General features: G+C 40.2%; 2 protein-coding genes, 1 long non-coding RNA gene and 2 pseudogenes across 21 annotated transcripts; 3 read left to right on the top strand and 2 right to left on the bottom strand.

The window, feature by feature from the left end:
- Positions 1–63746: 63746 nt before the first annotated feature.
- On the top strand, positions 63747–63847 carry LOC127487616 (U2 spliceosomal RNA; annotated as a pseudogene).
- Positions 63848–109238: 45391 nt separating this feature from the next.
- On the top strand, positions 109239–121602 carry LOC138843765 (uncharacterized). The gene is made up of 2 exons (XR_011378743.2): positions 109239–109538; positions 121206–121602. It is a non-coding gene; the product is annotated as an uncharacterized LOC138843765 (long non-coding RNA).
- An 18295-nt stretch (positions 121603–139897) lies between these two features.
- On the top strand, positions 139898–146046 carry LOC138843764 (steryl-sulfatase). Its single transcript, XM_070048695.2, is given in 11 exon segments — positions 139898–139977; positions 140961–141065; positions 141314–141391; positions 141393–141430; positions 141578–141700; positions 142076–142499; positions 142957–143093; positions 143251–143388; positions 144157–144316; positions 144524–144645; positions 144910–146046. Coding segments are annotated over 11 exon segments (1944 nt in total). The 3' UTR covers positions 145449–146046.
- Positions 146047–146196: 150 nt separating this feature from the next.
- ANOS1 (anosmin 1) lies at positions 146197–277860 on the bottom strand. Of its 19 annotated transcripts, none has more exons than XR_011378732.2 (9): positions 151450–151629; positions 150051–150098; positions 149016–149078; positions 148677–148899; positions 148152–148336; positions 147905–148034; positions 147372–147559; positions 146933–147165; positions 146197–146748 (listed from the first exon to the last, which is right to left on the bottom strand). XR_011378732.2 is itself a non-coding variant. In XM_089314990.1 (9 exons), exons 1-8 carry the CDS (start codon positions 151591–151593, stop codon positions 147025–147027), a joined length of 1122 nt encoding a protein of 373 aa, XP_089171116.1. In that variant the 5' UTR covers positions 151594–151629; the 3' UTR covers positions 146197–146748; positions 146985–147024. The 19 variants fall into 19 exon arrangements, 9 of the variants coding, with proteins under 9 accessions (XP_089171116.1, XP_089171117.1, XP_051689654.2 ...); XR_016222255.1 differs by having other exon boundaries at positions 146197–146731; positions 149977–150098; positions 151450–151614; XR_011378740.2 differs by having other exon boundaries at positions 149977–150098; positions 151450–151610.
- LOC149128632 (SRSF protein kinase 2 pseudogene) lies at positions 159393–161045 on the bottom strand (annotated as a pseudogene).
- Positions 277861–288115: the final 10255 nt, after the last annotated feature.

Here is a 288115-nt window from a genome sequence, read left to right as displayed (position 1 = left end):
TACAATTTTTATAATGTACCAAAAAAGTGAACTTTGAATCCTTTGGGAATTGCATAAGCTAAATATATTTGTATATGATGAGTCCAGGCTGAGAACTTGTAACCACAATACCAACCATAATACCTACTAAAAAATTAAATACCTTGGAATAAATGTAACTAAGAATTTGCAAGATTTTAACAATGAAAATTACAAAACATTAAAGGAAAAAATAGAAGAGCACACAAAAAAATGGAAAAATATTTCATGTTTGTGAACTGGAAAAATTAATATCATCAAAATTTTATACTACCCAAGGTGATTTATAGATTCAATGAGATCCCAATCAAAACTCCAAGAACATTCTTCTCAGATCTAGAAAAAAGAATGCTAAAATTTGTGTAGAAACACAAGAGACCCCCAAATAACTAAAGCAATGTTAAACAAGAAAAAATTGGAAGTATCAGAAGACCAGATTTCAAGACATACTACAGGGCAGTTACAAACAAAATAGCCTGGGACTGGAAGAAAAAAAGACATGTATACCAATGAAACAAAATATAAACCAAAAAAATTAATCCATGCAGCTACAACCAACTAATCTTTGACAAACCAGCTAAAATCAATCCCTGGAGAAAGGACAGTCTCTTCAACAAATAGTGTTGGGAAAATCGGATCTCAACATGCAGACATATGAAACAAAACCTGTACTTACACCCATACAAAAATCAACTCACAACTGCTCATGAATCTAAATCTATGACCTGATATCAACATATTACTAGAGGAAAACATTGGGAAAACTCTGCAAGATATTGGCATAGGAAAGACTTCTTGGAAAAGACCCCAGAAGCACAGGCAATGAAAGCAGAAAGAGACAAAAGGGATTACATCAGGCTTAGAAGATTTGTGCTGCAAAGGAAACACTAAGCAAAGTGAAGAGTGGTAGAAAATATTTGCCAACTATATAACTGATAAAAGGTTAATATCTTGAAGTAACACCTTAACAGTAGGGACTCCAGTTTGGAGCACTTGAGACTCCATTCTGGAAAGGTGCCCCTCCACACACCATGAGATTCTGCTCTGAAACTATGATCTAAAACAGTTGAATAATAGCAGTCCACTACATCACACTTGGCAGAGCACAGAAACCCCCTAGCATGATCGATCAAGCTTGGAAGCAGATAGACTACACATAGATTAATGATAAAAATGTAATTTGTCTATGTTCTATGTATGATTAAAATCAATACCTGGATTAATGTCAAGATTATAATTGAAATTGTTAAGATTGTAACTGGTATTGTCAATATTATAATTGATACTAGTTTACTGATACTAGATTATTGATACTAGCTTATAATTGATAGCAGTTTCACATAGATTTTAAGTCAGTAACCAGTAACCAGATCTTGGATTGAGATAGCCACAACACACCAGATATTTCTGCATTCCTCCAGGCATATCCGGACAAAGTGGTGTGGAATTTGGGTGAAATTTAACCAAAAAATCACCGTCACAGTTGTTTTGGAGAAAAGCACAATCTTTCTCTTAGGCAAGTGGAACCACTGATATGTTTACAAACACAAATATCATGTTTCCTCGGGTTTCTGAAGCTTTCTGCCAGGAGAACTTGAATGTGTGGAGGATTTGACTCCATGTGGAATCAATTAGTGTTTGCGGGCAGAAAACAAAAAGTTACATGGTAAAATTCACTCAAAACCTAATGTCCCTATATAATGTCCAGAACACACATACAAATGCAACAGTTGTAGCAAGACCTAGGATTGACATAGCCGCAACTCAACAGATATTTCTGCTTTCCTCCAGGCATATCCAGAAAAACTGTTGTGGAATTCAGGTGAAATTTAACCCAAAAATCATCATCAAAGTGGTTTTGGGAAAAGCACAATTTTTCTCTTCGGCATGTGGATCCAATGTCATGTGTACAAACAAAATATCATGCTTACTCAGGTTTCTGAAGCTTTCTGCTAGGAAAACTCAAATGTACGGAGGAATGAATCCAAGTAGAACCAATTAGCCTTTCCTAGCAGAAAACCAAAGGTTACATGCTAATATTCTCTCAAAACCATAAAGTCCGTAGATAATGTCCAGAAAACACAAACAAACACAGAGGCTGTGGCAAGATATGGGATGTATCCACAACAGACCAGATATTTCTGCATTCATCCATGCATATCCGGACAAGGTGTGGAATTTGGGTGAAATTTAAGCAAAAAATGACCATCAACATGGTTTTGGCGGAAATTACAAGTTTTTCTATTTTGTAAGTGGATGCAATGTAATGTTTAAAAAGACATATACCATGTTTTCTCGGATCTCTGAAGTTTTCTGCCTAGAAAACTCAAATGTGTGGAGCATTTGACTCCATGTGGAACCAATTAGAGTTTGCCAGCAGAAAACCAAAACTTACATGCTAAAATTCTGTCAAACCTGTAAAGTCGGAAGATAATGTCCAGAAAAAAAAAAAAAAGAATCACAGAGGCTGTAGCAAGATCTGGGATTGAGATAGCCACAACACACCAAATATTTCTGCTTTCATCCAGGCATAACCGGACAAGGTGGTGTAGAATTCAGGTGAAATTTAACGAAAAAATCACCGTCAAAGTGGTTTTGGAGAAAAGCACAATGTTTCTGTTCGGCAAATGGATCCAAGGTCATGTTTACAAACACAAATAGCATGTTTGCTCAGGTGTCTGGACCTTTCTGCCAGGAAAACTCGAATGTGGGGCGTATTTGACTCCATGTGGAACCAATTAGCATTTCCCAGCAGAAAACTAAAAGATTATAAAATTCACTCAAAACCGTAAAGTCCATAGATAATGTCCAGAAAACACAAACAAACACAGAGGCTGTAGCAAGATCTGGGATTGAGATAGACAAAACACAGCAGATATTTCTGCTTTCATCAAGGCATATCCAGACAAACTGGTGTCGAATTCGGGTGAAATTTATCCAAAAAATCACCATCAAAATTGTTTTGGAGAAAAGCACAATCTTTCTCTTCAGGAAGTAGATCCAATGTCATGTTTGCAAAAAGAAATATTATGTTTTCTCATATTGCTGAAGCTTTCTGCCTGGGAAACCAGAATGTGTGGACGATTTGACTCCATGTGGAAACAGTTAGCTTTTGCGGGAAGAAAACAAAAAGTTACATGGTAAAATTCAATCAAAACCTAATGTCACTAGATAATGCCCAGAATACACAACGCAGAGGCTACAGCAAGATCTGAGATTGACATAGCCACAACTCACCAGATATTTCTGCTTTCCTCCAGGCATATCCACACAAAATATGGAATTTGGGTGAAATTTAACCCAAAAATCATCATCAAAGTTGTTTTGGGAAAAGCACAAACTTTCTCTTTGGCTTGTGGATCCAATGTCATGTTTACAAACAAAATATCATGTTTGCTTTGATTTCTGAAACTTTCTGCCTAGAAAACTTGAATGTGTGGAGGATTTGAGTCCATGTGCAATGAATGTCATGTTTACACACAGAAATGTCATCATTGCTCAGGTTTCTGAAGCTTACGGACAGGAAAACTCGAATGTTTGGAGGATTTGACTCCATGTGGAACCAAATAGCATTTACGGTGGAAAAAAAATGTTACATTCTAAAGTGCATTTATAACCATAAAGTCCGTAGATAATCTCCAGAAAACACAAAAAAAACACAGAGGCTGTAGCAAGATCTGGGCTTGAGATAGCCACAAAACACCAGATATTTCTGCTTTCATCCAGGCATATCCTGACAAGGTGGAGTGGAATTCGAGTGAAATTTAACGAAAAAGTCGCCATCAAAGTGGTTTTGGAGTAAAGCAAAATCTTTCTCTTTGGCAAGTGGATACATTGTCATGTTTTACGAACACAAATATCATGTTTGCTTGGGTTTCTGAAGCTTTCTGCCTAGAAAACTCGAATGTGTGGAGGATTTGACTCCATGTGCAACCAATTAGCGTTTGGTAGCAGAAAACAAAATGTTAGATTATAAAATTCATTCAAAACCTAAAATTTGTAGATAAAGTCCAGAAAACACAAACACAAAGGCTGTAGGAAGATCAGGATTGAGATGGCCAAAACACACCAGATATTTCTGCTTTCATTCAGGCATATCTGTAGAATGTAGTGTGGAATTCGGGTGAAATTTTTCCAAAAAATCACTGTCAAAGTGGTTTTGGAGAAAAGCACAATCTTTCTCTTCAGCAAGTGGATCTAATGTCATGTTTACAAACAGAAATAGCATGTTTCCTCAGATTACTTAAGCTTTCTGAAAGGAAAACTCGAATGTGTGCAGGATTTGACTCCATGTGGTACCAATTAGCATTAGCCAGCAGAAAACTAAAAGTTACATGCTAAAATGCATTCAAATGCCTAAAGTCCATAGATAATTTCCAGCAAACACAGAGGCTGTAGCAAGATCTCAGATTGAGATACTCACAACACACAAGATATTTCATCTTTCCTTCAGGCATATCCGGACAAAGTGCTCTGGATTTCGGGTGTAATTTAACCAAAAATAACCATCAAAGAGGTTTTGGAGAAAAGCACAATCTTCCTCTTCGGCAAGTGGATCCAATGTCATGTTTATAAATGCAAATATCATGTTTGCTCGGGTTTCTGAAGCTTTCTGCCAGGAAAATCTAATGTGTGGAGGATTTGACTCCATGTGGAACCAATTAGCGTTTGCCGGTAGAAAACAAAAAGTTACATGCTAAAATGCATTCAAAACCGTCAAGTCCATAGAAAAAGCCCAGAAAACACAAACACACACAGAGGCTGTAGCAATATCTCGGATTGAGTTAGCCACAACACACCAGGTATTTCTGATTTCCTCCAGACATATCCGGAAAAGGTGGTTTTGGAATTTGGGTGAAATTTAACCAAAAAAATCAACGTCATCAAAGTGGTTTTGGAGAAAAGCACAATCTTTCTCTTCGGCAAGTGGATACAATGTCATGTTTACAAACACAAATATCATGTTTGCTCGGGTTTCTGAAGCTTTCTGCCAGGAAAACTCGAATGTGTGGAGGATTTGACTCCATGTGGAAATAATTAGCGTTTCCAGTAGAAAAAAATGTTGCCATCTAAAATTCATTCAAAACAGTCAAAGTGGTTTTTTAGAAAAGCACAATCTTTCTCTTTGGCAAATGGATCCAATGTCATGTTTACAAACACAAACATCATGTTTACTTGGGTTTCTGAAGCTTCTTGCCAGGAAAACTCGAATGTGCGGAGGATTTGACTCCATGTGGAACCAATTAGCGTTTGCCGGTAGAAAACAAAAAGTTACATGCTAAAATGCATTCAAGCCGTAAAGGCAATAGACATTGTCCAGAAAACATGAACAAACACAGAGGCTGTAGCAAGATCTCGGATTGAGATACTCACAAAACACAAGATATTTCTGCTTTCCTTCAGGCATATCCGGACAAAGTGGTGTGGAATTCGCGTAAAATTTAACCAAAAATCACCCTCAAAGTGATTTTGGAGAAAAGCACAATCTTTCTCCTCGGCAAGTGGATCCAATGTCATGTTTATAAATGCAAATATCATGTTTGCTCGGGTTTCTGAAGCTTTCTGCCAGGAAAACTTCAATGTGTGGAGGAGTTGACTCCATGTGGAACCAATCAGCGTATACTGGTAGAAAACAAAAAGTTACATGCCAAAATGCATTCAAATGCCTAAAGTCCATAGATAATGTCCAAAAACACAAGCAAACACAGAAGCTGTAGAAAGATCTCGGATTGAGATAGCCACAAAACACCAGATGTTTCTGCTTTCCTCCAGGAATATCCAGACAAAGTGGTGTGGAATTTGGAAAACTTTAACAAAAAAACACCATCAAAGTGGTTTTGGAGAAAAGCACAATCTTTCTCTTCAGCAAGTGGATCGAATGTCATGTTCATAAACACAAATATCATGTTTGCTTGAGTTTCTGAAGCTTTCTGCCAGGAAAACTCGAATCTGTGGAGGATTTGACTGCATGTGGAACCAATTATCATTTGCTGGAAGAAAACAAAAAGTTACATACTAAAATGCACTCAAATGCCTAAAGTCCATAGAAAATGTCCAGAAAACACAAACAAACAAAAAGGCTGTAGCAAGATCTGCGATTGAGATAGCCACAACACACCAGATATTTCTGCTTTCCTCCAGGCATATCTGGAAAATGTGTTGTGGCTTTTGGGTAAAATGTAAGCCAAAAATCACCTTCAAAGTGGTTTTGGAGAAAAGCACAATTTCTCTTCGGCAAGTGGATTGAATGTCATGTTTATAAACACAAATATCATGTTTGCTCGGGTTTCTGAAGCTTTCTGCCAGGAAAACTCGAATGTGGGGAGGGTTTGACTCCATGTGGAACCAATTAGTGTTACACCAGAAATCAATCCAAACAGCTACAGCCAACTCATATTTGATCAAGGATCCAAAACCAATCCCTCGAGTACGGACAGTCTAGTCAATAAATGGTGCTGGGAAAATTGGATTTCCATGTGCAGAAGCATGAAGCAAAACCCCTACCTTTCCCCTTACACAAAAATTCACTCAACATGGATTAAAGACTTAAATCTACTACCTGACACCATCAAATTATTAGAGAGCATTGGAAAAACCATGCAAGATATAGGTACCAGCAATGACTTCTTGGAAAACACCCTAGAAGCACAGGCAGTCAAAGCCAAAATCAACTATTGGGATTGCATCAAATTGAGAAGTTTCTGTACTGCAAAAGAAACAGTCAGGAAAGTGAAGAGGCAACCAACAGAATGGGAAAACATATTTGCAAACTATGCAACAGATAAAAGGTTAATAACCAGAATCTACAAAGAGATCAAGGAACTACACACACACAAAAAAAAGCAACCCACTTAAGAGATGGGCCAAGGACCTCAATAGACATTTTTCAAAAGAGGAAATCCAAATGGCCAACAGGCACATGAAAAAATGTTCAAGATCACTAGCAATCAGGGAAATGCAAATCAAGACCAGAATGAGGTTTCACCTCACCCCGGTTAGAATGGCTCACATTCAGAAATCTACCAACAACAGATGCTGGAGAGGATGTGGTGAAAAAGGGACACTAACCCACTGTTGGTGGGAATGCAAATTGATTAAGCCACTATGGAAGTCAGTCTGCAGATTCCTCAGAAACCTGAATATAACCCTACCATTCAACCCAGCCATCCCACTCCTTGGAATTTACCCAAAGGAAATTAAATTGGCAAACAAACAAGCTGTCTCCACATTAATGTTTATTGCAGCTCAATTCACAATAGCTAAGACCTGGAACCAACACAAATGCCCATCAATAGTAGACTGGATAAAGAAATTATGGGACATGTACTCTATAGAATACTATACAGCAGTCAAAAACAACGAAACCCGTTCATTTGCAACCAGATGGAGGAGTCTGGAAAACATCATGCTGAGTGAACTAAGCCAGGCCCAAAGGTACAAATATCATATGTTCTCCCTGATCGGCGACTACTAACTAAGCACCAAGGGGGAAATTTGTTGAAATGAAATGGACACTAGGAGAAACAGTGACTTGATCAGCTCTTGTCATGACGGTTGATGTACAATGTAATACTTTTCCATTTTAGTATTTTTTTGTTCTAGTACCATTGGTTGAACTCTGTAATTAACACGCAATTATTCTTAGGTGTTTAAATTTTAACTGAAAAGTGATCCCTGTTAGGAATTTGGAAAATATTTTGCTGAGAGTAATAAGCCAATCCCAAAGGGACAAATGCCACTTGTTCTCCTTGATAGGTGACAACTAACTGAGCACCAAAAAGGAAACCTGTTAAAGTGAAATGAACACTAGGAGAAATGGTGACTTGATCAGCCCTCACCCTGACTGTTGAGGAGCAACTTGATATGTTATCCCTCTTAGTATTTTTTTTTGTTTGTTCTACTTAATACTTTTTGTTGAATACTGTAAGCAATACAGAATTCTTCTTAAGTGCTGAAACTTAACTGAACAATGATCGCTGTTAAATGTAAGTTTGGGAATAAGAGAGGGAAGAGATGTGCAATTCGGGATATGTTCAAGCATCTCACTAGTCCCAGAGATCAATTTCTATTCACAATTGATTATAATGATAGGACTAAGAACCAAAGGGATCAGAGAAACAAGACTAGTGTCTGCAAATACTAGCTGATAGAATCAAAAAGGGAGAGAATGATCCAACATGGGAAGTGAGATACACAGCAGACCCATAGAATGGCAGATGTCCTAAACAGCACTCTGGCCTCACAATCAGCCCTTAAGGCATGCGGATCCGGCTGAAAAGCCCATGAGAGTATTTCAGGCATGGAAAGCCAAGACACTCTGGGGGAAAAAAAACCTAAATGAAAGATCTCCGCAAGTGAGATCCCAGTGGAAAGAATGGGTCATCAAAGAAGGAGGTACCTTTCTCTGAAGGGAGGAGAGAACTTCCACTTTGACCATGGCCTTGTCTAAATAGGATCAGAGTCAGTGAACTCAGGGGGCTTCCATAGCCTTGGCAGCTCATGACAAGAGCCTAGGGTGATTACTGAGGCCATAAACAAGAGTGCCAATTTGTTAAGTCAACAACAGGAGTCACTATGCACTTACTCCTCATGTAGGATCTTTGTCCTTAGTGTGCTGTACATTGAGATTTAATGCTATAACTAGTACTCAAACAGTATTTTTCACTTTATGTTTCTGTGTGGGAGCAAACTGTTGAAATCTTTACTTAATGTGTGCTAAACAGATCTTCTGTATATAAAGAGAAATGAAAGTGAATCTTGATGTGAATGGAAAGGGAGAGGGAGTGGGAAAGGGGAGGGTTGCAGGTGGGAGGGACGTTATGGGGAGGAAGCCATTGTAATCCATAAGCTGTACTTTGTAAATTTATATTCATTAAATAAAAGTTTTAAAGCAAAAAAAAAAAAAAAGAAAAGAAAAAGTTACATGCTAAAATGCATTCAAAACCGTAAAGTCTATAGATAATGTCCAGAAAACAGAAACAAACACAGTGACTGTAGCAAGATCTCGGACTGAGATAGCCACAACACACGAGATATTTCTGCATTCCTCCAGGCATACCCCGACAATGTGGTGTGGAATTCAGGTGAAATTTAACCAAAAAATCACTGTCAAAATGGTTTTGGTTAAAAGCACAATTTTTTATCTTCGGCAAGTGAAGCAAATGTCATGTTTATAAACACAAATATGTTTGCTCGGGTTTCTAAAGATTTATGCCAGGAAAACTCGAATGTGTGGAGGAATTGACTCCATGTGGAACCAATTAGCATTTTCCAGAAGAAAACAAAAAGGTACATGCTAAAATGCATTCAAAACCATAAAGTCTGTACATAATGTCCAGAAAACACACACAAACCCAGAGGCTGTAGCAAGATCTCAGATTGAGATAGCCACAACACACCAGATATTTCTGCTGTCCTCCAGGCATATCCGGACAAAGTGGTGTGGAATTTGGGTGAAATATAAAAGAAAAATCGACGTAAAAGTGGTTTTGGAGAAAAGCACAATCTTTCTCTTCGGCAAGTGGATCGAATGTCATGTTTATAAACACAAATATCATGTTTGCTCGGGTTTCTGAAGCTTTCTGCCAGGAAAACTTCAATGTGTGGAGAATAAGACTCCATGTGGAACCAATTAGCGTTTACCGGCAGAAAACAAAAAGTTACATGCTAAAATGCATTCAAAACAGTAAAGGCCATAGATAATGTCCAGAAAACACAAACAAACAAAAAAGCTGTGGCAAGATCTGGGACTGAGATAGCCACAACACACCATGTATTTCTGATTTCCTCCATGCATATCTGGGCAATGTGTTGTGGCATTCGGGTGAAATGTAAGCCAAAAATCACCTTCAAAGTGGTTTTGGAGAAAAGCACAATCTTTCTCTTCGGCAAGTGGATCGAATGTCATGTTTATAAACACAAATATCATGTTTGCTCGGGTTTCTGAAGCTTTCTGCCAGGAAAACTCTAATGTGTGGAGGATTTGACTCCATGTGGAACCAATTAGGGTTACACCAGAAACCAATCCAAACAGCTACAGCCCACTCATATTTGATCAAGGATCCAAAACCAATCCCTCGTGTAAGGACAGTCAAGTCAATAAATGGTGCTGGGAAAACTGGATTTCCATGTGCAGAAACATGAAGCAAGAACCCTACCTTTCCCCTTACACAAAAATTCACTCAACATGGATTAAAGACTTAAATCTACGACCTGACACCATCAAATTATTAGAGATTTTATGGTGAATTCAATTAGTTTCCAAAGCCAGTCAAGCCCAATATCAAAAAGGACTCTTACATTTCTTTGCCTTTTTTCCCATTTTTCTCATTTATCATGCTTTGTAATGAATTTTCGGATGTGAGCTTTGACTTTGTGGCTGGAATATGGAGTTCAAGACACGAAAGGAATGGGCTTTTTCAATGAGGGCACAGCTGTTGGCTTGCTCCAATTCTGGCTTTCTCTCATTGTTTTGGGTGCTTCAGCCGACTTTTGGGTTATTGAGGAGAATTTCCTAAATGGTTTCTGGGTCTGAGTTGGTTTTGCCTTCTTCCCTCCCACATTTTGTATTCTGACGCAATACAAACAAGAGTGTAGACAGAGGATCCATTAGGAAATAAAAACCACAACCAATTGGCGTGTCATGCTTAGAAATCTCCCGGCAGCACGACCAAGATGAGTTTTTGTGTTTTGGAAAAAGAAATGGAACCCTTTTGCAGAGGGGACCGATAATTAATTCCCCTCCAATCAAGTTTGATGGAGATTTTCAGGTGAATTCTATTAGTTGCCAAAGCCAGTCAGCTTTGGAGGGGTGGATGAATCTGGAAAGAGCCGGTTTCCTTGTGACTAAATCAAGCCCAATATCACAAAGGAATCTTGCATTTCTTTGGCTTTTTTCCCATTTTTCTCATTTATCATGGTTTGTAATGAATTTTCGGATGCGAGCTTTGACTTTGAGGCTGGAATATGGAGTTCAGGATATGGAAGGAATGGGCTTTTTCAGTCAAGACACAGCTGTTGGCTTGCTCCAATTCTGGATTTTGTCATTCTTTGGGTGCTTCAGCCGACTTTTGGGTTATTGAGGGGAATTTCCTAAAAGGTTTCTGGGTCCAAGTTGGTTTTGCCTTCTTCCCTCCCACATTTTGTATTCTGACATAATACACACAATAGTTTAGACAGAGGATCCATTAGGAAATACAAAACACAACCAATTGGCGTGTCATGTTTAGAAATCTCCCGGCAACACTACCAAGATGAGGTTTTGTGTTTTGGAAAAAGAAATGGAACCCTTTTGCAGAGGGGACCGATAATTAATTCCCCTCCAATCAAGTTTGATGGAGATTTTCAGGTGAATTCAATTAGTTTCCAAAGCCAGTCAGCTTTGGAGGGGTGGATGAATCTGGAAAGAGCCGGTTTCCTTGTGACTAAATCAAGCCCAATATCACAAAGGAATCTTGCATTTCTTTGGCTTTTTTCCCATTTTTCTCATTTATCATGGTTTGTAATGAATTTTCGGATGCGAGCTTTGACTTTGAGGCTGGAATATGGAGTTCAGGATATGGAAGGAATGGGCTTTTTCAGTCAAGGCACAGCTGTTGGCTTGCTCCAATTGGGATTTTGTCATTGTTTGGGTGCTTCAGCCGACTTTTGGGTTATTGAGGGGAATTTCCTAAAAGGTTTCTGGGTCCAAGTTGGTTTTGCCTTCTTCCCTCCCACATTTTGTATTCTGACGCAATACACACAATAGTTTAGACAGAGGATCCATTAGGAAATAAAAAACACAACCAATTGGCGTGTCATGCTTAGAAATCTCCAGGCAACACGACCAAGATGAGGTTTGTGTTTTGGAAAAAGAAATGGAACCCTTTTGCAGAGGGGACCGATAATTAATTCCCCTCCAATCAAGTTTGACGGAGATTTTCAGGTGAATTCAATTAGTTTCCAAAGCCAGTCAGCTTTGGAGGGGTGGATGAATCTGGAAAGAGCCGGTTTCTTTGTGACTAAATTGTCGCTCCCCCTCATCGTGGAGGAACGACACAGGACCCTGCGCTGTTCTTTCGTCTGCTCGGCCCTCCCCGGGTTTGCTGCTGGTTCTTCCCGGGTTGGCTACTATCCCTTCCACCTCCGTGGAAGGGCAGTTCCCCCTGGCCACATTCCCCACTTCCGCAGGGGAGCGGCACACCGCCGGCCAGCTCTCTCGGGGGCTACACAGATGTTCCCCTTAGATGTTCCCCTTAGATGTTCCTGGTGCATGCCGTCTCTCTCCTCCTATAGTCCTCCTCTGCCAATCCGTGCTCAGCTGCCCACACGCCGAGTACGCTGCTCTCCTCCAATCAGGAGCAGGTCCTACAGTTTATTGGCTGAACTGGAGGCAGCTGTGTAGAAACTGTTTTCTTCTCTCCCAGCGCCATATTGTGGGAGAGCAGATGCATAGAATAAGTCTTAATTCCAGTAACTTAGTCTAAGTCCGGGTTGCTCCCCACACTAAATCAAGCCCAATATCACAAAGGAATCTTGCATTTCTTTGGCTTTTTTCCCATTTTTCTCATTTATCATGGTTTGTAATGAATTTTCGGATGCGAGCTTTGACTTTGAGGCTGGAATATGGAGTTCAGGATACGGAAGGAATGGGCTTTTTCAGTCAAGGCACAGCTGTTGGCTTGCTCCAATTCTGGATTTTGTCATTCTTTGGGTGCTTCAGCCGACTTTTGGGTTATTGAGGGGAATTTCCTAAAAGGTTTCTGGGTCTGAGTTGGTTTTGCCTTCTTCCCTCCCACATTTTGTATTCTGACGCAATACAAACAAGAGTGTAGACAGAGGATCCATTAGGAAATAAAAACCACAACCAATTGGCGTGTCATGCTTAGAAATCTCCCGGCAGCACGACCAAGATGAGTTTTTGTGTTTTGGAAAAAGAAATGGAACCCTTTTGCAGAGGGGACCGATAATTAATTCCCCTCCAATCAAGTTTGATGGAGATTTTCAGGTGAATTCAATTAGTTTCCAAAGCCAGTCAGCTGGGAGGGGTGGATGAATTCAGAAAGAGCCGGTTTCCTTGTGACTAAATCAAGCCCAATATCACAAAGGAATCTTGTATTTCTTTGGCTTTTTCCCCATTTTTCTTATTTATCATGGTTTGTAATGAATTTTCGGATGTGAGCTTTGACTTTGAGGCTGGAATATGGAGTTCAAGACACGGAAGGAATGGGCTTTTTCAGTCAAGGCACAGCTGTTGGCTTGCTCCAATTCTGGCTTTCTGTCATTGTTTGGGTGCTTCAGCCGACTTTTGGGTTCTTGAGTGGCAATTTCCTAAATGGTTTCTGGGTCTGAGTTGTTTTGCCTTCTTCCCTCCCACATTTTGTATTCTGACGCAATACACACAATAGTTTAGACAGAGGATCCATTAGGAAATAAAAAACACAACCAATTGGCGTGTCATGCTTAGAAATCTCCAGGCAACACGACCAAGATGAGGTTTGTGTTTTAGAAAAAGAAATGGAACCCTTTTGCAGAGGGGACCGATAATTAATTCCCCTCCAATCAAGTTTGACGGAGATTTTGGAAGTCCCCTGAATTCACTGACTCTGATCATATTTAGACAAGGTCATGGTCAAAGTGGAAGTTCTCTCCTCCCTTCAGAGAAAGGTACCTCCTTCTTTGATGACCCGTTCTTTTCACTGGGATCTCACTCGTGGAGATCTTTCATTTAGTTTTTTTTCCCCCTGAATGTCTTGGCTTTCCATGCCTGAAATACTCTCATGGGCTTTTTAGCTGGATCTGCATGCCTTATGTGCTGATTCTGAGGCCAGAGTGCTGTTTAGGACATCTGCCATTCTATGGGTCTGCTGTGTATCTCACTTCCCATGTTGGATCATTCTCTCCTTTTTTTATTCTATCAGCTAGTATTTGCAGACACTAGTCTTGTTTATGTGATCCCTTTGGTTCTTAGTCCTATCATTATGATCAATTGTGAACAGAAATTGATCACTGGGACTAGTGAGATGGCATTGGTACATGCCACCTTGATGGGATTGAATTGGAATCCCCTGGTATGTTTAAATTCTACCGTTTGAGGTAAGTCAGCTTGAGCATGTCCCGAATTGCACATCTCTTCCCTCTCTTATTCCCGCTCTTATTAACAGCTACAACTTTTCAGTTAAGTTTCAACACTTGAGAATAACTGTGTATTGATTACAGTATTCAACCAAAAGTATTAAGTAGAACAAACAAAAAATACTAAGAGGGATAACATATTAATTTGCTCATCAACAGTCAGGGTGACGGCTGATCAAGTCACTGTTTCTCATAGCGTTTATTTCACTTTAACAGGTTTCCTTTTTGGTGCTCAGTTACTTGTCACCTATCAGGGATAACAAGTGGTATTTGTCCCTTTGGGATTGGCTTATTTCACTCAGCATAATGTTTTCCAAATTCCTAAGAGGGATCACTTTTCAGTTAAAGTTTAAACACTTAAGAAAATCGTGTGTTAATTACAGAGTTCAACCAATGGTACTAGAACAAAAAGAATACTAAAATGGATAAAGTATTACATTGTACATCAACCATCAGGACAAGAGCTGATCAAGTCACTGTTTCTCATAGTGTCCATTTCACTTCAACAAGTTTCTCCTTTGGTGCTCAGTTAGTAGTTGCCAATTAGGGGGAACATATATTTGTTCCTTTGGGACTGGCTTAATTCACTCAGCATGATGTTTTCCAAATTCCTCCATCTTGTTGCAAATGACCTGATTTCATTGTTTTTGACTGCTGTATAGTTTTCTATAGAGTACCTGTCCCATAATTTCTTTATCCAGTCTACCGTTGATGGGCATTTGGGTTGGTTCAAGGTCTTAGCTACTGTGAATTGAGCTGCAATAAACATTAATGTGGAGACAGCTTGTTTGTTTGCCAATTTAATTTCCTTTGGGTAAATTCCAAGGAGTGGGATGGCTGGGTTGTATGGTAGGGTTATATTCAGGGTCCTGAGGAATCTGCAGACTGACTTCCATAGTGGCTTAACCAATTTGCATTCCCACCAAGAGGGGGTTAGTGTCCCTTTTCCCCCACATCCTCTCCAGCATCTGTTGTTGGTAGATTTCTGAATGTGAGCCATTCTAACCGGGGTGAGGTCAAACCTCATTCTGGTCTTGATTTGCATTTCCCTGATTGCTAATGATCTTGAACACTTTTTCATGTGTCCGTTGGCCATTGGATTTCCTCTTTTGAAAAATGTCTATTGAGGTCCTTGGCCCATCTCTTAAGTGGGTTGTTTGTTTTGATGTTGTGGGTTTTCTTGATTTCTTTGTAGATTCTGGTTATCAACCCTTTATCAGTTGCATAGATAGCAAATATGTTTTCCCATTCTGTTGGTTGCCTCTTCACTTTCCTGACTGTTTCTTTGCAGTACAGAAAATTCTCAATTTGATGCAATCCCAAATGTTAATTTTGGCTTTGACTGCCTGTGCTTCTGGTGTATTTTCCAACAAGTCTTTGCCGATACCTATATCTGGCAAGGTTTTTCCAATGCTCTCTAATAATTTGATGGTGTCAAGTCATAGATTTAGGCCTTTAATCCATGTTGAGTGAATTTTTGTGTAAGGTGAAAGGTAGGGGTCTTGCTGCATGATTCTGCACGTGGAAATACAGTTTTCCCAGCACCATTTATTGAATAGACTGTCCTTACTCCAGGGATTGGTTTTGGATCCTTGATCAAATATGAGTGGGCTGTAGATGTTTGGGTTGATTTCTGGTGTTTCATTTCTGTTCCTTTGGTCTATCCATCTGTTTCTGTACCAGTACCATGCTGTTTTGATTACAACTGTCCTGTAGTATGTCCTGAAATCTGGTATTGTGATGCCTCTGGCTTTGTTTTTGTTGTACAAGATTGCTTTAGCTATTCGAGGTCTCTTGTGCCTCCATATGAATTTCAGCATCATTTTTTCCAGATCTGAGAAGAAGGTCTTCGGTATCTTGATTGGTATTGCATTGAATGTATAAATTGCTTTTGGGAGAATGGACATTTTGATGATATTGATACTTCCAATCCATGAGCATGGAAGATTTTTCCATTTCTTGGTATCCTCTTCTATTTCTTTCTTTCTTTTTTTTTTTTTTTTTTGACAGGCAGAGTGGACAGTGAGAGAGAGAGAGACAGAGAGAAAGGTCTTCCTTTTGCCGTTGGTTCACCCTCCAATGGCCGCCGCGGCTGGCGCGCTGCGGCCGGCGCACCGCGCTGATCCGATGGCAGGAGCCAGGAGCCAGGTGCTTTTCCTGGTCTCCCATGGGTGCAGGGCCCAAGCACCTGGGCCATCCTCCACTGCACTCCCGGGCCACAGCAGAGAGCTAGCCTGGAAGAGGGGCAACCGGGACAGAATCCGGTGCCCCCACCGGGACTAGAACCCGGTGTGCCGGCGCCGCTAGGCAGAGGATTAGCCTAGTGAGCCGCGGCGCCGGCCTTCTATTTCTTTCTTTAAGGTGTTGTAATTTTCATCATAGAGATCCTTAACGCCCTTGGTTAAGTTTATTCCAAAGTATTTGATCGTTTTTGTAGCTATTGTGAATTGGATTGATCTTAGAAGTTATTCATCAGCCGTGGCATTGCCTGTGTATACAAAGGCTGTTGATTTTTGTGCATTGATTTTATACCCTGCTACTTTGCCAAAATCTTCTATGAGTTCCAATAATCTCTCAGTAGAGTTCTTTGGGTCCCCTAAATAAAGAATCATATCATCTGCAAAGAAGGATATTTTGAGTTCTTCCTTCCCAATTTGTATCCCTTTAATTTCTTTTTCTTGCCTAATAGCTCTGGCTAGAACTTCCAGAACTATATTGAATAGCAGTGGTGAGAGTGGGCATCCCTGTCTGGAACCAGATCTAAGTGGAAATGCTTTGAACTTCTCCCCATTCTGTAGGATGTTGGCTGTGGGTTTTCCATAGATTGCTTTGCTTGTATTGAGGAATGTTCCTTCCATACCCAGTTTGCTTACAGTTTTCATCATGAAAGGGTGTTGTATTTTATCAAATGCTTTCTCGGCATCTATTGAGATAATCATATGGTTTTTCTTCTGCAGTCTGTTAATGTGGTGTATTACATTGATTGTTTTGTGCACATTAAACCATCCCTGCATACCAGGGATAAATCCCACTTGGTCTGGGTGGATGATCTTTCTGATGTGTTGTTGCATTCTATTGGCGAGAATTTTATTGAGGATTTTTGCATCTATGTTCATCGGGGATATTGGTCTGTAATTCTCTTTCAATGCTGCATCTTTTTCCGGCTTAGGGATTAAGGTGATGCTGGCTTCATAGAAAGAATTTGGGAGGACTCCCTGTTTTTCGATTGTTCTGAATAGTTTGAGAAGAACTGGACTCAGTTCTTCTTTAAATGTCTGGTAGAATTCAGCAGTGAATCCGTCTGGTCCTGGGCTTTTCTTTGTTGGGAGGGCCTTTATTACTGTTTCAATTTCTGTCTCAGTTACGGGTCGGTTTAGGTTTTCTATGTCTTCCTGGTTCAATTTAGGTAGGTTGCATGTGTCCAGGAATCTATCCATTTCTGATAGGTTTCCCTGTTTGCTGGCATACAAGTCCTTGTAGTAATTTCTGATGATTCTTTTTATTTCTGTGGTGTCTGTTGTTACATTTCCTTTTTCATCTCTCATTTTATTGATTTGGGCCTTTTCTTTTTTTAGTTATGTCGCTCCCCCTCTTCGTGGAGCAATGACCTAAACCCTGCCTAGGCTTCCTATCCGAGTCACGGCACCATTATGTCGCTCCCCCTCTTCATGGAGGAGTGACACTGAACCCTGCCTAGGCTTCATATCCGAGTCATGGCACCATTATGTTGCTCCCCCTCTTCGGGGAGGAACGACACAGGACCCTGCGTTGTTCTTTCATCTGCTCGGCCCTCCCCGGGTTTGCTGCTGGTTCTTCCCGGCTTGGCTACCGTCCCTTCCACCTCTGTGGAAGGGCGGTTCCCCCTGCCACTTTCCCCACTTCCGTGGGGGAGCGGCACACCGCTGGCCGGCTCTCTCGGGGGCTGCACAGGTGTTCCTTCAGATAGATGTTCCTGGTGCATGTTGTCTCTCTCCTCCTTTATAGTCCTCTTCCACCAATCCCAACTCTGCTACCCACACACTGAGTACACTGCTCTACTCCAATCAGGAGCAGGTCCTACAGTTTATTGGTTTAACTGGAGGCAGCTGTGTAGAAGCTGTTTCCTCCTCTCCCAGCACCATATTGTGGGAGAGCAGATGCATAGAATAAGTCTTAATTCCAGTAACTTAGTCTAGTCCGAGTTGCTCCCCACAAGTTAGTTGGGCCAAGGGGGGTGTCAATTTTGTTTATTTTTTTCAAAAAGCCAGCTCCTCGTTTGGCTGATTTTTTGTAATGTTTTTTTTTTATTCAATCCTGTTGATTTCTTCTCTGATTTTAATTATTTCTCTTCACCTACTAGATTTGGGTCTGGTTTGCTGTAGATTTTCTAGATCCTTGAGGTGAGCTGAAAGCTCATCTATTTGGTGCCTTTCCAATTTCTTGATGTAGGCACCTATTGATATAAACTTTCCTCTTAACACTGCTTTTGCTGAGTCCCATAAGTTTTGATATGTTGTGCTGTTATCCTCATTTACTTCCAGAAAATTTTTTATTTCTCTTTTAATTTCTTCTGAGACACATTGTTCATTCAGGAGCATGTTGTTCAATCTCCATGTGTTTGCATATGCTCTAGGGATTCCTGAGTCGCTAATTTCCAACTTCATTCCTTTATGGTCTGAGAAGCTGCATGGTATGATTCTAATTCTTTTGAATTTGCTGAGACTTGCTTTATGGCCTAGTACGTGTTCAATCCTAGAGAAGGTTCCATGTACTGCTGAGAAGAATGTAAAATCTTTAGCTGTAGGATTAAAAGTTCTATAGATATTTGTTAGATCCATTTGGGCTATAGTGTTGTTTAAATCTACTGTTTCCTTGTTGATCTGTCCTGTTCATCTGTCTATTTCTGAGAGTGGAGTATTGAAGTCCCCCAGTATTATTGTATTGGGGTCTAAGTCTCCCTTTAAGTCCCTTAACAAATCTTTTAAATAAACCGGTGCCCTGTAGTTAGGTGCATATACATTGATAATTGTTATATCTTCCTGTTGAATTGATCCCTTGATCATTATATAGTGCCCCTCTTTGTCTCTCTTAACAGTTTTTGTGGTAAATTTTATGTTGTCCGATATTAAGATGGCTACGCCCACTCTTTTTTCATTTCTGTTGGCATGGTATATCTTTTTCCAGCCTTTCACTTTCAGTCTGTATGCATCTTTGCTGGAAAGATGTGTTTCTTGTAAGCAGCAAATAGATGGGTTTTGTTCCTTAAGCCGATCAGCCAATCAGTGTCTTTTAACTGGACAGTTCAGGCCATTCACGTTCAATGTGACTAATGATAAGTGGTAACTTTGCCCTGCCATTTGCCAAAGATAAGTTCTAATATATGCTTTGAATTCCTTGTGATCTTTTGCTGTGAGGTTTCCTTCCTTTGCCTTCTTTCATATTGATGACCGTGTTTCTGTGTTTCTGTGTGCAACACATCTTTAAGCACTTTTTGCAGGGCTGGATGAGTTCAGACAAATTCTTTCAATTTCTGTTTGCTCTGAAAAGTCTTTATTTCACCTTCATTCACAAATGATAGCTTGGCAGGATATAATATTCTGGGCTGGCAGTTTTTCTCTCTTAGTACCTGGGCTATATCTCGCCATTCCCTCCTAGCTTGTAGGGTTTCTGATGAGAAGTCAGCTGTGAGTCTGATTGGAGATCCTCTGAAAGTAATCTGATGTTTCTCTCTTGCACATTTTAGGATCTTTTCTTTATGTTTCACTGTGGAAAATTTAATTACAACGTGTTGTGGTGAGACTCTTTTGGTCGTGTTTATTAGGGGTTCTATGAGCTTCCTGTACTAGGATGTCTCTGTCCTTCTCCAAACCTGGAACGTTCTCTGCTAGTATCTCACTAAAAAGGCCTTCTAATCCTTTCCCCCTCTCCATGCCTTCAGGAATTTCTAGAACCCAAATGTTGGGTTTTTTAATAGTATCCTGCAGATTCCCAACAATATGTTTTAGATTTCTAATTTCCTCTTTTTTTCTTTGGTCTGACTCTATCCTTTCCTGTTCTCTGTCTTCTAAGTCCGATATTCTCTCTTCTGCTTCACCCATTCTGTTTGTAAGGCTTTCTAGTGTGTTTTTCATTTGATCTATTGAATTCTTCACTTCATTATGATTTCTTGTCAGTATCAGTTTCATGTTCTACTAGTTGTTTCATTTCATTTTGATTCCTCCTTAATATTTCATTTTCACGAGAAAGATTTTCTATCTTGTCCATTAAGGATTTCTGTAGTTCAAGAATTTGTTTTTAAGAACTTCTTAATGTTCTTATCAATTTTTTGAGATCTGCTTCTTGCATTTCTTCTAACTCATCATCTTCATAATCTTGAATTGGGGTGTCTTTTTCATTTGGGAGCATCATAGTGACTTCCTTGTTTTTATTACCTCGGTTTTTGCGTTTGTTATTTGGCATATTGGAGATATTTGGTTTCTTCACTGTGGTGCTTTTTCTTGTTATACTATGACTCTAGATTAAGTGGACTGTCTGTTTTTGAGGGAGCCTTAGAGGCTTGAGATGGGTGTGGCCTGAGAGCTCTTTTTGGTGTGCCAAAGGTGACACTCCCAGGTTAGGTGTGGTAGATCTCTTTCTTTCTTTCTTTCTTTTTTTTTTTTGATTCAAAAGGGAAGTAATTCCACACAGCTGAACGAAGTTGGAGGTAGTTAGCAGGCAAATGACATACCCACAGGAGCCAGAGATTGGAAGCTCTTTCCCAAGGACCACACAGGGAATCTGTTCGGCCCTGAGAGTGGGCTCAAATTCTCCTTCAGTCTCCCACTGGGTTGCCAAAGTTACGGAATTGTAGTGTCTCTGGAGAGTACTCACGTGAATTCTGTGAGTTCTCTCCCCCATCGTCTCTTTTTTCACAGTCTCAGTTCAGTAGCACCACAAATTCACTAGGTCCTAATCTCCTGTCAATTCACCCCGCCCAGAGTCAGGTTTTTCTGCTAGGCTCAGGGCCGGTGCAGACCTGAGGTCGCTCTGCTTATGACGTATGTCCAAGATGGCACCTGCTCTTTGTCTTGCTCACCTTTGAGAGGTGAATGGAGAGAGAGAAACCCGTGTCCATATCGGTCACTTTTTTTTCTCTCTCTTCTAGTTAGCCTGGTGAACTTTTCCCCCCAGGGTCATTCCCTCTAGGCTCCTCTTTCTGCTTGTCTGCCAGTGTCTCAGGCTATTGAGGTTCGGCTCACCTCGCGTTCCAGTGGTGGTGTGTTGAGTCTGCCACTGGTGTCCCGAACTGTGGTCTCCCACGCTCTCCACGCAGGTCCACTGTGAATCACTCATTCTGTAAGAGTTTCTTCTGCTGTTTCTTCTCCTACTCTTCCTTGAACCTGCAGTATCTCCACTTTTATTAAACTGTTCTCCCAAGACTATCAGTGTGCTCCCTTCCTATTCCTCCATCTTGCCTGCAACCAAAATGTCCAGAATTTAACAACTGCAGATGTGCTGGGTTATTTATTTTTAGTCATAATGTACAACCTTAAAGGAAATAAGAAAAGATTCTGAATATTGGATGGTACAAAAATAACATGTGATTCATGGGAGATAGCTTAGCCTAAACAAGGGCACATTGAGAAGCTTTTGGAAATATGGCATTAAAAATAAATATTCTTTCAAAAATATTTAAATCCGCCTGCGCCTCGGCTCACTAGACTAATCCTCTGCCTTGCAGCGCTGGCACACCGGGTTCCAGTCCCACTTGGGGCGCCGGATTCTGTCCCGGTTGCCCCTCTTCCAGGCCAGCTCTCTGCTGTGGCCCGGGAGTGCAGTGGAGGATGGCCCAAGTGCTTGGGCCCTGTACCCACATGGGAGACCAGGAGAAGCACCTGGCTCCTGCCTTTGGATCAGTGCAGTGCGCTGGCCGCGGCGGCCATTGGAGGGTGAACCAGCGGCAAAAAGGAAGACCTTTCTCTCTGTATCTCTCTCTCTCTCTCACTGTCCACTCTGCCTGTCAAAAAAAAATTTAAATCCAGGTATATTTTTATATTCCATATTTTCTATTATTTTTTAAGACTCATCATATCATCCCAGAACTCATAATGAAAACACAGTATTATATTTTTTCTAATATAAGAATATTCTATGAGCATCAGTTACCTGATTTAATGAATATTTATTGTTGTTCAGCAATGCATTTCTGTCCACTTTAATGAGCAAAGATTAATTTTTCCACATCATACATATCCAAGAAACAAAGCAAGGAAAGTGACTGGGTCTTTTCTTTTCCCATTTCTTTCATTTAGTCTTGCACACTCCCTTTAATATTTCATTGACGTACTGGAAACAAAGACCAGTTGCCCCAAACTCACCTCATTGTCATATTTTTCTCTGGATTCTCTTAGGTTGTCCTTGGAGGTTTTACTCTAGAGCCTGAAAATCCTTCAGAAACATAGTTTTAAAGCTAAATCTCTAAAGGCTTAAGTTAAACATGTTTCACTGGAAGATAATATGTATATGCAGTATGTGAATCCTGCATTGGTAGAAGAATGGGTCTGCCAGATAAAATGCAGGACACCCTAATACTGTGTGGAACATCATCAAACCAAAAATTACATTGTTTAGCAAAAATTCAAATTTATCTACAGACTTCATCTTTCTAAAATTTACCACTTTGTTCAAACAACACATAAAAACTTTTCAAATTAACTAATGAATTGATGACAAACTGCTGCCTATATTGCATCATGATCATTCCCCTTTTAACTTAGGGTGTGAGGATACGTTGTTATTTGCACTTCCATCAATCAGTCCAATTATTTATACTGAATATTGTGAAGTCTATATATGTATAAGCTTCACAAAATACTTTTTTATTTTTTAAAAGATTTATTTCTTTGATCAAGTTACACAGAGAGAGGAGGGGGGGGTCTTCCATCTGATGGTTCACTTCCCAATCAGCTGCAATGGCTAGAGTTGTGCTGATCCAAAGCCAGGAGCCAGGAGTTTCTTCCAGGTCTCCCTCATGGGTGCAGGGGCCAAGGACTTGGACCATCTTCTACTGCTTTCCCAGGCCATAGCAGAGAGCTGGATTGGAAGTGGAGCAGCTGGGTTTTGAACCAGTGCTCATATGGGATGCTGGCGCTTCAGGCCAGGGCATTATTTGCTGCACCACAGCACTGACCCCCACAAAATATGTTTTAATGAACTTCTATCTTCAATTTTACATTACCACAGTAACATTTTATGGAAAAGAAAAACTTCCCTTGTCAGCTGTGGCTATTAGTAATATTCAAATTATAGTTTCTAGTTGAAAGACAGGCTCAATGCTTCCATAAAAATAATCAGTACTTTATCTTTTCTCAAGTGACCACAGCTCAAGCACCATGACTCCAAAGGGTAGGATGCCTTTTGTGATGAGAGACTAGATTGATCACACTATTTGACAAAGTAATTTCATTTCTAGGTGTTCATTCTAAGGAAACAAAAGGAATAGATCACAAAGACATCTGCACAGGATGTTCCTCACAGTGTTGCTTGTAATAGCAATAAACCAACAAATAAATTGGAGAAATTGAGGATAACATTTACAATGCCATCAGAAAATTATTAGCTAAGTCAGTGATGGAACATCCAACCAGACTAGTCTCCTAACTGGATCTTACCATTTGTTCTTATCCAGCAACTATCCAGTCTCAAGAAGATAAATGAACTTTTTAAAACAGCAGAGACTAAAAAGAGAACTTCAGGCTTAAAATATACCAATATTTTCTGATTTTTATTTTATTTATTCATTTGACAAGCATTTTAGTTAACAATTAAGATACAAAAACTATATATTCATTTATTATGTACAATGGGTACTTCAAAAAGTTTGAAGAAAATGGAATATAAAAGTACATTTATTTTGGTGCATGAAAACTTGAAATCTATGCAGATAAGAGGATGTTTAAAAAACTCAATGAAAATAAGTGTTATAAAATCTATATATGAACTTTAAGTTTTTCTGAATCAAAATAATTTGTTTCATTATAAAAGAATTTTTGAAGTATCACTGTATATATTGTTTTTGAAATAGGTATGCATCATAGAATGCCTAAAGAAAGTGACTTAACATACATATCATCTTGTACATATTTTGAGTTAGGACTACTTAAATCTATTTTCCCAACAATATTGGAGGATATTATTCATTGTTATTAACTATATTCATCATATTTCACTTTTATCTCCATCCTCCAAGTAAATCAATGTTTAAAATATTTGTTTTAATTCCATTAATATAAAAATAGATTTCATGTATTTTCATGTACAATTCTAAGATAACCATACTTCCTGACCACCCTTCCTCCCTCCCTCCCTCAATCCTCCTCCTTCTTTCTTTTTTTTTTTGGAGCTTTGCAAAGACACATTTTCAGTACACTATATAATCACAGGCTTAATATATAGTCACAGGCTTAACCATAAAAGTATCAACTTCTATCCTTTGATTATACACCCACATTTTGTTCACCTCATTAAATTATTTTTTTATATTTTTATTTATTTAGTAAATATAAATTTCCAAAGTACAGTTTATGGATTACAATGGCTTCCCCCCCCATAATTTCCCTCCCACTCACACCCCTCCCTTCTCCCATTCCCTCTCCCATTCCATTCACATCAAGATTCATTTTCAATTATCTTTATATACAGAAGATCGATTTAGTGTATATTAAATAAAGATTTCAACAGTTTTCACCCACACAGAAACACAAAGTGAAAAATACTGTTTCAGTACTAGTTGTATCATTACTTCACATTAGACAACACACTAAGGACAGATCCCACATGAGAAGTAAGTACACAGTGACTCCTGTTGTTGACTTAACAATTTGACACTCTTGTTTATAGCGTCAGTAATCTCCCTAAGCTCTAGTCATGAGTTGCCAAGGCTATGGAAGCCTTTTGAGTTTGCCGACTTCGATCTTATTCTGACAGGGTCATATCAAAGTGGAAGTACTCTCCTCCCTTCAGAGAAAGGTACCACCTTCTTTGATGGCCCCATTCTTTCCACTGGGATCTCACTTGCAGAGATCTTTCATTTAGGTCTTCTTTTTTTTTTTCCAGAGTGTCTTGGCTTTCCATGCCTAAAATACTCTCATGGGCTCTTCAGCCATATCCAAATGCCTTAAGGGCTGATTCTGAGGCCAGAGTGCTATTTAGGACATCTGCCATTCTATGAGTCTGCTATGTATCCTGCTTCCCATGATGGATCGTTCTCTCTCTTTTTGATTCTATCAGTTAGTATTAGCAGACAATAGTCTTGTTTGTGTGATCACTTTGACTCTTAGAACTATCAGTGAGATCAATTGTGAACTGAAATTGAACACTTGGACTAGTGAGATGGCATTGGTATATGCCACCTTGTTGGGATTGTATTGGAATCTCCTGGCATGTTTCTAACTACACCATTTGGTTAAAGTCCGATTGAGCATGTCCCAAATTGTACATCTCCCTCTTTTATTCCCACTCTTATATTTGACAGGGGTCACTTTTCAGTTAAAGTTTAAACACCTAAGAATAATTTTGTGTTAATTACAGAGTTCAACCAATGGTACTAGAACAAAAAGAATACTAAAATGGATAAAGTATTACATTGTACATCAACAGTCAGGACAAGAGCTAATCAAGTCACTGTTTCTCATAGTGTCCATTTCACTTCAACAAGTTTCCCCTTTGGTGCTCAGTTAGTAGTCGCCAATCAGGGAGAACATATATTTGTTCCTTTGGGACTGGCTTAATTCACTCAGCATAATGTTTTCCAGATTCCTCCATCTTGTTGCAAATGACCTGATTTCATTGTTTTTGACTGCTGTATAGTTTTCTATAGAGTACCTGTCCCATAATTTCTTTATCCAGTCTACTGTTGATGGGCATTTGGGTTGGTTCAAGGTCTTAGCTACTGTGAATTGAGCTGCAATAAACATTAATGTGCAGACAGCTTTTTTATTTTCAAATTTAATTTCCTTTGGGTAAATTCCAAGGAGCGGTATGGCTGGGTTGTATGGTAGGGTTATATTCAGGGTCCTGAGGAATCTGCAGACTGACTTCCATAGTGGCTTAACCAATTTGCATTCCCACCAACAGTGGGTTAGTGTCCCTTTTATCCCACATCCTCTCCAGCATCTGTTGTTGGTAGATTTCTGAATATGAGCCATTCTAACCGGGGTGAGGTCAAACCTCATTTTGGTCTTGATTTGCATTTCCCTGATTGCTAATGATCTTGAACACTTTTTCATGTGTCCGTTGGCCATTGGATTTCCTCTTTTGAAAAATGTCTATTGAGGTCCTTGGCCCATCTCTTAAGTGGGTTGTTTGTTTTGATGTTGTGGGTTTTCTTGATTTCTTTGTAGATTCTGGTTATCAACCCTTTATCAGTTGCATAGATAGCAAATATGTTTTCCCATTCTGTTGGTTGCCTCTTCACTTTCCTGACTGTTTCTTTGCAGTACAGAAAATTCTCAATTTGATGCAATCCCAAATGTTAATTTTGGCTTTGACTGCCTGTGCTTCTGGGGTATTTTCCAACAAGTCTTTGCCGATACCTATATCTTGCAAGGTTTTTCCAATGCTCTCTAATAATTTGATGGTGTCAAGTCATAGATTTAGGCCTTTAATCCATGTTGAGTGAATTTTTGTGTAAGGTGAAAGGTAGGGGTCTTGCTGCATGATTCTGCACGTGGAAATACAGTTTTCCCAGCACCATTTATTGAATAGACTGTCCTTACTCCAGGGATTGGTTTTGGATCCTTGATCAAATATGAGTGGGCTGTAGATGTTTGGGTTGATTTCTGGTGTTTCATTTCTGTTCCTTTGGTCTATTCATCTGTTTCTGTACCAGTACCATGCTGTTTTGATTACAACTGCCCTTGTAGTATGTCCTGAAATCTGGTATTGTGATGCCTCTGGCTTTGTTTTTGTTGTACAAGATTGCTTTAGCTATTCGAGGTCTCTTGTGTCTCCATATGAATTTCAGCATCATTTTTTCCAGATTTCAGAAGAAGGTCTTCGGTATCTTGATTGGTATTGCATTGAATGTATAAATTGCTTTTGGGAGAATGGACATTTTGATAATATTGATTCTTTCAATCCATGAGCATGGAAGATTTTTTCATTTCTTGGTATCCTCTTCTATTTCTTTCTTTAAGGTTTTGTAATTTTCATCATAGAGATCTTGAACATCCTTGGTTAGGTTCATTCCAAGGTATTTGATTGTTTTTGTAGCTATTGTGAATGAGACTTCCGCAGCCGTGGTATTTCCTGTGTATACAAAGGCTGTTGATTTTTGTGCATTGATTTTATATTCTGCTACTTTGCCAAACTCTTCTATGAGTTCCAATAATCTCTTAGTAGAGTTCTTTGTGTCCCCTAAGTAAAGAATCATATCATCTGCAAAGAAGGGTAGTTTGAGTTCTTCCTTCCCAATTTGTATCCCTTTAATTTCTTTTTCTTGCCTAATAGCTCTGGCTAGAACTTCCAGAACTATATTGAATAGCAGTGGTGAGAGTGGGCATCCCTGTCTGGTACCAGGTCTCAGTGGAAATGCTTCCAACTTTTCCCCATTCAATAGGGCGTTGGCCGTGGGTTTTTCATAAATTGCTTTGATTCTATTGAGGAATGTTCCTTCCATACCCAGTTTACTTAGAGTTTTCATCATGAAAGGGTGTTGTATTTTATCAAATGCTTTCTCGGCATCTATTGAGATAATCATATGGTTTTTCTTCTGCAGTCTGTTAATGTGGTGTATCTCATTGATTGATTTGCAAATGTTGAACCAACCCTGCATACCAGGGATAAATCCCACTTGGTCTGGGTGGATGATCTTTCTGATGTGTTGTTGCATTCTATTGGCCAGAATTTTATTGAGGATTTTTGCATCTATGTTCATCAGGGATATTGGTCTGTAATTCTCTTTCAATGCTGCATCTTTTTCCGGCTTAGGAATTAAGGTGATGCTGGCTTCATAGAAAGAATTTGGGAGGATTCCCTCTTCTTCGATTGTTCTGAATAGTTTGAGAAGAATTGGAGTTAGTTCTTCTTTAAATGTCTGGTAGAATTCAGCAGTGAATCCGTCTGGTCCTGGGCTTTTCTTTGTTGGGAGGGCCTTTATTACTGTTTCAATTTCTGTCTCAGTTATGGGTCTGTTTAGGTTTTCTATGTCTTCCTGGTTCAATTTAGGTAGGTTTCATGTGTCCAGGAATCTATCCATTTCTGATAGGTTTCCCTGTTTGCTGGCATACAAGTCCTTGTAGTAATTTCTGATGATTCTTTTTATTTCTGTGGTGTCTGTTGTTACGTTTCCTTTTTCATCTCTGATTTTATTGATTTGGGTCTTTTCTTTTTTTAGTTAGTTGGGCCAATGGGGGTGTCAATTTTGTTTATTTTTTCAAAAAGCCAGCTCCTCGTTTGGCTGATTTTTTGTAATTTTTTTTTTTTTGGATTCAATCCTGTTGATTTCTTCTCTGATTTTAATTATTTCTCTTCTCCTACTAGATTTGGGTCTGGTTTGCTGCAGATTGTCTAGGTCCTTGAGATGAATTGAAAGCTCATCTATTTGGTGTCTTTCCAATTTCTTGATGTAGGCACCTATTGATATAAACTTTCCTCTTAACACTGCTTTTGCTGCGTCCCACAAGTTTTGGTATGTTGTGCTGTTATCCTCACTTACTTCCAGAAAATTTTTTATTTCTCTTTTAATTTCTTCTATGACCCATTGTTCATTCAGGAGCATGTTGTTCAATCTCCATGCATTTGCATATGCTCTAGGGATTCCTGAGTTGCTAATTTCCAACTTCATTCCTTTATGGTCTGAGAAGCTGCATGGTATGATTCTAATTCTTTTGAATTTGCTGAGACTTGCTTTATGGCCTAGTACGTGGTCAATCCTAGAGAAGGTTCCATGTACTGCTGAGAAGAATGTAAATTTTTTATGTGTAGGATGAAAAGTTCTGTAGATATGTTTTAGATCCATTTGGGCTATAGTGTCATTTAAATCTATTGTCTCCTTCTTGATCTTAACAGAAGAATCAGTGTAGCAGAATAAAGAATATCTGAATTAGAAGACAAATCACAGGAAATTTTTGGTCACAAGAAGAAATTAGAAAACTAAAAAATGGTGATGGTAATCTAAAGATACAATCAAATGATGCAGCCTATGGATTCTAGGAATTCCTGAAGGCATGAAAAGAGAGAAATAATTAGAAGGCCCTTTTAGTAAAATAATAACAGAAAACTTCCCTAACTTGGAGTAAGGAATGGACAGTCAAGCACAGGAAGCACATAGAACTCCTAATAGACATGACCAGAGAAGATATCCCCATGACACATTGTATTCAAACTCTCTAGAGTAAAACATAAAGATTCTAAAATGTGTACAAGAGAAACACCAGATTATTTTCAGGAGATCTCCTATTAGATTCACATCAGACTTCTCACCAGAAACCCTTCAGGCTAGGAGAGAATGGCGAGATATATTCCAAGTCTTAAGAGAAAAAAAGTCAACCCAGATTCAATGTGATGCTAATCAGAATACCAAGGACATTCTTCTCAGCAATAGGAAAAATGGTGCTGGAATTCATATGGAAACACAGGAGACCCTGAATAGCTAAAACAATCTTATACAACAAAATCAAAGCCAAAGGCATCACAATACCAATTTTCAAGACACACTCCAGGGCAGTTACAACCAAAACATCATGGTACTAGTGAAAAAAAACAGAAAGACAGAGCAATGGAACAGAAAGAAATGCCAGAAATCAATCCAAGCATCTACAATGAACTTATATTTGACAAAGAAGCTAAAACCAATTCCTGAAACAAGGACAGTCTCTTAAACAAATGGTGCTGGGGAAAATGGATTTCCAGATGCAAAAGTATGAAACAAGATCACTACATTACACCTTACACAAAAATCCATTCAACATGGATTAAAGACCTAAATTTGCAACCTGATACCATCAAATCATTAGAGAACATTGGAGAAGCCCTGCAATACATTAGCACAGACAAAGGGTTCTTGGAAAAGATCCCAGAGTCAAAGGCAATCAAAGCCAAAATTCACAAATGGAATTACATCATACCAAAAGGTTCTGTACTGCAAAAGAAACACTCAGGAAAGTGAAAGTGAACTGAGAGAATGGCAGAAACTATTTGCAAACTATGCAACTGACAAAGGATTAATAACCAGAATATATAAAGAGATCAAGTAATTCAAGGAAAACAAAGCAAACAACCCTGTGAAGAAATGGGCAAAGGACTTAAACAGACATTTTTCAAAAGAGGAAATCCAAATGGCCAAAAGACACATGAACAAATTCTCAGGATCACTAGCCAATAGGGAAATGCAAGTCAAAACTACGATGAAGTTTCACTTCACCTCCATTTCATACAAAAATCAATGAACAGCAAATGCTGGAAAGGATGGGGGGGAAAAACACTAATCTACTGTTGGTAGGAATGTAAACTGCAAAAAGCCACTATGGAAGACAGTATGGAGATTTCTCAGAAATCTGAATATAGATCTATCATATGACCCAGCCATCCCTCTCCTGAGAATTTACCAAAAAGAAATGAAATCAGTATATGAAAGAGTTATCTGCACCCCCATGTTTATTGCAGCTCAATTCACAGTAGCTAAGACATGGAATACACACAAATGCTGTCCACAGAAGACTGGATAAAGACATTATGAGATTGGCTGGCACCGTGTCTCACTAGGTTAATCCTCCACCTGAAGTACCCCAGGTTCTAGTCCCCGTTGGGATGCCGGAATCTGTCCTGGTTGCTCTTCTTCCAGTCCAGCTCTCTACTGTGGCCCGGGAAGGCAGTGGAGGATGGCCCAAGTGCTTGAGCCCTGCACCCACAGGGGAGACCAGGAGGAAGCACCTGGCTCCTGGCTTCAGATCGGCACTGTGCACCAGCTGCAGCAGCCAACTGCGGGGTAAACCAATGGAAGGAAGACCTTTCTCTCTGTCTCTCTCTCACTGTCTAACACTGCCTGTTAAAAAAAGAAATTATGAGATATGTACATCATGGAATAATATTGAGCAGTAAAAAAAAATGAAATCCAGTCATCTGCAACAAAATGGATGCATATGGAAAATTCATACTTAGAAAAATAAGCCAATACCAAAGGAGCAAATACCAGATTTTCTCCCTGACCTGTGATACTAACACAGCATCTAAAAAGAAATCTGTAGAGGTGAAATTCACACTTGGAGAAGCAATATCTTGAGAAGCCCTATTCTTGACTGTTGAGGAACAGTTTTGCTTCATAGTATTTTTGAACTTTTTACTTAACATAGAGTTAAACATATGTGTGTTAAGTCAATTGAAAATAGATCTCAGTAAGAAATAAGAGTGCATCTGGCCTCAGAATCAACCCTTAAGACATTCAGGTCTGGCTAAAAAGCCCATGAGAGTATTTCAGGCATGAAAAACAAGACATTCTTGCCGGCGCCTCAGCTCACTAGGCTAATCCTCTGCCTTGTGGCGCCCGCACACCGGGTTCTAGTCATTGTTGGGGTGCTGGATTCTGTCCCGGTTGCCCCTCTTCCAGGCTAGCTCTCTGCTGTGGCCAGGGAGTGCAGTGGAGGATGACCCAAGTGCTTGGGCCCTGCACCCCATGGGAGACCAGGATAAGCACCTGGCTCCTGCCATTGGATCAGTGCGGTGTGCCAGCCGCAGTGCGCCGGCCGTGGTGGCCATTGGAGGGTGAACCAATGGCAAAAGGAAGACCTTTCTCTCTGTCTCTCTCACTGTCCACTCTGCCTATCAAAAAAAAAAAAAAGACACTCTGACAAAAAAAAAGACCTAAATGAAAGATCTCTGTGAGGGAGAACCCAGAGGAAAGAACGAGCCATCAAAGAAGGAGGTACCTTTCTCTGAAGGGAGGAGAGAACTTCCACTATGACCATGGCCTTGTCTAAATAAGATCGGAGTTGGTGAACTCAAAAGGCTTCCATAGCCTTGGCAACTCATGACAAGAGCCTAGGGTGATTACTGACGCCATAAACAAGAGCGTCAGTTGTTAAATCAACAACAGGAGTCACTGTGCACTTACTCCCCATGTAGGATCTCTGTCCTTAATATGTTGTACAATGTGAATTAATGCTATAACTAGTACTCAAACAGTACTTTACACTTTGTGTTTCTGTGTGGATGAAAACTGTTGAAATCTTTACTTAGTATATACTAAATTGATCTTCTGTATATAAAGATAATTGAAAATGAATCTTGATGTGAATGGGATGGGAGAGGGAGCAGGAGATGGGTTGGTTGCAGGTGGGAGGGAAGTTATGGGGGGGAAAGCCACTGTAATCCAAAAGCTGTACTTTGGAAATTTATATTTATTAAATAAAAGATTTTTAAAAAGAAAAAAAGAAATAAGAGTGGGAATAAGAGAGGGAAAATGATGAGGGTGCGAGTACAGGTGGGAAAGGGGGCATGGTTGGAAGAATCACCATATTCCTAAAGTTGTATTTATAAAATATATGAAGTTTGTAACTGTAAAGTTGTATGGCTCTTCACTCATTTCTATGGACTTATTCTAAGGGTGCAGTGTAAAAACTTGCTTTGGAACCCCAAATTCCCTTATGCTGGGTGGTAAAAATACCACCGTGTTACAGTGATCTTATGGATAGAATTAAGTATCTGGAAATAATAACAGATAGAATCATAAGGAGTGACTGTTTCAACTGGGAAGCAGTCCACACAGCAGATTCATAAAATGACAATCAATTTAAATATCACTCTGACCTCAGATTCAGCCAGTAAGGCATTCTGCTATGGCTGAAATCCCCACGAGAGCATTTCAGATGAGGAAAGCTTTAGATACTCTGGCAAAAAAGTCCTCACATGAAGGACCTCAGTGGGTGAGACCCCAGTGGAAAGAAGTGGTCATCAAAGGAGGTACTTTGCTTTGAAGGGAGGAGAGAACTTCCATTTTGCTTATGGCCTTGGCTAAATATTGATGGAGTTTGTGTATTCAAAAGGCTTACATAGACTAGGCAGCTCAGGTCAAGAGCCTCTGGTGATCACTGACATCATACATAAGAGTGTTAATTGTTAAATTAACAGCAGGGGTTACTCTGCACTAATTTCCCATGCAGGATTTCTGTCCTCAAATAGTTGTATTATAATTATGCTTAAGTGCTTACAAAAGTTGGATGCTTCTTTAAAATTAACTAAGTTTCTATAAAAAAAGAAGTGAAATTAACTACAAGATGCAATGACTTTAAACAGTCCTTGTCTCCACTGTTGAGGAACAGTTTTTTTGTGCACATTGTTGAACTGTTTACTTAGTACAGCGTTGGTCTTCTGTGTATAAAATTAATTGAAAATGGATCTTAGTGGAGAATGGGACAGGGAATGGAAGAAGGAGGAGGATGAAGGGTGGGAGTGTGGGAGGGTAGTTATGATGGGAAGTATCATCATATTCCTAAAGTTGTATTTATGAAATGCATGAAGTTTGTAGTCCTTAAATAAAAGTTTTCTTTGGGAGAAAAAAAAGGAATATGAGAATGAGATGTCATGAACAGTGTGTAACTCTTATTCTTGTCTGTTTTAAAGATTCCTTTGTTGTAAGGAGACCTCAAGGTTTACATGGGGATCAAATAAGATTTTATAATTAAATTTCATTATGTAGCAATAAGAAAACAAATAAGATCAATGTGAATAATCTGGGTTAAATAATTTTTACAGAAATGCATGCAATATTTTTCAAAGTTTCTTCAGTGCCTAAGGTGTTATCATTTGGTTCCTTTATGAGAATGCCTTCCAATACCATGAATTATGTGCCATTGCTTCTGAAATAACAGATTTTTTATTTCATGCCATGATGAAAACTCTCATAGTGGATTATATACCAACTTTGAAGTTAAGAAATGGTTTCATAGAAGGTCATCATCTCATGATATTATCAGAAATAAAAGGTTATACATCTATGAAATATTTTAAAAGAACATAATAGAATGAATTATCAAATTATTGAATAAGAATAACAAAGTTTTTGTTAATAAATTAACAAATTATTGAATACCAATAAAATAGTGACAGGACTGTTTTATTTTTGAAGTCATTTAATATGCATTAGAAAATAATTTTCAAAAAATAAAAAGCAATTAGGTTAACAAAAGTTACCACATTGTCATCATCATATTTGTTGAGTTTCCAAGAGATTAGTGAATAAAAGAGGCAGTTTTTGATGTCACTGATGAAGAGCAAGTTGATGGCGATGATTCTCATCTCCACTGAGATTGTCTCGGTGCCAGAACACTTTGGGGTTTTTCACATTCAGTAATTATCTACACAACCATAGTGGGCTAGTGAGGTAAGCACCATGATTATTTCAATTTTTTTTTCAGGTTAAGAAACTGTGCAGGGGCCGACACTGTGGTGTAACAGACTAATGCACTGGCCTGAAGTGCCAGCATCCCATATGCATGCCGGTTCAAGACCCGGCTGCTCCACTTCTGATCCAGCTCTCTGCTATGGCCTGGGGAAGCAGTACAAGATAGCCCAGGTCCTTGGGCCCCTGCACCCATGTGGGAGACTCAGAGGAAGCTCCTAGCTCCTCCTGGCTTCAGCTCAGTGCAGCTCCAGCCATTGCGGCCATCTGGGGAGTGAACTATCAGATGGAAGACCTCTCTCTCTCTCTCTGCCTCTCCTCTCTCTGTGTAACTCTGACTTTCAAGTAAATAAATAAATCTTTAAAAAAAAAAGAAACTGTACAAGAAAAAGGTTAAATTACTTTCCCAAACTCACAGACTTGGAAGGCATGAGCTAGTCATATGAAAACTAGATAATATATTGCAGAGAATTGAGGATTTAGTATTTTTATTTTCAGTGATTTTTGAATACAATTTCTTCCCAATTTTAGGGTGATATAAGACCTACAGGGCCTCCTTGTGAACCTGGTGTAACCAGTGTACCGATGAGCAACATCAAGGAAACATGGAGACCAATTTATATAAGGTTCAGTCATTATAACTTATTTTTCTTTTTATTTTTAAACTTTTATTTAATGAATATAAATTTCCAAAGTACAGCTTATGGATTACAATGGCTTCCCCCCCATAACATCGCTCCCACCCTCAACCCTCCCCTTTCCCACTCCCTCTCCCCTTCCATTCACATCAAGATTCATTTTTGTTTCTCTTTATATACAGAAGATCAGTTTAGCATACATTAAGTAAAGATTTCAACAGTTTGCTCCCACACAGAAACATAAAGTGAAAAATACTGTTTGAGTACTAGTTATAGCATTAAATCTCAATGTACAGCACACTAAGGACAAAGATCCTACATGAGGAGTAAGTGCATAGTGACTCCTGTTGTTGATTTAACAACTGACACTCTAGTTTATGGCGTCAGTAATCACCCTAGGCTCTTGTCATGAGCTGCCAAGGCTATGGAAGCCCCCTGAGTTCACTGACTCTGATCATATTTAGACAAGGTCATGGTCAAAGTGGAAGTTCTCTCCTCCCTTCAGAGAAAGGTACCTCCTTCTTTGATGACCCATTCTTTCCACTGGGATCTCACTCGCAGAGATCTTTCATTTAGGTCCCCCCCCCACCCAGAGTGCCTTGGCTTTCCATGCCTGAAATAGTCTCATGGGCTTTTCAACCAGATCCACATGCCTTAAGTGCTGATTCTGAGGCCAGAGTGCTGTTTAGGACATCTGCCATTCTATGGGTCTGTGTGTATCTCACTTCCCATGTTGGATCATTCTCTCCCTTTTTTATTCTATCAGCTAGTATTTGCAGACACTAGTCTTGTTTATGTGATCCCTTTGGTTCTTAGTCCTATCATTATGATCAATTGTGAACAGAAATTGATCACTGGGACTAGTGAGATGGCATTGGTACATGCCACCTTGATGGGATTGAATTGGAATCCCCTGGTATGTTTCTAATTCTACCGTTTGAGGTAAGTCAGCTTGAGCATGTCCCGAATTGCACATCCCTTCCCTCTCTTATTATCACTCTTACATTTAACAGCGATCACTTTTCAGTTAAGTTTCAGCACTTAAGAATTGTGTATTGATTACAGTATTCTCATAGTGTACAACTTATTTTTCTAGGCCCATCCTAATGTAGCAAGTAATGACAATCCAGTTGGGAGCTCTGTCCTGTGGACTGAGGCTTAAGGAATATCTTCTTTTTGTCAGAGTATTTATATTCAAATGCTTAGAATGTACCCAGTGTATACTTCTAAGATATCTGTATTTGTGCAGCTAAAATTTCCTGCTGAACATATGATCTGAGAGATACTACATAACATTCCAAAGATTACTGATTTAATTTTCTTTGATATTTTCATTTATGTCTATAACTGTATTATTGTGTTGGTAGGAGTAAAATTATTTTTTTACTACTTTTGTTTTTAGAGTGGTATTGTTACATGTGGTTCAGAGGGCCCTTCTGGAAATCCTGATGAAGATGTAAGATGCCATCCTTTATTTTACTTTGAAGTTTAATGTCAAGATAAAACAGTATGTCTTAATCCCCATTTCATTTTCTTAACTAAATTCAGTCAAAATTGTAAAAATCAGAGGCATTTTTTTATTTTTAAGAATTATTTAATTGAAAGGCTATAGAGATTACTGAGAGAGTGGAAAGGAGAAACAGAATAAGAGAGAGAGAGAGAGAGAGAGAGAGAGAGAGAGAGAACCTCTTACATTTATTGATTTATTTCCCACAGGGCTGCAATGGCTTGGGCTGGGCCAAGTGGTAGCCAAGTGCCTTGAAATCCATCTGGGTCTCCTATGTGAATTTCAGGGGCCCAGGCATTGGACCATCTTCTGCTGTTTTCTTAAGCATATTTGCAGGGAGCTGCATGAGATGTAGAGCATCTAGGAGTCAAAGCAGCACTGATATAGGATATTAGCATCATGGGTGGTGGCTTAACCTGCTGCACCATGGTGCTGGCCTTGTCACCTCCCTCCTGCTGATCAGCAGCCACTGTGCTTCTTCCAGGCACATTTAACCACAGTGGGAACTCAGTTCTCCTCACTTACAGTCAACATCTATTTTCTAAAGTATGTTTATAGGTGATTAACCCGGGGCACCATAAATCCTAATTGCACAGTAATTTTTTCATTTAAAAAAAGCTCTTTTTGATAATATGTTAACAAATAATGTCTCATCTATAATCCCATTTAGATTTCTCCTTGAGATTCTATTACTTTTGCTGATGGAACTGCTAAAATGATCTGAAAGAAAATACATTGTTATATTGTTATATTGTCATTGTTATATTGTCATTGTGACATCTTAATTAGATGTAATCTTGAAAAAAATTGGTAAAGTTAGTGTTATAGTGCCAGTATAGCCAATATAGCTTAACAATACTGAAAAAGTAATTTTTAATTTAATTTTTAATCAAAGACTAAACTGCAGATTTTAGTGTTGAGTACATGGGATAGGTTAGCAATGTGTAACAACAGATTTCCTTTCTTATATTCTTTGCAGTTATACCAAAATTTATGGTAAAATTAGGAATATGTCATTTATGTCTATTTTACACTAAACCATGTAAATACAGTATTTTTCCTTTGTGAGTCATGATATTTAGACAGATTACACTGAACTACAAATGAAAAATATTTCTTTTTCAATCACAAGGAAAAATTGGCATGTAGCATTTTAAGAAGCTGTTACGGGGGCTGGCACCAAGGCCTGCAGTGCCAGCATCCCATATGGGCACTGGGTTCTAGTCCCAGTTTCTCCTCTTCCAGTCCAGCTCTCTGCTGTGGCCCAGGAAGGCAGTGAAGGATGGCCCAAGTGCTTGGGCCCTGTACCCACATGGGAGACCAGGAGGAAGCGCCTGGCTCCTGGCTTCAGATCGGCACAGTGCCAGCTATAGCAGCCATTTAGAGGGTAAACCAATGGAAGAAAGACTTTTCTGTCTCTCTCTCTCACTGTCTAACTCTGCCTGTCTAAAAAAAAAAAAAAAACAGAAGCAGTTACTTAATTCAGTGTCATGTATTCATACAGGATTTCACAGTATATCTCTTTTCTGTGTGTAAATTTTAGTATTCATAATATGGTACCAAAGGTAATACTAAGATGAGCATATTTATAGTTTATTTCTGGATAAATTAGTTTATTTCTGGTTGAAGACCTGAATACCAACATGTAAAAGAAATTGGTATCACAGACAGGAACTAGGTTTTTTCAGGTTTATGTATTTATTTGAAAGAAATAAGCAGAGAAAGAAAGGCAGAAAGATAGAAAGAGGAAGAGGAAGAGAAAGAGGTCTTCCAACTGCTAGTTCACTCCCCAAATAGCTGCAATGGCCAGGACAGGGCCAGGACAGGGCCAGGACAGGGCCAGGCCTAAGCCAGGAGCTAGGAGCTTCATCCAGGTCTCCCACAATAGGGATCCAATGACTTGAGCCATCTTCTGCTGCTTTCCCAGCAATATTAGCAGGTACCTGGATTGAAAGTAGAGCAGCCAGGACTTGATGCTAGCATTATGGGTGGCACCTTTACCCACTGTACCACAACACTGGCTGGAACTAGCTTAAAGTAAAAAGTGTATCCACATGAAATGGATGAAGGAATCCCGTACCCATGGTCTGAAGTCTTTATTTGCTTAAAAGAATCCTTAACTCTATTATGTGAAGTTGAGGTCCAGCTAGGACAACATTCAGACTTCAGCAGCCACCACGTGCATATATGTCCTTGGGGTTGTGGCCACCATGAGAGGGACAATAGTTGCCTCTGCCATCTGGGATTGCATCTGGGATTGCTGAAGAATGGGGAGGCAAGTCAGATTCAGGTTTCCTTGCTCCTGGTGTCTGGTGTCAGCAGGTGGGTCACCAGTGGTCTGCAGTATGTCTAGCTGACAGCTGAGTGAATGGCCTGCATGGCCACCATGGGTTTATTTTCATCCTGGCTAGAACTCTCCAGCTCCTGCCCAGACTCGCATGAGGAGCCAAGGGGCAGTGTCTGGATTCCACCCCCAGCAGAGGCCATGCATCACTGGCAATGTCCACCTGGTTGGGGGCAAGCTTCCAGGCAGTTCTCTCAAGAGGCTGGGTTGACATCTGGAGCCAGACTTCATCAGGCTTGGACTCTGACCTTCTAAACAGTTCAGTTTTCCAGTTTACCCATGGCTGAAAGCAGCAGTTGTCAGTTCTGCCATCTTTGAAGTGTTTGCCCTCCTCTACCTACTGCTGAATGTGGGTCCTTGTCCAGGCAGATGTGGGACTGCCTCACCCCCTACCTGGGGCCCTGGCAACACACATGGCCACCAGCTATGCTCTGGGCAGCAAGCTCCTGACCATTTCCATGTTAGCTCCTCTGGCAAGCTGTGGCTTTTGGTGTTGTCAGTGGACTGTGCTCTCTTGTGCTCACTGCCACCAAGAAAGCACCATCTGTGGTGTCTTCAGCACTGTTTTCAAGGGTTAAAACAGAGTCCAGGTGGTAAAATCACCAGGCAGGACAGTTGTCTGTTCTAGTCAACAAAATCTACAAATACAATGCTAGAGTTGTGGCACCAGGGGTTGAGCCACCGCCTTTGACACCAGGATTTCTTGTGAGTGCTGGTTCGAGTCCAGATTGTTCTGATTTAAATCCAGCTCCCAGCTAATGAGCCAGAGCACAGCAGAAGATGGCTGGAGTGCTTGGCCCTTTGCACCATGTGAGAGATCTGAGATCTGAATGAAGGTCCTGCCTGCTGACTTCAGCCTGGCCCAGCCATTTGTAGATGGCAGATTCTCTCTCCCTCCCTCCCTCTCTCTTTCTCCAACTCTGCCTTTCAAATAAATAAATATGTGAGTAAATAAATATATGAGTAAATATATGAGTAAAATAATGAGTATATCATTCACAAGACAGGGTGTGATTGGGAGGGAGGTTATGACCATTTGGGAAAGAGAAGACACCCTGGACCAGAGTCTCAGTTGCAGACAAGTTCCCAATGATCACCAATGGAATTATTCCCCAAAGGAAGAATGCAAGATTTGAGGAAGGGATTTGATCAAGGGAATTCAAAAGTCAACCCCAAGGCCACAAAATATCTCAAGAGCATTTAAGTCAACAAGAAAAAGAAAACCCCCCTGGCTTTCTTACAAAATCTTTATTTCAAATGAGAACATGCTCTAGGCTATATCTTGAGAATCAGCTGAGACAATGGCTGTTAACAGGCAACTTTGTAACTAACAGCTGGCTGGATAAGAATTATTAACAGAAGCTCAAAAAGTCTTTATGAGAAGGAAGGAGTAGAAGTAGCAAAAGGCAAAACTTTGATATCCACAGTGGAAAATTGGACAAAAATTTTAAAAAAGGCTTCCCCATAGGGAAATGAGATCTCACTGGGACTAGAAAATCATAGAGGGAAGGAGTATCTCCAAAAGTTGGTGAATGTGGTGAATGTACTGCTAGAGCTACTGAGTGTCACCATTGCAGAAAGCCAGGATGTTTATTCAAAGTTGTCTTGAGTTATAAAACAAAGAATGATAATTCTCCTTATGACCTTCAATTAGGACTATGTTGGGCAGGGGGTCAAGGTGAAGTAGGCAGGAATACATGTTAAAATCGCACGCCCCTGTGTGACCTCATGCCCTACCTGATACCTTCACCATGCCCCTGTGTGACTTCATCCCCCAACCTGGCCACACCTGGGTGCCCACCAGACAATCAGGTTAATTGACCACTCCCCTTTGGAAGTGGGTTAAAAGCCTGGGACACAGTGTGTCTGCCCCTTCTCTTTTCCCTGGCCTCTTGCCAGGAGGGGGCTTGCTGTAGCCCTGCGTCTCCAGGGTGTATGGCCTTAGGGCCACATGCCCTAGGCTTCCTGGCCTGGATTCTCCTCCACAATGTTGGTTCCTGGTGCTCAGTATAAACCCAGATTTACCTCTCTCTCTTAAATAAAGCTTTCACTCTTCTATGCACCTTTCACACTGAATAAAGGCTTAAAATGTACAATGTTGTCTGATTTATCAGTGTCGGTATTTAGAATTCTTCTCTAAATATTAGGCAAGAAGCCTCTCAAGCTTATTAATATTGGGGATTTATTAATAAGCATATGGTGAAATCGTATGGCACCCCAAATTCTGATAGCATATGTGGCACCCCAGATAGCACTTCTGGGGAATATTAAGGGTCCACATTTTGGTGTAAATTTTGAGGGGTCATGTCCGATTTCAAAGGGATTGTTTTCAACAGGTCTTCCCTAGAACACTTGATGAATCTAGAGGTGGAGTCCTCCCACACTTGCCAACCATAGGGCATAAAATTATACAAACCAATGGCCAGAGCTACATTAATCAGAGCCAGGAGCCAGAACCTTCTTCCAGGTCTCCTACTTGGGTGGAGGAACCCAAGGACTTGGACCATCTTCTACTGCTTTCCCAGGCCACAGCAGAGAGCTGTATTGGAAGTAGAGCATCTGGGACTTGAACTGGTGCCCATATGGGATGCCAACACTGCAGGAGGTAGCTTTACCTACTACACCACAGGGCTGGCCCCTATTTTTTTTAATTTTACAGTGACATACTTTCAGTTTATAACCACAAGCTTAACCTTTCACTAAGTAAAGAATTCAACAAATTCTTTGCTGGTGCTGTGGCATAGCTGGTAAAGCTGCTGCCTGCAGTGCCAGCATCACAAATGAGCACCAGTTTAAGTCCTAGATGCTCCATTTCTGATCCAGCTCTCTGCTATGGCCTGGGAAAGCAGAAGATGGCCCAAGTCCCTGAGCTTCTGCATTGGCATGGGAGACCAAGAGGAAGCTCCTGGGTCTTAGCTTCAGATCAGTCCAGCTCTAACCATGGCAGCCATTTGGGGAGTGAACCAGCAGATGGAAGACCTCTCTCTCTGCCTCTGCCTCTCTGTAACTCTCTGACTTTAAAATAAATAAATAAATCTTTTTAAAAAAAAATTCAACAAATTGTAAGAAAAAGCCTATTTGGGAGGGAAAAAGTTAAATTAGGATTGGGACAAATTGAAGAATCCTTCCTATATTTTCTGGAGCAGGGAATCAAGCTCCTAGGCAGAGTACTAATTGTCAAATATAGGACTTGGACTCACAGTGGAAATGGACATATGTAAAAGTCCAAATTAGCTTACTTAGAGAAAAAGAAGAAAAACACATTGGCCCCTCAGTATGGGGTTAAAAAGAGTGTTGAAATTATGCCTGTAAAAACTAAACTGAAACAGCTAGGTCATATAGTTCATAAAAGATAATATCCTATTTCGAATGAAGGAAGAAAGGGACGTCAGCCTATAACAGGGGATCTTATTACAGATGAACTGTAAGAATCCTTTGTATCCCCATATAACACTCTAGTTCTTCCTATAGTAAATCTTACGGATCTTGTAGACCATCACAGGACTTAAGTGTTATCCACCACATTGTACAGACTTGTCACCTGTAGTGCAGAATCCTTACACCTTGCCCAGTAAGATTCCTCATGACCACAAATGGTTTAGTGTTGTTGACTTAAAATTTGCTTTCTAGGTCTGCCCACTAGAGACAAAGAGCAGAGACCACTTTGCTTATGAGTGGGAAAATCCCTATGGGGGAAGAATACAATACACATGAACTTCATTGCTCCAGCGATTTACTGAAGCAACCAAATTATTTGGTCAAATTTTAGACAAGATTTTAGAATTTCTTGCAAACTTATGTCTGCCTGTGCAAGAAGTCTAAATGTTACACTACAGAGATGACCTCCTGATTCTAGATTTTAAAAAGGCAGATGGAGGTATTTGTAGCCACTATGGATCCTCATAACTTTTTTGAAGGAAGAGGGCTGTGAATTTCTAGATATAAGCTTCAATTTGTAGAAAGATATGTAAGATATTTGGGGTATCTAATCAGTGAAAGAAAGCACCAAATCAACCCTAAGAGCATATCAGGTGTTGTATACCTGAGTTTACATAAAACCTAATGGGAGGTGAGAAAGCTGTTAGGGTTAACAGAATTGTTGATTATGGATTCATTTCTATTCCAAAAAAAATCTTTATCTCAAACTTTTATAAAAAAAAAAACAACCCTGAGCCTTCACAGTGATCCATAGAGGAGGTCCAAGAAATGAACATATTGAAAGCAGGTCCTCATAAAAGCCGCTGTCCTAGCACTTCCCTCTCTGGAAAACCTTTTTAATCTTTGGTCATGTTGTATTAGGGTGTAGATTTTGGAGTCCTCATCCAGAATCGGGGAGGAAAAAGCAGCTAGTAGTCATTGTATCTAAACTTCTCGATCACAGTTCTAAGAGATGGCCTGAATATGTACAAGTAGATCCTGTACTGCCTTATTAGTGTAAGAATGCTGAAAATAAGCTTGTGGAAGAGCACTTATAGTGAGCACCCCACTTCAGGTAAAAAAATATCTAAACCAAAAAGCTAAAAGAGGGTTGACAAATTCCAGAATCCTAAAATATGAGGCTATTCTTTAGGAAAGGGGAAGCTGGTTAAATAGTATCTGACCATAACTGTTTATGCATTATAGAGTACGAAATCAACATTAGACCAGATATGAGAGGCTCCCTTACATGAGCCAATGAGGCTATCTGTGAATAGTTAATCTTGAGTAATAGGAGGAAAAAGGCATAATCGTTACGCAATTCTGGATGGTGATAGCTACTCAATATGTGAAAGTGATGGATTACCCAAAAGTCTGCTCAAACCTGTGAGTTGTATACCCTTAATTAGGCTCCAAGGCTTCTTAAGGGCTAAGTAGGGAATATTTACACAGACTCTAGGAATACTTATCATGTGCTACAAACTTTTGAAAAAATCTGTACATAAAGGGTCATATAAATGGAAATGGTAAGGGAAAATAACTGGTTCAGAAAGAATTAATTACACAGATATTAGTTTCTTGATCTCCACTTAAATACCTGTGTACTATGTAAATGGGTGCCAAAAGCCCTTGAAGCTATTGGAAATGGACTAGGTGATGAAATTGCTAAACATATTTTTCTAAATAGATTAAAATATACCATTTGATTCAAGTCTTGCTCTGACAACTGCAAAGCCCTAGTTCACCAGAGTGGGAGAGAAAAGGAACTGGTTAATATTAGGCCACCCAAAATAATAAAGAAAACTGGCTACTCTTTGATGTGAAGGAAACAATCTGAAAACCATTGATGAGAGAATTTATGGTAATATTATACAGAAGGAGCCATTGGTGCCCTGAGGCCATGGGTGAGTAATACTTGGAAGCTACAGTTACATATCTACACTATCACTAAACAGGCATGTACATTATGTATAACCTGTCAAACAATAAGTAAAAAGACAATACAAATAGCTATAGGGGAATAGTCCCCAGGGTTGAGGCCATTTCAAAGTATCCAGATAGACTACAACTACAGTAGGGAAAGCAAAATACCTGTTTGTCATTATAGACCTTCTCACTGGCTGGGTAGACGATTTTCTTCTAGCAATGGCCATTGCTACAAATGTTATTAAAACTACCTTATCAGCCAGCGCTGTGGCTCAATAGGCTAATCCTCCACCTTGCGGCGCCGGCACACCGGGTTCTAGTCCCGGTGGGGGTGCCGGATTCTGTCCCGGTTGCCCCTCTTCCAGGCCAGCTCTCTGCTGTGGCCCGGGAATGCAGTGGAGGATGGCCCAAGTGCTTGGGCCCTGCACCCGCATGGGAGACTAGAGGAAGCACCTGGCTCCTGGCTTCGGATCAGCACAATGCGCCAGCCGTGGCAGCCATTGGAGGGTGAACTAACGGCTAAAAGGAAGACCTTTCTCTCAGTCTCTCTCTCTCACTCTCCACTCTGCCTGTTAAAAAAAAAAAAAACCTATCTTATCACAGATGTTACCTAGATTGGGCCAGCAGAAAGTGTTGATTCCAACAATGGGATTCATTTCAGCTCAATCATGTAAAAGGAGGTCATTATGGGCTTGGATATTAAATGGTACTATCATACCCCTGGTGCCACTCTTTTTAGGAAGGGTTGAAAGAATGAACCAGACTCTCAAAAACAGTAATATTTACTATTATTTTCACCTATTTTAAATTGCAAATGTGGCTACTAGAAGGTTTTAGATTACATATATAGCTCACAGTATAATTCTGCAAGGCATAGGCCCAGGAAATCTTGGATTTGTTTTTCTCTTTATTACAACCTTCCTCCATAGAATTGAAAAAGCTACTTCTTCTCTAAGTCTTTATTTCTACATATGTAAAATGCAGGCAAAAATAGTAATATAAAAGAAACTGTGTCCATATTAAATAAGATATTTATATATTTATTATTGTACATAATAATAAATATCCAGCATACTGGCTGGATATAGTAAGAACTCAACAAATGTTGCTAAATGAATAAATTAGGCCCTGGTCTGATTAGGTGAGCCTAATACTTTATTTTTTCTAATTGCATGAATTATTCATGCTCATCATTAAAAATATTGGAATAATATGTGAAAGAGTAAAAATTACCTGGAGTCTTACTATGCCAAATAGTGGTTATTTTGTTGGTGTCTCACTTTATACAGGCAGAAGAGCATAGCACCTATAAGCCCAGTCTACAGTGTTAAATTTCAAAACTACCACTTAATCAGATTGCCCAAGTGATTTCAGAATATTCTGGGCCTTATTTTCCTTATCTGTAGGGCAGGAAAATAACAAACCAATGCCAAATAGTTGTTAGGGGATTAAATGAGTGAATGTTTATAAAATAACTAAAATAATTCCTAGCATATAATAAGCATTGCCTAAATAATGCAATAAATCTTAAGAATATTTGTGTACTCTTCACCACTTCAATGCCCACTGTAATGGTAACCAATATTAGCTTCTGTTGTGAATCCTTCCATGCTTTCTCTTGGTCCATGTAATTATGTAATTATACACACTTATCAGGAACACAATTATTCCACTTATTTAGGAGCCTGTTCTGTCAAGTTAATCACTTTCAACAAGTGCCTATATAATAATTCCAAGGCAGATAAGTAAATCCTTCTATATAGTCTTACTTAGTTAATGGTCATGTTCTTGATTTGTTGGAAATTTCTGGGCATTAAAATTTTCTATCATGAAGGTAGAAGAGAGACAAAACTAATTGTACTTCCAAACCTAAGCACTGTGGGCTGACCTATGGATTTGTCACATGCAGCAAGTGCTTCATTTTGCGATAAGTAACTGTGAAATCACTCAACGGTAGATAATTGACCTAATCTAATTTTACAATAGAAGTATGACTGCTGGTTTGTCTGCCTGTTTCAGTTGTATCACTGCATGCACTACAAACCAGTGGGCTAATTATGAAGTTATTGTTACTACTTAAAATCACTTCCCTGCAGAGCCCTCACCTTTTCTACTTCACTAGCCCACCAGTCCACATTACCCAAGTTTCATTCCTTCATGAATGGTTAATGTGACCAGGAATCAGTAGGTCAATTAACAAACAGGACTGGGCTTCCAGGCAACAGAGATCAGGATCAATAACTTAAGTTTAGTGAAATTAAATGCAATTGTAAACTCAACTATTTAAAAGCTGCAGACATGGACTACTGGGATATCCATTAAAAGCCATTGGACTCTTTCTCTGGAGTGGCTGGGAAATGCATTTCTCTTTGGCTGATCTTGCCCATCTTGCACATGGATGGATACCTAATGAAGCAAATTCTGATTTTTCACTGAAGTAAATTCCCTGTCCCTAGGGGTGTGTGGGCACTGGTGCTTACTTGAGACAGAATCTTCTTTTACTAAGTACAGTACAACAAAACCATGGAGCCAGATTCATGAGAAAGTGAGTTATCTCTGCATCTTAGGCTGGTTTGTTTTTCCCAGTGTGATAGTATTCATTATTCAGAAAACACTTAATAAGCACCAGCTCTATTCCACCAGCTTGATTTTTTTTACAGGCAGAGTGGACAGTGAGAGAGAGAGACAGAGAAAAAGGTCTTCCTTTGCCGTTGGTTCACCCTCCGATGGCCACCACAGCCGGCGTATCATGCTGACCCAAAGCTGAAGCCAGGGGCCAGGTACTTCTCCTGGTCTCCCATGAGTGTGCAGGGCCCAAGCACTTGGGCCATCCTCCACTGCACTCCCGGGCCATAGCAGAGAGCTGGCCTGGAAGAGGGGCAACCAGGACAGAATCCAGCGCCCCGACCGGGACTAGAACCCGGTGTGCCGGCGCCGTAGGCAGAGGATTAGCCTATTGAGCCACAGCGGTGGCCACTAGCTTGATTTTTTAATCTTGGTTGAGTTGAGGCTTGTTTATAGTTCTAGCTTTTTCTATTATGACAGGCTAGAGAGAAATAACAAATGTCCCCAGATATGTAGCTGAACAGCACAATGAAAGACTGTTATGTAACAGTGCCAGCTAGGTACTCAAGTTAGGGCAGCAGATAATCCTAAGAATCTGAGGCCCCTTCCACCTGAGAGATTCCCATCTACTGGTTCATCCTCAAATGCCTATAGTGAAGTCAGCAGCCAAAGGTGCATTCCCTGTGGTGGCAGAAACTCAACTACATGAGCCATTGCGTGCTGCCTCCCAGGATGTACATTAGCAGAACACTGGAATCCAGAGACAAAGCTGGGACTTGAACCCAGGATCTCTGATATGGGATGAGGGTCTTCTAATTAGAATCTTAATCACTATGCCCATACCCAGACTACTTTAAAGAATAAAAATATTTCTTCAAATAAATGTGCCACAATTTAATTCAAACTCTTTTTTTCATATGCTTTACTGTAGTAAGTATCTTTGCAGGGCTGGAGCTGTGGCAAAGCCACCACATGCAGTGCTGGGATCCCATATGGATGCTAATTTGAGTCCCAGCTGTTCCACTTCCAATCCAGCTCTCTGCTGTGGCCTGGGAAAGCAGTAGAAAATGGCCAAGTCCTTAGGCCCCTGTACCCACATTGGGGATCTGGAAGAAGCCCCTGGCTTCTGGCTTCAGATTGGCGCAGCTCCAGTAGTTGCAGCCATCTGGGGAGTCAACCAGTGGGTGGAAGATGTCTCTCTCTCTCTCTGCCTCTACCTCTCTGTAACTCTGCCTTACAAATAAATTAATAAACCTTTTAAATAAAAAGCATCTTTGCAATACAGTTTAGTCACATTTATGCTGATTCCTTTAGAATAAGTTTCTAGCCATAGAATTACTTGTCACATATATAAATGTACATGAATTTATTTAAGACTTCACATGCAAGTATTTTTTGTTTTTGTTTTTTGTTTTACTATTTATTATTTCAAGGTATACAAAAACATATGAAGCAAATTTGAAATTGTACTTTGTTCTCAGCATCTATTTAAAGTGCTTTTCAGTAGCTTCAAAAGCTATCATTTTACCCCTTAGATTGATAAACACTGGAGGTAAAATTTGGTTTTTTAATTAAATCTTTAATGGATTTTACCTATTTTATCCTTGATCTTCTAGCATGTGTAGAAATATTATTGACTTCATTTTATCTTTAATGGAATCATTTCTTACTTCAGTAAAATTTACTGTAGTCTGAAAAAGTGTGGTTAGCTCAGTTAAAATCTTACCCAGACATACCCTTGGGAACACAAGTTTAGATTAAAAAATAATATAATGTAAGTCTAAAATTAAATGTTTCAAAGGTAAGAATACAAACAATGATATAATACAGAAAACATTTTGCAATTGCAGACGCTCCATTTCAAGTTTCTTTCTTGAGGTACCATTAGCAATGTTGGTGATAAAGCTATGAAATTAAACTCAGGAAAAAACATGCTATACAGTTCCAAAAGACAGATGGTTATGTTGCTGAGTGTATTTTTTTATTGTGTGGCAGTTATGAAGTTTTGTTGTGATCTAATAGTACATAGGTCTTCAAACACATTTGAATTCATCTGTCACTTAATTTCATTAATCCAGGAGTGCCAATAATAAAGTATATGTAGTTTTCTTTTTTTAAGATTTATTTATTTGAAAGGCAGAGTTACAGAGAGGCAGAGGCAGAGAGAAAGAGAAATGTTCCCTCCACTGGTTTAATTCCCAAATGGCAGCAATGATGGGCGCTGATCTGAAGCCAGGAGCCAGGAACTTCCTCCTGGTCTCCCATGTGGCACGTTATAGAGAGAAAAAGAGAAGGAGAGAGAGAAGGAGAGAGAGAGATCTTCATTCTCCAAATGGCCCCAACAACTGGGTCTGGGCCAGGCCGAAGCCAGGAACCAGGAGCCTCAACCAGATCTCCCAGGTGGGTGCAGGGGCCCAAGAACTTGGGCCATCCTCCGCTGCTCATCCTAAGCACATTACCAGGGAGCTGAATCAGATGCCCACATGGGATGCTGACGCAGCAGGCAGCAGTTTAACCTGCTGTGCCATAGCAATGACCCCAGAAACTTTTAGTTACCTCATTCCTAGTTTATGGCAATCTTTCCGAAGTTAATCATCTTTTAATGTGAGAGAAAACTCAGTTAATCAAATCAGTAAATATTTATGAAACACTATTATGAACAAGGCACTCTCTATGTGATCTGAAAGATTCTAAATCCTATTACTGTTGTTTTTGCTTGGTAGGCACATGCAAGTATTTTTACAGTTACCAAACACAGGGAATATCGTGCTGTATTTTGATTTGTTTGGGAGGGAGAGGAGGGAAGAGAGAGAGAGAGAGATACCTTCCATCTACTGGTTCACTTCCCAAATGCCTGCAACAAATGCAACTGTAACAGATGGAAGGCAGGAGCCAGGAAATCCATCTGTTTCTCCAATATGGGTGGCTGGGACTCGAGTATTTTTTTTTTTTTTACAGAGTTAGACAGTAAGAGAGAGAGACAAAGAGAAAGGTCTTCCTTCCATTGGTTCACCCCACAAATGGCTGCTATGACAAGCGCTGTGATGATCCGAAGCCAGGAGCCAGGTGTTTCCTCATGGTTTCCCACACGGGTGCAGGGCCCAAGCACCCGGGCCATCCTTTACTGCCTTCCCGGGCCACAGCAGAGAGCTGGGCTGGAAGAGGAACAGCCGGGACTAGAACCCAGATTAGCCAAGTGAGCCACGGCGCTGGTCCCAGGACTCAAGTATTTGCACCATAATTTGCTACCCCCCAGAATGTGCACTAGAAGGAAGCCAGATGAGAAGCAGGGACAAGACCCAAGCCTAGGCACTCTGACTTGGATGTAGGCATATCAAGTGGTGCCTTAACTCTGTGCCACAATGCCTGACCCAAACTTTACCTTTGAATTCCATTTTCAATAAAACTTTCAATGTACACTTATATATGATTTATTACAGTCTAATTTCAAGTGGCATTATAACACTTTATGTGGAGTACTCATATGTGTTCTTTCTGACATTCATGTTTTATGAGTAATTATCATAGAATTTGCTTATACATATGTTTAAAATTTTGGATAGTTTCTGGTTTGCCTAAAAGTTAATTATTCTTCAGAAATATTCTAATAATATGAGATAATAAAAATATATTTACTTTTAGTTCTTACCAGTCTTTTAAATAGTCAGACATTTCTATCTGATGTAATTTCCTCTCTTCCTGAAAGAACTTTTTTGAACATTTCTTGGAGTGCAGCTTTTCAGGAGATTAATTATTTCAGTCTGAAACTGTCTTTATTTAGCATTTGTCTGGAAAATTATTTTTGAATGATATATTTATTTGAAATGAAGAGAGGAAAAGAAAGAGAGAGAGGATCTTCTCACTGCAGCTTCACTCCCCCAAACAGCTGCAAAAATTGAGCAAAGAGAGATATAAAATTTATCTGGATATATTAATTCAGTTAAAATAATTTTTACCAGTTACTGTGAAAATCCCACTGTCTTTTTCTTAAATTTTCATCAGGATTCAAAATTCACTTCAAGTAATTCAGAGGTGAGTATTGCCAAAATAGCCCTGAATGAGGGGCAGAGCCTGTGGGTTAGAGGGTGAAGCCTCTGCCGGCTGTATAGGAATCCCTTATAGGCACTGATTTATGTCCCAGTTGCTCCTGTTCTAATCCAGCTCTCTTCTATGGCCTGGGAAAACAGTGGAAGATGGTCCAAGTGCTTGGGCCCCTGCACCTCCATGGGAAACCTGGCTGTTGGCTTTAGATCAGCCCTGCACCAGCCATTGTGGCCATTTGGGGAGTGAAACAATGGATGGATGAAAGACCTCTCTCTCTCTCTCTCTCTCTCTCTCTCTGCCTCTTCTCTTTCTGTGTAACTGTGCCTTTCAAATAAATAAATCTTAAAAAAAAAAAGAATCTCACATCTCACTCTATCTCCCACTCAAAATCTGTCTCCAAATTTAATCACATTGGGATTTAAAGCATAAACACATGAACTTTGGGGATACATTAAATCCATATTAGGATGGGGCCGGCACTGTGGTGTACTAGGTTAAATCCCTGGCCTGAAGCCCCAGCATCCCATATGGATGTCAGTTCAAGTCTTGGGTGCTCCTCTTTCAATCCAGCTCTCTGGTATGGCTTGGGAAAGCAGTAGAAGATGGCTCAAGTGCTTAGGACCCTGCACCCAGTTGGGAGACCCAGAAGAAGCTCCTGGCTCCTGGCTTTGGATCAGTGCAGCTCCAGCCATTGCAACCAATTGAAGAGTGAAGCAATGGATGGAAGAGCCCTCTCTCTGTCTCTACCTATCTCTGTTAACTCTTTCAAATAGATAAATCTTTAAAAATAAATAAATAAATAAATCCATATTATGTAGGGAGGAGGAATTATTATCTTTGACACCTTTGCTGGGGCTTAATGAGGTGCCTTTCTCCAGGAGTTCCTGGCTGCCACAACAAAACAGGGTTTCTATAAACAAAAATAAAACAAGGCCTGCTATTTAAGTCTGTGTATAATATTTGCATTCTGCACATAAAGCAAGTTGTTGGATTGTAATACGCTTATTTTTTCCCACATACTTTATTTGTGATGAGAATACTTAAATCCCTCCCTTAGCAATTTTCAGGACTACATTGTTATTAACTAGAGTCACTGTGTTGTACAATAGATCTCCTTTCCAACTAAACATTTGTGTGCTTTCACGATCATTTCAGTTCCCCTGTTTCTCAGTCCCTACTAACCACTATCCCCTTTCTGCCACTGTAGTTTAAGTTTTTAAATTCCACATGTAAATTAGATCATGTACTGCTTGTCTTTCTGTGCCTGGCTATTTAACCTAGGATAATGTTCTCGATTCACTTGTGGTTTTGCACGACAATGAACCCCCTTATCCTTGAAATTTGAGTTGTATTGCATTTTTTGTATACAAGGATACTTAAAAAAGTTTTGAAAATGGAATTAAAATATGAGTTTATTTTGGTGCAAGAAGTTAATGATATATGTGTGTCTTCAAAGAGTCCTTCCTCAGGAAATGGGAATTATGGAGAAATTATGCTTGGTTCAAAAAAGTTTTGCAGTGAAACAAAGTTTTCCTTCAGTTACATCCTCCACATTTTGAGGTACTCTCTTGCACCACATTTTCCTTATCCATTCATCCACTGATGGGTATTTAAGTAGATGTCATATCCTGTCTTTGTAAATAATGTTGCAATGGAAACAGGTGAACCTATCTCTTTGACAACCTTTTATTTAAGGAATACAAACTTGATGCATTTCATATACAACTCTAGGAATATAGTGATTCTTCCCACCATACCTGCCCTTCCACCCACTGTCCCACATTTCTTCCTCCTTCCTCTCCCATTCCCTGTTCCATTCTCCACTAAGATTCACTTTCAGTTAACTTTATACACAGAAGACCAACTCTACACTAAGTGAAGAGTTCAACAATTTTGTGCTTTGGATGTATGCCAGAAGCATTCTGATCGCATTATATGGTTGATCTCTTTTTAATATTTTTGAGGATTTTCCATAACAGACATGTACTTCTATATTTTTGCCAAGGAGATACAAAGATCCCCCTTTTTAACATTTTCACCAACATTATCTTTTGTCTTCTGTAATAGCTATTTTAGCAGGCTTGAGATTTCTCCCTATAGATTTTTTTAAGTTGTTATAATTTCTTTTTTTAAATTTTTAAATTTTTTATTTAGTAAATATAAATTTCCAAAGTACAGTTAATGTATTACAATGGCTTCCTCCCCCCAGAATTTCCCTCCCACTCACACCCCTCCCATCTCCCGCTCCCTCTCCCATTCCATTCACATCAAGATTCATTTTCAATTATCTTTATATACAGAAGATCGATTTAGTATATATTAAGTAAACATTTCATCAGTTTGCACCCACACAGAAACACAAAGTGTAAAATACTGTTTCAGTACTAGTTTTAGCATTACTTCACATTGGATTACACACTAAGGACAGATCCTACATGAGAAGTAAGTACACAGTGACTCCTGTTGTTGACTTAACAATTTGACACTCTTGTTTATGGCGTCAGTAATCTCCCTAGGCTCTAGTCATGAGTTGCCAAGGCTATGGAAGCCTTTTGAGTTTGCCAACTTCGATCTTATTCCAACAGGGTCATATCAAAGTGGAAGTACTCTCCTCCCTTCAGAGAAAGGTACCTCCTTCTTTGATGGCCCCATACTCTCCACTGGGATCTCACTCACAGAGATCTTTCATTTAGGTCTTCTTTTTTTTTTTTTTCCAGCGTGTCTTGGCTTTCCATGCCTAAAATACTCTCTTGGGCTCTTCAGCCATATCCGAATGCCTTAAGGGCAAAGGCCATAGCAGACAGTGGGATCAGAAGTGGAGCAGCTGGAACTTGAAATGGCACCATATGGGATGCCAGCACTGCAGGTGGCAGATTTACCTGCTATGCCACAGTGCCTGCCCTGGGATGTATTTATTCTTGTTTTAACAAGACATTTCTCATTTTTACTCTTCCTTGTTTTATTCTCTTATTTTCTAATATTGAAATTTTTGACTGAGATTTTTATTGGCTTATTTATTGGTGTCTTTGTTAATATATCTTTAAATTTATTATTTAATTTATTTTAAAGGCAGGGAAGCAGAAATAAAGGAGACAGAGTGAGAGGAGAGAGAGAGAGAGAGAGAGAGAGAGAGAGAGAGAGACAGAGAGAGAGAGACTCCTATCTGCTGGTTCAGATCCCAAAATACTCTAAGAGCCAGGACCAGCAGGGGCCAAAGCTAGGAGCCAGATCTCCCTCAGGGTGGCAGTGACTCAACTACTGGACCACCACATGCAGCTTGCATTACCAAGAAACTAAAATCAGAAATGGACCTGGGACTAACCACGGGCACTCTGATATGGGACTCAAAGTTCCCAAGCAGCATCTTAACCCCTATGCCAAATGCCCATTCCACTCCATAGCTTTATTTTTAACAGAAATGATTATTCTTGTTATTTAAAAATGCATGTAATTGTATCTTTGCTGTTCATCATTACATGATTTGTATTTATTCAGAATTATTTTTCTAATTGGTTGAGGCTGTATGATCATGTTTTTAGTACAATTTTTAAAAATACATACTTGCTTGATGTTCATGCAATTTTAATTGTATAGTTAAAGCTGAATGAATTTTTTTTTTTGGACAGGCAGAGTGGACAGTGAGAGAGAGAGAGACAGAGAAAAAGGTCTTCCTTTTGCCGTTGGTTCACCCTCCAATGGCTGCTGCAGCTGGCGCACTGTGGCCGGCGCACTGTGCTGATCCGAAGGCAGGAGCCAGGTGCTTCTCCTGGTCTCCCATGGGTGCAGGGCCCAAGGACTTGGGCCATCCTCCACTGCACTCCCTGGCCACAGCAGAGAGCTGACCTGGAAGAGGTGCAACTGGGACAGAATCCGGTGCCCCAACCAGGACTAGAACCCGGTTTGCCAGCGCCGCAAGGTGGAGGATTAGCCTATTGAGCCAGGGCGCCGGTCCTGAATGAAATTTTTTGAAGTGTTGTTATAAAACAGGATCTTTTTCTTGAAATGTTCTATGAAAATGAGAAAAAATACTTATCTATTATTCTGGATTGCTAATTACAGGTAGCTTGTTTTCGGGAAAATATTAAATATTAAAGCATATATGTTTAATAGTATAAATCCTAAAAATTAGCCATAAATAATAAAAATTAGTCAATTATTCAGTCAGGTATATTTAAAATAGGCATAGGGTGAGAATTTGGTCTAATGGTTAAGACACCTCTTGGAACACCCACATCAGAGTGTGTGGGTTTGAGTCCCAGGTCCACTCCTGATTCTATTTTCCTGGTGATGGGCAACCTAGGAGACACCAGGTGATGATACAGGTGCTTGAGTCCCTCCCTCCTACACAGAACCCTGAGTGAATTCTGAGCTCCTGGTTTTGGACTGGCCTAGAACTGGCCATTGCAGGGATTTGGGGAGTGATATCCCTTTCCTAAGATAGATAGATAGATAGATAGATAGATAGATAGATAGACAGACAGACTTAAATATACATGTATCTAAATTTTGCTATCTTCTACTACTTATTTTCTATACCCTAATTGTCCACCAAAAAGTAATTTTCTGATATCCTCTAAAATGCTTGAAAATGTTTATAAATGCAAACTATTGCTAAAAACCAACGTATATCATTAAATGTTTATGGTTCTTCTGGTTTTGATCAATTAATAAAACAGATGGAAGAAATAATTTTAAACAAGAATCAGAACACAATGGAAAAATTTGCATCAAAATGTATTATTTTGCTTCTCTCTTCATGCTGTGGACCTGTCAAATACCTCTTTTAGAAATTGCATAACATAAGTGAAAATCTTTGCCCAGACTTACTTGAGAGGTTCAGAATTCTAGTGTATATGATTTCAGGTATTTTTCAATATCTGGAAAAACATATTTATATATTCAACTTGTATCTTTCATATCCAAAGCTCTTAAAATGAAATTTTAAAAAGATTCATTTCCTATTTATTTTGTGTCTGCTTCCTCAATAAAAATGGGCTTAAAAAATCTATTCCATTGTAGGGGTTGTGAGGACATGTATTCATCCAGACAGTGACCGTGTATTGGTGAGAAGCACAGCAAAGTTAGATAATAAAGGCGATCACGAATTCTGTAGGATTTAGAAACTGAAAAAACAAACATTTGGGTTAATGTTTGTGATCCAAAAATTAAAATTTAAAGTCTGTCTGAGGTAATTCCATTACTGTGTGTTAGTGACAACACATTATGTTCAGAGAGAAATGTAGTTTTCAGTTTTCTTTATATATGAAAGAATTATTGCCTAAAAAAAGACAAAGTATCATTATCTATGAATTTGCTTATTTACCGATGTTACTGTCACTTTGTAAAAAAAGATATTATATAAAAATAATTTTTATTTTAGAATTATCCTTATAAAACAATTTATATTAAGGTCATTGATGAAACATGTTTACAAAAGTAATACTAGAGAAAATGATTATATAATAAATATGAAATAAATAATAAATTCAAGGTAGATCAGAACTATTTTTATTTTGTGATTTTTATTTTGATGAAAATCCACAAATATATTTCACAGATTGTCTATTCTAAATTAAAGGAGCTGTGAGTAATTTGTCCCAGAGACAAACACTAAATCTTTTGCATCTTGCATTTTGCATTTAGAAATATTTATTCTGTATGGTAAAACTAACTTTATTTCAACATTGAGTAAAGTGACACACTGTAAGATGTTTTCAAGAGAACACACCAAAATTTGAATTTAACATTGTATTATGTTTAAATACAGCTTAGATTTTTGTATGATAAGATTAAAGACATGGGACAGGAACAATTTTAGTGATTTTTTAAACAATAATAATGGATGCTTCTGTTTATGCTGTTTGTCGATGAAAGTTCTGCAGGGAGCCAGTGTTGTGGTGCAGTGAGTTAAGCTACTGCCTGCAATGCCAACATCCCATATGGACACTGACAGCTCCCCTTCCCATCCTGCTCACTGCTAGTGCACCTGGGAAAGCAGCAGAAGATGACTCAAGTAGTTGGCCACTTTCATGCAAGTGGGAGACCTAGATGGAGTTCCACACTCCTAGATTAGGTAAGCACCAGCCTGGCCATTGAACCCATTTGGGGAGTGAACCAGTGGATGAAAGATTTCTCTGTCTCTCTCTCTGTCTCCATAATTCTGTCTTTAAATAAATAAATGATTTTACAAACAATTTTTCTGTGTAAATGATATACTTATTGATGATTTCACTAGATTGTGCACATATCCCTAGTAATTTATATATATAAAATTATCTTCTGTCATGATTATGAGTAAACATGCTCATGAAAACATTCAAGGAGTTCATCCATTGCAGTTTTATAAGATAAAGTGTGAATTATAAATTGCCAATCATCTCCAATCCCCATCTCCTACACACAGTGCTTAGTAGTGCCATTGACATGGGAGACCCTGAATTGCTTCCTGATTTTCTTAATCTTAACTTATTTTGTGAAAATAATTCACCTGTGAATGCCCATCTGCATTTGTTACACATTTCTTGCATATTCATCATTTACAAAAATGAGGATAATAAGAACATTATTATAGGTAAAAAGACCCTTTTCAATGGCACATTTGTCCTTTTATTTTCATGGGTAGAAGCTAATATGATTGATTTGAAACTCAGCAATGCTTGATGCCACAATGAAATCATGGGAGTGGTGTTTTGATAAAACCAAAGGAAGCAGAAATCTTGGGAGGTATCAATGGCTTATCAGCATAAGTGCATTGGGTATATTGGGCAAAATTAAAATGCCTTTAGTGACTTACATAATAGAAACACCAGGTTTATCCTGTGTGAATACTGAAAAAGGCAGAATCAACTGACTAATGAATGTTTTCAGGCAAGAGAAACATGGGAGACACTTTAAATAGATTCAGTATAGGCAAAATTTGGATCAGTTCATAACCTAAAGTCCTTAAGTGAACAAGGATCCATCCAGAGATCATTAGTAAAGGGATGCAGGAGACTGAGTGAATATAAGAAATTATCTTAATACAAAACCTGTTACTCTCCTACTAGGAGAAGCTTGGGCTACAATCACACCCTCTGGGAAGGGGGGGGAATGTTCTGGAACACAGATATTAGACAAATAAAAACTTGTCTGTTAGCTGCTATTGACAGTTTCAGTTCATTTCAAGTTTTATTGTTCTATAAAATTATGAACTTAGCCTATTAGTTTACTATATGGCTTTGTAATTCTGATCAGTCACCTACAATTCAATGACATTTGTCATTAAGCAAACTGCAATGGTGTGAATCTGATAAAATTTATTAAATATTAGTAAACCTCAGAACTTATATCTATGTTCTATAAAGAGCAATATAAACTTTTAATTATGAAATTTGAACATTTCTTTTCAAATACAAAATCATTTTAGCATGTCAATGGGATGCATGCCCAGAACTAATAGATAAATTTGCATAAAATGGCTAATATGGCCTTATCAGTTTCTATCATCCTCCTATTCCCTTTTCCTGGGCCCACAATCCTTCAGTTCTACCACTATTATCTATTTCTTATTTTAGAAATATCTTAATGCATTTATTGCCAATCTGTGAATGACATGATTTCACCATTTTTGAAGAGTTAGTTGAGGTACCAATAATAAGTTATATATATTAAATTATAGATCATTATACTTTTTAATGTACAAGTACAGTAAAAATAATTTACTGAGATTATTCATGTTCCCATTACTCCTTTCCTAAGTTTTAATTATTTGATTTGAAAGTCAGGTTATAGAAGATGGAGGTGGTGGAAGGAGAGAGGGGAAGGGAGAGGAGGAGAAAGAGAGCTATCTTCCATCTGCTGATTCACTAACAAATGGCCAAGTTCAGGCCAGGCCAAAGTCAAGAGCTACATCCAGGTCTCCCACGTGGGTAGCAGGGGGCTCAAATACTTGGGCTGGGCCATCTTCCACAGCTATCCCAGATACATTAGCAGGTAGCTAAATTGGAAGCAGAGCAGCCGAGACTTGATTCAGCACCCATATTGGAACCTGGCATCATAGTCAACAGCTTAGCCTGCTCTACCACAGTGCACCCACCCATTAAAAGAATCTGCTCATTTCTTTTTTTTTTTTTATACAGCCTTCAGGGACTTGAATTTCATTTCCTGGGCATTCTTTGCCTTTCACAGTTAGTTATATGATATAGCTGTCCATCCAGAAATAATTTAATTTGCCAAAAGCCTCTTTAAATAAGAAGTATCAAGCAATAGAGAAAAGCAGAGAAATCAAAAGTTGGTTATTTGTAAAGGTCAATAAGATGGAAAGGTTTTTGGTAGAATAATGCAAACAAAAAAAAAAGACACATCACTAATGACGAAATGTAAAGGGCATGTTACACTAATCTTACAGAAGTTTAAAAGGTTATAAACAGAGTCCAGCACTGTGGTAAGTAGATTAAGACACCATTTGCATTGTTGGCATTCCATAGAGGCACCAACTGTTCCAATTCTGATCCAGCTCCCTGCTAATGCCCCCAGGGAAAGCAGCAGAGGTGGTCCAAGTCCTTGGTCTCCTGCACCCATGTGGGAAACCTGGAAGAAGCTCCTGGCTCCTGGCTTTGGCCTGGTGCCCAGCCCTAGCCATTCTAGCCATTTGGGGAGTGAACCAGTAGATAGAGGATCTCTTTCTCTCTCTCTCCTTTTCTCTGTCTGTAACTCTGCCACTCAAATAAATAAATAAAATCTTTTGTTAAAATTATTATAAACAAATACTGTGAATCATTGTAAGTCAACAGGTTAGACAATTTAGATGAAATACATATATTGCTAGAAAAGTATAAACTATCACACTTACTTAAGAAACTAAAAATGTTAGCATCCTAAAATAATAACAATAAAATAACAATAAACTGTATCAATAATTTAAAAAATTACTCAAAATCCAGACCCATATATTTTCCTTAGTGAATTCTACCAAGCATTTAAAAAATAATACCAATATCTTGTAATCTCTCCCAAAGTACACAAAATATGGACTCATTTTATGAAGGTCAATATCATACAGATACCACAGTTATAAACAGATACATAAAAAAGAAAACTACAGCTCTGGGAAGTATGGTGATGCACCAAGTTAAGCTCCCACTTGGTATGACCACATCCTGCATTGGAGATCCTGGTTAAAGCCCTGACTACTCTGTACTTCTGATCCAGTTTCAGATTAATGCATCTGGGAGACAGTAGATGATAGCCCAAGTGCTTGTGTTCCTGCCTTCCATATGGGAAATCCAGATGGAGTTTCTAGCTCTTGGCTTTGGCCTAGCCCAGCACCAGCTATTGGAGGCATTTGATGAGTGACTGAAAAGATTTCCTTCCTCCATCCCCCATCACTCTAAAATAAATAAATCTTTGAAGAAAACTACAGAGAAGTTTCCCTCATGAATATGGAAACAATCCTCAAGTAATGCTGGCAAACTAAATTCAACCACATGAGGCATATGCTTACAATGGACTCCAAATATATCAGGTCCTAATGCTTGCAGTCTGTAAATGTTATATTGCTGAGGAAAAGAGGTGTCTGCATATGTGATTAAATAAAAGGTTTTAGGGGCCAGAATCATGGCATAGTGGGTAAAGCCACCACCTGTGACACCAGTATCCCATAGGGGCAATGGTTCAAGTTCCGCTGTTCCACCTCTGATTCAGCCTCCTGTTAATGTGTCTGGGAACTCAGTGTAGGACAGTCCAAATGCTGGATCCCTGCATCCATGGGAGACCAAGAACAATCTCCTGGCTTTTGGTTTTGGCCTTGCCCAGCCCCAACCATTGTGGGCCATTTGGAGAGTGTATCAGCAGATGTAAGATTTCTCTCTATCTCTATCTCTCTCTTTCTCTCTCTCTAGCAATTCTGCATTTCAAATAAATAAAATAAACCTTGAAAAATAAAATTTTAAAACAGGCTGTAGGCTGTACAGATCATCTTGGATTCAGGTGTTCCCTAAAAGCCACCATTGTTTGCTATGGAATAAACTCAAGAGGTAGACTCAATGAAAACAGAAGAGAAAGGATTGTGAATCCAGAGAAGAAAGATTTGTGCAGATCTTGGCCCTGAAGGTTGTAGAGTTGTGACCAAGAGCCCAGTAATGCCAGCCGCCATCAGAAGCTGGAAGCAGCAAAGAATGGCTGCTCCACTAGAACCTTGGAGAGCCTTGATTTTCACACAGTGATACTGATTTTGGACTTCTGATATCTAGGACTGTAAGAACAAATTTCCTATTTTAACCCATCAAATCCTTTGTTCCAGCAGCCACAGAAAACAAATAAAATGTGTAAACATAACTGTATGAATAACAGAATAACTACATAAGCTATCACAGAAATGCAAGTTTATCTTTTTTTTATTTTTTGACAGGCAGAGTGGACAGTGAGAGAGACAGAGAGAAAGGTCTTCCTTTGCCATTGGTTCACCCCCCAATGGCTGCCACGGCCAACGTGCTGCGGCTGGTGCACTGCGCTGATCCGATGGCAGGAGCCAGGTACTTCTCCTGGTCTCCCATGGGGTGCAGGGCCCAAGGACTTGGGCCATCCTCCACTGCACTCCCTGGCCACAGCAGAGAGCTGGCCTGGAAGAGGGGCAACCGGGACAGAATCCGGCACCCCGACCAGGACTAGAACCTGGTGTGCCGGCGCCTCAAGGCAGAGGAGGATTAGCCTAGTGAGCCGCAGCACTGGCTGCAAGTTTATCTTAACACTAAAGAATCAATGAGCATAAATAAATTCTAACAGTCAAAAGACTCACAATCATATGAATGAATACAGAAAAAAAAACATTTGACAAAGTCTAACATTTCTGATACAAAATTCGGTTTGAAGGAAACTTCTTTACCATGATAAATTACATACATGTGGCCCTGTTGGTAACATCATGCTTGCTATTACAGGTAAGCACCAGATGGAAGGCTAACATCAGAAACAGGGCAATGGGGTATACTCTCACTGTTTCTGAACAAAATTGTACTTGGTGCTCCAGGCAGTAAAATCAGCTAGATGGCAGTGGACACAAAGTTGCTGAGGGCTCCAGGGCCAAGCTGATGTTGCTGTATACAGGGCAGGACAGGTTGCCTGGAGGCATGGAGGAGGGGCAGGGGCTAGATCTCACCAAACAGGTGCAGGAGACAAAAAAAGAGCTGCCCCAATATCAGACAAGCGTCCCCCAATTCCAGAGATGACCATGAGGAAGTCCACATCACCCTACAGCCAGTTCCAGCAGTTCGGCCAGCTCCATGTTCCCTTTCTTGCTACACCCAGCACCAGAGACTCACCATTTCTCAGCTTCTCAGGTGTTTGGCTTCCTCGTCCCAGAGCAGCAAAGGATGAATAATCTGAGCAGATCATCTCTGCAGCCTGGATACAACTGTGACGTGCAGATCCTGTGGGATTATGCAATCTTGCCACCGGTGCACCTGATTGGAAGTTTGCAAAGCCAGTTAACTTCCAGAATTGTAACCAATCAGTATCCTCCATAGCAGGGGACATGCTCGCTTGTGATTGTACCAAGTTTACAGACTGAAAGTCCTGGCTGGGGCTCAAGTCTGAATCTTCACGGTCCATGGCCCTGGCTCTCCCGGCAGCAGTGGTGGCAGTCACCCTCGTGTTCTTGCCAGAATCCTGTGATCTGCAGCTTGTGGTAGCCCACTTCCAGTGAGTTAATTTACTGATTGTTTATTGACTCCTGGGCTTTTGTTTTTCTTTTTTTTTTATTTTATTTTTTGACAGGCAGAGTGGACAGTGAGAGAGAGAGACAGAGAGAAAGGTCTTCCTTTGCCGTTGGTTCACCCTCCAATGGCTGCCGCGGCCGGCGCGCTGCAGCCAGCGCACGGCGCTGATCCGATGGCAGGAGCCAGGAGCCAGGTGCTTTTCCTGGTCTCCCATGGGGTGCAGGGCCCAAACACCTGGGCCATCCTCCACTGCACTCCCTGGCCACAGCAGAGAGCTGGCCTGGAAGAGGGGCAACCGGGACAGAATCCGGCACCCCAACCGGGACTAAAACCCGGTGTGCCGGCGCTGCTAGGCGGAGGATTATTAGCCTAGTGAGCCGCGGCGCCGGCCACTGGGCTTTTGTTTTTCTTTGTTATTCTCAGGACATTTCTCAGGACATTTTCTCTTTTCTAAAAATATGTGGGAAAATGTTTAAGATATTATGTAATTTTATCATTTTTGATTCATTTCTCTTGTAAATATGTTTTTCCTAGTCTGTCTGGTACATCAATATTTTCTGTTTGTTTATTAGCAGTCAAATCCAGTTGATTATCCTCTACCCAGAGGCCTCACTAAATTAACTTATCAGTTTGTTTTTTGCTTTTTGATTACGTTGAATTATCTCGTTATGTAATAGTGTCAGCCACATATACTGACAGACATACTGCTTAAAAGTTGATATTTATACTTGGTACTCACACGTTTGTATTTGTTTCCCTGGCTACATCTCCAGGAGAAAATCAGAGGAGGTAGCCTTGACTGTGTGAGATTCCAAGGAAATATATTTTTGTGATCCTGCATTAAGTAGTTTTTTGTAGGTGTTTTCAGATAATTTTGATATATGTAAGGAAATAATTTTAATCATTTTTCTGACAATTGATTTATTATGGCTGGATCCTAAATGTTATCAAATATTTTTATTACATTTTATGCAAATTATAATATAGTTTCTTGTATTTTTCATTTATGTATATGATTTGCTCAAGAATATTAAAAATTCCCATATTTATAGTGTCTTGGTTCACACTGTAGGGTTTCATATATGGTTTAATTCATGTAAAGGTATTTTGTTTAGAATAATTATATGCTATCACTTCTCGGCCTTTTGGCTAAGATCAAGTGTAGAATAATTATATGTTTATGACAGATTCTTTTAGTTTCATTTTTATTTCAGTCCTGCTCCAATTTTCATAATCTGTGTCATCCAGAAAAGAACTTTAAAATTCAGTTGATTTCTACTTGGAATGACTGTGAGAAACTTAAAATTGGACTTGAAACAATTCCATGTCTGGATCTTATATTTTCCTTGTGGAGCTTCCTTCTTTGGCTTGCTTGGTTTTACAAAAATTGGCTCAAATTATTTAGCCATTTTTTCCTGTTTCATGTTGTATTTGTATTTGGAAAAATAGTTTTCAAAATGAGATGGACTTTGATTATGTAACCAAGTTTTGTTTCTAAGAATTCTACAAAATCCTCTTGGTATCGTGGAGAAGTCTATAAGCTTTGTAGAGAATGGTTCTGTTTCAATTTCTTGAAATCCTTTGTTACTTCCTCTTGTCCTCAATCACCTTTACTAATGGAATATTAGTTTTCTTAATATGTTTGAACATACATTTTACCCTTCTTAATTTCCTTCTGTTACTTTATTCTTTATTTCATTCCTGTTACTACCAGCATTTCATTGATTTCTGCTGTTACGTTTTCTTCCAGCTTTTTCATGCTTGAGAAAGAAGCCAAAATGATTGTTTTCAGTATTTTATTCAACATTTTAATTTAAGTTTGTAAATTCTCTCCAAGCACTGATTTATCTTCATTCAGTTTATTCCCTTGTGCATTTCCAAACACCTTATGTTCAGGCCATGGCTGCCCATATATTGACAGATAGGTGAAAAGTAAACCTACATGTTCCTGCAGCCACCTCAGTGTTCATGTTTTCCCTCATATGTTGTAGTTTGTAAAATCTCTGTCATCCATGTCAACTTTCAATGTCTAGTCCTTTCACCTGCAGTATGTGCCAGCTTCATAAGTCTCCAGTCCTGTGTCTCTGCCACATTTTTCTTTGAACGTCTTCCTTGTACCTGCATCCCATGGGAATGTCCATATTCTCAAGCTCCTCCACATGTGGCCTTGATCGTCTCTCAGGTGTTTCTCATTCATGAGAGCCTTTGGGTACCTCTCTGCCTTTTGTCTGAGGTTCCATCTTCCCTCAGGTGTTTCCATACTACTTACTGTAACCATTGTCTTTCTTATGTCTCTAAAACCCCTTTGACTGCAGTCCAAGCTTTTTTATTTTCTCTCTCTTTCATTGCAAATAAAAATATATTTCCTCCAAACCACCTACCACAGAATATATAATTATATTCTATCTATAATGGATTGTTTTCTTTTGGACATTTCATGTAAATGGACTCATATAATGTAGTTCTTTGTGAATGGCTTCTTTCACTTACTGTATCTGCCACATTATCATGTTGTATCATATATCAGTACTTAATTTCTTTTGACTTGAAATACTCTGCTGTATGGATATCAGTTTTGTTCATTCACTGGTTAACAAAAATTTGAATGCAAGCATCTGTGTAGATATATTTTAGTGTCTGTTGGTTTTATATGTAAGAATAGAACTTCTGGATATGGCAAATCTATATTTAACTTTTGGAGAACTGCCAGACTGTTTTCCAAAATGTATACAGCATTTTACATTCCCACTAGTACTGCATGAGGGCTCCAATTTCAACCCCTCCTTACCAACACTTGTGTGTTTGTGTGTGTGTGTGTGTGTGTGTCTATGAAGTTGTACCTTACTCTGGTTTTGATCTTCATTTGCTGGTGGCTGATGTGTTGAGCAACTTTTCATATATTTATTTGCCATGTGTATATCTTCTTTGAAAAAGTATTCAAATTCTTTGTTCATTGTTTTATGTCATGAATTCCATTACGTCTTGAAGTCCATTACCAGATAAATAATTTGCAAATATTTTCTCCTGTTTTACTTAGCAGACTTTATTTTTTGAGCAATTTTGTGCTTACAACAAAACTGAAGAAAATTATTCCCTTATACCTCTTGCTTCCAGACACATATCCTGTACTACAGTGATACACTAGATATAACTGATGGACTGCACTGGGATAGTCCACATTTGGGTGGACATGCCCCACAATTTGAGCATCTCACAGAAGAGTTTCACTGCCCTGGGAATTGTTCTCTACCTATTAATTCCTCAAACCCTCATCTATTGAGAATCATTGGTCTTTTTACTGTTCCCATAGTTCTTCTGCTTCCCAGAATGTTACATAATTGAAATTGTTACCACTGATTTGAGTCCTGGGAACTTGTTCTATTGATGACAAAGAATGTGGCCAATGAATGAACAGAGAATAAGGTGATTAGCAAAGAATTTTATTGTCATTTCACATGATGTTTTAAAGACCCAAACCCAGAGTCCTGCAGCACTGAAGCATGGGCAGGATCCAGAGCCAGGGAGGACAGAGGGTAAGGAATGTGAATAATGCAGAAACCACCAAACCTCTGTATCCCTTCCCAAGACTCAGCAGGAAGTTGTTGGTGGGCTGATATTTGGTTTGGGACAGATCTGAAGGGGACAGGATGGTTCTCAATAGAAAAATGTCCAAGGAAGCTAGTTTAACTGTTTCCACTACAGACTGCCTGGTTCTATGGAAATAGTCCCAGGGCCTTCAATCTAATCTAAGTGGGAATAATAACAGGAAGAGGAGGAAAAATGCTTGGAGGGAGCTCATCATCTCACCATTTGGCACCTGGAGGAAGGGGGAAGTGCAAACTGGAAGGAGTACTGCTCATACTGCCTCTTTTGTCTTTCCAGTGTTGATCCTATTGGTTAAATCAGATAAAAACAAGTCTCCGTGCTGCTGCTTTTCTTCTAACCCTTGACCAAGAAAGTCTGATATCCAACAGAAACTGAGTGTGATCCCCAAACTGCCTGCTTTCAGTCATGATTAAGTTGTTCAGATTCTTTACTTCTACTTTGGAATTAAGATGTTAGGACAGCCAGTGCCGCAGCTCACTAGGCTAATCCTCCACCTTGCGGCACCCGCACACGGGGTTCTAGTCCTGGTTGGGGTGCCGGATTCTGTCCCGGTTGCCCCTCTTCCAGCCAGCTCTCTGCTGTGGCCAGGGAGTGCAGTGGAGGATGGCCCAAGTCCTTGGGCCCTGCACCCCATGGGAGACCAGGATAAGTACCTGGCTCCTGCTGGATCAGGACAGTGCGCCGGCCACGGCAGCCATTGGAGGGTGAACCAACGGCAAAAGGAAGACCTTTCTCTCTGTTTCTCTCTCTCACTGTCCACTCTGCCTGTCAAAAAATAAAAAATAATAATAATAAAAAAAGATGTTAGGACAGATTATAGGGCAGGGTCTGAGCCATTGGAGCAAATGGATCCAACAGAAACTTCGGGCCATAAATGTTTTGGGTTCCCCACTTCATGGTAGTGAGGAGCCCTCCCACCCCCGAAATGGGCATGGTGCTGCAGGCATGAGGCAGCTGTGTGGCATCTCTGATGGTCACGGTGTGCTTGGGGCTGGACTGGTAGCCACAGCCGGTGGAGAAGGACATGGCTGTGGGCACAAGCTCTCAGTTTTGTCCAGTGGGTGGGCAGCAGCAGCTGCCACAGGCACAGCCGCAGACCCAGGGTGCTCCTGCTGTTCCGTCAGGCTGAAGGGCATACTTCACTCTTTCCTCTTTGCTCCCTTGCCCGGCTCCTCCTGCCTCCACCAGATCCTCCCACCTCTGCCAGCAGCCTCAGCAGCAGAAGTGGCAGCAACAGGGATGAAGACCCTGATTTGTTTCTCATCTTATTTTTATTTGGTGCAAGATGTCATACAAATGTGTATCTTCTATAGAATTGTACCATGTGGAGCCTTTTCATTGATTTTCACTTATGAAAGATCTGTAAAATTAACCTGCATTGTCATGTGTCAGGGAACGGGACAGCCTGGCCAGCTGTGCCCCTCCCGACATGTACAAGCACAAGAAGTTTAGTGCTGGGCTTTTTCCACCCTGCCCGTTGCTAACCGCAAGATCCTGTTTTGGCTTTAAGCATCCTGTTATTGCATGTTTCCCACATTTTACTAAGTTTTGTTTCTTGCTGAGTTGGTAACATGTTTTCCGTGAATCATATATAAACAGGTGGAAGGTGGGAGGGAGATATAAGAGGGTTGGAGGAGGCGAAGACGGCAGGCGTATGCAACATGTAACCCGAGTCTGCTGAAAAATAAAGTGGAAGCTGAAAAGCCGATAAACACGTCTGGTGTCTCCGAGGTCTCGCCGGCGTTAACCTATCCAGAAGGTGCACGCCCATGGTCATGTGAGTACAAAATTATTTCTTTCGATTTGGGGATGGAATTTCATTGGATGGGTGCATCCTAGTTTATGCATTCACCTATGGAAGGAAATAATGCAGTTTTGGATGACAATAATTCAATAGTTTTACACATGTATAAAGTTTTTATGAACTTAATTTTTCTGTTGACTTTAGTAAATAGTAGTAGATTTGCTGAGTAAAGCAATAAGTATGTACTTAACTTCAGAATTGACTGTCAAACTATTTTTTCAAAGTATGTGCACCATTTTGCATTTGCAAAGGCAAGGAATGGAAATGTCTGTTGTCTTACTCCTTAATCTCTATAATCCTTCTTCCTCCTTGTCCTCTTCTTTAGCTGTTCGAATAAATGCACAATAATATCCCATTGTGGACTTGAGTCTTTGCGATTATTAATGATGTTAAAAACTTTTTATATACTTAGTTGTTTACCAGCAACCATATGTTTTATTTGCCAAAACATTTGTTCTTTTTTTGTGATTTCTAAAATTGGTTTTTGAAAAAAAAAATTTGATTCTCAAAGAGAAACAGAGGAATATGGAGAGGTAAAAAGAGAGAGTGAGAAAGAGAAGGAGAGAGAGAGAGAGAGACTGACTTTTCACCCACTGGGTTCACTACACAAATAGCTGCATGAGCATCATCCAGGTCTGTACCAGACCAAAGCAAGAAGCTAGGAGCTCCATTCTGGTCTCCCACATGGATAGCAAAGACCAAAGGGCTTGGGCCACATTACTAGGGATCCATATTGGAAATGAAGAAGCCAGAATTCAAGCCAGGTTAATTCACCGCATCACAATGCCAGACCACAAAACTATAACTTTAGGTCAAGTATCAGAGATTTGCTACTGGAATATAATCACTTTGGTAATTAGAAAACAGTTTTACTTATTTGTGATACATTGGAGTAAAAAAATTAACCTACTTAGGTTTTTTTTATGTTTATTTAGTAATCTGTAACTTTATTGACTTGATTTCTCAATTTAAACAGTTTTTTGGTGGAATGGTTAGGTTTTTCCATCTACAACATCATGTCATCTTCAAACATGGAAAATTTGACCACATTTTTCTCATTTTGATGTACTTTATTTCTTTCTACTCCATGACTGATCTTGCTAAAACTTCTAGTACTACATTAAATAAGAATAGTGAAAGTGAACATCCTTTTCTCGTTCTAGATCTGAGGGAAAATAGGTTCAGGTTTTCCCCATTCTGTATGATACTGGCTGTTGATTTGCCATATATTGCTTTTATAATATTAAGGAACATTCCTTCAATGCATCATTTATGGAGGGTCTTTATCATGAAGAGGTGTTGAATCTTATCAAATGCTTTATATACATTTATTGAAATGACCATACACTTTTTGTTCTTCATTCTATTGATGTGAGGATGTTTATTGTTGTGTGAATGTTGAACCACCCTTGTGTTTCTGGGATAAATCCCAGTTTATCATGATGTATTATCTTTTTGATGTGATTTTTTATTTGATTTGCCAGTATTTTGTTGAGAATCCTTAGCATTTAGGTTTATTAAGGGTATAGGTCTGTAGATTTCATGTATTGTGTTTGGTTTTGATATAACCAATTTAAAAAGACTGAAATCATGCCATGTATCTTCTCAGAATATAAAGGAATAAAACTAGAAATCAATAATAAAAACAATAGAACACTCATAACTACTTGGAAATCAAACAACATGCCATTGAATGAACAACAGGTAACTGAAAAAATTAAAAAGAAAACCAAAAATCTTCTTGAATAAATGAAAATACTATATATCAAAACCTGTTGGATACAGCAAAAGCAGTATTAAGAAGGAAGTTTGTAGCATTAAGTGCTTACATTAAAAAAGGAAATGTCTCAAATTAAGTACCTAATGATGTATCTTGAAGACTTAGAAAAACAAGAAAACAAACTAAAATCAGGAGGTAAAAAACAAGAATCAGAGCAAAGATAAATGAAATTGAAACTATAAAAGTAATATAAAAGATCAATGAAACAAAAAGGATAAACAAAATAAAAATAACTTTAGCCAGAATAACAAAGAAAAAAAAGGAAAAAATCAAATAAAGAAAATTAAAGATGAAGGAGGAGACATTACAACCAACACTGCTGAAATACAAAGGATCATAAGAAACTACTATGCAGAACTATGTGCTAATGAACTGGAAAACCTTGAAGTGATGAATACATTCCTGAATTCATATAACCTACTGAGATTAAAACAAGAAGATAAAGACAATTAAAACAGACCCAAAACAAGCAATGGCATTGTAGTAGTAACCAAAAATCTTCTAACAAAGAAAAGTCCTGGATGGCTTCACTACTACATTCTACAAAACATTCAAAGAGGAAGTAACTCCAATACTCTGCAAACTATTACAAATATCGAACAGGATGTAACTCTGCCAAACTCTATTCATGAAGCCAGCATTACTTTGATACCAACATCAATAGAATATTAACTCTTAATTTATGCTGATAATACATTCATTCAAGATGGTATTTTTAAACCTCAAAATGTGTGAGATTTTGAATTATTTATAAATTTTATTTCCTTATTTGAATTGAATTATATGTCCTTATCTGAAAGTTATTCATAAAAATCATAGAGGTAGTAGTATGAAGCTATATCCACAACAGAATTTATTTTCACCAAAATAAATTATTCATTTATTTATTTGAAAGATATAAACAGAGCAGAGCTTCCATCTGAAAGCTAGGTTCTCAAATGCCCACAATAGACTTGGTCTTGTAAAAGGGCTAAATCTGAGAGCCTGGAACTTAATTCAGGTCTCCCACATGGGTGGCAGAGCCTCAATTACTTGATCATCACAACTGTCTCCCAATGTCTGCGTTAACAGAAGCTATATTCAGGAGCTGAAGAAAGAAATGAAACCTAGGTACTCTAATGTAGGACTTGGGCATCTTAACCATTAAGCAATATATTCACTCCCTAAATATTAATTCCACTTTCTACAACCTTCTTGAAGGATGCTTACACTTCTTTAACATAAAATAACTGATAAAACATTGCTATTAAATTTACAAAATGAATTGAAATTCTAATTATTAATTTAAACTATTGACATAATACATAATCTTAAGAACACATAGAGAATTTATATTTTACTTCAGTGTGCCTTTGTTATTTTCTTCATTCATTCACAAATCCATGCCTTCTATTCCAAAATGCTTTATTCATTCACTCTAAAATGTTTATAATAGACTTATTAAGAACAAAATGTGGGGTGCCAGCACTGTGGTCTAGTAGGATAAGCCTCCACCTGCAGTGCCAGCATCCCATAGTATGCTGGTTTTTGTCCTAACTGCTCCTCTTTCGATCCAACCTATGGCCAGAGAAAGCAGTAGAAGATGGCAAGGTCTTGGGTCCCTGCACCCCATGGGATACTTAGAGGAAGTTCCTGGCTTTGGATCAGCCGTGTTGGCTATTTGGGGATTGAACCAGAAAATGAAAGACCTTTCTCTCTGTCTATCCCTCTGCCTGTGGCTCTACCTCTCAAATAAAGAAAATATTTTTTATTTTTTTTAACTAAAATTTAATGAATATAAATTTCCAAAGTATAGAATATTGATTACAATGACTTCCCCCCCATAACGTCCCTCCAACCTGCAACCCTACCCTTATCCACTCCCTCTCCTCTTCCATTCATGTCAAGATTCATGTTCGATTCTCTTTATATACAGATCAGTTTAGCATACATTAAGTAAAGATTTCAACAGTTTGCTCCCACACAGAAACATAAAGTGAAAAATACTGTTTGAGTACTAGTTATAGCATTAAATCTCAATGTACAGCACACTAAGGACAAAGATCCTACATGAGGAGTAAGTGCACAGTGACTCCTGTTGTTGACTTAACAAATTGACACTCTTGTTTATGGCCTCAGTAATCACCCTAGGCTCTTGTCACGAGCTGCCAAGGCTGTGGAAGCCCCTGGGTTTACTGACTCTGATCATATTTAGAAAAGGCCATGTTCAAAGTGGAAGTTCTCTCCTCCCTTCAGAGAAAGGTACCTCCTTCTTTGATGACCTATTCTTTCCACTGGGATCTCACTCACGGAGATCTTTCATTTAGTTTTTTTTTTTTTTTCCCACAGAGTGTCTTGGCTTTCCATGCCTGAAATACTCTCATGGGCATTTCAGCCGGATCCTCATGCCTTAAGGGCTGATTATGAGGCCAGAGTGCTGTTAGGACATTTGCCATTCTATGGGTCTGCTGTGTATCTCACTTCCCATGTTGGATCATTCTCTCCCTTTTTGATTCTATCAGCTAGTATTTGCAGACACTATTCTTGTTTCTGTGATCCCTTTGGTTCTTAGTCCTTTCATTATGATCAATTATGAACAGAAATTGATCCCTGGGACTAGTGAGATGGCATTGGTACATGCCACCTCGATGGGATTGAATTCGAATCCCCTGGTATGTTTCGAACTCTACTGTTTGAGGTAAGTCAGTTTGAGCATGTCCCGAATTGCACATCCCTTCCCTCTCTTATTCCCACTTTTATATTTAACAGCAATCACTTTTCAGTTAAGTTTCAGCACTTAAGAAGAATTGTGTATTGATTACAGTATTCAACCAAAAGTATTAAGTAGAACAAACAAAAAAAATACTAAGAGGGATAACATATTAAGCTGCTCATCAACAGTCAGGGTGAGGGCTGATCAAGTCACCATTTTTCATAGTGTTCATTTCACTTTAACAGGTTTCCTTTTTGGTGCTCAGTTAGTTGTCACCTATCAAGGAGAACAAGTGGCATTTGTCCCTTTGGGATTGGCTTATTTCACTCAACATAATGTTTTCCAAATTCCTAAGAGGGATCACTTTTCAGTTAAAATTTAAACACCTAAGAACAATTGTATGTTAATTACAGAGTTGAACCAATGGTATTAGAACAAAAAAAATACTAAAATGGATAAAGTATTACATTGTACATCAACCGTCAGGACAAGAGCTGATCAAGTCACTGTTTCTCACAGTGTCCATTTCACTTCAACAAGTTTCCCCTTTGGTGCTCAGTTAGTTGTCGCCAATCAGGGAGAACATATGATATTTGTCCCTTTGGGACTGGCTTAATTCACTCAGCATGATGTTTTCCAAATTCCTCCATCTTGTTGCAAATGACTGGGTTTCGTTGTTTTTGACTGCTGTATAGAATTCTATAGAGTGCATGTCCCATAATTTCTTTATCCAGCCTACCGTTGATGGGCATTTGTGTTGGTTCCAGGTCTTAGCTATTGTGAATTGAGCTGCAATAAACATTAATGTGCAGACTGCTTTTTTGTTTGCCAATTTAATTTCCTTTGGGTAAATTCCAAGGAGTGGGATGGCTGGGTTGAATGGTAGGGTTATATTCAGGTTTCTGAGGAATCTGCAGACTGACTTCCATAGTGGCTTGACCAGTTTGCATTCCCACCAACAGTGGGTTAGTGTCCCTTTTTCCCCACATCCTCGCCAGCATCTATTGTTGGTAGATTTCTGAATGTGAGCCATTCTAACTGGGGTAAGGTGGAACCTCACTGTAGTTTTGATTTGCTTTTCCCTGATTGCTAGTGATCTTGAACATTTTTTCATGTGCCTGTTGGCCATTTGGATTTCCTCTTTTGAAAAATGTGTATTGAGGTCCTTGGCCCATCTCTTAAGTGGATTGTTGGTTTTGTTTTTGTGGAGTTTCTTGATCTCTTTGTAGATTCTGGTTATCAACCCTTTATCAGTTGCATAGATAGCAAATATGTTTTCCCATTCTGTCGGTTGTCTCTTCACTTTCCTGACTGTTTCTTTTGCAATACAGAAACTTCTCAATTTGATGCAATCCCAATAGTTGATTTTGGCTTTGACTGCCTGTGCTTCTGGGATGTTTTCCAAGAAGTCATTGCAGGTACCTATATCTTGCAGGGTTTTTCCAATGCTCTCTAATAATTAGATGGTGTCAGGTCATAGATTTAAGTCTTTAATCCATGTTGAGTGGATTTTTGTGTAAGGTGTAAGGTAGGGGTCTTCTTTCATGCTTCTGCATGTGGAAATCCAGTTTTCCCAGCACCATTTATTGAATAGACTGTCCTTACTCCAGGAATTAGTTTTAGATCCTTGATCAAATATAAGTTGGCTGTAGATGTTTTTGTTGATTTCTGTTGTTTCAATTCTGTTCCATTGGTCTATCCATCTGTTTCTGTACCAGTACCATGCTGTTTTGATTACAACTGCCCTGTAGTATGTCCTGAAATCTGGTATTGTGATGCCTCTGGCTTTGTTTTTGTTGTACAAGATTGCTTTAGCTATTTGAGGTCTCTTGTGCCTCCATATGAATTTCAGCATCATTTTTTCCAGATCTGAGAAGAAGGTCTTCGGTATCTTGATTGGTATTGCACTGAATCTATAAATTGCTTTTGGGAGAATGGACATTTTGATGATGTTGATTCTTCCAATCCATGAGCATGGAAGATTTTTCCATTTCTTGGTATCCGCTTCTATTTCTTTCTTTAAGGTTTTGTAATTCTCATCGTAGAGATCTTTAACGTCCTTGGTTAAGTTTATTCCAAGGTATTTGATTGTTTTTGTAGCTATTGTGAATGGGATTGATCTTAGAAGTTCTTCCTCAGCCATGGCATTGTTTGTGTATACAAAGGCTGTTGATTTTTGTGCATTGATGTTATACCCTGCTACTTTGCCAAACTCTTCTATGAGTTCCAATAGTCGCTTAGTAGAGTTCTTTGGGTCCCCTAAATACAGAATCATGTCATCTGCAAAGAGGGATAGTTTGAGTTCTTCCTTCCCAATTTGTATCCCTTTAATTTCTTTTGCTTGCCTAATAGCTCTGGCTAGAACTTCCAGAACTATATTGAATAGCAGTGGTGAGAGTGGGCATCCCTGTCTGGTGCCAGATCTCAGTGGAAATGCTTCCAACTTTTCCCCATTCAATAGGATGTTGGCTGTGGGTTTTTCATAGATTGCTTTGCTTGTATTGAGGAATGTTCCTTCCAAACCCAGTTTGCTTAGAGTTTTCCTCATGAACGGGTGTTGTATTTTATCAAATGCTTTCTCGGCATCTATTGAGATAATCATATGGTTTTTCTTCTGCAGTCTGTTAATGTGGTGTATCACATTGAAAGTCTTGCGCACATTAAACCATCCCTGCATACCAGGGATAAATCCCACTTGGTCTGGGTGGATGATCTTTCTGATGTGTTGTTGCATTCTATTGGCCAGAATTTTATTGAGGATTTTTGCATCTATGTTCATCAGGGATATTGGTCTGTAATTCTCTTTCAGTGCTGCATCTTTTTCCGGCTTAGGAATTAAGGTGATGCTGGCTTCATAGAAAGAATTTGGGAGGATTCCCTCTTCTTCGATTGTTCTGAATAGTTTGAGAAGAATTGGAGTTAGTTCTTCTTTAAATGTCTGGTAGAATTCAGCAGTGAATCCATCTGGTCCTGGGCTTTTCTTTGTTGGGAGGGCCTTTATTACTGTTTCAATTTCTGTCTCAGTTATGGGTCTGTTTAGGTTTTCGATGTCTTCCTGGTTCAATTTAGGTAGGTTGCATGTGTCCAGGAATCTATCCATTTCTGATAGGTTTCCCTGTTTGCTGGCATACAAGTACTTGTAGTAATTTCTGATGATTCTTTTTACTTCTGTGGTGTCTGTTGTTACGTTTCCTTTTTCATCTCTGATTTTATTGATTTGGGTCTTTTCTCTTCTTTTTTTAGTTAGTTGGGCCAGTGGGGTGTCAATTTTGTTTATTTTTTCAAAAAACCAGCTCCTCGTTTGGCTGATTTTTTGTAATGTTTTTCTTGATTCAATCCTGTTGATTTCTTCTCTGATTTTAATTATTTCTCTTCTCCTACTAGATTTGGGTCTGGTTTGCTGCAGTTTTTCTAGATCCTTGAGATGCGTTGAAAGCTCATCTATTTGGTGCCTTTCCAATTTCTTGATGTAGGCACCTATTGATATAAACTTTCCTCTTAACACTGCTTTTGCTGCGTCCCATAAGTTTTGGTATGTTGTGCTGTTATCCTCACTTACTTCCAGAAAATTTTTTATTTCTCTTTTAATTTCTTCTATGACCCATTGTTCATTCAGGAGCATGTTGTTCAATCTCCATGTGTTTGCGTATGCTCTAGGGATTCCTGAGTTGCTAATTTCCAACTTCATTCCTTTATGGTCTGAGAAGCTGCATGGTATGATTCTAATTCTTTTGAATTTGCTGAGACTTGCTTTATGGCCTAGTATGTGGTCAATCCTAGAGAAGGTTCCATGTACTGCTGAGAAGAATGTAAAATCTTTAGCTGTAGGATTGAAAGTTCTGTATATATCTGTTAGATCCATTTGGGCTAGAGTGTCGTTTAAATCTACTGTATCCTTGTTGATCTTCTGTCCTGTTGATCTGCTATTTCTGAGAATGGAGTATTGAAGTCCCCCAGTACTATTGTATTGGGGTCTAAGTCTCCCTTTAAGTCCCTTAACAAATCTTTTAGATAAACCGGTGCCCTGTAGTTAGGTGCATATACATTGATAATTGTTATATCTTCTTGTTGTATTGATCCCTTAATCATTATATAGTGCCCCTCTTTGTCTCTCTTAACAGTTTTTGTGGTAAAGTTTATGTTGTCCGATATTAAGATGGCTACGCCCGCTCTTATTTCATTTCTGTTGGCATGGTATATCTTTTTCCAGCCTTTCACTTTCAGTCTGTATGGATCTTTGTTGGAAAGATGTGTTTCTTGTAAGCAGCAAATAGATGGGTTTTGTTCCTTAAGCCGATCAGCCAATCAGTGTCTTTTAACTGGACAGTTCAGGCCATTCATGTTCAATGTGACTAATGATAAGTGGTAACTTTGCCCTGCCATTTGCCAAAGATAAGTTCTAATATATGCTTTGAATTCCCTGTGATCTTTTGCTGTGAGGTTTCCTTCCTTTACCTTCTTTCATATTGATGACCGTGTTTCTGTGTTTCTGTGTGTAATACATCTTTAAGCATCTGTTGCAGGGCTGGACGAGTGGCGACAAATTCTTTCAACTTCTGTTTGCTATGAAAAGTCTTTATTTCACCTTCATTCACAAATGATAGCTTGGCAGGATATAATATTCTGGGCTGGAAGTTTTTCTCTCTTAGTACCTGGGCTATGTCTCGCCATTCCCTCCTAGCTTGTAGGGTTTCTGATGAGAAGTCAGCTGTGAGTCTGATTGGAGATCCTCTGAGAGTAATCTGACGTTTCTCTCTTGCACATTTTAGGATCTTTTCTTTATGTTTCACTGTGGAGAGTTTAATTACAACGTGTCGTGGTGAGGATCTCTTTTGGTCGTGTTTATTAGGGGTTCTGTGAGCTTCCTGTACTAGGATTTCTCTGTCCTTCTCCAAACCTGGGAAATTTTCTGGTAATATCTCACTAAAAAGGCCTTCTAATCCTTTCTCCCTCTCCATGCCTTCAGGAACTCCTAGAACCCGAATGTTGGGTTTTTTAATAGTATCCCGAAGATTCCTGACAATATGTTTTATATTTCTAATTTCCTCTTCTTTTCTTTGGTCTGACTCTATCCTTTCCTGTTCTCTGTCTTCTAAGTCCAATATTCTCTCTTCTGCTTCACCCATTCTGTTTGTAAGGCTCTCTATTGTGTTTTTCATTTGATCTATTGAATTCTTCACTTCATTATGATTTCTTGTCACTCTCACAGTTTCCTGTTGTACTAGTTGTTTCGTTTCATTTTGATTCCTCCTTAATATTTCATTTTCACGAGAGAGATTTTCTATCTTGTCCATTAAGGATTTCTGTAGTTCAAGAATTTGTTTTTGAGAACTTCTTAATGTTCTTATCATTTTTTTTTGAGATCTGCTTCTTGCATTTCTTCTAACTCATCATCTTCATAATCTTGAATTTGGCTGTCAATTTCGTTCGGGGGCATCATGTTGACTTCCTTGTTTTTATTACCTTGGATTTTGCGTTTCTTATTTGGTATATTGGAGATATTTGGTTTCTTCACTGTGGTGCTTTTTCTTGTTATACTATGACTCTAGATTAAGTGGACTATCTGTTTTTGATGGAGCCTTAGAGACTTGAGATGGGTGTGGCCTGAGCGCTCTTTTTGGTGTGCCAAAAGTGACACTCCCAGGTTAGGCGTGGTAGGTCTCTCTCTCTCTTTCTTTTTTTTTTGATTCAAAAGGGAAGTAATTCCACACAGCTGAACAAAGTTGGAGGTAGTTAGCAGGCAAATGATATACCCACAGGAGCCAGAGATCGGAAGCTCTTTCCCAAGGACCACACAGGGAATCTGTTCTGCCCTCAGGGTGGGCTCAGATTCTCCTTCGGTCTCCCACTGGGTTGCCAAAGTTACGGAATTGTAGCATCTCGGGAGAGTACTCATGTGAATTCTGTGAGTTCTCTCCCCCACCGTCTCTTTTTTCACAGTCTCAGTTCAGTAGCACCACAAATTTACTAGGTCCTAATCTCCTGTTAATTCGCCCCGCCCAGAGTCAGGTTTTTCTGCTAGGCTCAGGGCCGGTGCAGACCTGAGGTCGCTCTGCTTATGACTTATGTCCAAGATGGCGCCTGCTCTTTGTCTTGCTCGCCCTTGAGAGGTGAGCGGAGAGAGAGAAACCCGTGTCCATACCAGTCACCTTTCTCTCTCTCTCTCTCTCTCTCTCTTCCAGTTAGCCTGGTGAACTTCCCCCCCCCCCGGGGGTCGTTCCCTCTAGTCTCCTCTTTCCGCTTGCCTGCCGGTTTCTCGGGCTATTGAGGTTCGGCTCACCTTGCGTTCCAGTGCTGGTGTGTTGAGTCTGCCGCTGGTGTCCCGAATTGTGGGCTCCCACGCTCTCCACGCAGGTCCGCTGTGAATCACGCATTCCAGAAGAGTTTCTTCTGCTGTTTCCTCCCCTACTCTTCCTTGAACCTGCAGTATCTCCACTTTTATTAAACTGTCTCTCCCCGGACTATCAGTGTGCTCCCTTCCTATTCCGCCATCTTGCCTCCTCCCATCCAAGAAAATATTTTTTAAAAAAACAGCAAAATATGTTTTTATGAAATGCAGCAGATTCAATGATCACATAAGTATTCAATTTTATATTATAGAAGAAGTTCACAAAGAACTGTTCTGCAGTCTATGAAATGTAAAACAAACTGAAATTATACAAAACCCAAACTAGTTTTTATGTGGAAATAAATTTAATGTATTTACCTACTCACCTTTTCCAACTCAAAATTTATTTATGTTTTAAATCAAGCATGCTTTCTCAAAGAAATGCTAGTGTCAGAAAAATTATAATAGTTTATTGCTCACATTTATAAAATAAAGGAAAAAATCAAAAGGCAATATAAGATAATGTTTGAACCCAAATACCATAATCTCCAAGTAAGCTATATGATAAATGCTGTCAAATTAATTACATTACTATGTCATAAATATCAATGTGATGTTATTACATTTTCCTTATAAAGGAATTATTATCTCTGCCCTTTTAGATCAGGGATCATCAGGATTTAGTTCATTTACCATATTTATAATTGATGAATATGGGGTGAATTAACACAAACTGAATTCATTCTTATGCTAAAAGTCAATTATCCACTTTTATTTCAATTCACATTGCCCAAATAAAATTTTAAAAAACAACTAGATATTTGAATATACACAAGTAGTACACACTGAATTCCTATTCTAAATTGCTGAGATATAGTAATTTCTTCTATACCTTGCTTAAATAAAGTTTATTGAAGATGTTTGAAAGCTAAAAGTTATTGAAAAACTTACATATATATTTAACTTCCATAATATTTATAACCTGCCTATATTAATTATTTTCCATAAAAAATTTGCAAGCTGAAAACAATTTGAACATTGTTTGTGTGTACAGACAATTTGTTTCAAAGTCATTAATATTAATAATTTATTTTATATAAAATTATATGTACTTGAAAAATATCTTTGATTAGTAATAATTTATTGGAAACCTCACACTTCTATAAATAAAGTTATTATAAGATTGTGCAGGGAGGGCTGCTTTACAATTTTATTACCTTGCTCCATTTTTGCATTAAAATATTAGGTGTGATAATTGGTCTGAACTCATCAAATCCAAGTATGTTTGTATCATCAAATTCCCAAGGGTCTCAAATTTCTGTCAAATCATCCATAGATATAACTATATATGTGGATATTAATTAGAAATATAGATGTTGGTAAGTCCACCACCTCTGTAATTTACTATAGGGTTTTTGGTTAAATTTTAAATCATTCCTGAACATAAATGATGAGTATCATAAAATGTGTTGCAGTGAAGGGTGCATTCCCATTTTCCCTGTCTGAATTCTGAATAATTCCAGGTAGACATGGAAGTAAGACATCCTAAAATCATAAACTGAGCTTTATAGCACAGAGAGTTGTTAGACTTGGTGTTTAGCATCAAAGTGTCCTTATATTGTGCCCAGCACATTGCAGCCTTACCTAGACACTTATAGAGCAGGGAATTTTGGCTAAATTTACAATATAACAAAGGGCAGAGAACTCATGCTCACTCCTAGGGCTACTAAAAAGCTCCTAAATACAAAAAAGGAGGTACAGTAGTTCATGTCACCCTTCCAATATCCCTAATCATGTAAATCATTCATAAATCCTATGTAGAGGAACAAATAAGTAGGGGTCAGGAGCAGTGCTCTAATATTTAGGCATTTTTCTTTGCCGAGTGGGTTGTATCCTTGTCAGTCTAAGTTCAAAGAAAACAGAGTAGAAGAATGAGCATTCCTGAATTGTTTATTGTTATATTTTAAAGTACCTCTTGGGGACAGCTCCTTGGCTCACTTGGTTAATCCTCCACCTGAGGCACTGGCATCCCATATGGGCACCAGGTTCTAGTCCTGGTTGCTCCTCTTCCAGTGCAGCTTTCTGCTGTCGCCTGGGAGGGCAGTGGAGGATGAACCAAGTGCTTAGGCCCCTGCAGCTGCATGGGAGACCAGGAGGAAGCACCTGGCTCCTGGCTTTGGATTGGTACAGTGCCGACCATGGTGGCCATTTGAGGGGTGAACAAACAGAAGGAAGGCCCTTCTCTCTGTCTCTCTCACTGTCTATAACTCTACCTGTCAAATAAATAAAAAATAAAATAAAAAGTATGTCTTTGGTCTACCTACAGGCACTATTCTAAAAAGGAGCACTGAGGAGAAGGAAAATTTTGAATATTGAGCAATAAATTGTTCCCTTATGATGCTGATGTAAATCTAATGTAAGAACAGCAATATGCATGGGTGCTTGCACTCAGAAAATTTCTGTAGTGGTTTTAGAGCTCTCTTTTTATAGGCTTCAATTTTGTAAAAATAATGCTAAATTATTTTACCTACTTGTTTCCTCCACGGCTCAATAGGCTAATCCTCCACCTGAGTCAGCACACCAGGTTCTAATCCTGATCGGGGTGCCAGATTCTGTCCCAGTTGCTCTTCTTCCAGTCCAGCTCTCTGCTGTGGCCTGGAGTGCAGTGGAGGATGGCCCATGTCATTGGGTCATGCACCTGCATGGGAGACCAGGAGAGGCACCTGGCTCCTGGCTTTGGATCAGCTCGGTGTGCCAGTTGCAGCGGGCTAGCCGCAGTGGCCATTGGGGGGGTGAACCAACAGAAAAGGAAGACCTTTCTCTCTGTCTCTCTCTCTCTCTCTCTCTCACTGTCCAATCTGCCTTTCAAAAAAAAAAAAAGAAACACAATCAAGTATTTTTCTGTGAAGTGAAGAAAAAAATCATATGTGGCTGGGGAGCAATTAATTCTGGTAGGTAGTAAATTGCAATTAAACAGTGAGAATGAATGAAAATACTTAAAAATCAATAATGTTATAAATTTAAAAGGCAAACCAAGAAATGAAAAATTCTTCTTTTTTAAAAAATGTAGATTGTAAATACATTCTTAAGATGTATTTTTCTTGGAGGAGGCAAGATGGCAGAATAGGAAAGGAGCACACTGATAGTCCGGGGAGAGATAGTTTAATAAAAGTAGAGATACTGCAGATTCAAGAAAGAGTAGGGGAGGAAACAGCAGAAGAAACTCTTCCGGAATGCGTGATTCACAGCGGACCTGCGTGGAGAGCGTGGGAGCCCACAATTTGGGACACCAGCGGCAGACTCAACACACCAGCGCTGGAACGCAAGGTGAGCCGAACCTCAATAGCCCGAGAAACCGGCAGGCAAGCGGAGAGAGGAGACTAGAGGGAACAACCCCCGGGGGGGGGGGAAGTTCACCAGGCTAACTGGAAGAGAGAGAGAGAAAAAAAAGGGGGTGACTGGTATGGACACAGGTTTCTCTCTCTCCACTCACCTCTCAAGTGCAAGCAAGACAAAGAGCAGGTGCCATCTTGGACATACATCATAAGCAGAGCGACCTCAGGTCTGCACCGGCCCTGAGCCCAGCAGAAAAACCTGACTCTGGGCAGGGCGAATTAACAGGAGATTAGGACCTAGTAAATTTGTGGTGCTACTGAACTGAGACTGTGAAAAAAGAGACGGTGGGGGAGAGAACTCACAGAATTCACATGAGTACTCTCCCGAGATGCTACAATTCCGTAACTTTGGCAACCCAGTGGGAGACCGAAGGAGAATCTGAGCCCACCCTGAGGGCAGAACAGATTCCCTGTGTGGTCCTTGGGAAAGAGCTTCCGATCTCTGGCTCCTGTGGGTATATCATTTGCCTGCTAACTACCTCCAACTTTGTTCAGCTGTGTGGAATTACTTCCCTTTTGAATCAAAAAAAAAAAGAAAGAGAGAGAGAGACCTACCACGCCTACCCTGGGAGTGTCACTTTTGGCACACCAAAAAGAGCGCTCAGGCCACACCCATCTCAAGCCCTAAGGCTCCATCAAAAACAGATAGTCCACTTAATCTATAGTCATAGTATAACAAGTAAAAGCACCACAGTGAAGAAACCAAATATCTCCAATATACCAAATAAGAAACGCAAAAACCGAGGTAATAAAAACAAGGAAGTCACTATGACGCCCTCAAATGAAAAAGACAGCCAAATTCAAGATTATGAAGATGATGAGATAGAAGAAATGCAAGAAGCAGATCTCAAAAAAAATTGATAAGAACATTAAGAAGTTCTCAAAAACAAATTCTTGAACTACAGAAATCCTTAATGGACAAGATAGAAAATCTCTCTCGTGAAAATGAAATATTAAGGAGGAATCAAAATGAAATGAAACAACCAGTACAACAGGAAACTGTGATAATACTGAAGTGAAGAATTCAATAGATCAAATGAAAAACACAATAGAGAGCCTTACAAACAGAATGGGTGAAGCAGAAGAGAGAATATCGGACATAGAAGACAGAGAACAGGAAAGGATACAGTCAGACCAAAGAAAAGAAGAGGAAATTAGAAATCTAAAACATATTGTCAGGAATCTTCGGGATACTATTAAAAAACCCAACATTCGGGTTCTAGGAGTTCCTGAAGGCATGAAGAGGGAGAAAGGATTAGAAGGCCTTTTTAGTGAGATATTACCAGAAAATTTCCCAGGTTTGGAGAAGGACAGAGAAATCCTAGTACAGGAAGCTCACAGAACCCCTAATAAACACGACCAAAAGAGATCCTCACCACGACACGTTGTAATTAAACTCTCCACAGTGAAACATAAAGAAAAGATCCTAAAATGTGCAAGAGAGAAACGTCAGATTACTCTCAGAGGATCTCCAATCAGACTCACAGCTGACTTCTCATCAGAAACCCTACAAGCTAGGAGGGAATGGCGAGACATAGCCCAGGTACTAAGAGAGAAAAACTTCCAGCCCAGAATATTATATCCTGCCAAGCTATCATTTGTGAATGAAGGTGAAATAAAGACTTTTCATAGCAAACAGAAGTTGAAAGAATTTGTCGCCACTCGTCCAGCCCTGCAACAGATGCTTAAAGATGTATTACACACAGAAACACAGAAACACGGTCATCAATATGAAAGAAGGTAAAGGAAGGAAACCTCACAGCAAAAGATCACAGGGAATTCAAAGCATATATTAGAACTTATCTTTGGCAAATGGCAGGGCAAAGTTACCACTTATCATTAGTCACATTGAACATGAATGGCCTGAACTGTCCAGTTAAAAGACACTGATTGGCTGATCGGCTTAAGGAACAAAACCCATCTATTTGCTGCTTACAAGAAACACATCTTTCCAACAAAGATCCATACAGACTGAAAGTGAAAGGCTGGAAAAAGATATACCATGCCAACAGAAATGAAATAAGAGCGGGCGTAGCCATCTTAATATCGGACAACATAAACTTTACCACAAAAACTGTTAAGAGAGACAAAGAGGGGCACTATATAATGATTAAGGGATCAATACAACAAGAAGATATAACAATTATCAATGTATATGCACCTAACTACAGGGCACCGGTTTATCTAAAAGATTTGTACGGACTTTAAGGGAGACTTAGACCCCAATACAATAGTACTGGGGGACATCAATACTCCATTCTCAGAAATAGACAGATCAATAGGACAGAAGATCAACAAGGATACAGTAGATTTAAACGACACTCTAGCCCAAATGGATCTAACAGATATATACAGGACTTTCAATCCTACAGCTAAAGATTTTACATTCTTCTCAGCAGTACATGGAACCTTCTCTAGGATTGACCACATACTAGGCCATAAAGCAAGTCTCAGCAAATTCAAAAGAATTAGAATCATACCATGCAGCTTCTCAGACCATAAAGGAATGAAGTTGGAAATTAGCAACTCAGGAATCCCTAGAGCATACGCAAACACATGGAGATTGAACAACATGCTCCTGAATGAACAATGGGTCATAGAAGAAATTAAAAGAGAAATAAAAAATTTTCTGGAAGTAAGTGAGGATAACAGCACAACATACCAAAACTTATGGGACGCAGCAAAAGCAGTGTTAAGAGGAAAGTTTATATCAATAGGTGCCTACATCAAGAAATTGGAAAGGCACCAAATAGATGAGCTTTCAACGCATCTCAAGGATCTAGAAAATCTGCAGCAAACCAGACCCAAATCTAGTAGGAGAAGAGAAATAATTAAAATCAGAGAAGAAATCAACAGGATTGAATCAAGAAAAACATTACAAAAAATCAGCCAAACGAGGAGCTGGTTTTTTGAAAAAATAAACAAAATTGACACCCCACTGGCCCAACTAACTAAAAAAAGAAGAGAAAAGACCCAAATCAATAAAATCAGAGATGAAAAAGGAAACGTAACAACAGACACCACAGAAGTAAAAAGAATCATCAGAAATTACTACAAGTACTTGTATGCCAGCAAACAGGGAAACCTATCAGAAATGGATAGATTCCTGGACACATGCAACCTACCTAAATTGAACCAGGAAGACATCGAAAACCTAAACAGACCCATAACTGAGACAGAAATTGAAACAGTAATAAAGGCCCTCCCAACAAAGAAAAGCCCAGGACCAGATGGATTCACTGCTGAATTCTACCAGACATTTAAAGAAGAACTAACTCCAATTCTTCTCAAAATATTCAGAACAATCGAAGAAGAGGGAATCCTCCCAAATTCTTTCTATGAAGCCAGCATCACCTTAATTCCTAAGCCAGAAAAAGATGCAGCACTGAAAGAGAATTACAGACCAATATCCCTGATGAACATAGATGCAAAAATCCTCAATAAAATTCTGGCCAATAGAATGCAACAACACATCAGAAAGATCATCCACCCAGACCAAGTGGGATTTATCCCTGGTATGCAGGGATGGTTTAATGTGCGCAAGACTTTCAATGTGATACACCACATTAACAGACTGCAGAAGAAAAACCATATGATTATCTCAATAGATGCCGAGAAAGCATTTGATAAAATACAACACCCGTTCATGAGGAAAACTCTAAGCAAACTGGGTTTGGAAGGAACATTCCTCAATACAAGCAAAGCAATCTATGAAAAACCCACAGCCAACATCCTATTGAATGGGGAAAAGTTGGAAGCATTTCCACTGAGATCTGGCACCAGACAGGGATGCCCACTCTCACCACTGCTATTCAATATAGTTCTGGAGGTTCTAGCCAGAGCTATTAGGCAAGCAAAAGAAATTAAAGGGATACAAATTGGGAAGGAAGAACTCAAACTATCCCTCTTTGCAGATGACATGATTCTTTATTTAGGGGACCCAAAGAACTCTACTAAGCGACTATTGGAACTCATAGAAGAGTTTGGCAAAGTAGCAGGGTATAACATCAATGCACAAAAATCAACAGCCTTTGTATACACAAACAATGCCATGGCTGAGGAAGAACTTCTAAGATCAATCCCATTCACAATAGCTACAAAAACAATCAAATACCTTGGAATAAACTTAACCAAGGACGTTAAAGATCTCTATGATGAAAATTACAAAACCTTAAAGAAAGAAATAGAAGAGGATACCAAGAAATGGAAAAATAATCCATGCTCATGGATTGGAAGAATCAACATCATCAAAATGTCCATTCTCCCAAAGGCAATTTATAGATTCAATGCAATACCAATCAAGATACCGAAGACCTTCTTCTCAGATCTGGAAAAAATGATGCTGAAATTCATATGGAGGCACAAGAGACCTCAAATAGCTAAAGCAATCTTGTACAACAAAAACAAAGCCAGAGGCATCACAATACCAGATTTCAGGACATACTACAGGGCAGTTGTAATCAAAACAGCATGGTACTGGTACAGAAACAGATGGATAGACCAATGGAACAGAATTGAAACAACAGAAATCAACAAAAACATCTACAGCCAACTTATATTTGATCAAGGATCTAAAACTAATTCCTGGAGCAAGGACAGTCTATTCAATAAATGGTGCTGGAAAACTGGATTTCCACGTGCAGAATCATGAAGCAAGACCCCTACCTTACACCTTACACAAAAATCCACTCAACATGGATTAAAGACCTAAATCTGCAACCTGACACCATCAAGCTACTAGAGAACATTGCAGAAACCCTTCAAGATATTGGCACAGGCAAAGAATTTCTGGAAAAGACCCGTGAGGCACAGGCAGTCAAAGGCAAAATCAACTATTGGGATTGCATCAAATTGAGAAGTTTCTGTACTGCAAAAGAAACAGTCAGGAGAGTGAAGAGACAACCGACAGAATGGGAAAAAATATTTGCAAACTATGCAACAGATACAGGGTTAATAACCAGAATCTACAAAGAGATCAAGAAACTCCACAAAAACAAAACCAACAACCCACTTAAGAGATGGGCCAAGGACCTCAATAGATATTTTTCAAAAGAGGAAATCCAAATGGCCAACAGCCACATGAAAAAATGTTCAAGGTCATTAGCAATCAGGGATATGCAAATCAAAACCACAATGAGGTTTCACCTCACCCTGGTTAGAATGGCTCACATGCAGAAATCTACCAACAACAGATGCTGGAGAGGATGTGGGGGAAAAAGGGACACCAACCCACTGTTGGTGGGAATGCAAACTGGTCAAGCCACTATGGAAGTCAGTCTGGAGATTCCTCAGAAACCTGAAGATAACCCTACCATTCAACCCAGCCATCCCACTCCTTGGAATTTACCCAAAGGAGTTTAAATTGGCAAACAAAAAAGCGGTCTGCACCCTAATGTTTATTGCAGCACAATTCACAATAGCCAAGACCTGGAACCAACCTAAATGCCCATCAACGGTAGACTGGATAAAGAAATTATGGGATGTGTACTCTTTAGAATACTATACTGCAGTAAGAAACAACGAAATCCAGTCATTTGCAACAAAATGGAGGAATCTGGAACACATCATGCTGAGTGAAATAAGCCAGTGCCAAAGGGACAAATACCATATGTTCTCCCTGATCGGTGACAACTGACTGAACACCAAAAAGGAAACCTGTTGAAGTGAAATGGACACTAAGAGAAACGGTGACTTGATCAGCATAGCCCTGACTGTTAATGAACAATTTAATACATTATCCCTCTTAGTAGTTTTTTTGTCTGTTCTACTTAATATGACTGGTTTAATTCTGTAATTAATACACAGTTATTCTTAAGTGTTGAAATTTAACTGAAATGTGATCCCTGTTAAACATAAGAGTAGGAATAAGAGAGGGAAGAGATGTACAATTTGGGACATGCTCAAGCTGACTTGCCCCAAATGGTAGCGTTAGAAACATACCAGGGGACTCCAATTTAATCCCATCAAGGTGGCATGTACCAATGCCATCTCACCAGTCCAAGTGATCAATTTCAGTTCACAATTGATCATAATGAAAGGACTAAGAGTCAAAGGAAGCACATAAACAAGTCTAGTACCTGCTAATACTAACTGATAGAATAAATAAAGGGGAGAGTGATCCAACATGGGAAGCGAGATACTCAGCAGACTCATAGAATGGCGGATGTCCTAAACAGCACTCTGGCCTCAGAATCAGCCCTAGAGGCATTCTGATCTGGCTGAAAAGCCCATGAGAGTATTTCAGGCATGGAAAGCCAAGACACTCTGGCAAAAAAAAAAATAAATGAAAGATCTCTGTGAGTGAGATTCCAGTGGAAAGAACAGGTCTTCAAAGAAGGAGGTACCTTTCTCTGAAGGGAGGAGAGAACCTCCACTTTGAATATGACCTTGTCTAAACAAGATAAGAGTCGGTGAACTCAAAAGGCTTCCATAGCCTTGGAAACTCATGACTGGTGCATAGGGAGATTACTGATGCCATAAACAGGAGTGTCAATTTGTAAAGTCAACAACAGGAGTCACTGTGCACTTACTCCTCATGTAGGATCTCTGTCCTTAATGTGCTGTACATTGAGACTTAATGCTATAATGAGTACTCAAACAGTATATTTCGCTTTGTGTTTCTATGGGGGTGTAAACTGTTGAAATCTTTACTTAATGTATACTAAACTGATCTTCTGTAAAAAAAAAAATATCAATTCCCAACTTGACTCTCACTGCGATTAAACATGACAATAGGTCTGATCTGATTCCATCATCATTTTAAAAATCATCTATTATTTTTCACTGTATGTTTGTGTGGGAGCAAACTGTTGAAATCTTTAGTTAATGTATGCTAAATTGATCTTCTGTATATAAAGAGAATTGAAAATGAATCCTCATGTGAATGGAAGGGGAGAGGGAGTGGGAAAGGGGAGGGATGTGGGTGGGAGAGACGATATGGGGGGGAAGCCATTGTAATCCATATTCTGTACTTTGGAAATTTATATTTTTAAATAAAAGTTAAAAAAAGATGTATTTTTCTTTATACACTCTCTCACTTCTTATTCTCAAGATAATAAACTATCACATTTTTATTGGGAAGTAGAGAAAATATTTCACTCAGAATATTAAGATGCACAATTTTTTGAATTAATAGTTTTGCTGAAAAAAATTGTAATAGCTGAGCTTACATTTTTAAGCATAACTATGTTTTCTGTATAATGACTTATGACAAAGATACTATTTTATAGATAGTGGGGTGTTTGTGGCAAATGGTCCTGGGGATTGTATTCATTTTGTTTCCACTAGAGCAAACAACTTTCCCATGGGGTATCTAAACTTAGAATTAGTTTGATATCACAACAAAATTGATAGTATCTGTAGGAAAAATAAAGGATTGCTTTCCTAGACTTCAAATCACAAAACAACAGTCCAATTGACTTGTGTTTGTCAGTGGTATATCTCTGTGTTTTATAAAACATGCATTCTAAGAAAAAGAGATATTTGTTCAAATGCTCACATTTGTATCATTTTTTGCTTTTTTTGTTTTCTTTAGCACTGTGAGCCCAAAATTCTTCAAAAGAAAAAGCTTACTAAAAATAAGTTCATATGTGTTGCCCACAGGAGTTAATATCTTTTTCTTTTAATAAAGACTCTGTTGTTTTTATTTTTTCCCAGAAACATTTTGTGAAGGTATACAAATCTCATATACTTCATAAATACAACTTTGGGAACATAGAAATCAATTTCTAATAGAGCAAAAGGGTTGCACTACACATGCATAGAACCTTTGAGGATAGGCAGGTCCCAATGCTTACTTGGCAGTATTGCCTTATTCTGTTGCAGAGAGGAGCTGTCTTCCTCAGCCCACAATTCTGTTGGTTTAATTAAGGCTACTGCATTTTCAACAAGCAAATTAGGAAGGAATTCTATGGACAGAGATTGGCACTCTCTATGCAATTTCATTTATATGCCACCTCACTTTCTAGGTGTACTTGAGCCACATGCTGGGTGGGGAGGTTGCAATTTCTTTTGACTAGATTTAAGTGCTAGGCAGATAAGTCAATTCTAATTTGGCCCATTCTTTCCTAGTGTGATTTAATTCAATGGAGTCACAAAAATGTTTATCAAAAGAATTTTGGAACTAAAATATTGACTAAGTGCAAAATACTGACACCAAGCATGGTAGTCAAAGAGCATACCCTAGGAGTGTTCTTCAATTAGAACATGAAATATTATTCTTATTTATAAGCTAAAATTATATTAAAGTACATAAAAAAGGGTTCCTGATTGTGACCAAAGTTAGTTCTAATTTTTCAGCTTCCGCTGTCTCACTGTGTGGAGCAGAGGTTGGGGGTATATAAATGTCAATTAACTTGCTTGCTTTTATTTGCCAGTATGGCAGCTTTTTGTTTGATAAATAGAGGTAGGCCTGCTTGTTCAAACAGTCACTTCTTATGAACTGCTGGTCACACATGGGAAGGCAAATTTCTTCTCCCCTGTGTGGGTTTGCCAGTGTCTGGACAGTTCATCAGAACATACAAAACATCTTTCACAATCTTTCCACCTACATCAAAAAGGCTTTTCTTCTTTATGTGTTCTCATGGGAACCATCATATGAGAATTTATGTAGAGCTTGCTACATCCTGGGAGGCTACATATGGGGCTTCTTTTATGGATGAGTGAATCTGAGTAGTGACTTTGACTACTTAAGGGGAAACACAGGAACAGGGACAGTGGAGGAGATCTTGGTATCATTTGTGCTCGTCATTGGCAGCTTTGGGCTCTGCACAATGCCCTGGGCTACAACAACCACGACAACCTCTTTGAGCACCTGAGAGCTGCATGTAGAGATAGAAATATGGACTTGTTGTGGGGACATGGACTGACTGATGTCGCTCCCTTGCCTGCAAAGGAACGACACTGCTCCCAGCTGATCGGTCTTCAGTGCTTTTATTTAAACAGGATAGAAAAAAGAAACCCTTGAGCAAGGGGAGCTCCAAAAGAAAGGGGAAGCTCCCGTACCATATCACAAACAGCTTATATAGTATAACATTGCAGAAGCATGTAAGCAAGCTTAGTCCATGCTACAATCCATGTGGCGGTGCTCCAATCGGGTGCCTGATCACGCACAGTCCATGTGTTCCTTGTCCAACCATAAAGGTGATCACGCGCCTTCATCCAATCAAGCTCCTGGTCACGTAGCAGGCGACTCGGGTGCTAACAACAAGCTTCCACCTGGTGTTTTCTCAGCCTTGGTCAGTGGGAAAAGTACGGGAAGCCCCAAGGCCATAGTTGTTTTGACTCTAGCCTGGGGTTATGAAACGGTCCCGATATCACAGCTCAACAGAAACCATAAACATCCACACAGCAGTAACTATTGCAAATGGTCAGCAAGCCGAGCCTTAGCATGTGGGCCCATGGCCAGCCATGGGTCCCCACAACTGAGACCTACAGACACCTGTCTCTGAGGTGAGCATAGAAATCTTGTGAAGGGCAGCACCCACTTTCTCATCTACATATGCCATGTTTTGCTCACACCTCAGTCTGTTTGATGACTCAGCTGCAGTCTCAGTATTCAGGTGGACTCTTTGAAAGAGGTTAGCTTGGTGTTGGAGATGCTAGCTTCTTTTTCTGGGGAGGATCTGTGGTTCAAAAGTGGACATCAGCTGTACAATGCAGCACACATGGCTTGAACATTGCAGAATTTGGAGTGAGACACTGGGCCCTTTTCTTCCTCTGAATGGTGCAAAAGTGAGAAGCTTGACCACATCTTGGAATTATTTGTAGTATTTAGTGGATGGCTTGGGTGTGATTAACTTTACATTTCAGAGGGTTCAAAGTCAGAGGGGCTGTAACATGGAGGCAGCAAAGCGTGGGGATGAAAATCAGCTGGGAAGCAGGTTCTCTTCCTCTGATGTATAAAATACTTATATAGGGAACTGTTTTCAAGGTATTTCTTAAAATAGGACTCTCAGTTGCAAGTCATTAAGTGCTCTAAAAGCACTTTCTCTGCAGTTTCATTCCAGCAATACAAACTCTCTTCTGACTTTTCAGAAATTCTTTCCTCCATTGCTTGTTGGAGAGAAGCATCAAAGTTGAACATGGTTGGCTGCCTGGTAACTTCTGGTAAGCTGACTTCCTGTTAGGCTGTGGGCTGCCTAGTTTCATAGGAGCTTCCTGAGTTATTTCTTGCCATCCCCCCTACAGCTACACTGAGTGACATCTTTTCTCTCATTCTGGTAGCTGCTTCACCATCGCTGTGGGTGAAGGCAAAGCCTGTGGCCAGCCAACCAGTGACAAAGGTATGCGAAGCTGGTGGGGCCATGCATGGTCTTCAGCTTCTTGGCAATGGAAATCTGTTATCAGTGGAGCATGTACATAGACTCAAGAGCCACATATCTGGGCTGGCACTGTGGCATAGCAGTTAAAGCCGCTGCCTGTAGTGCCAGCATCACATATGGGTGCTGGTTTGAGACCTGGTTGCTCCACTTCCTACCCAGCTCTTGGCTATGGACTGGGAAAGCAGTGAAAGATGGCCCAAATCCTTGGGTCCATGCACCCACATGGGAGACCTGGAAGAAGCTCCAGGCTCCTGGCATCAGATTGGCCCAGCTCTCGATGTTGTGGCCACTTGGGGAGTGAACCAACGAATGAAAGATCTCTCTCTCTCTCTCTCTCTCTCTGCCTCTGCTTCTCTGTAACTGCCTTTCAAATAAATAAATAAGTCTTAAAAAATAAAGTAGCCACATGTTCCATCAGCCTTGCCCAGGGGAACTTCCACAGTCACCTGATCCAACAATACCCTGGCCCTTGCCCACCATTCTCCACTTGTCCCCCATCCTGGGCTAGGGAACTGTGGTGTGGGCAGGCCTCTAACAAGGAGGCCCGGCATCAGTGATGACCCGGGGTCTTGCAGACGATCAGCCCCATATGTGGGAGGAACATAGCTAGATCCTATACTTCCACTCACAGTTTAGCTTACAAGATGTATGTAGATATGATTTGCTTTCTAATTAAGATAATGTGAAACAGGCATTTTTGCCTAGTAGTTGAGATCAGTTGTCCATTCCAAAGGGGCCTGCTGTTGGGAGCAAGTTCATGCTTTTGACCATCTCTGCCCAGTGTATATGGTGGCAAGAGTTGTCAGCTTATATTACCTTAACAAATCCCCTACCACTGTAGATACACACCTAGGGCTCACCTCAGCTCTGGTGGAAAACTATCATGAGGTCAGTACCACACCATGCAGGTGCTGGTCTACCACAGATATCATTCAAAAAGATAGTTTGGAGGCAAGAGGCCAGCCTAGGGGAGGCTAATCTGGTGGCCTTGATGGTGTTTGGGTCTCTCACTGCTACCCTGGTCTCAGCCACCATGTTGTTCAGGATTGAGTTGACTGTATGGAAGCAGATGATCATTGGCTGATCAGGGGTTAACACCCTACAGGAAATGCTGGGCTCCTTTATCCCCAGTCCTGCAGAGAGCACAGATCTGTCCTCATAGGCCCTCCATGGTTCTGTGCTGGAGGAGGCATTGCAAAGTTGCCTCCCACAGTGATGAGGTGTATAATTCCTGAGGTGTTCAAAACACTTCAAGGATTTAGGGAGAATCATTAGGAATTTGATAATTTGTGATTGATATAGTTACTGAACTATCATGGTAATCAGTTTAGCATAAAATTTCTGATTTCATCCAGTGCCAGCATCCTTTTTCATTACATTTTATTTTATTTCCAAAAAGATGCAAACATGACATTTTGATATGATGTTTTTCAGCATTAATCCATTCATTCATAAAATTTTTAATTAAATCCCGTCAAAGGGAGCACATAAGCAAGTCTAGTACCTGCTAACACTAACCGATAGAATAAATAAAGGGGAAAGTGATCCAACATGGGAAGTGAGATACTCAGCAGACTCATAGAATGGCAGATGCCCTAAATAGCACTCTGGCCTCAGAATCAGCCCTAAAGGCATTCAGATCTGGCTGAAAAGCCCATGAGAGTATTTCAGGCATGGAAAGCCAAGACACTCTGGCAAAAGATCTCTGTGAGTGAGATCTCAGTGGAAAGAACAGGTCTTCAAAGAAGGAGGTACCTTTCTCTGAAGGGAGGAGAGAACCTCCACTTTGACTATGACCTTGTCTAAACAAGATAAGAGTCGGAGAACTCAAGGGGCTTCCATAGCCTTGGAAACTCATGACTGGAGCATAGGGAGATTACTGATGCCATAGACAGGAGTGTCAATTGGTAAAGTCAACAACAGGAGTCACTGTGCACTTACTCCTCATGTAGGATCTCTGTCCTTAATGTGCTGTGCATTGAGATTTAATGCTATAATGAGTACTCAAATAATATATTTCACTTTGTGTTTCTATGGGGGTGCAAACTGTTGAAATCTTTACTTAATGCATACTAAACTGATCCTCTGTAAAAAAAAAAAAAAAAAGAAAGAAAAGAAAAGAAAAGAAACTATCAACTCCCAACTTGACTCTCACTGGGATTAAACATGACAATAGGTCTGATCTGATTTCATCATCATTAAAAAAAATCATCTATTATTTTTCACTTTATGTTTCTGTGTGAGAGCAAACTGTTGAAATCCTTACTTAATGTATACTAAGCTGATCTTCTGTATATTAAGATAATCGAAAATGAATCTTGATGTGAATGGAAAGGGAGAGGGAGTGGGAAAGGGGAGGGATGTGGGTGGGACGGTATGGGGGGGAAGCCATAGTAATCCATTATTCGTACTTTGGAAACGTATATTCATTAAATAAAAGTTAAAAAAAAATTTTTAATTAAAATGTATCAAATTGAGGCATTTAAGAATAAATATTCAGGGCTGGCACTATGGCACAGTAGGTTAATCCTCTCCCTGTGGTGCCAGCATCCCAAATGGGCTCCAGTTCTAGTCCTGGCTGCTCCTCTTCCAATCCAGCTCTCTGCTGTGGCCTGGGAAAGCAGTAGAAGATGGCCCAAGTGCTTGGGCCCCTGAACATGTGAGAGACCAGGAAGAAGCTCCTATCTCCTTGCTTTGGATCAGCAAAGTTTCGGCCATTGCAGCCATGTGGGGAGTTAACCAATGGAAGGAAGACCTTTCTCTCTCTCTTTCACTGTCTGTAACTCTATGTGTCAAATAAATAAAATAAAATCTTTTAAAAAAAAGAATAAACATTCAAAGCTCTATGATTCCAGGAGAAAAAATCAGCATCTGAAATCATTTCGGCCTGTGAATTTTCTTGCATAATATCTCAATAAATTAGATGTTAACATCAAGGAAGCTGGCACTGTGGCATAGCAGGAAAAGCCGCCACCTGCAGGGCTGGCATCCCATATTGGCACTGGTTGGGGACCCAGCTGCTCTACTTCTGATCCAGCTCTCTGCTATGGCCTAGGAAAGCAGTACAAGATGGCCCAAGTCCATAGGCCACTGCACCTGAGTGAGAGACCCGGAAGAATCTCCTGGCCCCTGGCTTTGGATCAGTGCAGCTCTGACCATTGTAGCCATCTGGGGAGTAAACCAACAGATGGAAGATCTCTCTCTCTCTGTCTCTGCCTCTCTGTAACTCTGCCTTTCAAATAATAAATAAATAAACATTTTTATAAAATGAAGAAACTTCTTGCAAAACTGTTCCTTTGCCAGGATGTGTAATTAATTCATTTTATAATTTTAAAAATAAAACATAAATTATATTGCTTAGTAGAAAATGATTTTTCAAGTTATCCATCTTGTAAATAAAGAATTTAATGTGAAAGTCGATGTTATTGGATGAGTGCAGGGCATCCGTCACCTGACTCTATATCTCAAGTGAGAGACACCAGTTATTGCAAAAGGAAAGAATTACTTATACAGCCAAAATAATCCACTGCACCGTACAATGCCAGCCCTTCACCTAGACAACTTAAATTACAACATTGGTCAGAGGGGTCAGGTCAGAATATTTCCAGGGCTTCCAAGGTGAAATATAACATGTAGCTAGGGGTGAGACCTCCTGTCCTGGTCCTCTGTCTCATGCTGTTTTCTACCTCCATATTCAGTTAGCATAGTATTGCAATAACAAGAACAATCTTGAAATAACTAGAACTAGCACTCAGCAGTCTCAGTCAAAGGCCCAAAATGTTGGGTTTTTTGTTGTTGTTGACTCTTTATTTGCTAGTGTTCTGCTATGTTTGTCCTGCCTCCTGTCCTTTCCCCCTCTAGCCTCTTTACAGCTCCTCAAAGTCTGAGTATTTGCAAAACCACTAAAATCACATTAATGTAAGTTAACATATGATTGCACTACTTGAAAATTATACAAATATACTGGCATAAATTAAATTTCCCTCAGTAAGTTTATGGAAAACATGCATTTTTCCAATAAGTTCCTGAAGACTCATATCCTAAAAAATATTACCTATACTATTAATATTACCAAAGTGTGATTCCTTGTTTCAGTCAAATACAATAAATCTTTATTTCTTTGTTTCATATATGAAATTAAAAATTTTCACAATAACAAAATTGAGCTTTTGGTACCACATTTCTTATTAAGTTATTTTAAATAAATATCTGTATTTCATTTAAAAATTATTTCCTTTGAGGCTGGCCACATGGCACAGTTGTTAAAGCTGCCGTCTGCGCTCTGGCATCCCATATGGGTGCTGGTTTGAGATCCAGCTGATCCACATCTGATCCAGCTTCTTGTTAATGTGCCTAGGAAAGCAAGGAAGGATGGCCCAAGTACTTGGGAGACCTGGAAGGAGCTCCTGGCTCCTGGCTTCAGTCTGGCCCAGCCCTGGTTATTGGGGTCATTTGGGGAGTGATCCAGCAGATGGAAGATCGATCTCTCTCTCTCTCCCTCAATCTGCCCTTCAAATAAATAAAAAGAATCTTTAAAAAATAAAAAAAAAATCCTCTAATTGAGAGGCAGAATAACAGAAAGAAAGTTATGTTTTGAAACTCTAATGACTGGGATAGGTAAAAACTAGGAGCCTGGAATTCCATCTGGGTTTTGGACATGGATGGCAGGGGCCTAGGCATATGAGCCAATATCTGCTGCCTCTTAAGCTGCATCATGAGAAAGCTGGATCAGAAAAAGAGCAGCTGAAACTCAAGACAGCACAACAATGTGGGATTCGGCATTCCCAAGTGGTGGCTTTACCTGCTATTACATGTTTTACCCCTTTATATTCTTTTAGAATCAAAAACATATCTCCCTTCCTTTTAGACTCCATTAAATTTCCTGCTAGTGATAAGTCATGCATGGATGTACAGGTAAATAAATTGATATTGTTCAGAAAGTTAGAAATTATATTGCTTGCTACATAGATTTCATTTGAAAGATATAAATAATATAGTGTGAACTTATTTTGCCTCACAATTTTATTTATGGTAGAAACTAAGGCCTACAAAGGTATCAAAGATGATATTAATGCTAACCAAAATGTGTTATTTCTATCTTAGAATCTAATTATTCCATTCTCCATTTTTTTTTTGGACAGGCAGAGAGAGAGAGAGAGAGAGAAAGGTCTTCCTTCTGTTTGTTCACCCCTCAAATGGCCACTACAGCCGGTGCACTGCACCGATCCGAAGCCAGGAGCCAGGTGCTTCCTCCTGGTCTCCTATGCAGGTGCAGGGCCAAAGGACTTGGGTCATCCTCCACTGCCTTCCCAGGCCACAGCAGAGAGCTGGATTGGAAGAGGAGCAATCGGGACTAGAACCCAGGGTGCTGGTGCTGCAGGTGGAGGATTAGCCTAGTGAGCTGTGGTGCCGTCCCCATTCTCCATTTTTCTGACAAGTCACCATTCATGAATGTAGTGAGTCTCAGCTGGGGCAAGTGTTGCAATACCTCAGGGATACTGAAAATCTGAGGAACACTGATGGCACTAGATTCTCATTATCAGGCAGTGTTTCAGGACATTGCTGCTGTCACCAGTTATGCAAACTGAGTACCTTGAAGCAACACATTGATTTTCTTACAGTTCTGTAGGAGTCCAATAGAGGGATCATGTGTTTAACATCCAGATGTGAGCATGATTACTTTCTTAGAGTTTCTGAGAGTGTCTAGGGAGAGTATCTATTCCCTTGCTTTTCCCAGCTCCCAGAAGATTCCTACAGCATCTTGTTAGAGAGCATTTAAACTATTTTTTAAAGATATTATTTGTTTACTTAAAAGTCAGATTTACAGAGAGGCAGAGGCAGAGAGAGGGGGGCCTGCCACCTGCTGGTTCATTCCCCAATTGGCTACAATGGCCAAGTTACACTGATCCAAAGCAAGGAGCCAGGAGCTTCTTCCAGGCTTACCACACAAGTGCAGGGGCCCAAGCATTTGGGACATTTTCTACTGCTTTCCCAGGCCATAACAGAGAGCTGGATTGGAAGTAGAGCAGCCAGGACTCGAACTGGTGCCCATATGGAATGTTGGTACTGCAGGTAGCAGCTTTACCCACTACAGCCCCACCATTTTTGAAGGTAGAAAAATTATAACTTTCACACAGAAGGGAAAGCCATTCCCATAATTGGAATTGGTCCACCTACTTTATCCAGGCTAACCTCCTTACTCCAAGGACTTAATGCAATCACATTTGCACTCTTTTTTTAAATATTTATTTATTTACTTGAAAGTCAGAGTTACACAGAGAGAGGAGAGGCAAAGAGAAAGAGAGAGAGAGAGAGAGAGCAAGAGAGAGAACAAGAGAGGTCTCCTATCCGATGGTTCACTCCCCAGATGACCGCAATGGCCGGAGCTATGCTGATCCAAAGCCAGGAGCCAGGAGCTTCTTTCAGGTCTCCCATGTGGGTTCAGGGGCCCAAGGGCTTGGGCCATCTTGTACTGCTTTCCCAGGCCATAGCAGAGAGGTGGATCAGAAGTGGAGCAGCCAGGTCTTGAACCGGCACTGATATGGGATGCTGGTGCTGCAGGCCAGAGTGTTAACTCACTGCACCACAGCGCCAGGCCCTGCACTCTGTTTTGCCATATACATTAACAGGTTTGGGGGATTTGGACATCTTTAGTGGGTGAGGACTGTCTGTTACACGTGCCAGGAAGAATTCCACTTATTCAATAGCTCCTCCATTGAGGAACACTGCATTGGAGGCAGAATGTAGTGCCTCCAAACCAAACTGATAATCATCAAGTTCTTTTTTTTTAAATCTGCACTCAATGTCATTTACATAACACTCAGGATTTCTTCACTATCTTTATTCACCTATTTTGTAGTTTCTGCCTGGAGGAAGCTAAAATAGCAACATTAAAAGATGAATCATCATGACATTGGAGATGCTAGGATGTAGATCTAGTGTTCTGAGCATGCACATGATGTTTTCCATTTTCAATCCCTGAAGAGGTCTGCTACTGCTGTAGTCTATCATCCATGATGCCCACTTGAGGTCATATTTATGGGTGCCTCCTACTGATTTTTGTCTTTCCTTTCTCCTACCTATTTTTAAATGTATATACAGAACATAGGCTGGCGCTGTGGCACAGAAGGTTAATCCTCCACTTGTGGTGCTGGCATCCTATGTGGGCACAGGTTCTAGTCCCAATTGCTCCACTTCTGATCCAGCTCTCTGCTATGGCCTTGGAAAGCAGTAGAAGTTGGCCCAAGCACGTGGGCCCCTGCACCTGCGTGAGAGACCCAGAAGAATCTCCTTGCTCCTGGCTTTGGATCGACTCAGCTCCTGCCATTGAGGCCATTTGAGGAGCGAACCAGCAGATGGAAGACCTTTCTCTCTGTCTGTCCCTCTCACTATCTGTAACTCTACCTCTCAAATAAATAAAATCTTTAAAAAGAAGTATATACAGGACAAACTAAAAATAAGAATAGAAAAAAAGAGCAACAACATATGAGACAGCTTGAAGATATAAAAAAAAAAGTATCTTTTTCATTGCTTACTTTGGTGATGAATTTGCACTTAATTCAGGAGAGCAGCGTACTCAGCGTGTGGGTAGCAGAGTTGGGATTGGTGGAAGAGGACTATAAAGGAGGAGAGAGACAACATGCACCAGGAACATCTATCTGAAGGAACACCTGTGCAGCCCCCGAGAGAGCCGGCCGGCGGTGTGCCACTCCCCCGCGGAAGTGGGGAAAGTGGCAGGGGGAACCACCCTTCCACGGAGGTGGAAGGGACAGTAGCCAACCCGGGAAGAACCAGCAGCAAACCCGGGGAGGGCCGTGCAGACAAAAGAACAGCGCAGGGTTTAGTGTCGTTCCTCCACGAAGAGGGGAAGTGACAGAATGGAGCTGGCTACGCATCACACTCAGCCCTGTGCTCATACTTCCAAGTTAATTCTGCTCAGGATGCTTGGAGGAATCTCTTCCTGTTCAGGCACCAGTATTTTTGCAATACAGACATGAGCTGAAACCCTTAAGTTTTAGGGACTTGAATCTCAATGCTATCCTAGTCCAGGTTCTTGAGTCCCCTAACTTAGATAATGTCTCTTTCTTAAAGAGAGCAGGAGATTCTGGTGTATGCAGAAGGAATGCCATTCGCGTTTTTACCCTTATTTCCCAGGTGAAGAGCTCCAGAAGCCTGTTAGTCTCTCATTTTCCTGATAGTCTTTTTATATTATATGTTTTATCACAGAGATCTTCCTTTTGGGTATTTAACACCACTGACATGGCACCAGTATTGAACATAAATTTACCTTTGCTTCCCACTAAATTTACATGGGATCCTCAGAGAGGGTGAGAATCTAGTGGTCTGGAGCCAACTGGAGAGTCCCAAGGCCCTGTCACATGTCTTCATTCAAAAGAAGTTGGCATGAATCAGTCCTACCTGATTCCTCACCTCTCTGGGGACAGCTCAAACATTTCAGTTCCTACTGCCCTTGTTTGCAATAAGCACCTGACTATCAACTTTTTAGTAGCCTTCCTTGTGATCCTTCAGTGGAGGCCATGGTCACTCACCCATGGCATCTCTTCTGTTTCTGTTATCTCCAATAGAATGGGGGCCACAGATAACAGGGCAGCATTCCTCTGTATCTTTTTGCCTTCTTTTTCTTAAGTCACACCTCAGTTGTTAAACACTAAAGAGCACCTCAACTGAGTAGGGTTATCATCAATCATTGAGGCTTTCTCCAGATGTATGGGATACTCCGAGATACAAAATACATATAAAGAACCACTACATTGTGGTCAATGTTGTGGTGCAATGGATAAAGCCATCACTTACTACACCAGCATTCCATATTGAAATACTCAGTAGTCTTGGCTGTTCTACTTCTCTTCCAGCTCCCTACTAATGTGTCTGAATCAACAGAATCTGCCCCAAGTACTTGGGTCCAGGTCACCCATGTAGGAGACCTAGATCAGCTCCAGGTTCCTGGCTTCAGGCTGCTGTAGCCTTGACTATTGCAGCCATTTGGAGAGTGATCAGCATATGGAAGATCTCTAACTCTGTTACTCTGCCTTTAAAATAAATAAGTCTTTTAAAAAAGCCACTGCACTTTCCTGGACCTCAGATGCCTTCTCTGCATATTGTCTGAGGTGGATCTTCAGCCTCTGCAAAAAGGTGAGGAGATTCTCCAGGGTGCTGCTGGACCTCTCTCAACTGAGGCCAGTTGATGGGAGGGTGGGTGAGCAGCCACATTGCCTTCAGGTAGAGGACCCTAAAGTGTCCCTATTTTTCTTATTCCTTGGGTTTTCTTTGGATACCATTTAGAGTTATGTCCCTGGCATGGCCTCCTTATTGAGTCTCTTAACTCCTAATTCCAGCTGGTATTTACCATCCACTTCATCTTTGGCTTTCAACAGAGCAGCCAATTTCTCTAAGCAAGGAAGAGAGGAGTCATCAGACTAGGAATATGTGCCCAGGTTGGATTGTGTGGAGAGAAAATTCCTTTGTTAGGTTTATAAATTTCTCTGGCTCTGTGCTTCACCCTAGGTTGTGTGCCTTTAAATTAGATACTCAGTTATGGAGAGCAGGACACCACCATTAATAAGTCTGCCTTCCATACCAGGCACCTGCCTCAGCGAGGGCAGTCCAGGATTGTAGCTGGTTCCTAGTCAATTGACTTTTCCTCACACATTCATATTTTGATTTAAAATAGTCACCAGTGATTTTTCCCTGGGTCTCTTTATTAGCAAATCTTAAAATATAAGTTATTTCTAAATAAATAATTCTGTCAAATGTTCTTATGGGTTTCTTACTTTAAGCAAAAGAAAACCCATGATTATCTTTGGGATCATCATTTTTTCAAGTGTCTTTGACATCTCAAAGTTCCTGGCTCTTTAAAGTAATCCAACAATTTTTTTTTCTTAATGTCTTTGGCAACAACAATGTTGACACAGCAAAACATTCAACCTAGCCATGATCTTCTCCTTAGATTATATGTTATCTTGACATTCTCATGCATGTATTTAGTTGCTTCAATTTCTTTTGTTATCTCTATGAAGGAAATGTCAAAAAAACTCATTTTAAATTTGCACTATAAGATTTAATCTCAACTTGTGTGTATTAGAGGCCACAAAAAGAAATATAATAGCATGTAAAAATCCCAATGAAAAACAGAAATGAAATACAAGTTTAAGGGAAAGAATTTAACCTAGTATTTAAGACATCATTTTGGAAATTTGCATCCCATAACAAAATGCCTCAATTCAAATCTTGTCTCGGATACCAATGTCAGATTCCTGACCATGTGCACCCTTGGAAGCAATAAGCGATGATTCAAGTTCTTTTTTTAGCCAGGCTTAATCCAGCTGTTGTGGTATTCAGGAAGCGAACAAGCAATTGGGAGATTTGTCTCTCTTTCTCTTTTAAAAATATTATATATATATATATATCTATGTTTATATATACATATAATTTTATGTCATGAATATTCATTTCTCAATATGCACTTCATGGACTTTTTGAAGAATCCTCATATTAATTGATTTCAAAATTATGTTACACCACAATAAAATCTTCTTTTTGTTAGTTAAAAGGCAGGGAGGAACAGATGTAGGACCAGGTAGAAATTTCCCATTCACTAGTTCAATGTGTAAATAACTAAACATAACCAGGATTGGGCCAGACCAAAGAAGGAGCCTAAAATTCCACCCAGGTCTTCTATAGAGGTAGTAGGAGCTCAAACAATGCATCAACTGTGGCCTTTCAGAGTGCATTACCAAGGACTGGATCAGAAGCAGAATAGCTGGATATGATCTGGCATTCTGATAAGGGTTGCAGGCATCCCACATGATGGCTTAACCTGCTGCATTACATCTGTCCCTTTCTTTCAAGAAACTTGGACATTTTGTCAAAATGTATATAATACTTCACATCATTAGATCAAATATAAAAGTGCTTTACTGTATATTTTCAAGAAGACTCCTAAGTCAAGTGTTCAACCTCAATAATACACTCAAACACATCCACATTGTCAAAATTCACATATACAGTGTTCTGCTAGTAGCTTTTCTTCTAAACACACACCACCGCTTCCTCAGATCCAACAATAAACACCTCTATTCCAATAATCCTTCTACATTTCAATGCCCAGCACACATGTATGACTGTTTTGCAAAACTGTGCCACACAGTAATGAGGTTTATGTTTCCTTATTTCAGACCATGCATTCCTCATAGTCATGTCATTTGTGTACAATATTAGGTTTTGTTTTTTTAAAATCTGAAGAGACTGAATATGCATTTACACTGAAATTTTGTGTGACTTTAACATGTTCATTTCCATATCCATGAACCAAAGCAATCACTATATTTTTTAAGATGTATTTGAAAGTCAGAGTTACACAGAGAGAGGAGAGGCAGAGAGAGATAGAGAAGTCTCCCATCTGATGGTTTACTCCTCAGTTGGCCACAAAGGCCAGAGCTGCGCCTATCTGAAGCCAGGAGCCAGGAGTTTCTTCAGGGTCTCCCACATAGGTGCAGGGGCCGAAAGACTTGGGCCATCTTCTACTACTTTCCCAGGCCATACCAGAGAGCTGGATTGGAAGTGGAGCAGCTGGGTCTCGAACCAGTGCCCATATGGGGTGCCAGCGCTTCAGGCCAGGGCATTAACCTACTGCACCACAGTGCTGGCCTCCCAAAGCAGATAGTAATTTCAAACCCCATGTAATCTTTAGTCTACTTCAGAGTAATTCAGGAGTAACTAAGGATGAGGTGAATGTTTCAAGCCAGGTAACTGTAGGCAACACATGGCAGGCAAGAAAGGCATATTTTTATACCCTGTATTAGCTCTAAGGCACAGTGCAGGACAATAAGAGGATTTAACTGATAGCCATGGGCTCTCACTCTATGTCCTTTCACTAAATCATTTTAATTCAAATAATAATATCATTTTGGATACTCAAGCAGAAATGGAGTCCATAATCCAAATTATGATGAGAACTGATGGAGGAAATGAAGCAAAATGTTCACACACAAAGTAAACTACTATTATAAATACCAGGAAGGAAAAACTAGAGTGTAAAAGAAAAATAATAGCATTAATAATAACAAAAAAGAGAAAAAAGGGTCATGTCATCTGTATCTATAGAAAGAGAAAGAGAAAGAAAACAAGGATGACAATGAAGAAGTAAAGAATAAGAAGTGAACTGTAAATTCAGGGCCATATATGCAACTATGTATGCCAAAATTATGAAAACCTATAAAAGAAAATGAAGAAAATCTAAATAAATGGAATAGATGCTTTCTTAATGACTGACAGACAGTATATTTTTAAGATATCTCTTCTTCCTATTTGGACCAACAGATTCAGTACAATGTAATAAAAATCATAGCAGGTTATTCTGGAGAAAATGACAAACATTTGTCCAAACTTTAGAAGTCTAGACAATACTGAGAAGTGTAGAGAAACCATGAGGAATCTACATTTCTTGATTTCATGGCTTTTTGTGAACCTACATGATGCTAGACAAAAATTAGACATGGATAAGTGGAAAGGCATAAATACTTATGCTTAACTGATCTTAGCCAAAGGAACAGAGTCAGTCCCTAGAGAATATTAGAATATGTAGTCTTTCCAATAAATGGAGATGGTGCAAATGGATGACAATGTAAATAAATAAAAGACAAATGTTTTGTGCATAAAATATAAACTCATTCAGCACGATGTAGAGACTCCTATGTAGAGTGGAAAAAATGTTAAATCTAGTATTAAAACACATGAGAAAAATTCTGTTATGTAAAACACTGAATGTATTATCCATAAAAATGTCATGTGATGTCTGTTAAATTAAAAATGCCTTCTCAAAAATGCCATTGAAAATATGGAAGCTATATCTCACACTAGGACATAATATTTCAAAATATTTGCTTACAGGAATTGAGTGTAAAGTTTATTAAGGGCTTGTAAAAGTTAACAATAAGGCAATAAATTCTCCAATTTAAAACACTGAATTAATAAAGAATAATCTTTACATTGAATACACACAGATCCAAAATAGGCACACAGAATATACTGAACATTAGAAAATTATGAGATAAAAGAGTGAATTGAGAATTAAAATGCAAATTAAAACAGCAATGAGACAAACACATGAAACAATTTTAAAATGGTTATAAAGAGCAAATAAATGTGGTAGTGCCAAAAGTTTATGAAGATGGAATATTAAAAAATCACATTCATTATCAGTCAGAACACATAATGGCAATTTACAAGACATCTGGTGATGGATGATACTGTAAAACATCCAACAGTATCACCTTGCAACACAGCAAAGATGTCCTTCTGGGTTTGGCTTTGTGGTGCAGTGGGTTAAGCCACCATAAGTGATGCTGACATCCTGTATGGACTGAGGCTTTTATTGTGGCTACTCCACTTTTGATCTAGCTCCCTGCTAATTGCCTGGGGAAAGCAATGGAAAATGACCCAAGTACTTGGGCTCCTGTTACTCATACATATGGGAGACCCAGAAGAAGCTTTTGGCTCCTGGCTTCAGCCTGGCCTAGACCTATCTGTTGCAGCCATTTGGTGCGTGAACCAGTGATAGGAGATCTCTGTCTTTCACTGTAATTCTCCTTTCCAATAAATAAATCTTTAAAAGAATGTTGTCCCTGGGGCCAGCACTGTTGCATAGCAGGTTAATTCATTGCATACAGCACTGGCATCTCATATGGATGCTGGTTAAGAGTCCTGGAAGTTACATTTCCAATCCTGGAAGTTCCATTTCCAATACACCTCCTTGCTAATGTACCTGGGAAAACAGCAGAAGATGTTACACATTCTTGGGCCCCTGCATCCATGTGGGAGACCTGGGAGAGAACCTCCTGGCTCCTGGCTTTGGCCTGTCCAAGTCCCAACCATTTGGAGAGTGAACCAGCAGCGGGAAGATATCTCTCTCTTTCCTTCTACATAACTCTCACTTTAAAATACATAAATAAAATCTTTTTAAAAAGATGTCCCTATAAAGTTCCTCAGTTGGTGTGAAAACATACCCATGTACAGTCCAGCAAGAAAATGCATGCGACAATTTTATTTATAATAGCTCTCACTCGTATGAAATCATTATGTACTTCAGTAGATTAACAGATGACCAAACTGTCACAGAAAGTGGGGTACTTGATGTACAACAGTGGATGAGGACATAGAAGGCTCTTGTGGTGTTGTCTGAGATACATAAGAAAAGGCATGGATTGGTGTCAACAAGATAGAGCATTTTCTGAAATATTTAAAGGCAAGATTTTTAAGAGTCCAGTTTCATACCCAGACTTATAGAACATTCTAAATAATTGAGGAAGAAAAAAATTCTCAACTTCCCAGATTTACCCACAGTGGCAATGAGTAAGAACCAAGTTTGAAATTCTTTTCTGAATCCAGCATTCCACAGATGATAGGGTCATATCAACATGAAATAAAAGGTAGAATAAAATATCACTTTTTATAAAGGCAGATACACATATTTTGAGAAAAATATTTTATTTAACCAAACATGAAAACATAATAGATATATAACAAGCAGAATATACCACAAAATGCAAAAGTCATTAGCATTCCAAAATAAATCATGTGGGTGAAACACAAGAAAATCGCATGATCATCTGGATTAAATGTTAAAATGTATTTAATAAAATGAAGCATCCAGAAAAAAAAACTGTTAGCAGAAGAGAAAAAAAGAACAATTCTTAGGGCCACCAATGTGGCACAGCAGATTAAGCAGTTGTCTGCAGTGCTGGCATCCCATATGGATGCGGCTGCTCTGCTTCTGATCCAGCTCCCTGCTAATGCACCTGGGAAAGCAGCAGAGAATGAACCAAGAATTTGGGCCTCTGCACCCACTTGGGAGACCTAGAAGCTCTTGGCTACTGGCTTCAACCTGTCCCAGCCCAGGTTGCTATAGCCATTTGGGGGAATGAACCAGCAGATGGAAAATCAACCTCTCTCTCTTTCTATAATTCTTTCGAATAAATAAATAAATAAATGTTAAAAAACAAAAGTAGCTATTCTCTTATTATGGTTAAAATGGTCTACAATAGATCTATAACGAACAGTATAATAAACACAGAACATTAAAACATGCTTTCTTGAGATCCCACACACCTGGACAAGGCTGCCTCCTCTCTCTATCTCTCCTTAATATTATTTTGAAGTTGCAATAAAGGAAACTAAACAAGAAACAGATAAATTAGGTACAAGGCTCAGTTTTTAAGTGACCTTTTTTTAAGAGTTATTTTATTTGAAAGGCAGAGTTACAGAGAAGCAGAGGCAGAAAGAGAGACACAGAGAGAGATTGTATATCTGCTGCTTCACTCCCAAAATAGTCACAAGGGCTGGAGCTGCACAGATCCAAAGCCAGGAGACAGGAGCTTCTTCAAGGTCTCCCACATGTTGCAGGGGCTCAAGGACTTGGACCATCATCTACTGCTTTCCTAGGTCATAGCAGAGAGCTATATTGGGAGTGGAGCAACTGGGACTCGAACTGGCACCCATATGGGGTGCCAGCACTGCAGGCAGTGGCTTTACCCACTATGCCACAGTGCTGCCCCCCAAGCAACTAAATTTATATACAAGAATGACACTATTGGGGCTGGCGCTGAGGCATAGCAAGTAAAGCCACCACCTGCAGTGCAGACACCCTATATGGGCACTGTTTGAGTCCTGGATGCTCCACTTTCAATCCAGCTCTCTGCTATGGCCTGGGAAAGCAGCAGAAGATGGCCCACATCCAAGGGCCCCTGCACCCATGTGGGAGACCTGGAAGAAGCTCCTGGCTCCTGGATTTGGATCAGTGCAGCTCTGGCCGTTGTGGCCAATTGGGGAGTAAACCAGTGGATGGAAGACCTCTCTCTCTCTGTCTCTCCTTCTCTCTGTGTGTAACTCTGCTTTTCAAATAAATAAATCTTTTTAAAATGCCACTATTATACATGGAGTTAATCAGATACAATCAAATTAAAAACAAGCTGATAAGAGAATTAAGCATTGGGGCTGACGCTGTGGTGTAGCGAGTAAAGCCACCACCTGCAGTGCAGCTATCCCATATGGGCACTGCTCCACTTCCAATCCAGCTCTCTGCCATGGCCTGGGAAAGCAGAAGATGGCTTCTGTGTGAGAGACTTGGAAGAAACTCCTGGTTCCTGGCTTTGGATTGGCACAACTCTAGCCATTGTGGCCATCTGGGGAGTGCAGCAGGGGTTGGAGGACGTCTCTCTGTCTCTGCCTGTCTATAGCTCTACCTTTCAAATAATTAAATAAATAAATTTTTATTAAAAAAGAATTAAGCACGATTACTGAATACAACAGCAATACACACATTAAAGGGTGTTACTACGCACCACCAAGAAACAAATAGAAACAATTTTAAGGGATATAGAGTAGGAATGTAAGAGAAACGAGACGAAGAATGATGAATCGAGTATTCAAGTCGGTACTAAAAATCTTAAATAAACTCCCTGAAAAAATATAAAGACCCAGAATCCAGTAAACATTTGGCAAGTATAACTCACCTTAAGAAGTCACAAGAGCCTAGCAGGATCAGAGAAAACGGAGGAAGGAGCTATCTCAAGAGGGGAGCTCGTCAGGGGGTGACAGCGCCACCTACTGTTGGCAGTATCCATCCGAAGAATCCGAGTCAGCGGCAGCTGTGCGCTCAAGCCACACCCCTTAGTTTCCCAAGGTGGCACAATCCCCGTAGAGCGCCTTCCTGCCACAGGCGACTCTGATTGGCTGCGTCTTCTCTTTTGTCGTGCATGCTCACTGGCTGTGTGAATGATCCTTTGCATCAGCCTCACCTGGAGAGCACTGCGCATGCGTCTTCCTTCTGCCCGCCGCCATTCTCCGCTTCCCGGCTCTGTTTCTAGTGGTGGCTCCAGGTGACTCCAGGTGGCTCCGCTTTGCCTCTCTGTGAGCTTCGATCGTTAGCGTCGTTACCGAGTTGTCAGGACAACCAGATGCCTCACAGCTGGAAAATGGTGAGTGTGGGCCCAGTTCCCTCTGAGCTGGGCCAGCAGATGGGCCCTGGGCATCTCCTCCCATCACTGCAGTCCGTCGCTTTGGCTCAGTCCTCAAGTCCTGCATCTTCCACAAATGTGTGGCGAGGACAGGAGGGTCCTCAGACTCCAGACTTTCCATATGGCCTTTGTGTATGTGGGGGGGGGGGGACTGTGATCTGGGAGTCCTCTGTGCCAGGAGGGTCCATAGACTCCAGACTTTACACATGGCCTTTGTGTGTGGGGGGCTGTGATCTGGGGGTCCTCTGTGCCAGGAGGGTCCTTAGACTCCAGACTTTACACATGGCCTTTGTGTGTGTCGAGGGGGACTGTGAGTGTGGCGGGGGGGCTGTGATCTGGGGGTCCTCTGTGCCAGGAGGGTCCTTAGACTCCAGACTTTACACATGGCCTTTGTGGGGGGGGGGGACTGTGAGTGTGTGGGGGGCTGTGATCTGGGGGTCCTCTGTGCCACCTTTTTGTCCCGGGGTGACCTGATTCTTCTGAGTTGGAAACAGGGTTTCATGTTGGTAACCAGTCTGGTCAGAGCAGTTCTTCCTGGGAACCCGAGTCTCCTTTCTGTTGATAATAACCCAGTATCATAGACTGGGTAAGTTATTAGAAATATTACTTGTCTCATGGGTTTTTCTCCGAAGTTCCACAGCAGCCTCTGGTGATGGTCTTGTGGCAGAGGCCTGGGGTAGCACAGAGACCACGTGGCCAAATAAAGGGCGAGCAGGAGCCGGCGCCACAGCTCAACAGGCTAATCCTCCGCCTTGCGATGCCGGCACACCGAGTTCTAGTCCCGGTCGGGGCGCCAGATTCTGTCCCAGTTGCCCCTCTTCCAGGCCAGCTCTCCGCTGTGGCCAGGGAGTGCAGTGGAGGATGGCCCAAGTGCTTGGGCCCTGCACCCCATGGGAGACCAGGAGAAGCACCTGGCTCCTGCGCAGTGCGCCGGCCACAGCGCGCCGGCCATGGTGGCCATTGGAGGGTGAACCAACGGCAAAAGGAAGACATTTCTCTCTGTCTCTCTCTCTCACTGCCCACTCTGCCTGTCAAAAAAAAAAAAAAAAAGGGCAAGCAGGAGAGGCCAATACAAAGTGTCTAACAGAACAGAGCCTCTGGGAGATGACCCCCATTACCCCATTAATCACGTGAGTTGATGTGTCTTAGTCACCACTTAGGATCCCACCTCTTAATTTCTAAAATTGGGATTAAATTTTTCCGTTAGATTGAGGGGGATAAACCGTGTTTATGGGAAGCATTAAGCCTGGCAAAGAAAATTTCTCTAAATGTATAGATCTCCCATATTGCCAAAAGCCAATTGCCCTAAGAAGTTCACGGTACTACCAAGTTTTTTTTTTTTTTTTTTTTTTTTACAGGCAGAGCGGACAGTGAGAGAGAGAGACAGAGAGAAAGGTCTTCCTTTGCCGTTGGTTCACCCTCCAATGGCTGCCGCGGCCGGCGCGCTGCAGCCGGTGCACTGTGCTGATCCAAAGGCAGGCAGGAGCCAGGTGCTTTTCCTGGTCTCCCATGGGGTGCAGGGCCCAAGCACTTGGGCCATCCTCCACTGCACTCCCTGGCCACAGAAGAGAGCTGGCCTGGAAGAGGGGCAACCAGGACAGAATCTGGCACCCTGACCGGGACTAGAACCTGGTGTGCTGGCACCGCTAGGTGGAGGATTAGCCTATTGAGCCACGGCGTTGGCCAACTACCAAGTATTTAACCTATGTCACATTTCATTCAGCTTCAGGTAAAATATTATTAATAATATTTTTTCCACAAGAAAATTCTCTCTTTAAAAGACTTATTTTGGGCCGGCGTCATGGCTCACTAGGTTAATCCTCCACCTTTGGCACCAGTACCTTGGGTTCTAGTCCCGGTTGGGGTGCTGGTTCTGTCTCAGTTGCTCCTCTTCCAGTCCAGCTCTCTGCCGTGGCCCAGGAGAGCAGTGGAGGATGACCCAAGTGCTTGGGCCCTGTACCCACATGAGAGACCAGGAGGAAGCACCTGGCTCCTGGCTTCGGAATGGCACAGCACACCAGTGGTAGCAGCCATTTTGGGGTGAACCAATGGAAGGAAGACCTTTCTCTCTGTCCCTCTCACTGTCTAACTCTGCCTGTCAAAGAAAAAAAAAAAACACTTGTTTTGTATCTAGGAACATTATATATAACAGGGAAGCAAAGAATGCCTACCTGACACCCCAATGTGAAAAAAAAAAAAGATCAGTGATTAAGATGGGCCATCTTATTGATTTCCCAGGCACATTAGCAGGGAGCTGGATCAGAAGTGAGGCATCCAGGACTTGAACCAAAGGCCAAATGTGATGCCAGCACTGCAGACAGCAGTTTAGCCCTCTATGCCACAGCCCCTTCCCCCTCCATTTTTCTTTTGCCTCAGTTTCATCCATGCATATCACTGTCTGAGGGTGTGATTCTGCCAATTCACTACATGTGACTTGAATAGCATGAAATTTACTTTTTTATATTGGTGACAATACCTTTCTTTTTCTTTTTTCAAGATTTATTTATTTGAAAGGCAGAAAGGGAGAGACAAAGGGAAAGAAATAGATGTTCCATCTGCTGGTTCACTCAAGTGCCTGCAATGGCTGGGGTTGGGTCAGGTCAGAGGCAGGAGCTTCTTCCCAAGCTCTCATGTGGGTGCAGGGGCCCAGGCAGTTGGACCATGGTCTGCTTCTTTCTCAGGCACCTTAACAGGGAGCTAATCAGAAGTGGAGCCGCCAGGTCTCGAACTGGTGCCCATAAGGGATGCTGGTGTTGCAGACATTTTTTACCAGCTTTGCCACAATGCTGGCCCTGACAGTATTTCCTGGTTCATGTTCCTCACATGCTAGTTTATGGTAAATTATTTAAAAATAATAGGAAAATATTGTTAGGTTAGAGATTGTGGTTAAATTCTGATTCTGTAAGAAGTGTTGATAGAGTAGATGGATAAACTGTCTAACTTTTCATGTGTGTTTGCTTATTTGTGTCTTGCCAACACTTGGGGTGACCTGATTTATTTTCTCCATCCACTGTTAACTGATATTTCTATATGATTGCATATTGCTAACTACTAAAAGCCACTGATTAAGCATGGATACTATTGTATTTATTTATACTGATTACCAGTGGTGGATGTATTTCTCCTTGGAGTTCTGTACATTTTTCCTATGTAGTTTGATGCTCTAATTAAGTACTTTGGTAGACTCATTGTAATGTCTTCTTGGAGGACTGGCTGCTGCTTCACTTGTAGGTTTTCTGATTTAAACACTAATTAGTCTGAAATGAATATTGGGTTTCCAGATATCATGGTAAAGGTGTTATAATAGACTGAATGTTTATGTTTAATCAATCTATGCCTTCATGTTGACCTTTTAAATACATACTTATTTTATGTTGACAGAATTGAACATACGGCACATAAAATGATGTTTAAAACTATTCATGCACTGGTAATGAATAAATCTAGTCAGTCACCACATCCATTACATCACATACCTGTTTTTAATGAAGACACTTAAAATCTAATCTCTTTGTTATTTGCCATAGTAGAGTATACTGTGATTAAATATTGCTACCATGTTGTACAACAGACTTCTTTATTTCTCCTAAGCCAGAGAAATTTGTTGTTCTTTGACCAAAATGGCCTCAGATTTCCTCTGTGTGTCTTTATATTTAAATGGTTTTCCAGGAGACAACAAGAAGTTGGATCTCTATTTTAATTTTCATGTGTCAGTCTCTACCTTTTAAATGATTTATTTAGATAATGCATTTTTAAATACTTTTGATATAGTAGAATTAATACATAATTGAACGATGGAAAGTCAGAGACAGATTATAGAAAGGCTATATAGATTATAGAAAGATTCTATAATCTTTATTATATATATTATATATATATAAATTATATATAATTATATAATCTGTATAGATTACCTATATAGATTATAGAAAGACTATCTCCTTGGTACATTCTCCAAGTAGTCACCATGGCCAGGTGACTAAGAACTCCTTCTGAGTCTCCTATATAGGTGATGGGGGCCCAAGTACGTACACCATGTTCCCAGGGAGCTGGATCAGAAGCTGAGCACCAGGGCTCAAACTGGTGTTCAGGTATCAGATACTGGAATCAAAGTTAGTTATCCACAATTCCAGCCTTCTGTTTTTAAATTGTTTTATTCATTTATTTATAAAGGGCAGACACACAGTAAGTGAGAGACAGAGTAATCTACCATCTGTTTTACTCTTCAAATGCCTGCCAAGATCTGGAGATGGCCCTGGCCAAAATGGAGGAACTTAATGTATATTCCAGATCGTGTTAGCAAAGACCTGAGTACTTGAGTCATCTGTTTTCCAGTGTATGCGGTAGTGGAAACCTGGAATTTGGGGTAGAGCCAGGACTCAAGTACAAGCACACCAATGTTAGAGGAGGGCATTCAGAACGGCCTCCTTACCACTATGTGAAATGCCCACAGCTCTTTTATTTTAATTGAGGGTTTTGGAGGAGTCCATTTTCTGTCTTTGGTTAAGATACCAAGGAGGGGCTGGTTCTGTGGTGTAGCAGGTAAAGCCCCTGCCTGCAATGCTGCCATCTCATATGGGCACTGGTTTGAGTCTCCGCTCCTGCATTTCTGATCCAGCTCTCTCCAGTGTTGGCAAGTCACAAATAAAGTCACTTACAGTGGCCTCGGAAAGCAGTAGAAGATGGCCCAAGTTGTTAGGCCCCTTCACCCACATGGGAGACCCAGAAGAAGCTCCTGGCTCCTGGCTTTTTATGGGCCCAGGCTGTTTGGGGAGTGAACCAGTGGATAGAAGACTTCTCTTTCTCTCTCTCTGCCTCTGCCTCTCTGTAACTGTCTGCCTTTCAAATAAAAAATAAAAATAAAAAAGAGGAATCAAATCCAATCACCTTTAAAAAAAATTGTCCATGATACAGATTTCTTAAATTGTTTTAGTAATTGCCATAAGAGTTTTCAGTATATATTTTCAATATCCCCAAACTCAATTGAAATAATATAATATCATTTTATTGGTAGTATAGATATCTTATAACAGAATGTTCCCAATTCTTTTCTCCTGTCCTGTATACAATTTCCATCATTCCTGTGAGTTAGCAGAAGTTATATCAACCCAGCCAACTGTTGATATCATCATTTTGAATAAGCATTTTTCTTACAGATCATGTGGAAATAAGGTAAATCTTTTGTTGTATCTTCATTTAATTGTTTTCAAACACTTTTTTTCTTTATGTGATCTGGCTTCAAAAAGCATGTTGTGCAATGTATGATTAATTCATTTTTTATTGTTAGCTTTTATTTTAGAGGTAGGGACATAGAAAAACAGAACTTACGTGCACTGGTTCACTCTACCAAATACCCACAACTGTGAGGGAGGGGTCAGGACTAAAAGTAGGAGCTGTGAACTTAGTCCAGGTTTCCTACATAGGTGATGGGAAGTAGTGGGCCATCACCACTACTAGTGTTTGCATTAAAAGAAAGCTGGAGTCAGGGGAAAGAGCTGGAGATTGAACCCAGCTACTTTAATGTAGGACACAGACTTCTTAATGACCTGGATAAACACTCAACATCAGCCTGATTTTTAAACTGATATATGGTTCCAAGTTTATAAACACCTTGTCTTTAATTTGACAGCAGTATTAACAATAAATAAAGCAGCATAAGGCAGTTTGTGGTGTGGTACACCACATTCCATGTTGGAATGTCTTAGTCAAGTCATGGACATTCCACATTTACAATCCAGTTTTCTAGTAATGCCCCTGAGAGGCAGCAGATGATGTCTCAATTCCTTGGGTACCTTCTGCTTACATGGGAGACCCAAAAGGAGTTCCTAGCTTTGGCCTGGCCCAGTCTTCAGCTGTTGTAGGCATTTGAGTTGTGAACCAGAGGATGGAAAATTTCTTTTTGTCTCTATCTCACTCTGCCTTTCAAATGAATAAATAAATCTCAAAAAAAACAGTGTTAACTATCCTTCTATCTAAGTTCAAGGTTAATTTTCCAATGGTGGCACTTACAGAATATCAGATAACCCTGCTGTAAATCAAGTAAGGACTGAGTAGAAAGTACAATGAAAAGACAATCATGACTTGTTGATTCTTTTTTTGTTGTTTGCTTTTGACAGGCAGAGTTAGACAGTGAGAGAGAGAGACAAAGATAAAGGTCTTCCTTTTCTGTTGGTTCATCCCCCAAATGACCACTATGGCCAGTGCGCTGAGCCAATCCGAAGCCAGGAGCCAGGTGCTTCCTCCTGGTCCCCCATGCAGGTGCAGGGCCCAAGCACTTGGGCCATCCTCCACTGCCTTCCCGGGTCACAGCAGAGAGCTAGACTGGAAGAGGAGCAACTGGGACTAGAACCAGGGGTGCCAGTGCTGCGGGCGGAGGATTAGCCAAGTGAGCCATGGTGTCAGCTGACTTGTTGATTCTAAGACTATGTGTATTTAAAGAATCCCTAACATCATTGGAGAATTTAGGCTCCTCTTTTTTTGTGCTTTGTAAATGGGATTGTTTTCTTAATTTTTTTCAGAGACCTCATTGCTGCTTTTTTTGTAATTTTATTTAGGCAGTTTTTGTTTATAAACATGTACTCTCTTTTTCATAAATTATTTTTAGAGATTTATTTATTTATTTGAAAGAATTACACAGAGAGAGCAGGAGAGACAGAGAAAGAGAGAGAGGTCTTCCATCCACTGGTTTACTCCCCAATTGGCTGCAATGGCCAGAGGTGTGCTGATCCGAAGCCAGGATCCAGGAGGTTCTTCCAGGTTTCCCATGCTGGTACAAGGGCCCAAGGACTTAGGCCATCTTCTGCTGCTTTCCCAGGCCGTAGCAGAGAGCTGGGTAGGAAGAGGAGAAGCCGGGACTTGAACTGGTGCCCATATGGAATGCTGGCACAGCAGGTGGTGGTGGGTTTACCTGCTATGCCACAGCACCAGCCCCAACATGTATTCCTTATATAATATTATATTTGAGCACATACACACAACAGAATTTGAACAAACCAGAGAACTAGCTTTTATATACCTTTTTCTTTGTGTTTAGGTCTTACCAGCTGCTCTCTTCCAGTGTTTTTTCCCCTTTCTTCCTGTTCTTTTTACAGAATATCATATTGTGAACTACAGGCACCATATGTTATGAAACACTGGAACTTCTTACTTCTTTCTCACTTTGTTTTGGTGATTGCTATTCAAACTCCCTCTACCCAGAGCCCTCACTCTTCCCAGTCTCTAGTAATCATAATTCTGTTTTTTTTATTTATTTGAAAGGCAGAATTACATAGAGAGAGATAAAGAGAGAGGGAAAGAGAGATCTTCCATCTGCTGGTTCACTCCCTAAAAGTCTATAAATGCCAAGACTGGGCCATATTGAAGTCAGCAGCCAGGAGCTTCAACTGGGTCTCCCACAAAGGTTCAGGGTCCTAAATACGTTGGCCTTCTTCCACTGCCTTCTCAAGCCATTAGCAGGGAGCTGGATTGAAAGAGGAATAGCCAGAGGGCTGGTGCTGTGGTGTACTGGGAAAAGCTTTTGCCTGCAGTGCCAGCATCCCATATGGACACATGTTTGAGTCCCAGAGGCTCCTCTTCTGATCCAGCTCTCTGCTAATGGCCTGAGAAAGCAGTAGAAGATGGCCCAAGTCCTTGGGCCTCTGCATCCACATGGGAGATCCAAAAGAAGATCCTGGCTTCAGATTGACCCAATCCTACCATTGTGGCCATTCTGGAAGTAAACCAGGGGATGGAAGACACCTGTGTGTGTGTGTGTGTGTGTCCCTCTGCCTTTCAAATAAATAAATAAATCTTTTTTTTTTTAAAGTAAAGTGGAATATCCAGGATTTGAATTAGTGTCCATGTGGGATGCTGGTGCTACAGGCAATGGCTTAACTCAAGGTGCATATAGTATCAACTACATTATCCTGTATTTTGACCCATTATTGTTTAATGTAGAGAACACTTTTTTTCTGTATCTGGCTTATTTCAGTTGACTTAATGATCTCCAGTTCCATTCATTTTGCAGTAAACAATATTTCATTCCTTTATGACTGAATTATCTTGACTATTGTCAGCAGTGTTTAGTCAATACAGTAGTGCAGGTAATTCTTTGATATGCTGATTTCATTTCCTTTTTACCTGGGAATAGAGTAGTAGATAGAATTTTAGTTTTTTTTTTCTTTTATGAAGGACCATACTGTTTTCCATAATTCCTGTACTAATTTCCATTCCCATTAACAATATATAATGATTTTTAAAAATCTACATGATCACTAGACCCCCCCCTTTTTTTGTCTTTTTGGAGTAAGATGATATTCCAGTGTGTGTGTGTGTGTGTGTGTGTGTGTGTGTGTTAAGATTTTATTTATTTATTTGAGAGATGGAGTTTTAGAAAGAGAGAGGGAGAAACAGAGAGAAAGGTATTCTGTCCACTGGTTCACTCCCCAAATGGGCACAATGGCTGGAGCTGGGCTGATCTGAAGCCAGGAGCCATGTGCTACTTCCAGGTCTCCCACATGGGTGCAGGGGCCCAAGGTCTTAGGCCATCTCCCACTGCTTTCCCAAGCCATAGTTGAGAGCTGAATTGGAAGAGCAGCAGCCAGGACTAGAACCCATGCCCATCTGAGATGCTGGCACTGCAGATGGAGGCTTGGCCCACTACACCATGGCATCAACCCTCCCCCCTCAGTATGTTTTAATAGGCATTTCCTTTATGACTAGTGATACTGAGCATTTTTCAACATACTTGTTGACCATTTATTTGTATTTCTTCTTCTGAGAAATATCTATTCAAGCTGTTTCCTAACTCTTTACTGCATTTGGATGTTCTTAACTCTCCATATATTTTTCCCAGCAGGTTGTGGTGCAGACTATCCTAAAGTATATACTCAGGCAAATAATTTCATTCTACATTTGCACTTTAAGCTACTCAAAGTAGTCTTAATTCAATTATTTTTAAAGATTTGTTTATTTGGAAGGCAGAATTACAGAGGGCAGAGACAGAGAGAGAGAGAGATCGAGAGAGAGATTGCGATTGATCTTTCATCCTAGTCCATTACCCAAATGGCTACAATGGCCAGAGCAGAGCTGATCCAAATCCAGGAGCCAGGAGCTTCCTGTGGGTCCCCCACATGGGTCCAGGGGCCCAAGGACTTGGACCACCCTCCTCTGCTTTCCCAGGCACATTACCAGTGAGCTTGATTGGAAGTGGAGCATCGAGGACTTGAACTGGTGCCCATATGGGATGCCAGCACTGCAGGTGGTTGCTTTAATCCCTGAGCCACAGAGCTGACTCCTTAATTCAATTATTAAATGTATCAATACTGTCAAGTATAGTCTAAGCTGAAGACTATTCTCTAGACTTTGCCTTACTGAATCTTTACCACATTTTGAACTTACATATTTCAGAAGTAGAAAGATTGCAGCATTAGTAGAAACCTGGACTCAAGGGCCAGACCTGGAAATCAAATCAAGGCACTCTGTAATATGATTGTTATCTTGACTGGCATCATAAACAAAAGGCTAAATTCATGTCTGATTTAAACTGCTTTTCTGAACTGCTATACATGATCTTCTCCTGAAAATTGTTTTTTCTTTTTTTTAAAAGAGTTATTTTATTTGGCCGGTGCTGCGGCTCAATAGGCTAATCCTCCGCCAGTGGTGCCAGCACACCGGGTTCTAGCCCTGGTCAGGGCACCGGATTCTGTCCCAGTTGCTCCTCTTCCAGGCCAGCTCTCTGCTGGGCCCGGGAGTGCAGTGGAGGATGGCCCAAGTGCTTGGGCCCTGCATCCGCATGGGAGACCAGGAAAAGCACCTGGCTCCTGCCTTCGGATTAGGATGGTGCACCGGCTGCAGCGTGCCGGCTGCAGTGGCCACTGTGGGGTAAAGCAACGGCAAAGGAAGACCTGTCTCTCTGTCTCTCTCTCTCTCTCACTGTCCACTCTGCCTGTTAAAAAAAAAAAGATTTATTTTATTTACTTGAAAGAGTTACACAGAGAGAGAAGGAGAGTTCTTCCATCTGCTGGTTCACTCCCCAGATGGCCCCAAATGCTGGAGCTGCGCTGATCCGAAGCCAGGAGCCAGGAGGTTCTTCCGGGTCTCCCACATGGGTGCAGGGGCCCAAGGACTTGGGCCATCTTCCACTGCTATCCCAGGCCATAGCAGAGAGCTGGATCAGAGGAGGAGCAGCCAGGACTAGAACTGGCACCCATGTGGGATGCCAGCGCTTCATGCCAGGGTGTTAACCTGCTGCACCACAGCGCTGGCCCCGAAAATTTTTTCTTTGTCATGATACCACTGATGGTTTCTTTTTCTTGAATTCTTCTATTTCTCATCATCACTCATGCAAGTATCCCATGTGATCTCTCATTCATAAATTTCTGTAATTCTCCTTAACGAATCTGACCCTTTGTGCTCTGAAAATCCTGTTTCCCTACATCATGGGCCTCTTCCACAGCCTTCAGACTACAGTCTGTACTTCTTGTTGGATGTTTCTTTGTAGCTATGCAATTTTCAACTCAAGATCAACAAGTCTAAAATTAAAACTACATCATTAATTTCTCCATTTACTTGTTTAAGGGGTTATTATCAGCAAGCCTTGGCCAAATCACAAAATAGAATTTTTTTCCTAGTCTTCTGCAACTTTCTCATGTTTAATTTCATCTGGTGTCAAATATTGCTACTTTTGTTTCTGTTTCTGTTTTTCAATGTTTTATGCAGTGTGTAAAAGAAGAGGTGCTATTCATTAAAAACAAAGTCATTGAGGCTGGTGCTGTGGCATAGTAGGCTAAGCCTCCACCTGTGGCGCCGGCCTCCCATATGAGGGCTGGTTCATGTCCTGGCTGTGCCCTTTCTGATCCAACTCTCTGTGGTTTGGGAAAGCAGTGGAAGATGGACCAAGTGCTTGGACCCCTGCACCCATGTGGGAAACCTGGAAGAAGCTCCTGATCTGAGCTATGGCCACTGTGTCCACCTTTGAGGAGTAAACCAGTGGGTGGAAGGCCTTTCTCTGTCCTGTCTCTGTAATTCTACCTCACCTCTCAAATAAAATAAACTTAAACAAAAAATCATTTTTATGTGAGAAATGTCACTCTTGAAAAAACTCTTTAAGAGAGTCTGTTAGATCAGTGGTAAGCTTTTATCCCTCCTAAATTGTGACAGGCATAGGAGTATGAGAAAACACTCAGAAATTAAGAGCATATTTGTGAACCAGAGTCAAAGGAAAGCTACATGAAGAAAAAAGTCAGGCAACACAGATTTAATAATTTTTCTTGTGTTGAGTATTTGACACAGTGGCCAAAATGCCTCTTCATGGTTGGACCTTTGTATAAAAGCTGAGCTTGCTGCTTAGGATGCCTGCATTCCATATCAGAATACCTGATTTGGGTTCTCACTACTGTTTCTCATCATCCATCTTTGATGATTCCCTGCCACGCGCATGAGAGGCCAATCAAGGTCGACTCATGTCCCAGGTCTGGCTGAAGTGGGCATTTGGAAAGTGAGTCAGAAGATGGAAGATCTCTGTGTGTGTTTCTTTGCCTTTCAAATAAAATGAAAATAAATAACAATGTTGACAAATGCACCTGCTGCCTCTCCTGAATCCCTTTTTGAGTGTGTGTGCTTGAGCCTTAATTCTGCTTCTAATTTCAGCTTCCCGTGAGTAATGCTGACCATAGGAGACAGCAGGTGATGACTCAAATACCTGGATCCCTGCTACCCACGTGGGAGATGCATATTCAGTTCCAGGCACCTGGCTTTAGTCTGGTGCAGCCATTCCCTTTCTGATGCAGGCATTTGGAGAGTGAACAAACTGAGAAATTCTGTGTCTATTCCTCTCATTCTCATTCTCTGTGCCTTTCAAATAAAAGTAAACAATATTTCTAACTTTAGCTTGTAATAATACCAAAATGTATGTTTCTAGCCCCCCCAATTGTCATATTTTCAAACTCTCTTAACTGTTGTGTTATTTTGTGTACTCACTTCAAAATGAGTAATAAAAAATTGAAAAATGAAAAATAAAATAAAAAATAATGGTTGCTTTATGAGATCACAGTGGTTTGTTTTATAATCACAGTGTTGGCCTATAACATCAAACTGTTTTCATGACATCAAAATTGATAGACTTCACAAAGGTGGTTTATGACATTACAAATGATTATGACAAAACAATGGTTTATGACATCACAATGGTAGGTTGATAGCATACCAATGTTTTTATTCGCAGTGGTTTTTAGACTTGTACATGTCATTACAAAAATTATGACATCATTATAGTGCTGTATGTTACCACAATTCATTAAGACTAAATATTGACCTATGTCATCACAATGGATTTTATGACATCACAGTTGACATCAAATGCTTTTAATAACACTGAAATTATGATTTCACAAGGGTGGCTTATGACATCACATTGTTTTTTATGAGCCTAGCATGTTTTATCATATAAAATTATGACACAGTGAAGGTTTTTATGATATAAAATTATAGCATCACAAGGACTGAATTATGATAAGAATGTTGTAGTTAATCACATCCAATGATTATGACATTGCAGTGCCTTTATGACAATAATTATGACATCACAAGGATGGTTTTTTTTTTCCACAGGTTTATGTCATAGAAATTATTATAACAAAATTGCTGGTTTATAATGTAACAATGATAAGTTCATGACATCTATAAAATGTTAATGATACCACAATATTTCATGACCTAAGGTTTATTATGATATCACAATAAAATCTATAACACCATGAAGAAAGTGACATCACATGGTGGATTATGACATCTCAGTTTTTTGTTTTTTTTTTTTATTTTTTTTTTTTGACAGGCTAAGTTAGTGAGAGGGAGAGAGAGAGAGAAAGGTCTTCCTTTCCATTGGTTCACTCCCCAAATGGCTACTATGGCCAGCACCTGCACCAATCCAAAGCAGGAGCCAGGTGCTTCCTCCTGGTCTTCCATGTGGGTGCAGGGCCCAAGCACTTGGGTCATCCTCCACTGCCTTCCCGGGCCACAACAGAGAGCTGGACTGGAAGAGGAGCAACTGGGACAGAACCAGCACCCCAACCAGGACTAGAACCCCGGGGTACCGGCACCACAGGCCAAGGATTAGCCAAGTGAGCCATGGTGCCAGCCTGACATCTCAGTTTTTTATAACACCACATGGTAGGATTATGCTATCAAAATTTTGGCTTATCTCATCACCATAGATTATGATATCATCTGCATTTCTTTTACATCACAGTTGGTTATAATGTCACAAGTTAGGTTTATTGCTTCACATTGGGTTTTAGGGCATCAAAATTGTTTTTATAACAATTCATCTTAATATATCTATGGAACCTATGACATACCAATCAATTATGAAATCATAAATTTTATGATGCAATAAATTATGAATTCACATTGGTGGTTGATGAAACTATGATTGATTACTGCATCATAATCTTGGGTTTATGACATCACAATGATATTGACACTAAAATTTATTGTGATATCACAATTTTTTTGTCACCACACTTTATTATACAATGCTGGTTTATGATATCACAATGGTATATAAAATGGGATTACAATGGATTTTATAAAACCACAATGGTATATTTTATCACATCTCAATGGTGATATCAACATTGATTATGATGTCAGTGCTACAATTATGACATCTAATAGTTTTTATTATTTTGCAAATGATTATGACCTCTATAAATCATATAAAATCACAATTTATTATGTGGGAACCTGTTACCTGTATTCAAGGTCAACCTACCTCTCAGGCCATACCAGCATGCCACATTTCCATTTCTCCCCTACCCACAAGAGCAGCTGATTCTCTTTCACACTGACACATTTATGGCTCCCACACTAAGGAGACTGATTCACACATACTACTCTATTATACTTAGGGACTCTACTTGCCCCCGTTGCACATATTCCAAGCAACCCATGTCAGGTTTGTACTTCTATCAAGGATAGGATCAAGGGCCCCAGGGTCTTATGTTGTAATGGACACCCACCCAATGGGTGCCTCATTTGCCTGCACAGGCACACATATTGCAATGGCAGACAAGGGCAACAACATGCCAGCAGTGCTCTCAGCCACCTAGGCAAGAATCCCAGCACTCAGTGGAAGCATCAAACCTGCTGACTAACTGCTGTCCAGTCTGGGGTTCTGTGAGAAGGCACCAACCTTTGGGAATCTAGGTGTCTAGAAGGGGGACCCCCAACAGAAGAACCATTCCTTAGTTAAGATTTATTCCAGGCTCTAATTGAACTTCCGCAGACCTCAAAACTGTGGCAAGCTTTGGTCAACAGGCATTCCAGTCAGAGATGCAATGCCCTGCTTCATCAACTGCAAGGGGAGGTAGGGTGATCTATTAATATAGGGCACTGGGAAAAAGGAATATATCCAACTGTCCTGTCCATGCCATGCTGAGTTGGGGAAAAGCACTCAAGGCTTGGGCCACAAACAGTTGCCTTCAGAGTCCACAGTGGGTTTGGGTGGCTTTGAACATATGTAGGCATTACCTGGTCCCTGCCACACTGGCTGGCCTCCAGCATTCCAGGCCAGATCCCACAGAGAATGGACCCAGAGCCCAGTGGCTGACCTCAATACCAAAGAATGTTCAGCATTTCCTTCCCATAATCATACTCAACTAGGGGTTCTGTGGCCAGGTTGGCCTAGAACCAGCCTGGGGCCAGGGCTCTGGGTTGTCAGGATCCACAAGGGCACAGTGTTATTTCTTGGTATCCAGGTGGCCTGCCTGGAGGGGCATGATCAAGGGGTCAATGCTAGTAGCTCACAAGAAGGGATGCATTACCACCCAGAGTATTGTCTATAAATGGGAGTAGGTGTTGGGCATGTGCTCAGGACTCACAATGCTTCTCATGGAAGGATCCAATGAACTCATCGAGAACACTGTTGAGCCTTCCAGAATGGATTAACACCTTGCACAACCAAAGTGGACAAAATATGATGGGCAAGCATAATAGAGGTACCCCAGTGTGTCAGTGAGAAAAACCTGTCATGAACCAATTGACCATAACTGCTTGCATCACACTTTTTGTTTGTTGACATGCATCCCTTTCCAGGAAGATGTCTTCCCATGTCATGTCAATGACATGTTACATGGAAGATTTGGTGGCATTCCAGCATCTGCATCTTCCCCTATCCCCTTTTAGGATACACCCTGAGAACATCCTGGGTCCCACCATCAAGCTGCAGGAAGGCATGGTCACCACTGTTCCAGGGACTTTGGCGGGGAGAGGGGCAATGTGTAGGGTATTGGCAAGATGTCTCATTTCATCTGGGCTGGCAGCAAGTTCCCTGAGCCCATTGCCTGCACTTTTGTGTTCTCTTTCTGAGGGGGACAAGGTGAGACAGTGCATGCAGCCCCACCCCGGGGTCGTGCTAAACTTTGCAGGCTCCAATCTCTCATCAGCTCCTGGATTTTTGTCAGGCTGCATTTCATACAGAAGAGTTGAGAGTTGTAATGGTGTAAGCAGATGTGCGTTTGGGCTCAAGAAACTGGCCAAAGTAGTGTCAGAGATCCTGTGAAGGTTGGAAGCTTGTGTGTGAGGGAAAGGGGGGAGAGGTCTGTGTAGGGGAGGGGAACAACTTGGACAGGATTGGAGCCTTAGGTTTCTGAGGCCCAAGGAGTCAAAACTGGATGGAGTGGAGTTTAAGGTGTTGGGCCAGGGGAAGCTACACATGCTAGCCACCAAACAGGATATCTGGGATCTATGGGTACACAATGCAATGCCAAGATCTTCAGAAAGCCTGTGGGAAGACATACTTCCTTGGGGCCAGGAAGTCTTTTGCATAGAAGCCAGGGGAACCTTTTCCTGGGGCTAGTCAGCATGTGGACAATTGTCAGTGCCAATGCAAGCCACAGTTGCCTTTTGCAGGTGGATATCTAATGGGGTGAGACCCTCTGCCTGCAGCATATGTCCAGGTTGAAGTCCTTGGAGTTCTAGGGAAGAATCTCTCTGCACCCACCCCACCCCCAACTCTCACCGCAACCCCAGCCCCTCATCACCCATCTTCCAAGAACTCTGAGCTAAAGGCTACAACTCAGCTCAAAGCTTTTGTAGTCAGTTTTAGACCAACTGTGCTGTCCCATACTGGTGCCACCTAGTAACCACCTGCAAAAATCTGAAACCAGCATAGAGGTGAGACCCCATCCTCTGGGCCTGTGGGGCCAACTAAGCACTCAGTTCCCAGCCTTTTAATGGTAGGTGGTTTTGAGCTGCATGCTTCATACAATAATAGTCCTGGTTGTTTACTGAGTCTCCCATCTGCTCCCTTCCAAACACCAACATTGACCTTGACCCTGGCACCTAACATGCTGGTCCACTGATTTCAAAAGCCCCCAGACCAAATAACCCATCCCTAGTGAATTAATTCTCCAAACAGGACCCTCGGTTCCCACCATGACAGGATTGTTGTTCTCCAGCTCATGCTCTCTCCAGCAATTCAGGGAGACAGCTTTACAGCTCCCCACCCAGGCTCAGTGGCATGGCTCATCCACACGTGCCACACTGCAAGTTTATTAAGCTCACTCAGTTGAAGTAGGTAAAGCTGCTCAGGCACGTCAGTCAAAGTGCCTGACTCATCCATTCTCCACTGTTTAGGCTGACAAAATACCCTATGGCTTGAAGTGGGACTACTAGCCTACAGGCAATCTGGGTGAAGACCAGTCACCTTTTGTCATGTGATCACTTCTTCACAGGTCCTGTGGGACACAGCCAAACTCCTGCAGACTTTGCTATGGCATCCTTTCATTCCATGCACAGTTGTCCCTAGTTGTCTCTCCCACTTACCTTCTTGCCAATTGTCCTTCCATTTCCTATCTTTATTTCTACAATGTTCTGCAACACCAAATTGCTTTGACTTTACTGTCACCATGGAAGTTGTGCAGGTCCCTTGCTCCCACCCCACCCAACTCCCACCCTCACACACACACTGCATGCTGTGCAATAGCCTAGGCTTTCTCCTTCACCATCACTGCAGTGCCTTTTCTTTATTTAACATTTATTTTATGTGTTTGAGAGGCAGAGTTACAGAGAGAGGGAGAGAGACTCCCCATCTGTTGGCCCACTCCCAAATGGCTGAAATGGCTAGACCTGGGCCATTTCAAAGCCAGGAGTTTCTTCTGTGTCTTCTGTGTGGATGCAAGTGCCTAAGAATTTGGGCCATACCACAGTATTTCCTCAGATCATCAGCAGGGAGCTGGATTGGAAGTGGAGCAACTGGGACTCAAACTAATGCCCACATGGTATGCTGGCACCACAGAAAGATGCTTAAACTATTATGCCACAGCACCCACACCTCTATTGATTTTTAATGTGTACAGATGAAGTTAGTAAATAGCATATGCATATTTATATGTGCATATGCTATAGGCTTAAAATGTTTGCCATTCATGAGCCTAATCTGGAAAGCCTGAAAAGCTCTGGCCTTTCAAGAGTACATAGGACAAATTCAATTTGTTTGCCTCTAGCCCCCAAATGTAAAGAAAATAACTTCCTCAGCTCCAATGGCCTTACCTGATTCACCTTATCTCTAGACTTCCTCCACAGTCACACACATGTTAAGACTCTTTTAGAAATGACTTTGGTCTCCATTATTACAGTGTTGATTTTTTTAACATTTATTTTATTTATTTGAATGGTAGAATCATGAAGTGGATAGAAAGGAAATGAGAAAGAGATTTCCATCCACTGATTCTTTCCCAAAATGGTCGCAACAGCAGGGTTTGACCAGGCCAAAGCCAAGATCCTGGAACTCCATTCAGGTCTCTCCATTGGGAGCTATGGCCCAAGGATTAGGCCATATTTCACTGCTTTCTCCAACATTCACAGGAAGATGTATTGAAAGCAAAGCAGCCAGTGCTAACACTGGAACTATGACATGGGATGCCAGCACTGCAGATGGTGGCTTAACCTACTGCACTACACCACTGTCCCATGAAGCCTGTTTTTGTTGTCATCCTAAAACCTGAGCTGCTCCAGAGGGCCACTATGGCTCATTTAACACTGCATTTCCCAGGCTGGGACAGCTTTAGGGACACATCTCTAATGGACATTTCTGTTCATTCTACCAGCCATAACTGAGCACATGCAAATGTGCCATACTCTGAGTTGGAGCTATAATTGAGCTAGTGGCTTGCTAGAGGAGACAGACATCACACAAATTACTGCATGAAAGAGTGTATAATTATTACTGTTTGGAAAAGAAGTCCAGGTTTTTTGAAAGAGTAAATCAAGGGGGCCCAGCGTGCTTCCAGGTTGGGAAGATTACGTGTGTGATCTGCAAGTCTTTTAAGAAGAAGCAGTACTAATATCAAGCTCTGGGGTCTGTACTGTCTAAGGCAGAGTGAAGACTCAATGCACAAGTCCTGCCCCTCAATATGACGTAGAACAATACTTCAGATGGGGCTGGGGTGGGGCAAGAATGGAGGAAACTGAGGTGGACCATGACTGGATCTGACAACTTTACATGATCATATTAATTATTTGGATTTTGTCTTAAGACTGAAGAATAGAAAGTGTTCAATTAGGAAATTGCTATATTGTTTTAAAATGTTCATATGAGCTCTAGGACTCATCCGGGGTGGGAGGTGAGTGGCAGCTCCTAGAAAGAATAGGGGTTCTTTCTGAGCTGAGAGTGGGGTGGAAGCTCCTGGCTGGCTCCCTTCATCCCATGGAAGAGTTTAGAAGAAACAACAGATGGCACAACTACTTCCTTATCACATATAAACTTTCAAGGTGCATGTGTGTGTGTGTGTGCATGTGTGCATGTGTGCATGTGTGTCTCTTCCTACTCCTTTAACTGGTTCATTCACTCATTTATCAGGTAACTTTTGATGTGGCTTTACTTTGACAGCACTGTTCTATGAATGAGACAGACATAGATTGTGCTTGTGGGAGTTCATGGTCTAAAGGGGATAATTATTAAATAAGAACAGAATTCATTATTGTAATTGATCACAGAAGCATCTGGATCTCCTAACTGGATACCATGTGAAACCCTTTATAAAAATCTCCATGAGTCAGTTCTGGCTGTTATAACAAAATACCATAGACTGGGTGGCTTAAGAAATAGACAATTATCTCACAGCTGTGGAGACTGGGAAGTACAAGGTCATGATGTTGGCAGATTCTGTTCTTGATAAATTATTGCTCCCTGGCTTGCAGACAACTGCTTTCCATATCCTCATGGGGTACAGAATAAACCATTGTCTCCATTGTCCTCTCAAAAAAATCATTAATTTCATCATGGAGCCTCCATGATTTCATCTAAAACTAATTATCTCTCCCGCAAAGGCCTCGATACCAAACAGCATCCCTGTTTAGGTTAGAAGTTTAACATGAATTTTGGTGGTAGGCAAAGTTGTATTTCACGGTAGTAATACCTCATTTTATGTTCTTAACCACTGCATTATATTACTTTTGAATAATTAAAATAATACATAATTAAAAATCTAAAGAATGCTAAAAAGTATACAGAAACAACTAAAGCCCCCTCCCAAACTAGAAATCATCTAACTTCTGTCAAATTTTCAAGAGTTAAAATTCATAAAACTAAGATTTTAGAATCTTAAATTGTATCAAAATATATTTGAAAAAATACATGTTTTCTCATATGACAAACCAGCATATACTCTCAATGGATCAAAATATGGATGTAGAAATCATATCAGATAATTTTATTTTCAATGCCTAGTTGTAATCTCCTGCCATAACAGCATGACAGCAGGAAATATATGTTTGGGGCAACTGGGCAGAAAATTTCAAATCAGGTAATATAGCTTTTTTGGGTAATTCTGGGAAAACAGCTTCCTACTGCACAATGGGCTGGATTTCAGGCACAACTTGTCAGTACAGAACTGCAGAAGCTGTCAAATTTTGGGGCAGCTAATATATCTCTAATCTGTACAGGAAATAAGTTAAAGAGGGGGAAACATCAAAGATGAAAGCTTGAGTCCCTACAAGTCCATGATCAAGGGGTGGATGGGCATGGATCAGGTGAACTACATGAGGCTCAATGGAGTGAACTTATTGGGATGGAGGAGAACAGCTAGATTACAAGATATTTAGTTTAGGGATTATCTGAAGTCTAACCCAACAAAGACATTGTTAACATATTGTTAACACTAAAGGCATCTAAATGAGATCATGGAAGTTTTTATATTAGCAGTAAGCAGACTTATTTTATAACTTACTAAAATACTTTGGAAATCAACACTAAATAAGCCCAGATTTGTTCAGACAAGATGGCTTATAAGAACAAATGTAAACACAGGAGGCAAAGAAAGCTGTCTATTCCCTTTGGTTATGCTGGAGTAGCACTGACCAGCCTTCCCACTTAAAGCATATATAATCCTGGATTAATGGTATTAAATTGCCCTTTAAGGTATTAGATTTGTAACCTAGAAGAAACACACAAGTTCCTAGAAAAACTATGTGTTTCAACTCACACCAGAAAAAGTATGCATTCTGAATAGGCCTATATCTTAAAGGAAATGAATAAAGTGGTGTGTGTTTTGCATTGGTTAAAATGCCTACATCCTATATTGGAGGGGCTGGAATTTAATATATTGCTCCACTCCCAGTCATGGCTTCCTGACCTTTCCAAGTGTAGGTAGTAAACTGACAAAGGAGTGAATACAAAATAATGGATCAGAAATAATCTTGCTACAAACATTGACCGTATAATTCAATGAAAATCTATCCAAAAAATAATTTTGTAGAAAAATTTAGGTGTGATGTTGAGGTTTGATACAACACTGAAGGCATAATATATGAAATAAATTATTACTAACTGGACATTATGAAAATGAGAAACATCTCTTCTTACAGACAATGTCAAGGAAAAAGGGTCAAAACTGAAAGAAAATACTCACAAAAGTCATTTATGATAAAGAATATATGCATTATCCAAAATAAAAAAGCAACTTTTACAATCAATGAAGTGAAAATGCGCTGGTGCCATGGCTCACTAGGCTAATCCTCTGCCTGCGGCACCAGCACCCCAGGTTCTAGTCCCGGTTGCTCCTCTTCTAGTCCAGCTCTCTGCTGAGGCCCGGGAGGGCAGCAGAGGATGGCCCAAGTACTTAGGTCCCTGCACCCACATGGGAGACCGGGAGGAAGTACCCAGCTCCTGGCTTTAGATGGGTGCAGCACGCCATCCATAGTGGCCATTAGGGGAGTGAACCAATAGAAGAAAGACCTTCCTCTCTGTCTCTCTCTCACTGTCTATAACTCTCTCTCTGTTTCTCTCACTACTCTGCTTGGCAAAAATAAAAATAAAAAAAGAAATGAAAATGAAAATGAAGGCAGATTTAAATGTGCCCCCAAAAAGGAATTATGTGCACACTGAGTAGACCTGAGATGAGTAGGAGTACCCTGGAGTACTGTAGCTGAGAACTGGTCAGGACATGCATGGAAAATGACCACTGGATCCAGGCAGAGGAGTTGGCAGTGGAAAGAGTTCTAAAATTTTTGAATGGGGGGCATATTTATTTTCTCTTCACCCCTCAACCAGGTTATGCATCAGCTAGATGGGACAGCTCCATTTTACCAGAATAAGGCTGCAGCAGCCCAAGCATATCTGGTGAATTTTGTCAGAATGTGAAATCCATAATCCACACTGACTTTGAGTGCAGGAACACTAGCTGGCAGAGGGCAATGTGCCCACTTAACTCTGGGAACAGAGGCCATGTTGCTTCACTCCTGGATCAGGGACTAGATCAGGTATGGGGTGGCTCTCTGGATGGGGAGGCTTGCAGGGTAGAGTGGATTCCATGAAGTCTGTGACTGCAGGAATACTGCACCCTGTGACTGTGGGAATGCTGTGACTGTGCAATAGGTGGGGGGATCAATAAGTTAATAGGGTGTGGCTGGGTCTTTGGGCAATTACCAAGTCCAATTTCAGAAGTTTAGAATTCACACAGTGCTGGGAATGGACAATGAAGATGGCTCAACGTTCACACTACAGAATGCACAGATTATGTAGTTCATGTGCCTTAGCGATGGGGGTGCAGGCACAAAGGGGTCACCTTGGCAAAGAGAAGGGCACAGGCATGATCACACAAGCCAGGGTAATGATCTCTTCAACCTCACTTGTTACAGAGAGCTATCACTGAATTCTGCCACAACCACAAATGTTGGCCAGAGCTCCTGCTCCACCTAGTACACACTTCTAGATATCTCCCAAAGTTGCTGACATCCCACTATGCCTAGAGGAACATTTCCAAAAACAAAGAATTCACAGGAAATATCAACAACTGCTTATCCAGATTCATAAAAATTAGAATAGAAATATAAGAAACGTAAATAAGGAATACAATCTGGTTCCAAAAAGGAACATCATAAGACTTCAGTATTAGACTGTGAACATGAGGAAACTGATGAAATGCATGGAAATGGAGTCAAAAGATTGAAAGATAATTCAAAAACAGAGGAGAAATTACATCAGCTAAATCTGTGAATTATATGGATGAGGAATTCTGCTAATAAGATGTTAAAAATCTAACTGAAATATTAGAAATGAAGAATTCAACATGTCAAAGAGAAAACACAGGGAAAGCCTGAACAACAGACTCAGGCTGAAGAAGAGCTGAGCTGGAAGACAACATTTCTGAAATCTCTCAGACAATAAAGCACAAGAAAAAACTGGGGGAAAAAAGTGTTTGTGATTTATGGGGCACCATCAAGCAACAAAGTACACATTTCTTGGCCATTCCTGAAGGAGTGGACAGGCAGAATGACTCAGAAAATATATTTAGTGAAATAAAAGCAGAACATTTCAAAATTTCTGTAATTTGCACAATGACATGGACAACCAAGAACAGGAAGCACACAGAATCCCATACATCCAGATCAGAGTAGATCTTCAACACTACACATTATATTCAAACTTTCAAAATTAAAACACAAAGAAACTGAATTGTCCTAACATGTGCTAGAGAACTGCCAGATTATCTTAATTTTTATAAACATTTATTTTATTTATTTTAAAGAGTTACAGAGAGAGGTAGAGATAGAGAAAGATGTCTTCTATCTGCTGGTTTAATCCCCAGATGGCTGCAACAGCCAGAGCTGCATCAATCCAAATCCAGGAGCCAGGAGCCTCCTCCAGGTCTCCCATGTGGGTGCAGGGGCCCAAGGACATGGGACATCTTCTACTGCTTTCCCAGGCCACAGCATAGAGCTGGACTGGAAGAGGAGCAAGCCGGGACCAGAACTGGCGCCCATACTGGATTCCAGCGCTTCAGGGCAGGGCTTTAACCCACTGCACCACAGTACCAGCAGATTATCTTTAAAGGATCTTTATTTAGATTGACAGTAGATTTCTCATCAATAATTGTACAGGTGAGAAGAGAATGGAGTGATAGTTCAAGTCTAAAAAAATAAGAAACTGTCAACCCAAAATGCTATACACAGAAAAGTTCTCATTTATAAATGAAGATGAAATAAAGACCTTCCAGAACAAACAAATTGAATTTGTCATGGTTGATCCAGACTTACAAATCATAGTTAAGGTTGTCTTACACACAGAAATAGATAAAGATAGTTTCTTGGAAGAATTTGAAGGTAGAAAAATCTAATAATAGTATAAAGGAGATCCAAAGTAGATAACATGAATATGTACAGAAAAATGACAAGACCAAATCACCACTTATCAATAATAACCTTGAATGTAAATGGACTGAATGCTCCATTTTAAATATAAAGACAGGGTGCTTGGATTAAAAAGCCAGATCCATTTATATGCTGCCTACAAGAAACACACCTCACAAACATACACATACTAAAAGTGAAAGGATGAGAAATGATGCTCCATGCAACTGTAAATCAAGAATGAGCAGGAGTAACTCTTTTAATATGAGACAAAATAGAATTTGAAACTAGAACTGTTAAAAGAGGGAAAGCAGCCATTATGTCATAATAGAAAGATCAACTCAACAGAAGATGTGACTATACTAAGTGAATATCCACTCAATGCTAGAGCACCCAGTTACTTACAACAATGTTAATGGATTTAAGGGAAATAGAGGCTCCACGGTGATAATAATGGAGGGCTCCAACACCTGAGTTTCATGGTGCATAGATCAACAAAGTGAAAAATCAAAAAGCAAAGAGATCATCTACACTATAGACAAAATGGATCTGATATCTAGGATGTTTCATCCAACCGCCACAGAATACACAGTTTTCGTCTGTAAATTGAACATTCTATAGGATAAACTCTATACTAATAAATAACGCAAATCTCAATTTTTTTTTTGACAGGCAGAGTGGACAGTGAGAGAGAGAGACAAAGAGAAAGGTATTCCTTTTGTTGGTTCACCCTCCAATGGCAGGAGCCAGGTGCTTCTCCTGGTCTCCCATGGGGTGCAGGGCCCAAGCACTTGGGCCATCCTCCACTGCACTCCCTGGCCACAGCAGAGAGCTGGCCTGAAAGAGGGGCAACCGGGACAGAATCCAGTACCCCGACCGGGACTAGAACCCGGTATGCCGGCACAGCAAAGCAGAGGATTAGCCTGTTGAGCCACGGTTCCAGCTGCAAATCTCAATTTTTTAAAATGAAGTCACATCATGTATCATTTCTTATCACAATAGAATGAAGCTGGAAAATACTAAAATAAGACACTCTAGAAAGTATAAAAACACTGGCCGGTGCCGCAGCTCAATAGGCTAATCCTCCACCTGTGGCACTGGCACCCTGGGTTCTAGTCCCGGTCAGGGCACCGGATTGTGTCCTGGTTACCCCTCTTCCAGGCCAGCTCTCTGCTGTGGCCCGGGAGTGCAGTGGAGGATGGCCCAAGTCCTTGGGCCCTGCAACCACATGGGAGACCAGGAGAAGCACCTGGCTCCTGGCTTCAGATCAGTGTGGTGTGCTGGCTGCAGTGCACCGGCTGTAGCGGCCATTGGAGGGTGAACCAACAGTAAAGGAAGACCTTTCTCTCTGTCTCTCTCTCTCTCTCACTGTCCACTCTGCCTGTCAAAAAATATGAAAAAAAAAAGAAAGTATAAAAACACATGAAGGCTGAACAGAAAGCTCCTGAATAAATAAAGGGTCATAGAAAAAAAAAACAAAGAGAGAAATTTTAAGTTTAAAATTGAAATGAATGTCAATAAAATAGCATAGCAAATATTTGTGATACAGCAAAAACAGTATTAAGGGAAAAGATTATAGCAATTACTATCCACATCAAGAATTTGGAAATACATCAAGTATTAACCTAAGAACAAATCTCATGGACATGGAAAAATAAGCACAAATCAGAAGAAAATAATAAAAATTAGAGAAAATTTTTTAAAAAGTGAAAACCAAAAATGATGCAGATCAGTGAAACAAAGAGTCTGTCCTCTGGAAAAAAATAAGCAAAATCAATAAAGCACTGGCCCAACTAATGAAAAATGGCAGAAGACCCAAATTAATAATAATAGAAATGTAAAAGAGTTCTTTTAACTGATGGTGCTGAAACAAAAAGAATCATTAAAATCATTACAAATAGCTACATGGCAGCAAATTGGAACACTTAGAAGAAATGGATAGATTTCTGGGTACATACAATCTACCAAAATTAAGGCATGAAGACACAGAAATTTTGAATAGACAAATGACCAAAGTGGAGGCCGCATCAGTAATAAAGACCCTCCCAACAATGAAAAGCCCAGGACTGGATGGCTTCAGTGCTGAATTCTACCAAACTTTTAAAAAGCTAATTTAAATTCATCTTAAACTATTTAAAACAGTTTAAAAGGGAAGGAAACCTGCCAAACTACTATCAGGCCAGCATCATCATAATTCCAAAACTGGAAAAAGATACAATAAAAAGAGAACAATAAACTGATATGCCTGATGAACACTGGCACAAAGTTCCTCAACAAGATCCTAGCTAAAAAATCCAACAAGTCAAAAAGATCATCCACCCAGAGCAAGTGGAATTTATCCCAGAGAAACAAGTATATAACAATGGTTCATGACACAGAAATCAATAAGCATGATGCATCTCATTATCAAATTGATGAATAAGAACTGCAGGGTTATCTCAACACAGAGAAAAGCATTTGATAAAATACATCTTCCTTTCATGATAAAAAACCTTAAGCAAAATGAGTACAGAAGGAACAAAACAGCCTGCATCACATTGAACGGGAAATAATTGGAAGCATTTCCATTAATATCCAGAACCAGAAAAGTATGCCTATATCCACCATTGCTATCCAATATAGTTTTGGATTTGGCTACATTGGAAAACAAAAACAAATAAAAGGGATACCATCTAATTATCCCCGTTTTGTTGTTGGGAAAACAAAAGAATCCACTAAGACAATTTTGTAACTCAGAGTGTGGTAAAGTTGCAAATTATAAAATCAATACTCAAAAATCAATAATATTTGTATAAACAAACAATGCCATTGCTGAGAAAGAACTTCTAAGATCAGTCCAACTCACAATAGAGATAAAAATTAAAATAGCTTGGTATAAATTTAACCAAGATGTGAAAGATCTCTACAATGAAAATTACAAAACATTAAGGAAAGAAATAAAAGACACAAAAAAATGAAAAGAATTTCTATGTGGATTGTAAGAATTCATATCATCAAAATGCCCATAATACCCAAAGCATTTTACAGATTTAATGTAATCCCAATTAACATACCAAGGGCATTCTTCATATATCTAGTTCAAAAATCCTAAAACTGATATGGAAATATAAGAGGCTCCAAATAGCTAAAACAGGCCGGAGCCGTGGCTCAATTGGCTAATCCTCCACCTGTGGCGCTGGCACCCTGGGTTCTAGTCCCGGTCCGGGCACTGGATTCTGTCCCGGTTGCCCCTCTTCCAGGCCAGCTCTCTGCTGTGGCCTGGGAGTGCAGTGGAGGATGGCCCAAGTGCTTGGCCCTGCACCCCATGGGAGACCAGGAGAAGCACCTGGCTCCTGCCTCTGGATCAGCGCGGTGCGCCGGCCGCTGAGCACCTGCCACGGTGGCCATTGGAGGGTGAACCAACGGCAAAAGGAAGACCTTTCTCTGTCTCTCACACTGTCCATTCTGCCTGTCAAAAAAAAAAAAAAAAGCTAAAACAATCTTAAACACTAAACAAAGCCAGAGGCAAAATATCAGACTTCAAGACATATAGGATGGTTTTAATAAGAACAGCCAGAGTGGTAGAAAATTTTTATTACTCATACATGTGAAGAAAGATTAACATCCATGATAAATAAGAAGCACAGGAAACTCAACAACAACAAAATAAACAACACAGGTAAGAAATGGGTGAGGGACATGAAAAGACATTTTTCAACAGATGAAATACAAAAGGCCAACAGACTCATGAAATGTTCAGGATAGTTATGCAAGTAAGACACAATTATGTATCATATCACCCTGATTAGAATGTCTATCTTCCACACAATCAAAAATTCTGGTGAGGATATGGGAATAAGTGGACTCTAATACCCTGTTGGTGGGCATGTAAACCATTATAGACGATATGAAGATTTCTAAGAAATCTACAGATGTACCATATAACACAGCCATCCCACTCCTGGGAATTTACCCAAACAAAATGACATTGGTATAAGAAAGGGCTTTCTGTACCCGATTTTTATAGCACTCTATTCACAATATCTAATATATGGAATCAATCTTCATGTTCATTAATGGATGACTGGATGAAGGTGGAATAGGGAATGATGTACCACACTTGATTAGGGATTAATAGTTAAAAAATAAAAGGGTAGGCAGTGCACTGTAAGGGCAGAATTAGAAACTGCAGGACTGGTAATGGCATCCCATATAGGGAGCAAATGAATTCCTGGGTGCTCCACTTCTAATCCAGATTCCTGCTATTGACCCTAATAAAGTAGCAGCGAATGGCCCAAGTCATTGGTTCATTGCAACAATGTGGGAGACCTGGCAGAAGCTTCTGGCTCCTGGCCAGAAAGAGAGAGAGAGAGATGTACATTAAATATTGTCCTAAGTCTATAAGAAAAAGTGAAAAACTTGGTGGAGTAATAATAGAGAAATTAGCAAACATAAAGGTATTTGATGAAAAATAGTTCATTACAGCAAAGTTTAACATATTTTTTAGGGCCTGATGCTGTGGTGTAGTAGGCTAAGCCCTGCCTGTGGTATTGGCATTCCAGATGTGTGCTGGTTCATGTCCTGGCTGCTCCTCTTCCAATCCAGCCTTCTGCTATGGCCTGGGAATGCAGTAGAGAGAATGGGCCAAGTACTTAGGCCCCAAACCTGCTTGGGAGTCCCAGAAAATCTCTGCCCTTGGCTTTGGATTTGCCCTGCTCCAGCTGTAACAGCGATTTGGGAAGTGAACTAGTGGATTGAAAAACTTTATCTCTGTCTCTCCCTCTATCTGTATGTAACTAAAGCTACCTCTAAAATGAATGAAAATCTTTTAAAAATATTCTTAACTGGAGTCCCTTAAATCATGATGTTTCCATTTTACATGGAATGGTACAGGAATTATAGCAGTGTCTAAAATGCATGATAGAAAATTTCATACACAAGTGGTAAAGATCTGGAAAAGGTAAAATGTGCTAATTGGAAAGGAAGAATGAATACAACTGATCCAAGACTCTGAAGTATATACATGAAATATTCCAGATCTTACAGAACTTTGAGCAATCTGATGAACTAGCAATGAAAATGTAAACCAAGATTGGCATGGGATCATAGTATCACCCCTGTCTTACTAGGATGTTAGTGATACACAGGTTATACATCTGTTATAAAAACATGTGTGTGATTACTGACAAAAATAAAAATGGACATACACATTATGAAATAAGATATGATTACTGTGAGAAGTAATAAGTCATTTGAAAGGGGAAATAATTGTTTGAAAAACAAAGTTTTTTATCAATAACAGAAGTTATTGATAAATAGTTCAACACAATTTCATTAATATTAAAAATATGAAAAAATCTCAGAAATTTAAATAATACAAAGATCATGTTATGTTCTATAATATATGTATGAAAGGACAGATTTACATATTTTGGATTATAGCGTGGAAGTTTTAAAAATCAAAGGCAAAATTGAGAGTTTCATAAATATGCAAAAAGTATAAAACATGTTACCTGCTAAATGAAATAACATGACTGTGAGAAACTGTGTACATGACAGTTTTCAGAAAACCTACAGATTTTGTGCTGATGCCTTCAAAAAAAGCTAACCAGGCTAAACACATAGTGTTGTGCTGGCTCAGACTAAGATATTAAAAATATACACTGGTGGGGCTGATTCTATGGCATAGTGGTTAAAACTGCTGCCTGCAGTGCTGCATTCTGTATGGTCGCCAGTTCATGTCCCAGCTGCTCAACTTCTATTTTTTTTATTTATTATTATTTATTTATTTATTTGACAGGCAGAGTGGGCAGTGAGAGAGAGAGACAGAGAGAAAGGTCTTCCTTTTCCACTGGTTCACCCCACAATAGCTGCTGCAATCAGCACACAGCGCTGATCTGAAGCCAGGAGCCAGGTGCTTCCTCCTGGTCTCCCATGTGGGTGCAGGGCCCAAAGACTTGGGCCATCCTCCACTGCACTCCCGGGCCACAGCAGAGAGCTGGACTGGAAGAGGAGCAACCAGGACAGAATCCAGTGCCCTGACCAGGACTAGAACCCAAGTGTGCTGGCACCACAGGTGGAGGATTAGCCTATTGAGCCATGGTGCCAGCCCCAGCTGCTCCACTTCTGATCCAGCTCTCTGCTATGGCCTGGGAAAGCAACAGAAGTTGGCTCAAGTCCTTGGGTCCCTGCACCCATGTGGGAGACCAAGAAGAAGCTCCTGGCTCCTGGCTCCAGCAGTCACAGCCAGTTGGAGACAATCAGTTGATGGAGGACCTCTCTCTCTCTCTTTCTCCCTCTCTGCCTCTCTTCTCTCTGTATAATTCTGATCTTCAAATAAATATGTGTGTGTATACACACACACACACACACACACAGGTAATAGATATAATTGAAAAAGTCAAGCAATTGTGAAAAGTCTATTATCACTGTAAGAAAAAATGAATGACTTGGGAGGAAAAATAAAAATAAGTTAATATAGACCAAATGACAGCACAGACCATTTCAACTGAATTGAAAAAATAATGTTAAAAAATCCAATATAGTTATAGCAAACATAGTACCATCTATCACAGAAGTAAAATTAGCAGCCCAAGAAGCAGAAGATTCTGGCCAGGGCCAGTGCAGAAGGTTCTAGAACCCAGGAAATGGGCATTCGAGTCTGACCATGTCTGACCACTGTGGATAACAGGACCGCCGGTGAAGACGTGTCTGGATCGGGTTATCAATTAGCTATGGCTGATTGGTCAGTGATTGTTTATTGGTCCGTGATTAGTTCGTTATGGATCAGTGATTGGTTTTTTGTCCGTGATTGGTTAGTTATGGATCAGTGATGGGTTGGTGATCACTGAGTTATTGATCAGCCATTGCTTAGTTATTGGTTATTGGTCAGTTATTGGTTGGTTATTGATCAGCTATTCCTTATTGGTCAGCGATTGGTTTTTGATTAGCAGTTATCGGTTAGTTATTGATTAGTTATTGGCAAATTATTGTTTATTTATTGATTAGCTATTGATTGCTTATTGATTAGTTATTAGCAAGTTATTGATCGTTGTTTAGCTGTTGATTAGCTATTGATTATTGGTTAGTTCTTATTGCTTAGTTCTTATTGCTTACTTATTGGGTATTGGCTAGTTGTTGATTAGTTATCGATTATTATTTAGTTGTTGATTAGCTATCGGTTATTGGTTAGCTCTTAGTTATCGCTGTTGGGCATTGACTGTTCATCAGTTATCAATTATAGATTAGTTATTATTGATTAGCTATTGGTTGGTGGCTGGTGCTTATCAGTCACCCATTGATCAGTTATTGGTTTCTGATATTGGTCTCTCACAGAAAAATGAATAAAATTTAAGCCTCAATTTCAGAGATCAATGAAAAATAAACTTAAAAACTAATCAATAACCAGTAATTAATCACCAATAATCAGCCAATGACCAATAACCGACAACCAATCAATAATCTATAACCAATCAATAGTCCATAGTTTATCAATAACCAATAATTGGTCATTAAACAATAAGCACTCAATAAGTAGTCCATAGCTACTCAGTGACCCGCCCATCACTGATGCAAGCCAGAAAACCAATCAACTCAAAGCCCTGTCTCCTCCTGACAATCATTGGAATGGAGAGCCCGCCACTCAAGGTTGAGAGCCACGCCCTGTTTTATTGTAGTGAAAGTCATTGCGGAGAGCTTTGAAGAAGACAAGAGGGTGAGCCTTGAAACGGAGAGGGGCAGGGAGCCTTGACACCGCTGTCTCTCTGTGCTCCTCCTCCTCCTCTTCCTGGGTCCCAGCCAAGGCCACACCCACACTGCCACCACGGCCCCCAACATCGTCCTGCTTCTGGCCGATGACCTCGGCATTGGTGACCTCGGCTGCTATGGCAACAGGACACTCAGGTCGGACATCCAGGTCTCTCGGGCAGCCATCTTGTGACACTGTCATCTGGGTCTCTCAGGCGGCCATCTTCTAGCCTCCAGGGCTCATCCAGGTCTCTTGGTAGCCATTTTGTAGCCTCAGGGGCTCATCTGGGTCTCTCAGGTGGCCAGCTTGTACCTCCATGGCGGCCAGCTTGTAGCACAGTCATCCGGGTCCCTTAGCCATCTTGAAGCCTCCACGGCTCATCTGGGTCTCTTCCGCCCTCTAGAACCCCGAACATTGACCAGCTGGCACGTGATGGCGTGAAACTGACCCAGCACTTGGCTGCAGCTCCACTGTGCACACCAGGCTCGCAGCCTGACTGGACACTACCCGGTGCGCTCGGGTCTGTGGCTCACGGGGGTGGGGCTGGGAAAAGGTGGGGCTTGCCCTGGGGTGGGGGGAAGGGCCGGGGAGGGTTGGGCTTGTCCTCTGAGGTGGGGGCGTGGCAGGGGTATAGGAGGTGGGGCTTCATCTCTTCCCCACCCCCCAGGCATGGCTGCGCAGTCGCGGGTGGGTGTCTTCCTGTTCCCGGCTTCATCTGGGGGTCTCCCAGCCACCGAGGTCACGTTCGCTAGGCTGGCCAAAGCCCGCGGCTACACCACAGTGCTTGTCGGTACAGAAGGTTCTGGAATGCCCAGGGCGGGGGCAGGACTTCCAGGGTGGGCAGAACTTCCGAAGTGGGACTTCTGGGGTGGGCGGGACTTCCGGTGTAGGCGGGAATTCCGTTTATAAAAAAGGCAGGCAAAATGCGGTCAAGTAGCAGCAACATGCAAGGATGGACCCCATCCAGGGGAAGGCAGCAGAAGGCATTCCGGTCACGTGACTGGAAGTTGGCCATCGGGGGTGGGCTTAGGCTGTCAATCACCGGCCCTCACCCCTGTCAAATGCAGACAGGGAAGGCAGGAGAAGGCACTTCCAGTCACGTGACAGGAAGTTGAGCCTCAGGGTGGGACCAGGCTGTCTGTCACCAATGAACTTCCGGTCCCAGGGAAGTGGCACCTGGGCCTGAGCTGCCTGCACCCGCGCGACTTCTGCCACCACCCGCGGGTCCACAGCTTTGACCAGTTCTTCGGGCTCCCAGCCACCAACCTGCGGGACTGCAAGCCGGGGGCTGGCACAGTGTTTGAGGGCGCCGTGTGCTGGATCGTGGTGGTCCCCATGCAGGCCCTGGGTGCCGCTGCCCTGACCCTGGCCGCCCTGCACTGCCTCGGCTTGGCCCGGCTGCCGCCTGCTGCCTTCCTGGGCCTCCTGCTGCCCGTGGTCATCTTGCTGGGTGGCCATTTCCTGTTCCGACGCTACTTCCGGCCACTCCACTGCTTCCTCATGTGCGACTTCGAAGTGGCCCAGCAGCCTCTGGACTATGGGAACCTCACACAGAGGCTCACGGAGGAGGCCACGGGGTTCATACGGTGGTGAGTCCGCGGTGGCCATTTTGAGTGGATCTGCATGCTGTATGCCCACTTCCAGTGACCATTTTGGATCAGCTCTGAGCTTCTTTACCCAATTCCGGTGGCCATTTTGAATTAGCTCAGAGTGCTTTTCAGCCCACTTTCAGAGGCCATTTTGGGTCGGGTCTGAGGGCTTTTACACCCACCTCAGGTGGCCATTTTGGGTAGGGTCTGAGCGTTTTATGCCTACTTCCAGTGCCCACTTTGGATCGGCTCTAAATGCTTTTTCATCTACTTCCAGTGGCCATTCCAGATTGGCTGTAAGTGTTTTATACCCATTTCCTGCAGCCATTTTAGATATACTCTGAACCCCTCTTGCCTATTTCCGGTCTATTTTGCATTGCCTTCTATGAACCAAAAAATTACCTGTTCAAGTATTTCGCCCTTTTTTTTTTTTTTTTTTTTGCCCACCTCCCTCCAGGAACTCCCAGAAGCCCTTTCTGCTGCTGCTGTCCTATATCCATGTGCACACAGCCCTGTTCGCCTCCCCAGAGTTTGCCCACAGAAGCTGGCATGGGGCTTATGGCGACGCAGTGGAGGAGTTAGACTGGAGCGTGGGTATGCGCATGTGTCTCTGGCGCTGAATCTCATATTGCAACGTGAATTTGGCGCCACAGGTGGCCAAATCTCAAATTGCAATGTGAATTTGTCCCTGTAGGCCATCTTGGTCCCCGAGCTGGTTGGCACCGGATAATTTGTTTTTTTTCTGGTCCAGGCAGGATCCTGCAGGTCCTGGACAAGCTGGGCCTGGCTGGCTGCACCCTCGTCTACTTCTCATCTGACCAGGGCGCCCACGTGGAGGAGGTGATGGCCACAGGCGAGGTCCACGGGGGCAGCAATGGCATCTACAGGGGTCAGCAGGGGTACAGACCAGTCTCAGGGTCACAGTGTCACAATAAGAGTCCCCCAAGGCCCAGGGGGAGGCATCAGGTGCATCCTGGAGGGGACCGTGTCACAATAAAAGCCCCCATGGTCAAAATGGAGACATCTGGGGCATCCTGGAGGGGACGCTGTCATAATAAGTGTCTCTGCCAGAGCAGGCCCCGTTATAATAAAAGTCCCTCACGGTCAAAATGGAGGCATCTGGTTTGTCCTGGAGAGGACCGTGTCATAATAACAGTCCCTCCTAGAGCAGATCCTGTCATAAAATTCCCCCATGGTCCAGCTCAAACCTATGATGTCATGAAAAGGACACTATTATAATAAGAGTCCCCTGTGGTTGAAGTACAGGCATCTGGGTAGTCATGTCACAATAAAAGTTTCCCCTAGAGCTGATCCTATCACAATAAAAGTCCCTCCTGGTCAATATTGAACCTAAGATGTTATGGAGAGGGCCGTGTCATAATAAAAGTCCCCAGGGTCGAGCTGCAGGCTTCTGGGTCATCATGGAGGGGTCTGTGTCATAATAAGAGTACCTCCTAGAGCAAACTGTCAATATAAAAGTCCCCCATGGTCCAGATAGCATCTATGAGGTCAGAGAGGGAACTCTGTCATAATAAGAGTCCGTCATGTTCAACATAGAATCATTGAACCTATAGGATGGAACCAGACCATGTCATAATGAGACCCCATGGATAAGGCTGATCCAGCAGCTGCCTTCTCCCCCATCTGTCCCCTGCAGGTGGCAAAGCCAACAACTGGGAGGGCGGCATCTGGGTGCTGGGCATTCTGTGCTGGCCTGGGGTCATCCCTGCCGGATGCGAGGTGGATGCGGCCACAAGCAACATGGACATCTTCCCCACCGTGGCTGAGCTCACAGGGGCGCTGCTGCCCCACAACAGGTGATTGCCAGATGCAGGCTCTGCCCCAGGGTGATTGACAGATGGGACATGGGACCCCCAAAGTCAATCTCACACAAGCCTTCCTCTCAGGGTGATTGACAGATGCAAGCCCTGCCCCCAGGGTGGTTGACATATGGGACCTGGGATTCAAGGAAGACTCCCCCAGGGACCCCAAAGTCAGTCACGCACAAGCCCCCACTCCCCCAGGGTGATTGATGGGTGGGACCTGATGCTCCTCCTCTGGGGGCAGAGCCAGCGGTTGGCCCATGAGTTCCTGTTCCACTACTGCAACGCCTACCTGCAGGCCGTGCGCTGGCTGCCATACAACAGTGAGTGTGCATCCCAGGGCATGCTGGGAAGGGCGGTCATGGACCCTGGGGCATGCTGGATAGAGGTAGATGTCAGCCCCGTGATTTATTGATTGACAGGTCATCCCCATGATTGACAGGTCATCCATAGTTGATTGACAGGTCCTCCATGACTGATAGTCCTGGCCCAGCCCTTCCCTGTGACTGACAGACCAGGCCCCACCCGCAACCCTGACAGCCCAGCCCCATCCCTCCCCATGACTGACAGCCTGGATCCGCCCCCAGGCTCAGCCGTGTTCAAGGCCTTCTTCACGCCCAAGTTCCGCCCAGCTGGCGCCAACAGCTGCTTCCCCACCCACGTGTGCCTGTGCCAGGGTCCCACCCACATGACGAGCTATGACCCACCCCTGCTCTTCAACCTGGCCCGTGACCCTGGCGAGGCTGCGCCCCTCACACCACACACCGAGCCGCACCACCAGGCAATCCTGGGGGCCATCCTAGAGGTGGTGGCAGAGCACCGGGGCTCTGTGTCCAATGTCCCCAACCAGCTGGCCCCACATGGTCTGGAAGCCATGGCTGAAGCTCTGGGCGGCTGGGGCCTCAGGGCCGTAGCCATGCACCTGCTGGGCAGCTGGGGCCACTCCCAACATGGCTGTTGGCCATCTTTGTCACACACACAAATCTGGCTCCATCCGTGGCTGTTGGCCATCTTTATCTTGGACATGGTCCTGGGGCCACGTGTGGCTCGGTCGGCCATCTTTATCCTGGACATGAACCTGTGGCTCCATCCATGGATCAGTCGGCCATCTTTGACACAGACATGAACCTGGGCTCAGGGTCCACAATGACTCCCATAAAGTGTTCATCACAAACGAAGCAACAGGTGTTCCTTATAGATGCAGATGAACCAACTGGGAACCTGTCCGTCTGCCTCAGAGCCTGCCCCCAACTGTACCAGGAACCTGTCACTCACCCTCAGAGCCCGCCCCTGACTGGACTGGGAAACCGTCAATCCAGCCCTGGTTGTGCAGAATGGAGCAGGTATCAGGGGTGGCCCTCAGAGGATCTTCAGGGGCCCAGGTGGAGACCCCAGGTCTCTTGGAGCAGCTGTCAGTCACAGAGAAGCCATGCTGTCAGTCACTGCACAGCAGAGTCAGTCCCTGGCACTGAGCACTTTCTGCTGAGTCACCACAAGAGCTGATAGCTGCATGACTTGGCAGGTGTAAAACCATGACTCAGCAGGTGTAGAAACATGACAGCATGTATGGAAAGCATGACTCAGCAGGCATGGAAGGGTGATTCAGCAAGTATATGACTCAGCAGATATGGAAACATGACTCAGCATGACAGCAGATATAGAAATCATGACTTGGCAGGTATGAAACCATGACTTAGCAGGTATAGAAACATGACTTGGCAAGTATGGAGCAGCAGCTCAGAACCAGTAACCCCAGTCTAGGGGCCCAAGGGTGAACTCCAGGAAACTGAAGGTTCCACCCACCCCCGGATTTGATGGATGGGGCAGCCCGGACCCTCAGGACAACATGGCCACCGCACAGAAAGACCCCCAAAACCCCTGACCACGTTTATTTCAGTCAATAAATAACCGGGTGACAGGAAAGCCATCTTGCAATTTTCCACATGGCCCAACTGGGAGGGATGAGAATTAAATAAAAAAAGTCACATGGTCATGCAGCTGCCTGTCCATCAAAGGTTGTGATCCCGGACCTGTGTGTGGCTGCCGTGTGGGTGCACACGTATGTAGCCAGGTTCGCACATGCATGTTCATGGGTGTGGCAGTCATGCGTGTGTGAGTTGGAACTGTGTACCAATTGACAGGAGCCTCGACCGCAAAGGCTTCTGGGATGTCTATTAGGCACACAGATGACGCATGACTGATAGGAGCACTTGCTGCAAAGGCTTCTAGGAAGTCCTCTTGGCGTTTCCATGATGACGTATGATTGACAGGAGCCCCAACTGCAAAGGCTTCTGGGAAGTCCGTTCAAAATGCTGATGACCCATGATTGACAGGAGCGCTCACTGCAAAGGTTCCTGGGAAGTCCAAGTGATGCTGACTCTGTCAATAACTTGCACTGGAGCTGGGGCCCTATGGGAACAATACATCTGTGAAGGTAATAGACACATGTCAATCAGAATGACATTCACATCTGACGACAGCTCTAAAAGAGTCAGGAGGTGTCACAGGGACTTCCAGTGTGCAGAAGTGAGTGGGTGGGACTTCCAGTGTCCGGACCGTCACTGACCGTGAGCGGGAGTGGGCGGGACTACTGCAGAAAACGTCACTCACCGTAAGCAGAAGTACGTGGACAGGATTTCTGGTGTCCAGAAATGCCACTCACCGTGAGCGGGAGTGGGCAGGACTTCCGGTGTCCGGAAAGGTCACTCACCACCGGCGGCCGTGAAGTGCAGGGCAGCTTTGGGGCCCCGCAGCCGCGTCGGCCCCCAGTGGCTCACAGCCTGCAGCTGCACGGTGTAGACGCTACTGGGGCGCAGGCGCTGCAGGGTCACTGAACTCTGGCGCTGCGGAATGGGGGGAGGTCCCTCAGATCCCAGGGGTCCCTCAGATTACATGAATCCCTCAGTGGGATCCGTCCGAATACTGGGATTCCTTAGAGATTCCTTAGATTACCTGGGATCCCAGTGATCTCAGGGATAAGATCACTGGGATCCCTCAGGTTACCGGGACCCCTGCGAGGGGGCCGCAGCCCCGCCCCCACCACGCTCACCCCGTCCACCGTCTTCCTCCGCCACTGCCCCTCGGTCGCGTGGCCCCAGGAGACCCTGTAGTGGTGCACAGGGACGTCGGGGTCCTCGGGGGGCTCCCAGATCACGGTGGCGGCCACGGTCCCGTCGGCGTCGCGCACGGTGGAGTTCAGCACACGCAGGTCGGCCGGGGCCGGTGGGGCCGACGGAGCTGCAACCCAGTGGAAAGGGGCCTGTGAGGCATGACAAAGCCACCCGGGGGCTGGTCTGAGCGTGGGCATGGGCCATGGAGCCATGGCCACAGGGACCGGATGTGGGGGAGCCACGCCATGGGAGCCACGGCCACAGAAGCCTCCGGTGGACCGGGTTTGGGGGCCCATGGCCCCCATGGGAGCCAGGGTCATGGAGCGGGCCACGGACAACAGGAGCTTCATGGACCAGGTGTGGGGAGCCACAGGGGCCGAGGCCACGGAGCCACGGCTGGGGAAGCCACAGCCACGGAGCCCCTGATCGACCAGGCATGGAGGAGCCTGGAGGGGTGGGGCCCTTCACTGACCTCTGGATGACTGGAAGTGCCTGCCAGGAGTGGTGAAGCCCCGGGTACCGTGCACGTTGACGGCGGCCACTCGGAACTGGTACCAGCGGCCGGGCCGGACATCGGGCAGCCAGACTCGCTGGTCTGTGGTCTGGAACAGGGGATACAGAAAATGGCCCAGATGTGAACCGGAAATTAAAAATGATGGATGGGGACCCAAGATGGCCACCAGGCCCCTCCCACCAATCTAAATATTTCAATAACTGACCTGGGCCACTGTCTCCCATGCAGTGGCCCCACGCTCACTGGGCGCCATCCCATAATTCCACCGGCGCTGCACCACGTACACCACGGGCTCCAGGGAAACGTTGAACCTGGACGACCACCGGACCTCCAGGGGCCCTGACCCCAGCTGCCTGAGCCGTAGCTGCCTCCGGGGTTTTAGGGGGACCCCTAGGGTGGAGGAGCCCGGGTCAGGGAGACCCCAGGGGACCCCTGGGAGTCACAGAGACCCCCAAGGACCCCTGAGACCCCTGGAGCTCACAGAGACCCCTGAGAACTCCTGGGACCCTCGGAGACCCCTAGGGATCCCTTAGAACCCCTGGGTCCCTTGCAGACCCCCAGAGACCCCTGGGAGTCAGAGAGACCCTCAGAGAACCCCAGGGACCCCCCAGAGACCCCCTGGGACCATCACAGACCCCTGGGAGTCACAGAGACCCCTGGAGACCCCTGAGACCCCTGGAGCTCACAGCAACCCCGCCCCGCCCCCACCGTGATTGACAGCCCTGCTGACCTCGGAAGGCCCCCCGGGGCGCCTGGCAGGTGCGCCCACAGCCGTTGGGGCAGCACTTCCGGCCCCCGGGGCACTCGGCATCGGCCTCACAGCTGACCACGCAGGCCGCGGCAAAGCCGCTGGCTTGGGTAGGGGCCGGACACGTCCCCTGCTTGGCCGCCAGCGCCGAGCGGACGAAGGTGCAGCTGCTCAGGCACTCGTGGCTCCACACAGGGAACAGCGGCTGGGGGGAGGGGAGAAAGACGGCGGGCCTTGAAACCGGCAGAGCTGGCCATGAGAGGCTTTGAAACCCGCAGTCAGCCGCTGGGGGGGGGGGGGGGCAGAAACCGACATACTCACCTCACAGAAACTCTGACATGGCTGTGTCTCCAGTTCCCCCGGGTGCTTGCAGGGCTCCAGACACTGTTGGGAGAGAAGAAGGAGGTTAATCAGATGGCAACAGGAGTCCATCTGGGGCTCAGCAGGTGCACCAGGAGTACCATCCGGGGCTCAGCAAGTGTACAGTGTCCCCAGAACTCCATCCGGGTCTCCAGCAGGTGCACGGGGTCCATAGCCTGCACCAGGAGCTCATCCGGGTCTCCAGCAGGTGCACGGGGCCATGAGCCTACACCAGGAGCTCCATCCGGGTCTCCAGCAGGTGCACAGATCCCCAAGTGCTCCATCCGGGTCTCCAGCAGGTTCACGGGACCCTGTCCCTGCAGCAGGAGCTCCATCCCAGTCTCCAGTAGGTGCACGGAGCCCCCAGGAGCTCCATCGGGTCTCTAGCAGGTACACAGGGCCCTGAGCCTGCACCAGGAGCTCCATCCGGGTCTCCAGCAGGTGCACGGGGTCCATAGCCTGCACCAGGAGCTCATCCGGGTCTCCAGCAGGTGCACGGGGCCATGAGCCTACACCAGGAGCTCCATCCTGGTCTCCAGCAGGAGCACGAGGCCCCTAGGAGCTCCATCCGGGTCTCCCAGCAGGTGCACAGATCCCCAAGAGCTCCATCCGGGTCTCCAGCAGGTTCACGGGACCCTGTCCCTGCAGCAGGAGCTCCATCCCAGTCTCCAGCAGGTGCACGGAGCCCCCAGGAGCTCCGTCGGGTCTCTAGCAGGTACACAGGGCCCTGAGCCTGCGCCAGGAACTCCATCTGGGTCTCCCAGGAGCCCCATCCTGGTCTCCAGCAGGTCCACGGGGTCCCCGGGGACTCCATTTGCGTCTTCAGCAGGTGCACGGGGTCCCCGAGTCAATGACAAGATGCTGGGCTGATCCCTGACATCGTACATTAGAATGTCTATCAATAACCTGGGCAACTGTGCACCTGCTCCCTGTGGAGTTCCCGTGTCCAACACGTGTGTTTCATACATGGATTGCATCCACGTCTAGGAATCCTACCGTCGAACACTGCTTGTCATTCTGGCACCAAACCAGGGAACCGTTGTTCTGCGAGGGGGAAGAAAAAAAAAAAAAAACAGGCACACATTCACACCCCCCATCCCCAGGCACAGCACCCCACAGTGATTTTTTTCCAAGGTTCAGGACCCCATTAAGTATTAACCAATAGACACACACATTCACATCCCCCAGGCACAGCACCCTACAGTGATTTTTTTCCTTTATTTTCTACCCGCCCCCCCATCTCCTTAGGACCCTAGGGGGGTTCTCAAGTCTCCTCTAGTCAGAGCCTCCCCATGCCCCTGGTCCCCAGCCCCCACAGAAAGGCCTGGAACCCTGGAGACTCTGGGGGCCCTGCGTGGGGGGCAGCGATGGCCGAGGCCCGGGCACTTTTTCAAAGCTGCTGCTGCCCAGGGGTCTCAGGGGTCGCTGGGGGTCTCTGTGGAGCCTTGGGGGTCTGGAGGAGCCCAGCAATAGCCTTTAGGGCAGATTTTCACCTCCAGTACACCTCTAAGGGGATACCAAGGGCCAATGCCAGGGCACTTTTGCAATGACGCCGGTTTACGGGAGTCTTGGGGATCCGTGGGGGTCCCTGAGGACCTGGAGGGTTCCAGGCGCAGGGGGAGCCCCGCAATCACGTCCTGGCCTGATTTCCATGTCGGGATCCCCCCCTTGGTGAAAGCCAGGTCTTCTCTAGGGGGACACCAAGGCCGACGCCCGGGCACCTTTGCAACACCGCCGGTTTACTGAGACCCATGGGGATCTCCGGGGATCCGTGGGGGTCTCGGAGGTCTGTGGGCGTCTGGGGGCACCAGGGGAACCGCGAGACCGAGTCCTGGCCGATTTCTGCCTCTGGAATCCCCTGGTTGGGGGCCAGGGCTCCTCTGAGGGGGACACAGATGGCCGACGCCAGGACACTTTTGCAACGCCGCTGGTTTAAGGAAACCCGCGGGGGTCCCTGAGGGTTTCTGGGTTCCGTGGGGGTCTGGGGCGCTGGGGGAGTCCCGCGATCGCGTCCCGGGAGGATTTTCGCGTTGGGAATCCCCTGGTTGGGGGCTGAGACTCCTCTGAGATGACACAGATGGCCGACGGCCGACACCCGGGCACTTTTGCAACGCCGCTGGTTGAAGAAGACCCGCGGGGGTCCCTGGGGTTCTGGGGGCGCTGGAGGAGCCCCGAGATCGAGTCCCGAGCGCATTTTCGCGTCTGGAAGCCTCCAGGTTGGGGGCCGGGGCTCCTCTAAGGGGACACCGACGGCCGACGGCCGGGCACGTTTGGAACGCCGCTGGTAGAAAGACCCGCGGGGGTCCCTGGGGGTCTGGGGGCGCCGGGGGAGCCCCGCGATCGCGTTCCGGGCGGATTTCCGCGTCGCGCACCCCCCTGGCGGGGCCCCGCGTACCTGCAACAGCCGCAGACTCAGGCACCGGGCCGCGCAGCGCGAGCCCTGGACGCCCCCGGCCTGCAGCGACCCCGCGCCTACCGCCCCGGGACCCGCGCCGGCGGCCAGCACCGCATACATCGCCAGCACCGCGCTGGCAGCCATGATGGGCACGGTAGTCCGTCTGCGCTGGGGGCGGGCCCGCGCCAGGGCGCCGGGACATTGGCTGGAGGGGCTGTCAATCTAATTCCTGGGCGGGACCAGCGTAAGGTCCGCAGCATTGACTGGAGATACTTGAATGACATCAGGGGCGGGAAAAGAATACAGGGGCCAAGGCATTGGCCAGAGGGGCTTGAGTGACAGCCAAAGGCGGGACAAACGCGCAGGGGCATTGTCTGGAGAAGCTTGATTGACAGGCAGGGGCGGGCGCCGGGAGTGTGAGTGACAGACGGCTGTGCCATTGGCTGGAGGGACTTGAGTGACAGGGAAGAGGTGGGGACAGTGCGCAGGCCCCGGGGTATCGGTCGGAGGGGCTGGACGGGTCAGGGGGCGGGCGCAGCGGCTGGGAGTGACTGACGGCTACACTATCGCCTGAAGGGGCTTGAGTGACAGTTCTGGAGGCGGGCGCTGGGAGTGTGAGTGACAGGCAGCTGTGCCATTGGCTGCAGAGATTTGAGTGACAGGTTCGGGGGCGGGGCCGGCGCCCAGAGGAGGCCGCGCCATTGGATGCAGGGACTAAATTAATTTAAATTCTTCCCAAGCTATTCAAAACAATTGAAAGGGTGGCAATCCTCCCAAACTGCTTCTACAAAGCCTGCATTATCCTAATACTTAACCTGGAAACTATATGCAACAAAGAGAACTATAGAACAATTTCTTTCATGAACGTAGACACAAAACTCCTCAACAAAATATTAGCTAGTCGAATCCAGCAACACATCACAAAGATAATGCACCCTGACCCCATGGGATTTGTCCCCGGAAGGCAGCGATAGTTCAATATTCACAAATCAATCAATGTGATAAACCACATTCACAAATAATAAGAATAAAAATCATATGATAATATCAATAGTTTCAGAGAAAGCGTCTGATAAAATACAACATCTTTTATGATTGAAAACCTCAAGAACAATGGGTATAGAAGGAACCTTTTTCAGCACAATCAAGGCAGCATAAGACAAACCCATGGCAAGCATCCTATTGAATGGAGAAAAACTGTCAACATCCCACCCCCCAGAACTGACACCAGAAAAGGATGTCGACTCTTTTTTTTTTTTTTTTTTTGCAGGCAGAGTAAGTGAGAGAGACAGAGAGACAGAGAGAAAGGTCTTCCTTTCCTTGGTTCACCCCCCAGTGGCCACTGTGGCCAGTGCACCGCGCTGATCTGAAGCCAGGAGCAGGTGCTTCTCCTGGTCTCCCATGCAGGTGCAGGGCCCAAGCACTTGGGCCATCCTCCACTGCACTCCCGGGCCACAATAGAGAGCTGGACTGGAAGAAGAGCAACCAGGACAGAATCTGGTGCCCCAACCGGGACTAGAACCCAGGGAGCCAGAGCTGCACGTGGGGGATTAGCCTAGTGAGCCACTGCGCCGGCCTTCACTATTGTTATTTAATATAGTTCTGGAGGTTTTAATTAGAGCCATCAGACAAGAAAAAAAATCAAAGGGGTAGAAATTAGAAAAGAGGAACTCAAGTTATTCTTATTTTATTCTTATTTGCAGATGACATGATCCTATACTTAGAAGATCCAAAAATCTTCACTCAGACTATTGGAACTCATAAAAGAGCTGGTAAAGCGGTGCTATATGAAATCAACACAGAAAAATCAAGAGCCTTTGTATGCACAGACAATGCCATGGCTGAAAAAGAACTTATGAGATCAGTGCCATTCACAGTAGCTCCATAAAGAATCAAATTTATCAAATATCTTGGAATAAACTTAACCAAGGAATTCAAAGATTACTATGATGAAAATTATAAAACACTAAAGAAAGAAATAGAAGAAGACATTAAAAATGGAAAAATCTCCCATATTCATGGATTGGAAGAATCAACATCACCAAAATATCCATACTTACAAAATCAATTTAGAGATTCAATAAGATATCAATCAAAATTTCAATGACATTCTTTTCAGATCCAGAAAAAAATGATGCTAGAATTCATATGGAAACACAAGAGAACCTGGATAGCTAAAGCAATCTTGTACAACAAAAACAAAGCTAGAGACCTCACAATTCTAGATTTCAAAACAAACTACAGGATAATCAATATAGCCTGGTACTGGGAGAAAAACAGAAGTATAGATTAATGGGACAGAATAGAAACTCCCAAATTCAATCCATGTGTCTACAGAAAGCTGTGATGTTATTAGGTTTAATAAAATAGCAAAATCAATCCATGTACAGGGACAGTCTCTTTAACAAATGATGCTGGAAAAACTGGACCTCCAAGTGCAGAAGTAGGAAATTGGACTCCTAATTTATGCCCTACACAAAAATCCACTCAAAATGGATAAAGGAATTAAATCTATGACCCAATATCATCAAATTATTATTGAACAGTGAGTAAACTCTGCAAATCATTGGCATAGGCAAAGACTTCTTGGATAGACCCCAGAAGCACAGGCAATCTAAACCAAAATCAACAAATAGGATTAATCTAGCTGAAAAGCTTCTGCTCTGCAAAGGAGTACTCAGCAAAATGAAGAGGCAGTTGACAGAATGGGAGAAAATATTTGCAAACTGTGCAACTGATAAAGGGTAACATCCAGATTATATAAAGAGCTCAAGGAATTCAACAACAACACAATAAACAATCCAATAAAGAAATGGGCAAGGAACATACACAGGTGTTTTTCAAGAGAGGAAATTTATATGGGAAAGAGACACTTGGGAAAATGCTCAGGTTCACAACCATCAGGGAAATGCAAATCAAAAGCACAATGAAGTTGGTCTCACTCCAGTTAGAATGCCTCTCATACAGAAAACAATAATCAACAAATGCTGGCAAGGATGTGGCAAAAAAGGTACTCTGATCCACTGCTCATGGGAATGTAAACTGGTGCAACCACTGTGGAAGACAGTATGGAGATAACTCAGAAACCTGAGTATAGACCTTCCGTATTATCCTGCCATTTCATGCCTGAAATTTAACCAAATCAAAAGATTAGTACATGAAAGAGATACCTGTACCCCCAAGTTCATTGCAGACCAATTTACAATAGCTAAGATGTGGAATCAACCCAGCTGTCCATATACATATATTGTATATATGCACTATGGAGTACTACTCAGCTGTAAAAGCAAACAAAAAAATGAAATCCTTTATTTTGCAACAAGATGATCACCACTTAGACCATTATACTTAGTGAAATGTGCAAGTCCCCCCAAAAAAGAAATTCCATATGTTTTCCCTGATCTGATTCAACTAACAGAATACCTGAAATGTAATGTATTCAAGCAAGATAGTCATTTGGAGAATGGGTGATTGTTTATAGCCCTGGTTTCTTCCATTTATGAACAATCTTCAGTTTTGCTTTATTTTGTTTTGTTTTCTTTATCTTTACACTATTTGCTGAAATACTCTACTTAGAGTAAGGCTAACTATAAGATCACTAGGTGAATTGATAATAGGTCATCATAAAAAGGCCATAGTCAAGGTGGAAGTTCTCTCCTCCCTTCAGAGAAAGGTACCTCCTTCTTTGATGGCCCATTCTTTCCACTGGGATCTCACTCACAGAGATCTTTAATTTAGGTGTTTGTTGTTGTTGTTGTTGTTGTTGTTGTTTTGCCTGAGTGTCTTGGCTTTTCATGCCTAAAATACTCCCATGGGCTCTTCAGCCAGATACGAATGCATCAAGGTCCGATTCTGAGGCCAGAGTGCTGTTTAGGACATCTGCCATTCTATGAGTCTGCTGTGTATCCCGCTTCCCATGTTGGATCGTTCTCTCCCTTTTTTATTCTATCAGTTAGTATTAGCAGACACTAGTCTTGTTTGTGTGATCCCTTTGACTCTTAGGCCTATCATTATGATCAATTGTGAACTGAAATTGATCACTTGGACTAGTGAGGTGGCATTGGTACATGCCACCTTGATGGGATTGAATTGGAATCCCCTGTCACATTTCTAACTCCACCACTTGAGACAAGTCAGATTGAGCATGTCCCAAATTGTAGATCCCCACTCTCTCTTATTCCCACTCTTATATTTAACAGAGATCACTTTTCAGTTAAATTTCAATACTTAAGAATAATTGTGTGTTAATTACATGGCTCAACCAATGGTATTAAGTAGAACAAACAAAAATACTAAAAGGGATATAGTATTAAGTTGTAGATCAACAGTGATGATAAGGGCTGATCAAGTCATTGTTTCTCATAGTGTCCATTTCACTTTATCAGGTTTCCTTTTTGATGCTCAGTTAGTTGTCACCAATCAGGGCAAACATATGATATTTGTCCCTTTGGGACTGGCTTAATTCACTCAGCATGATGTTTTCCAGGTTCCTCCATTTTGTTTCAAATGACCAGATTTCATTGTTTTTGATGGCTGTATAGTATTCAATAGAGTACATGTCCCATTTCTTTATCCAGTCTACTGCTGATGGGCATTTGGGTTGATTCCAGGTCTTAGCTATTGTGAATTGAGCTCCAATAAACATTAAGGTGCAGGCAGCTTTTGTGTTTGCTCATTTAATTTCCTTTGGGTAAATTCCAAGGAGTGGGATGGCTGGGTTGTATGGTAGGGTTATATTCAGGTTTCTGAGGAATCTCCAGACTGACTTCCATAGTGGCTTAACCAGTTTGTATTCCCACCAACAGTGGGTTAGTGCCCCTTTTTCACCACAGAGGTAGTTTTATAATATCACAAAGATCATTGTAACAACACAAAAGTTATTCATGACATCACAATTTATTACTATACCACAGTGGTAGGTTTATGACACCACAATTATTTTAACAGCTTTGCGATTAATTATGACCTCGCAATAGTAGTCTTCTAGTCATTGTTTTTGTGATCACAATGATGGTGTATGGCATCACAATTGATTTTGACTTCATTATGCTTGTTTATAATGTTGTAGTGTTTTTTTAAAGATTTATTTTATTTATTTGACAGAGAGTCACAGAGAGAGGTAGAGTGAGAGATCTTCCATCTGCTGGTTCACTCTCCAGATAGCCGCAATGGCCAGAGCTGAGCTGATCTGAAGCCAGGAGCAGGGAGTTCCTTCCTATCTCCCACGTGGTTGCAGGGGCCCAAGGACTTGGGCCATCTTCCACTGCTATCCAAGGCCATAGCAGAGAGCTGGATTGCAAGAGGAGCAGGTAGGACTAGAAACGGCACCCATATGGGATGCTGTGTGCTTCAGGCCAGGGCTTTAACTCACTGCACCACAGCACCGGCCCCTATAATGTTTTTTATGATTTCATAAATGATTGTGACATCACAATGATAGTTTTATGGCACAATCATGATTTATAACATCTCAGCTGATTTTTCAACCTCACAATTGATTAATAAATAAGAATGGTGACTTGATTTTATGTCATAATACTGGTTTATAAAATCATGATGGGGGCTGGCGCCACTGCTCAATAGGCTAATCCTCTGCCTGTGACGCTGGCACACCAGGTTCTAGTCCCAGTCAGGGCACTGGATTCTGTCCCGGTTGCCCCTCTTCCAGGCCAGCTCTCTGCTGTGGACCTGGAGTGCAATGGAGGATGGCCCAAGTGCTTGGGCCCTGCACCCGCATGGGAAACCAGGAGAAGCACCTGGTTCCTGGCTTCAGATCAGCACGATGCGCCGGCTGCAGTGCGCCAGCCACAGCAGCCATTGGAGGGTGAACCAACGACAAAGGAAGACCTTTCTCTCTCTGTCTCTCTCACTGTCCACTCTGCCTGTCAAAAAAAAAAAAATCACAGTGGGTCTTATGACATCACAATAGAATATAACATAATAATAGTGGCTTATGCCATTACAATTGATTATGACTTGCAAATCTACTACAAATTGTGGTTTATGATACACTGATTTTTTTTTAATTTCATACTTGATTTTGAAATCACTGTGATCATTTATGCCATCACAATAGATTTTAACTTCACAGTGGTGTTTATGACATCACAATTGATTATGACATTATAGTGTTAGGCTTATGATATCACAATGGCAGTTTGTTACATCTCAATAAATTATGAGATCAAAAGTGTCCTGCATCACAAATTATTATGACATAACAATGGTAGTTTTATGATATCACATTGCATTTTTATGACATCACAACAGACTTTGAAATAACAATTATTTTATGATGTCAAAATTGATTTTATTTTAAAACCAATGGTAATTTATGAGATGGCAACTGGTTATGATACAACTATGATAGCTGTTTGATATCAAAATGATTTTATCACATCACAATTAACCATGAAGTCACAGTGGTGGTTTATGACAGCATAATAGGTTATAGTGTAACAATTTTAATGAGTCCATGATTGATTTGACACTACAATTTATATATATATGAGATCATAGTACTGCTTTATGGCATCACAATGATTGTTGTGACATCATAATTGATTGTGATGTCCCCATGATAGCTTTATTATATCACAATGTTTTTATGATATAATGTTAGTTTATTTATTTATTTATTTATTTATTTATTTTGCCAGGCAGAGTTAGACAGTGAGAGAGAGAGACAGAGTTATAGACACTGAGAGAGAAACAGAGAAAGATCTTCCTTCCATTGGTTCACTCCCCTAATGGCCGCTACGGCTGGCGCTGCACTGATCCAAAGCCAAGAGCTGGGTACTTCCTCCTGGTCTCCCATGCAGGTGCAGGGACCCAAACACTTGGGCCATCCTCCACTGCCCTCACAGGCCACAGCAGAGAGCTGGACTGGAAGAAAAGCAACCAGGATTAGTACCGGGAGCCCCAACCCAGGACTAGAACCCAGGGTGCTGTTGCCTCAGGTGGAGGATTAGCCAAGTAAGTCATGGAGCTGGCTATAATGTTGGTTTATGAAACCACACTGGTTTTTATAATATGACTGATGTTAGCATCCTATTGGTGGTTTATGACATCATAATTGATTACAACATTAAATTAACCTTATAGTGTTTGGAGGAGGCACACCACATGGTACACGGTCATCATATTTTTAAAGGAAAATCACCTTTAAAAGTACTTTTAGAAATATGCAAAAACATACAAATAGGGCTGCTAAATCTTAATGCATATTTTAGAATGAGAATCATGTCTTTTCCCTCTTTAAAGTGCCATATGGGGAATGGCATCTTGTAACCCAGAGCCACTTTGTTTCAAGTCCAAGGTAAAAGGACTGTTATGGAATGAAAGTCTGCACAATGCCTTGGAGCAGTTAAAATCTGCTATATGCAACTCAGGCTATAAAGCACTCAAGACTTGGTAGCTTTTCTGCATTTGAGTCCCCATCCCATTTCTAATGAAAATTAACATTTACAGAGTGCATTTACATACACTATAATATAGGAGTGATGTCCCTTTGGCAGAAGGTAAAATTGTACATTCCTTTGCTATTTTTTGGTTCCAACTTGATAATATCTTATGATTTAAGTTATAGAGTACTCAGCTAAAATATTTCTTCATAAATAGTTACAAAACCTGCCAACACACAAATGGGAAAATATTTTTTATTCAAATAAATGACACCTGAATGTCACACAACACAGGAAACAATGCTTAGAGACCAGAAGAGAGTGGGCAGTGAACTACTTAGCTGAAGACAAAAGACTACCCTTCCCCAGGACCACAGTGCACAAAAAGAAAAATCTCAAACAACAGTACCTCAAAGCAAAATAAAGGTCTGAGGATGAAGCCAGCTCACTTGCAATCCTGTTAAAGAATGAGAGTCATCATTTAGGTTCAACGTACTGGAAAGCATTTGCTAGCACAGAATGCTATATTCGTAGAATTTGCTAAGAATTCAACCACAGATGCCAAAGGCATTCACCTTGCTTTTCTGGAACCATTTCTAACATTGGGATCAGGAAATCTGTGAACTGTGCAGCATCTTCATGGTGCCAGCCATACCCTTCCACAAGTACATCAAACAGGCTCCAGGGCTTCAGCCTGGTGAAGTGCCACAGTTCTCCATGCATGCTGTACTCCAAATGTCAGCAGGTGTACTGTAACCTGTGCCTATCAAAACCTCTATGGACCTATACTACCATGTCTAGATGTCTTCTACGAAGTGTTTATACACCCAACAAGCATTTCCTAGATTAACAACTTTCCAAGGATCCAGCTTTCCAAGGATCCAGAGGTTCACCAACAAGTCAGCTGCCTGAGTTTTTGTTTTTGGCAAATCCCCAGTACTGGACGCTGAAACAGTCCTGTTTCTGTCATGGGATGGACTGCTTTCCTCTTGCTTGGCCAGTGGTGATACCTCTGTCAGGACAGAGCCACAGACCACAGGTTCTTAGTACCTTGAGAACAGCTAAGTAGAAAACTCGGGAAGCTGTGACTCGGGAATTTTGTATCACCCATTTGGCAATTCACCATTGAACTGTTTGTGAGAGCTGCTATATGTGCATATGTGTAATCGCTTTCTGCATTTGGCTTATCAGGGTTATACTCCTTGAGATTTGGGCAGTCATCTTCATCACCTTCCTCCTCCTCCAGCTGCTGCTCCAGTGAGAGGGTCCATTCTCTATACAGTTGGTTTTCAGGGACTCTATCCATGTGGGATCTAGGTTTGCAAGTTCCTGTTTGACATCTTCATCTTTCTCAATGTTTCCTTTTTTGGTGTCTTCTTTCTTGCCTTGGTCCTCAGCTTTACCACTGTCCTTCGCGGTCTCCTCCTCAGTGGCCTCCTCCAATTCTGCCACTTTTAGTTGCACTTCTGGGTGGTATTCACTATCTTGCTCATTGGAAGATACAGCTGAGGTGATGTTTTCTTCTATTATTTTCCTTTCAGCTCTGTGCTCCAATTCTTCTATCTCCTGCAGGCGTTTCTCCAATAATTCTGCCTGCCTCTCCTGCTTCTTTTTAAGCTTTTTCTTTTTGTTTTTAGTTATTTTTCCTATAGGTTTTTGCTGTGGAGACGTACTTACTGTAGACCCTGAAGGAGGAGGAGTATCTGCTTTCTGCCATTCAGTGGACTCGGCAGCCATTCTTCTCACATAGGAATCATCCACACACATCAGTATGTTTTTCGGCTTTATGTCAGTGTGAATGATCTTGCATTTACTGTGCAGATAAACTAACCCTTGAAGGACCTGTCAAATGATACTCTTCACACAGCACACTGGGAGGCCTTGATAGTTGGACTTGCTGATCTACTCAAGGAGATGGTGGCCAAGCACTTCAAATACTATGCAGATATGCATTCCATTCATTCCTGAAATCTTTAAGTCCTTGATGAGCTGGGCCACCATGTCTGTGGGTCACTGAAAATACTTTCTCAAACACATTTGAACAATTTTATTTCACTCAAAGCTGTTTCTGTATAATGCTGGGCACCTTTCACAACTTTCATAACAATAGATCTTTTCCCCTGCGTATCCCAACACAACCACACAGTAGAGAAGTGCCTCCATCCAGGCTTCCTAATAACATGAGAGCAGCCATTGAAGAGGTCTCCAATTTTCACTGAATGATAGGCACCTTTTCATCAGTCCTTGGGGTCCTCTTGCTTCTCATCCTCTGATCCCAGGATCTCTTCCTCTGACTCTGGGGGTGTGGGGTCTGGCAGATGTGGGGAAGGTGCTGGCGGTGGCAGCTAAGCTAAGAGTAGAGTACTCATTTCTGCATGTCTCCCAGGTACAGAGCTTGTGCACATGAAGAATTTCCAATGAACTTTTCAATGCCTTTCTTCACCCTCTTGCCAGCATCCTTTAGCATGATCTTTAGGAAAGAACCTCAGTTGAAGACAGTGAGTTCTGTAAGCACAATGCCTGGAAGATGGAGGGAACACTGGCTTCATTGGAAGAAGCGTTTCTCATTCTGACTTCAGGAAACCATGTTTCCATTTAAGTATGTCTCTCCTTTTTAGGCTAAAATGTTAGTCCAGAACTCTGAAGAGACCAGGAAAGTATTGAAAACAAATATCAGGTTACAGCTTTCTCTCCCAACCAGAAAATAAAGCAAAGAGAGTAAAGATGCTTGGCTTTGTCAATTTATGGATACCTTGCCAGTAAAATAGGGCAAAAAGAAGTGAATTCACAGAGTTTAGGCCATTTTATTCATTTTTATTTGATTTCTTCTTCATTACTATTTCTTTTATTATTTTTTAAAATTTTATTTAAGCTACAGAAATTTGATGTATTTAATATATACAGATTTAGGAACATAGTGATAGTTCCTTCATTCCCACCCATGCTCCAACTGTTCTTCCTCCTACCTCTAACATTCCCAATCTTAATTTTTACAAAGATCTGCTTTCTTTTTTTTTTAACAGGCAGAGTGGACAGTGAGAGAGAGAGAGACAGAGAGAAAGGTCTTCCATTGCTGTTGGTTCACCCTCCAATGGCCACCACGGCCGGTGCGCTGCAGCCAGCGCACCACGCTGATCTGAAGGCAGGAGCCAGGTGCTTCTCCTGGTCTCCCATGGGGTGCAGGGCCCAAGCACTTGGGCCATCCTCCACTGCACTCCCTGGCCACAGCAGAGAGCTGGCCTGGAAGAGGGGCAACCGGGACAGAATCCGTTGCCCCGACCAGGACTAGAACCCCGTGTGCCGGCGCTGCAAGGTGGAGGATTAGCCTGTTGAGCCGCGGCGCCAGGCTACTTTCAATTTACTTAATTACCATAAGGTTAACCCTACTCTAAGTAAAAGAGTTTAACAAATAGTATGAAGAAAAAAACACTTCCTCAACAGAAGAGACCAGGACTGTAAACAATCATCAAATCTGAAAATGTCAATTTCAGTTCTATACATTACCATTTAGGTACTCTATTAGCTACCCTTGATCATGGAATATATGATATCTTTCTTTTGGGGGCTGGCTTATTTCACTAAGTATAATGGTTTCTAGTTGCATCCATTTTATTGCAAAGACAGGATTTCATTTGTTTGCAGCTGAGTAGTACTCCATTAGTGTATATATACCACAGTTTCTTTATCCAGTCTTCAGTTGATGGACATATGTTAGCTATTATGAATTGAGCTGCAATGAACTTGGGGGTATAATTAGCTCTTTCAAATGATGATTTCTTTCTTTTGCTTTGGATAATTCTCAGGAGTGGGATGGACAGAGCAAATGGTAGGTCTCTGTTCAGATTTCTATATCTCCATATGGTCTTCTACAGTGGCTGCATCAATTTACATTAACACCAGCAGTGAATTAGGATACCTTTTCTTCACATCCACAGAAGCATTTGATGTTATTGATTTCTGTAAAGGAGTCATTCTAATTGGGGTGAGTTGAAACTGCATTGTCATTTTGATTTGCATTTCCATAATGGCTAGTGATCTTGAACATTTTTTCAAGTATCTGTTGGCCATTTGGTATTCGCTCTTGAAAAATACCTGTTCAAGTCCTTTGCCCATTTCATAACTGGATTCTTTGTTTTGTTTTTGTAGAATTTCTTGAACTACTTATAGATTCTGGATATTAACCCTTTATCAGATACATAGTTTACTAATATTTCTCCCATTCTGTCAGTTGTCTCTTCACTTTGCTGCTTCTTTTGCAGTGCAGAAGCATCTCAGCTTGATGCAATCCCATTTCTCAATTTCAAGTTTGCTTGCCTATGCTTCTGGGATCTTTTCCAAGAAGTCTTTGCCTATAAAAATGTTGAGCAGAATTTTTCCAATATTCTCTAGTGATTTGATGGTATTGGGTCATAGATTTAGATGTTTGATCCATTTTCACTGGATTTTTTTTGACAGGCAGAGTGGACAGTGAGAGAGACAGAGAGAAAGGTCTTCCTTTTCCGTTGGTTCACCCCACAATGGCCGCTGTGACTGGTATGCTGTGGCCAGTGTACCAGGCTGATCCAAAGCCAGGAGCCAGGTGCTTCTCCTGGTCTCCCATGGGGTGCAGGGCCCAAGCACTTGGGCCATCCTCCACTGCCTTCCCAGGCCACAGCAGAGAGCTAGACTGGAAGAGGGGCAACCGGGACATAATCTCGTGCCCCAACCGGGACTAGAACCTGGTGTGCTGGCACCGCAGGTGGAGGATTAGCCTATTGAGCCACAGCACCGGATTTCAGTGGATTTTTATGTAAGATGTCAGGTAAGGATTGTATTTCTTATTTCTGCATGTGGTAATCCAGTTTTCCTGGCCTCATTTGTTGAATAGACTGCGCTTGCTCCAGGGATTGATTTTAGGTCCATTGTCAAATTTAAGTTGGTTGTAGATGCATGGACCAGTTTCTGGAGTTTCTATTCTGTTCCATTGGTCTACACATCTATGTTTATGCCAGAACCAGGTTGTTTTGAATATAACTTCCCTGTAGCATGTCTTGAAATCTGGTATTGTGAGGCCTCCCGCTTTGTTTCTATCATAATATATTGCTTTAGCTATTCAGGGTCTCTTGTGTTGGTATATGAATTTCAGCATCATTTTTTTCTAGATCTGAAAAGAATGTTATTCGTATATTGATAGGGATCACATGGAATCTGTGAATTGTTTTCAGTAGTATGGACATTTTGATGATAGTGATTCTTCCGATCCATTAATATAGATGATTTTTTTCCATTAGAGAACTTTGACATCTTTGGCTAAATTTACTACAAGGTATTTAATTATTTTTGTAGCTATTGTGAATGGGATTGATTTTAAAAGTTCTCTCTCAGGCACGGTATTGTCTGTGTATACAAAGGCTATTGATTTTTGTATGTTCGCTTTATATCCTGCCATTTTACATAACTCTTTCATGGGTTCCAATAGTCTCTTACTAGAGTCTTTTGGTTCCCCAATATATTGTAGTATGCCTTCTACACGTACAGATAATTTGAATTACTCCTTTATAATTTTTATCCCTTTGGTTTCTTTTTCTTGTCTAGTAGCTCTGGCTCAAACATCCAGGCTATACATAGAATCATATCATCTACAATAGGAATAGTTTGAATTGTTTCTTTTCAATTTCTACACTTTTGACTTATTTTTCTTACCTATTGGCTCTCACTAAAATTCAAGGACTATATTGTGTAGCAGTTTTGAGAGTGGAAGTTCTTGTCTGGTTGTGGATTTTAGTGGTGATGCTCCCAAATTTTTTCTATTCAATAAGATCCTGGAAGAGGATTTGCCTATACCCAATTTGCTTAAGGTTTTCATCCTGAAAGGGTGTTGTATTTTATCAACTGCTTTCTCTGCATCTATTGAGATTATCATATGGTTTTTGTTTTTCAGTTTATTAATGTGATGAATCACATTGATTGGTTTGTGAAATGTTGAATCATCCATGCATACCAAGGATAATTCCCACTTGGTCCAGTGAATCATCTTTTATGTGTGTTATTGGATTCAATTTGCTACTCTATTGCTGAGGATTTTTGCAACTATGTTCAGCAGGGGTATAGGTCTGTAGTTCTCTATCTGTGTTGTATCTTTTTCAGATTTAGGAATTAATGTGATTCTGGCTGCATAGAAAGAATTTGGGAAGATTCTGTTCCTTTCAGTTGCTTTGAACAGCTTGAGAAGAATTGGAATTAGTTTTTCTTTAAATGTCTGGTAGAATTCAGCAGTGAAGCCATCTGGTCCTGGGCTTTTATTTGCTGGGAGTGTCTCTATTACTGATTCAGTCTCCATCTTGGTTTTTGGTCTGGTTAGGTTTTCTATATATTCATGACTCAATTTTGGCAGACTATTTGTCTAGTAATCTACCCATTTTGTTCTGAGTTTCCCAATTTGTTGACATGCAGCTCTTTGTTCTAATTCCTGATGAATTATCTGTGGTATCTGTTGTTTCACTTCATTTTTCATCTCTAAATTTATTAATTTGAGTCTTCTCCCTCTTTTTTTGGTTGGTTTGGTAAAAAGTGTATCACTTATATTTACCGTTTTAAAAAAAGCTCTGTTTTTCCACTGGTGATCAATATTGATTTTTGCTTCAGTATTTTTATTTATTCTCTAATGTTTATTATTTCTTTAATTCTATTAATTTGAGTTTGGTTTATTATTTTTTTTCTAGGTCTTTGAGATGCATCAATAGCTCATATATTTGGTACCTTTTGAATTTCTTCATGTAGGGACCAATTGCTATAAACTTTCCTCCTAACATTGCTTCTGTTGTATCCCATATGTTTGATATGAGGTATTGTCTTCATTTGTGGGATGAAAAGTTCTGTAGATATCAGTTAGGTCAAGTTGGTCCATAATGCTCACTAACTCTTGTTTCTTTGTTGACTTTCTGTTTAGATCATCTATTGATGAAAGTGGGGTACTGAGGTCCCCCATTGCTGTTATATTAATGTCTATGCTTCCCTATAAGTTAACTAACATTTAATTTAAATATCCAAAATTCTGTAATTAGGTACATATACATTTATTATAGTCACACCTTCCTGTGAGTTGATACCTTAATGATTATGCCATGCCCTTCTTTGTCTTTTTAAACAGTTTTTGTGTTAAGTTTATTTTGTCTGATAATATTATGGCAATACCTGACCTTTTATGCTTTCTGATAGCATGGGATGTCTTTTGAATCTTTTCACTTCCATCTGTGTGTATCTTTGTTGGTGAGATCTGTTTCTTGTAGGCAGAAAATAGATGGGTCATGTTTTTCAATTCATTCAGCTTTTCTGTGTCCTGTAACTGGATTTTTGAGGCTATCTACTTTCTCTTTTTTTAGATTTATTTATTTATTTGAAAGTCAGTGTTACATAGAAAGAGGAGAGGCAGAGAGAGAGAGAGAGAGAGAGAGAGAGAGGTCTTTCATCTGATGGTTCACTCCCCAATTGGCCACAATGGCTGGAGCTGCACTGATCCAAAGCCAGGAGCTAGGAGGTTCTTCCAGGTCTCCCACACGGGTGCAGGGGCCCAAGGACTTGGGCTATCTTCCACTGCTTTCCCAGGCCATTGCAGAGAGCTGGATCAGAAGTGGAGCTGCTGGGTCTTGAACTGGTGCCCATAGGGGATGCCGCTACTTCAGGCAAGGGCATTAACCTGCTGCACCACAGAGCCAGTCCCATGAGGCCATTTACTTTAGATATTACTATTAATAAATAATGACTTGGCCCTGCCATTTTTTTGCAAAATATTCCTATTATTTATATGGATTTCTTTTGTAATTTTACTGGCAGGTTTTTTGCCTTCACTGCACAATGATTGTCCAGAAGGCCAGTTATACCCTGCACCCTCTCATGCAGCCACAGAGTCCCACAGCTTCAGCACACAAGGCTCCCACAGTTGCTGAATGCAGAGGTTCTGCTCTGCCCTGCCAGTCTGTTCAGTCCACAGAGAGCCAGATGTTCCCTGAATCAGCTGTCCATGGGCTTGAGACCCAGAGCTTGTGGTGTGTTGGAAGACTGGGGGAACCTTGCAGTCCTACATGGGTACTCAGCCCCCTATCTATCCTCCCAGCCAGGCTCAAAGTCAGTGGGGCCACATACTTTTCCATCTGCTGGAATCTCTGGATCACATGCATGCATAAGTGCCACACATGGCCCTCTCTCCACCACCATCACCAGTACTGCTGAGAAGATGGCGCCCTGCCTGAGCCAGTTGCTGTGCTTGCATGCAAGGCCTACCACAGCTGCTTCCCAAGCCCCAAATGGCACCTGCCCTCCCCCAACTGGGTGCTGCTGTGGAAAGGATGGGGTGAGAGAAACATGCCCCCTTTTTCCCACTGAATCCATGAGTATCCATTAGCCCCTAAGGCTGCAGATGGACTCACATCATGGTCTCCCTCCAACTATATCACCAAGGGCTGCTGCAGTTTGGTCTCACCTCTGTCTCTAAGCTGCTAACTGCTCTGGCTTTCAGATGCTTAGTGTATTGTGTCCATGTTCATGCTGCACATCTGCACCTTCCACACAGGTCTACAGCATTCCTCTTCCTTCAATAGAATTCCCACTGGGGTTTTCTCTCAATTCTCCCCTTAGAGTTCACTTCCTACATTTCTTATTATTTTCTCTAGCCTAGTGCAGAACATTTTTCCTTATTCCACCATCTTAGAATCCATTTTCAAAATTTGATGATAAAACTCTCTTTTTCTGCCTTTTCTGTTACAGAACTTTGAGAATATTTTTAGCTAAATCATGCTGCAATGAGTTGGGAGCACAGGCCAGTATCTTATGACACTACTGCTTGGGAGATGCCATCCTTACAAGCCCTTCACAAGCTGCTTCTCAGGCTACAGACTAGCACCAGACCTATGGATGCTCAGGTACCTTGTTTGGAAGGGCTTAGCATTTGCACATATCCTGTACACATACTCCCATATACTTTAATCAGCTCTAAATTATTATAGTGCAATGTGAATGCTTTATAAACAGTCATTATGCTCTACTATTTATGGAATAATAACCAAAACACGATGTTTTTATGTTTTTGATCTGTGGTTGGTTGACTCCTAGAAGGCAAACCCACAGACTGGGGTGCTGACTGAGCCTTCTAAGAGGTGGATGATGGAATTCATTTAGATTGTGATCTAGGGCCTACACCTGGCCAATAGTCAATTAGAAAAACACTCAACTCCATCGCTACTGACTCCACTCACCTGTCACCAACACAACACTGCTTCCCTTCCCCTGCCTTGTTTCATCCTTACAGCTGCCTCTGAAGACAGATGGGAAAATCTGGCACAGCAGGGGAGGGTGATGAACACTATCCTGTTATTCTTTTGGTCAAGACAAGATTTCTTATAGGGGAGGATTTTTAGCCTAGCAGTTAAGATGCTCACATCAGAGTGTTTGGGTTCAATTTCCTTCTTTCTGCTAATAAAACCCCTGGGGGCAGCAGGTGATGGTTTAAATATTTGGGTCCCTTCCATCCACATGGGAGCCCTGGATTGAATTCCTGGATCCTAATTCCAGCCAGACCCAAACACAGCTTCAGCCAATCTGTACACTTGGAGATTAAGCAAGCTGGTGGAAGCCTCTCCAAGTGTCTCTGTCTCCATGCACCACCACCCCAAATAAATGAATTTTGAAAAAAAAATTCTTGGAAAAAATAAAGACTTTTTTCTAAGACCAGATGATGTTGACATTTTATGCCAAGGCTGTGAGTAGGGCTATTATTGGACTTCTGGCTCTAACCACAGGCTTGTGGCTAACCATGACATCACCAGGGGTCTTGTGCCTAGCAAATTGGACCCTGGCCCACTTAAATTTTTATGACAATTCTTTGCTTTAAATCCAGCAGGCATCTTCCAGTGCCATCACTTTTGTGTGTCTTCTGTGTCCTGGACATTTCCCTAAGTACCCATGCTAACTCTTCTCCTATCAAGTCTCTTCTGTGTACTATCTCCAGAATCTTCATTTCTGATATTTTTTTTCTTTTCTTTTCTTTTTGACAGGCAGAGTGGACAGTGAGAGAGAGAGACAGAGAGAAAGGTCTTCCTTTGCCGTTGATTCACCCTCCAATGGCTGCTGCGGCTGGCGCACTGCACTGATCTGAAGGCAGGAGCCAGGTGCTTCTCCTGATCTCCCATGGGGTGCAGGGCCCAAGCACTTGGGCCATCCTCCACTGCACTCCCTGGCCACAGCAGAGAGCTGGCCTGAAAGAGGGGCAACCGGGACAAAATCCAGAGCCCCAACAGGGACTAGAACCCGGTGTGCTGGTGCCACAAGGCAGAGGATTAGCCTATTGAGCCGTGGCACCAGCCTCTCTGCTTGTTTTGACCAGATAGTGATCTGGCCAAGAGTTGTGCACAGACTTCAATATTAGAGGCTTGATTCATGAACAAACATCCATGTACCCATGAAAGTGGAAAGATAAGATTTATTTACAAAGACTCTCATCCATTAGATACAACCACAGCACTGGAATAAAGCATCATGGGCAACACATGTAGCATTTGGAAAGCAATCAGTTCCACCCCACCTTCATTTGTTTTAATTCTTACTTTTATATCCTTATGTAATTCCTTACCTGACCTTAACCACTCTGCCTGTCCAAAAAAAAAAAAAAAAAAAAAGCAGAGAGCAGGATTGGAAATGCAGCAGCCCCAGGACTGCAACCAGTGCCCATATGGGATGCTGACACTGGAGGTGGTGGCTTTTACCCACTACAACACAGCACCACCCAAGATCCTTAATTTAATATTAACCCTCCACTAACCTTTAAGATCAGAGAGGTTCATTGCATAGGACAGACATAACTTTGAGCTAAACATTTTAAAATTTTATTTGTTTATTTAAGTAGCAGAGTTATAGACAGAGAGAGGGAAAGAGAGAAATGTCTTTCATCCACTGGTTCATTCCCCAAATGGCTACAATGGATGGAGCAGAGCCAATCTGAAGCTAGGAGCCAGGTGCTTCTTTTGGGTCTCCCACATGGGTGCATGGGCTGAAGTGCTTGAGCCATCCTCTACTGTCTTCCCAGGCCATAAGCAGAGATCTGGATTGAAAGAGGAGCACCCAAGACTTGAACCAGCAGCCGTATGGGATGCTGGTGCTGCAGTTGGATGCATATATATATATACATATATATATTCATTTTGGTGTATGGATAAACATTACAAAAAATAACAAGTTTAACAAAAAGAATTAAAGAATTAAAGATTGAAAAGAAATTTTTTTTCAGTAGGTGATTTAAAAAAGGAAATCATACCAATGAGAATTATTGTCATTAATAACTAAGGGTGAAATATCTTAGTTTTTTGGCAATTATGTGAGTTCTAACTTATAATTAATTTAATTGCTATTAGCTGAAGGCAGATACCAGAGAAGCATTCCATAATATATTTGCAAGGGATCATAATGAAACATTAAATATTACAAAGGGGTGAGGATTTAGAGGTCCAGGAAATGACACCATCTACCTAATCAGGGGAGGTATAAAAAGATTCTTGCCAGTGGAGAATTTCAAGGTGCAGCAGACACCCAACAAAAGGAACTACTTTACCTTGATCCTTTGCTTTCTTTTGTTATTACTTATAAAAAACTATTGAGGAGATATTTTATATAGCACAGAAAAGTTAGTATTAGGATACAATGTAAAACACATAGATTAGAAGAATGCATTAATAAGTATGTTGTAATTTGTCTACTATGTCATTCACATGTCAATCCATGATCAGATTGCTGTACACTGAGATAGTTATTAAGATTATCAGGGCCCGTATATGTTCCAATTATGTGGGGTAAAGTGAAAATATTGAAGTAATATAAAAGAAATAACATGAAATTGACACAGTACTTGGGTTGAGTATACACAGCAATGTTATATGGTCCCTATACAAAAAAAATCCAATATAATTTTCCTGTTTATTATCTAAAGTTAACAAATCCTCTGCAGGTATATATTAGAAAAATATTTTTTTTTTCATTTAACACCTGTCCTGGTGGTTAACAGGTATTATGCACTTTATTGTGAATTAACATAGGCATATTTAGTAGGGAACACATCATAAAATTGAGAAACTTTAGTAAAATTAGTAGTTATTTCCAGATTGGCTATTATGGGATGGACAAATAGTTAGAAAGTCTTTTTCAATGTTAAGGTTACTTTAGTGGAGAATAATCATCATGGGCAACTATTGGGCACTAACTACCAAAACTTGAGTAACATCCTGTCCAACACTGCACAGCCTATTGGCCTGGCTTTCAAACTTTACAGAATTAACTATACATAAATCTGTTTTTGCTCCACCAAAAAAGTATTGTACTAGTTCTTTTGTTTTTCATTACAAGATTTTAGAAAATTTTAGGCAATGTCATAGTGGCTATTTATACATGCTTCAAATCTATTTTTGTACATTTTGAATTGTATTTACATATGATTTGGGGATCTGAATAATAGAATGCTCCTGTATTTTAGGGGAAGCATAATTTAATGTGATCTGCCCATCTTATAAAAGAACATGTTTCAAAGCAAAATGACAACTGAGAATTATAATATACAAAAATAAAATTAAACATTGTTGGAACTATTTGACATTGTTGTTTAAAGGTAATATCTGCTTTTCAAGGTGTATTTGAAAAAACCAATCTGTGAAGTATAATTGCAGCAGATGGTATTGATATGTGGTGGAATGAGAAGGCCATGCCAAGGTGGCCACTGGCAAGTGAATGTCAGTTACTCAGGAATGGCTTTGAAACCCACCTGGCTTTGGAAACTGCCTGGCAACAGGCTGTGATTGGTTGGGGCATAGACCGCCCCTTGACCAGATTGGCTGGTCTTGGCTATATAAGCTGTTGTACCAACTGAAATAAATGAGTCTGCCAGCTGCTCGCCTCAAGCCTGCTTTCACCCGACTCCCGGGGTCTGTGTGGTGACTCCACGCCTCTTGCCCCCACCATGCTGCTCCTCTCAGAAACAAATCCACTGCAACATTGAGACTCTACAGTTACAGTAATATTTTCTTCAGCCATAAAACATGTTTCATAGATGCATGAAGAACTTTTCTCCTAGTTAATGTTACTTTTTTTCAGGGCCATATTTAAAACATAACAAATTTAGTGATCATTGCAATTAAGTTTCTTTTGTCTGGTCCTGGAAGAGCCAATTCATCCTGAAAACATCTCATATTATGACAGGAAATGAAGAGAATTTTCATTGTCCATATCTGCAAATCAAAATTCTAACTCATAAAGAGAAGTCCTGCAAAAATACTTTCTATTCATGAGTAAAGAATTGAGCAGTAGTTGGGGCTGGCACAGAGGTGCAGTAGGTTAATCCTCCAGCCGTGGTGCCAGCATCCCATATGGACGCTGGTTCTAGCCCCAGCTGCTCCACTTCCAATCCAGCTCTCTGCTAAGGCCTGGGAAAGCAATAGAATATGGCCCAAGACCATGAGCCCCTGAACCCATGTGGGAGATGGGGAAGATGTGCCTGGCTGCTGGCTTCAGATCAGCATGGCTCTGACATTTTGGGAGTGAACAAATGGAAAGAAGACCTTACTCTCCTGTCTCTCCCTCTCACTGTCTGTACCTCTACATCTCAAATAAAATAAAGCTTTTAAAAAATAATTGAGCAGTAGGCAATATTTTATCTTGACCTGAATAAGGGACTATTACAATTTAATTAATTAATTCATTCATTCATTTTATTTACAGTAACTACTTCAGTGGCCTTAAGATTATATTCATCATGCCTCTTTATCCAAACTTTTGGCTTAATTTAATATTGGTAGAATAAATTCCTAGCTTATGGTGACATTTGGGGCTTTAGATATTCCTTTGCAGGGTCTTCTTTTGAATGGGATATTTACAAATCACTTTGAAATATTTTACATTTTTAACTTGCTTTGAAAGAGATAGGTAAAGTAACAATTCTATGGCAAAGGCCCACCTTGGCATAGCTTGGACTCCAAGGTGACCTGAAAAATGATGAGCCCATTTTTCCAGGAAATATTATTCTGGTTGTTTGGCCATATTTGATGTGATTTTAGCCCATCTGTCAATTTGTGCATTGTATTCATGTTCAGGCAAATTCATAGCAGCATGGGCATATACATGAAAAACTGAGATAATACTATTTTAAGCACTGCCCCATGTATTTTATCATCATTTTCATAATTTTTGTCCATGAATTTTCTATTTTTTCCTTTTAAATAGGCTTCCATGTAGCCATCTATCATTGTCCATGAATCAGTAAAAATATGACATTCTCTTCCCTGGTGCACTGCTTTTATTTAGTCAATTAATAGTTAGTTTACCCATGGTTTTAGAGTCACTTTTTGGCAAGGGCTATATGAAATCATCTTTTGGGCTGGTGCATGGCAAACTTGGTTAATTGTCCACCTGTGGTGCCAGCATCCCATTTGGGCACCGGGTTCTAGTCCCGGTCATTCCTCTTCCAGTCCAGGTCTCTGCTGTGGCCTGGGAAGGCAGTGGAGGATGGCCCAAGTGTTTGGGCCCTGCACCTGCTTGGGAGACCAGGGAGCCAGGAGGAAGCACCTGGCTCCTGGCTTCGGATCAGTCCAGCACCAGCCGTAGTGGTCATTTGGGGGGTGAACCAATGGAAGGAAGACCTTTGTCTCTCTCTCTCTCTCTCTTTCTCACTGTCTAACTCTGCCTGTCCAAAAAAAAAGAAAGAAAGAAAGAAAGAAAGGAAGGAAGGAAGGAAGGAAGGAAGGAAGGAAGGAAGGAAGGAAGGAATAAGTCATCTTTTAATTATGCTCTTGTCCTATGTATTTTGAAGTTTTATCTATGAATGGGCATGTTACTTTGGCTTATTAATTTATTACTTCAATAAATGAGGGACTTTATTCATAATGGAGTTTTCATCTTTTAACTAGGAAAAGTTCCCTCATAAGCTGCTTTTTCTTTGCAACTGGGAAACACCATGCTTTATAGACTTAGCCCTAATTTTATAGAATATTTAAATTATGTTAGATTTCTGTGCTTTCCTCTTGAAAGGAGTCAGAGAAGGAATGAATAAAATGTAGAGAGAACAAAGGGGCCCCTCTTGCAATCTCTAGCATTTGATGAGCCTTGCCAGGAAGAAGGTCTGAGCTAGAAAGCAAATCTGATAAGAATTTCATTGATAAGTTAGATGTCAAGATACTCAGAAGGCCAGGTTGCTGTAGCTGTTTTTGATCAAGCTCATGAGTATGGGAAACACAAGAGCTCTGCACAAACAGTCCCAAGACTCTTTCTCTCCTGTAAAAGTCTGAACTTACCAGAAGTGTCCTTGGGTAGGCAACAGCTCTGAGCCTTACCTTCCTCATTAGTACAGGGAGGAAGATGACATACACCTAGCAGAGCAATGGTGAAGAGAACAATAGAGTATCCAGCACCAGGGAGAGCGTATTCCAATCATTCCATCACAGACACTATCCTTGTCTACCTCACACATGACACATCAACCCATGTCTTCATTTGGTCACCAGATAACTATATAGTTCCTTAAAAATCTTGATGCATGAAAATAATTTTTGAAACTTTTTTTAAACTTTAATTTTTTAACTTTTATTTAGTAAATTTAAATTTCCAAAGTACAGTTTATGGATTACAATGGCTTCCCCCCATAACTTCCCGCCCATTCGCAACCCTACCATCTCCCATTCCCTCTCCCATTCCATTTACATCAAGATTCATTTTCAATTAGCTTTATATACAGAAGATGGATTTAGTATATATTAGGTAAAGATTTCATCAGTTTGCACCCACACAGAACATAAAGTGTACAATACTGTTTGAGTACTAGTTATAGCATTAATTCACATAGTACAACACATTAAGGACAGAGATCTTACATGGGGAGTAAATGCACAGTGACTCCTGTTGTTGACTTAACAAATTGACACTCTTGTTTATGGCATCAGTAATCTCCCTAGGCTCTAGTCATGAGTTGCCAAGGCTATGAAAGCCTTTTGAGTTCGCCGACTTCGATCTCATTTTGACAAGGTCATAGTCAAAGTGGAAGTTCTCTCCTCCCTTCAGAGAAAGGTACCTCCTTCTTTGATGACCTGCTCTTTCTACTGGGATCTCACTCACAGAGATCTTTCATTTAGGTAGGGTTTGTTTGTTTGTTTTGTTTTGTTTTGTTTTGTTTTGTTTTTGCCAGAGTGTCTTGGCTTTTCATGCCTAAAATACTCTCATGGGCTCTTCAGCCAGATATGAATGTCTTAAGGGCTGATTCCATGGCCAGAGTGCTCTTTAGGACATCTGCCATTCTATGAGTCTGCTGTGTATCCCGCTTCCCATGTTGGATCGTTCTCTCCCTTTTTTATTCTATCAGTTAGTATTAGCAGACACTAGTCTTGTTTGTGTGATCCCTTTGACTCTTAGACCTATCATTATGATCAATTGTGAACTGAAATTGATCACTTGGACTAGTGAGGTGGCATTGGTACATGCCACCTTGATGGGATTGAATTGGAATCCCCTGGCACATTTCTAACTCCACATTTTGGGGAAAGTCAGATTGAGCATGTCCCAAATTGTACATCTCTTCCCTCTCTTATTCCCACTCATATTTAACAGAGATCACTTTTCAGTTAAATTTAAACACCTAATAATAATTGTGTGTTAATTACAGAGTTCAACCAATGGTATTAAGTAGAACAAAGAAATACTAAAAGGGATAAAGTATTATATTGTATGTCAACAGTCGGGACAAGGGCTGATCAAGTCACTGTTCCTCATAGTGTCCATTTCACTCTAATAGGTTTCCCCTTTGGTACTTGGTTAGTTGTCACTGATCAGGGAGAACATATGATATTTGTCCCTTTGGGACTGGCTTAATTCACTCAGCATGATGTTTTCCAGATTCCTCCATTTTGTTGCAAATGACTGGATTTCATTGTTTTTGATGGCTGTACAGTGTTCTATAGAGTACATGTTCCATAATTTCTTTATCCAGTCTACTGTTGATGGGCATTTGGGTTGATTCCAGGTCTTAGCTATTGTGAATTGAGCTGCAATAAACATTAAGGTGCAGACATCTTTTTGGTTTGCCAATTTAATTTCCTTTGGGTAAATTCCAAGGAGTGGGATGGCTGGGTTGAATGGTAGGGTTATATTCAAGTTTCTGAGGAATCTCCAGACTGACTTCCATAGTGGCTTAACCAGTATTAATTCCCACCAACAGTGGGTTAGTGTCCCTTTTCCCCCACATCCTTGCCAGCATCTGTTGTTGGTAGATTTCCGAATGTGAGCCTTTCTAACCGGGGTGAGATGAAAATTCCTTGTGGTTTTGATTTGCATTTCCCTGATCGCTAGTGATCTTGAACATTTTTCATGTGTCTGTTGGCCATTTGGATTTCTTCTTTTGAACAGTGTCTATTGAGGTCCTTGGCCCATCTCTTAAGTGGGATGTTTGTTTTGATGTTGTGGAGTTTCTTTATCTCTTTGTAGATTCTGGTTATTAACCCTTTATCTGTTGCATAGTTTGCAAATATTTTTTTCCCATTCTGTTGGTTGCCTCTTCACTTTCCTGTTTCTTTTTCAGTACAGAAACTTCTCAATTTGATGCGATCCCAAATGTTAATTTTGGCTTTGACTGCCTGTGCTTCCGGGGTATTTTCCAAGAAGTCTTTGCTGGTACCTATATCTATCAGGGTTTCTCCAATGTTCTCTAATAATTTGATGGTGTTGGGTCATAGATTTAAGTCTTTAATCCATGTTGAGTGAATTTTTGTGTAAGGTGTAAGGTAGGGGTCTTGCTTCATGCTTCTGCACATGGAAATCCAGTTTTTCCAGTGCCATTTATTGAATAGACTGTCCTTACTCCAGGAATTGGTTTTGGATCCTTGAACAAATATGTTGGCTGTAGATGTTTGCATTGATTTCTGGTGTTTCAATTCTGTTCCATTGGTCTATCCATCTGTTTCTGTACCAGTACCATGCTCTTTTGATTACAACTGCCCTGTAGTATGTCCTGAAATCTGGTATTGTGATGCCTCAGGCTTTGTTTTTGTAGTACAAGATTGCTTTAGCTATTCGAGGTCTCTTGTTTCTCCATATGAATTTCAGCATCATTTTTTCCAGATCTGAGAAGAATGTCTTTGGTATTTTTATTGGCAGCTGAGAGTGTTGTGTTGGGATGGACGTAGAAAGGAAAATTGAGGAGTAAAAAAATCTAAGCTTACTGTCATTTTCAAACATTTTAAGACATGATACATAGAACAGAAGGAAGAGCTATCCTCTGTTGAGCCAGAGGTAGCAATTAGCACTGAGCAGAAAGTTACAAAGAGGCATGCTCTGGCCCAGAAAGAGCTGAAATACCCCCCAGTATGGAGTTTTGTGGTTTGCAACTATTATTCTACACACTCCATGTACAGTTGCTCATTTAATCCTCATCATAAACTTATTGTGCTTGGGTGATAAACACATTTTTCACAGGGAGAAACAGCATCTTCTAATTGTCAAGGGATTGATGTAGGGGCCCACAACTTCTGAGAGTTGGGGCCTGGATTTCCACTCAGATAATCTGACTGCAGATCCAAGAAGTACTCCTGGACACATTAGAGCACTGGCTATCACCACAAGGGTACCCATCAAACCATCTGACAATGAACTGGCCCATCCCTGATTGGTTCTCTTCCAGAGAGGCAGTGCTAGTATTTCTGTGGCTGATTTTGTGTGAACCCTTTGCTGCTATTTGTGCAAAGCATTATACAATGGGGATGGAACACTGTTCTGAGATGGCACTTGTGTGGGAGGAGGCCATGGCCTTAATATGGGTGTTAGTTTTATTTTCAATCTGCCTGGTGTTTTGTTTGTTTGTTTGTTTGTTTTTTAGGAAATCTTGGGTAAAAGGCAGGATCTAATCAATTTTAATAGTCATGAAGCACCCTTTCTCTCTGTCTCTCTCTCACTATCCACTCTGCCTGTCAAACAAACAAACAAACAAACAAAAAAGGCCGGCGCTGTGGCTAAACAGGCTAACCTTCCACCTAGCAGCGCTGGCACACCGGGTTCTAGTCCGGGTGCCAGATTCTGTCCCGGTTGCCCCTCTTCCAGGCCATCTCTCTGCTGTGGCCAGGGAGTACAGTGGAGGATGGCCCAAGTGCTTGGGCCTTGCACCCCATGGGAGACCAGGAGAAGCACCTGGCTCCTGCCATTGGATCAGCCCGGTGCGCCAGCCACGGCTGCCATTGGAGGGTGAACCAATGGCAAAGGAAGACCTTTCTCTCTGTCTCTCTCATTTTCCACTCTGCCTGTCAAAAAAATAGTCATGAAGCACTTGAATTTGAACCTTGAATTTTAAAGATGATTGACAAATGCTTGCTAGGGGCCACTGCTTTTTAACACTGGATCCTCAGCTTTCTAGACTGAGATTACCATAGGAGTCCTGGATTCCTAAATCCAGAGAGGACACAGCCTTTGTGGTTTAAAAAAACATCCTGAGAACCCAACATTGAAATCAGTAGTAGTAACTCTCAATTCAAGCTTCCTGTCATTTGCTCCTCCCATCAATACAGTGAAGTAAGTACCATGAACCCACTGTACTCATAAGGAGACAGACTCAGGGAAGTAAGTGACTTGGTTAGTAGGAATAGAACCAAAAGCCACTGGTATCTTTCAACTATTCTCACCACCACCTGAGCCTAGTAATCTTCATGTCTTACCTACATTTCCATTTTTGGTCTCTTTTTTAAAGATTTATTTTATTTATTTGAAAGACAGAGTTACAGAGAGAAGTAGAGACAGAGAGAGAGGTCACCCATCTGCTGGTTCACTCTCCAAATGACCACAATGGCCAGAGCTGCACAAATACAAAGCCAGGAGTGAGGAGCCTCTTCTGGGTCTCCCACATGAGTGCAGGGGCTCAAGAACTTGGGCCATCTTCTACTGCTTTCCCAGAATATAGCAGAGAGCTGGATTAGAAGAAGAGCAGCCAGGACTAGAATTGGCACCTATATGGGATGCCGGTGTTACAGGCCAGGGCTTTAACCTGGTGTGCCACAGAGCTGGCAACCTCATACATAGACTTTTAGCTTCCTTTCCTGCCTATCTTTGGCAACTTGTTCACCCACAACCAAAACAGCATGAAGTGAATCAAATTGTTTCTCTCAGGCTTGAATCCTTTGGGAATGTCTCCTGACTCTGAGGGTAATATCCAGACACAGCTGTACAGTGCTAGCTCACTTGATTCCCTTTGGTTGAGTCCCACCTAAGACAACCTCGACTTACCAATGTACCTTGTGCATGTCTCTTCTTCCTGCCCTGTCCCTCAGTCTTCTGGTGCAGTCATCTTGAGAGGCCTTCAAGGTGGTCTAGTGTTTAGAAGCATAAATGTTGACATTATAGGAGAGATCTGGGTTCCTGCCTCTGAAGCTGCATGAACTTGGGCAACCTCTTTCTCTTCTCTGTAAAATAGGGGTGGTGATAGTAATAATGATAATAATAATAAATTCCCCATGATTACTGTTTATCCTTGCAAGATAATAAAAATATCCCCTCATTTCCCAAATAATGGTGGTACTTATGGTGGTGCTAATTATCTGCCCAACTCCTGGAAAGTTTGCTTTTTAAGTGATTACTCTTTTCACTGATCTTCATGCAAATTTGTGTTTCTACAATATCTTTCTGGAAGTCCTCTTAACTTTTGAAAGCATGTGGCAATAGGGAGGTGCCAAGAGTTTCACTTTTTCTCCTTCATACAGAGTGCATAAAATCTGGTGATGATATACAAAACTGGTATGTGCCAACAGGGATAGACAGAATGGAAGAGATTGGAGATTAAAAAAAAAAAAACAGCTTCCTGGTACAGGAGGCTTCCACAAAATTGTGACCTGTTTACATGTTGGCCCCTGACAGGTAGGTAGATGTGTGGAGAGTAAAGAGGAAACAGAATCTTGCAAAGACTTTTTCTAGTACTAATTCCAGCATCAAACTTTGACTGAAACTTAACTTACTGCAGTTGATTTTATCATTGCAACAGTGAGAATAGGCTGTCAGAACAAACTGCAACAAGCCATTGTCCCATCTTATAGAGGAGGAATTTCAGGCACTGTGAAGCTAATTTGCTCAAGTCAAAGAAAATAATTCATGGGGTGAGATATGCAGCCAGCCTGATTCCTCCTTAGTCTACACTTCAGACCACATTTTATTACAGTTTTCAAAACAGTTCATGGAAAATGTACATTATAAAAAAACTCATGAATTTCAAAAAAGTTTGAGCCAAAATAAATGTATCCTGAATCCAGTTTCCACAAACATTTTGAAGTCTCTTAGGTATCAATGTGGTTCTCTGTGGCTTATTAACCATTTTGACCTACATTCATTTAATGGAGACCAAGACAGAGAAGCTGCTGCCTGAGAAGAGACCAGTTCCAGAGGAAGGGATGCCAGCAGCACTAGCACTGTGGCCATGGGAGAAGAGAGGGCCAATAAGGATCCCATTCCTCATCTATTCCACCTACTCCCACTTCTCCTCAGGATTGAAGCAAGAGGTATGCTTGATGAGGTTGAGATAAGAGACAAGGAAAATGGGAAAAAGAATTTGAAATCAACTTCTATCTTTTGAACCTTAATACAATTTCTCACTTTTATGAGTTATGGTTGACTTTTTTAAAAAGGTCTTAATTATTTTATACTCTGAACAATTTGTTTTTTTCCATGAGGATGGGTACTGCTTGTGAAAGTTGTAATCTTGCTCACAATATAAATGTCTTGGGCATCTTTCCAGGCCTTTTGATGTATCCATTTTTATTTTTGTTGTAATCACAACACATGATTTAATAAAATATTCACTGCTTTTCATTCTTCTTTTATTTTTTAATCTATAGCTATAAGCTGTGGATCAGTAACATCTTAGTAAGCCAGTGGTGCTACTATGACCCTGTGCCAAATTGGTTTGCATTTTCACTATGAGTTCATCAGCTTGTTCAAAGTTCTGTAAGTTCTCCTGGAAAATTTCATGTATATAATTCAGAGTCTTAGACCAGTTTTATTCATCCTTCCATTCCAGTTAATATATTTTTACCTTTTCAGATTTTTATCATTAGTGTGTGAAATTTTTAATGATGCATTCTAGACATTGCTATATTTCTTATAATATACCATTTACAATGGAAAAAGTCTCTTCATGATTTAAGACTCATCATTTAAAAGATATTTTAAGCATTTTTATGTATTTAAGAGGTAGATTTAGTTACATACAGAGAGAATGAGAGACAGAGAAATGTCTTATATCTGCTCATTCCTTCCCCAAATGACCACAATGGCTGGAGCAGGGCTGATCCAAAACCATGAGCAAAGAGCTTCTTGGTCTCCCAAGTGGGTTCAGGGGCCCAAGTACTTGAACCGTTCTCTCTATTGTTTTCCCAGGCCATAGCAGAAGGATAGATTAGTGTAGGAGCAGACAGGACATGAACCAGCACACGTATGGGATGCCAGTACCACAGGAAGAGGTTTAGCCTACTACATCACAGCACTAGCTCTAAAAAATGTTAAACTTTGTTGTAATGGATAATGGAACATTTTTAATCAAATAACTTTATATCTGCTAATTATTCTATGATTACTACAATCAAGTTATTCAAGTTATTCAATTTTACTTTCTGCTTTATGACAATATTTTATTTAATGAGCATTTCTCTTTGTTTTTTGCATTGTGTTTGAATTTATGGCCATTTTTCTTTCTCTTTCTCTCAAATATTCTAGTTTAATGAGTCCTACTACTATGAACCTCTGGCCACCTTGCTTGATTTTTTTCATTGTGATGTGATCATGTGACTCAAAATTCTGAAAGTTGTCATTGCAAAATTCATGTACACACTACCTCTGGCCTATCTAGGGTAAGTTTAGTCTTTCACATATTTTCTCTGATCCATCTAGGGTAAGTTTAATCTTTCATGCTTTCAAAGTCACATATTTTAAACTTTGTTGATTTTTATGATTCCAAAGATATCATTCATGGAAATTTTCCAAAGTGTAGCCCTAGATACACTTTCTCTTAAAATTATTACAGTAGGAAGAATAATCATTACTTGTTTTACATTCATTGATTTTTATTTTTGCTTTCACTTCTAATTTAATTGCAATTAATTAATTTTCAACAAATTCCCTATTGGCTTTTTAGTTTAATTTATGGAATGCATCTTAACCTTTGGCTTTAGAAATTTTCCTTTTTAAACTTTATTTAATAAATACTAATTTTGAAAGTACAATTTTTGGGTTATAGTGGTTTTCCCCCCCATAACCTCCCTCCCACCTGCAAGCCATCCCATCTCCCACTCCTTGTCCTATCCCATTCTTCATTAAGATTCATTTTTAAATATTTTTATTTACAGAAAGTCAACTTAGTATATACTAAGTAAAGATTTCAACAGTTTGCACCCACACAGAAACACAAACTGTAAAATACTGTTTGAGTACTAGTTATAGCATTAATTCACATAGTACAACACATTAAGGACAGAGATCCTACATGGGGAGTAAGTGCACAGTGACTTCTGTTGTTGACTTAACAATTGACACTCTTGTTTATGGCGTCAGTAATCACCTGAGGCTCTTGTCATGAGCTGCCAAGGCTAAATGATATTTCTAGATACTAGGATGATTCCAAAGCCAGGAGCCAGGAGGTTCTTCCATGTCCCTCATGTGGCTTCAATGATGCAAGGACTTGGACCATTCTCCTACACTTTCCCAGGTGCATTAGCAGGGAGTGGATTTAAATGGAGCAGCTGGCACTCCAATAAGCTGATGCTGCAGGCCAGGGCTTTAAATGCTGCACCACAACGCAGGTCCCTATATTTCATTAAGTGTTAAGAAATATCTTTTAACACCAAATACTCCTATTTCAGTTTGCCACTCTGTTATTTGTGTTACTCAATTTTACTAAAATAATCTAAATATTGTGCATTATTTAAAATATTTATTCCATAGCATGAACACCCACTTTATACTTTGGCTTTGAAAGTTATTCTGCCCATGTGAAAATAAATGTTATGCAGACATAGCATTCATTCTATACTTTTTTCAACAAATCAGAAATTTATTGAGGCCACAAGGGCAAGGGGTTTGGCAGGGGGCGTCCCTTTACAGGTAGAGCCTTATTTGACCTTCTTGGTGTGGAAGGATTTTTGTTAATTTTTCAACATTTTAATGATTTTTTAATTTGGAAGCCACTGTCAAAAGTAGGAAGAAAGAGGGCCGGCGCCGCGGCTCACTAGGCTAATCCTCCGCCTAGCGGCGCCGGCACACCAGGTTCTAGTCCCGGTCGGGGCGCCGGATTCTGTCCCGGTTGCCCCTCTTCCAGGCCAGCTCTCTGCTGTGGCCAGGGAGTGCAGTGGAGGATGGCCCAGGTGCTTGGGCCCTGCACCCCATGGGAGACCAGGAAAAGCACCTGGCTCCTGGCTCCTGCCATCGGATCAGCGCGGTGCACCGGCCGCAGCGCGCCGGCTGTGGCAGCCATTGGAGGGTGAACCAACGGCAAAGGAAGACCTTTCTCTCTGTCTCTCTCTCTCACTGTCCACTCTGCCTGTCAAAAAAAAAAAAAAAAGTAGGAAGAAAGAGATATAGAGACAGAGAGAGATTTGCCATCCACTGGTTCAATCCTCAAATGTCCACAATTGTTGGAGCTGGGTCAGGCTGAAGCCAAGAGCCAGGATCTCCATTTGGTTCTCCCACATACATGCAGGGGCTAAGCACTTGGGTCATATTCCACTGCATTCCTGGAAACAATAGCACAGAGCTGGATCTGAAACGGAGGTGTTGAACCTAAATGGTGCCCATATGGGGTGCTGGTGTCATAGCAGGCAGCTTGACTCACTACACTGAGGTGCAGGACAGATGCCACATAGCTGAGCAGAGAAGGGCCAGGGCATCGGGGTCCCAGGTGCCAGTCCTCTCCCTAACCCAAGGGTCTGAGGGGACTGAAGGAAGCACTGTGACAGCACCAATAGGGTGCCCAGAGATTCCAGAGATGACCTCTGGGAGGCCCATATCCTCCTGACTCTTTATCACTTTCCATAGGCTATGTCTTTCCCCTCTCCAGACACCCTAACCCACACATCACATTATGGTTTTTGGCTTCCTAGGAGTCCAGTTTCCCCTGGGGAGCAAAGATGGAGAGCAGCAGATCCAAACTAGCCTTGTGAGCCTCCAGGCAGCACAGGTGACTCCTACCACTTCGCTTCCTTGCAGAACTCTAAGACTACTGTGACATTCAGACCCCGTGTGATTACATGGCGTGGGTGTCACCGTGCCTGATTAGGCAGCTTGCATAGTCATGAGTACACAAAATGTCACAAAAGATGCAGCCAATCAGCATCCTCCATAGCATGGGCTCCTAAATTCAGGTGGTGCAGGATGGGAATAGCGACAGGCAAGGCCTGGGTTCAGGTAGGAAACTGCCTTTTTCCTGGGCTCCACCTCCTCACAGCAGGAGGGCCTCTCCCTTCCATGCTCCTGCCACCTGCTGGTATTGCCCTGAGTGGCCCCTGCCTTTCTCCCTGGCAGGTTCTGCCTGGAATTTGTGCTTCAGTGAGTTATAGTTCTATTTGTAAGCTTCTGGGCCTTTCTTTTTCCTCGTGTTTCTGCTCATTTTTCTGTTGAGTCATTTGTGTTAGTTTTTAATATTGATTTGAAGAATGTTTAAATATATCACATAATTTAATCCTTTTATTTCACATAGTTTAATCCTATTATTTCTCTTCTCATGGTGATAGTTCTTTTCTAGAGTGCTTATTATCCTTTCATGCTTAATATTTGTTTCATGCTGGTACCTGGTAATCTAGTGGATTTTATATATTGATCTTTCCAGCAATCAAATTAAATTCATTCATTGGTTGTATTTGTTTTTAGACTTTATGGACTATCTCCATATAAATATCAATATATTGACAATTTACTGTTTAAAAATTGATTTTACATCTTATTTTTTCTTTTTGCTCTTTTCCCCTCCTGACTACTCCTGCAATAAGAAGTTGGAGGTAGTGGAGGCATCCTGGTCTAGGTTTACTTCCAGGGAAATAGCTGTCAACGTTCCTGTAATAATTGTGTTGTATGTTCTAGGCTCCTTTTAAACAATCTTGATACAAATAAGGAAGTCATTGTTAGCGTTGGTGGTATAGTGGTGAGCACAGCTGCCTTCCAAATAAGAAAGCCACAACTTTTTACTATACTGCTAGCAGCAGTTTTTACTAGCTGCTGAATTTTTGAAATGCAGTTCAGCATTTAATCTAAATTATCATGTGATATCCCTCTTGGAATATTCACCAATATGGAAAATTTCCATGGCTTATTTATGAAAATTAACCAAGCTTTCATTTTTAATATCTTACTTGCAATTCATAATGGTTTCATATGTGATTTCATTTATTATAATAATGTTTTACTAAGAAGATATGTATCTGTTTATGAAAGGGATGCTTATACTTAATTTGTATTTCAAGTTCTGGTTAACTTGCATCATCATCAATGTTATGCTGGGTTTCCAAATAAATTTTAAAATATTTCCTGCTTTTTCAACTTTGGATACATCTGGGAAACTTAGGTGTGTTTTTTTCTCCCTTAAGTGTTTGGAATATCATATACATATACATATACATATACATATACATATACATATATATATATATACATTTATAGACAAAATTTTTCTTCTGTAATTTTTTATTGGTTGGTTGGTAGTTTTCAAATTGTGATCTAACTTGCTTGGTTAAGTGGGAGTTTTCCCATTTTATGTTGTATTTGTGTTTTTGGAAATTTGGCTTTCAAAAAATATTGGATTTTAACGATTAGCAAATTTTTACTCTTAAGAGTGTCACACATTTTTCTAGCATCTTGACAAGGATATATGATCAGTGAAGAATTATTTTAATTCTTAAAACTTGATATTACTGTTACTTTTCTCTTTTTTCCTTAATTACTTTTACTCATGGTATATTAATTTTTCCCATTTAAAAAATTCCTATTTGTGGTACATTTTGAAAAACATTTCATTGTTATATGCTATTATTTTTGAATGCCTTTATCTATATACTTTCAGGTTTTATTTTTCTTTTTAATTCTTTAAAAGGAAGCTGTGATGATTGATTTTTAGTTTTATTTTATTTTATTCTAACATATTCATTCATTTAAACTATATGTTTTCTCTGTGCATTGATTTATCTGCAGCCTATTTATTCTCACATATGCTTTCAATCTCTGTATGTCCAGACCCTGTTGGCCTCCCAGTGTTTCCATCCCTATGTGCCTGTAGCCATCAGACTACATGTATCTCCATTCCTGTGCCTGAAACACATCTGTTGCGATTAGTACACTAGTACTTCAACCATTAGTGACACATTCTTTATACCTGTGTTTGCAGGTAAATGCAGCACATCAGCCACAATTTACATGTCTGCAAAATGGCTATGGTTCCTGCAAATATACCATATTTTTGATCAAAAACTTGAGATGCATGAATATTTTTATAATACTCATTGTTAATGATTTTTGAAGTATCAGTCTATGCATTGATTTCATATTTTCTACCACCAAAATCAACTAACCTTTTAGTTTTATTCTCCATAAACTTTCCAAAATTTTCATTAATAATATATATGTGTGTATGTGTATATATATATATGTATATATATACATATATATATATATATATGAGATATGGAAAGCCAAGACACTCTGGCAAAAACAAACAAATGAAAAAAACCTAAATGAAAGATCTCTGTGAGTGAGATCCCAGTGGAAAGAACGGGCCATCAAAGAAGGAGGTACCTTTCTCTGAAGGGAAGAGAGAACTTCCACTTTGAATATGACCTTGTCTAAATAAGGTTGGAGCTGGCAAACTCAAAAGGCTTCCATAGCCTTGGCAACCCATGACAAGAGCCTAGGGTGATTACTGACGCCATAAACAAGAGTGTCATTTGTTACGTAAACAACAGGAGTCACTGTGCACTTACTCCTCATGTAGGATCTCTGTCCTTAATGTGTTGTACTATGTGAATTAATGCTATAACTAGTACTCAAACAGTATTTTTCACTTTATGTTTCTGTGTGGGTGCAAACTGTTGAAATCTTTACTTAATCTATACTAAATCGATCTTCTGTATATAAAGCTAATTGAAAATGAATCTTGATGTGAATGGAATGGGAGAGGGAGTGGGAGATAGGAGGGTTGTGGGCGGGAGGGAAGTTATGGGGGGGATAAAGTACTGTAATCCATAAACTGTACTTTGGAAATTTATATTTATTAAATAAAAGTTAAAAATATATATGATATATATTTTTCATTTTCAAAATCAAAAATTTAATTTTATTTTTCAAATAAATGAAAATAAAAAACAAGATGAAAAGTTATTTTTTAAACTTTTATTTAATGAATATAAATTTCCAAAGTACAGAATATGGATTACAATGGATTCCCCCCAATAATGTCCCTCCCACCCGCAACCCTCCCCTTTCCCACTCCCTCTCCCCTTCCATTCACATCAAGATTCATTTTTGATTCTCTTTATATACAGAAGATCAGTTTAGCATACATTAAGTAAAGATTTCAACAGTTTGCTCCCATATAGAAACATAAAGTGAAAAATACTGTTTCAGTACTAGTTATAGCATTAAATCTCAATGTACAGCACACTAAGGACAGAGATCCTACATGAGGAGTAAGTGCACAATGACTCCTGTTGTTGACTTTACAAATTGACACTCTTGTTTATGGCATCAGTAATCACCCTAGGCTCTTGTCATGAGCTGCCAAGGCTATGGAAGCCCCCTGAGTTCACTGACTCTGATCATATTTAGACAAGGCCATGGTCAAAGTGGAAGTTCTCTCCTCCCTTCAGAGAAAGGTACCTCCTTCTTTGATGACCCATTCTTTCCACTGGGATCTCACTTGCGGAGATCTTTCCTTTAGGTTTTTTTTCCCCCAGAGTGTCTTGGATTTCCATGCCTGAAACACTCTCATGGGCTTTTCAGCCAGATCCACATGCCTTAAGGGCTGATTCTGAGGCCAGAGTGCTGTTTAGGACATCTGCCATTCTATGGGTCTGCTGTGTATCTCACTTCCCATGTTGGATCCTTCTTGATAGGTTTTAAGCTTGGGTTTTTATTATGTATGTTTTGAAAGAATCACTTGTTTTGTTGAGACTGGACAGTAGGATGTTACAAGTAAATGCTAATATACAAAAAGGAGAGGGTAGAAGTTCTGCAAGAGAGAGTAATGGCATCTTGAATCAGGCAAGTTACAATAGAGAAATTGAGATCCTGACATCACTCACAATATATTAGAAATATCTCCTAAAATTTACTGAGTGATTATATGTTAGGGAATGGTATAAGTATATATTATTTCTAGGTTTAGATACTGGGATAAAAGATGGTTTTTATTGACGTTACTATAGGAAGGAAAGCTTAAATCAAAGAAAAATTGGGTATTGTGGTTAGGAATTCCTTAGTAAAATAGAAAATTAATGACTTTGAATTGAGGAACACAAAAGAGAAAAAGCCTTCACTAAATAGGGAGAATATTTTCCTGATGAGTGGTATGATATTTCCATTAATTAAATTTGGAGCTTAAGGAGAGATAAGTAAATGTGCTGAGCTTGCTCTCAGACCTGCAGACTCAAGACCTGGGGGACAGTGTACATGTTGTGTGAAATCATCCAGGGCATGGTGCTATGTGATGGAAGCCTTGGGAAAGTAACAAACATCAAGGCACTCTTCCTATTTTTTCAAGTGCAGTCAGGCAACAGAGAAAAGTCAAGAACTAATGCAATCATTGACCAAATGCTTGGAGATGTAAGACTGTAGTGAGTCCTTCCATAATTTTTCATGAACTCCTGGAGCCACATTTTAAAAGTAATTAACTCAGATACACATTCTACACTCTGGCCGCAGTGGCTGATTTCCGTAATTGTGTGATAAGGACTATTGGTGCTTCAAGAAATGGACAGGATGTTTTAGCACCCTGTTTGAGCCTACACAAAGAATGAATCTTTCTTACTTACTTGAGTGTGGCAGTGGTGTATGATGATATTGGAGGCTGTCTCTTATCCAAAGGTGCCTTAGGTGATGCAAGGTCAAGACATAGACCCAGTATTTTGCTTTTTCACCCTGGATCATGCTGCTTCTGCAGGTGGATCCACATATGGACTTCATAGTTGTGAGACAAACATGTCATTTTCCTTTTCAACAAATTTGCTCAGAGTTTTCCTTTTTTCTCTCTTTTAAACAATTATAAAATACACATGATACAATTTATCATTTTAGCCATTTGTAAGTATGCACTTCAGGGGCATTAAATAGATTCATTGTTACACAACCATCACCTTTATCCATCTCCAGAATATTTTTCCTCACCTTCAATTAAAATTCTGTACTCAATGAATGTTAACTCCCCATTCCTGCCTGCACTCCAGTCTCTGGTTGCTTTTCCCAACCCCAGGCTGCTTTCTGTCTTTATGAATTTAACCACTTTAGTGATCTCATAGAAGTCAAACAATGTTTGTCCTTCTATGATCATCTTACTTCACTTAGCAAGCCTTCAAGTTCACTCCAAATGAAGCAAGTGTCAGAATTTCTTTTCATTCTAAGGCTGATTAATATTCTATTTTGTTGACTAACCACACCTTGTCCGTTCATGAAGCAGTTGCTAGGATATTAGCTTGATTCCACCTGTTGATTAACGTGAATGATGCTTCTATGCACATAGACATATACATATTTGCTTTGAGTTCCTGCTTTCGATCCTTTATGGTATATGAGGATACTTCAAGATACTTGTTGAGAAGCTGAATTAAAAGATAAGTTAATTTTGGTGCAAAAATTTTGAAATCTATGCAAAGATTTTTTAATACACAATTTCATGAAATTTTTGATGATATTTCATTTGCATGGATTTCAAAATTTTTCCATGGACATGAACTCATATTTAAATTCCATTTTCCATGAACATATGGAAATACCCATGTATCCAGTATGTTGAATAATATGTTAATTTTATTTTTAAATTTTTGGGTAAACTGCTATATTGTTTCCCATAGTGGTTGCACCATTTTAAATTCACACCAATTGTTCAATAATTGGATGTTCTATTGCAACTAAAATATTTATCCCTGATACAATTCCCCATTCTTTCCTCATCAAAAGCTGTTACTCCCTAAGAAACACCCTGTATGGTCTATTAAAACTGTTTGCCCACAGCTGTATATAAACACACATCAATATTAAGGCTTCTCCTGGGGGGGTTTCTTCAATCTTCCATAAGTTTTCAGCAGTGGGAGGGGGTTGTGGTGGTATTACACCATGTCCTTTACCAGCAGTCTCATTTCCTTTGAATCTTTCTCCTAATCATGTTAACTATCCTGTAACCTCTCATGGGATTCTCCTTTGAAAAAATTTCAAACAGAACATCTGCTTTGGTCATTATAAGTCCTTGAAATGCCCTAACATTCCTGACCATTCAAGACTGGCCATCCATTGACACCTACAGGAGTCCAGTCTGCATTGGTCCTTCACTGTGGAAAATTAGTAAATTGAACACAGCAATGGTTTGAGAAGTAGAAATAGGGAATTTTCTTATAAATAGTTCAACACAATTACATCAATATTAGAAAATATTTTAAAATCCCAGAACTTTAAATAATACAAAGATCATGTCAAGTTCTATATTATATGAAAGGAGAAGTTCATACATGTGGAATTATAGTGTTGTAGTTTTAGAAATCAAAGGCAAAATTGAGAGTTCAATATACATCAGGCCGGCGCTGCGGCTCACTAGGCTAATCCTCCGCCTTGCAGCGCCGGCACACCGGTTTCTAGTCCTGGTCGGGGCACTGGATTCTGTCCTGGTTGCCCCTCTTCCAGGCCAGCTCTCTGCTGTGGCCAGGGAGTGCAGTGGAGGATGGCCCAAGTGCTTGGGCCCTGCACCCCATGGGAGACCAGGAGAAGTACCTGGCTCCTGCCATCGGATCAGCGCGGTGCGCCGGCCGCAGCACGCTGGCCGCGGTGGCCATTGGAGGGTGAACCAACAGCAAAAGGAAGACCTTTCTCTCTGTCTCTCTCTCACTGTCCACTCTGCCTGTTATATATATATATATACACACATCACAAACTATAAAAACATGTTACCTGCTAAATGAACTAACAAGTATCTGGGAAACTGTACATGGCATTTGCCAGAAAACCTACAGAATTTTGAGTGTGTTGATGATGTCGCAAAATGCTATCCAAGCTGACCATATTGTGTTAGGGCTGGCTGAGACTAAGATATTAAACATTTTCACTGGGGGCTGGCACCGTGGTATAGCAAGTTAAACCCCCAGCCTATAGCACTGGCTTCCCATATGGGAGTCAGTTCTATTCCTGACTGCTCCTCTTCCAATCCAACTCTCTGCTATGGCCTGGGAAAGCAGTTGAAGATGGCCCAAGTCCTTGGGTCCCTGCAGCTGCATGGGAAACCCAGAAGAAGCTCCTGGCTCCCGGCTTCAGATCAGCCCAGCTCTGGCCATTACAGTCATTTGAGAAGTGAACAGTGGATAGAAGGCCTCTTTCTCTCTGACTCTACCTCTCTCTGTATAATTCTGTCTTTCAAATAAATACAATAAATTTTTAAGAAAAAATTCACTGGTATTAGATATAATTTCAAAACAATAAGGATTTAAAAAGTCTTGCAATTGTGAAGCTCTGTTATTATTTCTGGAAGGTAAAATAACTTCTGAGAAGAAATAAAAATGAGCTAACACAAAGTGACTGCAGCACAGACCATTAAGATGGCATTTAAATAAATATTAAAATTCCAAAATAGTTATAACAAAGGTCATACCCTCTATCACAGAACTAAATAAGCATGTCGGGGGAAGATGTTGTGGAGCAGTGGAGTAAGCCCCCAATGGGTATGCCCTCATCAAACATTGAGGTTCATGGTTAGGGTTCCATCTATTTTGTTCTACTGATCCAGCTTCCTGCTCATGTACCGTGGAGGCAGAAAATGTTAGCCTATTTAATTGGTTTCCTATCATCCACATGAGTGACTCAGATGGAGTTTCTAGATCCTGGCTTAGGAAATTTCAGGCCCAGTTACTGTGGCAATTATTTGGGTGAAGAAACAAAGAATTTCACCTCTCCCTCTCTTTTTACATTCTGCCCTTAAAAGTTTTTTTAAGAAACTAAAAAATTTGTGTAATAAAATACATATTGTCATCATTGTGAGAAAAATAGGAATTTGTTAAGCAACAGTAAGGGCTGATTTTTTGGTTTAATTTGTCAAGACACCACCTTTGATGCAATCATCCTGTATGGGCACCAGATACTCCACATGTGATCTAACTCCCAGCTAAGGACCTGGGAAAAGCAGTGAAAGATGGCCTAAGGGTTTTGGCATTTACCACCTATGTGGTAGACAGATAGAACTCCTAGCCATAGCCTTGATCAGCTTTGGCTATTGCAACCATCTGGGAGGTGAACCAGCAGAGGGGAGATCTCTCTCTCTCTGTCTCTCTCTCTCTCTGTGTGTGTGTGTGTGTGTCTCTCAATCTGTTTCTATCTCTTTCTCTGTCCCTCTTCCATGCCCTCCTTCCCTCCTTCCTTCTCTTTAACTCTGGTATTCAAATAAATAAAGGAACAAAGAGTGAAAAATCAGTGTCAGACAAGGTGCTAAAAGTAGCCCATTGTCATTGCATTAAAAGAGGAAAACAAATGAAATCTTTTCCAGGAAGTATAAATCAAAGATTTATTACAACACTTACCTGAATAACAATAAAGAGAATGTGACACAAATATTCTATTGAAACTCTTTTTTAAATCTAAAGCAAATTCTTATTAAAATTGAGAATAAAAAATATATTGTTCAAAAGGGTGAATTATCAGAAGGCTTAAGACTTTTTCTGAAAATATGTGTGCATGATAACTTAAAGATCACTATTTGTGAAGAAATTTGTAATCTGGTAAGAGTAATAATAGAGTGACAATTGTAAAGGCAGTTGCTGAAAAATAAATAATATTACATTTATAAAGAAAAAATAAAGGGAAAGTAAAAACATCACATCTTTGAGAATAATAATAAATGCAAGAGGGTAGTACATAGAAGTATTCAATTGGGTATTTTAAACTCCCCCAATAATTAAGCAAAAATTTAAACAAATCATCATCAAAAGGTGAATAATTTGTAGGACCTAACATGGCTCTAAGATTTGTGTAAATGAAGATTGCCAGAACAACTTACAGCTTTGATATAAATGATGCTGTCACACTGAAAAAGAATATTAGTATATATAGATAAAACATATATTATCAAATAAAAACTAAAGAATTGGAAACATGAAATAAAAATATGGCGTATATACACAATGGAATACTACTTAGTCATAAAAAAGCATGTAATCCTGTTTTCTAAACAAAATGGATACAACTGGAGACCATTATGCATAGTGAAATAACCCGGTGACAAAAAAGGCATTGCACATTTTCTCTTATATGTTACTTAATATGGAATACAAAAACCCATAAAAAAATGAAATTGACATGATATAACCATTGTTTATATTGCTTCTCTATATTCCTGTGGAATAATGTTTTTCTATTTACTTGTTGAACATTATAGCTAGTGGTGCATTAAGCCTGTGATTGTAACAGACATTTTATTACTTATTGCAATAACTAAAGATAAAAGGGAAGAAACGAGGGGAGAGAGAGAGATATATGAATATGGTTGTCTTCCTCAAATTGTATCTACAGACTGCATGAAAACTGATCCCTTATAGTAATAAAAATTTAAAATGAAATAAAATTTATTTGCCGTTACTCTGAGAAAATTTGAGTAATTTTAGTTGGAACACTGTACAAAAAGGAGATTTGAGACATTACACTAAAGTAGACCAATAGAAGTACATTGAAAAAGGGAAAACAAAAAATGCATCTCAGGAAAGACAACTCAAAGGCCATATAACTTACCACAAAAATCTGATTTTTTTCTTATTTAACCATATTCTAAAGGAAATATATGGAGATCTATTCTGTTGAGATTTTCAAAATTGAAGATAAGAGTTTCAAATAATCAGAAAAGGTAATCTCTGCTAACTGCAAGAATGAATTATCAGAATTATCAGATGAATCTAGGATCCCTCTGAAATTGTGTCCATGATGGCTGCCAGCAAAAACTGTAGTATTTGGATTGAGTTGATGATCTCGTAATGAAAAAGCCAACCAGGATGACCAAGCATCACAGTGCTAGGGCTGGCTTAAAGCACAAAGTTAAAGAGATATATAGGTGTTAGCTATGAACACAAATGCAAAAGCAAATAAAAAGGATGCTTTGAAATAAAATACACTATGATTACTAAGAAAAAATGAAAAGTTTCTAGTAGCAATGATAGAATGACAAGAAGATAAAAAGCAGTTGAAAACTAGACTTGGGACTGGCATTGTGACATAGTGCATAACGTCACTGCAGTGCTGGCATCCCATATGGGTAAGAGTTCCAGTCTTGGTTGCTCCTCTTCTGATCCAGCATTCCCTGCTGGGAAAGCAATAGATGCTGGATCAATTCCTTGGCTCCTGCATCCATCTGGGAGACCTGGAAAAGTCTTCTGGCCTGTGGATTCAGTCTGGCTTGGCCCTGGCCATTGCAGGCATTAAAAGAGTGAATCAGGATGGAAGATCTCTCTCTTCTATCTTTCTCTATCCCCTTCTCTCTCTCTTACTCTCAGCCTCACTTTCTGTCTCCCTCTCATGCTGTAACACTGACTTTCAAATAAATAAAGTATTTTAAAAGTATACTATTATAATTAATGTAAAAAGAAAAATAAATGAAAGTTTTTTTATGAAATATAAATCAAAGAAAACACCACATGCCAGAATAAAAACACCAGTAAGATATGAGTATTTAGAACTAACCTACAGACATTTCTTAAAAAAAAAAAAAGGTAATGTTATAGTTCCATAAACATTCACAATTACCATGAATTCTGATACCTTCAGTGGGGTAATGACAAGATTCTCCTAAAATGGCTCTGAAAAATGCACATGAAAGTTTCCAGAAAGCAGTAGAAGATGCCCCAAATCCTTGGGCCCCTGCACATGCATGGGAGACTCAGAAGAAGCTCCTGGCTCCTGGCTTTGGATCAGCACTGCTCCAGCAGTTGCGGTCAACTGGGGAGTGAACCAGCAGATGGAAGACCTCTCTCTCTCTTTCTGCCTCTTTTTCTCTCTCTGTGTAACTCTGACTTTCAAATAAATAAATAAAGCTTTAAAAATATATACAGAGGTGATAGTTACAAGAACAAATATAAAAAAATAAATAAAGATAGAGATGTTATGAAATCAAATTACTGTAAGAAACAATCATTTCAGAGAAACAATAGTAGAACAACAAGTAGATCTAAGTATTTGGCTGGAAACTATATGACTACAATTACCCTAAAAAGGAAAATGGGTGAAAAAAAAATACAAAAGGGAAGTCAAAGCTCAAATAAGTTAGCAGAGAAAATTCAAAGAAGCCAATGTCTGTACCCATTCTACTGCAACTCTCATATACTGATAGGAAATGTAGAGTCCCATAAAATTCAGATAAGTTAAAAATATGTTTCATGGGAGCCAGCATCATGGTATAGCAAGTAAATCTTTCCTCTGTGAAACAAACATCCCAGATTGGTGCTGGTTCCTATCCTTGATGCTTCACTTCTGATCCAGCTCCCTATTAATGGTTTGAGAAAAGCACTGGAAGATACACCAAGTGATTGGGCCACTGGCACTAATGTGGATGGTGGGAAGAATCTCCTGGCTACAGCCTGGCCCACCTAGCCATTGCAGCAATTTGTAGAGTAAGTCAACAGATGGCAGATATCTGTCTCTCCTCTGTGCAACTCTTTCAAATAAGTAAACAAATCTTTAAAAAAGAAAACAAGAAAAGATGGCTTTAAAAATTCATTACATGGATACTGTGAATTATCAGGAATGCAAAGACTTCTCAAAGTATATGAACATAATGGTTTTTGATCTCATATTCAAAATTTAATTTGTTCACAGGTTCACAATGGAAGTATAAACTTAGACTAGGATATTAAAAAACAGCTAATAGTAATTTGAAAGATGTAACATAAAAATGGATATTTTCTGAAATAAAATATGTTGTGATTAAGTATTAATGAATAAGCCAGTGGCAGATATAATAGATTGATAAAAGACATATGGAAAATTGGAGACAAACTGACTATTACAACACATTAAAAAGGTAAAGACTCAAGAAAAATCAAAGTCAATGGCACCAGAATAGGCTTCAACTTCTTTAGCTTTCACAATTAAAGGGAAATTTAAAGTCCCATAAATATCCATAAAATGTTCAAAATATATTACCTGGAAGTGGTAAATGATTACCCCAGTCTAAGGACTCTCTGAGAAACTGTGTACTTGAATGTTGCCAGGACAACTTATAGAACTTTAAGGAAGCTGATGACCTCACAATGTAAAACCCAAGTAAGAGGGCCTCCATTCTATTGGGCAAATACTGACTTAAACTAGGATATTAGGATACATACATATAGGTGGTAGGTAGAAAGTCAAAGAACAAAAATTTCAAATGTGCTGCGAATATGAATTGAAAAGCAACATGCTATCATTACTGTGAGAAGGAATGAGTACTTTATTAGAAACAATACTGACAGGAGATAATGGAAGTTATCTAAAAATAGCCCATAAAATTATATTGAATCTGTATAGGTAGTTAAATATTCAAAGAGTTCAATAAAATATAAAAGTTGCAGATATTTTAAAATAAAATATGGTAATTATCATGTGAAGGAATGATTCATTTTGTGGGAGCTTCTTATTTAAAATGAAAAAGCAGGATTATATATTTTCTGTCCTTTTCAAATTTCATTTTTCTAGTAATTAATTTACACTTTACTTTATTTTACAAAATATCAATCCAGAATGTGCTGAAGAAAATGCTTGTCCTTTCCTACAAGTGGTTTGAACAGCACTGCTCTAGCAACAGTCTAGAAAGCATTATTAAAAATTTATTTTCATTATACAGAGTACAAATATATGAATAATTGAATAATAAAATCATTTTAAAGATTTTTTTATTTGAAAGAGTTACAGAGAAGGAGAGAGGGAGAGAAAGAGAGAGAGCGAGAAAGAGGTCTTCTATCCACTGGTTCATTCTGCAAATGGTCAAAATGACTGGAGATGTGCCGATCTGAAGCCAGGAGATTCTTCCAGGTCTCCCACATGGATGCAGGTTCCCAAGCACTTGGGACACCTTCTAATGCTTTCCCAGGCCATAGCAGCAAGCTGGATCAGAAGTGGAGCAGCAGAGACTCAAACTGGTGCTCATATAGAATGCCAGTACTGCAGGTGCTGGCTTTACCCACTATACCACAGCACCAGTCCCATAAACTCATTCTCTTTTTAAGTTTTGTTTATTTTTTATTTGAAAAGCAGAGTTACAGAAAGGCAGAGAGAAAGAGAGAGAGAGAGAGAGATCTTCCATCTTCTGGTTCACTCCCTAAATGGCTGCAATGGCTGGAGCTGGGTTGATCTGAAGCTAGGAACCAGGAGCTTTGGGGTCTTTTGGGTCTTCCACTTCTGTGTGGGTCACCTTCTGTTGCTTTCCTAGGCCATAGCAGAGAGCTAGATTGGAAGTGGAGCAGCAGGGACTTGAACTGATGCCCATATGGGATGCCGGCACTGCAGATGGCAGCTTTCCCAGCTATTCCATGGTGCCAGCCCCATAAACTCATTTTTAAGAAAAAGACACATAAGCTATCTTTTAAAAAATATTTGATATTTAAATTGAGATGGAGTATGGTGCATGGAGTTAAGAAAAACAAATGTGGAAGAGAAAGAAATTTGAGCCCAGTGGAATCTCAATTAAGAGAAGAGCTTAGAGGCTCTGGGGAAAGCCAGACCCAACATTGACTCTTCAGTTACAAGTGCTTCTGTGACTTAAAGATTTCCGTCTTCACAACCCTGAGGTGGGCACCATAGGTGGTTGGAAAATAGCAATAAAGGCTGAGCCCAATACCTGAGTTTATAAGAATGTGTCCACTAGGATTGCCTTGGTACTGTAGGCTGCTGGATGAAACTGGGACATTGGTTACTTTTGGATTTCAGATGAACAGTGAAACCCTTTTAGGGGCTGGTGCTGTGGCATAGCAGGTAAAGCTGCCGCCTGCAGTGCCAGGGTCCCATATGGGCATCAATTCAAGACCCAGCTGCAACATAGCAACTCTCTGCTATGGCCTGGTAAAGCAGTAAAGATGGCCCAAGTCTTTGGGCCCCTGAACCCATGTAGGAGACCTGGAAGAAGCTCCTGGCTCCTGGATTTGGATCAGCATAGCTCCAGCTATTGCAGCCATCTGGGGAGTGAACCAGGGGATAGAAGACTCTTTCTCTCTCTCTCTCTCTCTCTCTCTCTCTCTCTCTCTGCCTCTCCTTCTCTCTCTGTGTAACTTTCAAGTAAAATAGCTAAATCTTAAAAAAAGGGACATTTTGGTATCACACAATGTTTAGCTGAAATTTAAATTTAACTGGGCACCTGAATTTTTATTTCCTAAATTTGGCAACTCTTAAAAACTGGTTTACAAGAATCAGGAGCTGAGGGCTGATGCCATGATAAAAATGTGAGTTTTTGAGCAGGCAGAAACCTTGGAAAAGACCTGATACTTAAACGGAGCCCAGGCATCTTATTGACAAGTGGCTTGACTCAGAACTGCTCTTTCTTTCTTCTCCACTTTCCAGTGGTCTGGGGTCTCCCACCTTCTCTTCCTCCACCTTCTATTGTCTTCTGAAGTAAATTTTCCTTGAATTTGTTCTTGTTTTCTCAGTGTCATCGAGTTCTACTATAAGGAAAACTCTTAAACTTTTTTTTTTTATGTCCACATTCCATTTCTCAGAGAGCATGCAGATATGCATATTACTAACTTTATTTTATATTTTCTTGTCTGCATTTATTGTATCACTCTGGGTTCTTAATAGAGAAATTTGCATTAAGTTAACAAGTATAATCTCCTTAGGTAGTTGATGGCAGATGTTAATCACATCTACAAAATGTCTACACAGTGCATCAATAACAGAATTTTGCCAAACTCAGCACAACAGTGCAACTAAGTTGACTAAGTTGAGTTGTTGATTACAATGGTCTCCTTATCAATACTGAATTCATAACATGTCCTTAAACCAAATGTAAGCTTCAAATAAATAACATACCTTCTTATATATCAAATAATACAACTATATTTATAACCAAAAACATTTGCTTTTCTTATAGTAAAACTTCATTTCCCAGTATTGTAAAAAACACATCATTCCACTCAATTACTGCCACCATATGAGTTATACCAAATGGGCTAGATCTAAACAATACATTGCGTACCTCAATAAGCTTGTCTAAGTATGTGTGAGGTAAGCTGTACCAAGATTCAAGCTTTCATGTAAGTAATTATGCTAGGATCCAGTGACCTTGGGTAGACTGGGAAAAAGTCTTATAAAAAAGACTCATTGGGTTGTACCTCAGTTGCTACCAAGAAATAAGACTGACAGTTGGTAGGCTTTCCAGAAGCAACATAGTTTGACTCCTCAAATTATTTTACTTGGTAAAAAGGAGATCTGCTGAGCTATAAAATGGACTCAAACACAGAAAGAATTTTGTAGTAGTTCTGAGTTGTGGGTTGTAAAATCACAGCTTTTTTTTGGATTATAAAACCAGAAAGATACTTTGGTAGCAGAGATATGCCTAGTGAGAAAACACTCTCTTTGGATTTCATGGCTAGCCTTGATAAGATCATAACATAGAAAATATACATGTTCTGGGCTGGTGCCCCAGCTCAATAGGCTAATCCTCCACCTGTGGTGCCGGTACTCCGGATTCTAGTCCCAGTTGCTCCTCTTCCAGTCAAGCTCTCTTCTGTGGCCCCAGAAGGCAGTGGAGGATGGCCCAAGTGCTTGGGCCCTGCACCCACATGAGAGACCAGGAGGAAGAGCCTGGCTCCTGGCTTCAGATCAGTGCAGTGTGCTGGCCACAGCGGCCATTTGGGGAGTGAACCAATGGAAAAGGAAGACCTTTCTCTCTGTCTCTCTCTCTCTCTCTCACTGTCTAACTCTGCCTGTCAAAAAATAAATAAATAAAATATACATGTTCTTGAGAAAAAAAATTATCTATGGCAACTAAATATATACCATTTGAAAAATCTTCTGGGTGTGCTCGTGGGTACTAGTAAGGACTGGGTATTGAACTATGCTGTGTCAAGGGCCTATGAGGACAGAGATGTATTCTGTCAGACCTACTAAGTTTGAAAGAAGCGTAGCAGTAGCAGCAACAATGAATGGAAAGGTGCATCAAAGCTCAGGCTACAACATTCTCAGAAGGCACAAGTAAACTGACAAAAAATGGGCCTCACCTCCCTCTTGTATTAGTGATTACATAGAGACTACCATATAACTGTCAGATAAAGTTAAAAAAAAGTTGAATCTTGCTCATGGATGGTTGGCTTAGTATGTTAATATCAGTTGAAAGTATATGGTTAACAGTAGTACCCTGTTAAGGGACTTCTAAGGTAGTGGTATAAGCAAAGCTCTGAGTACTATATCTGTCTACTTTATGGAGAAAAAATGGTCAAAAACATTGATAATTATAGTTTCTCATATACATCATGAGTTTACCTGGTTGATTAGAAGACTGAAGATTTCTAGCATGGATTTTTGAGGAGGTATGAAATGTGCCTAGTAGAGTGGCTAAAATGGGTGATCTTTATATTGCTTACTAATAATAACTAGATAGCAACTATGAAAGAAGAAATAGTAAGCACCCATGTAGACAGAATGACATGGGCCATTGATTTCAACATGCCTCTGCCACTGCCCAGTCCCATTTATTACACAGGGGACACAAAAATACAGTAATCATGGTTGCACAAATGGAAAGTGATCATAGACTTATTAAATATGGATCCATTAGCATGGGCTTCCACTCAATATTGCTGGCCCAGGTATTGCCACTGGTGTTTGGGCAATCTGCCAACCAAAGAGACTAACATGGACTATGCTTCACAAATTTATGAGGTGATCATCAAGGTACTTGATTGAATACTGATTAATTTGATTGGAATCTCTCTCTATATATTAAATACAAGTTTGTCTTTCTTCCTTCAGGTCCTCAGTCATCACCACTATTTGAAGAGTTACTGAGTTTTATACACAGAAATGTGATTATAAATACAATGAGATTATGTATATAATTTTCTATGAATATAAATCTTATTTTACTTCAAATAGCATGAGCAGGTACCACCCAGAATTTGTCATCCTGATAGAGCATCGACATGAATTCAGATGACATGGTTCTGTGAGATTGAAGGGTGGCATCATCATGTGGGTCACTCTATATCTTTGAAATTAATGGATTATCAAGATACTGACAGGTTATTATGTAAGGTATTGGTCCATGAAATAAGAATGCATGAAGGAGTATCTGCTTATCATCATCACTACTACATGGCATTTTGTTCTGCTGTCCAAAATTTTAATTTGTGTGGCCTAGATGTTCTCAATCCTAAAGCAGTAATGCTTCTACAGGGAAGAGTGTAGGAGTTCAATGAATTTTAATGTATGGCTGCTGCCACATCACTTTGAACCCCCTTTTGTCTCAAAAGACCTACTGACAAGAAAAAGCCTATATCCTGGCAAAATTCAAAGACTCTCAGCATGTAATGGGTGGTGAAAATATTTTTCCTGTCATGAGTTTTTGTATATTTACGGTCCAAAAAACTTTATTATCTTAAAAATCAGCTTGTTACAGATTTATGAAATTCTGAGTCCTCCCTGTGGTTGACTAGTTAGAACATACCAAATGATTTCACAGGCCTTGTAGGGCAAAAATGTATGTTTGGAGCTATGATTGCTTCTCCAAAGTCCACTTGTAAGTTATGTGTACTAATACATCAGACACTTCCTTAGTAAGACATGGTAAGTCAGCAGATCAAAAAACTTAGTGATGTGGGTTGCAACAGAATAGATTAACTTATACAAATTCACATTTCATTGTATCTATGGAACAAACCAGGAATTAAAAATATTTTTGCTATAAGGTTTTTGAGTCATGTAATTTCTGTTATGACTTACCAACACTGTTTTGTTAGTGTGAAACTGAATGTACACAAAGTAAATATGAACTGACATGGTAGAATTTATCCCAACTGATGCTTGGGCTATATGAATAGGTTCACTATAATACTATAAAGGCAATAGTACATAGGTAATGCCATAGATTTCTCAAGAAGGTACCTTTTGTTTATGTTTAGAGTGTAATCTAAATTATTGTTATAAATATGATTTCTTTCTGTGCCAACTAAAATTAGTAATTTAATTCATTTAGTGCCCACTTGTTGAACACTATATATTTGTTATATTCAGTGGCAATCACTGGGAATATCATCTTAAAGGATTCAAAAGGATATTTCTAAATAATCCTCAGATCTTACACTACCATAAAGATGACCACCATAAATTCAGTGATCTCTGGGGATTGCTGCTGAGGCATAGAAGGCTAAGCCTCTGCCTGCAGCACCGGCATCCCATATGGATGCTGGTTCACATCCTGGCTGTTCCTTTTCTGACCCATTTGTCTGCTTGTGGACTGGGAAAGCAGTAGAATATGGCCTAAGTGGTCGGGCTCCTGCACCTATGTGGGAGACACAGAACAAGCTCTTGACTCCTGGCTTTGGACCTACTCAGCTCTGGCTGTTGTGGCCATTGGAGGAGTGAATCAGAGGAAGGAAGACCTCTCTCGATCACTCTTTGTAAATATATCTCTCAAATAAATAAAATCTTTAAAAAAAGTTCTCTGAAGGAAACTTTAGGTTTCCATGGGAATAACTAATAAAAGGAAATTTGTGCTAGGCAATATCATTTTCTAGGTAACAAAATTCTGATAAGTAGAAGAATAAAGTGACTAGCACAAGGGAATGGCATATTATATAAAAATAGAGGAGGATGAGTGAAGACTCAGCAAATAAAGGGCAAATAGTGCTTTTTGGAAACACTAATGGATGATTTATTTGAAGATGAAAAAACTTGACATGAGTAGGAAACATCATGATATAATCCAAGTTCAAATGTTATGAGAACAGGACAAATTTCAAGATATTTAACAAGTAAAACAAAAGGAGTATTGTAGCATTAGGTATGGAATTTTGAGGGAGAGATAAGTCCCAAGATAAGTCCTAACTCTAAGTCTGAGGATTCCAGCTTGTGAAGCCAGTTCAATGGGAAATCATTAATGACTAAGGATAATTTGTGTTCAGTTTAAACATTTTAAGTTTTTAAGGTCTAAGAGTCAAAGGGATCATATAAACAAGAATAGTGTCCGCAAATACTAGCTGATAGAATAAAAAAGGGAGAGAATGATCCAACATGGGAAGCGGGATACACAGCAGACTCATAGAATGGCAGATGTCCTAAACAGCACTCTGGCCTCAGAATCAGCCCTTAAGGCATTCGGATCTGGCTGAAGAGCCCAGGAGAGTATTTTAGGCATGGAAAGCCAAGACACTCCGGCAAAAAAAAAAAAAAAAAAAACCCAACAACAACAACTAAATGAAAGGTCTCTGTGAGTGAGATCCCAGTGGAAAGAACGGGTCATCAAAGAAGGAGGTACCTTTCTCTGAAGGGAGGAGAGAACTTCCACTTTGACTATGACCTTGTCTAAATAAATTTAGATACCTTAAATACAAAAATGCCTCTAAGAGATAATTAGAAAATGAAATTAAAAATTTGTTTTGTGCATGAAATTTGAAATTCCTGCTTGTTTCTTCAAAATATCCACTTTGAAACTCCTGCTGCCTGAAGAGCCCTCATGCATGAAACTAAAATGAAGCATCTGAATATAAGGCTCGGTTGTACATACAGATTGGGGAACCTTTGGTGTACAGAGTTAAAGTCACAGGACCAAAAGACTGAGAATTGCATAGTTTCCCCATTCCAGCACTGGGGAAATCCCACAGTTGATACTTTGGAGGAATATATTACCTTGAGAAAATGACCCAGAGGGAACAACAAAAGATAATTGATGGATTAAATAAGCTAAACTGAAAAGACCTTCTTAATGAATCAGGTGTTTAAGAATGTCTTATATTATTGAGAACTCAAGCAAGGTGAGGATGAGGAATGTCCACTGCACACTATGTATTCAATAGTGATTATAGCAATTATTCCACGTGAAAAACAGAACATATGTGAGATGGAATTGGATTTCTTTGTCTTTAGGTTTGATAATTAATGGAAACAATCAGAATAGTCAAGTATTAAGATAGTTAACTCTAAGAAGAAGGAAGAAATAAAGCTTTGTTTAAAATATGTTAAGCAGAAAATTATGTGTTCATTTGCTTATTTTGATTTCTACATGAACTTTTTGAAGATTTATTATTTATTTGAAAGACACAGTTACTGAGAGACACAGGCAGAGATAGAGAAGTCTTCCATGAACTGTTTCACTCGCCAAATGACTGCAATGGCTGGAGATGGGCCAATACAAAGCCAGGAAACAGGAGGGTCTGCCAGGTCTCCCACATGAGTGCAGGGGCCCAAGGACTTGGACATCTTCTACCGCTTTCCCAGGCCATAGCAGAGAACTATATCAGAGTTAAAATGTAATGAGATGAGAAAAGAATCCCTGAAAACTAGGTAATGAGATGAAATGGGAGTACTTCACAGAAAGTTTTTTCTATGTATTTATGAAAAGTGAGAATAGTTAAAGAAAAATAATATTGTGGTATATATACATACAAAATAGTAAATCTGAAAATTACATTTTATTTTTTCTTCTTGTTGAATTATTTAATTAATGTAGGATTAATCTTACAAGTATAAAATAAATGGAAAGTAGATCATCATAATAATGCAAAGAAAGAATAAGAAAGGGAGGGCAAGGGAGTGTGGAATCACGTTCAGGAGGGAGATTAGGTTGGGAAGTATAACTATGCTCCTAAATCTCTATATATAAAATACATAAACTTTGTTCACTTGAATAATATATTTTAAAAGGAGCTATTTTAAATATAACTTGGGACTGAAGAAATGATTTAAATGTTGTAGAAGAAATACATTTTAGACATTTCAAAATAGTGCAATTCACAACTATGTGATGACAAGATGGATGAGATGAATCCCTGTTTATTCCCATTGTGCTTTATTTGAATGAAAAGCATTTTTTAGTTAATAACATAGAATGAGTCCTGCTTCTCTGAATTGAAGTCACAACCCCTGTTGGGATTATGTGAAAAGTGAGTTTTTCCTACTGCCTATGATTAGCTATGCCCTTAGTTACTGAGAGAAGCTGGAAATATGAATGCCAACAAGTATCCATGCTCTTTATTTTTTTTCAAATTAAAGAGACTACATGTACATTTGAATCCCAAAACTCAAGTACTAGAACTAGGTTACATTCCTTCAAACTCTAGTAAATTATTCCATGTGGTTTCCCATATAATATATAGTCATTATAAATAATACCATAAAACAACAACTTAGAAAAAAATCCCAAGACAGTTTTAAATATATAGGACATTCTTCATGTTAATTATTGCCAAAAATGCAGTGTATCTGTTATTAAGAGATTTTTTTCTACAATTATCCAATAGGTTCTGGATTATTCCTTAGAGGCACTGAATCAAATGAAACCTTATAATACATTTCAGGGAATGCTTAGTACATGGGAAGACTAATGAGGAACTGATAGAATTAAGGGAGACTTGGGGCCGGTGCTGTGATGCAGTGGGTTAAAGCCCTGGCTTGAAGTGCTGGCATCCAGTATGGGCACCAGCTCTAGTCCTGGCTTCTCCTCTTCCTACCCAGCTCTCTGCTAAGGCCTGGGAAAGCAGTAGAAGACGGCCCAAGTCTTTGGGCCCCTGCACCCACATGGGATACTCAGAGGAACTTCCTGGCTCCTGGCTTCAGATCGGCACTTCTCTGGCAGTTGCAGCCATCTGGGGAGTGAACTATCAGATGGAAGACCTCTCTCTCTCTCTCTCTCTCTCTCTCTCTCTCTCTCTCTTTCTCTCTCTCTCTCTCTGCCTCTCCTCTCTCTGTGTAACTCTGACTTTCAAATAAATAAATAAAATAAATCTTTAAAAAAAGAATTAAGGGAGACTCTAAAAGCAGACCTTGGAAACCTCATGTATTAAATTGTAAGAAAAGATTTTAACAACAGGGACTGGGATCCAAGCAATTTCTATTTATGGTCCTCACATGATAAGGAGACTGGATCACAGCCCATCTCCACACAGAGAATTGTTCTTGATCAACCTTGCTTGAAGCCCTGAGATGGGGTAACAGCTAATGATGCAAGGGAAAACAAAGCTCCATATTAACAAATGAAAATGGAAAGTGCAGAAAGAGGAAAAACAAACTCCACTCTCTTCATTAAAAATGAAAGGTTGGGATGGATATGTAATTCCAAGATGTCATTGAGAAGAGGACTAGGAATAAAAAAAAAAACTTGCATGATTAATACGATACCTTCTAAAAAAGCAGCTTTATTTTTTTTGTTTGGTTCATATTTAGATTCTTGATGCTTTAGCAAGAGTTATGCATATAATCAAAGCCTGAGATCAATTTTTCCAGCTGTGATAAATTGCTGAGAAATGCAGTGTGATGGTATTTCTTAGCTTTTATTAGACTTATACTTCAAAGTTTTCCAAGAGAAAAGTAATCTCTACTTTTTTTTCTGAGAAGTAGGTTTATAAGAGAAATAAAATATAAATTCTAGGTTATTTTATTATTTTCTTTTTGTAAAGATTTAATTATTTGAAAGAGTTACTGAGCATGGTAGAGCCAGAGAGAGAGAGAGAGAGAGAGAGAGAGAGAGAGAGAGGTCTTCTATCTGCTGGTCCATTCCCCAAGTGACCGCAACAGCCAGAGCTGAGCTGATCTGATGCCAGAAGCCAGAAGCTTCTTTAGGGTCTCCCACATGGGTGCAGGGGCTCAAGGACTTGAGCCATCTTCTACTGCTTTCCCAGGCCATAGCAGAGAGCTGGATCGGAAGTGGAGAAGCCAGGACTTGAATTGGCACACACAAGTGATGCTGGTGCTCCAGGCAGCAGCTTTAACCCACAGGCCCCAGGTTATTTTCAATATGTAGGTACTTAACCCATTAAAATCCAAATGAAAATATACCTTGATGATTCTCATATTCAAAACTTTGGAAAGTTTGGAAGTGTTAGTGTTCTTCTAAATATTAACTCTTGCATTCTGATTTAAAACATTGGTGACTCAATTTGCATTGTCATATACAGGATATTGTGGACATGTTCCTATGTCTGTCTAATATGTGTGTGGCCATGAGGATTGTCTTTCTCATAGCAATAAAAAATAAGTGAAACTGTTCCTATACTTATGGTGCTTCCTCCCACTTTCAATAGCTTACTTATGTCCATGTCCATGAAATGTTTTCTCTAATAATCAAAGAAAGCTCTTAACTTTGTGGCTATAACTCAGTCTTAAAGTGTTAGGCATCTACTTTTGACATACCTACACAAGTAATAATTTAAAAACCTGTTCAATGGGATTTTGAGTAAAAACATGTTAAACTAATAGCAACTGTGTTACTGTATGAAAGTCTTTCTAGAGTTTATCCATTTGGAGATTTTGGCATCTTATTACACACTAGATTTTCCTATAATTAGCTACAATTAGAATAAATTACCATTTATTACAGACACTACTTTAAGAAGTTATGTTAGGGGCCAGCATTGTGGCATAGAAGCCTCCACCTGCAATGCCAGAACCCTGTATGGGCACTGGTTCAAGTTCCAGCTGCTCCTCTTCCAATCCAGCTCTCTACTATGGCCTGGGAAAACAGTGAAAGGCGGCCCAAATGCTTGGGCCCCTAGACCAGCATGTGAGACTAAGAAGAAGCTCCTGGTTCCTTGTTCCTGGCTTCAGATCAGCTCAGCTCCAGCTGTAACAGCCAAATAGGGAGTGAACCAGTGGATGGAAGATCTTTCTCTCTGTCACTGCCTCTCCCTGCCTGTAACTCTCTCTCTCAAATAAATAAATAAAAATCTTTTAAAAATTTATGCTATAGAGGCAGTTACCCTTTCCAAATCCTTTTATTACTAATTGTAAATGCTATAGCTCTCATCTCATTAGCATCGAGTGCTGAAATATTTTGATGATGAAAATCACAGAAGTAAAAAAAAATCATTATTTCTTTTTGACAAACTTGATGGGAAATGGCTAACATAGAAGGCCAAGATAATGGAAAAGTGACTCATTTCAATAGAAACGTATTTGCTGGCCAGCGCTGTGGCTCACTAGGCTAATCCTCCACCTGCAGCGCTGGCACCCCAGGTTCTAATCCTGGTTGGGGTGCCGGATTCTGTCCTGGTTGCTCATCCTCTTCCAGTCCAGCTCTCTGCTGTGTCCTGGGAGTACAGCAGAGGATGGCCCAAGTGCTTGGGCCCTGCACCCACATAGGAGACCAGGAGTAGGCACCTGGCTCCTGGCTTCGGATCTGCACAACGCACTGGCTGTGACAGTCATTGGGGGAGTGAACCAACAGAAGGAAGACCTTTCTCTCTGTCTCTCTCTCTCACTGTCTAACTCTACCTGTTCAGAAACAAAACAGAAAAAATCTTATTTGCTGTTACATCAACTAATTATCATTGCTCATTTTGAAAGAATATGATTCCTGCATTCTAATTTCCTGCTTAGTTGTTTGATTACTTCCTATATAAATTTTAAAATCTATTAAATTCATTTCTATTAACTTTTCATGCTCTTTTAAGATTTGTTTATTCATTTGAAAGAGTTGCACTAACAGAGGAAGTGGGGATGGGAGAGGGAAAGATAAACAGACAAAGTTTTCATCCAATGATTCACTCACCAGAAGGCTGAAGTGACTGAGACTGGGCCCGGCCAAAGCCTGGAAACTGAACATATTTCTGGGTATCTCACATGAGGTGCAGGGGCCCAAACAGTTTAAACACCATCTGATGCTCTTCCCAGGACAGTATCATGGAGTTGGATTGGAAGTGGAGTAGCTGGAACACAAGTTGGCACTATATATGATGCTGACATGCCAAATAGGGTGGCACCTTTACCTGCTGTGCCACAATGCTGGCCCCTACCTCACTTTCACTCAGTTTTTTCAAAAGATGCATTTACTTGCTTGTAGAAGATACTACCTAAATGTTCACAGGGGAGCACACTCCCCTGGAATAGGACATGGCTGCAGTGGTACACCCTCAAAATATAATGCAGTGCCAGAGGCAGAAAGGGGCGAATGGGCTTTAATGGAGACCTAGTGTTTTCAGGAACTTTCCATAACATCTGAATTGACCTGTCTGTGAAGATAGACATCACTGTTCTGTTCTCTGTCAAGGATCACTGCACAGGATTCCTTTCCCACAATAAAGTCGATGTACAATCCTGCCTACATACTTGCTAGCTTGTAGAATTCCTCGTACCCTCTAATAAGAAGCACTGGCTGAGAGCTATCCAGTGGCACACTCTTCTGATGGAGGCTCCCATGTCCTGTCTCTTCTTAGTCATTTTGTGACACTGTTTATTTGAAAGCCAGAATGACAGTATCAATTTGGTCACAACTTACCTTTTTAATAATGAATTCATGTCACATTTTTGAGATTACAGAAGTATAACTGCTACTTCGAACTAAGTAAAGAATGAAATTAGTGGTGAAGATATAACTTCTGTGGCACCTATGTAAAAATGTTAATAATTTGTCCATTTTTGCTATCAACCTCTTAATATTTCTGTGCAACATATAAAGCTGTTTTAACATCTAGTAAGTAGGGGGAGCAGCAAGATGGCGGAATAGGAAGGGAGCACACTGATAGTCCGGGGAGAGACAGTTTAATAAAAGTGGAGATACTGCAGGTTCAAGGAAGAGTAAGGGAAGAAACAGCAGAAGAAAATCTTCTAGAACGAGTGATTCACAGTGGACCTGCGTGGAGAGCGTGGGAGCCCACTGTTTGGGACACCAGCGGCAGACTCAACACACCAGTGCTGGAACACCAGGTAAGCCAAACCTCAATAGCCCAAGACACCGGCAGGCAAGCGGAAAGAGGAGACTAGAGGGAACGACCCTGCGGGGAAAGTTCACCAGGCTAACTAGAAGAGAGAGTGAAAAAAAAAAGTGACCGATACGGACACGGGTTTCTCTCTCTCCACTCACCTCTCAAAGGCAAGCAAGACAAAGAGCAGGCGCCATCTTGGACATATGTCATAGGCAGAGCGACCTCAGGTCTGCACCGGCCCTGAGCCTAGCAGAAAAACCTGACTCTGGGTGGGGTGAATTAACAGGAGATTAGGACCTAGTGAATTTGTGGTGCCACTGAACTGAGACTGTGAAAAAAGAGACGGTGGGGGAGAGAACTCACGCAATGCACGTGAATACTCTCCAGAGACACTACAATTCTGTAACTTTGGCAACCCAGTGGGAAACTGAAGGAGAATTTGAGCCCACTCTGAGGGCAGAACAGACTCCCTGTGTGGTCCTTGGGAAAGAGCTTCCGAAATCTGGCTCCTGTGGGTATATCATTTGCCTGCTAACTACCTCCAACTTCGTTCAGCTGTGCGGAATTACTTCCCTTTTGAATCAAAAAAAGAAAGAAAGAGATCTACCACGCCTAACCTGGGAGTGTCACCTTTGGCACACCAAACAGAGCTCTCAGGCCACACCCATCTCAAGCCTCTAAGGTTCCATCAAAAACAGACAGTCCACTTAATCTAGAGTCATAGTATAACAAGAAAAAGCACCACAGTGAAGAAAACAAATATCTCCAATATGCCAAAAAACAAATGCAAAAACCGAGGTAATAAAAACAAGGAAGTCACCATGACGCCCCCAAATGAAAAAGACACCCCAATTCAAGATTATGAAAATGATGAGATAGAAGAAATGCAAGAAGCAGATCTCAAAAAATTGATAAGAACATTAAGAAGTTCTCAAAAACAAATTCTTGAACTACAGAAATCCTTAATGGACAAGATAGAAAATCTCTCTCGTGAAAATGAAATATTAAGGAGGAATCAAAATGAAACGAAACAACTAGTACAACAGGAAACTGGGATAGTGACAAGAAATCATATTGAAGTGAAGAATTCAATAGATCAAATGAAAAACACAATAGAGAGCCTTACAAACAGAATGGGTGAAGCAGAAGAGAGAATATCGGACTTAGAAGATAGAGAACAGGAAAGCATACAGTCAGACTGAAGACAAGAAGAGGAAATTAGAAATCTAAAAAATATTTTCAGGAATATTCAGGATACTATTAAAAAACCCAACATTCGGGTTCTAGGAGTTCCTGAAGGCATGGAGAGGGAGAAAGGATTAGAAGTCCTTTTTAGTGAGATATTAGCAGAAAATTTCCCAGATTTGGAGAAGGACAGAGAAATCCTAGTACAGGAAGCTCATAGAACCCCTAATAAACACGACCAAAAGGGATCCTCACCTCGACACATTGTAATTAAACTTTCCACAGCGACACATAAAGAAAAGATGCTAAAATGTGCAAGAGAGAAATGTCAGATTACTCTCAGAGGATCTCCAATCAGACTCACAGCTGACTTCTCATCAGAAACCCTACAAGCTAGGAGGGAATGGCGAGATATAGCCCAGGTACTAAGAGAGAACAACTGCCAGCCCAGAATATTATATCCTGCCAAGCTCTCATTTGTGAATGAAGGTGAAATAAAGACTTTTCATAGCAAACAGAAATTCAAAGAATTTGTCTGAACTTATCCAGTCCTGCAAAAAGTGCTTAAAGATGTGTTGCACACAGAAACACAGAAACACAGTCATCAATATGAAAGAAGGTAAAGGAAGGAAACCTCACAGCAAAAGATCACAGGGAATTGAAAGAATATATTAGAACTTATTTGGCAAATGGCAGGGCAAAGTTACCACTTATCATTAGTCACATTGAACATGAATGGCCTGAATTGTCCAGTCAAAAGACACCGATTGGCTGATTGGGTTAAGGAACAAAACCCATCTATCTGCTGCTTACAAGAAACACATCTTTCCAACAAAGATCCATACAGACTGAAAGTGAAAGGCTGGAAAAAGATATACCATGCCAACAGAAATGAAAAAAGAGCGGGCGTAGTCATCTTAATATCGGACAACATAAAATTTACCACAAAAACTGTTAAGAGAGACAAAGAGGGGCACTATATAATGATTAAGGGAACAATTCAACAGGAAGATATAACAATTATCAATGTATATGCACCTAATTACAGGGCACCGGTTTGTTTAAAAGATTTGTTAAGGGACAAAAGGGAGACTTAGACCCCAATACAATAGTACTGGGGGACTTCAATACTTCACTCTCAGAAATAGACAGATGAACAGGACAGAAGATCAACAAGGATACAGTAGATTTAAATGACACTATAGCCCAAATGGATCTAACAGATATCTACAGAACACCCCAATCCTACAGCTAAAGATTTTACATTCTTCTCAGCAGTACATGGAACCTTCTCTAGGATTGACCATGTACTAGGCCATAAAGCAAGTCTCAGTAAATTCAAAAGAATTAGAATCATACCATGCAGCTTCTCAGACCATAAAGGAATGAAGTTGGAAATTAGCAACTCAGGAATCCCTAGAGCATACACAAACACATGGAGATTGAACAACATGCTCCTGAATGAACAATGGGTCATAGAAGAAATTAAAAGAGAAATCAAAAATTTTCTGGAAGTAAGTGAGGATAACAGAACAACATACCAAAACTTATGGAACACAGCAAAAGCAGTGTTAAGAGGAAAGTTTATATCAATAGGTGCCTACATCAAGAAATTGGAAAGGCACCAAACACATGAGCTTTCAATTCACCTCAAGGATCTAGAAAATCTACAGCAAACCAGACCTAAATCTAGTAGGAGAAGAGAAATAATTAAAATCAGAAAAGAAATCAACAGGAAAGAATCCAAAAAATTACAAAAAATCAGCCAAATGAGGAGCTGGTTTTTTGAAAAAATCAACAAAATTGACACCCCATTGGCCCAACTAACTAAAAAAAGAAAAGACCCAAATCAATAAAATCAGATATGAAGAAGGAAATCTAACAACAGACACCACAGAAATAAAAAGAATCATCAGAAATTACTACAAGGAATTGTATGCCAGCAAACAGGGAAACCTATCGGAATTGGATAGATTCCTGGACACATGCAACCTACCTAAATTGAACCAGGAAGACATCGAAAACCTAAATAGACCCATAACTGAGACAGAAATTGAAACAGTAATAAAGGCCCTCCCAACAAAGAAAAGCCCAGGACCAGATGGATTCACTGCTGAATTCTACCAGACATTTAAAGAAGAACTAACTCCAATTCTTCTCAAACTATTCAGAACAATCGAAGAAGAGGGAATCCTCCCAAATTCTTTCTATGAAGCCAGCATCACCTTAATTCCTAAGCCGGAAAAAGATGCAGCACTGAAAGAGAATTACAGACCAATATCCCTGATGAACATAGATGCAAAAATCCTCAATAAAATTCTCGCCAATAGAATGCAAAAACACATCAGAAAGATCATCCACCCAGACCAAGTGGGATTTATCCCTGGCATGCAGGGATGTTTTAATGTGCACAAAACAATCAATGTGATACACCACATTAACAGACTGCAAAAGAAAAACCATATGATTATCTCAGTAGACGCCGAGAAAGCATTTGATAAAATACAACACCCGTTCATGATGAAAACTCTAAGCAAACTGGGTTTGGAAGGAACATTCCTCAATACAATCAAAGCAATCTATGAAAAACCCACAGCCAACATCCTATTTTTTTAACTTTTATTTAATGAATATAAATTTCCAAAGTACGACTCATGGGTTACAATGGCTCCCCCCCCCCACACCGTCGCTCCCACCCACTACCCTCCCCTTTCCCACTCCTTCTCCCCTTCCATTCACATCAAGATTCATTTTCGATTATCTTAATATACAGAAGATCAGCTTAGTATACATTAAGTAAGGATTTCAACAGTTTGCTCCCACACAGAAACATAAAGTGAAAAATAATAGATGATTTTTTTTAAATGATGATGACAGCAGATCTCAAAAAATTGATAAGAACATTAAGAAGTTCTCAAAAACAAATTCTTGAACTACAGAAATCCTTAATGGACAAGATAGAAAATCTCTCTCGTGAAAATGAAATATTAAGAAGGAATCAAAATGAAACGAAACAACTAGTACAACAGGAAACTGGGATAGTGACTGAAGTGAAGAATTCAATAGATCAAATGAAAAACACAATAGAGAGCCTTACAAACAGAATGGGTGAAGCAGAAGAGAGAATATCGGACTTAGAAGACAGAGAACAGGAAAGGATACAGTCAAACCAAAGAAAAGAAGAGGAAATTAGAAATCTAAAACATATTGTCGGGAATCTTCAGGATACTATTAAAAAACCCAACATCCTAATGAATGGGGAAAAGTTGGAAGCATTTCCACTGAGATCTGGCACCAGACAGGGATGCCCACTCTCACCACTGCTATTCAATATAGTTCTGGAAGTTCTAGCCAGAGCTATTAGGCAAGAAAAAGAAATTAAAGGGATACAAATTGGGAAGGAAGAACTCAAACTATCCCTCTTTGCAGATGATATGATTCTGTATTTAGGGGACCCAAAGAACTCTACTAAGAGATTATTGGAACTCATAGAAGAGTTTGGCAAAGTAGCAGGGTATAAAATCAATGCACAAAAACCAACAGCCTTTGTATACACAAACAATGCCATGGCTGAGGAAGAACTTCTAAGATCAATCCCATTCACAATAGCTACAAAAACAATCAAATACCATGGAATAAATTTAACCAAGGATGTTAACGATCTCTACGATGAAAATTACAAAACCTTAAAGAAAGAAATAGAAGAGGATACCAAGAAATGGAAAAATCTTCCATGCTCATGGATTGGAAGAATCAACATCATCAAAATGTCCATTCTCCCAAAAGCATTTATAGATTCAAAGCAATACCAATCAAGATACCAAAGACCTTCTTTTCAGATCTGGAAAAAATGATGCTGAAATTCATATGGAGACACAGGAGACCTCGAATAGCTAAAGCAATCTTGTACAACAAAAACAAAGCCAGAGGCATCACAATACCAGATTTCAGGACATACTACAGGGCAGGTGTATTCAAAACAGCAAGGTATTGTTACAGAAACAGATGGATAGACCAATGGAACAGAATTGAAACACCGGAAATCAGTGCAAACATCTACAGCCAACTCATATTTGATCAAGGATCCAAAACCAATTCCTGGAGTAAGGACAGTCTATTCAATAAATGGTGCTGGGAAAACTGGATTTCCACATGCAGAAGCATGAAGCAAGACCCCTACCTTTCACCTTACACAAAAATCTACTCAACATGGATTAAAGACTTAAATCTATGACCTAACACCATCCAATTATTAGAGAGCATTGGAAAAACCCTGCAAGATATAGGTACCGGCAATGACTTCTTGGAAAACACCCCAGAAGCACAGGTAGTCAAAGACAAAATTAACATTTGGGATTGCATCAAATTGAGAAGTTTCTGTACTGCAAAAGAAACAGTCAGGAAAGTGAAGAGACAACCGACAGAATGGGAAAAAATATTTGCAAACTATGCAACAGATAAAGGGTTAATAACCAGAATCTACAAAGAGATCAAGAAACTCCACAACAACAAAACAAACATCCCACTTAAGAGATGGGCCAAGGACCTCAATAGACTTTTTTCAAAAGAGGTTATCCAAATGGCCAACAGACATATGAAAAAATGTTCAAGATCACTAGGAATCGGGGAAATGCAAATCAAAAGCAGAATGAGGTTTCACCGCACCCCAATTAGAATGGCTCACATTCAGAAATCTACCAACAATAGTTGCTGGAGAGGATGTGGGGAAAAAGGGACACTAACCCACTGTTGGTGGGAATGCAAACTGGTCAAGCCACTATGGAAGTCAGTCTGGAGATTCCTCAGAAACCTGAAGATAACCCTACCGTTCAACCCAGCCATCCTACTCCTTGGAATTTACCCAAAGGAAATTAAATTGGCAAACAAACAAGCTGTCTGCACCCTAATGTTTATTGCAGCTCAATTCACAATAGCTAAGACCTGGAACCAAGCTAAATGTCCATCAACAGTAGACTGGATAAAGAAATTATGGGACATGTACTCTATTGAATACTATACAGCAGTCAAAAACAACGAAACCCGGTCATTTGCAACAAGATGGAGGAATTTGGAAAACATCATGCTGAGTGAATTAAGCCAGTCCCAAAGGGACAAATATCATATGTTCTCCCTGATTGGCGACTACTAACTGAGCACCGAAGGGGAAACTTGTTGAAGTGAAATGGACACTATGAGAAACAGTGACTTGATCAGCTCTTGTCCTGATGGTTGATGTCCAATGTAATGCTTTATCCATTTTAGTATTTTTTTTTGTTCTAGTACCATTGGTTGAACTCTGTAATTAACACACAATTGTTCTTAGGTGTTTAAATTTTAACTGAAAAGTGATCCCTGTTAGGAATTTGGAAAACATGCTGAGTGAAATAAGCCAATCCCAAAGGGACAAATACCACTTGTTCTCCTTGATAGGTGACAACTAACTGAGCACCAAAAAGGAAACCTGTTAAAGTGAGATGAACACTATGAGAAACGGTGATTTGATCAGCCCTCACCCTGACTGTTGATGAGCACCTTAATATGCTATCCCTCTTGGTATTTTTTTTTGTTTGTTCTACTTAATACTTTTTGTTGAATACTGTAAGCAATACACAATTCTTCTTAAGTGCTGAAACTTAACTGAAAAGTGATCACTGTTAAATATAAGAGTGGGAATAAGAGAGGGAAGAGATGTGCAATTCGGGACATGCTCAAGATGACTTGCCTCAAACGGTGGAGTTCGAAACATACCAGGCGATTCCAATTCAATCCCATCGAGGTGGCATGTACCAATGCCATCTCACTAGTCCCAGAGATCAATTTCTTTCACAATTGATCGTAATGATAGGACTAAGAACCAAAGGGATCACAGAAACAAGAATAGTGTCTGCAAATACTAGCTGATAGAATAAAAAAGGGAGAGAACGATCCAACATGGGAAGTGAGATACACAGTAGACCCATAGAATGGCAAAGGTCCTAACAGCACTCTGGCCATGTAATTAGCCCTTAAGCATGCAGATCCGGCTGAAATGCCCATAAGAGTATTTCAGGGATGGAAAGCCAAGACACTCTGGGGGAAAAAAAAAGACCTAAATGAAAGATCTGCACGAGTGAGATCCCAGTGGAAAGAATGGGTCATCAAAGAAGGAGGTACCTTTCTCTGAAGGGAGGAGAGAACTTCCACTTTGACCATGACCTTGTCTTAATATGATCAGAGTCAGTGAACTCAGGGGGCTTCCATAGCCTTGGCAGCTCATGACAAGAGCCTAGGGTGATTACTGAGGCCATAAACAAGAGTGTCAATTTGTTAAGTCAACAACAGGAGTCACTGTGCACTTACTCCTCATGTAGGATCTTTGTCCTTAGTGTGCTGTACATTGAGATTTAATGCTATAACTAGTACTCAAACAGTATTTTTCACTTTATGTTTCTGTGTGGGAGCAAACTGTTGAAATCTTTACCTAATGTATGCTAAACTGATCTTCTGTATATAAAGAGAATAGAAAATGAATCTTCATGTGAAATGAAGGTGAGAGGGAGTGGATAAGGGGAGGGTTGCGGGTTGGAGGGACGTTATGGGGGGAAGCCATTGTAATCCATATTCTGTACTTTGGAAATTTATATTCATTAAATAAAATTTAAAAGAAAATAAAAATATATTCATTGATTTCTTCCCTTCTCCCTCCCTCTCCTCCTCCCCCTCCTCTTTCTCCTCCTCGACCTCCTCCATCTCCTCCTCATCTTCTTCTTGCTGTGGCAGTTTTTATCTCTGCAGGTAAGTTGAATATTCAGTGAATTTGGAGAGGCTTGTAGTTGGTGTGGCCAGGGTGTTCTGTTCAGTTCTCCAGGGTTAAGAGTGTGTATAAGGTGACACACCCAGGTTTGGCATGGTAAATCTTCTCTTTTTTTCTGAATCAGAAGTGAAATTTATTCTGCTCCCTGTGCTCCTATCCTTAAGGGAGACCAGTACCATAGCACTAGTCCCAGTGTGTATAATATTCATCTGCTCTGTCCCATGGACCACACAAAGGATCTGTGCAGTCAGTCAATTTTTGAACTCCAATTCTGGCATTTGTTCAATATCATCTTCTTCATAATCTTATATTGAAGTGTTGTATAATTTTGGGGATGTCATTTTGTCTTCCTTATTTTTATTTCTTGAATTGGTGCATTTGTGGAGATCCTCATTGGTTTATTCTTTTTTTTTTTTTTTTTTGCTGTGTTGCCTTTTATCTTTGTACTATGCCTCTGCAGATTAGTGCAGTGTCTGGTGTCAGTGAATATACAGAGATGTGTAGTGGGTTCAGCCAGGGAGTTCTCTTCATTTCTCCATGGTGAATGATAGGTCTTAGTTGAGACACTCAGTTTTGGCATGGTAAAACCTCCCCCCTGTTTTTTCACCAGTGATGTTTACGCTATTCACGAGAGCCCCTTTCCTCAAAGGAGACCAGTGCCTGAGGGCTAGCCCCAGTGGGTATAATATTCATGCACTCTGCCACAAGGACCACACCAAGGACCCATGGGCTTCACACCATAAGCTCAGATTCCCCAGCAATGTCCCTTGCCAGGAAACCAGGAAGCCCTGAACATGTGGAGTCTCTCAAGGTGACTGCCCAAAGATTAAAATGTTCTGTTATTGAGAGTGGTGATATTTACTCATAACTCAAACCCACATAAAATGTGACTTCCTTTCTCTAGGACACATTGCATCTTTTTAAGAAGATATGGATGTAAATTCATGAGAAATGAATAGCATAGTAAAAATTAGATAGAAAAGAATGTTTCAGTGTCAGCTTGTTAGAAATGGGGATAGTAAATTTATCTGGCTTTTACTTATTTTTTAAAATATCTATTTATTTTATTTGACAGAGTTACAGAGGGAGGTAGAGACAGAGAGATAGATGTCTTCCATCCATTGGTTCATTCCCCAAATGGCTATAGCGGCTGGACTGAGCCAATTTAAGACAGGAGCCAGGAGATTATTCCAGGTCTTCCACATGGGTGCAGGGGCCCAAGCACTTGGGCCATCTTCCACTGCTTTCCCAGGCCATAGCAGAGAGCTGAATCAGAAGTGGAGCAGCTGGGATTTGAACCAGTGCCCGTACAGAATACCAGTACTGCAGGCAGAGACTTTACCCACTACACCACAGTGCCAACCCATGTCTTTTTAAAGAGTATACTTCTAAAATAAATATAAAATCAAACACAGTCAGATACAAGTGAAGACTAATATTTTTTTAGTAAAGAGTTAGAAAAGACTGATCTCAGGTCTTTTTTTCCTAGTATTGATTAATTAATTTTTAAAATGTATATAAGATGAACAAATTTCATGTAACTCATATACATAGATTTAAGAGCCTAATGATACTTCATGATGTGTCCTCACTCCTGTTCATGTTCCCACACTGCCTCCTTCTTTTTTTTTACTTTTAATTTTTACAATGGCATGCTTTCAATTTACTTCACAATCATAAGCTTTACCCATATGCCAAATAAAGAACTCAACATGTAGTAAGCAGAAAAATCAGTGTTCTTCAAGATTATAGGAAAGTGCTATGAACAATGTTAAAATCTCAAAATGTCAATTTTACTCATATACATTACTTTTTGTTCTCTACATATTAATTACCACAAATCACAGAAAACATATTTGTCTTTTAGGGACTGACTTCTTTCACTAAGCATAACAGTTTCCAGTTGCATCAATTTATTTGCAAAAGACAGGGATTCATTCTTCTTTTTTTGTTGCTGAACAGTGCTCTACACTGTGTATATATCTTATTTTCTTATTCCAGTCACCAGTTGATGGACATCCAGGTTGATTCCATATCTTAGCTATTGTGAGTTGAGCTGCAAGAACTGTAACTCTTCCTCTCAAATAAATAAATAAATCTTTGAAAAAAAGTTAATTGACAATAGATTTTAGTAAAAACTAAATAGGGAATAGGGAGGTAGAAGGGGGTGGGAGAGTGGGTGAGAGAGCAGACATGGTAGGAAGAATCATTTTGTTTCTAAAGTTGTAATTATGGAATGTATCAAACTTGTAATTGTAAAACTGTATAGTTCAGCATACATTCCTAAAGACCTACTTCTAATTGCACAGGTCAGGGAGAACATGTGGTATTTGTCTGTTTAGGACTGGATTATTTATTTCACTAAGTTTGGTGTTTTTCTGTTTCATCCATTTTGTTGCAAATGACCAGATTTTATTTTTTTAACCAATGCATAATATTTCATGGTGTACATATCCACTAATTTCTTTGTATAGTCTTCAGTTTATGGGCATTTGGTTTGATTCCATTTCTTAGATATTGTGAATTGAGCTGCAATAAACAAGGGAGTACAGATAACTTTTTCATATGCTGGTTTAATGTCCTTTGGGTAAATTCCCAGGAGTGGGATGGCTGGGTTATATAATAGGTCTATATTCAGATTTCTGAGCTATCCATACTGTCTTTATAGTGACTTTACCAGCATATATCCCCACCAACAGTGGATTAGAGTACATTTTTCCCCCATCCTTGCCAGCACTCATTGTTTGTTGATTTCTGTATGAAAGCCATTCTAACCAGGGTGAGGTGAAATCTTGTGGTTTTGATTTGTATTTCCCTGACTGCCAGTGATCCCATTTTTTAATGTGTCTGTTGGCCATTTGGATTTCTTCTTCTGAAAATTGCCTGTTTAACTACTGTGCCCATTTCTTAACTGGGTTATTTTGTTGCTGAGTTTCTTGATCTTATTTGTTCTGGTTATTAATCCTTTATCAGTTGTGGAGTTTTCAAATAATTTCTCCAATTTTCTTGGTCACTTCTTAACTTTGGTGAGTGTTTCTTTTTACAGTTCAGAAGCTTCTCAATATGATGTAATCCCACTGGTCAATTTTGGCTTTTATTGCCTGTGCTTGTGGGGTCTTTTCTAATAAGTTGTTGCCAATGCATTGCAGGGTTTCCTCAATGATTCTCTCATAATTTGATAGCATCTGGTTATAGATTCAGGTCTTTAATCCATTTTGAGTGGATTTTTTTTGTAAAGTATAAGTTAGGGGACTTACTTCATACTTGTGGATGTAGAAATCCAGTTTTCCGAGCACCATTTGTTAAAGAAACTATCCTTGCTCCAGGGATTGGTTTTAGTTCATATGTCAAATAGAAGTTGGTTGTAGATACTTGGATTGATTTCTGGTGTTTCTATTCTGTTCCATTAGTCTATCCATCTGTTTTTTTTACCAATGTCATGCTGATTATAAATGCCATTTTGATTATAAATGCTTTGTAGTATGTCTTGAAATCTGGTACTGTGATGCCTCTGGCTTTGTTTTTGTTGTATAAGATTGCTTTAGGTATTCAGAGTCTTCTCTGTTTCCATATGAATTTCAGCATCATTTTTTCTATATCTGAGAAGAATGAATTCCCTTCGTGTTTTGATTGGTATCTCATGGAATCTGTAGATTGCTTTCTGTGGTATGGACATTTTGATGACATTGATTCTTTCAATTCATGAACATGGAAGACTTTTCCATTTTTTATATCTTCTATTTCTTTCTTTTTATTTTATTTTATTTTATTTTATTTTATTTTATTTTATTTTTGTATAGGCAGAGTGGACAGTGAGAGAGAGAGAGAGAGAGAGAGAGAGAAAGGTCTTCCTTTGCCATTGGTTCACCCTCCAATGGCTGCCACGGCCAGTGTGTTGTGGCCAGCACACCGCACTAAACTGAAGGCAGGAGCCAGGTACTTATCCTGGTCTCCCATGGGGTGCAGGGCCCAAGCACTTGGGCCATCCTCCACTGCCTTCCCAGGCCACAGCAGAGAGCTGGCCTGGAAGAGGGGCAACCAGGACAGAATCCGGTGCCCTGACCGGGACTAGAACCAGTGTGCCAGCACCGCAGGCGGAGGATTAGCCTATTGAGCCATGGCACCAGCCCTATTTCTTTAATGTTTTGTAATTCTCAACATAGAGATCTTTGGCATCCTTGGTTGAATTTATTCCAAGGTATTTGATTTGTTTCAGCTATTGTGAATGTTATTTTTCAGTCATGGCATTTCTGTGTATACAAAGGCCATTGATTTTTGTGTCTTGATTTTATATCCTGATACTTTACAAAACTCTTCTATGAGTTTGAATAGTGTCTTGGTGGAATCTTTTGGTTCCCCTCTATATAGAATCATGTCATCTGCAAATAGGGATATTTTGACTTCCTCCTTTCCAATTTTTATCGCTTTGATTTCTGTTTCTTGCCTAATGGCTCTGGCTAAAACTTCCAAGACTATATTGAATAGCAATGGTGAGAGTGGGCATACCTTTCTGGTTCTTCATCTCAGTGGGAATGCTTCCAGCTTTTGCCCCTTCAATAGGATGCTGCCCACAGTTTTGTCATAATTTGCCTTGATTGTGTTGAGGAACATTCCTTGTATACTCTAATTGCTTATAATTTTCATCATGAAAGTGTGTTGTATTTTATCAAATGCTAACTGTGCATCATGAGGTAACCATATGCTGTTTGCTTTTTAATTTCTTAATGTGATGTATTACATTGATTGACTTGTGAATATCAAGCCATCCCTGCATTCCAGTTATAAAACACACTTGGTCTGGGTGAATAATTTTCCTGTTGTTTTGTTGAATTCAATTGACCAAGTTTTTTTGAAGATTTTTGCATAAACATTCATTGGGGAAATTGATCTGTCATTCTCTTTCTCTATTGCTTTTTTTCCTTTTTCAGGTTTTGGAATTAAAGTGATGTTGATTTCTTTAAAAAAAAAAAAACTTTTATTTAATGAATATAAATTTCCAAAGTACGACCTATGGATTACAATGGCTTCCCCCCCATACCGTCCCTCCCACCCACAACCCTCCCCCCTCCCACTCCCTCTCCCCTTCCATTCACATCAAGATTCATTTTCGATTATCTTAATATACAAAGATCAGCTTAGAATACATGAAGTAAGGATTTCAACAGTTTGCTCCCACACAGAAACATAAAGTGAAAAATAATAGATGATTTTTTTAAATGATGATGAAATCAGATCAGACCTATTGTCATGTTTAATCCCAGTGAGAGTCTAGTAGGAATTGATAATTTCTTTTTTTTTTTTTTGTAATCAAAACAGCATGGTACTGGTACAGAAACAGACGGATAGACCAATGGAATAGAATTGAAACACCAGAAATCAACCCAAACATCTACAGCCAACTTATATTTGATCAAGGATCTAAAACCAATTCCTGGAGCAAGGACAGTCTATTCAATAAATGGTGCTGGGAAAACTGGATTTCCACGTGCAGAAGCATGAAGCAAGACCCCTACCTTACACCTTACACAAAAATCCACTCAACATGGATTAAAGACCTAAATCTACGACCTGACACCATCAAGTTACTAGAGAACATTGGAGAAACCCTTCAAGATATTGGCACAGGCAAAGAATTTCTGGAAAAGACCCGGGAGGCACAGGCAGTCAACGCCAAAATCAACTATTGAGATTGCATCAAATTGAGAAGTTTCTGTACTGCAAAAGAAACAGTCAGGAGAGTGAAGAGACAACCGACAGAATGGGAAAAAATATTTGCAAACTATGCAACAGATAAAGGGTTAATAACCAGAATCTACAAAGAGATCAAGAAACTCCACAAAAACAAAACCAACAACCCACTTAAGAGATGGGCCAAGGACCTCAATAGACATTTTTCAAAAGAGGAAATCCAAATGGCCAACAGGCACATGAAAAAATGTTCTAGGTCATTAGCAATCAGGGAAATGCAAATCAAAACCACAATGAGGTTTCACCTCACCCCGGTTAGAATGGCTCACATTCAGAAATCTACCAACAACAGATGCTGGCGAGGATGTGGGGAAAAAGGGACACTAACCCACTGTTGGTGGGAATGCAAACTGGTCAAGCCACTATGGAAGTCAGTCTGGAGATTCCTCAGAAACCTGAAGATAACCCTACCGTTCAACCCAGCCATCCCACTCCTTGGAATTTACCCAAAGGAAATGAAATTGGCAAACAAACAAGCTGTCTGCACATTAATGTTTATTGCAGCTCAATTCACAATAGCTAAGACCTGGAACCAACCCAAATGCCCATCAACAGTAGACTGGATAAAGAAATTATGCGATATGTACTCTTTAGAATACTATACCGCAGTAAGAAACAATGAAATCCAGTCATTTGCAACAAAATGGAGGAATCTGGAACACATCATGCTGAGTGAAATAAGCCAGTCCCAAAGGGACAAATACCATATGTTCTCCCTGATCGATGTTGATTTCATAGAAAGAATTTTTAGGGGATTCCCTCCATTTCAAATGTTTTCAATAACTTGAGAAGAATTGCTGTTAGTTCTTCAATTATCTAGTAGAATTCAGCAGTGAAGCCATTCAGTCCTGGGCTTTTCTTCGTTTGGGATGTCTTTATGACTGATTCGAGTTCTGTCTTGGTTATTTCTCTGTTTAGACTTTCTATGTTTTCATGGTTCAGTTTAGGTAGGTTGAATGTGTCCAGGAATCTATCCATTTCTTCTAGGTTTCCTGATTTGTTGGCATACAGCTCTTTATAGTAATTTCTATTGCTTCTTTTTATTTCTGTGGTGTCTGTTGTAACATTTCCTTTTTCATCTCTTATTTTATTGATTTGGATCTTCTTTTTTTTCTTAGCTAATTGCAGCAGCGGTGTATCAATTTTGTTAATTTTTTCAAAAAATAACTTTATTTCACTGATTTTTTGTACATCTTTGGTTTCACTTTTGTTTATTCTCTAATTTTAATTATTTCTTTCCTCCTAATATTTTTGTGTTTGGTTTGTTGTTGATAGTCCTTGGGGTGCACTGATAGCTCACTTATTTGGTAGCTTTCTAGTTTATTCATGTAGGCACTACTGTTATATATGTCCCTCTTAACACCATTTTGCTGTATCTCATACATTGCGATATGATGTACTGTCATTTCATTTGTTTCTAGGAATTTTTTGATTTCTCTTTCAATTTCTTTTTTGACTCATTGTTCATTCTGCAGCATGTTGTTCAATCTCCCGTTTGTCTCCAGGCATACAGAATGTGGTTCTAAAATTTCTGTAGACAGTCTGATGTCTACATCAGTCTGTAGTCAGTCTAAATGACCATGAGGTGAAGCTGGGTGTTTGAGCCATTTAAGCTGAAAAGTGTACGGGGTGCATGTGGGTTGCACCTCTGTCCCTACCAATCTGTAAGATGAGTATATTAGCAATAATAGTGAAATATCCTCATATTCCCTGAAAAATCATTGTGAGATGTGTGCAGGCTTACACAATATTGCATTTGTGGGGTTTCATTGTATATCTTCTTCGAATTGAATTTCTGGTTTCCTGCACTGTGTAGCCTGTCCAGCACTACTCATTTGAGGATACAGAAGTTTATACAAAACCTAGTTTCCAGGAACATGGAAGTTTTGGCACTGGGTCACAGTTCCATTTCCTTTGGAAGTAAGTAGTTGTTATGATATTTGAAGAAGTGAGTTCCATGAGTAGGAATCATTTCTGACAGAATACCGCTTAACGCTCTCTGAAACAATGCCGTAAGGCTTCAGAACAGAGACAAAGAGTCACTGAAATATGAAGACCCTAGTTTTGCTTAGTCCAGTTATTGATCATACTGAGCAGAGTGAACAAGCTTTAGTTGATATAACCTTACTTCATCCTTGTTATCAAAACTAGGTAATATTGGACGTTCTGGACTAGCATTCAAAAGAAAGTTGGGAATGGACTAGAAATGCTAGGGCCTACAAATGTTACTTTTTTAAGTGATCTTGAGGGTGTGGTCTGGGGAGGTGCGAAACCTCTCATGTCTTGAGAGTCACTATTTATACTGCTTCCTACCACATGCCCATTACTTCATTCCACTATTGTGATTTTGGAAATGGAAGTCTGTGAGACCTAATCTGTCAATTTGGGCTATGCTGCTGCTCCTTGTATCCTAATAGTTCTTTATGTTAGTTCAAGGAATATTTACCAGGGTTTCTACAGGTAAAAAAGATGAAACAAATTGTATTTCAGGAGATAAGTGGTTTGAGTAGTGTCACGTGATTTGTAGATTCTTGGCACCCTAACTTTTGGCTAGAGTTTTCTATTTTGCCACACTTAATTAAATAATACATTTATTTTATAGATCAATTTCAGAAAATGTCACAAGTTTCAAATAAGTATTGCTTTAGAAGACTGCCCTGGCCATGTTTTTCCTTTTGATCTTTATGAATCGTGTGACTTCAAAAAGCATATCGTAAACATTTTCACACTTGCTGTCAGTCACTTCTTGAAAATCTTGAAAAATGCAGCTATAGAAAATTATTGTGAGATTTTTAGCTATTTTCTGAATAGTAAATTTACACTAAATCAGACTTCATGTTTTAAGTTTCTTAAAATATAAACAAAAAGGGAGGAGGCAAGATGCTGGAATAGGAAGGGAGCACACTGACAGTCCGGGGAGAGATAGTTTAATAAAAGTGGAGATACTGCAGGTTCAAAGAAGAGTAGGGGAGGAAACAGCAGAAGAAACTCTTCCGGAACGCGTGATTCACAGCGGACATGCAAGGAGAGCGTGGGAGCCCACAGTTCGGGACACCAGCGGCAGACTCAACACACCAGTGCTGGAACGCGAGGTGAGCCGAACCTCAATAGCCCGAGACACCGGCAGGCAAGGGGAGAGAGAGGACTAGAGGGAATGACCCCCGGGGGGGGGGAAGTTCACCAGGCTAACTGGAAGAGAGAGAGAGAGAGAAAAAAAAAGGTGACTGGTACGGACACGGGTTTCTCTCTCTCCGCTCACATCTCAAGGGCGAGCAAGACAAAGAGCAGGCGCCATCTTGGACATACGTCATAAGCAGCGTGACCTCAGGTCTGCACCGGCCCTGAGCCTAGCAGAAAAACCTGACTCTGGGCGGGGCGAATTAACAGGAGATTAGGACCTAGTGAATTTGTGGTGCTACTGAACTGAGACTGTGAAAAAAGAGACGGTGGGGGAGAGAACTCACGCAATGCACGTGAGCACTCTCCAGAGACGCTACAATTCCGTAACTTTGGCAACCCAGTGGGAGACTGAAGGAGAATTTGAGCCCACTCTGAGGGCAGAACAGATTCCCTGTGTGGTCCTTGGGAAAGAGCTTCCGAAATCTGGCTCCTGTGGGTATATCATTTGCCTGCTAACTGCCCCCAACTTCGTTCAGCTGTGCGGAATTACTTCCCTTTTGAATCAAAAAAAAAAAAAAAAGGAAGAGAGAGAGAGAGATTTACCACGCCTAACCTGGGAGTGTCACCTTTGGCACACCAAACAGAGCTCTCAGGCCACACCCATCTCAAGCCCTAAGGCTCCATCAAAAACAGATAGTCCACTTAATCTAGAGTCATAGTATAACAAGAAAAAGAACCACAGTGAAGAAACCAAATATCTCCAATATGCCAAATAACAAACGCAAAAACTGAGGTAATAAAAACAAGGAAGTCACCATGACGCCCTCAAATGAAAAAGACACCCCAATTCAAGATTATGAAGATGATGACATAGAAGAAATGCAAGAAGCAGATCTCAAAAAATTGATAAGAACATTAAGAAGTTCTCAAAAACAAATTCTTGAACTACAGAAATCCTTAATGGACAAGATAGAAAATCTCTCTCGTGAAAATGAAATATTAAGAAGGAATCAAAATGAAACGAAACAACTAGTACAACAGGAAACTGGGATAGTGACTGAAGTGAAGAATTCAATAGATCAAATGAAAAACACAATAGAGAGCCTTACAAACAGAATGGGTGAAGCAGAAGAGAGAATATCGGACTTAGAAGACAGAGAACAGGAAAGGATACAGTCAGACCAAAGAAAAGAAGAGGAAATTAGAAATATAAAACATATTCAGGAATCTTCAGGATACTATTAAAAAAACCAACATTCAGGTTCTAGGAGTTCCTGAAGGCATGGAGAGGGAGAAAGGATTAGAGGGCCTTTTTAGTGAGATATTAGCAGAAAATTTCCCAGGTTTGGAGAAGGACAGAGAAATCCTAGTACAGGAAGCTCACAGAATCCCTAATAAACACGACCAAAAGAGATCCTCACCACGACACGTTGTAATTAAACTCACCACAGTGAAACATAAAGAAAAGATCCTAAAATGTGCAAGAGAGAAACGTCAGATTACTCTCAGAGGATCTCCAATCAGACTCACAGCTGACTTCTCATCAGAAACTCTACAAGCTAGAAGGGAATGGCAAGATATAACCCAGGTACTAAGAGAGAAAAACTTCCAGCCCAGAATATTATATCCTGCCAAGCTCTCATTTGTGAATGAAGGTGAAATAAAGACTTTTCATAGCAAACAGAAGTTGAAAGAATTTGTCGCCACTCGTCCAGCCCTGCAACAGATGCTTAAAGATGTATTACACACAGAAACACAGAAACATGGTCATCAATATGAAAGAAGATAAAGGAAGGAAACCTCACAGCAAAAGATCACAGGGAATTCAAAGCATATATTAGAACTTATCTTTGGCAAATGGCAGGGCAAAGTTACCACTTATCATTAGTCACATTGAACGCTAATGGCCTGAGCTGTCCAGTTAAAAGACACCGATTGGCTGATTGGGTTAAGGAACAAAACCCATCTATCTGCTGCTTACAAGAAACACATCTTTCCAACAAAGATCCATACAGACAGAAAGTGAAAGGCTGGAAAAAGATATACCATGCCAACAGAAATGAAAAAAGAGCAGGCGTAGCCATCTTAATTTCGGACAACATAAACTTTACCACAAAAACTGTTAAGAGAGACAAAGAGGGGCACTGTATCATGATTAAGGGATCAATACAAGAAGATATAACAATTATCAATGTATATGCACCTAACTACAGGGCACCAGTTTATCTAAAAGATTTATTAACGGACTTAAAGGGAGACTTAGACCCCAATACAATAGTACTGGGGGACTTCAATACTCCACTCTCAGAAATAGACAGATCAATAGGATAGAAGATAAACAAGGAGACAGTAGATTTAAACGACACTATTGCCCAAATGGATCTAACAGATATATACAGAACTTTTCATCCTACAGCTAAAGATTTTACATTCTTCTCAGCAGCACATGGAACCTTCTCTAGGATTGACCATGTACTAGGCCATAAAGCAAGTCTCAGTAAATTCAAAAGAATTAGAATCATACCATGCAGCTTCTCAGACCATAAAGGAATGAAGTTGGAAATTAGCAACTCAGGAATCCCTAGAGCAAACGCAAACACATGGAGATTGAACAACATGCTCCTGAATGAACAATGGGTCATAGAAGAAATTAAACGAGAAATCAAAAATTTTCTGGAAGTAAGTGAGGATAACAGCACAACATACCAAAACTTATGGGACGCAGCAAAAGCAGTGTTAAGAGAAAAGATTATATCAATAGGTGCCTACATCAAGAAATTGGAAAGGCACCAAATAGATGAGTTTTCAATTCACCTCAACGATCTAGAAAACCTACAGCAAACCAGACCCAAATCTAGTAGGAGAAGAGAAATAATTAAAATCGGAGAAGAAATCAACAGGATTGAATCAAGAAAAACATTACAAAAAATCAGCCAAACGAGGAGCTGGTTTTTTGAAAAAATAAACAAAATTGACACCCCATTGGCCCAACTAACTAAAAAAAGAAGAGACCCAAATCCATAAAATCAGATATGAAGAAGGAAATCTAACAACAGACACCACAGAAATAAAAAGAATCATCAGAAATTACTACAAGGAATTGTATGCCAGCAAACAGGGAAACCTATCGGAAATGGATAGATTCCTGGACACATGCAACCTACCTAAATTGAACCAGGAAGACATCGAAAACCTAAACAGACCCATAACTGAGACAGAAATTGAAACAGTAATAAAGGCCCTCCCAACAAAGAAAAGCCCAGGACCAGATGGATTCACTGCTGAATTCTACCAGACATTTAAAGAAGAACTAACTCCAATTCTTCTCAAACTATTCAGAACAATCGAAGAAGAGGGAATCCTCCCAAATTCTTTCTATGAAGCCAGCATCACCTTAATTCCTAAGCCGGAAAAAGATGCAGCACTGAAAGAGAATTACAGACCAATATCCCTGATGAACATAGATGCAAAAATCCTCAATAAAATTCTCGCCAATAGAATGCAAAAACACATCAGAAAGATCATCCACCCAGACCAAGTGGGATTTATCCCTGGCATGCAGGGATGTTTTAATGTGCACAAAACAATCAATGTGATACACCACATTAACAGACTGCAAAAGAAAAACCATATGATTATCTCAGTAGACGCCGAGAAAGCATTTGATAAAATACAACACCCGTTCATGATGAAAACTCTAAGCAAACTGGGTTTGGAAGGAACATTCCTCAATACAATCAAAGCAATCTATGAAAAACCCACAGCCAACATCCTATTGAATGGGGAAAAGCTGGAAGCATTTCCACTGAGATCTGGTACCAGACAGGGATGCCCACTCTCACCAGTGCTGTTCAATATAGTTCTGGAGGTTCTAGTCAGAGCTATTAGGCAAGAAAAAGAAATTAAAGGGATACAAATTGGGAAGGAAGAACTCAAACTATCCCTCTTTGCAGATGACATGATTCTGTATTTAGGGGGCCCAAAGAACTCTACTAAGAGACTATTGGAACTCATAAAAGAGTTTGGCAAAGTAGCAGGGTATAAAATCAATGCACAAAAATCAACAGCCTTTGTATACACAGACAATGCCATGGCTGAGGAAGAACTTCTAAGATCAATCCCATTCACAATAGCTACAAAAACAATCAAATACCATGGAATAAATTTAACCAAGGATGTTAAAGATATCTACAATGAGAATTACAAAACCTTAAAGAAAGAAATAGAAGAGGATACCTAGAAATGAAAAAATCTTCCATGCTCATGGATTGGAAGAATCAACATCATCAAAATGTCCATTCTCCCAAAAGCAATTTATAGATTCAATGCAATACCAATCAAGATACCGAAGACCTTCTTCTCAGATCTGGAAAAAATGATGCTGAAATTTATATGGAGGCATAAGAGACCTCGAATAGCTAAAGCAATCTTGTACAACAAAAACAAAGCCAGAGGCATCACAATACCAGATTTCAGGACATACTACAGGGCAGTTGTAATCAAAACAGCAAGGTACTGGTACAGAAACAGATGGATAGACCAATGGAACAGAATTGAAACACCAGAAATCAACCCAAACATCTACAGCCAACTTATATTTGATCAAGGATCTAAAACTAATTTCTGGAGCAAGGACAGTCTATTCAATAAATGGTGCTGGGAAAACTGGATTTCCACGTGCAGAAGCATGAAGCAAGACCCCTACCTTACACCTTACACAAAAATCCACTCAACATGGATTAAAGACCTAAATCTACGACCTGACACCATCAAGTTACTAGAGAACATTGGAGAAACCCTTCAAGATATTGGCACAGGCAAAGAATTTCTGGAAAAGACCCGGGAGGCACAGGCAGTCAAAGCCAAAATCAACTATTGAGATTGCATCAAATTGAGAAGTTTCTGTACTACAAAAGAAAAAGTCAGGAGAGTGAAGAGACAACTGACAGCATGGGAAAACATATTTGCTATCTATGCAACTGATAAAGGGTTAATAACCAGAATCTACAAAGAGATCAAGAAACTCCACAAAAACAAAACCAACAACCCACTTAAGAGATGGGCCAAGGACCTCAATAGACATTTTTCAAAAGAGGAAATCCAAATGGCCAACAGGCACATGAAAAAATGTTCAAGGTCACTAGCAATCAGGGAAATGCAAATCAAAACCACAATGCGGTTTCACCTCACCCCGGTTAGAATGGCTCACATGCAGAAATCTACCAACAATAGATGCTGGAGAGGATGTGGGGAAAAAGGGACACTAACCCACTGTTGGTGGGAATGCAAACTGGTCAAGCCACTATGGAAGTCAGTCTGGAGATTCCTCAGAAACCTGAAGATAACCCTACCGTTCAACCCAGCCATCCCACTCCTTGGAATTTACCCAAAGGAAATGAAATTGGCAAACAAACAAGCTGTCTGCACATTAATGTTTATTGCAGCTCAATTCACAATAGCTAAGACCTGGAACCAACCTAAATGCCCATCAACGGTAGACTGGATAAAGAAATTATGCGATATGTACTCTTTAGAATACTATACCGCAGTAAGAAACAACGAAATCCAGTCATTTGCAACAAAATGGAGGAATCTGGAACACATCATGCTGAGTGAAATAAGCCAGTCCCAAAGGGACAAATACCATATGTTCTCCCTGATCGGTGACGACTGACTGAACACCAAAAAGGGAACCTGTTGAAGTGAAATGGACACTATGGGAAACGGTGACTTGATCAGCATAGCCCTGACTGTTAATGAACAACTTAATACATTATCCCTCTTAGTAGTTTTTTTGTCCGTTCTACTTAATATGACTGGTTTAATTCTGTAATTAATACACAGTTATTCTTAAGTGTTGAAAATTAACTGAAATGTGATCCCTGTTAAACATAAGAGTAAGAATAAGAGGAGGAAGAGATGTATAATTGGGGACATGCTCAAGCTGACTTGCCCCAAATGGTAGCGTTAGAAACATACCAGGGGATTCCAATTCAATCCCATCAATGTGGCATGTACCAATGCCATCTCACTATTCCAAGTGATCAATTTCAGTTCACAATTGATCATAATGAAAGGACTAAGAGTCAAAGGGAGCACATAAACAAGTCTAGTATCTGCTAACACTAACCGATAGAATAAATAAAGGGGAGAGTGATCCAACATGGGAAGTGAGATACTCAGCAGACTCCTAGAATGGCAGATGTCCTAAATAGCACTCTGGCCTCAGAATCAGCCCTAAAGGCATTCGGATCTGGCTGAAAAGCCCATGAGAGTATTTTAGGCATGGAAAGCCAAGACACTCTGGCAAAAGATCTCTGTGAGTGAGATCCCAGTGGAAAGAACAGGTCTTCAAAGGAGGTACCTTTCTCTGAAGGGAGGAGAGAACCTCCACTTTGACTATGACCTTGTCTAAACAAGATAAAGTCGGAGAACTCAGAGGGCTTCCATAGCCTTGGAAACTCATGACTGGAGCATAGGGAGATTACTGATGCCATAGACAGGAGTGTCAATTGGTAAAGTCAACAACAGGAGTCACTGTGCACTTACTCCTCATGTAGGATCTCTGTCCTTAATGTGCTGTGCATTGAGATTTAATGCTATAACGAGTACTCAAACAACATATTTCACTTTGTGTTTCTATGGGGGTGCAAACTGTTGAAATCCTTACTTAATGCATACTAAACTGATCTTCTGTAAAAAAAAAAAAAAAAGAAATTATCAATTCCCAACTTGACTCTCACTGGGATTAAACATGACAATAGTTCTGATCTGATTTCATCATCATTTAAAAAAATCATCTATTATTTTTCACTTTATGTTTCTGTGTGGGAGCAAACTTTTGAAATCCTTACTAAATGTATACTAAGCTGATCTTCTGTATATTAAGATAATTGAAAATGAATCTTGATGTGAATGGAAGGGGAGAGGGAGTGGGAAAGGGATGGGTTGTGGGTGGGAGGGACGGTATGGGGGGGAAGCCATTGTAATCCGTAAGTCGTACTTTGGAAATTTATATTCATTAAATAAAAGTTAAAAATAAAATAAAATAAAATAAAAAATCATCTATTATTTTTCACTTTATGTTTCTGTGTGGGAGCAAACTGTTGAAATCTTTACTTAATGTATACTAAGCTGATCTTCTGTATATTAAGAGAATCGAAAATGAATCTTGATGTGAATGGAAGGGGAGAGGGAGTGGGAAAGGGGAGGGTTGCAGGTGGGAGGGATGGTATTGGGGGGGAAGCCATTGTAATCCATAAGCTGTACTTGGAAATTTATATTCATTAAATAAAAGTTTTAAAAAAATATTGTACAGTTAAGGAACATTCCTCTCATTTAACTCCCCCTGCAGAGTCCAGGGTTCTCCAAAGCCACACTCTGATGTGAATATTCTAGGTGACTCATGTAACAATTTTTGATTTCTCTTTTTATTTCTTCTATGACCCATTTGTTTGTTCAGGAGAATGTTTTTCAAACTCCATGCATTTGTATATGTTCTAGAGTTTCTTGAGTTGTTAATTTCCAGCTTCATTACATTTTGGCCAGAAAAGATGAATGGTATGATTTCAATTTCTTCAAATTTCTGAGGTTTGATTTATAATCTAGTCTGCAGTTTATTTTGAAGAAAGTTACAAGCCCTGATGAAAGAATGCATATTCTGCAACTATGGGATAAAAGGTTCTGTAAATATCAGTTAGGTCCATTTAGTCCATAATGTCCGTTAGCTCTATTGTTTCTTTTTTGATTTCCCATCTAGTTGATCTATCCACTGATGAAAGTGAAATGTTGAAGTCTGCCATTAGGATTGTATTGGAGTGTATGCCTCACTTTAGATCCATTAACATTACTTTTAAATAGCAAGGCACTATGACATTAGGTGCACATAGATTTACTATAGTCACATCTTCCTGTTGACTCTTTTAAAAGTTTTTTTATGTTAAAGTCTACATTCCCTAATATTCGGATGGTTACACCTGATCATTTCTGCTTTCCATGAGCAAGGAATATATTTTTCCTTCCTACATTTTAAATCTATGTGTATTTTTGTTGGTAAGGTGTTATTTCTTTTAGACAGAAAATGGATTAGTCCTGTATTTTTTAATCCATTCAGCCAGTCTGTATCTTTTAATTGGAAGATTTAGGGCATTTACATTCAAGGATACAATTGATAAAGAATGAGTTGGGCTGTTATTTTCCCTGAATATTCCTATGATTTACTATGGATTTCCTTTCTATTTCTGCTGGGATATTTTCTGCTTTCACATTATTCTGAAACAATTATCATCTTTCTTTCTGTGCTTCTGTGTGTAGCATACCCTTAAGCATCTTTTGTAAGGCTGGATGACTGGTGAAAAATTCTTCTTCTTCTTCTTTTTTTTTTTTTTTGCTAAAAGAAGTCTTTTTCTCACGTTCATCAATGAATGAGAGCTTTACAGTTTACAGTATTCTGTGTTGAGAGATTTCTTTTTTCTTTTTTTTTAAACATTTATTTAATGAATATAAATTTCCAAAGTACGACTTATGGATTACAATGGCTTCCCCCCCATACCGTCCCTCCCACCCACAACCCTCCCCTTTCCCACTCCCTCTCCCCTTCCATTCACATCAAGATTCATTTTCGATTATCTTAATATACAGAAGATCAGCTTAGTATACATTTAGTAAGGATTTCAAAAGTTTGCTCCCACACAGAAACATAAAGTGAAAAATAATAGATGATTTTTTTTAAATGATGATGAAATCAGAGCAGACCTATTGTCATGTTTAATCCCAGTGAGAGTCAAGTTGGGAATTGATAATTTCTTTCTTTTTTTTTTTTACAGAGGAACAGTTTAGTATGCATTAAGTAAGGATTTCAACAGTTTGCACCCCCATAGAAACACAAAGTGAAATATATTGTTTGAGTACTCGTTATAGCATTAAATCTCAATGTACAGCACATTAAGGACAGAGATCCTACATGAGGAGTAAGTGCACAGTGACTCCTGTTGTTGACTTTACCAATTGACACTCCTGTCTATGGCATCAGTAATCTCCCTATGCTCCAGTCATGAGTTTCCAAGGCTATGGAAGCCCTCTGAGTTCTCCGACTCTTATCTTGTTTAGACAAGGTCATAGTCAAAGTGGAGGTTCTCTCCTCCCTTCAGAGAAAGGTACCTCCTTCTTTGAAGACCTGTTCTTTCCACTGGGATCTCACTCACAGAGATCTTTTGCCAGAGTGTCTTGGCTTTCCATGCCTGAAATACTCTCATGGGCTTTTCAGCCAGATCCGAATGCCTTTAGGGCTGATTCTGAGGCCAGAGTGCTATTTAGGACATCTGCCATTCTAGGAGTCTGCTGAGTATCTCACTTCCCATGTTGGATCACTCTCCCCTTTATTTACTCCAACGGTTAGCGTTAGCAGATACTAGACTTGTTTATGTGCTCCCTTTGACTCCCAGTCCCTCCACCATGACCAACTGTGAACTGAAATTGATCACCTGGAATAGTGAGATGGCATTGGTACATGCCACCTTAATGGGATTGCATTGGAATCCCCTGGTATGCTTCCAACTCCATCACTTGGGGCAAGTCAGCCTGAGCATGTCCCAAATTATACCTCTCTTCCCTCTCCCATTCCCACGCCCATGTTCAACAGGGATCACATTTCAGTTAATTTTCAACACTTAATAATAACTGTGCATCAATTACAGAACTAAACCAGTCATATTAAGTAGAACAGATAAAAAAACTACTAAGAGGGATAATGTATTGAGTTGTTCATTAACAGTCAGGGCTATGCTGATCAAGTCACCATTTCCCATAGTGTCCACCTCACTCCAACAGGTTTCCCTCTTGGTGTTCAGTCAGTCGTCACCGATCAGGGAGAACATATGGTATTTGTCCCTTTGGGACTGGCTTATTTCACTCAGCATGATGTGTTCCAGATTCCTCCATTTTGTTGCAAATGACTGGATTTCGTTGTTTCTTACTGCGGTATAGTATTCTAAAGAGTACATATCGCATAATTTCTTTATCCAGTCTACTGTTGATGGGCATTTAGGTTGGTTCCAGGTCTTAGCTATTGTGAATTGAGCTGCAATAAACATTAATGTGCAGACAGCTTGTTTGTTTGCCAATTTCATTTACTTTGGGTAAATTCCAAGGAATAGGATGGCTGGGTTGAACGGTAGGGTTATCTTCAGGTTTCTGAGGAATCTCCAGACTGACTTCCATAGTGGCTTGACCAGTTTGCATTCCCACCAACAGTGGGTTAGTGTCCCTTTTTCCCCACATCCTCTCCAGCATCTGTTGTTGGTAGATTTCTGAATGTGAGCCATTCTAACCGGGGTGAGGTGAAACCTCATTGTGGTTTTGATTTGCATTTCCCTGATTGCTAATGACCTTGAACATTTTTTCATGTGCCTGTTGGCCATTTGGATTTCCTCTTTTGAAAAATGTCTATTGAGGTCCTTGGCCCATCTCTTAAGTGGGTTGTTGGTTTTGTTTTTGTGGAGTTTTTTGATCTCTTTGTAGATTCTGGTTATTAACCCTTTATCTGTTGCATAGTTTGCAAATATTTTTTCCCATTCTGTCGGTTGTCTCTTCACTCTCCTGACTGTTTCTTTTGTAGTACAGAAACTTCTCAATTTGATGCAATCCCAATAGTTGATTTTGGCCTGTGCCTCCCGGGTCTTTTCCAGAAATTCTTTGCCTGTGCCAATATCTTGAAGGGTTTCTCCAATGTTCTCTAGTAACTTGATGGTGTCAGGTCGTAGATTTAGGTCTTTAATCCATGTTGAGTGGATTTTTGTGTAAGGTGTAAGGTAGGGGTCTTGCTTCATGCTTCTGCACGTGGAAATCCAGTTTTCCCAGCACCATTTATTGAATAGACTGTCCTTGCTCCAGGAATTGGTTTTAGATCCTTGATCAAATATAAGTTGGCTGTAGATGTTTGGGTTGATTTCTGGTGTTTCAATTCTGTTCCATTGGTCTATCCATCTGTTTCTCACCACTGCTGTTCAATATAGTTCTGGAGGTTCTAGCCAGAGCTATTAGGCAAGAAAAAGAAATTAAAGGGATACAAATTGGGAAGGAAGAACTCAAACTATCCCTCTTTGCAGATGACATGATTCTGTATTTAGGGGACCCAAAGAACTCTACTAAGAGACTATTGGAACTCATAAAAGAGTTTGGCAAAGTAGCAGGGTATAAAATCAATGCACAAAAATCAACAGCCTTTGTATACACAAACAATGCCATGGCTGAGGAAGAACTTCTAAGATCAATCCCATTCACAATAGCTACAAAAACAATCAAATACCTTGGAATAAACTTAACCAAAGACGTTAAAGATCTCTACGATGAAAATTACAAAACCTTAAAGAAAGAAATAGAAGAGGATACCAAGAAATGGAAAAATCTTCCATGCTCATGGATTGGAAGAATGAATATCATCAAAATGTCCATTCTCCCAAAAGCAATTTACAGATTCAATGCAATACCAATCAAGATACGGAAGACCTTCTTCTCAGATCTGGAAAAAATGGTGCTGAAATTTATATGGAGGCACAAGAGACCTCGAATAGCTAAAGCAATCTTGTACAACAAAAACAAAGCCGGAGGCATCACAATACCAGATTTCAGGACATACTACAGGGCAGTTGTAATCAAAACAGCATGCTACTGGTACAGAAACAGATGGATTTCTTTTTTCTTTTAGACAGATTCTTTCTCTCCATTCTTTCCTAGATTGTATAGTTTCTGATGAGGAACCAGCTGTGAGTCTAATTGGAGATTATCTGAGGGTATTCTGGTGTTTCTCTAGTGCACATTTTAGAAACCTTTCATTATGTTTTATTGTTGAATGTTTCACTACAATGTGTCAAGGTGAAAATACATTCTGGTAATGTTTAAAAGGAGTTCTATATGCTTCTTATATTTGGATGTCTGTTTCTTTCCCGAAATTAGGGATGCTTTCTGTCATTATTTCACTGGTTAAGTCTTCTAATCCATTCTCTATTTCCACCCACTTGCAAACTTTTAAAACACATTTTTGGGTTATTTGAGAATTTCCCATAAATCTCCAACACTCCTTTTAATTTTACTAATTTCTTCTTTTTTGGTTCTGACTGAAAAATTGTCAGAATATTTTGTCTTCTAGTTAAGATGTTGTTTCTTCTGCCACGCCAATTCTGTTATTAAGACTTTCCATTGTACTTTTATTTGACATATTGAATTATTTCTTCCCAATATTTCATTTTGATTTCTCTTAAAAATATCAAATTCATGGGAAATTTTTTCATTAATGCCATGTATGGATTTATTTAACTCTTCTCAATGCTTTTGAGTAATCCTATGATTAATCTTTTGAGTTATGTTTCTGGCATTTCATCCATCTTTTCACATTCTAATCTGAAGTGTTGTTGCCTTCCATTGGGGGACCTTTTTTCTTCATTTTCCTTGTTTGAATTTCTTCATTTATTATAGGTATTTGTTGAAATATTGTTGATTTTTTTCCCTCTGATATAATTTATTCTTTAAATATGCTTCTGTACCTTTGTAGAATGTCCACTCTATCAGTGAATACCCAGATGTGTGTGATGAGGGTGGCCAGGGAGCTCTAGTCAGTGCTCCAAGGTTATCATTGCCTGGGTGTTTGCCTATAGTGGTTACAATATTCATCCTCATTGCCATATGAGCCACACAAAAGACCTGTGTAGTCCTCAGTGTGAGTACAGATTCCATTGCAATGACCTGTCCCAGGCATTCGGGGAGCTCTACATGCATGGATTCTCTCACAGTGATTGCCCAGAAATCCAGCTATACCCTGTGTTGTCTCTTGCAGTCACATAATTCCCACAGTCTCAGCAAATAAGGCTCCTTCAGTTACAGGGTGCAAAGGATCTTCTCCACCTGCTAGCCTGTGCTGTCCACAGAGGCAGAGACATTCTCAGAGCCAACTACAATATGGGTGTTCCACCTAGGCAGTTTGAGCCCCAGAGACTTCGATATGTTTAGAGGTTGGTGGTATCTCACAGTCCTACATGGATGCCCAGCCTCCTGTCAGTCCTCCCAGCCAGAGTCAAAGTCAGTGGGGAATACATATTTTTCCCTCTGGTAAAATCCCTTGCTCACATAGGTACATAATAGCAACCATGTGCAGCCCCTACTTGTTTCACAATGATGCTTTGTGCCTGGGAATTGACAGGTATGGTCATCCAAACTATTGCCACTGCTACTGCTAACAAAATGGAACCATGTCCAAGCCAGTTGCTGGTATGCACACAAGATATCCTGCAGCTGCTATTTCTGTCTAGTATGGGGCCAACCCTCTCTCAGCCAGTTGCTGGATGCCCTGGTTTGGGGAAAGAGAAACATGCCCCATTTTTCTGTAGGTTTAGCTGGTACACTAACGTGCTTTGTGCTCTAGGCCAGGCAGAGTTTGGAGCAAGGAAAGCCTGGTGAGTAACACTGAATGAGGACATAAAATAAAACACTGAAGCGAGCATTGTGGTGAAGAAGTTTAATATGACAATGAGTGGCCTACATTCCATATCAAAGTTCAAGTTTGAGTCTCAGCTACTGCAATTTCAGCCCAGCTTCCTTACAAAGCCTGGCCATTATAGTTATTTTTCTGTCAGATTCATTAAAGTTATAACCTGACTAAAAGGCAATAAGAAAACTCATAAGAGAAGGCCACTTTGGGATTTTGATGATCTGTTGAATGGATTCATTTCCATTAAGTGTTTCTCTCCAGATTTTATAGTTCCCAAAATGTTGGGATGCACACATTTACACCCAATGTATCTTTGTCAAAGTAGCTAACAACAATCCCTGGAACAAGAACATTCTCTTCAACTAATGGAGCTGGGAAAACTGGATCTACACATACAGAAATATGAAACAAGACCCCTACCTTACCCCTTACACTGAAATCCACTCAAAATTTATGAAATACATAAGTCTTTGTCTAGATATCATTTAATTATTAAATAACATTGGTAAAACACTGCAAGATCTGGGACTAGGCAATTACTTTTAGGAAAAGACCCAAAAACACAAGAAATCAATGCCAATATTGACAAGTGCAGAAATTTCTGACTATAGAAGAAAAACTCAGCAAAGTAAAGAGGCAATTGACAGAATGGGAGAATTTGTTCACAATCTATGCAACTGATAAAAGATTAATATCCACAATATATAAAGAGTTCAAAAAACTCAACAACAACAGAACTAACAGTCCAGTTAAGAAATGGGCAAGCAGGCGCCACGGCTCACTAGGCTAATGCTACGCTTGCGGCACCGGCACACCGGGTTCTAGTCCCGGTCGGGGCACCGGATTCTGTCCTGGTTGCTCCTCTTCCAGTCCAGCCCTCTGCTGTGGCCCAGGAGTGCAGTGGAGGATGGCCCAAATCCTTGGGCCCTGCACCCACATGGGAGACCAGGAGGAAACACCTGGCTCCTGGCTTCGGATCAGCACAGAATGCTGGCCGTAGCAGCCATTTGAGGGGTGAACCAATGAAAAAGGAAGGCCTTTCTCTGTGTCTCTCTCTCTCTCACTGTCTAACTGCTGTTCAAAAAAAAAAAAAAAAAGAAATGGGAAAAGGACATAGACAGGCATTTTTCAAGACAGGAAATTCAAATGGCCAACATACACATGAACAAATGCTCAGGATGATTAGCTATCAGGGAGATGCAAATTGAAACCACAATGAGGTTTCCCCTCACCCATTAGAATTTCTCTCATACAGAAATCAACTAATAAATGCTGAAGAGGATGTGGTGAAAAAGGTATATTAACCCACTATTGGTGGGAATTTAAATGTGTGCAGCCACTATGTAAGACAGTATTGAGATACCTCAGAAACCTGAATATAGGCCTAAAATGACCCAGGAATCACACTCCTGGGAATTTACTCAAAAAATGAAATTAAAATATGAAAGTGTTATCTGTAGGCACATGTTCATTACAGCTCAATGCACAATAGCTAAGATATAGGATGAACCCAATGTCCATTAACTGATGACTGCATAAAGAAATTATTGTATATGTACACTGTGGAATTGTACTCAGCAAAGGAAAATGGAATCTTGTCCTTTGCAACAAAATGGATGCAACTGGAAACCATTATACTTAGTGAAATAAGCCAGTCAAAGACATATACCATATGTTTTCCCCGATCTGTAGTAACTAATAGAATACTTAAAATATAATGTTTTGGAGTAAATATGGCATTTTGAGATTCAATGATGGTTTGCATCCTTTATCTCTTCCAGTGAGGACAGTGCTTTTTTTCAAACACCTGGCACAGCTTTGAAAAATTTAAATTTTCTTGGGGAAAAATTAATGTATCTGAAAGGCTGGCCTGGACTATGAAGATGTTTTTTCCTGGTGGTGTCTTTCTTAGTGTCAGACCTGAATAATAGTTATCCTCATGATTGGGAAAGCCCTGGTGGGGATGGATGTGTTCTCAAGACTGCTTTAGTGGATATCATGTGGGCCTTTCCTCCTGAGAATCAGTTCTGTCATTCATTGAGTCTTACTATATGACAGATGTTGTCGGCCTGGACAATCTCACCCTGTGAAGCAGGTAATTTAATTCCCAGGCTGTAGAGGAAGAGAAGGAAGTCAGTGAGGTGCAGTCATTTGCAGAGCTTGGATTATCACTGGTTTGTGTGTTCCTAAAGCCAGTGAGTTTTGATCCCTGTCCCCTTCCCTGATGGGAGCCACAGCTGATTTTCCCATTTTAAATGTACCATTTGATTAAAGTTTCTGGTCAGTTAGAAGATGTGCTGTGTGAAAGAACAGAAAAACATCAGTGTGACATCCCCTGGGCAGCACGAAAACATCCACTAAGGGAGCCCCATGGGGAAGGGAAAGCATGGGATGCAGTGCCTATGACAGGGTCTCCAGGCAGCTTTCCTATGCTTAAGTCCTCCTGTTCCCATGTTGAACTCAGTAGGAGCACTGGCTCACATTTCTCATCTGCTTATTTTGCTAAATCCAATTTTATCCAGCTTGAGCTGTGTTTCCAGGGAATTCAGCCTAGCCTAGGGTTCCATTTTCTTTTGTGACTGGGAAGATGTGGAAGACTGAATTTACTTTCTGACAAAGGTCACATTTCCAGCCTCAGCTCTAGCTCCTGCAGCACCAGGACCCAGGTCTGGCCCAGGTTGGTGGGCACATCTTCTCTCTAAACTGTCATTGTGCCCCTCTGCCTATCAGTAACATTCTCAGAAACATCTGCCTGCCATCTCCTCTTTGTTGTGAATCTTCCCTGGAGATAATAACCCATTTACTACTCTTCTGTCAGAATGAGGCGGCACAGCTCAGGAATGCAGGTGCCAGAAGTGTCAGGGACCCCAACCAGGCCCTTCAACCCTTTCTGGCTTTGCTCAGATGTAGTGCTGCCTGACTCTCTGGACTGCTATGGGAGGATGTACTGCCCAATGAACTTTCACTTTTCCATTCTCCCACAGCTTGCAGTTTTCTTCCTCCTAAATAGAAATCAGGATGTGAAGTTTTTTGACAAAATGGAGTTCACTGTCATATTCTTCCTTTCCTCCTGAACAGCAAGGCTGGGGATGCCCACACTGGTGGACAGCTATTCCCACTGATGTCTCAAGAGAGTGCTCTCTAAAGGCCCTCTTTCTGGACCAAGAGTTTTTACATGATGTTTGCAAAGTACCTGGAGATGCACATGCTCCTGGACACCAGGACATCTGTACATGCTGGCCAGCAGCCATTTCAAGCATTTGATTTTTAAAAAAATTTTTGACAGGCAGTTAGACACTGAGAGAGAGAGAGAGAGAGAGAGAGAGAGAGAGAGAGAGAGAGAGAGAGAAAGGTCTCCTTTTCTCTGTTGGTTCACCCCCCAAGTGGCCATTAGGGCTGGTGCATTGTGGCTGGCACGCTGTGCTGATCTGAAGCCAGGAGCCAGGTGTTTCCTCCTGGTCTCCCATGTGGGTGCAGGGCCCAAGCACTTGGGCCATCCTCCACTGCACTCACAGGCCACAGCGGAGAGCTGGACTGGAAGAGGAGCAACCAGGACAGAATCCGTTGCCACAACCAGGACTAGAACCTGGGGTGCCAGTGCTGCATGTGGAGGACTAGCCTAGTGAGCCACAGTGCCAGCCCTCAAGCATTCGATTATTTCCCTGGTGATCTCCTAGGCTTGGCATTTTGGGTTCTCTACCATTTTTTTCTCACTTAAATGAGCTGAGACTATATTTGCAGAATCAACTTATGGGAAAGGAGGGAGACTTGTTGTAACCCTTGGAATAAAAGGGAGGTGAGGAGCTGCACTCAGGGAAACCTCCCTCCCTCTTGCAAGCGAGTGCTCCTGAGCCCAGAGAAGGTACCATATGCATACTGCACAGATGCCAGTTCTACCGTGGGCTTCCTCGGGTCTCCTCCCCTTCATAGAGTGACTTTCTTATTGGTTGTTGTTTCTCTTCCATTCAGGAATTCCAACAGTTTTCTACATTGGGAGTCCTCAGCTCTTAGGGCCCCATCTCCTGTGGCTACAGTGATCTAATTCATACAGTTTAAAGGACAATGTTTCAGCTGACATTTTGGGTTGTGTGTCCCTTCTTTTATTCCACAGAACTGCTTTCTCTTTACTCATAGTCACACAGAGTGTATCCTGGGTAGTACACATTTCACACAAGGAGGAGAACTAAGTCTTCTTTCTCTACCCCTTGCCTCTTTCCTCATGTAAACACCATATGGTTTCATGTGCCACCTTCCAGTGTTTTCTTGCTTATATATATACAAAACAGGAAGTTTTGAATATTTTCTTATTCTTTATAGTTTAGTCTGTTTTGTAGATGTATTTTTGTGGTCAGTGTTAATTTTAACCAGAGAGAAAAGATATCTACAAATGCAAAGAAAGAAAGAAAGGAAGGAAGGAAGGAAGGAAGGAAGGAAGGAAGAAAGAAAGAAAGAGAAAGAAATACAGAAGACAATAGCAGCTTGAAAGGAACGCTATGACATTTCTGTATTAGAATGTGAAGATGAAGAATTTGAGGAAATGCTAGAAATTGAATTAAAATAATGATTCATCTGATTACTCAGAAGGAATCAGAAGCAAATTCAGGAACTAAAGCAAACCAAACGTGAAATGAATGAAAAATTTTCACATGAAAATGAGATTTTAAAGCAAAATCAAAATGAAATACTAGAATTGAAGAATTCAACAAATGAAATAAAAGATGCAGAGGATAGTCCTTATAACAGTATAGGAGAGTCAGAAGAAATAATATCTGAGCTAGAAGACAAATCGCTGGAAATTCTTTAATCAGACCAAAAACAGGAAGAGGAAATCAGAAAACTAAAAAACACTGTTGGAGATCAACAGGATATCATCAAATGACCCAACATAAAGGTCTTAATAGTTCTTGAAGCCATGGTAAGAGAGAATGGATTAGAAAGCTTTCTTAGTTAAATAATACCATAAAACTTTCCCAATTTGGAGAATGAAAGGGACATCTAAATACAGGAAGCACATAGAACTCCCAATAGACATGAGCAGAAAAGATCTTCGCCAAGACACATGGTAGTCAACTCTCTACAATAAAACACAAAGAAAAAGCTTATAAAATGTGATTGAGAGAAATGTCAGATTACCTTCAGAGGATCTGCAATTAGACTCAAAGTGGACTTTTCACCAGAAAAGGAGAGAATGGTGAGAAATATTCCAATTCTTACGAGAAAAACCCTGTCAACCCAGAATACTCTACCTTGCAAAATTCTCATTTAAGAATGAAGGTGAAATAAAGACCTTCCATAACAAACATAAATTGGAGAATTTGTCACCATCTATCCAGCCTTACAAAAGATGCTTAAGGACGTGCTACACACAGAAACACAAAAGGGGCTGGGGCTATGGTGCAGCATGTTAAAGCCCTGGCTGGAAGTGCTGGCATCCCATATGGACACCAGTTCTCATCCTGGCTGCTCTTCTTCTGATCCAGCTCTCTGTGATGGCCTGGGAAAACAGTAGAAGATGGCCCAAGTCCTTGGGCCTCTGTACCCATGTGGGAGACCCAGAAGAAGCTCCTGGCTCCTGGCTCCTGGCTCCTGGCTCCTGGTTTTGGATCAGCACAGCTCCAGCTGTTGCAGCCATCTGGGGAGTGAACCAGTGGATTGAAGACTCTCTCTCTCTTTCTGCCTCTCCTCTCTCTGTGTAACTCTGATTTTCAAATAAAATAAATAAATCTTTAAAAACAGTGTGATGTAAGGACACTTTGATGTCATAATTTATTGGGATGGAACAAGCAGCTATTGTGATATCATAAGCTAACATTGCAATGTCATAATCAATTGTGATGACAGAAACACCATTGTGAAGCCTCAAGATGATGAAAGAAAACTGTGATCACAACTCAAATCAGGTCTCCATGACACTCTTCACAGGGTGGTAGAAGACCTTAGTGGAGGTGGCAAGGGTGATGTCAGAGCCCATTTAGTGAGTGTTGCTTTCTGGGTCTTAGGTGGGTGCTCTTCCATGCAGTGCTTTGTGCCTTTCTCCATTGCTGCTGGATTCAGGGATATTTGGGGATGCTCCTCCATAAACCAGGCTTAGCAGATACTTCTTTTGAAGCACAGAGAACTAAATTAGTCTCTGCACATTTCCGCTGCTTCTAAAATGTGATGTAATAAATGATGCGATTAAATGTACTTGATGCAATGAAGATTCTAGAATAATCACTCATGCAATTGTATTTTAAACATACATAATATTAAGCCAAATAACCTTGTTAGGGTAAAGTCTATTGTTTTAATATGTCAACAGGTATATTATTTTTAAATTTATAGTTTGGGAGACAAATACATATGAACACAGAGAGCACCATTTGCTGGTTCTCTCATCAATTGCTCATACTGGTCAGAGGTGGACCAGGACTAAACTGAGAGCTTAGAATTCAATGCAGGTCTCCTCCATGGTTGCAAGTACCCAGTTTCTAACCATCATCTGCCACTTCCCAAGATAGAATGTTATTTTAAATGTGATTCACACTCAAATTTTCTAGAACATTACTGTTATGTTCCTTAAAATGCACTCATTTATAAATTGCCCAAAAAATGTAACATCACTCCCCTGGTAACTTATTAAAAATATATGACATCACAATGGTGGTTTATCACATTCCAATTGATTATTATATCACCAGGGTTTTATGTCATCACAATTGTTTATGACACAACAATAGTAGCTTAGGGCATCACAATATTTTAGAGCATCACAATAGATTTTGATTTCACAATAGATTTTATGACATCACAGCTGGATATAACATGATAATGGTGGTTTATAACATCACAATTTATGCAACATCACAATGGTTTATACAGAATAACAATTGCTTATGATATCACAAACTGATTATGGCTTCATATTGGTAGATGTAGGACATCACAATGGTTTTATGTGTTAACTGATTAGGAAAGCAAATTGTAAGTGTATGATATAACAGTGTGGTTGATTAGGAAATTACAAGAATTTTTCTGAAAACAATTTGTTAAGACATAACAATGATAGCTTTATGTCATTTACAATATGTTGTGATTATTACCTCACAATGGTCGTTTTATGACATCACAATGATTTTTATTGCTTCAATATTTCATCATGACTATACAATGACCTATGACATCACTATTACATATTTATTGCAGCACAACATCAGTATCTGACATCAAAATAGTTTTGACAATATCAGAATTGATTATAAATCAATATTGTAGCTTCTGAAATCACAATTGTTCATGTCTTCAAATACTTGCTTATGACATAGTAATTGACTGAGATCATGTTAACCAATATTGCAATGGCATAACGTACCATTGTGTTGTCATAAATGTTCCACTGTTATGTCATAATCAATTGTGATGTCATAAAATGCCAAAAATTCAACTAGGATATGATAAACTACCATTGTGATGTAATTATTTATATTGAAGTCTTAAAAGCCACTGTGATGTTATCAGCCTATCATTCTGACATTATAATCAATTCTATTGTCAATAAAACATTATGATGTTATAAAGCTACCATTGTGATGCCAGTCAGTTCTGTACTCATAGAAACCATTGTGAAGTCAGAAATCTACTTTTTAAAAGTTATAATCAAGTATGATGTGGTAAACTGTCATTGTGATATGATAATCAATTGTAATATTACAAAAACCACTGTTTTGCTATAAATCAATATTATGATGCAATAAACTGGCAATTGTTTTGTCACTAACCAACCATTGTGATGTCATAATCAACTATGAAGTTAAAAATATCATTGAAATCATAAACCTAGCATTGTGATGTCATAACCATGATTCCATAGACCACCATTGTGATGTCATATTAAATTGTGATGTCATGAAAGCCACTGTCATGACAATATTGTGATTTATACCATGATACATATATAATTGTGATTTCATAAATATGCAAATGTTGTTAATTGAACTTTGAAGCCATAAATGCCATTGTGACATCATGAATATGCCATTGTGATGTAATAATTGTGACATCATAAACTATCATTGTGATGTTATAAACTTCCACTGTGATGCCATAAAACTATTATGGTGTTATAACCAATTATGTTATAAAAATGTGAAATCAAAATCTATTGTGAATCTCTAAACTTTGTGATGCCCTATGCTACCATTGTTTTCTCATAAACAATTGTGATGACCTAGAAACCCTGTTGATATAATAATCAAATGAAATGTGAGAAACTACCATTGTGATATCTTAAATTTTTGAAAAGTTACCAGGGGTGTGATGTTACATTTTTGGGGAATTTGCATATGAGCATAAATTTTAAGGAACATAACAACAGCAATGTTCCAGAAAAAAAAAGATTTTGATTTCACAATGACTTCTATGATATCATAATTTAATATAACACCATATTAACAGCTTATGGTTTCACAATGGAAGTTAATAACATCACAATGGTGTATTATGATATCACAATTGATTATTACATCAGAAAGGTACATTTGTAATGTCACAATGGCTTTATGGCTTCAAAATTTAATTAACAACAACAGAGTAACTGCTTTATGAAATTTCAATTTTATAATTATCACAGTATAAATCTCAATATTGGTATATGGTGGTTTTCATAACATCACAATTGAATATGTCATCACAGTGGTGGTGTATGGAATCATGATTGTGACATCACAATGCTAGGTTTATGATGTCACAAGGGTATTTATGACTTGACAGTTGACTATGACATCAAAATGATTGGTTTGTGACATAACAATTGTTGGTATATTGCATCATCATATTGTTTTATAGTAAAACAATGGTTTTCATATATTGTCATATCACAATGTCAATTAACCAAATCACATTTGACTGTGAGTTCCAAAAGGTAGATTTGTGATGTCACAATGGTTTGTATGAGTTCACAACTATAACATCACATGGTTGCTTTATAACATCACAATGTTTTATTGACATCAGAATTGATTGTAACATCACAATGATAGGCTCATAACCTCACAGTGTCTTTTAAGACTTCAATATTGATCACAGCATCAAATGGTTGGGTTATGACATCACAATGATTATTTATAATATAGTAGTGGAGTTTCATGACATTTTATGACAGCACAATTGATTATGACATAACAATGGTAGCTTTATGACAACACAATGATATGTTATGTCATTGCAATATTTGTTTATGACATCACAATAGAATTATATCACAATTGATTACAACATGATAATGGTGGTTTATGACATGATTGATATAACATCATAATGGCTTATATGGTTTAAACTGCTTATGATATCACAATGGTGGTTTATGGCATCACAAACTGATTATGAATTCATATTGGTGTAAGTATAACATTATGTTTTTCATGAATTAATTGATATGACATTACATTGGTATGTGCATGATATAACTGATTATCACATCCTAGTTTGATTAGGAAATTACAAGGATTTTAATAAATTACAATTGATTATGACATAACAATATTTGCTGTCATTTTTAACATGGTTGATCATGTCATATTAACAACTTCAAAATAATTTTCATTATATCACAGTTGATTATAGCATCATATTGGTTGTTATATATCACAATAGAGGCTTATGATAGCAAAATATTGCTTCATGGGGCTGGTGCTGTGGTGTAGCAGGTGAAGCTTCCTGCTGAAGTGATGGTCTCCTATATAGGCACCAGTTCAAATCCCAGCTGCTCCACTTCTGATCCAGCTCTCTACTGTGGCCTGGGAAAGCAGTAGAAGATGGACCAAATCCTTGGACCCCCTACACTCATGTGGGAGACCCAGAAGACTCCTGGCTCCTCGCTTTAGATTGGCACAATTCTGGCCATTGTGGCTATCTGTGGAGTGAAACAGCAGATGGAAGATCTCTGTCCCTCTGCTTCTCTTTCCATGTGTAACTCTCAATTTCAAATAAATAAAATTCTAAAAAAAATTGGTTCATGACTTCACTATTCATGACATCACAATGGCAATTCATGTCCACATAGTGGTCATTTATGACCTGCCAATTGATTGTTACCTCACAATGATAGTTTTGTGCCATCAGAATGATTTTCATGGCTTCCATATCTCATCATGACTATACAATGTTTGGCTTATGACATCACAATTGCATATTTGTTGCAGCACAACATTAGCATATGATATCAAAATGGTTTTCATATTATCAGAATTATTGATTATAACAATATTGTGGTTTTTGACCTCATAATGCTGATTCATGATATAGTAATTGATTAAAACATCATAATTATAGGTTTATGACATCACAATGATTTTTATGGATTCAAAACTGAATAAAACATCATAATGGTTAGCTTATAGGATCACAATTATGATGTCCCAATTATTACAATGACTTCAAAATTGGTTATGACATCTCAATAGTAGTTTTATGAGAAACAATGGTTCATTATGATATCACTAGTGTTGTTAATGACATTGCAATTGATCACGTCACAATGGTAGTTTTATGACACCAGCATTTTTGGCTTATATCATTATAAATATTTTATGACATCGCAATTGATTATGATATAACAAAGGTATATTATTGCAGTACAATATTTTATGCAATCATGATACTGATCTATGACATCATAATTGTTTTATGACTCACTATTCATTATGGTATCACAAAGTTGGCTTATGACATCTTAATTGGCTAAGGTGGCAGAACATTGGATTCATGATGTCACAATGGCTTTTATGAATTGACAGTTGATTATTACATCACAGTGGTTGATTTATGATATAACACTGATAGTTTTTCAAATACTGATTAATTATAGTATCACTAGTATAGTATCACTAGTATGATGACATCACAATTGATTGTAACATTTGTAATTTTATAAAATCACAGATTTTACAATGTAACAACAGAGTAAAACATGATAATTACTATGACATCAAAGTGGAAAATAACATACTAATGGTTAGTAACATGAAAATTTATGACATCAGAGTGTTCATGGTATCACAATATTGGTTTATAACAGAATAGATTTTTGGTCTCATAATTGATTGATTCTTATATTGCATGGAAGTTCATAATATCATAATTGATTATGATGTCACAATGGTAAGTTTATTGTGACCAATTTCTTCAATGACTTCACAATTGAATATGAGACATCATTTGTATTTTATAAGATCACAATGATATTTATAATACCACAATAGTTGTTCATGACATCACAATTCATTATTATATCACAGTGGTAGGTTTATGACACCCCAAAGGTTTTTACAATTCCTTATTGATTATGACATCACAATAGTAGACTTATAGTTATGTTTTTTCATCACAATTGATTATGATTCTATAATGACATATTTATAATGTCAGTGTTTTTTATGATTTCACAGTTGTTTTTGACATCACAATGAGTTTTATCTCAGTTGGTTATGACATAACAAGGATTTTCAAATTCACAATTGATTAATAAATAAGAATGGTAGCTTTATTTTATGTCATCATAATATTGGTTTATGAAATCACAATAGGTTTTATGACATCACAATGGAATATAATAGTGGCTTATAACATCAAAATTGATTGACATTCAAATCTACTATAAAAGGTAAGATTTTGATAAACCAATAGTTTTTGACTTCACAATTGATTTTGAAGTCAGCATGATTTTATGTCACCACAATAGTTTTGGACTTCACAATGGTGTTTATGACATCACAATTGATTATGACATTGCAATGTTAGCTTATGATATCACAATAGTTGCTTGTTCCATCCCAATAATGACATCAAAGGGTCCTTACATCACACTGTTTTTTTTTTAAGATTTATTTATTTTATTTGAAAATCCGAGTTACACAGAGAGGAGAGGCAGGGAGAGAGTCTTCCATCCACTAGTTCACTCCTCAGTGAACTATGCCAATCCAAAGCAAGAAGCTAGGAGATTCTTCCCAGTCTTCCGCATGGGTGCAGGGGCCCAAGGACTTGAACCATCTTCTACTGCTATCCCAGGCCATAGCAGAGAGCTGGATCAGAAGAGGAGCAGCCAGGACTAGAACAGGTGCCTATATGGGATGTGGTGCTTCAGGCCAGGGCTTTAACCTGCTGTGCCACAGCGCCGGCTCCCATCACACATTATTGTGATGGAACAATGGTAGTTTTATGATATCAAAATGGATTTTTGTGACATCACAAAGATTTTGAGATAACAATTATTTTTAAGATGATATCACAATTGAATTAAAAATCATAATAGTGATTTATGAGGTGAAAACTGATAATGCATAATAAGGGTTGCTTTATGACAGCAATATGGTTCTCTGACATCACAACTATAAAATCATAATGGTGATTTATGACATAATAATAGATTATGTTGTAGCAATTTTAATGAGTACACAATTGTGACATCACAATGGATAATTATTGTTTTATGTAATCACAATGTTGTGACATCAAAATTTTGAATGACATGATATTGTTTTTATGTTATAATGTTGGTGTTTGAAATTGAAATGGCTTTTACGACAACATAACTGCTTATAACTTCCTATTGGTAGTTTATAACATCATAATTCATTATGACATCACAATTATAGGTTCATGGTGCAACATTTGACTTATAACTTCACAATTGATTATGAAAGGACAATTGTAGCTTTATGACAACATGTGATGGTTTATCACATCTGAATTGATTATGACATCACAAAATATTTTTTTCACTATATCACAATTGATGATGGCAGTAATGGCAGCTTATAATGTCACCATGGTTTTTTATATGATCAGAATTGATTTTGACTTCTGAATTGTTTTCATGACATCACAGTCCATAACATCATAATGGCAGCTTTATGACATCACAATGGAAGTCTATGACATCCTAATTGAGTATGCCATCACAACTACTTGTGATTTCAGAACTGTTGTTTTATGTTTTCATAATAATTTTATAACTTTGTAATTATGACAGCATAATGGTTGGTACACCATTATAGTACTTTTTGTCATCAGAGCATTTGCATAACATCACATTGGTTTCCTGACATCATATTGATTATTAATCATAATGCTGGTTTATGAATTCACCATTGATTATGCCATACAATGTTGGTTTATGACATAGCAATGTTAGTATATGTTATTATAATTGATTATGATATCTAATAATAAATTTATGACCTCACAGTTGTTTTATGGATTCACAATTATGATAGCACAGTAACAGGTTTTTGATATAACAATGGTTAATGACATCACAGATGACTATGACACCACAAGGAAATGTATGACATCACAATTGATTATTACCTGAAAGTGTAGCTTTATAACAGCACAGTGGCTTTCATATTATCACAATATGGTTTGTGACATCACAAAGTTGATATGATACCATGATTTACTATGACATCATAATTATAATTTATGACATAAAGATTGATTATAATGACTCAATATTATCTTTATGATGTCACAATACTTTGGGAGACTTCACAGGGATTATGATTTATATCATAATCATGGTTTATTACATCCCAATTGAATATGATACAAGAAGGTTTTCTGCATCACAATTGATTGAGAAATAACAATGACATCTTATGATATCACAATGTTTTATGATATAATATATATTAAAATCACAGTGGTTTTTGAAATAAAAATTACATCATAATAAGTTTTATGATAACATGATTATTGGTTTACCACATCACAACTGTACACAATACATAATAATACCACAATGCTGTTATTTGATATCTCAACAGCTTTCATGTAATCATGAATGACTATAAATTCATACTGGTACAACTGATTATGGCATCACAATGGTGGTTTATACATCACAATTGATTATAATGTCACAATTGTGGGTTTATTATGTCACAGTAGACTTATGAATTTGCAGTTGATTGCGACATAATTGCAGTAGGTTTATGACATCAAAACGGTTGGTGAATGGTATCAAAATATCAATTTGTGAAATCACAATGGATTTTATGACATAACAATCGCAATGGTGGCTTATATCACAATTATGACTTTATAATGACAGATATATGATATCACATGACTGTTCATGTGTTTTCATTTGATTATAACATCATAATGGTGGGTTTTCAGTGTAACAATGGTGGTTTATCATATCCCTGTTGATTATGACCTCACAATTGATTATGGCATGATTATGTCATAATTGATTGGATACAGTAGCTTTATACCAACACAAAATATTGTGTTTATGACATTACAATAGATTTATGATATCACAATTATTCACATCATAATGTATGACACGCCATATGCCTTTGTTTTTCCTTCCTTGTACCCACTTCCAGTAGTGGCTAAGCCTGTCTCATCTGGGTTCTCAGTAGTAGAATTAGAGTTACTGTTTACAAATCTATTCTTAGAGATCACATTGGCAGCTTGAAATTAGCTTTGGGTGAAAATATTTACAATAAGGAAATGGCCCAGTGCTATATCCCAAGGATTTCTCTCCTCCTATGGAACAGCTTTATAAGCATTACACTGCTCTGGTCCTTGCTTCTATTTCACTCAAAGGCAATATTGTTTCTTCCCACAAAGAATATATACCATCTTATCTCTGATATTTAGTCAAAAGCTGGTTTAAATTTCAATTTCTAAACTAGGAATTGAGAAGTCATTTCTGTCTGTCTCCCAGGTTCAGAGCCTCTGAAGATTAAACATTCCTGATGAAATTTTCAACTCCTTTCTTTGCTCTCATGCTAGTACCCTTTAGCATGATCTTTAGGAAAGAAACTCAGTTGAAGACAGTGAGTTCTCCAAGCACAATCCCCAGGAGATGGAGGAAACACTGGTTTTATTGGAAGAAATGTTTCTCCTTCTGATTTCAGAAAATGAGGTTTCCTTTCAGGTGTGTCTTTCTCTTTCAGGCTAAACTTTTAGTTCAGAGACCCATGCAGAGGCCACAGAGGCATGAAACACAAGTTCCTGGTAATGGCTTTGTCACCCTAACAGAAATAAAGCAATGGGAGTAAGAGACATGGCTGTGCCAATTCACAGATGCCTTGCAAGAAAAATAGGAAAAAAGGGGGATGAATTTACAATGTTTAGGCCATTTTATCTTTTTCAAAATTTTCTTTCTTCTTTATTGCTCTTTCTTTTCATTTTATACCATTTTTTGAACTATACAAATTTCATGTATTTCATTTATACAGATTAAGGAATGTAGTCATACTTCCCTTCTTCCCACCTATGCTCCAACCATTCTTCCTCCTCCCTCTCACATTCCCACTCCTAATTTTTACCAAAATCTACGTTAAGTTTACTTAATTATAGTAAGGTTAACCCTGCGTTAAGTAAAAAAGTTCATCAAATATTATGAAGATTAAACATTGTTCCTCAACAGAAGAAACAAGGGTTGTAAACAATCATTCAATCTCAAAATGTCAATTTCACTCCTATACATTACCCTTTAGATACTCAGTTAGGTAATTTGATCTTGGAAAATATGTGATATTTGTCTTTTGGGAAATAGCTTATTTCACCAAGTATAATGGTTTCCAGGTGCATCCATTTTTTTTTTGCAAACCACATTTCATTGTTTTTTTTTTTTAATTTTTTACAGCTGAGTAGTACTCCATAGTGCATATAGACCATAATTTCTTTAATCATTAGTTGATGGACATCTGGGTTGGCCCCATATGCTAGCTACTGTAAACTGATCTGCAATGAACATGTGGGTAAAGATAATTCTTTCATATACTGATTTCTTTTGAGTTGGGTAAATTCCCAGGAGTGGGATTCCTGGATAGTACAATGTATGTCTATATTCAGATTTCTGAAATATCTCCATACTGTCTTCCTCAGGGGTTATCCCAGTTTACATTCCCACTAACAGTTTTTCAAGGTACATTTTTCCCCACATCCTTGCCAGCATTTATCTTGGTGATTTCTATATGTGGGCCTTTCTAACAGGAGTGAGATGAAACCTCATTGTGGTTTGGAGTTGCATTTTCTTGATGGCTCAGGATCCTGAGCATTTTTGCATGTGTCTGTTGGCCATTTGAATTTCCCCTCTTGAAAAATGCTTGTTCAATCATTTTCCAACTTCATAACTGGATTGTTTGTTTTGTATTTTTATAGATTTTCTTGAGTTCTTTATAGATTCTGGATATCAATCCTTTATCAGATGTGTAGCTTGCAAATATTTTATCCCATTCTGACAGTTGCCTCTTCACTTTGTTGTTTCTTTTGCAGTGTGGAATCTTCTCAGCTTCACTGAATCTCATTTCTAAATTTTGACTTTGATTGCCTATGATTCTGGGATCTTTACCAAGAAGTCTTTGCCTATGCCAATGTCCAACAGTTTCCCCAATATATACTAGTGATTTGATGGTATCTGGTCGTATATTTAAGTCTTTGATTCATTTTCAGGCTGTTTTGTGTGTGTGTGTGTGTGTGTGTGTGTGTGTAAGGTTTGATTTAGGGTATGCATTTCATACTTCTACAAGCAGAGATCCTGTTTTCCCAGCCACATTTTACTGATGAGATTGTGCTTGCTCCAGGGATTAATTTTAACTCCTTTATAAGAAATAAGTTCCTTGTAGATGTGTGGACTGACTTCTGGAGCTTCTATTCTCTTCCATTGTTCTACATGTCTATGTTTGTGCCAGTACCAGGTTGTTCTGATTATAACTTTCCCGTAGTATATCTTGAAATCTGGTATTGTAATTGATGCCTCCCACTTTGTTTCTTTTGTATAAGATTGGTTTAGTTTGTCAGGGTCTTTAGCACCATTTTTCTAGGTCTGCAAAGAATTTTGTTGATAATCTATAAACTGAATCTGTAAATTGCATTGAATCTATAAATTGCTTTTGCAGGTTTGGACATTTTGATGATATTGATTCTATTGATTCTTCCAATCCATGAACATAGAAGTATTTTTCTCCATTTTTAACATCTTCTCCTATTCCTTTCTTCAATGTTTTGTAACTCTCATCATAGAGATATTTGAAATTTTTGGTGAAATTTATTCCAAGGTATTTAATTTTGTAGCTATTTTGAGTGGGGCTGATCTTTTTTTTTTTCACAGGCAGAGTGGACAGTGAGAGAGAGATAGAGAGAGAAAGGTCTTCCTTTGCTGTTGGTTCACCCTCCAATGGCCGCCGTAGTCTGAGTGCTGCGGCCGGCGCACCGCGCTGATCCAAAGCCAGGAGCCAGGTGCTTCTCCTGGTCTCCCATGAGGTGCAGGGCCCAAGCACTTGGGCCATCCTCCACTGCACTCCCTGGCCACAGCAGAGAGCTGGCCTGGAAGAGGGACAACCGGGACAGAATTCGGCGCCCCGACTGGGACTAGAACCTGGTGTGCCAGTGCCGCTAGGTGGAGGATTAGACTATTGAGTCGCGGAGCCAGCGAGTGGGGCTGATCTTAAAAGTTCTTTATCAGCCATGGCATTGTCTATGAATACAAAGGCTATCAATTTTGGGGCATTAATTTTATATCCTGCCAGTTTACCTAACCCCTTTGAGTTCCAATAGTCTCAGAGGAGGCTTTTAGTTACCCTATATATTATTACATGCCATCCACAAGTACAGATAATTTGACTTGCTCCTTTCTGATTTTTATCCGTTTGATTTATTTTTCTTGCCTGTGGCTCTGGCTCAGGCATCCAGGCTCTGCATACAATCCTGTCATCTGCAAATAGGAATAGTTTGAATTCCTCCTTTCCAATCTGTATACTTTTGACTCTTTTTATTACCTAATGGTTTTGGCTAAATCTTCCAGGAATTTATTGAATAGCAATGTTGCGAGTGGGCATCCTTGTTTGGCTCTGGATCTTAGGGGGAATGCTTCCAATTTTTGGTTTTATTCTCTGATGGCTTTTTAAAAATATCCCGCTGTGGCTTAGTGGAATGTCCACAGTTTCAGTGAATATCAAGAGGTGTGTGCTGCATGTGGCCAAGGAGCTCTGGTCAGTGTTCCAGAGAGGGTTGAGTGTCCAGGTTAATATCCACATTTAGCATGGTAGATCTGCTTTTGTTAACAGAAAGGGGGGACTGTAACCCCTGTAAGTGTGATCACACCTTCACCTCCTCTGTCCAAGGAGATCAGTGCCTGGGTTTTAGCTTCCAGCAGGTCTAACAGTCATTGGTGCCACCATACAAACTGCAAAAATGATTTGTGCAGCCCTCAATGAGCATAGATTCCACTGCAATGACCCATCCCAGGCAACAGGGAGCTCTGAATGTGTGGATCCACACACAGCAATTGCCCAGAAATCCAGTTACACCCTGTATCCTCTGATGCAGCCAGAGTCCTCACCATCCCAGAACACAAGGCTTCCACAGTCAATGTGTGCAGAGGTTCTGCACTGCTATGCCAGCCTATTTATCATAGACACATAACACATGTAGTCCAATGTCACCTTGAAAATATGTTTTGGAGCCAATCCCTCTTCCTCAGCCCAACTCCTGAAAGGGCATCCTAGAGAGCTGTTAGTCAAGAAATTGTTAATCAGATTCACTGTCCTATCAAACTATATTAAAATATAGTTCTGTTCAATGGCTGGTTTTTTAACCCATCTGCAAAACTCAATGAAATGTAATGGCAAACATTAACTCACCCAATTTGGAGGTCAAAGCTAAAGAAAGGAAGTTTAACAATGTTGTCATTGTTGTGGGGAAATGTAAGGTCTGGGCATTCAATAAACCCATAGTATAATAAGGCTCTTTCAATGGGTATGGAAAACTACTAGGGGCACTGGGTGGATGAGAGTTAGAAGTGGCCAATGCTAACACTTATGGCCAGGTGAACAGGAAGATGGCCTCACTCAACTATGATGCCTGTTGAACCACACAAATCTGGCCTACCTGGGGGGAGATGGGAGGTAAATTTGCTAATCTCTGAAAAAAACCACTTCAACTTGGAGTATCAGAGCACATGAGAATTTAGAGGGAAAGGCCGGGCATTCATTGCGCAGGCCCTTGTCGTATCACTTCCATCTTACTGTGATTCCTTTTTTTTTTTTTTTTTGACAGGCAGAGTGGACAGTGAGAGAGAGAGACAGAGAGAAAGGTCTATCATTTGCCGTTGGTTCACCCTCCAATGGCCACCGCGGCCAGCGCGCTGCGGCCAGCGCACTGCGCTGATCCGATGGCAGGAGCCAGGTACTTATCCTGGTCTCCCATGGGGTGCAGGGCCCAAGGACTTGGGCCATCCTCCACTGCACTCCAGGGGCACAGCAGAGAGCTGGCCTGGAAGAGGGGCAACCGGGACAGAATCCGGCACCCCGACCGGGACTAGAACCCGGTGTGCCGGCGCCGCAAGGCAGAGGATTAGCCTAGTGAGCTGCGGCGCCGGCCTTACTGTGATTCCTTTTTATGAACTCCCTTCAAGCTCCAAATCCTGACTCAAGAAAACCAAGTTCATCATGTTCATCTTGATTGGTACCCAGATGAATTACTTTCCCTCAAGGAGACCAGAAAAGTGAGTTCAAGAGGGATTCAGTTTGAGTTCCGGGACTCCTTTGCTTGTATGTGTCCTAACAATCCACAAGGCATGCCTTTGCTCCCGATGTGCAGATGGCCTCAGTGGCAATGGACTGTGCATCTGTGAGAATGGCATCCAAGTCTCCCAACCTCAGTTCTGCGCTGATCCCACTAAACATGATGGGCCTTGCTGCGACCAAAATTAGCGGTGCTTCAGAATTTCCTTTCCCTGGATCCTTCTCCTGCTTCAGTGAGCTAAGAGTATATACATATATACACACACACACACATATACATATATATACATATACACATATATATATTTACTAAAATTAGGGCTTTATGATAGAGTAAAATGAACAGATTGCAACGTGCCATGGAGTCAGGAAAACCTAAATCTAAATCCCCATTCTACAACTTACTGGCTGTGTGACCTTAGAAGAAGTCTCCCATTTCTCCATCTAGAAAATGAAGGTAGCATCAGTACAATTGTTCCTTGGTTTGGGGAATTGGTTCAGAGTCCCCTGCTGACAGCAGACCTATTGATACTCAATTCCCTTGTTTGGAAGGGTCTAGCAATCGCACACATCCAATACACATACTCCCATATACTTAAAAACAGCTCTAGATTATTTATTATACTTCACACAGAGTAAATGCTCTATAAACAGTTGTTATGCTCTAAAACGTATGAAACATTGGCCAAAGAGATATTTTTTTTCTGTTCTTGGATGGGATTCAGTTAGATTATGATCTAGAGCATGCACCTGGCAAGCAGTCCATAAGAAAACCACTCAACTCTATCTCTACTGACTCCACACACCTGTCACTGACATGTCACTGTTCCCCTCACTTGCCTTGTTTCATCCTTACAGCTGTCTTGGAATGGAAGGCATGGCACAGCAAGGCAGGGCTGATGAACACTATTCTGCTGTTCATTTGCTCAGGACAAGATTTCTCAGAGAGGAGTGTTTGGACTAACAGTTAAGATGCCCACATTAGAGAGCTTTGGCTCAATTTCCATCTTTGTGCTAATAAAATCCCTGGGGGCAACAGGTAATGGTTTGAACACTTGGGCCCCTTCCACCCACATGGGAGACTTGGACTGAGTTCCTGGACCTTGATTCCAGCCAGACACAAGCCCAGCTTCAGCCATGTGGACACTTGAGGATTGAACCAACTGATGAAAAACTCTCCCAGGGTCTCTGTCTCCATGTACCACCACCCCAGATAAATTAATTTTGAAAAAAATTCTGAGAAAATTTAGTCATTTTTTCTAAGCCTGATGATGTTGACATTTTATGCCCAGGCTGTGGGTAGGGCTGTTATTGAACTTCTAGCTCTACCCCTAGTTATCCCAGGCCTATGGCTGATCATGATCTCATCAGGGGTCTTTTCCCTAGCAAACTGGGCCCTGACCTACCTAAAAATTATGAAAATTCTCTGCTTTAAATCCAGCAGTGATCTTCCAGCACCTTCATTGTGTGTATCTTCTCCATCCTGGACATTTCCCAAACATCCATGCAAATTCTTTTCCCATCAAATCCTTTCTGGAGATTATCCCCAGAGTCCTTCCTGTCTGATGCTGCAAAAATCCAAATCTGTGCCCCCTCCCCTTGACAAACTATGTTTCTTCCTTTCCACTCCTATAGGCATAGGACTTAGTCTGATGAGCTGGTTAGCAGCTAAAGGTTGTGATGGTATTAGGAGTATGGGCATACAGTTAATATAATTATCTTCTGTGTCTTCACACAGTAGCTCACAGATAAAGACTTGGAAGGCCCAGGTTCAAGTCCCCACTGGGGAACTCAACAGCAAATTAAGCAGTTTTCTTCACCTCCCTGGGACTCAGTTTCTTCATCTGGAAGACAGGTGTTATGCAAGTCCTTACCTTCTGGGACTAGTGACTGTCAATTAAATGGTGCATGTGAATGGCTGACCCAGTGCCTTCAATTAAGTTGGGTCCCAAATATTACCACTGATTATCAATATGACCAAAAACAGAGTGAACACGTGAGATACCCATTAGGGTCCTGCTAGTATGAAAAGTAACTTCTGTTCATTTCATAATGTCCTCATGAACAGCTGAACACTCTCACCACAAAGTAGTAGAGAATTGAGTTCATTGATCCTTTTGACCACATCACAGCCTACCCCCATTCCTTTGTTCTACATATTTACATACATAAAGTAACCCTGAGACCAAGTTCTTCTCCTGGTTAGGACAGTCCAATCTTGTCATAGGCTGTCCCAGACCCTCAGAGAAAAACTTGAACCATAGTAGCGTAAAAGCAAACAAACAAAAACTAAATCATAGTGGGCCTACAGAATTTAGCAGGGCTAGAGAAGGCTGCTGCCTGAGAAGTGATCAGATCCAGAGGAAGGGATACCAGCATCATTAGCACTGTGGCCATGGGAAAGAATAGATGGCTGATAAGGATCCCATTCCTCATCCATTCCACCTGTTCCAATCTCACCTCAGGATATGAGCAACAGGTGTGTTTTATGAGACTAAGAGATCCGAGACAAGCAAAATGGAAAAAATTGAAATTATTACTGATTCTTTGAATCTTAATGCAATTTCTCACCATTAATGATTTAATGTTGACTTCTTTTAAAAGATCCAAATTATTTTCTACTCTTTGAAAAATTTATTTCTCCCCATGATGATGAGTACTGCCCATGTGTGTTCTAATCTTGTTCACAATGAACCTCTTGTGCATTCCTTCCAGGACTTTTGGTTGTTGGCCCTCTGATTTCTGTGCACATGCGGATTATCAGAAAGACAGAGCTTGCATGGAAGGTGATGGACACTAGCATGCATCTGAGACCTTCTATTTGTCACTACAGGTACTACACCCAGAGGGAGCTCAGGCCTGCTCAAGGGTGTCAGAGTATGAGGTGTCCAGACCCTCCCCCTACAGGTGCAGACAACAGTGCTACCCCTTCTCCCTCTGATCCTTCAGAAATAAGGGACTGCACTTCTGACGTGTCAATGGATGCCAAGTCTTGAATGGTCAGCAGTGTTGGGGCTTTTCAGGGCTTACAGTGACCAAAGCAGATGGTCTGTTTGGAATTCTTTTCAAGGAGATCCTCATGAGAGGTTACAGGCTAGTTACCAGGAATATCAGAAAGATTAAAAGGAACTAGGACTGCTGATAAAGGACAAGATGTGGTACTACCACAGCCACCTATCATTGCTAAAAACTTAGGAGAGATTGAAGCATCACCCCTCCAGGAAAAGTCTTAATATCAATGTGTGTTTATAAACAGTTGGGGGTGACATGTTTTAATAGACCATAGTGGATGTTTCTCAGGGAGTAACATCAGGTGATGATTCAGGGATGGGGGTTCTGTATCAAGGAAAACTATTTTAGTTGTAACAGAGAATCCAATTATTGTGCACAACAGGTGGGAATTTAAAAACAATATAGCAGTTCACCAAAGAAATTAAAAATAAAATTACCATATTATTCAACATACTGGATACATGGATATTTCCAAAAGTTCACTGAATATCAAATTAAAATTTAAGTTCATTTTCATGGAAAATTTTGAAATCCATGAGAATCAGAGATCATCCAAGTTCATAAAATTGTGTATTAAAAAAGTTTGTATGGATTTCAAGATGTTTCACCAAAATAAATATATTTTAATTCAGCTACTCAATAAGTAACTTGAAGTATCCTCATATAGTAAAATGAATGGATAGCAAGGACTCAGAACAAAGATGTATACATGTGTGGTCACAGAAGCATTATTCCCATTAATCAAAGATAGAAGTAACCTTAATTTCCCAGAAATAGCTGTGTGAACAGAAAATATGTGGTCAATTGATAAAACTGAATATTTATCAGTGTTAAGAGGGAATTTCCATCACTTGCTTCATCATGAGTGAACTTAAAGTCATGCCAAGTGAAATAGGATGGTCACAGAATGACAGATACGGTGTGACTCCTCTTCTATGAGATCCCTAAAGCAGTCAAATTCATAAAGACAGAAAGCATGGGGCAGAAGTCACCAGAGACAGGGGTGCAAAGAGCAATAGAGAGTTAATGTTCATTGAGTACCAAATTTTAATTAGGTATGAGGAAAAATGTTCTAGAGATGGATAAAGGTAATGGCTGTATAATAGTATGAGTGTAGTTAATGCCACTGAAGTGCATATTTCAAATGATAAATTTCATCATCTGTATTTTAGAATTGTTTCAAAGAGGGAGAAAAGGAAAGCTTAAGACAAATTTGTCAAAAAGGAAAAGGAAACTTTTGGCTCACAACTCTGAAGTCCATGTGTGGACCTAACTGTAGAAGCAGCATGATCCAGCTTTCAAAATCAAATATGGGATCTATGTCTTGACCTTACATTGCCTAAGGAACCTTGGGAGAAGGGCAACCCCCAACACTGTCAGACCTGCACCACTGCCACACTCAGTTAAGCAGAAAAGACTCATTCTCCTTGTTAGCTCAAACAGGATGCTATCATATCCCTCCCCATTACTTGAAGTGCCAATAGCCCTTATTACACAATTACTGAAATCAGCCACTCTGGAAAGAGTGTAGAATGCAGTGATAGGCTCAGACTCAGGCCCTGTGCCCAACCCTTGGCTGGGGGAACCAGCCACATTTTACTATAGAGACTATGAGGGTGGGAGATGATGTCCCTTAGGCCAAATGGAGATGCAGTTTCCAGAAGGAGAGAGAACAGAGGCATAGTTATCCATTCATTCACTCCATCATCTATTCAACATTTCTTAGTGTTTTGTGGCTCAGTCATTGGGCTTAATGTGGAGATGAAAGATGACTATAGCCAGGGCCTCAGCTATCCCTGGAGAAACATAATCTTGTGCAGGATGACAAAAATATGGGGGTCCTTCAAAAACTTCAGAGGGCTGGCATTTGGTATAGTGGTTAAGACACTGATTGAGATGCCCACATGCCATGCCAGAGTGTCTAAGTTCAAGTACTGACTCTCCACAAGCAGCAGCAGAGGTTATGGTATAATTGGTTGGGAGACCTGAGTTGAGTTTCTTGTTCTGCTTTTAGCCTGGCCCAGTTCCAGATGCTGTGGGCATTTGAGCAGTGAACCAATATTTAAAGATCAGTTCAGTAGCAATCTCTCTCTCTCTCTCTCTTTCAAATAAAATAAATTATTTTAAAGTCATGGTAAAATGGTACTATATGATTTGCTCCTCTGAGTTGCCAGATTGCATTTGAGAAACTGGCAAGAATGCCTTGATGTCTGTTAGTTTTCCAGGGCTGCCATCACAAAGCACCATACTCTGGATGGCTTCTTACAAGACACGTGCATTGTCCTCCAGATCTGGAGTCTGCAGGTCTGAGATCATGCTCAGCCAGGCTGGCTGTTTCTGAGAACTCTGGAGGGCAATATGCTCCAGGCCTCTCTCCTAGTGCCAGGTGGGATACTGGCAATCCATGGTGTCCTTGGTTTGTAGACACATCCCGCTGATCTCTGCCTTCACTTGCACTTCAATTGCATTCTGACTGCCTATGTCTGCCTACAAATCCATTTCATACGGATGTCATCCATATCAGATTGTGACTCACCCTGGTCTAGTATAACCTCACCCTGATAACATAATGACCTTCCTACAAAATAGCAGAGTACTACAGGTCATAATTTCAACACAGGGCTTGAGGGTGAGGGGGGCACAATTCAGCCCTGACAGTGACTTTCTCTTGACTGATTTATCATCCTTGTTTCACACAAGTTTGAAAAAAGGAAATAGAGGAAGAGAAGCATCTCCTTATGTTGCTAGACATGAAACAGAATCTACCATGTCTAGAATTGCCCTAAGCTGACTTGAAAGCTCCTAAACATTCTAAATAGGCATGAAGTCTAATTACCATGACTATTACCTAAAAAAGCAGGGATAAGCATTAAGATGTCTATCAAGACAGCTGCATCCTATATCAGAGTGCCTTAATCCCATTCCCAGCTTGATCTCCTCACTACAGCTTTCTTTGGGTGCAAATCCTGGGACACGGCAGTTGATGGCACAAATACTTGGTCATGGCCACCTACACTGGAGAAACGGATGGAATCCCTGGCTCCTAGCTTTGGATCAGCCCATTCCTGGCTGTTCCACCTATTTTGAAAATGAACCAGGGCATAGGGGAGCTCTGTCTTTTGTCTCCTTTCTCTCCTCTCTCTCTCCCTCTCCCTCTTCCTTCCTGCCTTCTCTTCTTCCTCTCTCTCTCCCTCTCAGGTAAATAAATAACAAACAACTTTAAAAATTAAAAAAGGCAAACCATGTTAGGGCTAAATAGACAAAGAAATTGTCAGGGAGAGTTGAAGGTACTTCCCCAATACCAGGTGAAGAAGGTTAAATACTCTTGTCAGTAAGGACTTGCTTTGCTGTACACAGCTCATACATGTGTACAGTATACTCATACATGCATAAAAGACAGACACTTTTCCTTAAAAGCATATACAACAGGTTGCACTGATACCTTTACTTAAAAAAACTCAGAAATCCCAATTAATTCTTCCAATATGATGGGTTGTTGTATATCAATTCTGGGGTGCCTGCATCTATTTTTGAGCCCACTTTCTAAATAACCATTTTCTAATTAAACAAGCATGCTTCCCCACCTCTCTTCCTTTATCTTGACATTTGCCCTTAGCATGAATGCCTTCCCTATCTCTCCTGTCCTCATCCAAGTTCCTGCCACATAGTCTATCCCAGAAGAACCTGCCCAATCTGGTGCACCTCTTCAGTGCAACAGTGGTCTTCATCACATAAGCATCGCAGGGTGCCAGCAAATCTGTAAACCTTAGGATATCAGTGATTTACCAATGTTTGTTAAGGTTGGGTCTTTCATGTTCACTTTTTTGTTTATTTTTTTGAAATGCAGGGTTACAGAAAGGAAGAGGCAGGGAGAGAGAGGAGAGAGAGGGGAGAGAGGGGAGAGAGGGGAGAGAGGGGAGAGAGGGGAGAGAGGGGAGAGAGGGGAGGGGGGAGAGGAGATTTTAGACAACAAATCATAAGAAAAACTTAAACACATAGTGCTCCCACAATCACCATTTGTACGTTGATAGGTATTTTCCAACTTGTCTTTCATTTCCTTTTCTTTATGTTGTTATAATTACCCACACTTTTATTGCCTCCTAGATGGCACTCAGCACAAACATTTGACTATTTTGTCACATCATTATCATAATTAAGAGCTGCATGAGCAGAGCCACTCCACCTTCTTATTTAGTTTGTGTGAAACACAAAATGTCCCAGATATGCAGAGTAGGGTTTTTGAAAGGTTGCTTTCATCATGCTCATCAGAGCACACATCCTGCCTGGTGAGGATGAACCTTCACAGTGGGAGTGGCACTTTTTGTTGCATGAAGATGCTGTCCACCTGTTGAGATATTCACTTTTGAGCTGTCCAGATGCAGGAGATTCCTTAGTGAAATTCCTCTACTAAGAGATGGGGCTTTTCTCAGGTGAACAAAATGTGTTCAGCTAGCAATAGACTGGTGCACAGATATCCCTCTAATGGGCACCCATAGGTATTTATCAGTTCATTCTTAGGAAGAGAGATCAGCATTTCCAATGTAATGCTTCCTGGATTGTAAGTTATCTTGTAAACTGTCTTCATAGGTCTCTCTGGAGTAAAGAATTTTTTTTTGACAGGCAGAGTGGACAGTAAGAGAGAGAGACAGAGAGAAAGGTCTTCCATTTGCCGTTGGTTCACCCTCCAATGGCCGCCGCGGTCGGCGCACCGCGCTGATCCGATGGCAGGAGCCAGGTGCTTCTCCTGGTCTCCCATGGGGTGCAGGGCCCAAGTACTTGGGCCATCCTCCACTGCACTCCCTGGCTACAGCAGAGAGCTGGCCTGGAAGAGGGGCAACTGGGTGGAGTAAAGAATTTTAAAAAAGAAAGTACCAAGGAACTATAAGATTGGATGATGTATTGTGGAATATGAAGACTAACAGCAATGAATTCTGAATTATAAAAATCAAAAGATATTAATGTTCTCTAGGAGGACTGAACAGCTATGATTTCCTCACTCACTTTTCAGGGCCTTTTGGGGAAAAGGGGTGCAAGGTGCTTGTATTCAGTAATCCCGTCTAACTCTGTTCTTGGTATCCCAGAAGGAATGAGTACAAGAAAGGGTTTTAAGGAAATGAGATTGAACAAGGACCTGTAATTCCTTAGTTGCAAAACTTGGAAATTTCATCCATAAATGAGTTATACAACCTTTTTCATCACCTATTTCAATGAAACTTGAGAGAAAAAGAAAGCTGGGTTTACCCTAGTGAAAGTAGTGGATAAAATTTCCCTACCCCCATGGGAACTCCCTAAGCAGAATGGGAGTAGTTCATCCAACTTTTGTTCCATGGTTTGCAGGAACAAACAAATGGTTGCTGATAAATTTCAGAATTCTCGGTTGAATTAGGATTTCAAACAAATAACAATGTTTTGGCACAATTAGTTCCCAAATATTGCAATGAAGAACACAATAAAAGGTATTCATTGTTTATCTGAAACTAAAATTTATCAGTGTGTCCTGTATTTCTAATTGATAATTCATGTGAGAATAAAAAATAATTTCCTTATAGTTAAGTAAGGGGGCAGAAAACAAGCAGATAAGAACCGGTCATCGAGGGGTGCTGCTGTTGTGGCACAGCAGCTAAAGCTCCCATCTGAAAGGCTGGCACCAGTTCACATCCTGGTTGCTCTTTTTTTTTTCCCAAAACCTGGCATTATTTTCTTTTCTTCTCCTCCTCCTCCTCCTCTTCTTCTTCCTCCTCTTCCTCTTCCTCTTCTTTCTCTTCCTCTTCTTCCGCTTCCTCTTCTTCCTCTTCTTCCTCTTCCTCTTCTTCCTCTTCTTCCTCTTCCTCCTCTTCCTCCTCTTCCTCCTCTTCCTCCTCTTCCTCCTCTTCCTCCTCTTCCTCCTCTTCCTCTTCTTCTTCTTCTTCTTCTTCTTCTTCTTGACAGGCAGAGTGAGCAGTGAGAGAGACAGAGAGAAAGGTCTTCCTTTTCCATTGGTTCACCCCTCAATGGTCGCTGCGGCTGGTGCACGACGACCAGTGCACCGCGCTGATCTGAAGCCAAGACCCAGGTGCTTCTCCTGGTCTCCCATGCAGGTGCAGGGCCCAAGCACTTGGGCCATCCTGCACTGCCTTCCTGGGCCACAGCAGAGAACTGGACAGGAAGAGGAGAAACTGGGACAGAATCTGGTGCCCCAACCGGGACTAGAACTTGTTGTGCTGGTGCCACAGGCAGAGGATTAACCTATTGAGCTGCGGCGCTGGCCCTGGTTGCTCTTATTCTGGTCCAGTTCCCAGCTAATGGCCTGGGAAAAGCAGTGGAGAATTATTCAAGTGTTTGCAGACTTGCTACTCATGTGGGAGACCCAGAAGACGATCCTGGCTCATGGCTTCTGCATGGCTCAGCACCAGACATTACAGTCATTTGTGGTGCAAACCAGTGGAGGAAGGTCTCTCTCCACCCTGCCTCTGTGTGTGTGTGTGTGTGTGTGTGTGGTGTGTCTCCCTCTCTGTGTGTAACTCTGCATTCCAAAGAAATGAATAAATCTTCATAAAAAGATATCTGTCTTTGCAGCACTCAGGATCTGAGTTACTCCTACTATCCTTCAGCCATAATATTGCAGTTCTTACCTGAGACTGAGCTTATTTTTGCAGGATGTCCAGATAGGAAACAAACCACATCTTCTGTCTTGGTTTTATCAGGTGACCCTTAAATTCCCTGTGTCCTGTGTCTGGATCTGTGTCTGCCATGAGAGGTGTAAAGGTGATGGGCTCCTGTGCTAAGAAAATGCAGCAGCAGGAAGTCCTCTGCAAAAGTACAGGTGATAAAGGCAAAATCCAGAGGGAAAATGATCCTCTTAGCCGAGAGGCCTGAAAAGTGCTCCTCTGCAGGTCATTTGCTCCAGAAAATGTTTTATGAAACAAATGTGGCTTGTTCATCTTGTAGGTCGCACACTTTCTTCAGGCTGAATGGGGACAACTTTTATTAATACCTGCAGTGTGCCAAATCATTCTGACATCTTTTTTGATAGTCTACCTACATAACCTCTGCCTGGGGCCTATCTGGACACCCTGTCTGAGTTGGGTACCTGGGTACCCAACATAACCTGTGTCTACTTCCATCTTTGGGGCCTTATGTGTACACATGAATATGAACTCCTTCCGTGTACCGGACACATAGCCATGCAAACACATGTGCTTCTGTGAACATCTTTGTGTAACAGGTGCATATCTAAGTGTACTTATTCAGGTGTGGAAATGTTTGTATGCCAGACACACATTCATGCAGGCCCATGTGCAGGTATGAGCACCTCCAGTGTGCCTGGTGTAATTTCTGCATGCAGCTGTGGCTCTGTGTGAGCACCTTACAGGTATCTGGCACACATCCAGGAATGCACATGTGCTTGTTTGGATGTCTTTGTGTACAATGCACACATTTGTCTCTGCATGTTCAGGTGTGAGCACTTTTATGTACTAGGCACACATCTGTTTACCAAACACTTTTACTCACAGCAGACTCCCAACATCATTCTCAGTGTAATGCCACTACTCTGCCTATTTTCTAGATAAGAAAAAAACAGAGTGTTAGCCTAAGATCCCTCAACTGTAGAGGGAGGAATATGATCCCTAACTGTTCAACCACTTAAGCCTTAACAGTTGAGCCCCAGTGTAGACTATCTCACTGTAGACTACCCCACACACAATCACATAACTAATGAAATCCAACAACACTTCAGAAAGATCATTCACCTAGACCAAGTGGGAAACTTCCATGCTATGCAGGGATGGTTCAACATTTGCAAATGATAAATGTGATAACATCACATTCACAAAATGATGAACAAAAAATATAGATTATCTAAAAAGATACAGATAAAGCATTTGATAAAATACAATACTCTTTCATGATAAAAACTTTTATAAAACTGGATATGCAAGGAACATTCCTCAACACAATCAAGGCAATTTATGAGAAACTCATAGCCAACATCTTATTGAATGGGGAAAAGTTGTAAGCATTCCCACTAAGTCCAAAACCAGCAAGCATCACCATTCCTGTTCAATATAGTCCTGTATGCATTAGCCGAGGCCATTATACAAGAAAAAGAAATCAAATGAACAAAAATTGGAAAAGAGAAAATAAAGTATTCCTATTTGCAGATGACACGAGCGTATATACCAGAGATCCAAAAGACTGCACTGAGACTATTGAAACTCATAAAAAGATTTTCATAAAGTGGCAGGATATAAAACTAACACAGAAAAAGCAATAGCCTTTGTATACACAAACAATGCATTGGCTGAGAAGGAGTTTTTAAGATCAATTCCATTCACAATAGCTATAAGGAATTAAATATGTTGGAATAAGTTTATCCAAGGATGTCAAATATCTCTACAGTGAAAACTGCAAATCACTAAACAAGAAAATAGGAGATATAAAAGTTGAAAAATGTTCAATTTTCACAGATTGGAAGAATTAATATCATCAAAATGTTCATGCTACCGAAAGCAATTTACAAATTTGATGCAATCCCAATCAAAATACCAATGGCATTCTTCTCAGACCTATAGAAAAAGATGATGAAATTCATATGGAAACACAAGAGATCCCAAGTAGCTAAATTAATATTATATAATAAAATCAAAGCTGGAAGCATTACAATATCAGATTTCAAGGCATATTACAGTGCAACTATAAGAAGAAAAACCTGGTACTGGCACAAAATCAGACGTGTAGAGCAATGGAGCAGAATAGAAACTCCAGTTATCAATCCACACATTTACAACCAACTTATCCTTGACACAGGAGCTAAAATGAATTCCTGGAGCAGGGACAGTCTCTTCAAAAATGGTGCTGGGAGAACTGGGTTTCTACATGCAGAGATATAAAACAAGACCTCCACCTTATACCTTACACAATAATCCACTCAAAATGTATCAAAAGCCTAAATCTATGATCCAGTGCCATCCAATTACTAAAGAACATTGGGGAAACTCTGTAACACATTGGCATAGGTAAAGTAGTTTTGAAAAAAAAAAAACACCATGGAAGCACAGGAAATCAAATACAAAATTGGCAAATGGGATTACATTCAGCTGAGAAGTTTCTTCACAGCAAAAGACACACTCACCAAAGTGAAGAGACAATTGACATGATGGGAGAAAATGCTCACAAACTATCCAGATGATAAATGGTTGATAAACAAAATCTATAAAGAGCTACAGAAATTTAACAACAACAAAACAAACATTCCAATTAAGAAATGGGTGAAGGACTTGAACTGGCATTTTTCAAGAGGTAATTCAAATGGCCATCAGATACTGGAAAAAAGGCTCAAAGGGAGTGCACTGTGGCAAACAGGTAAAGCCACTGTCTACAGTGCTGGCATCCCCCATAGTGCCAGTTTGAGTCCTGACTGCTCCACTTCCAATCCAGCTCTCTGCTATGGCCTGGGAAAGTTGTAGAAGATGACCCAAATGCTTGGGCCCCTACACCTGTGTGGGAAGAAGCTCCTGGCTCCTGGCTTCAGATTGGCCCAGCTCTGAGTGTTGCAGCCATTTGGGGAGTGAACTAATGGATGGAAGCTTGCTCTCTCCCTCTCTCTCTCTTCCTCTCTATATCTCTCTTTTTCTCTTCCTCTCTGTAACTCTGCCTTTCAAATAAATTGATACATTTAAAAAAAAGAAAAAAAGAAAGCAATTAGCAATTAGGGACATGCAAATAAAACCACAATGCAATTTCACTTCACTCTAGTTAAAATGGCTCTCACACAGAAATCTATAAACAACAAATGCTGGTGAGGATGCAGCATTAAAAAATGTAAACTAACCCAGTGTTCATGGGAAGGTAAAGTGGTCCAGCCACTGTGGAAGGCAGTATGTATATACTTCAGAAATCTGAATATAAATCTACCATATGATGAGGCCATCCCTGTCCTGGGAATTTACCCAAAACAAAATTAATCAGCATATGAAAGTGTTATCTGTACCTACATGTTATTTTCCGCTCAAGTCATAATAGCTAAGACATGGAATCAACCTAAATGTCCATCAGCTGTTGATTGAATAAAGAAATTATGGTATAAAGTACAATGCAGATGTAAAAAAAAAGAAATCCTGTCTTTAGCAACAAAGCAGATACAACTGGAAGTCATTATACTTCATGAAATAAGCCAGTGCCAAAAAGACAGATACAATGTGTTTTCTCTGACCTGTGGTAACTAATACAGTACCTATAATGTAATCCACTAGAGTAATGGTTATTTTGAGATTTGCTGATTGTTTACAGCCTTCATCTCTTCTGTTGAGGAACAAAGCCCTCGTGTCTTCTGTTGAGGAACAATTTTTTTTCTTTACACCAATTGTTGAACTCGTTATTTAATGTAGGATTAAACTTATGAGTATAAAGTAAACTTAAAATGGATCCTGTAAAAATTATGAGTGGGAACAGCAGAGGTAGGAAGGATAAGGGTTGGGATATTGGTGTGACAGAGGATAATGTGGGGTGTATCACTATCTTTCTAAACCTGTATATGAAATGCATGAAACCTTGGTAACATAAATAAGATTTTTTTTAAATACAAAAAATCTGCAGGCTTTTTTGGTGAAGGTCCTTGTGGAGCAGATGAACAAAAAGACTCCACAAGGGACTCCACCAAGGTCAGCAAGAGACTGATCACAGGCTCTGCATAGCAGAAGCTTTCAGAGACCTGCTGACCACAAAGGTCCCCAGGAACAATAGACACTGATGGCTGGGAAAGGTGGAAATAGTTCTGCTTCCCAGGAAAATGCCTCTAGGACTTCCAAACTGAAATCAAAGAGGGATGGTGATAGTTGTAATGGCAAAGAAAAAGGAAAGGGTTCAGGTAACTCCCAAGGATCCAAGGACAAGCCATTAGGGAATTGGGGATGGTGAAGAGAGAGATCTTCCATCACTGGTTCAATCCCCAAATGACTACAATGTTCCAGGGATGGGCCAGGCCAAAGCAATTAACCAGGAGTTCCTACAGGCACACTAGTAGGGAGCTGAATTGTGAGTGGAGAAGCCACAGCTCAAACTCCCATATGAGATCCCAGTACTGCAGATGGTGGCTTAACCAACTGTGCCATAGTGCTGGCCTCATAGAACTACATTTTTAACTCCCTTTCCTCATAGCAAATGCTGGCAAGCCCCAGGGGCTCCATTCTGGGCTAGCTAGTAGCAAGGCTGTTCCAATGATGAAGTGGGCCCAGATCCCTTAAACTAACCATACTTTTCCTAACAATGATGCTTTGAATAGATGTGTAAAGTGTCTGTTCACTTTTCAAAGTCAACATGCCCAAAGTCTTCAGGGCTTCCCATCAGAAACAGCAAAACCAGTCTGCAGCTCATCCTGTAATACTTGGCTTCGGATGATCCTGAGGTTTTCTCTTTTTATAGATTTACTAGTTGTGACTTATTTAAAAATTTGGAAAAAAATTAAAATAACAATTATCCAATACACAATCTCACTGAACTGTAGAGCTCAAAAGCACAACACACTGTAAAGGATCAGTTTTTGTCCTTGTAATCATGTGGCTGATGGGGAGCGGCCCTTGCTGTCATTTGCCGGGCACTATAGGAGAGTATCATAGCACAGACTGCTATCCTAAGAACAAAATTAAAAATTTTATGTATGGCTCCTACTGAATACATATCACTTTTTTCACCATAATAAAGTGGAAAAATCCTTAAGCATCATAAGGTGAGAGCTGTCTGCACTGCATTTATATAACTTTCCCTAAACTTCTTAGTCCTCCAAACCAAGTCAGTGGAAGTATCACACCATTCATCTTGAAAACATTCTCCCTGTATTGTAAAGATTTTGGCTCATCTGTAGCCCTTATTTCACCAATGTTACTAATTACCTACCACCCTAAGTAATCTTAACCACCTTATTAAATTTTTGTTTTGATTTAAGCTTTCCTTTCTATAGTGATGTCAATAAAACAACCTTTTAGCCCAACATCCAAACCTAGAAATCATATATAAGTATGCCATTCTCTAACACAAATTCACTCAGTAAGTTTTACGAGATGTTTCTAATATATTGTGAAGGAAGTCAGGATCTCAATTTCTCTCATGTTACCTGACTGATCCAAGATACCACTACTCTCTCTTGCAGAACTTCTACTGTCACCTTTCTGTGTCTTAGCATTTACTGTTTCTATCCTACTGTCCAGTCTCAAGAACAAGTGATCTCTTCAAAACATAAGTGACAAACAAAAACACCAATCTTTTAATTTTTTTAATTTTCATTTGCTTATTTGAAAAATAAATTATATTTTTGATTATAAAAAATTAAAATGTAAGCATCATATATATATATATTATAAACAATGAGGATTTCAAAATTTTTGTGGATAATGAAACTAAAAGGTAAGTTTATTTTGGTGCTAGAAAACTGGAAATTTATGTATAGAATGATTTTTCAAATATTCATAGAATGTGTAGTTTTAAAAAAACTATACATTTATTTCAAGGTTTTGCACAGAATATAATATATTTGCAGGCACCGTAGCAATTTTGCAGACATGTAAACAGTAGCTGATATGCTGTGATTGCCTGCTCTTACAAGCTGTAAAGAATTTGTCTCTAATGTTTGAAGCATTGATTTACCAATCAGAACAGATGTGCTTCAGGCACAAGAATGGAAATACATGTACCTGTGATGGCTACAGTCACATAGGAATGGTGACACTGGAGGTGGCCAGGCTCTGCACATATAGGGGTTGGAAATTTATGAGGGAATAAATAGGCTGCAGAAAAATCTATGCTTAGAGGAAATTTATAACCTTATATGAATGTTAGAATAAAAAACTAAAAATCATTGTAGCTTCAGGAGTGTCAATTGGTAAAGTCAACAACAGGAGTCACTGTGCACTTACTCCTCATGTAGGATCTCTATCCTTAATGTGCTGTACATTGAGATTTAATGCTATAATGAGTACTCAAACAATATATTTCACTTTGTGTTTCTATGGGGGTGCAAACTGTTGAAATCCTTACTTAATGCATACTAAACTGATCCTCTGTAAAAAAAAAAAAAAAAAAAAAAAAAGAAATTATCAATTCCCAACTTGACTCTCACTGGGATTAAACATGACAATAGGGCTGCTCTGATTTCATCATCATTTGAAAAAAATCATCTATTATTTTTCACTTTATGTTTCTGTGTGGGAGCAAACTGTTGAAATCCATACTTAATGTATACTAAGCTGATCTTCTGTATATTAAGATAATCGAAAATGAATCTTGATGTGAATGGAAGGGGAGAGGGAGTGGGAAAGGGGAGGGTTGTGGGTGGGAGGGACGGTATGGGGGGGAAGCCATTGTAATCCATAAGTCGTACTTTGGAAATTTATATGCATTAAATAAAAGTTTAAAAAAAAAAAAGAAAAAAAAAGAAAAAATTCATGCCATTAAAGATATATAGGCTTAAAGCTATTTGAAAGTATGTTTAATTTGTGAAAAGATGAAATTAAAGAAATAAAAGATAACAATCTGAGCTTCCTAATTGAAAAATTAAAAAGCAAAGTTCATTTAAAAAAAAAAGAATTAAAAAGAAAAAGGAAATTGAAGGCATATAGAAGAAAGGCATTCTAAATGATAATAACAGATATAAATGATATGTTTTAGAGTACCACAAACCAGGATATATTTTTTAAATGTTAACAACATTAACATACAAGTAAAAGTAATTATTAATACAAATGGAAAAGTAACACTAATATCAAATTTTAAGAATTAAAATAATTCTTTATAGATAATTTATCCTTCTCAAGATGCTAGAAGAAATGTGTGATAGTCTTAGGAGTAAAATTTGAATAGAAGTCAAAATTCATTATATATTGAAAACCAAATTCCCAACAACACAAATATAACATGAACTAGGAAAACTCCTACTTAGAACAAACAAATTGAATCATAACTTGAAAACTAGCAACCAACCAATAAAAAAGTTATAGAAGAAAAATTTCAAATCTAGAATTACAAAATATTCCAAATATTAAGAAAGAAATAAACACACCTACATTTCCCACACATATTCATATTGGAAATAAGCAGAGAGTATTTTAAAATTTCTTTTGGAAAGCCAGCATAACATTGATGAGGATGCAAGTTGACCAGAACTTGAAATACACATGAAGTATTAGTTTAATAAAGGAAATCACATGTGAAAACATAATTACTAACAAGTAAGATATAATAAAAATTTCAAGAGCTGTTAACTTTGGTAAACAAGCCATGTAAATTTTCCAGATAGTTGATAAATTTAAGAAAATTGCATGATCATTTAGATGAAATATTGAAAAATTTTTAATAATTCAACATCTAGTTAAAAAGAAAACCTGCTAGCAGTATAGTAAAGCAATGGTTTCCTTGCTAATCAAGATTCTTTAAAAGATCCTGTAACAAACAACACAATACAGGGTCACGGAAACCTTTTTTCCTGGAAGTAACCTAGAACAGGCTGCCTCCACTATCTCCAACTTCTTATCAGAAAAGTAGTCGGGTGGAAAGAAAACAACAACAAAGATCAATTTCTAGGCAATATATGGTCAATATATTGGAGACATTAAAATAGATTGTTCATAAAATCTAAAAACAAATACAACTGCTGAGTAAATTTATCAGATTGCTGGAAAGATTAATATATAAAATCCAATAGATCACCAAGAACCAGCAAGAAACAAGTAGAAAACAGGAAAGAACAACAGGCAGAGTAGAAAACAGATATTGACAGAAGAAAAGGGAAAAAAAGGATTAAATGTGATATCTTTAAGCATTTTAAATCAATACTTAAAAAGTAACACAAACGACCAAACAGAAAAACGAGCAAAAATACGAGGGAAAAGAAAGCCCATGAGCCAACAGACAAAATTCTAGCTCACCTGCAGCAGGCTACCGCAAGCTCCAGAAAGAATCCGCCGGGAGGACGGGGGACACGGGGCGACACAGCAGTGGCAGCAGGGAGGTGAGAGGCCCTCCTGCAGCAGGGAGGAGTGCCCAGGAGGAGCAGCTTCCCACCTGACCCAGGCCTCCACTCCTGCTGTTTCCATCCACACAACCCGAGCTTAGGGCGTCCCAGCTACGGAGGACGCTGTTTGGCTGCGTCGTTTGTGACGTGTCATGCAAACTGTCCAATCAGGGAGGAGACGTCCAGGAGTCTTGACGCCATAGTCGTCTGTCCTACAGTTCTGCGCGTGCGCCAGGTCCTAGGAGACGGCGCCGCTGCCGCGAGGCTCCCAAGCCAATCGGAATCCGCCGCTTTCCACCTTCACTCACCGTGTGGGGCTGGAGGGCAGCGACGCTGGACACCTAGGAAGCTGACCACCACCACACGGTGAGTGTGTGGGCCCGGGTGTCCAGAGAGGGGAAAGCGGAGCCCCTGGAGCTGCTGAAAGGCCAGGAAGACGCGGGCCTCCCAGAGGTCATCTCTGGGATCTGCGGGCACCATACTGCCGCAGGTACAGCACTTTCCTACCTCTGACCCTGGGTTGGGGGAGACTGGCGCCGGAGACCCCCGACACCCTGGGCCTTCCCTGCTCGCAGCGACTTCGCATCCCTGGAGCCATCCCTGGGCAGCTGTGTAGCGGCAGCCCCGCGTCTCCCTAGGTGTGCAGTGGGGCCTGAGCTGTCACTAGGGAGACTGTGGGTTCTGTGTATGGGGTTCATGCAGGCCTGGAGCTGTCCTAATGCGGCCCTCGGTTCCTCCCTCCTTCCCTGTGAGGACTTGATTCCCCAGTTTTCTAAATATGTGTGCAGCAGGGACTTGTCCAGGATGCTGACCTCTTTGCTTAGCTGTTCCTAGAGGGGTCTCACTCTGTTTTCTGTTTCCAGTAACCTAGTAACATAAATTAGGTAAGATAAAAAGAGAAGTGTTGTTTGACTCTGAGTTTTTATCCAGGTTTTAGAGAGGCAGGAGGGCCTGTAATTTGACACTTGGGTATCATCTTAGCAGTTACAGGCTCCCTTGACAGACTGTCATCTGTATTAACACTTTCAAAATAGAAGTTTTGGCTACTTAAATTTATGAGTCTTTTAAAATTTTGTTCCAAGAAAGCGTTTCCAATCCTGAAGATTTGTCTAGTTTACTGTTATTTTGAATTTATGTCTTCATATAGGAGCCTATTTCTTTTTGTTTGTTTTAATTGTTTCAAGATTGCTGGAGTATAATTGACAGCATTTGTGTATATTCAAGATACAAAACTTGATGTTTTATATGTGAGGGGATTTTCAAAAGTTATGGAAAATTCAAATTATCTTCTAATCTTATTTTTTCATAAAATTTTTGGAACCCTCTTGTACATATACAAGAATCATTATTAAATGATCAGGATAAGATAACATATCCATCACCTTACATTGTTACATTTTTAAATACATAAGATATTAGCAAGTTGTGATTATGTAGTAGAGTATTCTTTAAAATACTGTGTTGAATATTTTAAATACTGTGTTTAAGATCTTGAATTAATTTATCTCATAACTGCAAATGTTTTCCCATTTCCTTTGCTCTGATCCCCTGACAACCACCATTCTTTTCTGTGATTGTGTTTTTCTTAGATTCTATATACAGTTGAGATTGTGTGGCATTTGTCTTTTAGGGCTGCAACAGCTGTAGCTGGGCCTATCTGAATCCAGGATCCAGGAGCTTCTTCAGGTCTCCCACCTGGGTGCAGAGGCCCAAGCACTTGGACCATCTTCCACTGCCTTCCCAGGCCATTATTCAGAGAGCTTGATCAGAAGAGGGGCAGCTGGGATTTGAACTAGCACCCACGCTGGTACTGCAGCCAGAGGCTTAATCTACTACACCACAGCCTAGTGCCCTTTCTCATAGGTAAATTGATCTTTACAAAAAAAGAAAAAAGAAAAATGAAACTTTCTCATGAAAACAAAAAACAGCTAATGCCTTACCCTGGGCTGGCATTGTGGCACAGCATGTTAAACTTCTGCTTTCAATACAGCATCCTTATCAGAGTGCCAATTCAAACCCCAGATGCTCTGCTTTTGATCCAGTTTTCTGCTGATGTACCTTGGAAAGTAGCAGACTATGGCTTGTGTATTTTAGTAATTGCCACTGATGTGGAAGACTTTCTTGGAATTCTGCTCCTGTCTCCGGGCTGGCAGAGCCCTAGCTATTACTGTGATTCAGGGAATGAATAACTGTGTGGAAGCTGTCTCTCTCTCTCTCTCTCTCTCTCTCTCTCTCTCTCTCTCTCTCTCTCTTTCTGTGTTTTCCTCCCTTTCAAGTTATAATTATTTGAAAAAAGCAAAAGACCACCCATCTGCTTCCCCAGAGTTACACTTCATCCTGAAATAGGCATATGTGCTCATAATTACTGTGCATGTTTAATTTTACTGAATAGGTATAACTAACTTGTATTAGTTATTTATTGCTGTGTAACAGTCTTCTCCAAAACATAGCAGCTGTTTGCCACCCTGCACTGTTCCTGAGAGTCAGGGATGGATGAGTGGCTGCGATGTTTGAATGGTTGAGTCTAGCCCTGTGTCTACAGAGATCACTTCTATTTACTAACTTACTGGCTGGCAGAAATGCTCCATTCCTCATGTGATCAGCAGCACAACTGCCTGTTAATTAGAACAGGGCACTGGGTCATCCCAAAGCAAGTCATCTCAGAGACAGTGCAACTGAGCATCAGAGACAGAAGCTATCATTTTATTATATCAAATCTTGAAGTGACAGCCATCACTTTTGCCATAATCTGTTGGCTGCACTGGACAAATATTTTGCATGTGGGAAGGAACCAGAAAACCTAAACACCAGCAAGGAGGGTTCTTTGGGAGTCATTGTGTAGCTGTTGATTTTGTTATTAAAATTAAATTTTCTAAACATATGTTTCTATGAATGCAAGATCATTTGTTTTCATTGCTGTGTCGTATCCTGTTGTATGAATAGACCTAGATTAGGTATTCTGTCTGCCTTGACTAATTTGAGAGTGGTTTCTAATATTTGCAGTTCTAAATAGTATTGCAATGAACAGATTTGTGTTGTGAAAGGAAACTTCTAGAATTGAAAATTTTAAGCATTTTAGTATGCCAGTTTTCAGCATTACAACTGTCAAATTTTACTTCAGAAAAGCTAGATCACCAAAATTATATATGAATTTCAGTTCCTTCAAACTATTACCATAATTACATTTATCCCTATGCTTTGCCAATCTATGTATGATAGAGTGTCCTATTTCAGGTGGTATTTTCAAGATCACGTATCTTGGAATATGTTTATGGTGTGCTGATCTTGTTCTCTGAGGATGAGAGTTTTTGTTAGTCTCATGTATGATTTTCTACTTTTTTTACTGATATGTATGGGTTCCTTGGGATATTAATCTTTCCATGTTGTATCTCCTAACTACTCTGATTTTTCTGTTTATCTGTTTTTGGTGTTTTTACTTACATCTTTTAAATTTAGTATAATCAATCCCATCTTTCTCTCATGACTTTTATTGAGTGCCTGAAGAAATTGTCTGAATCTGAGAAAATATAGATATGCTTTATTTCACCTTCATTCACAAATGAGAGTTTTGCAGGATATAATATTCTGGGCTGGCAGTTTTTCTCTCTTAGTACCTGGGCTATATCTCGCCATTCCCTCCTAGCTTGTAGGGTTTCTGATGAGAAGTCAGCTGTGAGTCTGATTGGAGATCCTCTGAGAGTAATCTGACGTTTCTCTCTTGTACATTTTAGGATCTTTTCTTTATGTTTCACTGTGGAGAGTTTAATTACAACGTGTCGTGGTGAGGATCTCTTTTGGTCGTGTTTATTAGGGGTTCTATGAGCTTCCTGTACTAGGATTTCTCTGTCCTTCTCCAAACCTGGGAAATTTTCTGCTAATATCTCACTAAAAAGGCCTTCTAATCCTTTCTCCCTCTCCATGACTTCAGGAACTCCTAGAACCCGAATGTTGGGTTTTTTTTTTTATAGTATCCTGAAGATTCCGGACAATATGTTTTAGATTTCTGATTTCCTCTTCTTTTCTTTGGTCTGACTGTATCCTTTACTGTTCTGTCTTCTAAGTCCGATATTCTCTCTTCTGCTTCACCCATTCTGTTTGTAAGGATCTCTAATGTATTTTTCATTTGATCTATTGAATTCTTCACTTCAATATGATTTCTTGTCACTATCCCAGTTTCCTGTTGTACTAGTTGTTTCGTTTCATTTTGATTCCTCCTTAATATTTCATTTTCACGAGAGAGATTTTCTATCTTGTCCATTAAGGATTTCTGTAGTTCAAGAATTTGTTTTTGAGAACTTCTTAATGTTCTTATCAATTTTTTGAGATCTGCTTCTTGCATTTCTTCTATCTCATCATCTTCATAATCTTGAATTGGGGTGTCTTTTTCATTTGGGGGCGTCATGGTGACTTCCTTGTTTTTATTACCTCGGTTTTTGCGTTTGTTATTTGGCATATTGGAGATATTTAGTTTCTTCACTGTGGTTCTTTTTCTTGTTATACTATGACTCTAGATTAAGTGGACTGTCTGTTTTTGATGGAGCCTTAGAGGCTTGAGATGGGTGTGGCCTGAGAGCTCTGTTTGGTGTGCCAAAGGTGACACTCCCAGGTTAGGCATGGTAGATCTCTCTCTCTTTTTCTTTCTTTTTTTGATTCAAAAGGGAAGTAATTCCACACAGCTGAACGAAGTTGGAGGTAGTTAGCAGGCAAATGATATACCCACAGGAGCCAGAGATCAGAAGCTCTTTCCCAAGGACCACACAGGGAATCTGTTCGGCCCTCAGAGTGGGCTCAAATTCTCCTTCAGTCTCCCACTGGGTTGCCAAAGTTACGGAATTGTAGCGTCTCTGGAGAGTACTCATGTGAATTCCGTGAGTTCTCTCCCCCACCGTCTCTTTTTTCACAGTCTCAGTTCAGTAGCACCACAAATTCACTAGGTCCTAATCTCCTGTTAATTCGCCCCACCCAGAGTCAGGTTTTTCTGCTAGGCTCAGGGCCGGTGCAGACCTGAGGTCACTCTGCTTATGACATATCTCCAAGATGGTGCCTACTCTTTGTCTTGCTCACCTTTGAGAGGTGAGCCGAGAGAGAGAAACCCATGTCCGTATCGGTCACTTTTTTTTCTCTCTCTCTTCTAGTTAGCCTGGTGAACTTTTCCCCCCAGGGTCGTTCGCTCTAGTCTCCTCTTTCTGCTTGCCTGCCGGTGTCTCGGGCTATTGAGGTTCGGCTCACCTGGTGTTCCAGCGCTGGTGTGTTGAGTCTGCCGCTGGTGTCCTGAACTGTGGGCTCCCACGCTCTCCATGCAGGTCCAATGTGAATCATTAGTTCTGTAAGAGTTTCTTCTGCTGTTTCTTCCCCTACTCTTCCTTTAACCTGCAGTATCTCCACTTTTATTAAACTGTCTCTCCCCGGACTATCAGTGTGCTCCCTTCCTATTCTGCCATCTTGCCGCTCACTGGCTCCATCTTCTTTTATGTCCTACTGGAATGGTTTGTAATGTTATTTTCCAAAAAGATTTTCTCATAAATTTCTTGTGAGGTACCTCATAGTTCTTATTGTTACTATAAGTGGGATTATATGAAATTGCATTTTCTAGCTGATTATTTGTTGTATAGGCATATAATTGTTTTGTATATTAACCTTATTTGTATATTAATCTGCAAATACTATACTTTTTATAATTTCTAATCTTTGTATCATATATTATTCTTTTTGTAAAGCTTCTTTTGAGGCAATATTGTATAAAAATTATGGTAGTGGTCATTTTTGTCTGTGTCTTTCCTTTAAAGCGAAAATGGGAGGCTTTCAAAAAGTTCATGTAAAGTGCATGCTATGCAAATATTATTCATGGATTTCAAGAAATGTTAGCACCAGATCAACAGAGGATTAGCCTATTGAGCTGTGGCACCAGCCAGTCATAGTTCTAAAATGAGAAAAAGTTAATAAAAATAAAGTTATAGAAATCATGAATTATTTATGTATTAATGGTACCAATGTATTAATGGTACCAATGATTATAACAACTGATATTCTGAATGTCAGAATAAATATAGTAGAAGGATTAATTTACATGAAGGTGGATTGAATGATCTGCTGAGATGTCAGTTTAAAAGAGTAAATTAAAAAATCCTCCAAAACTGAAACTTGCATCGGGAAAAAAAGTGAGTGACTAGATGATGTTTCTAGCGCAGGGATCAAAGAACTCTGAAAATTCTGTGGCATAAAATGATTTGTTTCTATGTTAAAAGCATTCACATGATATCCTCAGTGTCTGGATAATTCGGGATGAATTAATTTTTCCCTTTACACACCCATCTGCTACCCAATTGGGAACTTGGATTTGAACTGGAGTAGGTGCATCAAGGTCAGCTTTTTAATCCTCTGCTCACTACTCCTGAGTCTGGAGAGTTTTGATGCTTGCTTTCTGCGGCAGAAATGTTTCTACATGCTCCCTCCATTCCTTTCCTGTATCTGTGCTCAATTGAGCAGTGATCTCCCCCTCAGTATCACCTTAGCTTGTGGTCCTATCTCATTATGTGTCTGCACTTGTATCTATCCCTTCTATGCATCTTCCATATTTATTTCATAGCCTTTCTGGAAAAAGAAAAACACCAAACAGCGATGCAATAAACTATTAGGACTTGATTATGCCTGATCATGACACAAGACAATCTACTGTTACAAAATAAAGGCAGCCAATAGAACTGTTTGATTTATATGTCAGCAATTCAGAAGTTGTAAAATACATAATTTTGGAAAACAAAAACTTTGGGGAAAATTTTTTCACCTATATCTGAAAATGAACTGTGACATAAATTATTACAGTTGTATAACTCTGATGATTTTGTTCCCAAATTTACTATGAGAATAATTAAAATTATACAGAAATAAAGAAATACAAAACACTGTAGTATGCTGTCATAGTACACAGTATATTCCTAGGAAATATGCTAAACTATATGAATTTACTGTTTGATGGAGATCCTCAGTTTGATTATGGGGAGAGAGAGAGAGAGAGAGAGAGAGAGAGAGAGAGAGAGAGAGAGAAGATATTTTTCATCTATAGATTCACTCCCCAGATAGTGGCAATGATTGGAGCTGGGCTATTCTGAAGCCAGGAGCCAGGAGCTTCTTCTGGGTCTTCCACATGGATGGTAGGGGGCTCAGGGACTTGGGTCATCTTCTGCTGCTTTCCAAGGCACATTAGCAGGCAGCTGGGTCAGAAATGGAGCACTCAGACTCAAAACAGCACCCACATGTGGTGCCCAAATCACAAGGAGCAGCTTTATGCAGTATAACATAATGCTGGCCCCAAGATCCTCATTTTTAACTTTTCCACAAAGCAAATTAACTTCAAAGATGACTTGGGTGTTTAAATAAAAAATACACTTAACAATGTAGCTTAATTTCTCTTAGACTTTTTAATAAGAATATCATTAATGAAAGTTTGAAGTTATTGATAAAACAGTTTAATGAAAACACCCAGCTTTTAAAAAAAATCTGAATTGTAATGCATAAAATCTGCCCATGAATAATTTTATAGTTGTCCACTTACCATTTCATCTCATTTCTAAAAATATTATAGATATGTAAGTTTTTTGATGAACTTGAAGTTACCATGCTAAAATTAAATGAGCATAAAATGCAAATCTGTACTTAAATTCTTTGACATTTCTTTTTTTTTAATAGAAAACTTTTATTTAATAAATATAAATTTCAAAAATACAATTTTTGGACTATAGCAGTTCTTCCCCCCATAACCACCCTCCCACCCACAAACCATCCCATTTCCTACTCCTTCCCTCATTCCATTCTTCATTAAGATTCATTTTCAATTATCTTTATATACAGAAGATCAACTTAGTATATACTAAGTAAAGATTTCAACAGTGTGCACCCACACAGACACACAAAGTATAAAGTACTGTTTGAAGACTATTTTTACCATTAATTCTCATAGTACAACATATTAAGGACTGGGATCCTACATGGGGAGTAACTGCACAGTGACTCCCATTGTTGATTTAACAATTGACACTCAGTAATCACCCGAGGCTCTTGTCATGAGCTGCCAAGGCTATGGAAGCCTCCTGAGTTCACCAACTCCGATCTTATTTAGACAAGGCCATAGTCAAGGTGGAAGTTCTATCCTTCCTTCAGAGAAAGCTACCTCCTTCTTTGATGGCCCATTCTTTCCACTGGGATCTCACAGAGATTTTTCATGTAGGACATTTCTTAACACTAGTGCAACCCATAGTATAAGATTCAACTCTTTCCAAGTGTTGACATTTTATATTCATAAGTGGGAATTGGCTCTCAGAAGAGGTTTTGGCTGTTTAATGAATATAAATTTGTAGAATGAACACCAGCATTTCAGGCTCCAGTATTCAGAAGTCCTAGAAATTCTAGGCATGCTTACAGGGTCTGGTTTTTCCAGTTCTCTCAGTTATTAAGTTGATAGTTATGCCATGTCAAAAATTGTCAAATGGTGAAACTTTGGTATTTTTACAAGGCTAAAAATTCTAGGAGTTTAGTAACTTCATGAAATTTATTTTTCCTCTAAATAGATTGGAAATATGTAGTCCTATGCATGTATTATCTGTTTGAAATGAGTCTCTCTCTCTCTCTCTCTCTCTCTCTCTCTCTCTCTCTTTAATTTCCAAGATAACAGGGCAATGCACTCCATTACTTTTGCTATACTCTATTATCTGCTCATTAAAGAAAGAGTTAAGAATGTCAGTATTACTGTTATGACACTGTTTTATGCAATTTATTTGTCATCAGAGAAGTTAAAAAACCACTCTGAAGGTTTCCAATGATTTAAGATATGCAAAACACTTTATTAACTTATATTTATGTTTTCTTTATCTAGTTTTTAGCTGATCTTAACTCAAGTGTATATCATTCTACTTGTGCTTTCAAGGAGAAACAATGTCTCTAATTGCTCTACTTTGGATAGTCTCTATAAAAGGGATGCAAATGTTTTGAAGGATTATTTCAGAAGCAAGTGATAAATGAGTATGTAAGGGAATGGTATGAAATCTTCTCTTTTGTAAAACTGCTTGCTCTCCATGAGGTGAGCTATCTTAGTTCCAGCTAAAGGGCAGTGGTCAGAGGCCAGGTTCTACTCCAGTGTGACACAGCTATTAGCATTATTCCAACCTGCGTTGTTTCTAGAGTGTGAGACCCTCTCTCTGGTGCAATTCGGGACATGCTCAAGCTGACTTACCTCAAACGGTAGAGTTAGAAACATACCAGGGGATTCCAATTCAATACCATCAAGATGGTATGTACCAATGCCATCTCACTAGTCCCAGTGATCAATTTCTGTTCACAATTGATCATAATGATAGGGCTAAGAGCCAAAGGAAGCACATAAACAAGACTAGTGTCTGCAAATACTAGCTGATAGAATCAAAAAGGGAGAGAATGATCCAACATGGGAAGTGAGATACCCAGCAGACCCATAGAATGGCAGATGTCCTAAACAGCACTCTGGCCTCAGAATCAGCCCTTAAGGCACGTGGATCTGGCTGAAAAGCCCATGAGAGTATTACAGGCATGGAAATCCAAAACACTCTGGCAAAAAAATAAAATAAAATAAAATAAAAATAAAACAACCCTAAATGAAAGATCTCCACGAGTGAGATCCCAGTGAAAAGAACAGGTCATCAAAGAAGGAGGTACCTTTCTCTGAAGGGAGGAGAGAACTTCCACTTTGACTACAACCTTGTCTAAATATGATCAGAGTTGGTGAACTCAAAAGGCTTCCATAGCCTTGGCAGCTCATGACAAGAGCCTAGGGTGATTACTGATGCCATAAACAAGAGTGTCAATTTGTTAAGTCAACAACAGGAGTCACTGTGCACTTACTCCTCATGTAGGATCTCTGTCCTTAATGTGCTGTACATTGTGATTTAATGCTATAACTAGTACTGAAACAGTATTTTTCACTTTGTGTTTCTATGTGGGTGCAAAGTGTTGTAATCTTTACTTAGTATATGCTAAACTGATCTTCTGTATATAAAGAGAATTGAAAATGAATCTTGATGTGAATGGAAGGGGAGAGGGAGTGGGAAAGGGAAGGGTTGTGGGTGGGAGGGAAGTTATGGGGGGGAGGAAAACCATTGTAATCCGTAAGCTGTACTTTGGAAATTTATATTCATTTAATAAAAGTTAAAAAAAAAACATAAATACTTGGACACCTACATTTACATGGGAGTCCCAAAAGAAGCTTCTGGCTCATGGCATCAGATTGGCCAGTCTCAGGGCATTATGAACATTTGGGGAGTGAATCAGGGCATGGAAGATATTCTCTCCCTCTCTCTCTCTTTTTCTCAACTCTGCCTTTCAATTAAATACATCTCTAAAAAGCAAA

This window comes from Oryctolagus cuniculus, chromosome 1 (assembly GCF_051225735.1).
Source record: "Oryctolagus cuniculus isolate XC-2025 breed Fujian yellow rabbit chromosome 1, ASM5122573v1, whole genome shotgun sequence".
NCBI classification, from domain to species: Eukaryota; Metazoa; Chordata; class Mammalia; order Lagomorpha; family Leporidae; genus Oryctolagus; species Oryctolagus cuniculus.
The sequence above is the reverse complement of the archived record's forward strand: the minus strand, read 5'-3'. Positions and strand labels throughout refer to the sequence as shown.

Bases quoted from the DNA above. Each gene is read 5' to 3' on its own strand.
- ANOS1 (XM_089314989.1), bottom strand. From the start codon at position 149,389: ATGGAGCTCCTGCTGCAGGGACAGGGTCCCGTGAACCTGCTGGAGACC. The intron at 149,079-149,155 runs GTACTCCTGGTG...CTCTCCCAACAG, and splicing joins CACTTGCTGAGCCCCGGATG to TGTCTGGAGCCCTGCAAGCA. The intron at 148,337-148,676 runs GTCAGCAGGGCT...CCTCCACCCTAG, and splicing joins GCCCCGGGGGGCCTTCCGAG to GGGTCCCCCTAAAACCCCGG.